The sequence below is a fragment of the Artibeus jamaicensis genome, unplaced genomic scaffold (genome assembly GCF_021234435.1).
Source record: "Artibeus jamaicensis isolate MK-2021 breed Jamaican fruit bat unplaced genomic scaffold, CSHL_Jam_final scaffold_3272, whole genome shotgun sequence".
Taxonomy (NCBI): Eukaryota; Metazoa; Chordata; class Mammalia; order Chiroptera; family Phyllostomidae; genus Artibeus; species Artibeus jamaicensis.
The window spans coordinates 417650-700437 of record NW_026522039.1 but is presented as its reverse complement, the minus strand read 5'-3'; the positions used below and the strand labels follow the sequence as shown (position 1 = coordinate 700437).

The window sequence follows — 282788 nt, the reverse complement described above, 5'->3', positions numbered from 1 at the left end:
TGTTACTCTTTAGACAAGACTAAAGAATCGGACAAATGAAGCAAATAAACTGAAATACCAATCTGTACAATTTATATGAGGGGGGACCGCCAAAAAACCAGGATTATCTTCTGGAGGATGGTCCCCTTGTAGGACAGGCCCTGGCTGAGCGTTCTAGGAGCCCATCTGTACCAGTGTGCCAGCTGGCATTGCTGCGAGAGGCTGCGTTAGGCTTCAATAATTTGTTGTGGTTTTTTTTAAAGACTCTTTCAATGCCTTTGTTCATTTCATTAAGGGTGATTTACAAGCACACTTGCCCACACCATGCTGAGTGGTCATCAGTTTTTGGCCCAAAACAGCACATCCCCACACCTTCCCTGTGCCCCGCCCCTCCCTATTCACCGGATGTTGCCCTGAATGACTTTTTTTTGTTTGTTTCCCCAGATGAAAAGGTCCTCAAAGGGAAATGTTTTGTTGATGTGGAAGAGGTAAAACAAAAACTGGCCGAAGCACTAAAAGGCATCAACATCGACAAGTTCAAAAACTGTTTTGAGCAGTGAAAAAAACGTTTGAATGGTGTATTTAATAAAATGGAGAGTACTTTGAAGGTAACTGACGTTTAAACATGTAAGAATAAATATACAATTTCTTATAAATAAATTCCAGTTTATCTTGCATCCTTCCTCGAATATAGAGTCCAGTGTTCTCTTGAATTTTTGTTTTGAAGTTTTTCTAGATTGAAAGAAACCCTCAGCCCAGAATTCCTTCCCATGCAAAAGTGAGTCAGGGCATTGCAATTAACAAACGATGGTCCCTCTTTCTGGGACACCGTCTAGGATAGTAAGGAGGCACCACTCAAAAAACACCCACCTGGCTGGCGTAGCTCAGTGGATTGAGTGCGGGCCTGTGAACCAAAGGATGCGGTTCAATTCCCAGTCAGGGCACATGCCCGGGTTACAGGCCAGTTTCCCGCAGGGGACGCGTGAGAGGCAACCATACATTGATATTTCTCTCCTTCCCTTCCCATCAATTATATCTTTAAAAAAGAGAGCAAAAGAAACACCCAGCTCCAGTGAAGCCCTGGAGCCTGGAAAGCAGCCGTCTACCCTCTACCCTCCATCCCACGCCCCACCGCCACACACACACACTCGTCGTCTGGTCGTCCAGCCTGGTCGTCTACACCCGCACTCCCAGGAGAGGATGCCCGTCGTAGCCTGAAACTTAGTTTCCTCGTGTGCCGATCCCCAAGGGCTTGGGGTGCGTGCAGCCAGCATCCATGGCTAGGTTAGTGCTGGGGGAGGCAGTGACCCAGCAAAACCCATCTTTAGGCTCTGGCAATACCCCAGGGCCCCCGCCCTGCCCGGTACCCCTCTAAACCCGGCCTGCCTGTCCTAACCCGGGGGGCCGGTCGTGGCCCTCTCCCCACACCCGGTGCTCCTGGGGTCTCCTGGGGCCTGAGACCCTCATCACCTCTCCCAACGACCACCGTCACCTCCCCAACCGGGCGCCGGTTTCTGCGCCCTTTCCACTCCCTCCCTCCCAACGCTCCCCCTCCTCCCAAGCTCTCTTTCCTCATCCTCCGAATTTCTCGGTCATGAACAGGTGCCTGCGCCCTGCCTCTCAAGTCTTCTACCCGCATCCCGGGACAAGGCTCCAGTCCCTTTCCACCTTGGCCCATCCGCTTTGGTCTGCCCCAAACCCCACCCTTATCCAGGGCACTATTCCTCCACCTTTCACCCCTGGCCAAGTCCATTCCCGTTCCTGCCGGTCTAGAGGCTCAGGTCTCTATCTCCTGGGTGCTCGGAGCACCGTAACTCCGCCCCCCCGCCCTGCAACCGAGCGCGCACACTCATCCCCCGCAGCCTCTCCGCCCCTGCTGACGCCACAAAGCCCGTGCCCCGCACCACCGACACCTCCCACCCTTGACAGTCTCCAAGGCACAAGCGCAGGCTTTTCTGGGCCCAGTTTGCGCTCGCTATCCACAGCGGCATGTACCCGTCTCCCCGGTAAGTGCCAGTCCATCCAGAGGTGGGCGGGCGGGTGGTCGCCCAGTCCGGTACCCTGGGGTCCCGGCTTTGAAGGTAGTTATCAGTTGGAACCAGAAGGGCCACCTTGTTTAGCCGGAATTACACAGGAGCTCCCTGGGATGGAGGACGCCTTGTCCACTGTCACTGACCCAGACTCCTTGGCTGGCTTCCCGAGCCTGAACCAGAGACCATGACCAGCAGGCTCTCCTGTGCCTTCAGGTGGGTGAGCAGCAGAGGCGAGACTGACCCTAAGGGCTCTGCACAGAGCCAGCTTCCACAAAGTGAACTCACACCGTCTGGAATTTGAGCCATCACTCTGGGTGATGGCAGGAAAGGGAGTCCAGATACTGCTGTGGTTCAGAAATGACTTTCAGATCTTCTGACTCATCCAGTGACTGCCCTATGAGATGCACAGGGAGGCTTTGAATCTGCACCAGATAAGGATGTAGGTATTCAAATGCCAAAGTGTGTGCATGTATGTTGTGCATATGCACTGCCCATGTGTTTGTGTGCCTGTACGTGTGCATATGTACTGTGTACATGCATGAAAAACTGTGTGCCTTTTCTGCACTACATCTTGCAAAGAAAGCCAGAGTTGACATAGAGCTGTAGAAACATTTTACTCAGGACTATTGCAGAAGGGGAATAACATAGAAACCCATAGAAAGCTCAACTCTGAATAGCTCAACTGAGGGTGAGCCAGTGGGGATTTATGGCCCAGGAGCAGGATGGGGTTGGGGATATGAAATTACTTAGAGGAAACATCTGGGTAGGGAGCTTCTGTCTAAACCCACAGATTGGGATTCTTACTAAATTTGGACAATGCAGAGAAACACAAAAGCCCAGGGCCTGACTGGAAAGTTCTAGGAGCCTGAGCAGAGTTTGATCAAGCAGATAACTGTGATTTTTCTTCTTAGAGTTCCCTTTTCGCATGGATGTCCTGTTAAAGAGAAACTGATTCTGACACTTGTTCAACTGGTAAGGAAGACTTTATTCAAGGTTACTGCAATAGGAAGATGGGGCCATCTGTGAATTCAGCCCAGTCACTGGGGATGAGTGGCCAAGGGCATCAGTGGAAAGGGAGTTAGTGATGGAAAATCACTAGGAAGAAAGATGGGGAGGGATCTTTTTGCCAAACTGGCCTAGCAGGATTCCTGCACGTTCATCCTGCAGGGGGAGATGGGGGGTGCTGGATTAGATCGTAAGTCTCAGTGGGTGCCAGGGCTCCAAGTGGAATAAAACTGGGCGTGACTGGGCAGAGCCTGGCAGCTCAGGGAGCTGGCTGGTTTGGCTGTGGAAAGGCCCTCTGTCAGCTTCAAGAGGCACCTGTGCCTCTCACTGAAGACAATTCAGGTACCCCAACAGGACCGTATTTAGCCCCCTTTAAGAGGACGGACAGCTCAAGTGCCTGGAGCTCTGGGCAGAGGGTGTGGCGGGATGCTCTGTTTCCTTCCCAGGGGCCATGGATGCCATGGAACTTGCCAGAAAGCTGCAGGAAGAGGCGACGTGTTCCATCTGCCTCGACTACTTCACCGACCCTGTGATGACCACCTGTGGCCACAACTTCTGCCGCGAGTGCATCCGGCTGACCTGGGAGAAAGCCAAAGGCAAGAAGGGCAGGAGGAAGCGCAGGGGCACTTTCCCTTGCCCTGAGTGCCGTGAGCTGTCCCCACAGAGGACCCTGCGGCCCAACCGCCTGTTGACCAAGGTAGCCGAGATGGCGCGGCAGCACCCAGGCCTCCAAAGCAGGGACCTGTGCAAGGTGCACCAGGAACTCCTCAAACTCTTCTGTGAAGACGACCAGAGCCCCATCTGTGTGGTCTGCAGGGAATCTCGGGAACACCGGGCCCACAGGGTGGTCCCAGTGGAAGAGGCTGTGCAGGAGCACAAGGTGGGCCCAGGGATGAGGGGCTGCAAGGGGCCAATGAGGCCTAAGGGCACATGTGTCAAGCACAGTCAGTCAGACAAGAGAATGAACCTTATAACAAACAGCCCCGTTCACTGGACCCCATGGTGGAAGTGTCTGCAACCCCTACAACAAAGTTGGCAGGTGGCTGGCCAGCTGGGCATCCTCTCCCAGGAGCATTCAGGAGCCCAGGCTGACAAAGTGGCTTAGAAGCTGTCTGTATAGGCAGGCCAGGTGACCTCCTGTAGGGGAAGAAAAAATCTTTTCCTTCCATCTTAAATTAGACTGAAAAAAGACATTATCAAGGGAAGAAAGGTAAACTGTTAACATGTGTAGCCCATGTACTTCACAGGGAAGAAACCACAGCAGTGAATACCAGGTGGTTTTAGAACTTGGGCTTGTCTAGCGTCTGAACAAGGAACAATACATTTGGAGAGAAGACAAAGGGAAAGGCAACGGGCTCCCAAGGGGAGCTAACTGGGAAGGTGTCTTGGTTCATTCCGGCTGCTGTCACAGAACTCAAGACCTGGTGGTTTATAAACAGGAAGAATTCCAGAGAGCTCATGGTTTGGGGGCCTGGAAGTCTAAGATCATGGCACCAGCAGAGTCAGATGGGGCCCCTTCCTGGTTCACAGACAGATTTCTCTCGTTGTCCTCACACAGAACAAGGGGCTAGGAGCGCTAAGGTCTCACTAGGACACTAACCCCACCCATTCCTGAGGGCTCCCCACTGGTGCCATCACCACCTCCCCAAAGCCCCGCCTCCTATGCCTTGGGTGTTAGGTTGTAACCTGTTAATTTGAAGGAACATGAACATTCAGATCATGACAGAATATAAATATTTGGGAGAAACTAATTAAAGATAGGGTTCATCAGTGTAGGTCCCTCCTGATACCCACTTTTACCTCCTTCATGGCCATAACACTTCCCTGGAAGGGAGATTCATGGCAGCCCTTAGTTCTCGGCAGTTTCTTTTAGTCACATATTGGGAACCACAGAAGGCATTTCTACATCTGTTGATTCTCATTTGCCTCCAGCTCAAAATAATTCTCCTGCCCAAGGGGCATATTTGGGGGTGGTATATTTCCATCCCCCTTAGGATGCAGCTTCAGAGGGTACCTCCCGATAGGGTGTACAGGGGCCTAACCCCCAGCCCCTGGTCTGTTGTCCACAGTTGAAGCTGGAGGATGACATGGAGCACCTGCGGGAGGAGATGGAGAAGACACAGAACTTGCAGACGAGGGAGCAACAGGCCTTGGCCGAGTGGCAGGCAAGTGCTGGTGAGGAGCCAGCGGGAAAGCCTGGCCAGGCCCCAGGGCACCACAGGGCACCACAGGGCCTCCAGTACCTGCAGACCCTTGATATGGGACTCACTGCCACATGTGAACAAGAGCACAGGACCCAGGAAAGGCACAGAACTCCCCCTAGAATCAGGACTGAATATGTGTACTCAGCCCAGACTGGCCATTTTGGAGACGCAGGGACTGAGAGGAACAGAGGCCTGGAGGCGGTCATTTGGGGCCCATATTATCACCACACAGTGATGGGGGCTCTGTGTGCCTGCACCCTTGCCAGCTGTGCTAGTTTTCTGTGGATCACGGCCCAGAGAGACATGCCAGCATCCCTGAAGTGGCCCCTCCAAGGTGATGGGCATGAGTGGACACAGGGTGGCAGTCCCCATGGAAATGCCTCACCTCCAACCCCTACCCTGCAGGAGAAGGTGCAGGAACGGAGACAACGCGTCATGATGGAGTTTAAGAAGATGGCTGTCCTTCTGGTGGAGGAGGAGCAGCACCTCCTGCAGGCCCTGAGGCAGGAAGAGGAAGATACAGCAGCCAGACTACAGCAGAGTATGGCTGCACTAGAGGAGCAGAGTTGCTCCCTGGAGACACTGCTGCTGCAGCTGGAGGACCGTAGCAAGCAGGAGCCCTTGCAAATGCTACGAGTGAGGAGCACCTGCTCAGCTGACTGCAGGGTGGGGGGGCACAGGCTCTGGCTGGGTGTGGTTGGCCTGCTGGGGCAAGTAGACATCAACAGGGAAGGCTCTGTCAGCTCAGGGCTGCGTAACAGATACCACTGGCTGGGGGCTTAAAAGGATATTTATTTCCCACAGTCCTGGAGGCTGAAAGGCAGGGATCCAGGTGGGGACAGAACTGCTTCCCCGAGGTATCTCTCCTTGGTGTCTGGATAGCCATCTCCTACCTGTGTCTTCATATGGTCATCCCTCTGACCATATGACCATCCCTCATCTCAATCTTCTAAGGACACCAAATCACACTGGATTACAGCCCTCCCTAGGGACCTCATTTCACCTTCAACACCTCTGCAAGGCCCCATCTCCACATACGGCCTCATCTGAGGTCCCAGGAGCTGGGTTCCAACATGTGGACTTGGGGGACACAATCAGCCTGGCAGGTTGTGGTTCTAGACACCTGTGTTCTTCTATTCACTCCTAGTCCAGGAGCTGTAGCCCAGGGGCAGCTGTCATGCACATGTTGATGTGAGGCAGGGACACACCAGCCATCTCAGGCCTGGTAAATTCAAGGCAGGAGCAAGTCATGTGAACCCATTTGAGAGGATCTGGAATGCAGGAGAAGGTGTTGGGGCTGGGCCTGCATTCTGAGGTCTAGGAAGTGGGAGAGACTGGGTTGCCCAGCAGGTGGGTAACTGGCTCATCAACTGTGTGGAATGACAGGACCCATTGCAAAACAAATATATCTCACATTGTAAGCCATCACACACTCAGTATATTTATACAACTGAAGCAATGCCATGTGCAACGTCAGCCCATTTCACGCCTGTTATCCTGCTATCTTGGGTTTTGTCCCCAGTAAGTGTCGTGGTTTAGTTAACAGACTATGCACTTGCCCCAACTTTGGGGAATACTTGGTCTTCTAGTAAAAAGCAGCTTGTTCACCACCTCCTAAACACTCCTGAGTACAGGCCTGCAATGTGAGAGCACCCTTGGGTCTCTTATTAGGTGTTCCCTGCCATTGAAAGCAAGACAATTTCTGTGTTCACACTCCCATGCAGGGGAGCAGCAGGAAGCCTGGGCAACCAAGAGATAGGGATCCACTCAAGAAACTGGAAGAGGTCATGGGAAAGCATTACAAATTCTTGCTCCACAAACCAGAAATGTCCACACAGGGAGCTTGGGGATGCCCCACATTCCTAACGAGGCATCATGGCTCTCCCTGTTTTCGCAGGATATGAAGGAGTCACTGGGCAGGTAGATGACCACCTGATATGGCAGGGAGGGCTTTGCGTGTGGCCAGAGGGGACAGCACACCTGTCCCTTCTGGAGCAGGAACAGCGTGAGTATGCAGTACCCAGAGGCCACCCCCATCACACTGAGAACTGTCTGCAGAGTCCCTGGGCAGATAGAAGTGCTCAAGAGCTTCCAAGGTATGTGGGGCCTGTTCTCTCAGCTGGGGCCACCCCTGGGGGCCATGACATTCACTGGTTGTTCACACACTACCCTTACTGGCCACTCCCAGGAGATGCCCAAATGGCCCCCAGCTCATCTCCTTGGCACCACCAATATCAATCACTGGGGCCCAGGCAGGGACCCAGGCTCATAGCAGAACTTGGCCAAGGGGAGGACTGGGAAGGGGCAGTCAGGGAGAATAGGAATGATTCACCCCCATCCCTGCTGCTGCACCTGTCTGCAGAGAATGTGGTGCCTGACCCTGCCACGGCGTATCCCTACCTCCTCCTGTATGAGAGCCGCCAGAGGTGCTACCTCAGTAGCCCACCAGAAGGCATGCCCTGCAGCAAAGACAGGTTCCTGGCCTACCCCTGTGCAGTGGGCCACCAGACCTTCTGCTCAGGGCGGCACTACTGGGAGGTGGGCATGAACCTCACTGGGGATGCACTTTGGGCTCTGGGTGTATGCAGAGACAATGTCAGCCGGAAGGATAGGGTCCCCAAGTCCCCTGAAAATGGATTCTGGGTGGTGCAGCTGTGCAAGGGAAAGAAGTACGTGCCCCCCATGTCCACCCTGCCCCCCATCACACTGACAGAGCCCCCCAGCCATGTGGGCATCTTCCTGGACTTTGAGGCTGGGGAGGTGTCTTTCTACAATGCAAGTGGTGGGTCCCACTTGCACACCTATGCACAGTCTGCCTTCCCAGGCCCCCTGCAGCCCTTCTTCTGCCTCGGGGCCCCCAAATCCGGCCAGATGGTCATCTCTACAGTGACGCTGTGGGTGAAAGGATAGGTGTGCAGGCAGGGAGGGAAGGCACGAGATTCCTGCAGAGGGTGAGGTGGTTCCTGCTCAGCATGGCCACCGGCCACACTTACTTGGGTGGAGACCCATGGTGGTTCCAGGGGGCTCCTGGTGCCGGAATCTAATTGTGATTAAAGTAATTAAATGTTGAGATTGTATTCCCAGGTGCCTCATACAGGTAACTCAGTCTCTGAGTACATACCTACAAACCAGGCCAGTGAGCTGTAGTTCTGTAGTCATATCCCCCACCACCACCACTCACTGGGGCCGCTGAGTTTGGATTAACCTGTGGCCTGAGGGGTTCACCTTCCCTGTCATCAGCAATTCCATGTACGGGCCCTTCACAGGAGAAAGAAGAAAGTGACTTTTCAAGCTGAACCCATAAAAACCTTAGAGCTACCCACCCCATCATTCGCTTAAGTTGCACTTGCAGGGGGGCGGGAGTAAAATTCAGAAAATAAGGATTACAGGTGTTTGGGGGGGGGTGTCCTTTCCTTTCACTCCCTACCCCACCCTCACAGTTTCAGGTGCATTAACAGCCCTGTAACGGTCACTAGCACCCCAGCATTCCAGTCACGCACTCCTTCCCCAACAAGACCAGAATCCCCAGGGACACAGCCCCTCCCCATTGTGTCCTACCTCAGACACCCGCCAGAGGGCACCCGGGGGCGGTTCCGGGCCAGCCTAGGCCTTTTGGTCGCCGCACCGCGCCGAGACCCCAGTGACTGTGCGGGGCGCCCCGCTGGCCGGGCCGCTGTACCCCATCCTTACCCGAACCTGAGGAAGTGGCCAGGCTGCGCTACAGCTGAGCCAGCAGGAGCCACAAAAACCGCAGGTGGGCGACAGCATAGACGCTAAGTCAGCGGGCCAGCAGCCTCCAACTCGGTTTCGCCTGCGGGCCGCGTGACAGAACACAACCAATCCGAGACTAAAGCTGGTTTCAAAAAAAAAAAAAAAAAAGCTGCTTCCGGCTTCCGCTACGGTTTTTCTTCCTTCCCGCATTCGGGAGCCGCGGCGCTCGGTGTCTCCTGCGTCTCCTGTTACCAGAGGCCCCGCGCCCGCAGGTTTCCAGAGTGCCCCCGGTCTCCACCAAGCTCCCTAAAATCCCAGCGGAGAGCGCCGCTTTCCTCTGTCCCCCGGCGCCATGGCCGCCACCGACGTGTCCACCAACCTCCAGGAGGAGGCCACCTGCGCCATCTGCCTCGACTACTACACAGACCCGGTGATGACAGACTGTGGCCACAACTTCTGCCGCGAGTGCATTCGACGCTGTTGGGGCCAGCCCGAGGGCCCATACGCTTGCCCCGAGTGCCGTGAGCTGTCCCCGCAGCGGAATCTGCGGCCCAACCGTGCTGTCGCCAAGATGGCCGAGATGGCGCGGCGCCTGCACCCGCCGTCACCTGTCCCGCAGGGCGTGTGCGCTGCGCACCGGGAGCCGCTGGCGTCTTTCTGCGCTGACGAGCTGCGCCTGCTGTGCGCGGCCTGCGAGCGCTCCGGGGAGCACTGGACGCACCGCGTACGCCCACTGCAGGACGCAGCCGAGGACCTCAAGGTGCGCGACGAGGGCCGGGGCAGGGATGTGGCCTGCTATGGGTGGGTTTTGCGCAGCCTGGCTGTGGTCCGGGAGAATGCGGCCTGGCCTGGGGTTTGCGGGGAGCTCAGCCTGACCAGACCGGCACTTTTGCGGTGCTGGGGCACCGCTCACCAGTGGGGAACCAGCGTGGGGACCTGGGGGAAGGAGGCATTCTCTTTAAGGCCGAGGTCCCCGGGTGACAGTGGGAGGGCCCACCGTCTGGGGCCAGTACTGGCAGGTGTGACTGAACAGTAGCCGGAATGTAGTACAGACCAGGAAAAAGTGGGCAGAGAACCTGAGGCGGCTTTCCCTCAGGAGGGACGAATGAGGACTGTCATTTGTGGGGGGGGGGGAGGGTATGATGCGGCCAGGGGCCTGGGTGGGGGTTAGAAGAAGTCCTGGTAAGAAGAGTCTGTGGGAGGCAGGCAGGGATCTACCTCGGAGCCCCACATTGGGAACAATGCGGGACAGAGCCTTTGCCCTAGGAGGCAGACACCAGGACCCATCAGGCTTTCAGAGTGGAGTACTTGGGGCCGCCACTGTCATCTGACAGACCAGAGCTCAGCTGGGTCTGGACCCCAGGATGAGAAGCCTTGTTTGTCTGTTGTAGAAATGTATTTCCTTCAAATCCACACCAGCATTCCCTACCCCCTCTGCTGGGGGCCTCAGGACAAATAGCTCACCTGGCTCACCTAGCTCACCTGGCCTTTGCCTGTGAAGGGTTTTTTCCTGGAACCCAGGTATTGATGCATGGGTTTGCATTTTGCATCACAGCTGGTAGCCTGTGTTTGCCTAGTTGTGCTATGTAAGAGTTTAGTCAGTGTTAGAATGAATACCTGGCCAGTTGGTCACTGTCATAGAACAAGCTCATGGGGCACCAGAATAAACCTATTACCCAATCCACATCAGTGAGCCTGTCTTGCTGATTTTCCTTTCAGTTTGAGGTACTAACATGCACACAGGATTGTCTGCTCATGTTCAGCACATTTGCACTTCTTTCACCAGCACCCTGATCAGGGTGCAAAAGTGACTGTGAGAGCAGAGTGACTAGCACCTCTCCAGAGGCTCCTTCTAGCTGATTGGATAGTCTCAGAGGGCAGCACTTAATCCCATGGTAGGGGAGGAGAAACCTTTTCCTCTACTCTGTTAGGTTCATGACTGAGGCTTGCAAATAAATCTGACAACTGACAGGTTAATAGCTGGAAAGACAGTTTTATTAGTCTTAAATTTTAGGTGGCATGAGTTCGTAGAAAATTAAAAAACCAAAATCAGGGATTAGACTCAAGGGTTTATATTCCATTTTGAGAGAGAATGATAAATTGTGGAGAACTGAGTAGCAAAGGACATGGGTTGGGCTTCTAGGGCCATTAACTTGTGGAAAAGAAAGTAGGAAATATATAGGGGAACCACTGGAGGATCAACTTTTAGTAAGGTCTGTTCAGGCATACTCACAATGACACCTCATCTCTGGTGAGGAATGTGTCCCCTTCCTGGTACAGGGAGACCACCCTTCTCATGGGATATTCATGTCCTGCCTTTAGGCAGAAAGGAGGAAGGTAGAGGGTTCTTCCTGCATCTACTGCCCTGGTGCCCACTTTGTCTTAATGCTGGGGATGCCCCAGTGAATCAGTGGTAAATAGGGTTGTAGTCAACAGTGTAGGGTATTGCCTGAGGTCAGGCCCAGGGCAGCCAGATCGAGTATCCCTTTGTTTCTCCTGGTGAAGTTGAACCTTGGCAGGCCCTGGACAGGCACAGAAGCAAAGGGATATGCAGGAAAGAAGGTTGTGATGCAGTAGGAAGTCAGGCTAGAGAGGTTGCTGGGAAGTGAGGAAAGGTAGAAGAAAGTTAAAAACAGGCAAGGGGGCCAGATTGGCCTGGGAGGCTGGAGGTCATGCCATGAGCAAGCAAAACTCCTGGCAGGTTCAATTTGCTCTGTCCTTTGTGTCCTAGATAGTTTCCCACAATTGGCTCCCATCTGTCAAGTTAGGCTCGGCTGGGGCTGAGTGGGGTCACCAGCTGGCCTTACCTCCCTGCAGGGCAACCTGGAGAAGTCCCTGGACCACCTACAGAAGCAACTGGAGGACGCACTGCTGTTTCAGGCCCAGGCAAAGGAGATCTGTGTACTGTGGCAGGCAGGTGGCTGGGTGCCTGGGTCTCAGGGCTGGAGGGGTGGGGCACTAGTGTGCCCACTGCTGGGTACCACCCGCCCTTCACACTAAGTTTCTCATAAGGCATCACTCCTGCTCCAGACCCTCAACCACCCCATGGTGGCTTTGGGTGGGGGGCCTGGTAGTGGGTTTCTGGCAGCTTACCACCCCCCTCTGCCTCACACAGAAGATGGTAGAGACCCAGCGGCAGAACGTGCGCACAGAGTTTGAGCGGCTGCGCTGCCTGCTGGTGGAGGAAGAGCAACGGCTGCTGCAGAGGCTGGAGGAGGAGGAGCTGGAGGTACTGCCCCCGCTGCAGGAGAGCGTTGCACGCCTTGGGCAACAGAGTGCCCAGCTAGCCGATCTTGTCACCGAGCTGGAGGGGCGCTGCCAGCTGCCAGCACTGGGGCTGCTACAGGTAACCGTGCCTAGAGTGGGAACATGGGCTGGAACAGATGGGATGCCAGGATAGGGTGCTGGCAGGAAAGAGGAAGCCCTGGGCAGAGGAAGCCACCTGACCTTGGCCACTTCTGGACCTTCTGTGTCTTACCTGTGAAGAACTGTGGTGAGGACAGGATCAGTATCCCAGGTACGACTGCAGGTCCCTGTGGGCGTGGCTGGATAATGGATACGAATCCTGAACCCTACTGAGAACTGCTGTTGGCACCTGTCCAGGAACTCCATGAGGGGGATGAAGGAAGTGAAAAGTTGGGTAACTTAATCGACTACCACCCAAGGCCCCAGCTACACTTGAGTCTAGAGTCCTGGGTGTCCCTCCAGGCTTTCCCCCAGCCATTCTCCATGGGAACAGATCATTTTCTTAATAGAACACGTATCCGATTTGCCCAGAGTGGCCAAGTGGTCTTCACAGAGGTCAACTGGCCAGGCCCCCCGACCCTGCCCCTGGACAGAGGGGCCCTTACTCCATCCCTCTCCTGAGTGGTGAGGGCAGCCCCAGGCCTTGTGACAGCCAAGAGTGCCCTGCTTCCCAGCACCCAGCAGCAAACAAGATGGCTGTTCCTAACTGCTTTGTACCCAGCCCAACCCAGGCCCTTTGCACATGCTTCTCCCAGGCCTGCACTATCTCCTCATGAATCCTCGGGCTTCAGAAACTCACCAGTCACCCTTGTGTTTTGAAACCTGGCAGGTTCCATGTCCCCCAGACAGAACTACTGTGTGTGAAATCTCTTGCCCTGCCAAAGGAGTCCTTGTTGGGCTCAACATCTTACTTGTCTCTGCGTCCTGCTGTCTGGCCTGGTAGCGGTGTACAGTGCAGTTAGAATGACCGCTTTTGGGATTCATTTGATTGACAAAGTGGACTGGGTCCCTGCCATTTCCCAGGCAGTGCTCTAAAAAAAGACAGATAAATCCTGACAATATGGTTTGGGGGGAGCAGGGGGGTGTCCCACAAAGGTCACCAGTTCCCAGTCAGGACACATGCCTGGGTTGCCTGGTTCGATCCCTGGACAGGACATGTGCAATAGGCAACTGATCGATGTATCTCTCACGTCTGTGTTTCTCTCCCTCTTTCTCCTTCCCTTCCCTAAAGATAAATAAATAAAAGCTTTAAAAAAGAGAAAAGAAAAAGATAAGCTATTTGCTGCCGGGAGCTGCCATTCCAAATAACGGAGTGTCTCTGTCAGCTCAGTCTGTGTAACAAAAACCACAGGCAGGTAGCTTAAGTGACAGACATTTATTTTTCCCAGTCCTGGAGTCTGGAATATAAGATCCAGGTGTGGGCAGGGCTGGTTCTCCTGAGGCCTTTCTCCCTGGTATGTAGACCACCATCTTCCCTGTGTCTGCATATGGTCGTCCCTCTGTGTGTGTCTGTGTCCTCATGTTTTCTTCCTATAAGGACACTGTCACAAGCATTAGGGCCCACCCTAGTGGCATCATTTCAACCTAATAGCCTCTTTAAGAAGCCCAGTCTCCAAATATAGCCCAGTTCAAGTCCCTGGGTATTGGGGCTCCAACAGTTAGATGTAGGGGCTATAGTCAGCCGAAGACACTGAGTAAAATGCACTCATGCAGTGATTTGGGAGAGGAGCACCTAGGCAAAGGGGCTGCATCTGAAAGTTGGGCCATTAATGGAGGCCGGATGGGTGCCTGGGGTTGGACAGGGTGCAGGACCAGGTGAGGCTGCCAGGAAACAGGAAACACTGGGCACATGTAGGCCAGGCTCCCAGCTGGGGTAGAGCTGGTCCCCTTCCCCAGAGGCTTAGACTCCACCCAGCCTGTACCAGCACCTGAGAATACTCCAGGCTCTGGGTGGGTGAGCTGGGAGCCAAACACCCCTCGTTAAGGGAATGGGGCTGGGTCTGCAGGGCTGGCTGCATCTCAGCTTCTCAGTGTCCCCATGACTGAACACATTTGACACCAGCGACAGTTGGACCATGTGCGGGGAGTGGGGGACACTGGAGCATAGAGGTGGGGCCAGGATCATGTGACAAGCACTAACACCACATGTCTCTCCCACAGGACATCATGGATACCCTGCACAGGTAGGAGCCCAGCCTTTCCCTAGGGAAGGTGGTCGGGTGCAGGGGGGGCCTGCGCTTGGGGTGATGCCTGGTTGCCCCTCCAGGGTCCAGGATGTGAAGCTGCAGCCGCCCGAGGTGGTGCCCATGGAGATGAGGACAGTGTGCAGGGTCCCAGGGCTGGTGGAGGCCCTGCGGAGGTTCCAAGGTGGGTGTTGTGGTGTGTGGTGGGGGTATGTGGCCAGACAGCTCTGGTCCAGAGGGAGTGGCTGCCCTGGTGTGTTTAGGAAAAGTGGGAGTCAGTCCCTCAAGTGTCAGGGCCTCTGTGTGGGCCCTGGGCCTGGGAGCCCAATATGAAAGCTGTGTTAGAACACTGGGGACTAGAAGAGTGGGCATAGAAAGCCCTCAGGTTCCTCCTGAATCTCAGGATAATGAATGGCAAGGCAGTGTGGGGCCACTTTCCAGAACATCCTGAGTTGCAGTTGAGTGGTGAGGTGAACTTTCCAAGGAAGACACAGGAAGGGGAGCAGTCATTTTACAGCCAGTCACTCTAGTTAGCTACAAGGATATTTGAGAGCAGACCTCATGCAGGTTGGTGGAAGGGGCCCAAGAGGTGACCACTGCTGTATCTGCAGGAGACATAACACTGGATCCTGACACTGCCAACCCTGAGCTGGTCCTGTCGGAGGACATGCAGAGTGTGCGGCGAGGGGACCTGCGGCAGCCCCTGCCTGACAGCCCTGAACGCTTTGACCCCGGGCCCTGCGTACTGGGCCGGGAGCCCCTGAGCTCTGGCCGCCACTACTGGGAGGTGGAGGTGGGCGAGCGGGCCAGCTGGGCTCTGGGTGTCTGCAGAGAGAATGCCAACCGCAAAGAGAAAGGCGAGCTCTTCGCCGGCAATGGGTTCTGGATCCTGGTGTTCCTGGGTGGCTCCTACAACTCCTCTGAGCGAGCCTTTGCCCCCCTGCGAGACCCACCCCGGCGTGTGGGCATCTTCTTGGACTATGAGGCTGGGCACCTGGCATTTTACAGCGCCACTGACGGGTCACTCCTATATGCCTTCCCCCAGACACCTTTCTCAGGGACATTGCGGGCCCTCTTCTCACCACTGTCCAGCAGCCCTACCCCCATGACCATCTGCCAACTCAAGGCAGGGCATGGGGATAGGATGGCTCCCTAGTAAACAGGCCTCTCAGGACTTTGTCCTGCCTTTGGCTCTCCAAGGGTGTCCTGAGCCATGCACGAGTTCCCAGTGCTGTCTTGCGTGCATAGTAAACCCCCTCTCTAGTTCCCAGGAAGCTGTGTGCAAATGTGCAGGGCTTGTGACATCTTCCAGGGGACCCTCTGTGGCCATCCTGTGTTGAGACCCCCATCAGCGGTACAGAGCCTGACCAAGGGTCCTGGGAGCTCTGCACAAGCCCAGCTCGTCAGAGGTGAGGCACCAGGGCCTGTGGAACTTTCTGGGGCTTCAGCCTGAGCCTTTAACAGCCCCAGGGCTGCACCTGCAGAGAGCTGCTATACTGTGAGGCTTCAGACTGGGAGGTGAACCAACAGTCTCAGGGTCTGGTCCTAGAAAATAATGCTGGGTGTGGCTACCTCATTAATCAAGATGCATCAGTCCTCAGGAGAGGAGGGGACGTGGGAAAAGCCAGGGAAAGGGCACTTGGAAGAAAAGATGCTGCACAAGGGGGCTGAAGACCTTGGGTGCAGGACCTCAAGTCCCCCCCCAGCATGGACTACCCCAGGCTCTTGCAGTGTGCTCCTTTCTGCCTCAGAGCTGAGCACTAGATCAGGAAAGGTGCTCTGGCCCTGCCTGGGGAAGGTGTGAGGCTACACACACTTCTCCCTCACAGAATCGGGGATTTGTTTTGGCTTGTTTCGGTGCTGCTTCACACGAAGACGTGGTGCAGTATCTCTGCACTCCAAGATGATTTTACCTGTTGTAAGGACTATTTTCACAGTACATAAACACGTCTTGTCTGTGATCCCACTGTCTTAAGGAGGGGGCAGGAGAGTCTATGGCCAAGACCAGCAGTCATAGCGCAGCTGGGGACACAACAGCTGCCTGGTCATTTCATGCAGCTACCACAGAATTCTTTTTTTGAATAACCTGGTTGAAAATTCTACGTTCCATGGTGTGCAATAGCTAATTCCTCGATTATTTATTTACTGTTTCTCCCATTGGACTTTTATTTTATGTATGTATATGTATGTATGTTCATAATTCATTCAAATTACATATATGGAAGGTTTTTCTCTGTGGAGCCAGGAGTCTGCCACTTTTCTGCCTCGGGAAGTTTCCCCTTCTCCCACCCCCCCAAGTTCACTGCCCATATCTTTCACTCCCTTGGACCTCGGATGGGGTTGAGAATCTGAGGATACTGGTTGGTTCCTGCCTGGAGCAATATTTGGACTTTAAAGTTGGGGACTTCCCAAATGGCTACTGGAACCCACCCATGAGGTGGGACAACCACAGGGTGAGAGCTCATAGGAGCATATGACCACCTGGGAACAGCAGGCTGGACACCTAGGCTGTGGCCTCGGAGCAAAGCTGAACAACCGTGTGAGGGGAGGCAAATACTCTCTACCCATGTGATCCTTGTTTGTGGCCCTGTAATAAAAGATCAATGAGAAGAACCAAGTTTATTAACACATGCACCTCATGCACATGGAAGAAACCCAGGGAAACTGAGTAACCAGCAGCAGCTTAGCACTTGGGCTTCTACATCCTCTGTCATGGGAGGGTAAGGAAGGCTGGTTAGGGGGTTCTGTAGATTTCCCAGAGCCAACTTCATGCTGACTCAGTCCTTCCTGGGGAGAGGGGTATGTAGCTTCTCTATTATCTGTTACTTGTCAACTGCTTCCAGCCCAAATGTTCCCGTTGCCAGACTGGGATGTTTGGAGTAGAATGCTCAGCCATCCATCACCAGGTGACAGGAGAAATGAGCATATTTGATGTCCATCCACACATGCCGAATGTACTTTGCATGTGTTCTACCTGTTGAGCCAGTGGGCCACAGGGTGGTCCTTCACTTTTCAGGGAACCACAGACCAGTTAACAAAAAATCCTGCTGATTATCACAGAGCTGATAATCTCTCATAGTGATTAGGAAGACATGTCCCAACAAGCATTGAGTCTCCAATACTAGCAATGGGCATCTCTTAAATGTGGGTGAGCTTGTCCTGCTTTAGCAGTGTCTTCATTAGCAGCTGGTGTTTTTTGCACCAATAGTGGGTGTCTGTTATATCAGTGGTTCTCAAAACTGGCCCCAGGGACTGTTTTCATGACAGTTTCTTCGTGGGAGGGGTGATATGGTTTCAGGATGATTTGAGCACATTACATTGAAGCTGACCTGTGGAGTCCAGTTCTTAATACACCCACACCCAGACTGGTACCGGTCTGAGGCCCAGAGGGTGGGGACTCCCACCCTGCACTGGCAGTGGGTGAGTTCCACAGTAATATTTGGCAGTTCTCAGGGACTGTCATGAGAATCTCAAGGAAAATAGCTGGATGGACATAGGGAGCCAGATGTCAGATGTGGTCATATACCAAGGCATCTGTCCCATAATTGCGCTCCAAGCTTACCACGTTCTCATGCCCAGAAGTTCTGCCTTGCCCCTGCCCCCTCCTCCCCCCCCCCCAGCTGATGTGCTGGCATGGCTGCAGGGCGGGGGGGGGGGGGCTGAGGAAAGCAGTTTAAAACATGAGCATCCGGCCCTGGCTGAGTGGCTCGGTTGGAGAATCCCATACACCAAAGGGTTGCAGGTTCCCCGTTTAGGGCAAATGCAGGAGGCAACATATTTCTCAAGTCAATGATTCTTGCCCACCCCTCTGAAATAAACATCACCAGGTGACAGTTTTTAAGTGAGCATCCTGAGCATGACAAGTGCTGTGAAGGAAACACCAGGATGCGTGGGGCGGGGGGGGGGGGGGGGGGGGGTGGCGGCATCCCAGGTGTGTGTTAGTGCTCCAATCCCAGCACGTGATGTGTGGTAAAAGGACAATCTGCGACATAAAGGCAGCTGCTGTGCCTGAGTGGGTGTCTGTCCCTAATGTCCTGTTTCTTCCCCCCCTTCTGCCCCTTCTTGGGCATTCCACAGGATCGCGTTAAGGTAGAGGGTCAGTCTTCATTTGTTCCCATTCCATGTGTTTTACTTAGCTAATTTGACAGCAAGTCTGCGCAGTAGCACCCATTCCACACAGAGTCAGCAGGAGAGAGAGGCTGGACTGCCAGAACAGTGCTGGATTTTAAATCACTGTGTGCTTCTCATGCCCCCGCCCCTTCCCCCTTTCACTTGTAAAGGGACAATTTAGCGAGTTCCGTAAGCTCCCCATTGAAGAGCGTGCACCGTCACTGCGGTGCGGATGGAATAAGGCTAGACCTGACCCAGATGCACCCTGACTACAGCCTGTGGCCAGACTTGAAGGAGATGCCTTGTGCCTGAGGTCTCAAGGAATGCACTCCAGCCGTTCTTTCTGGAGGTCCCCGGAGCCATGAGGTCTTGGACCCTTCTGTCTGCCTTCACTGTGTGCGACGTCCAGCGCCCCAACCCCCATGACCTCTGCGCTTCCTCTACCCACCCTTCTGTGCACCATGCTTACCCCATACGCTCCATACTCCCCACACGCCTTCCCCCAGGTCCCTAGGCATACTCCACAAACCCTGCACACCCTCGGCGCTCCCTAGCCCCTCCCCCCCAAGCCCCATGTCCCACTGAGGCCAGGCGTCTACATTCACCCTCCACCCCCTCAGAGCCCCAGCACTCACCTCCTCCCTCTGTCCTGACACAGAGTTACCTGTGTGCCCTCCTGACCCCTACTCACATCCTGCCAGGGACCTTTGTCCTACCCAGACCCTCCTCTCCCGACCACTCTTATTTTTTTGGTAACAGTTTTATTGTGATACAGTTTTCACACCACAGAATGCAGCTGTTCCAAGTGGTTTTTAGTAATTCAATCATTTTTACTAATTCTTCCATGACAGCAATTCAAGTTCAAAACATTTTCATCCTCTCAAAAAGATTTTGTTTCAGGTTTTGTACAAGATTTTTACATTCATACATGGGTGGAGAGGGGGCACCAGTCTGCGGGTTTTCCGGGGGCGGGTCTTTGTTCCTTCTCCACTGTTTTATGAACATGTTTGTGAAGAATCGCTGCTGTTTCCACCTTCAGTCTTTCTCGGAGTTCTCCAGTGAGCACATCCTTTCTATGCTTTTCTTTATGGAAAGTTTTAAATTACTATTTCAGTTTCTTTAATTGCTATGGGTTTGTTCAGATTTTCATTTCTTAAGTAATTTTTCTCTTTCTAGGAGTTTTCCCAATTAACTTGTGTGGTCTAATTTTCTAGCATAAAGGTCTTCGAAGTATTTTACTATTCTTTTAATTATTGAAAGGTTGGTACTGATGTCTCATTTCTGATCTTGTTAATTTGTGTCTTTTTTTTTGTCTTGGTCAGTAAAAGTAACACTTTGTGAAAATTATTTTGGTCTTTTCAAAGAACAATTTTTTTAATTTAATTAATTTTATTTAGATGAGGACTGGGGGGGAATGGGAGGGAGGGGGGAGATCGGGTGGGGGGGGAGAGAAAAAAAATGTCCTTGAAAAGTAACTAAAAAAAAAAAAGATACTAAAAAAAAATTAATTTTATTTAGTTATTTTTCAAGTACAGTTTTTTGTCTATTTTTCCCATCCCAGCCTCCCCCGCCCCTTGCTCCCCACCTCCCTCCCATTTCCACCCCCCTTAGTTCTTGTCCCTGTGTCCTTCCTATTTGTTCCTCCAAATCCCTCCCCTTTTTCCCCTTAACTTCCCTTCCTTCTCCCCTCTGGTCACTATCCCCTTGTTCTCTATTTCAGTGTCTTTTTTTTTTTTTCTGCTTGTTTGTTTTGTTGTTTAGCTTCAAAGAACAATTTTTAAAAATATTTTATTTATTTATCTTTAGAGGGGAAGGGAAGGAGAGAGGGAGAGAAATATCAATGTATGGTTGCCTCTTGTGTGGCCCTTGCAGGGAACTGGCCTGCAACCCACGCATGTGCCCTGACTGGGAATTGAACCGGGCCTGTGCTCAGTCCACTGAGCTACACCAGCCAGGGCTCAAAGAAAAAAACTTAATTTTATTTGGCAGTCTCTATTTTTTCCTTGTTTTCATTTCAGTAATTTCTACCTTCATCTTTATTATCCTTCCTTTTTTGCTTGTTTTGGTGTTCAGGTTGCTTTTCCTTTTTCTTTTTTTTTAATTAATTTTTTTATTTATTATGCTGTTACAGTTCTATTCCCCCCTTCATTCCCCTCCACCCTGCCCCCCCACCCCCACCATTACCCCCCTTTAGTTTATGACCATGTGTCTCAAGTTCTTTAGATTCTATATTTCCCATACTATTCTTGCCCCCCATCTATTTTCTATCTACTGTCTATGCTACTTATTTTCTGTACCTTCTCCCCCTTCTCCTCCTCCCACTCCCCTGTTGCTAACCCTCCTTGAGATCTTCATTTCTATGTTTCCACTCCTGATCTAGCTGTCCTTTTAGTTTGCTTTTGTTTTAGGTGTGGTTGTTAATAACTGTGAGTTTGTTGTCCTTTCACTGTTCATGTTTTTTTAAACTTTTTTTTCTTAGATAAGTCCCTTTAACATTTCATGTAATAAGGGCTTGGTGATGATGAACTCCTTGAATTTGATCTTATCTGAGAAGCACCTTATCTGTCCTTCCATTCTAAATGAAAGTTTTGCTGGATAGAGCAATCTTGGTTGTAGGTCTTTGGATTTCATGACTTGGAATACCTCTTTCCAGCCCCTTCTTGCCTGTAAGATCTCTTTTGAGAAAGAGACAGCTGACAGTCTGATGGGGACTCCTTTGTAGGTGACTGTCCCCTTATCTCTTGCTGCTTCTAGGATTCTCTCCTTCATTTGAATCTTGGCTAATGTAATTATGATGTGCCTTGGTGTGTTCCTTCTTGGGTCCAACTTCTTTGGGACTCTCTGAGCTTCCTGGATTTCCTAGAAGTCTATTTCCTTTGCCAGATTGGGGAAATTCTCCTTTATTATTTGTTCAAACAAGTTTTCCACTGGTGGCTGTGCCTTTCCCCCTTTGGTACCCCTATAATTCGGATGTTGGAGCGTTTAAAGATGTCCTGGAGGTTCCTAAGACTCTCCTCATTTCTTTGAATTCTTGCTTCTTGACTCTTTTCTGTTTGGCCATTATTTGCTTTCTTCTGGTCCACTCCATTGATTTGAGTCCCAGTTTCCTTTTCATCGCTATTGGTTTCCTGTGCAATTCCATTCATTTCAATTAGTTTCGCCTTCATATGTTTGTCTAATTCGTGGCTATAATCAACCAGTTCTGTGAGGATCCTGATCACCGGTGTTTTGAACTGTGCATCTGAGAGTTTTGCTATTTCTTCATCGCTTAGATTTATAGGCTCTGGGGCTTTGAGCTCTTCTTGAGCCATTTTTGGTCTGTTCTCGCCTGTTAAGGATGAGGAGCGGACCCTTGGATTCCCAGGTCGCTGGGTTGTGACTCTGTATGTGGAGGCAGGGTCAGAGCCGGTAAATGGCGGCCCCCTCTGCTGTTTCTCGCAGCTGGGTGGAAGATCAGAGCCTTAGGTGGTTCACCAGGGCAGGGCCACTTAGGTCACTGGATTATGACGCTGCATGTGGAGGCGGGGTTAGAGCGGGGAAATGGCGGCGCCCTCCACCTCGCCCTCCGCCTCCGCTTGCCACTGGGGATGCTGGCTCTCGTCTAATCGCCCACGCCCTCGCTTGTCTGTCCACACACGAATGTGCGACCACAGTCAACCCACAGCCCTGCTCCCTCGCTGTTTCCCCGGGATTGCTTGCTGAGTTGCCCACCAGGTCCAACCCTACGCCTGGATTCTGCATGCCTGAGTCCGTCTGACCGAGTTTTCCTGTGCTACCCGGCTCCGCCAGCTGCTGGTTTCACCCCTTACCGGTCAGGCTAAAGAATTTTGTTGTTACCAGACTTCCAAAAAGTTCAATTTTCTGTGTTCTGACTGTGTTTTCTGTTGCTATTATTTAGTTGTCTCTAAACTTGGTTTTGTGAGGAAGCACAGTGTCTGCACCTATGCCTCCATCTTGGCAGAAGTCTCCTTTTTCGTTTTTCTTAAAGTTGAAGTTGAAGTTATTGATTTCAGGTCTTCTATTCTAACACAGGCATTTGCAGGTGTAAATTTTCCTTTATATTGTACATTGCTCTAGCTGCATCCTATTATTTTTATATTGTTTTTATTTTTTCTAGCTCAAAACAGTTCCTAATTGTCTTTGTATTTCTTTTTTTAAATTTTATTTATTTATCTTTAGAAGGGAAAGGAAGGAGAGAAATATCAATCAATGTATGGTTGCTTCTGGTGCATCCCCTGCTGAGAACTGGCCCCTGCTGGGAACTGGCCTCTAACCCAGGCATGTGCCCTGACAGGGAATTGAACCACGATCTTTTGGTTCACAGGCCCGTGCTCAATCCACTCAGCTACACCAGTGAGGGCTTGTATTTCTTTTTTTGACACACAGATTATTTAGAAATATGTTGCTTAATTTCCAAATATTTGAGGCCTTCCCAAATTTCCTTCTATTGTTGACTTCTGATTAAACTCCATCATTGTGAAAACACATACTTCACTGTTTTATAGACTGGAACACTGCCCATTCTGGAGAGTGGTCCACGTGCACCTGACAAGAATGTGTGTTCTATTGTATCAACGATTATGCCCATGGGATTTTAATTTACAGAGGTAGCTGAGTGACACCACCATTTAAAGATTAACATTACTTATATTTTTCAAGAAAACAAGGCATTCCTCTGGTTACACATTGCTGCCTGGTGTCAACTCCTTTTTCCAAAATGGGTCCATTCCTCCCTCTCTTCTCTGTGATATATCACGTGTGTGTCTGTGTATATTTTTTATGTGTACACTTATATATACACATATACACGTATAATATCTTCATACTTATCATCCCAATAATATAATTTTATAATTATTGTTTTATTGTTTAGCTTTTATATCAGTAAAGAAAATTTTATTGATACTGTCTTCAATGTCTACATATGTACTTATGTTTAGCGTGCCTTTTATTTCTCCATGTAGGTTTGAGTTTTCATCTGGTTTTAATTGCCTTTAGTCCATTAATATTTCTTGTAAGAAAAACTTGGTAGCAGTAAATTCTCTCAGTTTTTATATGCCTGGGAATATCATTATTTTATCTTCATTTTTGAAGGATAGTTTTGCTAGTTATGTAATTCCTAGCCAGTTTTTGTTTCTTTTAGTTCTTTAAGTATGTTATCTCAGTGTCTTCTACCCCCCACTATTTTTAATGAGAAATCAGCTGTTAATCTTATTGAGGTTCCCCTGTATGTGATACATTGTTTTCTCTTGGTGCTTTCAAGATTTTTCCTTTGCTTTTGGCTTTCATTAAATTGACTGTAATGTGTCTGGATATGGATCTCTTTGTGTTCACCTTTTGGAGTCTATTGAGGTTATTAGATATGCATGTTAATGACTTTTATCATGTTTTTTAAAATTTTTTATTTATTTATCTTTAGAAGGGAAGGAGAGAAGGAGAGAAATATCAATGTATGGTTGCTTCTGGTCCATCCCCTGCTGGGAACTGGTCCCTGCTGGGAACTGGCCTGCAACCCAGGCATGTGCCCTGACAGGGAATCAAACCGCGATCTTTTGGTTCACAGGCCCGTGCTCAATCCACTGAGCTACACCAGCCAGGGCTTCATCATGTTTTTAACATCCTCTCACTTTCCAGAACTCACATGTACATGTATGTTGGTGTCTCATCATTCTCTGAGGTTCTGTTCAGTGTTCTTATTCTTTTTTTTTCTTCTTCAGATTGGATCATCTATATTGATACATCTTAAAATTAACTAATTCTATCTTTTGCAAGTCTGCTGTTGAGCCCTCTTTTTTAATTTATTCACTTTTCATACTCTTGAACTCTAGAATTTCCATTTATTGTTTATGATTTTTGTCTTCTTATTAATGTTCTCTATTTAATGGACCATTGCCATTATACTGTCTTTAAATTTTTTATTTTTGTATTTAGGTGCCTACTACTTTTTTTAAACAGGGTTAAATGCCTATAACATAAAATGTACCATCTTAACCTTTTTACGTGTATAGCACAGTTGTGTTAACTATATACATGCTGTTTTTCAACAACACCTAGAACTTTTTTATCTACCAAAGCTGAGATTCTACACACACTGACCAACAACTCTTCTTTTTCCTCTCCCACCCACCACTGGCCACCACCATTCTACTTACTCTTTCTAAGAATTCAACTATTTTAGATACCTCACAGAAGTGGATTAATTAATTTTTGTTTTCTTGTGACTGGATTATATCATTTAACATAATGCCTTCGAGACTTACCCTTTGAAGGATAACCGTTATCCAAGGTTATATCATATAACATTATACACACACACACACACACACACACACATATATATATATATATATATATATATATATATATATATATACATATGTATCACCTTTATCCATTTACATGTCAGTTGACGTGTAGTTTTTCCACCTCTGGGCTATTGTGAATAACCCTACAGTGAACATGGGTGTACAGATATCTTTTCAAGGTCTTTTTTCAAATATTTTCAAAATATACCCTAAACTGGGGTTTCTGGATCATATGATAATTCTATTTTTATGTTTTTTAGGAGTTTTTCTACTGTTACATTGGAACTATAACATTTTACATTCCCACCACCATGCACAAGACTTCCTCTCTACATTCTTGCTAACACTTGTTATTTTGGTTTTTGTTTTATATACTGGCCTAATGGGTGTGAGGTAATATCTCATTGTGGTTTTAATTTGCATTTCCCCAATGATGAGTAATATTCAGCATTTTTATATATGCTTATTGTCATTTGGCTAGCTTTCTTGGAGAACCGCCTATTGAAGTCCTTTGTCCATTTTTTAATCTGATTATTTTTATTGTTGAGTTGTAGGAATTTGTTGTGTATTCTGAATAGTAACACCTTACCCAGATATGTGCCTCGCAAATATCTTCTCCCATTCTATAGTTTGCATTTTAATTCTTATGATTATTTCCATTAATGTGCAGAGATTTTACATTTTGACATAGTCTCATTTTTCTATTTGTTATATGTAATCGTGCAAGAAAACATGGGGGGAAGCTTCATGACACTGAATTTGGCAATGGTTTCTTAGATATGATGCTAAAAGCACAGGCAAAAATACAAGGTCTGTCTAGAAGGTATCCAGCCATGTAATATTAAAAATAGAGACGTTTATTGAAGAAGATACAAGAAACATCATACATAGGACAGTGAAGCCTCAGTCCCATTTAAAATAGGCACCTTCATATCTCAGATAGTCCTCTCAGTCATCATTAGCTGCCCCATGATATTTTCCTGAATCTCATCATTGGCCTGAAATCTCTTCCCTTTCAAATGTGATTTTAATTTTAGGAAAAATCAGAAGTCACAGGGCACCAAATATGGACTGTAGGAGTTCTGAGTCACCTGGGTGATTTGATGTTTCACCAAAAAATTGCATGAGACATGGTGGATAAGTGGGCATGTTGCCGGGGTCCAGCCTTGGCAGGGTTCAGAGTCCCCGAAGGATGGACGGCACAGGCGATGAATGAGTCACACATCCAGTTGGATGCTAGAGAACAGCCACTCTCTGCGAGTCTGACCAAACTCTCTGAGTTTGATTTAAGCTTTATTTTTATAGAGATTGTAACATAACATTAAAGGAACAGGTGCATGGCATGATCAATTAAGCAAAAAAGATTAATGCAGAGGTAACTAGAAAAAGTACAGGAAATTCCATAGATCAAGTTATGTTAAACAAAGGTTATTTTGACCAGGAGAGTCATTAATTAGACAATTAGAACTAGCTATATGTACAGAGCTTTAGATGTCTTATTATTTATTAAAGTTCTTATAATTAGGCATGGGGCAATTATCTCTATGTGCTTAGTTTGTGATAGTTAATTAGTTCGTCCTGCTTTTTTTATCTGTCTAATTCTACTTGATATATATTTTTGTCCAAGGTAGAGGAAGGGCTGTTATTCCATCAACTTTTAGATATTCAGGAGCTACTTCATTAAGAGAGACTTTGTTCTCCGGCCAAGAAATTATTTTGTATAACTTCATTGGAGTTATGCGGATCATTGGGCCTGAAATGTAGGTGTCTAAAAGTCTCACCACCTGCTAATCACAAAAACAAGCATGCAGGGAGAGATAGACAGGAAATCCAGCCACAATTGCCTCTGCTGTGCAGATGCATCTCATCCGTCCCAACTGTGTCAAGGGACAGCTGCTGGTCGGCTCCCGACAGCATGCGGTCACAGTGAAGCTGCCAATCACCAGTTGCCCATAGCTGTGGTCTTCTGAATCATCTGAATAGCTTCTGCAAGGAATATTCAAGCTTAATGCAAAATCTGATGCAGATTCATTGCTCTATTCACTCAGTCATTTTGAATGTGATGGCCACACAGTACACATGTCACTCAACAGACTCTACTGCCCCCACTGACTAGTACAGTGAATTTGTCATTCATGCATGGGCATTCCTGTCCACTCTCCTTGGCTGCCTGTTCACATTGATGTCACACAAACCATTCTTGTTATATTAACAATGGCTGGACTTTTTCCAGATAGACCTTGTATGATTTAAGCCTTTGATACATTTTTTTAAAGATTTTTTTATTTATTTACCTTTAGAGGGGAGGGGAAGGAGAGAGGGAGAAAAGTATCAAGGTATGGTTGCCTCTCATGTGTCCCCTGCTGGGAACTGGCCTGCGACCCAGGCATGTGCCCTGACTGGGAATAGAACCACGATCTTCTGGTTCACAGGCCCGCGCTCAATCCATTGAGCTACACCAGCCAGGGCTTAGCCTTTGATACGTTTTAAGATAATTTCTGTGTATGGTGTAAGGTAAGTGTCCAGTTTCCTAACACCATTTTTTGAAGAAACCATAATTTCCCCATTGTGTAGCCTTGGTACCCTTGTCAAATCATTTGATCATATATACAAGAGCTTATACTATTCTGTTACTTTGGTCTATGTCTCTCTTTATTCCAGTACCTTACTGTACTTTTGTAATATGTTTTCTGACTCTAGTTTTGTAATATGTCTTGAACTCAGGAAGTATGAGGCCTCCAGCTTTATTTTATTTTTCAAGATCATTTTTATTGTTTGTTATTTGGGGTATTTGGAAATTTTATATAAATTTTAGAATATTTTTTATTTCTGCAAAAATGCCATTGAGATTTTAATAAGATTTGCATCGAATCTGTAGATCACTTTGGGTAGTATGGGCTTTTTGTTTTTAGTTTAAATTGGCATTTTCATTTTATTTTTTATTTTTTTAATTGCTGTTCAAGTACAGTTATCTCCATTTTCCACCCACCACTCCCCACAACCCCAGCCATCCCCACCTCCCACCCTCAATCCTTCTCCCCTTTGGATTTATCTATATGTCCTTTATACGTGTTCCTTAACAATCTTTCCCCTTCTCCCCATTATCCCCTTCCACCCACCCCCCTCTGGTTACTGTCAGTTTGTTCTTAATTTCAGTGTCTCTGGTTATATTTTACTTGCTCATTTGTTTTGTTTATTAGGTTGCATGTATTTGTCTTTCATGCCTGGCTTATTTCACTTAGCATAATGCTCTGCAGTTCCATCCATGCTGTCACAAAGGGTAGGAGCGCCTTCTTTCTTTCTGCTGCATAGTATTCCATTGTGTAAATGTACCAGTTTTTGATCACTCATTTACTGATGGGCACTCAGTATGGACATTTTAACAATATTGAGTCTAATTTGTGAACATAGTGTCCTTCCACACTTATTTGCATCTTCTTTAATTACTTTCAACCATGTGTTATAGGGTTTTTTTTTTGTTTCATTGAAATAGAATTGACATACAGTACTGTATAAATTTAAGGTGAATAGCAAAATGACTTAACATACATATATTATGAAATGATTACCACAAAATAAATTTAGTTTAATATCCATCACTTAATATAGTTACAAAGATGTTTTTCCTAGTGATGAGAACTTTTGGGGCTTACTTTCTTAGCAACTTTCTTTTTTTAAAAATATATTTTATTAATTATGCCATTACAGTTGTTCTATTTCCCCCCTTCATTCCTCTCCATCCTGCACAACCCTCCCCCACCATTCCCCCTCTTTAGTTTATGACCACATGTCTCAAGTTCTTTAGATTCTATATTTCCCATACTATTCTTGCCCTCCCCTATCTATTTTCTACCTACCATCTATGCTTATTCTTTGTACCTTCTCCCCCCTTCTCCTCCTCCCACTCCCCTGTTGCTAACCCTCCATGTGATCTTCATTTCTATGGTTCTGCTTCTGATCTAGCTGTCCTCTTAGTTTGCTTTTGTTTTAGGTGTGGTTGTTAATAACTGTGAGTTTGCTGTCCTTTCACTGTTCATCTTTTTTATCTTCTTTTTCTTAGTTAAGTCCCTTTAACATTTCATATAATAAGGGCTTGGTGATGATGAACTCCTTGAATTTGATCTTATCTGAGAAGCACTTTATCTGTCCTTCCATTCTAAATGAAAGCTTTGCTGGATAGATCAATCTTGCATGTAGGTCTTTGAATTTCATGACTTGGAGTACTTCTTTTCAGCCCCTTCTTGCCTGTAAGGTCTCTTTTGAGAAATCTGCTGACAGTCTGATGGGAACTCCTTTGTAGGTGGCTGTCCCCTTAGCTCTTGCTGCTTCTAGGATTCTCTCCTTCATTTTAATTTTGGCTAATGTAATGGTGATGTGCCTTGGTGTGTTCCTTCTTGGGTCCAACTTCTTTGGTACTCTCTGAGCTTCCTGGATTTCCTGGAAGTCTATTTCCTTTGCCAGATTGGGGAAATTCTCCTTTATTATTTGTTCAAACAAGTTTTCCACTCGTGGCTGTTCCTCTTCCCCTTCTGGTACCCCTATAATTCAGATGTTGGAACGTTTAAAGATGTCTTGAAGGTTCCTAAGCCTCTCCTCATTTTTTTGAATTCTTGTTTCTTCATCTTTTTCTGTTTGGTCATTTTTTTCCTCCTTCTGGTCCACTCCTTTGATTTGAGTCCCAGTTTCCTTTCCATTACTATCGGTTTCCTGTGTATTTCCTGCCCTTTCAATTAGTTTAGCCTTCATATGTTCCTCTAATTTTTGACTAAAATCAACCAGTTCTGTGAGCATCCTGATCACCAGTGTTTTGAACTGTGCATCTGAAAGTTTGGCTATTTCTTGTTCGCTTAGATTTATGGGCTCTGGGGCTCTGAATTGTTCTTGAGCCATGTTTTTAATCTGTTTGTGCCTGTTATGTATGAGGAGCAGAGCCTTAGTTGTTCACCAGGGTGGGGCCACCCAGGTCGCTGGTTAGTGATGCTGTGTGTGGGGGCGGGGTCAGAGAGGGACAATGATGGTTCCCTCTGCTGCTTCCTGCCTCTGGGACCTGGGAGGTCTGACTCCCTGCTAGCTCCTTCACCGGTTTATCTGCGCAAGAATGTGTGACCTTGATCAGCCCTGAGTGGGTCCACCACCTTGCACCCTCAGTGGGTCCGCCTGCTTCTCCACACCTGGGATTCACCCACGGCTGCTGGCGCACCTGGGGTTGGTCCAGTGGATCTTTCCTGCCCAACCCTGCTTTGCTGCTGGCTGTGCCCCTCTTACCGGTTTGGCTGAAGGGTTCGTTGTTGTCAGACTTCTGTGTAGTTCAATTTTCTGTGGTTTAGCTGCGTTTTTTTGCTAAAACTTTGTTGTTTTTAAACTTAGTTATGTGAGAAGGCGCAGTGCTTCCACCTACACCTCCATCTTGGCGGAAGTTGTGACTTTCAAATATACTATACAGCACTTTTAATTATAGTGATCATGTTGTGCATTACATCCCCAGAATTTATTTGTCTTACAACTGGAAATTTGTACTTTTTGATCACTTTACACAATTCTCTCACACTAATGTCCCACTTCTGATAACCACAAATTTAATCTCTTTTTTGATGAATTTGGTGTCTTTAGATTTCACATATGTGTGAAATCATGTGCTTTTGTCTTTCTATTTCTGACTTATTTCATCTAGCATAATGCCCTCAAGGTTCATCCATGTTGTTGCAAATTGCAAGGTTTCCTTCTTTTTTATGGCTGGATAATACTTCATTATAATATATATTCACCATATCTTTTTTATCCTTTTATCCATCAGTGGTCATTGAAGTGGTTTCTATGTCTTGATTACTGTAAATAATGCTGCACCAAACATGAGGATGCAAATATATTTTTGTTATAGTGATTTTATTACCTTCAGATAAATACCCAGAAGTAGAATTGTTGAGTCATAAAGTGATTCCATTTTTAATTCTTTGAAAAGCTTCCATACTGTTCTCCATAGTGGCTGTATCAATTTGCAATCCCACTAACACTACATAAGGATTCCCTTGGCCCCATATTCTGATCAACATTTATCTGTTGTCTTTATTTTTCTTCCTGTCTTATTCTATGATTTTATTTATTATCTCTTAGCAATGTTTTTTAATTTATTTATTTTAATTGTTCAAGTACAGTTTTCTTTTTTTTACTCTCATCCAACCTCCCCCCCAGTGCTCCCCACCTCCCTCCCATTACCACACCCCTTAGTTTTTGTCCATGTGTCCTTTATACTTGTTCCTGTAAACCCTTCTTCCCCTGAAATTTCCTCCCGTCTCTCCTCTAGTCCATGTCCCCCTGTTCTCTATTTCAGTGTCTGGTTATATTTTGCTTGCTTGTTTGTTTTGTTATTTAGGTTCCTGTTAAAGGTAAGATCATATGGTACTTGTCTTTCACCACCTGGCTTATTTCACTCAGCATAATGCTTTCCAGTTCCATCCATGCTGTTGCAAAGGGTAGGAGCTCCTTCTTTCTTTCTGCTGCATAGAATTCCATTGTGTAAATGTACCATAGTTTTTGGATCCATTCATTTACTGATGGGCACCCAGGTTGCTTTCAGCACTTAACTATTGTAAATTGTGCTGCTATGAACATTGGGGTGCATAGGTTCTTTTGGATTGGTGTTTCAGGGTTCTTAGGATATAATCCTAGCAGTGGAATTGCTGGGTCAAAAGGCAGATCCATTTTAAGTCTTCGTAGAAAATTCCATACTGTTTTCCATAATGGTTGTACCAGTCTGCAATCCCACCAACACTGCACTAGAGTCCCCTTTTCCCCACAACCTCTCCAGCACTTGTTTGTTGCTTTGTTTATGATGGCTATTCTGACTGGTGTAAAGTGATATCTCATTATGGTTTTAATTTGCATCTCTCTGATAGCCAGCAGTATTGAGCATCTTTTCGTGTGACTTTGGATCCTCTGTATGTCCTCCTTGGAGAAGTATCTATTCAAGTCTTTTGCCCACTTTTTAATTGGGTTGCTTGTCTTCTCAGAGTGGAGTTGTGTAAATTCTTTGTATATTTTGGAGATTAAACCCTTGTCTGAGGTATCATTGGCAAATATGTTTTCTCATGCAGTTGGTTCTCTTTTTATTTTTTTATTTTATTTTTTTTTAAAGATTTTATTTATTTATCTTTAGAGGGGAAAGGAAGGAGAGAGGGAGAGAACTGGCCTGCAACCCAGGCATGTGCCCTGACTGGGAATCGAACCGTGGTTGCTTGGTTCCCAGGCCCGCGCTCAATCCACTGAGCTACACCAGCCAGGGCAGGTTCTCTTTTTATTTTAATACTGTTTTTTTTAGCCATGCAGAAGCTTTTTATTTTGATGAGATCCCATTTGTTTATTCTTTCCTTTATGTCCCTTGCTCTAGGGGACATAGCAGTAAAAATGTTGCTGCATGAAATATCTGAGATTTTCCTGAGATTTTGTCTGTATTCTCCTCTAGGACTTTAATGGTGTCACAGCTTATATTTAAGTCTTTTATAGACCTTGATTTATATATTTTTTAAAGATTTTATTTATTTATCTTTAGAGGGGAAGGGAAGGAGAGAGGGAGAGAAACATCAGTGTATGGTTGCCTTTCATGCATCCCCTGCTGGGAACTGGCCTGCAGGGAACCAGCCTGCAACCCAGGCATGTGCCCTGACTGGGAATCGAACCGCGATTGCCTCGTTCGCAGGCCCACGCTCAATCCACTGAGCTACACCAGCCAGGGTTAGACCTTAAATTTATTTTGGTGCATGGTGTAAGTTGGTGCTCGAATTTCATTTTTTTGCATGTAGCTGTCCAGTTCTCCCAACACCATTTGTTGAAGAGGCTATTTTTAGTCCATTTTATATTGCTGCCCCCTTTGTCGAATATTGATTGACTGCAGAGACTTGGGTTTATTTGGGGCTCTCTGTTCTGTTCCATTAGTCTATGTGCCTGTTTTTATGCAAGTGCCAGGCTGGTTTGATTACTGTGGGCTTGTAATACAGTTTGATATCAGGTATTGTGATCCCTCCTACTTTGTTCTTCTTTCTCAAAAGCGCAGCTGCTATTTGGGGTCATTTATGGTTCCATATAAATTTGTGAAGTATTTGTTCTATGTGAAATATGCCATTGGTACTTTAATAGGTATTGCATTGAATCTTGAAATTGCTCTGGGTAGTATGGACATTTTGATGATGTTAATTCTTCCAATTCACGAACACAGTGACTCTTTGGTTCGCAGCCCCGGCTCAGTCCACTGAGCTATGTCAGCCAGGGCTGTGTTGTCTTTGTGATGACTGTCCCTCTAACAGGTGTGGAGTGATGTCTCATTGTAATTTTTACTTGAATATCTCTGGTGATTAGTGATGTGATATATGTTTCCATTTGTTTGTGTCTTCCTTGATTTCTTTCTTCAGTGTTGTGTAGTTTTCTGCATACAGGTCTTTTACCTCCTTGGTTAAGTTTATTTCTAGGTATTTTATTTTTCTTTTTGCTATATCAAATAGGATTTTTTTTCTTGATTTCTGCTTCTGCTGTTTCATTGTTCGTATACAAAAATGCCTTGGATCTGGATATTGACTTTGTATCCTGCTGTTTTGCCAAATTCATTAATTAGTTTGAGCTGTTTTGGGGTGGAGTCTATAGGATTTTCCATGTACACTATCATGTCATCTGCAAACAGTGACAGTTTTGTTTCCTCCTTTCCTATTTGGATGCCTTTTATTTCCTTTTCTTCTCTGATTGCTGTAGCTAAAACTTCCAATACTATATTGAATAGAAGTGGTGAAAGTGGACAACCTTGTCTTGTTCCTGATCTTAGTGGAAAAGCTTTTTTATTTTTTGCCCATTGAGTATGATGTTGGCTGTAGGTTTCTCATGTATGGCCTTTATTATGTTGAGGAATGCTCCCTGTATTCCCACTTTGCTGAGTGTTTTTATCATAAATGGGTGTTGTACCTTATCAAATGCTTTTTCTGCATCTATTGATATGATCATGTGATTTTTGTCTTTGCTTTTGTTTATGTGATGTACTACATTTACTGATTTGTAAATATTGAATCATCCTTGCATCCCTGGGATGAATCCCACTGGTCATGGTGTATGATCTTTTTAATGTATTGTTGGATGTGGTTTGTCAATATTTTGTTGATGATTTTAGCATCTATGTTCATCAGCGATATTGGCCTGAAGTTTTCTTTCTTTGTTGTGTCTTTATCTGGTTTTGGAATTAGGGTGATGCTAGCTTCATAAAAAGAGTTTGGGAGTCTTCCAGCATTCTGGATTTTTTTTGTATAGTCTGGGAAGGATAAGGGTTAGCTCTTCCTTAAATACTTTGTAGAATTCTCCTGTGAAACAATCTGGTCCAGGGCTTTTGTGTGATGGGAGTTTTTTTATTACTGCTTCAATTTCATTTGCTGTTATTGGTCTGTTCAGGCTTTCTGCTTCTTCTTCACTGAGTTTTGGAAGATTATATTTTTCTAAAAATTTGTCCATTTCCCCTAGGTTTTCAGATTTTTTGGCATAGCTCTTCATAGTAATTTCTTATAATCCTTTGTATTTCTGTGATGTGGTTGTAATCTCTCCTATTCTGATTGTGTTTATTTGGTTCTTCTCTCTTTTTTTCTTGTTGAGGTTGCTTCAAGGCTTGTTGATTTTGTTTATCTTTTCAAAAAACCAGCTCCTGGATTCATTGATTCTTAGAATTGTCCTTTTAGTCTCTATGTCATTTAATTCTGCTCTGATCTTGCTTATTTCCTTCTACTTGCTCTGGGCTGTCTTTGTTGTTGTTCCTTGAGTTCTTGTAGGCATAAGGTTAGGTTTTTTGTTTGAAATGTTTCTATCTTTTTTAGGTAGGCCTGTATTGCTATGAACTTTCCTCTCAGGACTGCCTTCACTGTGTCCCATAAGTTTTGGGTTGTCATGAGTTCCTTTTCATTTGTTTCCAGAAACTTTTTGATTTCATCCCTAATTTCATTCTTGACTCATTCATTGTTTAATAGCATGCTATTCAATCTCCATGATTTTGAGTGTTTTGGGTTTTTTCCCTTTGGTGTTGGTTTCTAGTTTCAGTCCCTTGTGGTTGGAGAGATTGCTTGGTATGATTTCAACTTTCTTGAATTATTTTGAGGATTGTTTTGTGTCCTATCATGTGGTCTGTCTTTGAAAATGTTCCATGTGCATTGGAAAAGAATGTGTATTTAGCTTCTCTGGGATAAAGGGCTCGCTATATATATCAGTTAAGTCCATTTTATCTAGGACATTGTTCAGTGCCCTAGATGGCATTGTTCAATATCCTAGAAGGATATCACAATATCCTTTGTGATACTTTGTTTGGAAGATCTTCTCATTTTTCACAGTGGTGTGTTAAAGTCCCCTACTATAATTGTGATGCTGTCAATATCTTTCTTTAAGTCCTCTAAGATTTTCTTTATGTATTTGGGTGCTCCTATGTTGGATGCATATATATTTACAATGTTTATGTCTTCTTGGTGGATTCTTCCCTTGAATATTATGAAATGATCTTCTGGGTCTCTCTTTATGGCCCTTTATTTTTTTAAGTGTATTTTGTCTGATGTGAGTATTGCTACCCCAGCTTTGTTTTCCTGTCCATTTGCTTGAAAATGACTACTGTCCTGTGTGTAGGGGGAAGTGGAATCTGCTCCCTCCTACTCAGTCACCATCTTCCAACCTGCCTATCTGTTGTCTTTTTTTTTTAAATATTTTATTTTTATTTATACTTAGAGAGAGAGGAAGGGAAGGAGAGAAACATCAGTGTGTGGTTGTCTCTCATGTGCTCCCAGTGCAGACCTGGCCGGCAACCCAGGCATGTGCCCTGACTGGGATTTGAACCAGCAACTCTTTGGTTCGCAGCTCCTACTCAATCCACTGAGCTCCATCAGCCAGGGCTGTGTTGTCTTTGTGATGACAGGTGTGGGGTGATGTCTCATTGTAGTTTTTACTTGAATATCTGTGGTGATTAGTGATGCGGAGGGTGTTTTCATATATCTGTTGGCCATTTGAGTATTGTCTTTGGAAAAATGTCTACTCTGCCCTTCTCCATTTTTAAGTATCATTGATATTGCTGTTGAGTTGAATTCTTTATATATTTTGGATATTAACTCTTTATAGATAAATGATTTGCAAATATTTTGTAACATTTTATCAGTAGAAAATTTTCATCTTATTGATAATTTTTTTGTTGTACAGAAGCCTTTTAGTTTGATATAGTCTCACATTTTAAAACACATTTTGTTTCATGTGTTTTAGGTGTGACATCCAAAAAATAATTAGCAAGACTGATGTCAAGGAGTCCTTTCCCCATGTTTTCTTCTAGTTTTATGGTTTCAGGTCTTGCACTTAAATCTTTACTTCATTTTGGGTTAATTTTTGTGAGTGATGTAATGTAGTGTTCTTGTTTCATCTGTTGAAAAGACTTTTTTTTTCTCCACTGAGGATTCTTGGCTACCTTGTCAAATATTACATATCAGTAATATTTGTCAAACCCCATATCAGTGTGGGTTTATTTCTGGGCTGTTTATTCTCTTCCATTTGTCTAGGTATTTGTTTTTATGCCAGTACCATGCTGTTTTTATTACTATAGCTTTATAATATAGCTTGAAGTCAGGAAGTGTAATGCATCCTGCTTTGTTCTATTTCACAGGATTTCTTTGGCTACTAGGGTCCTTTGTTGTTTCATTCAAATTTTAGGATTTCTTTTCCTACTTCCATAAAAATTAAATTAGAACTCTTATAAGGATTGAATTGAATCTATAGGTGGCTTTGGATACTATAGACATTTTAACAAGATTAATTTTTCCAGTTCATGAACACAGGCTATCTTTTTATTCATTTATGTCTTAAATTTCTTTTATCAGTGTCTAGCAGTTTTCAGAGTACAGATCTTTCACCTCTTTGGTTAAATTTAGTCCTATTTTATTGTTTTAATGATATTGTAAAAAAATCATTTTTCCTTCTTTTTTAGAAAGCTTGTCCTTGCCTCTTTTGTCATAGATTCATTGACCATATAAGCAAGAATTTATTTCTGGGCTTTCTATCCTATTCCATTGATCTACATATCTGTATTTATGCCAGTGCCATACATAATGTTTTGATTATTATAGCCCTATATAGCCATATTTTAACTGTACATTAGAATCTAGGAGCATGATACCCCCCACTTTGTTCTTTCTCAAAGTGTTTTTGGCTATTCAGGGTCTTGTGGTTCCATATAAATTTTAGGATTAGTTGTTCTAGTTCTGAGAAGAGTTCCATTAGTATTTAATAGACACTGCACTGAATCTCTAGACTGCTTTAAATAGTGAGGATATTTTTTAAAATATTAATCCTTCACCTGGCTAGTGTAGCTCAGTGGATTAAGTGCGAGCCTGCGAACCAAAGGATCGTGGTTCCATTCCTAGTCAGGGCACATGTGTGGGTTGCAGGCCAGTTCCCAGCAAGGGATGCACAGGAGGCAACATAGATACATAGAAATACATAGATATTTCTCTCTTTCTCTCCTTCCCTTCCCCTCTAAAGATAAATAAATAAATAATTTTTTAATATATTATTCCTTCCACTCCATGAGCAAGGTGTTTCTTTCCATTTATTTGTATTCTCTTCAATTTCCTTATCAGTGGTTTATAGTTTTTAGGATATGTCTTTCACTTTTTTGGTTAAATTTATTCCTAGGTATTTTGCTTTAAAAAAGATTTTATTTATTTTTAGAGAGAGGAAGGGAGGGATAAAGAGAGGGAGAGAAACACTGATGTGAGAGAGAAACATCAATCAATGGCCTCTCAATCAGTTGCCTCTCTTATGCACCCTGATGGGTGACCAAACCCAGGCATGTGCCCTGACCAGGAATTGAACTGGTGACTTTTTGCCTTGCAGGATGATGCCCAACCAACTGAGCCACATGGGTCAGGGCTATTTGATGATCAGTTATTTGATACAATTGTAAGTGGGATTTTTTTATTTCTGCTGATAATTTGTTATTGAAGTATAGAAGCACAACTGATATCTGCATATTAATTTTGTATCTTACAACTTTACTAATTTATTTATTTCAAAAATTTTGAAGGAGTCTTTAGGGCTTTATGTATATAGTGTCATGTCATCTGCTAACAGTGAAGTTTGCTTCTTCCTTTCCAATTTGGCTGCCTTTTATTTATTTTTTTTCTTGTCTGACTGCTGTGACTAGGACTTCCAGTGCTACATGAATGGAAGTGGTCATAGTGTGAATTCCTATCTTTACCTTAATCACAGAGGAGTGACTTCAGCTTTTCATCATTGACTATAATATTAACCATGAGTTTGTCACATGTGGCCTTTGTTGTGTAGAGATATGTTCCTTTGTTTAGAGGTTTTTTTAATCATAAAAGGATGTTCAATTTTGTCAAATTATCATATAATTTTTATCCTTCATTTTGTTAATATGTATCACATTAATTGATTTATGGATATTGAAGTATACTTGCATCCCTTGGATAAATCCTATTTGGTCACAATGTAGAATCATTTTATTGTATTGTTGAATATGGTTTGATAATATTTTGTTGAGAATTTTTGCGTATATGTTTATCGAAGATATTAGCCTTTATTTACTTTTTTGTAACGTCATTGACTAGTTTTAGTATTGGAGTAACACTGACTTTGTAGAATAATTTTGGAAGCATCTCTGTCTCTAAAATAATAATATTTAAAAAGCGCAGAATGTAGTGAGATGTTGATGCCAATGGTCTGTGATTATACACACCCCCCTCACACACACTCAGAGAATAACTAACAAAACTATCAATTATACAACTTAAAATGCTGTAAATAAATGAAAATGGAATCTGATAAAAATACTCTAGTAACCACCCACACATACACAAAGAGAGCAAAAAAGAGACGAAGGAAATAATACAAAATAAGAAACAGACCTAAAATACTAAAATTGCTTCAAATGTAAATGGTCTAAACATAGCAAGTAAAAGGCAATGCAGACATTAATTCAAAAATCAAGAGTACTTATATTCACATAAGTTAAATTAGACTTCATAGTAAAAAAATAACTAGAAGAGACCAAGAGGAGCATCACATACTGATAAAATAATCATTCCACCAGGAAGATAGAATGTTCCAAAGTATTTTTGAATCAAACAACAGAGGTTCAAAACAGATGAAGCAAAAACTGAGTGAGCTCAATGAAGAAATATACAAATCCACAATTATACTTAATCTTAAAACAACTGATTAAAAAACAAGACAAGTCTCGGCAACTGATAGAAGTATTTGACAAAAAATCAGCAAGGATGTAGAAGATCTGAACAAATGCAATGTATCAAAAAGTTAATATAACTTTGATAGACCTGTCCATCCAGCACCATTAGTATGTAGAACACTCACCACGACATACTATATCTAAAAAATTGAAATTACATATTACATTCTTTCTTCATAATGGTATCAAGCTAGGAATCAATAACAGAAAGGGACAAGAAAAATCTATAAACAATTGGAAATTAAACAACACACTTCTAAATAATGCACAGGCCAAAGAAAGTCTCGAAGGAAATTTAAAACATACATAAAACCAAATGAAAATTAAAATACAATATATTAAACATACAGGATGCAGCTAATGCAGTACTGAGAATGCATTTTATAGCACTGAATACTCATATTACACAAGAGAAAAGGTCTCAAATGAGAAACCTAAGTAAAAATCAAGACTATGCTTTATCATAGAACCCCTTTCCATGCCCCAGTGAATAGGGACTGATGAATGGGAAGTGTTGAATCTCACTAGTAAGCTTGTTCTGGGTGTTTTGAATATGTTTCCATGTAGGCGGTAAAAACCAATTCTGGCAGTGTGTGTGAACTTTCATAAATAACTTTAAATTGAGCATAATGATGGCCTTGAATTGTTTGACTTCAATACCCATTAAATAACATCAAGTAACATCTGTATCAAGCTCTACATAGAACAGAGTGAGTGCCAGTAAACACAATAAAAAAGACAAGCACGAATTTAATGTTTATGTGAGGAAAATCAGAATAAAAGCCTAAACAGGAACAACTTCACAGAATTGATGCTGGATGAAGACAGTGAGGACACTATCTGAAAATAGTGATGACAAAGGTTTAGAACATATGTTTTAGGGATGACTACACGAATTCACTTAGAGTAAACATCTATGCTCATAGCAAGCATAGTTTGGAGCTATTCAGGAATTGCAGAGAAATGCATTTTCAAAAAACTCAAGATGATATTTCTGTGTACTATATAACTTAGACAACTATGTTCCATTTGATGTAATCAGTTTTTAAAAGTCAGATGGAAAAAGCAACTGAATCTCAGAAAATAGAAATGTCATTTTAAATTATCCAATAAAGCTGGAGAATATAGGGGGAGGGGAGAAGACAATTCAAAGGGAAGAGCAGACTAAACCCAGAGCAAGTGGAAAAAAGGAAGCAATAAAGATAAAAGATAAAAGAGTAAGTCAATAAAATTAAATTAGAAAAGTAATACGGAAAAATCAATAAAACAAAAAGATGGTTCTTCAAAAATATCAGTAAAATTGATAAACTTCTAGCAAGACTGACAAAAATAAAAAGAGAAAAGACAAATTACTAATGTCAGGAATAAAATGAAGAATATCGTTACAAATCCTATAGGCAGTAAAAGGATGGTAAGTGAATACAAACAACTTTACACATAAATTTGACACCTTGGAAAAAATGGACCAATTCCTAAGAAAACCAGAGACTACCAAAGCCAACCAAGATGAAATTGATGATATGAACAGCCCTGTAACAAGTAAATTGACTTCACAATTTAAAAGCCCTTGAATAAGGAATTTCCAGGCCCAGAGGCCTGGAAATTTGAAGGTGAACTAACACTAGTTTTACACAATCTCTTCCAGAAAGTCGGAGAGGACACTTCTCAGTTCACTGTCCCCCTTATCTGCAGGGATTACATTTCAAGATCCCCACTGGAGGCCTGAAACTACTAATAGTGTAGAACCCTGCAAATAATCATTTTCCTAGACATATATACATATGATAAAGTTTATATATTAGACACATTAAGATTAACAACTAACAATAAAGTCAAGCAGTTATAATAAAAACTGTAATAAAAGTTAAGTGAATGTGGTCACTTACTTTCAGGGATCCTCTGCTGAGGCCTTCATATAAGCTGGAATACCTCTGGCATGACCCGATGCCATCATTGGAACATTTTTAAAATTTTTAATATATTTTATTGATTATGCTATACTAGTTGTCCCATTTTTTCCCTTTATTCCCCTCTGCCCTGTACCCATCCTCCCACCCATTCCCCCACCATTAATCCCTCACCTTAGTTCATGTCCGTAGATCATACATATAGGTTCTTTGGCTTCTCCATTTCCTCTACTATTCTTAACCCGCCCCTGTCTATTTTGTACTTACCATTTATGCTTCTTATTTCATGTACCTTTTCCACTATCTTCCCCCTCCCTTTCCCCACTGATAACCCTCCATGTGATGTTCATTTCTCTGATTCTGTTCCTGTTCTAGTTGGTTGTTTTTGTTTTCTTAGGCTTCGTTGTTGATAGTTGTGAGTTTGTTGTCATTTTACTATTTATATTTTTGACCTTTTTCTTAGATAAGTCCCTTTAACATTTCATGTAGTGAGAGCTTGGTAATGATGAACTCCCTTAACTTGACTATCTGGGGAGCACTTTATCTGCCCTTCCATTCTAAATGATACAGTAATGATGGATGTAGGTCCTCGCCTTTCATGATTTTGAATACTTCTTTCCAGCCCCTTCGTGCCTGCAAGGTTTCTTTTGAGAAATCTGTTGATAGTATTATGGGAACTCCTTTGTAGGTAACTGTCTCCTTTTCTCTTGCTGCTTATAAGATTCTCTCCTTATCTTTACTTTTGAGTAATGTAATTATATGCTTTGTTGTGTGTTTCCTTGGGTCCAACTTCTTTGGGACCCTGAGCTTCTTGGACTTCCTGGAAGTCTATTTCCTTTGCCAGATTGGGGAAGTTCTCCTTCATTATGTTTTCAAATAAATTTTCTTTCTATTTCTTGCTCTTCCTCTTCTCCTTCTGGCACCCCATGATTCAGATGTTGTAATGTTTAAAGTTGTCCTCAAGGTTCCTAAGAGTCTCCTCATTTTTTGAATTCTTGTTTCTTCATTCTGTTCTGCTTGAATGTTATTTTCTTTTTTTTTTTTAAATGTTTCCAATGTAATATTATTTTATTTATTTATTTAAAGATTTTATTTATTTATCTTTAGAGGGGAAGGGAAGGAGAGAGGGAGAGAATATCAATGTATGGTTGCATCTCCTGGGTCCCCTGCTGGGAATCGGCCTGCAACCCAGGCATGTGCCCTGACTGGGAATCGAACCACGATTTTCAGGTTCACAGGCCTGTGCTCAATCCACTGAGCTACACCAGCCAGGGCCTTGAATGTTATTTTCTTCCTTCTGCTTCAAACTGTTGGTCTGAGTCCTGGTTTTCTTTCCTTCTCTGTTGGTTCCCTGTACATTTTCTTTTATTTCACTTTTCATAGTCTTCACTCTTTCCTCTATTTTGCAATTATACTCAACCATTTCTGTGAGCATCTTGATTGCCAGTGTTTTCAACTCTGCATCTGATAGGTTGGCTATCTCTTCATCACTTAGTTGTATTTTTTCTAGAGCTTTGATCTGTTCTTTCATTTGGGCCCTATTTTTTTTTATTTTTTATTTTTGTCTCAGCACACCTGTTAGGTGGTAAGGGGCAGAGGCTTGATATTTGCCAGTGTGTCACTGCATTGTGGTGCTGTATGTGGGGGAGGGGTCTGAGAAGGAACAGTGTTCCTTGCTCAGCTCTCAGCCAGCTTTCAGTCACTTCCCCCACTACCCACAAGGAAATTGGGCCTTTCTGGTGCTGATTCCTGGGTCTGGGGTTTTGTGTATGTTCTAGGACCTTGTGGGTCTTTCCAATGAACTCAACCCCACAGGTTTTTTTCAGTCAGAGGTTTTGAGGCTTTACTTCCCCTTGCTGGAACCCTGGGTTTCGAGATCTGTCTCATTCCCCAGTTGTTCCTCCCAGTTCTTCTGTATACAAATGTGGGACCTCCTGCTCCATCAGCTGCTGCCTCACCTGCCTAGGTCCTCCAGCTGCCTTGCCTTGAGTCCTCTCCACCCCAGCTGCCCAACTCCATCCATTCTACTGATCTGATGAATGTTTCTCCTTTAACTCCTTGGTTGTTGGACTTTCATACAGTTTGATTTTTCTGGCAGCTCTGGTTATTTTTTGTTTTTAAATTGGTCGTTGTCCTTCTTTTGGTTGTGTGAGGAGGCAGAGTATATCTACCTACACCTCCATCTTGGCTGAAAGTCCACAATTCATTTTTGGTGTAAAATTTTTGACTTAAAAAGAACATTTGATTCACTTCCCTAATAGGAATATCTCAATGCTGGGATGACCTCTTCTTGGTATTTATTCTACTTTTGGTTTTCAGCATAGTTACCTGTGATTGTAAGAACATAGCTGAGTGGTGAGGTATTCAGCACCTTTATTCCAAATAAGAGTGCATACCTGATTTCTATAGTAATGAGGAGGTAGATGGGCAATGCATCTGCCCAATACTTTTGATGCCAATTGGTTAAGCTTAAGGCTTAACCAATTGGTTAAGCTTAAGGCTTTTATTCAGGAATAAAAGTCCACACGAGTATGGAGGCAATTGAGAGCTTAAGAACAAAGCCATAAATCACTCTGGTAATGGCAACAGTGCATTTTCCACCCTTTTCCCTGTGGCTTTGAGACAATCACAGCACAGAATCACCTGGGCAGGCACTGACCTGGGAGCCAGAGCTGGGAGCTGCAAGAAACTAAGAAGTGGAGTGGCGCAGGTGACCCTCCTTCTGTGGGAGCTGGGGAGTGGGAGGCCAATGAGATGGCTCACTCGCATAGTGGAGGAGCTATAACACTTTTAAAATGGCAAAAGTATATGAATTCAAGACAGACTGTTGGTTGCCAGGGTTAAGGAGTATCAATTAAAGGTGAGAGGGGAGTGGGTGTGGCTGTTTAAAAAGAGGGTATGAGATCAGGGAGGAACCTGTGTCATGATGCTCTGTACCTTTACTGTCTCAATGTCCCTATCCTGGCTGTCCTATTGTATCAATACTAGCATTTTGCAAAATAATTCCCACTGGAGAAACTGGGTAAGTGGTACCTGGGCTCTTTCTGTATGATTTCTTTCAACTGCCTGTGATTCAACTAAGATCTCAAAATAAAAGCTTTATGTATTGAAAAAAATATAAAATATGCAGCTGTTAAAAATGCAGTACATTTGATTTTATTGTTAGGAACAGACTACCAATAAAATACTTACAACACATAAACGGAGGGAGTTTGGATTTGAGTGGGTTTATCAGGCAAAGTCCAGTCTGGGAAGAGAGCCATCTTGAATGAGAAGGGACAAGGGCCATGGAAGGAATGAATGATGATGTGGCATGGCCCATGCTACATGGTGTTAGCAGGGTGAGTCCTAAGCCAGGCTGTGAGGAGTCACTAGCCGTTCTACAAGAAGCACTTGCACAGAGTATCAAGGCAGAATGTACAAGGAAAGCTGGGCTACAGGGAGCAAGGCCAGGCCAGCAGAGACTCTGTACAGCCCCAGCAAGTATCTCTCCATGTAAGAGTAGGAGATTTGCTCAGCCTACAGAATTTGATCTGTACAGGCTTAGACAGAGGCAAGTCATCCTAGCACACAGCACAGAGGAGGTGTCACCAAAGGAATGCATCCACTGAAGACAAGGAGCTAAGTCTCACCTGGTCCCAGCGTGCAGAGCCAGGCTTGGCGAGCTGGGGCCGAGTGAGCATGCAATAGAGAGGAAAGCATGGGTGCAGACTCAGGTGCCTAGGGCACCATGAGGGTTGGAGGTATGCTCACTGGCTGTCTGTACAGGTGTGGTCGAGGTCCAGGAAGGTGCCTTGTGGGAGGACACCTCAGCAAAAAGCTCAGTCCCTGGACATGGTGGACTGCCCCCAAAGGGAGCACTGGTAACTGGTGAGACCATTCCTCACACAAGTAGAGTTGGAGCTGGTGGACATGGAGCAAGGCAGTCCATGTTCATTCAGCCTCAGGACCACACACCCTTCCCAAACAGGACTTTCCTTGTGGGCAGCAGGAACATCTGGCAGAAGTCAGGTTGGGGGAAAGCAACTGTGGTTCAAGCTCCTGCAGCAGCTTCTATGACACCTTCTCCCACTCCAAGCCCACCTCTCAATTCCCTCTGTGTGGCCTGGCTAGTCATTCACCAGGCTCCTTCTGCCTCAGACAGAGAAAGGGCTGCAGTAGCCTATGCTGGAGGCCTTGATAGAGGACCAGTCCAGGAAGGTGACCATGGGCACAGTCTAGCCCCTGGAGCTCAGGAGTCCCAGTGGAAATCCCTCAGAGACTGGCAGGTGGGGTAAGGCTAAGGAACCAATTGTGCCAGTTTTCATGGGACAAAAAGGGCTTTTGTTTGTGAGCTGGTCACTCATGGTGAGACTGCCCTGAAGGATCTTTCCGTCCAAGAACAAGGAAGGGCAGCTCTGCTAACTGGATGGTCACTAAACCAGGAAGGCGCAGGACCATCACCCTCCTCCTCGAAACAAAACAGTGAAACAGAAGATGCCTCCTGTGGTGCTGGTTTTTATTGGTGGATACAGCTTGTAGGGGCCAGGCCCACAGTGCCCTGTGTGCATGTGGCCACTGGTTTTGTGATCCTGCAGGGCCAAGTGCTCAGTACACCTGCGCCAGGTTGTGCTTCTTGTACAGCAGTGCCCGTCTCTTCTCACGCTCACGCACAAAGGCGCGCAGATGCCCAGTGGGAAAGGTCACAGTGGAAGGCTGAGAGCAGGCTGGGCCCTCCTCAGTCAGCCATGGGCACTGCAGGCAGCTGGAAGCACTTGGCCGGCCCCTGCAGCAAGGAGGGTGGTGACAGGGAGGCAGGTCAGCCTACTCTGGCTGGTGCAGGGCACAGCAGGGTGAGCAGGGGGGTAGGAGACAGTACCACCTTACCAGGGGTGTGCACACAGCGTACTCTGCAGGAAGGCCAAGGCGCCCCCAGACAGCCCGGCGTAGCAGCGACTCAGCAATATGAGCCCTCTCCGCAGGTCTTTCTGCATGTCCCGCATGCCCTCTCTGCTCACTGGGTACTCGGCACTCAGCCTGCACAGGTGAGGCATAGGTGACTCAGGTCACATGGGGATCTGAGGTCATCCTCATGGACTCCATATCCGCCCCCACGTGCCTGGAGGACTCACATGATGAATGCAGTCACACCGATGGCCCAAATGTCAGTCTGTGGACCAGCACCCTGGCCCTCCAGGAGCTCCGGAGCTGCACAGAAGGGGGAGCACAAGGTGAGGAGCTGAGTGTCTGCAGTGCAGACACTGGCAGGAGGCAGAACTGGAGGAGGGGCTCACTCCCAGCCACCCCTCAACCCACGCACCCATGGTCTCCACATAGTCTTTGAACCTCTCTGAGGGCAAGACCGTCTCCTGGGTGAGGCTCTGAGCATTGCCCAAGTCGACCACCTTGAGCAGGTTGTATTCCGTGACAATCATGTTCTCAGACCTGAGGTCCAGATGCAGGATGCACTGTGCATGCAGGTACTGGGTAGCACTCAGCATCTGCCACAGGTAGTCCTTCACCTCAGATTCTGAGTAGGAGGCCCTGGGGGCACATGGGGAGGGGCTTGGCTCTGAGCAGTTTTGGCCAAGCCCCCTCCTGCACAGGACCCAGTCCATGGAAGCAGGCAGGACTTGGGCCTCAGTGCCATCCCCCTCCCCAAGCCCTGCCCCCCAGCCAGATGGCCCCTCACCGCTGGGCCAGGCAGGGGAGTAGCTCTGGCCCAGAGCACAGCTCCAACATGAGGACCAGGTGCCGCGGGCTGAGGAAGGCAGCCTGCAACTGGGCCAGGTGTGGGTGACACAGGCCCTTGAGGGCCTCGTACTCTCGAAGCACAGTCGTCTTTTCCTCTGGGCGGTAGGGGATGATCTTGGCAGCCAGTGGGCGTCCACTGGCCTTTTCCCGGCACTGCCGCACAATGCTGAAGCGGCCCCTGGTGAGGAAGCACAGGTCAGGCTTCTGGGAACAGCTCCTGTTCTGGCCTTCAGGCCCCTTCATGACCTCTGGCAGCCCCTTCCCACTCTCAGAGCAGCAGGGAGGAAACTCAAATGGGGAAGGAAGTGCTCAGGCCCTGGTGAGCAGGTTGGGGTAGGGGAGGCAAAGGGGCCTCAGCACCTTCGGATCTGCGTCTGGAAGGCGAAGGTCTGTGTGCTGGGGAGCAGATGGGTCAGCAATGCAGGGCCGCTGTCCTGCTCAGAGGCTGTGGGAAGGGAAGCCAGTGACTGGAATGTTCCTCATAGTCCCAGTACCCCAACCTTGTCTCCAGCCATCTCTTCCCCATCACTTTGACAGCCCCCCTCCTTAAACCCACACTTGGCTTCTTGTTCCTTGGACCATTTGGGGATGGAGAGGGGCAGCGCAGTAGCTGGAACAAACCTTCCCCATGAGTGTATGTGTCTTGGTGACAGTTCCAAAGGGACCCCCACCCACTGCCCACCAGGTCCTGTAGAGGCTCACCCAGGTGGCCAGGCCCTCCAAGGAGGACCTGCTCCGAGGGGCTGCTGTAGGGGCCCATGCCAGCCTTGCTGACGCACGCGGTCCGGAAGGTGTACACACCACCCTTCGAAAGATTCCTGGCCAGGTAGCAGCAATCAAAGATGTCCGAGGCCAGTGTGCTCCAGCTGCCACCTGGCCACACGGAGCAGGTGAGGGGAAGCCCCAGGCCTCCCCACTCCAGAGTCCAGTGAGGGTGCCCTGATGGGCATTCATGGGTACAGAGGGCACCAGACACTTCCCCCATGGTTCTCCAGAAGCACAGAGTGGCCAGATACTCCTCCCACTAGCTACAGGGCCCCCAGGGAGTGAGGACACCTGCACAGCCCTACCTTCCAGGCTGCACTGCACGATGTAGGTCACAGGGCCACAGGATTCCATAGGCTTCCAGACCAGCAGCACCCCATCTGTGTACACCTCCCCAATGTCTGGGCGTGGGGAGGATGGGGGGCACTCTGCAGGGCCCATGGTCAGAGATCTGAGGTCAGCTCCCAGGGGCATGCAGCTCCTGCAGCTCTGACCGCCTGTCCACACCCCTGCACCCTACTGCCATGCCCTGAGCCCACCCTACCCTGGTCCCATAGATTCCAGGGTCCCATTCCAGCGCTGCCTGGTAGAGGGACTCAGTAACTCTCCTGGAGGGAGCCCAGCAGGTGTCTGCCTGCCCTACCACAGGCTTCCCTCATCTGGTGCATGCTCCGGAGCCCCATGAAGTGGCCCTCGTTACAGCCCCTTGCCCACTCCAGGTTTTGGTCAGAGATGTCTCAGCTTGGCTGAGTGGCAGAACGGGGCACCTAGGGTTGGCCACAGGAGGTCTGGTGCCCCCTAGGGATCAGGCTGGGGGGTCTAAGAGCTAGCTAGGCCTGGCTGCCCCCTTGGAAATCCCGGGGAGGCAATGATAGCCTGGAGTGGCCTCTCTGTCCCCACTGAGAAGGCCTGGTGAGGCCCACCCACCTGCCTTCCGGAGGACAGCTCTGGTGGCCGCTGTGCCCAGCGCATTGCGCACACTGCACGTGTACACACCCAGGTCCTCAGAAGTCACTGCCAGGATGGTCAGAATGTGGAAATTCTTGAGCGTGGAGGAGATGAGGAGGCGGCTGCTGCTCTCCAGGGGGGCCCCGTCTGCAGCAGGACAGAGTAGGCCTGGAGGCAGCTCAAAACACCAGGCCCCACCCTCTCTGGGCCTCAGTTTCCCTCTGTATGTTGAGAGCCATGACCTCAAGGAGCAGCCCCCACAGTCCTCCTCCTCCCACTCCCTCCCCCACACCAGGATAGCTCCTTACCTTTATTCCAGGTGGCCTGGGCCGATGGCTGGGCCAACACCTGGCAGGCAAGAGTCACAGACTGGCCCAGGACCACTGTCTCATCTACTAGCTTCCTTAGGAAATATGGCGCTAGAAAAGAGAGGTGGGGATACTGGAGAGAAGCTCATCCTCATCCAGCTCATTTTCAACCTAGCACCTCCTTCAGAAAGGCCTTCAGGACTGCTCAGTCCCCATACTGGGACCTGACCCCCCCCCCCACAATATGGGCTTAAGTCACTGTGGGTTTTAGCTTGCCCCCTGTTGGTTGGGGCACTGTGGAGGGGCTCCCCTTCCCCACAGCCAGCCCCCTGGGAAGATGGGGGGCCCAGCCCCAGGCACCTTGGTCTCTGTTCTTCTGGTCTGACAGCCGGAAGGAAGCTAGGCCTGCCTTTTTCCTGGGGGGCCCCTCCTTCTCTGGACCTGCAAGGAGAAGGGATGGAGGGAGCTCATATCAAGGGTCTGGCTCTTTTTGGCAGCCAGCCCCCTGCCACTACCATTGGGAGCCTGGGAGGAGGACTCTGGAGCTACTCTCCACCCACTGCCAGATTCCCATTTGGCCAAAAAGCCTGGACCCAGGGGATTTTTTTTTTGGTGGAGGGGACAAGCTAAATCTGCTGTGAGGCTACCCATTCCCTAGCCTGTCAGCATAGGCCTATCCTTGGAGGGGCCACTTTAGGCAGGTAAGGGGTGCAGGTGCCCAGGAGGCGTGGCCAAGGTCTGGGGTCAGGCAGGGTCAGTGAGGGGGGTGCAGTCAGGAAGACTGGCCCTGGTTTGATCCTGTCCACAGGGTTGTAACCCCTATAGCAGCTCAGATCCCATACAGGTCTCAGATGCACATGGGAGGAGAGGAAGCCAAGAAGGTGACCTTGGGAACAGAAGCCCATGTGTGCCTGAGGTGTAGGCAGCACCGGGACAGGACAGAAGGAGGCTTCCTATGTCAGGTGGGTGCCTGAGCTCTGACTCCTGGGCATGGGCACACAATGCCCCAAGGTACAGAGGGGCCCACCTGGCTGAGCCCAGCAGCCCCTGTGGTCGGGGTAGGGGAGTCACCTTGAAGCCTGCCCCTCAGGAGGCGGGAGATATGGGCCACCGAGGCCCTCATCCTCTGGTGAAGCCCCAGTTCCACTGGCTCCTTCAACAGCGCCTGCCTCGAGGAGGAGCACAGGAGGCCCCTGGAGGGGGGTGACCACCTGCGTTTCCTGTTGCTGCCTGCCTCCCTGAGCAGCAGTCCTGTGTCCTCCAGCTCCTCTCTGATCTCCAGGCCGGTGGGGAGGCCCTGCCAGGGCAACGGGGCCTCTGGGAACTCAGCCAGCTCCTCCCTGGCCTCAGATGCTGGGGAGGGTGGCAGGTCCGGCTTGGGGACCCTCCTGAAGATCATGAACTCAAAGGGGAGGTACTTGATGTCATACAGGTCTGACAGGTTGAGATAGGCTGGCTCCACCTCTGATATGTCCAGAGACACAGTGTCAGCTGCCTCAGTGTCCCCTGACAGGTCCTGGATTTGTACCAGTGACACCTGGGACCCCCAGCCGAAGTCTTCGCACAAGGTCAGCTCTGGGAAGGCCCTTGTGGGGACTTCACAGCCCTCTGGCAGGGACACCGCACTGGCCTGGGGGTGTGGGCTCTGAGCCCCTGTTTCATCCTGTTCCTCCAAGGACTGAGAGGTACCCCAGGCCATCCTGGACCACAGGGGCCCCTGTCCCAGCATGCCTCCCGCATCCCCACCAAAGGCAAAGGCGCCGTAGCCGGCCACCCCTGCGTAGCCTCCACGGTGCCCAAGGGAGAACTTGCGTGAGGTTGCCTGCTCCTGAGGCCAAGGAGGGCTGAGCTCAGACTCACATAGGTCCTCTGTCTCCTGGGCCAGAGCCTTGACGTCCGGGGGCAGGCCAGGTTCTGTGCCAGATGGGGAGGCTAGCCCTGGAGAACTTGGAAGATTGGCCCTCCCAGGGAGAGGGGTGGCTTCCAGCTCCCTCCTAGAGCCTGACGGGAGGCTTGCTTGAGCTGGGGAGAAGGGAGCCTGGAGTTCACCAGAGAAGAGGGGTCTCGGGGTTGCCAAGAGAGCCTCCGAGCAGTGCTCTGGAGGAAAGGCACCAGGAGCTTGGGATGCAACAGCCACTGGGGCATCACAACCCTTCCTGGGGGAAGGACCCCACTGGGGGTGACTAAAAGGAGCTAGCTGCCCCCCACAGCTGTCCTGGGACAACCCCTCTTGCTCAGCAAAGCCAGGATCCCCACCGGTGGATGAACATAGTCCCCGTCCTTTTGGAAACCCCCTCTCCATGACATCTTTGACCTCTCTAGGCACATTCTCTCCTCCCAGGGCCTCCTGGTGGCCCCAGAGGGCAGGGGTGAAACACTGGCCCTCATGGCAGGCCTCTGCAGAGGAGATGGCAGAATGTGCAAGGTCAACATCCAGGGAGTGGCTGCAGTGGTGGGGGCCTCCAGGGGTGCTGGCGCTGGTACCAGGCAGCCTCAGGGAAGTATCTAAGGAGGGTGCCTTGGCCATCGGGGCAGCCTGCTCCTCCTGGGCGGCCTCCTCCTCCAGTGCCTGGTGCTCCAGCAGTGGCTCTCGAAGGCCAGGCAGGGGGCCCGCAAAGTACCCACCCTTGAGGAGGTGCCTCTGCCGCACAGGGATCCGTCTGCTGCCCTTGGCCAGGGCCCCACACTCCAGGCTCTTGCCTGCCTGCTGGTAGAACAGGCTGTGGATAATGCTTTGCCGGGGCACACAGCCTGGGGCAACTGGGGACTCTGAGCCCCCAGGTGCCTCAGGCAGGGGTGCTGCCTCCATGGGAAGACAGGCCTCAGCCTCTTCTGGCAGGCTGGCAGATGGACGCAGGAAACCCCGTGGGTGCATAAGGGGGGAGTGAGTCACAGGAGAGGGTGGCAGAGACTTGGCCCGGGCGAAGGGTGCCAGCTCGTTGTCGGAGGACGAGGTGCTACTAGAAGAGGTACTGGCATCACCACGCAGGTGCCGGGCCACTCCAAGAGACGGGCTGTCTGGCGGGCCCTGGAGCAGCTCCGGGATGGAACGCATCACCAGGATGGACTTGTAGCTCATCAGGGAGCGCTGGGGGTGCAGGGGTGGGGCGTCAGCTGCATGCTGCCCTCCAGCTCCTGGTGTGCCCCCGAGGGGAGCCCAGGAGATGGGGGCCTCCTCATCCCTGGCACCCCAGGGCTATGGTGTGTCCCCACCCAGGCTGGAAGTATATGCAGTCCTACCCCATCCTGTCAGCTCAGAGGGCACAGACCCTGAAAGAAGGGTGCTCAGCCCCCACTTCCCTACTCTCCCAAACCTGAGGGGCATCACCAGCTCCCGGACCTAGCTTGCCTCGCCTACCCCTTGGCCCCTCATGCATATGCCCCTGGTGTCCTGCCCCCTCTCTGCATCTGAGCTCACCTGCCAGCGGCTGCGGGCCAGGAGGAATTTGAGCTGCTTGGTGTTGATGAAGTGGGCCTCCTCTGCAGGCAGGGATTTCTGGGGGCCCAGGTGAGAAAGCCACATTGGGTGAGACCTTGGTTCACCCTAGGGCCAGGTAGGCCCCACCCTTCTTAGCCTCAGTTCCCCCCCACTGTTTACCAGGCCTGCTGGATTCAGCCTACTCACCAAAAACCAGGGGTGGGCAAGACACTGGGCTGCACTGGGCCGGGCTCTGTGGGGGTGCCAAGCTGGGGGTCAGGCCAGGGGTCACCTGGCCCCCTGAGTGGATGGGGGGAGCAGGGAGGAGGGTGGGCACACTCACTCTGGAGCTCTCTGCAGGGCAGCCCTAATGAAGTCCTGAGCATCCTGGCTGAGGTGTGCAGCCACTGGGCTGCCCCAGGACACCCGCCCCTCCAGCACATTCAGGAGGGTTGCTCGGTCACTCTCGCCGGCAAATGGGGATGAGCAGGTCAGGCTGAAAGCACAGGGAGTATTCAGCACTCAGATGTGATCCCAGATTTCTGGGTCCTGTGGGGTTGCTGGGCAGAGCTCTGGCTGGGATGGCTTCTCAGCAACCTCAGAATCCCAGTAAGTATCTCACACTTGCCCAGAGATCTAGGCTCCGCCTGGGGTGGGGATCGAGCATGAGCCCAGAGTGGGTACCAGGCCTGAGCCTGAGGTGGGAGCAGGGCCCCACCTGGAGATGAGATGCAGCCTCAGTCTGACAGCAGCACCTTCAGGGCAGCAGAAGCTGCTCTGAGGGGCCTCTGGGCAAACCCAGCCTAACCACCTGGAGAAACAGCTCAGCACTGGCTGTGCCTCACAACAGGAAGGGCTGCTCTGGGACAGGATGTGTGTGAAAATTGCTGGACAAAACCTCTTATCAGAGCTGGCCCACTGCTTGTTCCCAAAATAGTTGCCCCTCGGGCCTCGGGTCTTTGAGGAGGGCCAGCAGTGCCTGTGACCTCCTGTGCGCCTGCTGGGAGGGTCTGGGATTGGCTTCCAAGGAGACAGCTGGCAGGTGCTGGGGTCTGCTCACCTGAGGTAGGAGATGACCCCCATAGCCCTGTGGGAACAAAACCACAATTGTGAGTCATCCCAGGCCTGGCCCACAGGTAACGGGCACCAGGTGGGTGGGAGCCAGGGGAGGAGAGAAGGCAGAGAGTGGGAAGCGGTGCTGGCGTTGTCCTTGGGGGCCCAGCCACTCACCAGATATCAGAAGCCTCACTGACAGGGTTCTGCTCGATGATCTCAGGGGACACAAACTCAGGGGACCCATACTTGCTGTACTTTGGCTCTGTCTGGGTGATCTTTTGGGCAAAGCCGAAGTCGCAGATTTTAATGTCTTCCCGAGCAGGATGCACCATCAGGATGTTGGGGGGCTGTTGGGGGGCAGTCAGGAAGTGGGTGAGGCTTCGACGTGAGGAGGTACCCCTGGGACTGCCAAGTCTGGGGGTGACACTAGGGAGTCTGTAAGGGGCTGCCTCATGAAGACGGAGAAGCCAGCGAGGGAGGACAGGGGGCTGCCCTGGGAACAGGTGGTTTGGGTACCATTTGGGGACAGCCTCTGCTCTATCAGAGCCACATTTCACCTAAAGGGGCTGCTGGTAAAGTAGTGAGCTCTCCCCAACAAAGTTAGCAAGTCCTGAAGCTGGAAGTGGTAGGCCTGTTCCCTTGCAGGCTGGAAAGCCTGCAAGCTCCCACCGCCTGCTCCTGGGCTCTGGGGGCACAAGGTGGATGGAACAAGTACCTTTATGTCCAGGTGTAGGATGCCATGGCTGTGCAGGTAGTGCAGCCCCTCCACCAGCTGCTGGATGTAGACTTTGACCTGCAGTAGCAAAGGCTGCTGCTCAAGTGAGAAAGCCTATCTCTGCCTGCTCTGCCACCTTCCTCCCTGCTCTGCTCCCATCTACCCCTCACTCCCTGCAGACCTGAGACCAACCCACAGGCAGTAGAGTCAGCGCCTCCCCAGCCCTACATGCCTGGGCATGGGGATTCCCCTGGGCCAGATGGTGGGGAGGGTTTGGGTGTGTGAAGCAGCCTGAGCAAAGCAGGAAGCTTGATGTCTCAAGAGCAGGTGAGGGTTGGCTGGTGGGCCAGGTGGGCCAGGTGAGGTGCAGGCTGGGAAAGGTAGGTTGTGATCCTGGCTGGTAGGGCTCTGAGAGTTGACTGAAGAGCAGTGACACCTTGTGAGGCCCTGGGGGCCTTCAAAAGTTCTCTGAGCTGGGCCTGCTAGGACGGGCAGTTGGGGTGGGGGGAATACAAGCCCTAGCGGGGGGCATGCATGTAAGCCTATTGGTTGCAGACAGCTCAGGCTGCAGAGCCACCTCTGCTTCTGTCACCACGCTCTTCTTAAACAGGCGGTCCAGCAGTTCCTCTGAGGAGCACCTGGGGTTCAGGTCAAGGAAAGCTCAGGGGTCGGGAACCCACCCACTCCATGCCCCATGGCAAGTGCTATCTTGGGGAGCAGTGCAGTCCATGCTGGAGTGGTGGGTCCTCCAGGTTGAGGAGGGTGTGTGGGACCCAGACCCTGAGGAGAGGAGCTGAGGCCAGTGGCCAGCAACAGAGTTGGAGTGGAGGTGTCCTCTCCCCTCTGCACAAGGTAGGGTGTGGCAAGCACTGCGACACCCAGAGACTCTCAACCTGGCAGCAAGTGATAAGGTGAGATCCAGAGGGGTCAGGGAAGGGGTATACCCCTCCCTGAAGCCTGGGTGGACAATGTCAGAGCCCCAGTGCTTGGGGCCTGGGACTGCCATTTAAGCAGTATGACCTCCTGCTGAACAGAGGTCACAGGGAGCATGAGAGGGGCCTGACCAAATTCCTGGCTCAAGGGGCAGCAAGCTATGAGGACAGTGCCATGTCTGGGCTGGTTAGTCCCACAGCATCCTAACAGGGGCATGGGAAGCCCAGCTGGCTGCCTCGGGAGGAGTACAGGGCTGAGGACAGCAGAGCCACACACAGCCCCCACACCACTCTGTGGTCCCCTGCCCTTCTGGGGCTCCCGGCCGCCTCATCCCCTGGGGCTAAGGACTGGATACAGCTCCAGGACAAGGATGAGAGTTTTGCGAGTCTCAAACTGGTCCAGCAGCGCAGTGACTAGTGGGTGGCTCAGCTCCGCAAGCACGTCTCTCTCCCGGTAAGCCTGGGTACGTGTCCTGCTCCGTAGGGGGATGAACTTGGCAGCACAGGACATCTGGTTGCCCTTGTGCTGCACTCTTTTCACGAAGCCAAACACACCCCTGGAAAGAAGGGACTCCATGCTAGACTCCTAAGATCATGCCCAGAGGGAGATGCGGGACAGTGCTCCTGGCAGGTGAGGTTTCCAGATGGGCAGAGGCTGTGGGGAGTGGGTACTGGGGAGACAAGGGCTTCCTAGAGGTGGGGTTCTCAGGTGGGACCTCTTGAAGATGGGAGGGTACTCCAGGGCATGGGATGTGGGTGGGGCCTTCCAAGACCCAAGCTCCCTTGGGACAGAGTTGCTGAGCTGGCGGGATTCCTGAGAAGCAAGGGTTCTGAGGGAACTGGGGCTGGTGGGGTGGGGGGAGTGAAGTTCCGGGGGTGGGGAGGAGAGTAGGCAGAGTACTGAGGGGTGGCCTCAGAAAAGTGGGGTTCCCGGGAAGCAGGGGGATCTGGGTGGTGGGGTCTCTGGAGTGCAGGCTAGGGAGCGAGGCTCCTGGGGCAGGCTGGCGGGGTACCTCCCAATCTCTTCTTTGACCTCGTAGAAAGAGTGCAGTTTTCTCCGACAGCTTTGCTTTTCTAGGTCCAGGTTGCTGTCCCCTGTAGCCAGGAAGCAGTCAGCCACCAGTGTGGACAAAGGTCCCCATCCCTCCCACTGTTCCCCAACTCCGCAGTGTCTGCTGGGACAGTTCCCTGTGCCTGGGCCTGTAGGAGCCCACAGAACCCTACACCCACGTGGAGCCAGGATTGGGCCTGTGAGAGGTCCCCTAACTCACCCCCATGCACCAGCAGCTCTGCCTTGCACAGCACCTGGCCACCAGCATTTTGGGCCAGGCAGGTGTAAACACCAGCGTCATGCTGGCCCACATTCCTGAGCACCAGAGAATAGGCTGTCCCTTCCTGCTGCTGGCTGAGCCATGTGCTGTCCACCAGCTGGACGTTGTCCTGGAGGCACAGGAGGTGGGGTGACCATGAGCCTTGGGACCCAGTACTGGGGTCCGCCCCACCTTCAGTGAGTGACCCAGAGTGTCTGGTGGGGATCTCATACACCCCTCCTCCAGGCACAAGGCTGGACATCCCCACCCCACACATCCCTACCTTATACCAGGTCACTGTGGGCTGTGGGTTACCCTCGATGACAGCCTGGAATTTCGCTGTGCCGCCCCTCTGTGCCTGCACATCCTCGATGGTGATCTGCATGGATGGGGGCCCTGGGGGTGGGGGAGGGAACTGGTGGGGAGGAATCCAGGCTGCACAGACTGGCCATCCACTGCAGCCCATACCGCACTGAGTCTGTGAGCTGGGGCCTGTGTCACCAAGGCCTCGGTGGGCTGGCAGGGACTCTAGGTGCGTCCTGGTATCCCAGGTGAATAGCAAGGCCCTCAGATACCCACAGGGTAACAGAGCCCACCTGTCTCCCAAGTGAAGGTGACCCCCTCCTGATTCCACCCAGGCTCCTGGTTAGGAAGTGCTTGCTTCCATCAGAGTACCGCCTGTCCTGCTTGAACCCCAGCTCTCCGGGGGCAGGGCATGCAGAGCATCCTAACGTAGGCCACTGAATGGCTGTCCAGTTCACTGCTGCCTGCCTCCCTTCCCAGTGAAGCCCTCTGAGGGAGTTCAGGGACTGAGGGCAGCAAGGGCGGCCATAGCAGGGCTGGCACACATCGGATGGCCCCCCTGTGCAAGTGTCACCCAGCAGAGGGCACAGGGTCACGTACACAACCTACCTGTGGCCCCCGCATCGCCAGCCTGGTACACATATGTCCGGTGAGTGGTCTCTGTGAACACATGGCTGCAGACATCCCAGAGCTCTGTGGCCCCTGTCTCTGGCCAGGCTGTGGACTCCACCCTGGAGCCAGGCAGTGGGTTGAGTTGTCTGCCTGCCAACCCACTGCTGGGGGTGGGCACTGACCCTTGAGCTAAGTTGGGTCCCTGCCACACCCTCACCTGAGGCTGCAGCAGATGATTTGGGAAGGAATGTAGAGCCAGGGGCCTCAGCACCTCTCGCCCAAGAGTGGGGCTGACAAGGAATGTCCTGGGGTGCTGTGAGCCTCCTGCCCCACCCACAGATGTCCCTCATGGAATGTCCCTCCTAGCATGCTAGGTACATTACCTGATGGGAACAGTTTGTTTGTGTGCCATGGAGAGGGGCTCCGAGCCTTGACCCTGACTCATAGGTTGAAGGGACTGCAGCACCTGCCTGGGCTCTGCTGGGAGAGGCCAGGGTCAAGTGAGGTGGAGGCTGGGGTGGGGCTGGGGCTGTCCACCACCACATGCCCCTGCACCACCCTCCAGGGCCCAGAGGGCAAGAGCACAGGCCGAGCAGGGCACAGGGTCTGTGCCCCCAAACCCAGGCTCCTGCCACACATGCACACTTCCTCCAGGGCACCCTCCTGTCCCAGCTGGTAGCCCGGGCTACCAGCCCTGAGCTGCCTAGCCCCTAACCCCGACCCCATCCTACAAAGGGACGCAGCAACCTCGGCAGCCTCCCTGCAACCACATCTGTCAGGTGTCCCCTCCTTCTCCTCTTCCTCCCCCACTTTTCCCTTCCCTCCGGCCTGCCCTGAAGCCTAGAGTGTCCAGGCTGTCCGCCAGGGGTCTGAACCAGCAGACTTCTCACATGCAGGACAGATGTGTCCAGGGTGGGCAGAACCTCCCAAACTACCCCCTGCCTAGTTTCATAGGCAGCCTGAGTGAGGCGTGGGCCTTGCCCAGGACTTCCATCGATGCCTGGGTCCCCAGGGTTCTGCCAGTTCATTCCAATGGGATGGGCGCCCATGAGGACCAAGGTCGGGGTCAGCACAGAGGAGGGGGTTCTGACAGCAGGGGGTACTTTGTAGTCAGCCTACCACTGCTCCTCACCAGGTTCATGTGCAGCCTCTGTGCATAGGAGCTGGGAGCTGGCCTCCTGGAGAGCAAGTGGTTCCCTGGGGATTAGGCTGGCGTGGTCGCCTGTAGAGGTTCCTGGAGCCTCAGGGCCCATCAGCATCCTCTGGAGAGACCTGATGTCCTGGTCCTTTTTCTCCAGGGCAGCTGGGGGTGGGACAGCAGCACCTGTGGCAAAAGCAGGTCAGTGTGTAAGGGTGAGGCATGGCCTGGGCCTCGGGAGGGGCTCCAGGAAGCCCACCTCGGTCCTCAAAGATGTCCAGGGGAGTTGACCTGGCTGACTCTCCCACCGCCTGCTCTACCCGCCCACCACTACTCTCCCAGAAGGCGCAGGTGGTAGGGCCCTGACAGAGAAAGGGGCCTGGGAGTGGCCCCTCTCCCTGGTCTGGGAGAGGGTGCTCAGGGGAGTGAATGCAGAGCCCTGGAGGTCACCTCCCAGGGCAGCTGGGCCTGGACACCCACCTTGTACCCCGTCTGTCCCTCAGTCTTTGCTCTCCCCATCCCTTCACTGCACACTGGCATCCCCCTTGGCTCACTCTAGACCCCAGGATATGGGCAGCCTGCAGCCTGGCACCAAGTCAGGGACCCGGGAGTCCACAGGGGTGGGCTCCCTTGCTGCCTCCCCACGGTAGCCCCGTCATCAGCTGTAGAGGGGATTCTACCTGAAAGTCTATCTGCCCTTCCCTCCAAGTGCACCCCGACTGGACCCAGGTCACCCCACCCTCATCTGGCCCCTGCCCTGGCCTCCCTTCCCAAAGGAACTGCTGGACCCTCCTTGCCCTCAGCTCCAGGTGCAGCCCTTTCCTGCACCCGGCTGCCAGCCCTGGGTAGCATCGCTGAGGCCTGACGAGTGTACCCAGTCATGCCCAGTGCTCCATTCCCAGCAGGTCCCCAGCTTAGAGCCCTCCCCTGCCCCAAGACCCTCTCCCACATCAGGGCACCCACCCTGTCCGTTCCCATCCCAAGGAGGACCCCGCACACATCATACCCTCGCTGTATGTCCTGACGGCAGCACCGCTGCACAAGGGCCAGGAAGGCCTGCTCACCCGCAGCAGGCTGGGAGCCGCCACCATGGGCAGGCATACCGTGTGCACTGGCAACCAGCCCCTCAGCCCAAGTGCTACCAGGCTGGAATGATGAGCTGTCCTGCCCCCACCCACAGACCCAAGGGTGGCCAGGACCCACCCATGGCTGCCAGCAGAGGGTCCAGCCTAGAGGACCCCTCCTGCCCAAGTTGCCAGAGCCACTGGAAGAAAGAAGGAGCAGAATATGGGGTACAGGAGCCAGTTTATTATCATCATAGAATTAACTGACAGGGGCTGCTTCCACCTAGAGACCCCAGCCCACTCTGCAGGGGAGGCCTGAGAGGTCTGCAGCACAGGCCCCAACAGGCCTCAGTCAGCCTCCCTGGAGGCTGAGAAAAGTGTCCATGGGGAAGTTGTGCCCTCAGGGAAGCCCCCACCGAGCACCTTGGCATGGGGCAAGACTGTGCCACAGGAAACAAAGTGGGACGCAGCCCGGAGCTGGTTCCCGTTGCTCCCACAGAACTGCGATAATCTGGGTTACAGCTGTGCGTACAGTGTCCTCAGCTGGAAACCCCTATGAGGTAGGAAGCACCTGGTGGGAGGATGGGCAGCTCAAGTCCCAAATTGCTGGAGAACAAGGGGAGGGTCAGAGCACATGTCCCGAGGTGCTGGCTTCAGGTCTCTCTCCTGAGCCCCAAACACAGGACACTGTGAAGCAGGTGGGTGCAGGTGCCAGGCCAGGCCCTAGGCCTCCAAGCCAGGCCTCCTCTTCTGCTGCCCCTGTGCAGCCACAGCAGCCGGCAGCCCTATCGGCAGTTTCCTGGCTCCAAGAGAGTCCCTGTCTCAACCCCCCAGTTGCCTGTGCCCACAACCACGACCACAGCCTCAGCCCTGGGAGGGGCTGGGGCCCTCATCCCCATCCCGGCGAAGGTGCAGGGTGACTGTCTCACCCACTGTCCCAAAGCTGACCCTCTGGGTGGAAACCTCCGTTTTGAAGCTACTCTGGCCACTGTCCGCAGAGCGATGGACCTGAGTGCGGAAGGACGGCATCCAGGGTGTGGGACCCTCAGCCCAGCTCCCCTGCACACAGGAGGCGCCAAGACGGCCACAGACCTGAGGCCCTGATGAAGCCCCCTCCTGGGAGAAGTGGCTGAAGAAGCCAAGGGGGCCTTGGGGACCTGGTGGGCGCCCCACATTGAGCAGGATGGGCTGTCCCACAGTGGGTTCACGGATCTCTCTCTGGAGCACTGAGACCTCGCAGGGTGGGTCATCAGAAGCACTGGTCATGGGGCTGCTACGGCCAAAGGTTTCCCCTTCTTGGGGCACATAATCCTCCAGGTCAGCCAGCGTCAGCACACAACCATCGTGTGTGAGAATCTTGGGGTCATAACCTTGAAGATCATGGGCTCTTAGGGGCTCCTCTGTCAAGCAGACACCTGCCCCATCCTGCATCTGCAGGGGGGCTTCCTCTCCAGCAGCCCCGGGAGGGGACAGCTCAGGGTTCTCCAGTCCAGCGCCTACACAGAAGACTCTGCCCTGGGGCAGGGACCCCTGGGCCAGCAGCTTGTTGTTGGAGTTGTTTGTGTTGGGGTCTCCTCCTGGGGCCCCACCAGGTAGCGTGAAGAGAAACCCCGCCGAACTGCTGGGCGCCTCTCCAGCTGGAGGTGCACTTCTCGGGCCTGTTTTCTTCACCCGGACTTCAATGGTCTCCTCGACCTCCACCCATTTGGATGGGGGCCCAGTGCCCTTGGGCAGGGCCAGCGTCTGGGCTCCAGGCTCTGTCACGTACAGCATGGGTACAGTGGGCCTCCAGCCCATCTCCACCCCTGGCCTGCAGAGCTGGCTGGCCCCTGGTGAGTGCAGCAGCTCAGAGGTCGACAGGCCTGGCCTGGAGGGACTGGCAGGGCGGCGGGAAGGCGAGAGAGAGGGAGACTTGCTGGGGGACTGGAGACGGCCACGGGGGCTCTTCACCACGGTGGTTATGGTCTCCTCTCTGCAGGGAGAGGGCCGAGAGGGGATGGCACAGACACCGCAGCCCAGCTTGCCACCCATGCCACCACACATGCAAGGCCAGCACGAGAGATCAGGTTAGTGTGCCAGCAAGCAAATGGTGAGACTGCACAAGCTCCTACATGTGCACTTGAGCCCGGTCTCTAGAACTTCCAGCCAGAGAACCAAAGAAACAATGTCTCATCTGCTCAACCAGAGGCTCTGGTGTAAGGACTTCCAAACAGGAGCTGAGATGTCACTGCATCACACCGGTGCCCCCAAACCTCAGACCAAGTCCAGTCTGCAGTGTCCCTCTGGGCCAGCGTTCCTTCCCTGTTGGTGGTGACCCCATTGGGAGATACCAGTCTTCCTCGAAGAGCTGATGGACAGGCGCTGCCCCACAGCCCTCCCTGTCCATTCCACCAGTGTTTTGTGTTTTCCTTCATGGAAGGGGGGTTCTTCATTAAGCTCTCAGAGGGCAGGGACAGACTGGGCAGTTAATGCCACAGGTGCTGGTGTAGGTGTGGATTGTCAGAGCCCTGAAATAGCCTGTGTCCCTGGCCTCCGTCTGGGTTATGATGCTAGACAAGGACACTTGGCTCGGAGTGTGATTCTGCTGTCATAGGCTTTGTGACTTTGGACTAGGTTTTCCCCTTTTGGGGCCTTGTCTCCCAAAATAGGGGACGACAGAGAAGAGGAGACAGAATGGGAGGCCGGTTGCATGTAAGTGCACATGAGGTGCTGACTGGAAACTCTGCAGCAGCACCGGGGGATGGGTCTGACCGAATTCTACAAGGCTAAAAAGGGCTCAAAACTTGCCCCTTTTTAAAAGGTGCCCCTTTTCAAAAGTGCACATGTAGGACCAATAGTCAGAAGCCTGCCTGCCAGCCAGCCAGGTCTTCCCCTGCCATCCAGTGCCACTGAGCTGGCTGGGTGCTAAGGATGCAGTGAGTAACAGGCAGGAAGCAGAGACAGGCTGAGTGACAGAAAGCCTTCCTGGACCCTGGGCCCTGTCTGTCCTCTCAGGCCCAGGCAGAAGGATATGACCTGCGGGTAGGGATGACTCAGTGCTGTTGCCAGCTGCCTGTCATGACTAAGGTGCTGTCTCTCTCTCCAGCTTTGCTTTTGTCTGACTCGGGGCTGCACCCAAGAGCAGTGACACCTAGGCTGGGCCTGAGATGTGTGATCACAACTCAGGGTGTGCAGCAGTTATAGGTCCTTCCCCTCCAGCCCTCACCTGGCAAAGGGGAAATGCTGTCCCCACTTAACTGATGGGAAACTGGGGTGTGTGGCTGTGGCCTGCTCAGGGCCAAGGCCTGCTTCCAGCCTCACACCCAGGCCCAGAGGTGCAAATGTCAGGAGGAACTGGGCTGGACCCCATCTTCTGGCCTCAGGCTGAGATAGGACAGGAAGTCGAGTGCAACTGGGACACTGGCTCACTCCTCCAAATGCCATCCCCAGCCCTGGCCAGTGGCTCAGTTGATTGGAGTGCCATCCCACACACCATAATTTTGCAGGATCGATCCCTAGTCAGGGAACATGCAGAAGGCAACTCATGAATGTTTCTCTCCCACATCAATGTCTGTCTTCTCTTTGTCTGTCTCTCGCCCCTCCTCTCTCTAAAATTCTCCAGTAAAGACTTTTAAAAGCCACCCCTTCTCCTGGGCTCACTGCTGCCCCCATGAGGGCACGTGGGCCTCCTGCTCTGAGGCCGCGGGCACAGCCTGGGGGTACCCAGGAGCAGCAGAGCCTTGTCTCTCCAAGCCAGTTTCCTTCTGGCCCTCTTGGCCCCCCATGGTCCCTGCTGGTGCAGTGTGCCCCTGGCAGAGGGACGCAAGGCCAGGCAGTTGCCCTTCTCTTCTCAAGCTGAAGGGCCACACTCCCTGCAGGGCATGGCTGGCAACTTCCAGGAGCCTGGAACACAATGGACTTGAGGGCCAGGAGCCACCTCGTCCAGCCTCCCACTGGCATGGGTCATCTCTGATGCCTCCCCCAGGGCCGTTTGGCCTCATCTCTGCTACTCCACTTGTCTCCATTGAATGTAAACAAGAACAACGCTCCCCTCCAGGATAAGATGTGGAGTTGATCCGGGTCAGGTTGTGGAGTGCCAGCCATGGGGTGGGCGCTCATTGCTGCCCTAGGCAGCCTTGTGCTGTGGGGGGTGGCCTGCTTTGTGGGAAGAGGAAGCAGGTCAAGAAAGGATCAACCCAGGATCTCATCAAACATCTGAATATGGGATTTTCCAGAGAGGTGACCAATGGTCGGTTCCTTAAGGGGGCTAGGAGGTTACCCACCCTGGAGTTCTCATCACCTGGCCTTTGGAAACAATAGTCATTCTCGCCTCCCAGCTTTGGCAAGCTCTCCTACCACCTCCACCTGCACACATCCCCTGCTGGAAATCCTCTCAGGATATCCAGGCCAAAACTAACCCTGCTTCTGTGGGTTCAGCTAGCTCTGGACCTCTTGTGCTGTTCATTTATGAACAACCATGTGGCTTTTCCCTCAGCCTTGAAGGCACTGAAGGACGAGGAAGGACGCGGATTTTCTGGGTGTGGCACCAGGAAAATGGGTTCTCAGCCAGCTTTTAATCATGAGCCACTCCAACCAACATTCCTCTCTCCCCTGAGCCTCAGTTTCACCATCTTCCCAATGTGAGGGTTGGACCTGGAGACTTCTAAGGGCCCTAGAGCTGTGCTGTCTACTATGATTATACTATTTTATTTAAAGTCAAACTAGTGAAAACTAGATAAAATTCAGTTCTTCAGTTGCACTAGACACTATTAAATGCTCAGTAGTTGCATGTGGCCAGTGGCTGCTGTGGGAGGCTATGTAAATGTGCACTATTTCCATCGTCACAGGAAGTTCTGTTGGACAGTGATGCCCTAGGTCCCAGGGCACTGAAGGGCAGAAACATACCACTAGCAACCTGGGACACAGCTGTCGGTCCCAGGTCCACCCCAACTGGTGTGACTCTGGGTCCAAGCCCTGGGTGAGACACTAAAGTATGCAGGGGTGTTCTGCCCCCAGAGGCAGGGCAGCCATGGTGAGGGCTCTGAGGCCCTGGAAGAGAGAGGTCAGCAGCATGAAGGTGGCCATGATCCCAGGGGAAGGGCAGCTTCCTGGGACTCTCTGCAAAGTGCTGCCCTCTATGTGACAAGCAAAGGCTATGAGGGTGGCAGTCAGGCGAGCAGGCAGCCAGACCAGACAGGCAAGGTCCAGGCAGGTTAGTGGGCATGCAGGGGGCACTGCAGTCAGAGGGAATGTTAGGAACACGCCTGCACTTACATGATGACGGTTTTCTTGGGGACTTTAGTCTCCTGCTCAGTGACTACAAAGAAAACAGTCAGGATAGCGAGGGTTACAGATCAGCCAGCGCTTTGGGCTGAGCTCTCTGAGTGGCATGGCAGCGTAGTAAGCCTCTCAGCGTTGGAACCCTGGCTCCCAGCCCTGCCTGGTAGTGTGTGGCTAGGACAGCTGCCTCCGCTTAGAGCCCCAGCTCCCTTGCCTCTGAAATGGTGACCATGTGTGCCTTGAGTAGCATAACTGTATGCCACAGAAGGGCAGCACCCCTGTCCCTCTTGAGGGTATTGCAGGGGCTTCAGGGACAGCCTAGGCTGCCCACATAGACAAATCCCAGCTTCTCCTTTAGCCATGTGCCTAGGGAGCCCTGGGTATTTGTCAGGCCCAAAGTCTGATTTTTCAGACATAGGAATTGAGGGCTAGAGTGGGAAAAGGAATAGCCTGCAGCTGCACAATGAGCAAGCAGCCAAACTAGCACCAGGATAGCTGATGCAAAAAACCAAAAACATCCTAGAGATCAAAGGTATCTCTAGGAGAGAATGACTGAAGTCCTGAAGCAGGCACATCTGAACTGCGTGGCAGACCACACAGTCCCTTGGGAGCAGCCTGCAGGCTCCTGTCAGGGTCCTGAACTCCAAGGGAGCTGGGAAACCTAAGTCTCCAAATAGGAGCACCAGGCCTTCCTCCTCTCTGGAGTCAGGGGGAGAGGGCCTGTGGTCCCCATCCTGAGAGGGAGGCAGGACCAGGCAGCAGGGTGCCCAACCATCTAAGTCCTCTTTCTCTGCAGCTTCTGGGCAGGGTTGGGCCTGGCACACAGATGTCCTACCTGACCTTGCCCATGTGGACAGCAACCATTCTACAGCTACCAGCACCCTCACATCTCAACACTCCTTGTCACCGTCCTGAAGGGATATTGAAGGGAAAGCTCAAAGTTCAGGCAGTAGGGCCCAAGGCACAGGGCCTCCAGCCCCTGGTCTGCAGGTTTTCTGCCGTGCTGCCGTGCCACGTGGAGTAAGGTCGGCCTTAGGCGACTGAGAGCATCCGAGCTTATCTCTGATTAGGCATGTGTGAATTGGATATGCTACTTGTATCTGTATGTGCCACACTAGGACACACATTTGGGAGCCACACTTACTGCACATGTGCACACATGTGTGCATGTCTGCCTGCATGTTTATGCACATGGATGTGTGTGTCTGTGTGTGTAGACTGCTTCCTGGAGAGAGTGCAGCCCACTGGGAGAGAGTGAGATGAGCCAAAACGCCATGTGTGTGGTCTAAGTGGGGCCCAGAGAGAGCCAGACCCTGTGCACAGAGCAGCAGAGATGCAGCGCCTTGCCTGTCACCCTTCTTGGCTGGGGCCTGTCCTGCTGCTCTGGGGAGTGGTGGCCTAGCACCCTACACTTTGTTCCTGACCTGACTGCCACCTGACAGGCCCTGGGCCCCGTGAGTGCTGGCAACCACAGGAAGGGTGCAGCCTTGCGAAGCAGGGCTTCCAGCCCAGTGCAGTTTCACAAGCGAGTGGGCAGTGCCCACCCCACAGGGCCAGCTGCGGGGCCACCGGGTTAACGATGAAGCAGCAGGACAAGGTTAGGAAGCAAGAGGTGGGAGGCTCCAATACCAGGGTCCATGAGGACAGCCATCTCCCTGAGTGAGGCACAGCCCCATTTCCTGCACACGGTCATGGATTATTGATAAAAAGATCCATCGTGACAGCAAAGTGAGTGGCTCTGTCAGATGCACTTATCATGTGCAGACAGGGCATGCCATGGCCATGGCCCCTGCTTAGCACATCCCCGTGAGATACCACCCAGCAAGACGCAGAAATGCCATAGACACCCTAGGGACTCCCGGCAGGACCTGGCTCAGCCAGTGCAGGCTGCCCTCTGGGGGACAAGAAATAGGGCCCCTGCCCATAGGGGAGGGCAGGGTCCCTGCAAGGCCAATCTCTGAGCACTAGATGGCCTGAATCTGTGAGGATCCAGATGGACAGTGGGCCCCAGACGTCGGGCCCTGGGAGGCACTGAATCCAGTGGCCCAAAGATCACGGAAGCCAACTTTCAGAACTTGGAAGGACACGTATTTCAACTCGTCTTGCTGTGAAAGCTGCGGCTGCACCAGGTGTTGGCCCGGCCTGTGTTGCATGTCTCCAGGGATGGAAGGCTTACCACCTTACCAGACAGCCCCTCCAGGTGGCACAGCTCAGACTGGGAGAAATTCTCCCTGGGTGGCAGCCTGCTCCGCAAGCCCCATAACACTGCTCTCTCAGTCTGAGCAGGCCCAGGATAGGTGCCAGCTACCCTCCTCTGCATCCTGGCCTTCCCCTTCCAGACCCAGCTGGGACCTTGGAGCCACCGTGCATGTGAGTGGAAGCATCTCCTTGCCCTTCCCCTCCTGCCCAGCAGCACACCTTTCCCAGATGAGGCCCATTCTGCAGCTTGGCCCACCCCTCCCTCTCCAAGGACCCCAGGGGCAGCACCAGGACCAGAAGCAGCCAGGGGATGTGTTCAACATGGACAACCGACCTGGTGTGGAGGGACCAGGCTCCAACACCTGCTGCCTCTCCCAGGAGCCGAGCTGGAACCCAGCAGCCTACACTCTGCACTTGGTAGGGGCCCCCTCTCAGGTGGAACTGTCCCATCTGCCACCCCTCCTGTCCCTCCCATGAGGACTCGCTCACCTCTGCCTGGCAGACTGCTCGGCCTGGGTCCGGCCTTGGGGATGGTGAGTAGGTCCTGAGTCTCCAACCCCAGGACTGCCCCTCCAGCCTTGGCCAGGTTCTGGGTTTACGGACCACCACCAACTGTCCCACATGCCTGTTATTCCAGTCTCAGGCCTTGCAACTCCTCCATAGCCCCAATACCTCTTCTCCAGGGAACACACCCTCCTTGGAAGGACTTATGATCTCACCCCACTGGGCCAGGTGTACAGAGAATCCAGCCAGGCTGAGGCTGAGGCTGAGGCTGAGACCCTCAGTGGCTGCACCTACCTTCCATCATGGCAGTGGTATGCTCCCGGCGGTGGCGCTGTTCCCCGGCCTGTAGTGTGGAGCCCTGCAGGCCCAGCTCCAGGCCGCCCCGTGTCGAGCCCAGCCGGTTCACCAGCTGTGGGATGGACAGCAGAAGCCGTTGAGGGCCCACAGCTTCCCAAGGAGCCATGGGCACCTCTCTGGGGATGTAAAGACTGGCTAGAGTGTGGGGGCACCCGCTCCTGTGTGTCAGAGTCCTAAAGCCTGGCCACAGAGTCCTAGAGTTGCTACCATGTCCCCAAAGGGACCCAGTACTGCCCAAGATCCCGTCATGGTGGAGGATACTCTCTGTCCCCACTGTTCCAAATGGCAGTTTTGTGGGCCCTGAACACGGGAAATGGAGTGAATCTTAGAGTTAGCTTTAACAGATTTAAATTTAAACTGAATTGGACAGGGCCCAAGCTGACAAGACGATTTGTGTCCTCAGGACCTGACGTGGAGGCCAGACCCATCCCTGTCTGCCCCAGGCTGCCAGCAGCACCACCTCTGAGGAGGATGGAGCCAGGTGGAGCCAAGCCTGCACACTGTCCCACACAACTGAGGACACACCCTACCCAGGTCCCCTATGGAATCCTGCTTGCACCTCATGATTGGTCAGTGACAGCAGGTCTGGGTCATCATATAGTGAGTGACAGTGAACATAGGGTTCTCCGTGTCATCGTAGATGGTGCATGATAGTGAACCTGGTGTTCCCTTTGTTATCATGGATGGTGAGTGACAGTGAGTCTGGTGTCCCCTCTCTCATCATGTGTCCTGGCTGATGATGACAAGCCCCCAACCACGTTTCTGCACCCTTCCTCACCTCGCACTCGTAGTAGCCCATATCTTCCTTGCTGGCCTCCTGGATCTCCAGCTTGAGCAGGCCACTGCGTGGCTCACTCAGGGTCCGGTACTTTCCGCCAGTGGACAGCAGGGCCCCATCCTTGTACCACCTGAAACCAGCCCTGGTGGTCAGTTGGGGCCTCTTCCGAGCCCCCTGTGCTCATGACTCTCCCTCACCCATCCCTCCGGTCAGGGTGCCGTTATAGCACCCACCCTCTTGAATGCCTCCTGCCATATCCATCTGGCAGGGTCTTCCTTGCTGCTGCTAGAGCTGTGTCAGAACATACTGGTCCCAAGGCCCCCACTTGTTATCCAAAAGGCTGAGCTTCTGTCTCACCCACCCAGACCTTGTGTACATGCTGTCCACCCTTGATTTTCAGACAGAAGTGGCAGCCCTACCCCCTCATCACCCCAGCCCACCTGATCTGAGGGTGTGGAACACCTTCGATGGTGCAGGTGACCTGGGCGTCCTCTCCTTCCACAAAAGGCACTGCCCGGAGCTTGTTCACAAACCGTGGAGGAACTGAGGGGCCACAGGGCATGGGGCACAAAGGGAGACAGAGAGAGATGGAGAAAGACGCAGAGACAGAGATAGGGACAGAGGGAGACACACACACACAGAAAGAGAGAGAAATGAGAGAGAGAGAGTATAAGGTGCAGGACTCCACCTGACGGAGAGCCCCAGACCTGGGTCAGAGAACCACAGCACCCACCAGCTCCTTCTGAATGCCTGCACCCATTGGGGCTGCTGCAGTGGACATTGCCTAGGTGCCCTACACCCAGCCTCCCTCCCAAGCTTACCCTGTACCAGGATCTTGCCCAGGGTGCTGGCTGTGCCAGCAGTGCTGGCTGCAAAGCACATGTACTGGCCAGAGTCAGCACCAGTCAGGTTGTCCAGAATGAGAGTGCATGAGCCATCTGGGTCTTCAATGAGAATGTGGTGAGGATCCACCTCTACTGGCTTCCCATCTGGAAAGGAGGGAGGGCTGTCACAGAGGGACCCCATGGGGATGATTGGCTGGGCTTGCCTGGGCGTCACAGTCACAGGTGTTGATGGGGAGTGAAGAGCAGCCCTGAAGCACAAGGGCCAGAGGAGGCTTCCTGCTGAGGGTCCTGCTGGCCAAGCTGAAGAGCCCTGAAAACTTCCCCAGACCTCTGTGTACACAGTGTAGCCTCTAGAGGGCAGGCTTTTACCTGAGGGCAGCAGATGTCTTATTCCAATAAGCAGACCCTAAGCCTCCTTGCCAATGAAGTGTGACTTCCAGACAACTCCAAGGCGCTGATGGCTCCCCCCAGCAGACACATTCAGTCACCCCCATCTCTTTAATCACCCTTGTCCAAACACCCACCCAACCTAACGTCTGTGCCCATAATGTGTTTCTTTCCTGGGTAAGGAATGGGTAGATAGGTACTTTTCACTCTGAGGAACTCTTTCCTCCATAAATACATATAATTCCATAAACAAACACTTTACAATAGCTCTGCACGTGTGGTTTAAATTACAATAGTTCAGAACCAGCATTTGACCTTTAATTCACAGGGAACCTTAAAAAATTACCTTAACATATACAAAAAAAAGGCTCCAGCCACATCCCGCTTTCTCCGATGTGCTGTACTATGTTCCAGGAAAGTTGTTTACACCCTCTCCCCACTTTCAGTGCCCCCTTCTCATTGTCTTTCAAAACCCCTCCCCTCAGCTTCCACCCCCCACAGGACGCCTCTTGGTTAAGAGTCCGTTTTCAGTCCTCATCCTAGTGTCAGAAAAGAGCTCTCCATGCCTCCCCTGCATTGCCATGCTGCCCACCCAGCTCCCGGGTGCTTGGGCAAGGAGACCCCCGCAGCACCCAGAGCAGCAGGAACGGAGCCCTCTCCTTCCTTACAGCCCGCAAAGTATTTCTCTCTCTGGAAAACAAATGGGCAGGTGTGTCGGTAGCTCCATAAAAGCTTAGACCCTCCTCAAACTTGGGGTCTCTCCTGCAGTGCAGTCCATTGTGTGCAACTAACATCTGGCCCTGGATGTGGAGATCATGGCAACTGACCAAAAACACTGTGCTTTTCTGTGACCAGCAGTTTCTGTCTCTGACCAGCACCTTGTGTCTGTGTCTGGCTGGCAGATGATTTGTGGCTTGATACTCAGTTTGGTGACCAGAAAGGGATGCTGTCAGAGACATCATTCCAGAAGAGAAAGAAGGTGGCTAGTTAATAGGACCTGAGAGAGGTCCATGGGACTTGGTGGTGGACATGACAACCGAACTGTGTGGTCAGCTGGGCAGGAAGCCCACCCTGCTTACTGCCTGTGAATGGAGAGGTACTGGGTGGGTGGCCACAGCTTGCACACCCAGAAATGGGTTCAGAGACAGCCTCCTCCTGGCCAGCGCCTTGGTTGGCACGCCTTCTCCTTGGTGCCATTGGTTCAGCTGCAGGTCGTCCCACCTCCCAACAATGACAGAGCTTGATCTTACCAAGGCTAATGGGCCACCTTGACTCCTGGCCCCCACCCCTGGGAGCTTCATGCTCTGCTTCTGGAGTAATTTGCCCTTGGCTTGTCTGCCTCTTAACCAGCTCCATGGCAGACCCTCTTGGCACCTGGCAGTCTCCCTCCCCTTAGATTAAATACTTCTTACCCAACCATCCACCCAGTGGCCATAAAGCAGCTGGGGAGGTGGGGAGTGGACACCTGACTACCTTGCATTTCTGTATGTAAGTCTGCTGTTAAACTCCTTAACTGACAAGCTAGACTAGTCTGCCTTGTTCACTGGTCTCTTGGCTCCTTCAGCATTTGAGGAGGGGGTGGCCTACAGGGGTTTGTGTTCTAACAGGTGCCCCTGCCTCCTCAGACATATTGTTCAGCCCTCAAGGAGAGAGGCTTGAAATGTCCTGTTAAGTGGACACCCCCATCAAAAAGGTCAGTGCCATGCAAGTTAGACCCCGACGGGCCAAGGGGCATGGAGTCCAGACAGTGATGGGAGGCGAGTGTTAAGTCAGCAGGAAGGGCCATGCTGCCTGGGTTAGGGTTTGGGTGAGCCCAAAGCACTGCAGGTCACTGAACTGTGGAAGCGTGTCTGGGACTGTTCAATCCCTGACGCTTGGCCCCTTCTTCCTCCTCCACCCAATCTCCACAGCTTTAAGGGAAAAATGATCAGGAGTGGTGTTAGTCTCCCCGGGCCAGAGGGACTAGAGGTCCTATGTGCCCATCCTATATAGCTAGGACCTCGAGCAGGGGGAGAAGTCGGACCATCACAGGTCTACCAGACACAGGTACCTGGATTCCAGTGATGGAATCTTATCAAAGCTGTCGGTTCTCCAGAAAGAGAGTGTTGCCTCAAGGCCAAGTCAGGGGACTATAGCCGTGGCTCTTGCTCCTAGACCCTGATGTGTGCTATGGAATTCCCTGCTCCAAACATGGGGAGTGGACACTCCTAGGGGGGTGCCCACACAGGGAACATGTAACTGTCCAGCCCTGCAGTCTGTTTCTTTCTAGGTTGGGGAGAAAGGAGGTTCTGGGCTTCCCATGTGACATGAGGTAGCTAGGGTAAAGGGTCAGGTCACAGCCAGAGGGAATAGGTTGTCACTAGCCCAATGTAGTCCCTGCTCTGTGGCTCCAGATAACATGGCTATCACGGGTCTGCAGTGCCTCCGTGCAGCAAGGCTTTTAACACATGTCTCCAGTGCTCTTGGCTCCCTGGCAGCTGCCTGGGGCTGGGTCAGGGCTTGGCCCTCTGCCCCCAACACTCAGCTCCTACTATATGAGGACATTTTTTTCTGCTGGCAAATCTTTTGCCCAATGCTGCTCGTCCTGTCCTAGAGGTTTTTCGAATGGCCTGGTTGTTTGTTTTGCCATTTAACAAACTATAGATGGCCTGGTGAAAGACACCCCCTCCCATGAGGCCATGAGCCATGCAGGCAAAGAGATCACTGAGGGGGCTCCCACCCAAGTCACCAAGGTTCCACGTAGGGCTGCCACAGGATGCATGGCATTGACCCCGCTTCAGGCCACACAGAGGACTGCTGAGAAATTCTCTCATCCGGAAAGGGGGCACATCACATGAGGCAGACCCCTGTCTTGGCAGGTCAGTGCCTCCCAAGGCTACTGTGGTGTTTCCCACCATGATGCTGCTTTGGGTCAGCTGACGGCTGCCTCTGACCAGATGTCTGTGGGCCACCCAGACCACCTGACATTTGACCAATGTGTCAGCACAAGCCAACTGTCCCCAGAGGCTTGGCACAAACTAACCTGCTTTCACTCACTGGACACAGCACCCCTCTGGGGTCTCACTGGGAGACAGCCAGGGTAAAAGAGACCAAGGACTGCCCACTGCCATCAGAGCCCAGGATCCTGCCCTGCCTGGGTGAGGTGCATCCTTCTTTCTTCTCACAAGTGGCCAGCCTTCACATGCTCCTGGGAGCAGCCTGGTCCAAAGGGAGGGCCCAAGGGGTGCAGAGTCACTTCTGCGTGACTTTATGAATGGCCTTGTCCCTATGAGCCCACTCTCCCAGATACCTCACCCAAAAATTCTGGGTGAGGAGGAATGGTAGAGAGGGCAATTGAGCTGCAGACATTCTGTGCAGGGTGAGGTGCCTGAGAGGAGACTTCCGAGGGCCCCGGGACATGGGCCAGCAGGTCTCCCTCCAGAAGGGAGGCCCCAGGCAGTTCTCTGAAGCTACCACTGGCAACTATCTGTTGTATCCACCAGTTCTGCCATGCAGCACTGAGTATAGGCACAGCGATGGCCCCTCCTGCATGACCCAGCACAATGCCCCAGTGACCTCTCCAGCCCCACCCTCAGCCCTTCAGGGGTGGCAAGTAGGACAAGAATGATCCATGGCTCTGGGATGACGCTCCAAAACCAAGACTGGACTCAGACGTTTACCCCGAACTAGGGAATCAGAGACAGCAGACCCAAAGCTGAAAGAGCTGTTCACACAGCCCACCTGGACTCTGCCCCTTTCCACAGCAATGGAAACCTAAGTGGAAAAGCTCTGCTGAGTTTTGTGAGTCCTTCTGGTGAATCACTGACCTGAAAGGTGGTTGTGGGACCCCAACCTCAGTGTTCCTTGACTCTCTGCAGCTCCATTACACTCGGATCAATCCTAAAGCCTCATAGCAGCCCTCATTCCCAACTGTTCTGTCTCTGCACCCCCTGACCTCCTCACTGCCCTTTGGAACCTTCACATGTGTGTGCCTGGCTCTGTCTTAGTTCTCTGGCTGGCACATCAAACCTTTGTCTCTCTGCTATCACCCGTCTCTGCCCCAAAAAGGCAGCTCCCTCAGGCAGTTGAACTGCCCTCTGTCCTGCCTCCTCTGCCCTGGCCTGGCTCTCCTTGATTCGGGAGCAGGCAACTTGGCCAGGAAGCCTCTCCTTTGTACCGAACTCCTGACCAAGCCCCACCCTAGGTCCCTGGTCAGCTCAATTCCTTCTGGGCAGCTCTTCCATGTGGCAGGGCCAGCACCTCTAGGCCACAGGGACTTACCTTTGTACCAGCTGATGACAGGCTTGGGTGTGCCAATCACACGGCAGGCCAGCTTGACTGTTTCACCCAGCTCAGCTGTGCAGTCGGCCAGCTCTTCCTCAAAATCTGGGGGCCCTGGGGACACACATACCACATACCTGGGCCCTCAGTTCACCCCTGGCAGGGCTAGAAGTCCCAAGGCCAAAGGGTGTGGCTGCTACAAACACCAGTCCTTGTGATTCCACACTGGGCCTGAATGGGCTCTGAAGTGGAGGCAGGCTGGATGTTCTTGGGGAGTGGTGGGGAGTATGGAGAGGTTAGTGTGTTGAAAAGGAGCCTCTCCCATTCCAGGTGAGAAAGGAGACCCAGGCATCAGACCTTCACAACTCTAACACCCTGGGCATCTACTGTGTGCTGGGGGCCCCTGAATGAGACCCAATGTCCCCACTTGGGTCAGAGCCAGCCCAGCACCCCAGTTTAGCACATAGAGAGGCTGAGCTGATGGAGGGGAGAGCTAGCCATCTGTCTCAGGAGGCAGCCCCTTCCCTGATGGCTGCCCAGGCAAGGGCAGGGGCCTGGGTGTCCCCAAGCCAGATGGCTTGGCTGAAAGGTTCGAGCCTGCATCTGGCCTCCACACCAGGACTGGGACTCACGCCAGACAGGCAGGGCCAGACGCTGCTGGATGCTGCTGATCTCCTTCACCCAGGTATTCTTGGTGATGACAGTCCGTGCCTGCAGGAGGAACTTGCGCACCGAGTCCTCCCGCTCATGCCACACCTCGAAGGCGCGGTCATCCCCCTCCACCTGCTCATTCAGGTCGATGTTGCTCAGCTGTGGGGGGAGGAGGCAGGTTCACTGCCCTGGATATGCCCAGAGGACCAGCCTAGGCCTCCCTCACACACCCTGCAGCCTCCCCACCCCACCAGGCTGTCTAATGCCCACAGACCTTCATCATGTTCCGGAACACATAGCTGAAGGTATCGGTATGTGAGTCCCTCCTGGGCTTGCAGACTACCAGGTGGTGTGGGAACAGGAAGACGTGGCGGTGGTGGCCCTTCCAGGGCATCCTTGCACCCGGTGCCCCCTCCCACACGATGAAGTGGCCCTGGGAGAGTGGTTGGCCCTTGGTCAGCCTGGGGCACAGCCACCACCCTGCCCTACAACCTGCCCTGCACGGTGCCCCCCCCCAGACCTGGCGGATGGGCTCGCCCAGGGCTTCCAGGGTGCCCGGGTAGTTTTCCATGAGCGAAACATGCAGCTGGTTCTCGGCACGCTGAGGCAGGGCAGACACTACTGCATAGGCCTGCTCCAGCAGTGTGCAGTTCTGCCGGTTCCGAGCCTTGTTGCGGATCAGCTCCTGAAGAGATGCCAGGTCAGGGTGTACCACAGGGCAAGAGGAGGTACTGAGGGCAAGGGACAGCCCACTTACCTTGAGCAGGGCCTGGTACTGCTGGACCCGCTGGACTGGCTGCTCCAGGAAGTGCTGTAGCGGGGGTGGGGGTGGCTGTGAGGGGTCAGCAGCCGACAGCACCTCCTCTGAGTATTTCTGTGGGAACCACAGTGTGGGTTTCAGGGCATTAGGGTGAGGCCCGGGGGTGGCTCATGTCACCCAGGTCCCAAGAGCAAGCCTGCATTCCCTCCTTCCCAGGTAGGCCCTCCCCTCAATGGCTGGTCACTGACAGGTGGGAAGAACTTCAGGAGGCTCTACCTGCTTTACTCACTAAGCCAGGGCCCCGGGGACCTAGGCAAGCTGGTGGGGGGGCCCCTGGCAGGTGGGGAGAGGCAGGGCCCTGTAAGGGAAAATCATCTTGGAGATGAAGCCAGCAGCATCAGGGGAAGGAGCACCTTGTAGAATTCCTGCACAGCCGTGCTGACCACCACTGACTCGGCCTGCACTCGGCCCACCAGGAACTCCAAGTACTTCTCGAAGGCCACCTGGTTCTTAATGAAGCACATGGCCACATCATCATCTGTGTCACAGATCTGCAGCTCCTGCAGGAAGCTGCCACGGAAGGGACAATGTCAGAACCCTGCCCACAGCCCATGACCCAATTCTAGTCCTCAGGTTTGGGAGGAAACAGGCTCCTGCCAGGGCCTAGTCCCACTGGCTCCTAGGATTGAAGTGAACAAGGGCTATGGGAACATATGTGTGTGGTGTTTGAGGGTGTGCACACATGCATGGGCATGCATGTCTACGTGTGCCCACATGCAAAGAAACCTATGTCCATGTGGGCATATACGTATAGGCACATGTACACATGTGCCTGTGTACATATATGTGGGGTACACACTGTGTTGTGCACATACAACCCATTCCCAGGCATTTAAGAGCATGTACGTGTGTGCACGTGTGTGTGGCTGTGTAACCCATACATGTGTGTGTTAGGGCATGTGAGTGCACACACGTGTGTGTGCCTATGTACAGAGGTTGCAGCAGGTGGGACTGCTGCAGGCACTCCATGGGTAAGCCAGGTGCACAAACTTGTGTTCCTGGGGGGCACGCATCCTCATACAGAGATGTGGTATGCCCACAGATAAATCGGGCCACCCCAGTTTCTTTCTCTTCTTGGCTCTTGCCCACCCTAAGGCCCAGATCTGTGGGTACATGTGCATGTGTGTGAGAGTGTGCATGCATGTGTGGTGTCTGTGTGTGTGGCACGTGTCCACATGTGTGTAAATGTGTATGCATGCACACAGGCCTGCCCACCTGCTATGGAAGTGGCTGAGTTCCTGCAGGTTACGGAAAATGACAGCCTTCTGGCTGACCACGGTGGCAGGCACATGGGGGCAGTGGTCCAGGTACTCCATGTGGTGGCTCTGCAGGAACTGCAGCTTGCCCACAAAGGCCTGCTCGGAGCTCAGCAGTTCCTGGATGACGGAGCTGGAGGCAGAGCATGAGGGGACCAGGAATTCAGGTGCTAAACAGGTACCTCCCCTCACATGCAGACTGGGGCCAAACAGAAGGTGGAGGCACTACCCCCATAGGGTTGTCCCACCACACAAAGTCACCAGGCAAAGACTGCACCCACACACACACACACCATGGCACCTCACCTCAGCCGCCTCTTATACTCATCCTCAGACACAGCTTCCTTAGGGAACTCGGGGACCTCAGCAGGCCCCCACTCAGGTGACAGCTGGTGAGGAACAGAGAGGGTTGTAGGTGGCCTTGGTGTTAGCCCAGCCCTGTGAGGGTGAGGTTCCTGTACTCATCAGGGGACAACAATCCCAGGACAACAACCCCACCCCTGGCAGTCTAGGTACCTTGAGCCGCTTGTCCAGGTAGGCAGGGGATACCCAGCCCTGTCGTGAGGGGCTGGACTTGGTGGGCTTGGTGCGCACAAGCCAGCGCAGAGGGTGGGCTGAGTCCAACACCTCCACATACTGGCCCTCCCGCAGCGAGATGGTGTCCTGCTCAGCCCCCAGAGGCAGGTAGTCAGCTGTGACCACATAGATATCAAAGATCTGGGGGAAAGGGTGCTGAGTCAGACCCAGAAAGGAGCCAGCAGGGCCTCTCACGGACCCAAGCCACAGGGCCCCTGGTAGTGAATGGGGAAGAAGGAGTTATCCTGAGATTCTGTGAAATTACACAACAGGCCCAACACATTTCTGTGATGAAAACACAAAAGGGGTGCCAGGTAAGGCGACCCCAGAGTGACAAGAAGGGAGACTTGGGAATGTGGGGGTGTCCTGGGCGTGGTAGTATGTCAGCTGTTCAGAGGTACACTTCCAGCCTCCTCCTCCTGGCTCCCTGAGGGCCCAGTTCCCTCAGCACCCTCGCTTTCCACCCCCCACAGCCTCATGCCCCCCCAGCCCACTGCCCCGGCAGCACCTCTCCCCGGGAGTCTCCATCTTCTGACTCTGAGGACGACTCCTGGACAATAGAGGAGGGGCGGGAGCGGCCATGCCGGGGGGATGCGGACGGTGTCTTGGACTCCTCGTCACTGTCACCTCCAGGCACCTGCAGCTTGGCTAGGGGCACAGGGCATGTGAAACTGGGAAGGAACAGCCCCTTGTGTCCCTTCCCATGGGTCTCCAGGGTGTGGGTTTGGGGGGCCCTAGCCCTGGGTCACTGCCCCCACCATCTTCCACCCAAGACCTGGCTCCACAAAGATCCCTCACCCTGAGTGATCTTGGCCGACACCATCTCTGTTATTTGTGAGGTCAGCTTCTGCAGGAACTCCTCTGTGCCCACCTCAGCCAGGGACAAGTGGCCATGGGCCTTAGGTGTCAGGGGCTCTCCTGTTGGTCAGACCCTAGCTCAGCCAGTGTGCACTGCAGACAAGCTTGAACAGCCCCTGCAGGCCTGCCCTGAGCCCAGGATTCAGAGAAGATAGGATCACACAGGTTTGGGGCTATGCTGCCAGAAGCGGATAGGCCAACCAGGATAAGGAGCTTTAATGGCTCAGAGGTATCTGAGCCAAGGTATGACTGAGAGGCTACAAATATAGGGAATCGGGACCCAGGAGAGGGGCATCGGGTGGTCAGGAATGCGGGTGGCCAGCACGGCTGCAGGGCACTAGGCCAGGGCAGTTCCTGGCCAAGCCAGGTACAGGCTAGGATAGGGAGAGAGCATGCAGATGTTGAAGCCCCCCAATGGGGTTTGTGCTTCCTCTTGAAGGCATCACCTTGGTGGTTTGTCTAGGAAGGGGTTTGGGGGGTTTGGGTGGTTTGGGTGGGATGGGGGCAGAACCTAGATATCTAGCCCTAGGGTGTGGAGATTGGGGGGTGTGAGCTTCTGTGGCTGGCTGGGGTCAGGGGTGAATGGGGGCTGCTGAGGGTGTAGGTGCAGGTCACCTGAGAAGTGGCCCAAAGGTAGGTGATGGGCACGCAGCCCCAATCCTCTCTATTTCTGTGCAGATCGATACTTGTCATAGAAAAGTGAAAAATATACCAAGGTTCCAGAATACACTGTGCAGGTGTTTGGAAAGGGGCTGGATGCTCACTCCAGTCCTGACTGGGCAACAATCTTCCCCTCACCTGGGCGCCACACAGCCAGCTGGATCGCTGGATGTGAGAGCTGAGCCAAGGGCTGGCCAGGTACAAGGGCAACCAGAGCTCAGAACCAGGCCCAGAGGGGCACCTGAGGAGCCCCAGCCCAAAGCTGGAAGAGCGGATATTGCAGGCCATCTGGGGTCAAGCAGCCTCCCCCATTCCCCACCCCAAATTAGTAATAGGCCACCTGTGTGCCCCCATACCTTTTTGCCCAGCAAGGTCAGTGAAACCTGCAGGTTCCAGCATCTGTTCGGAGACAGCTTGGGTCCTAGAGAAGGTGGGGGTATCCTGAGGGTCTGGGGAGGGCCCACCACCCATACCCTTGGGAGAGAGTCTGAGTGCAGTGGGCCAGGTGCCAGAGTGAGGCCCTGGGGAGGACTCATTTTACAATGGAGAGACCAAGGCACAGAGAGGTTAAGGGGCTGGCCCAAGCTATACAGCTTGCAAGGGGCAGAGCCAGGCTGTGGCCCAGGGTGGGGCTCCCTCTCCAACAGCATGCTGTCCCCCACCCCAGGTCCAGGGCCCCCAAGCCACCCCCATTAGCTCTGGTACAGCCCCTCACTCACCCCTGAAGAAAGGTAGAGATGAGGGCCTCCTTCACCCCAGCTGTCTCCCCCACTGACTCCACCTCCCTGGGCACTGTCAAAAGGACAGGTGACTGCCAGGATGATGCCCAGCCCACTGAGATGATTTTGGTGGCGACCTCTGCCTGGGATGTCTGGGCCAGCCCAACCTGGGGCCTCAGCCCGTCTGCCCAGAGCAGCCAAGGAAGGCTGTGCCTGGCATCCTGACTGGGTCTGCACCCACCCCCCTGCAGTGGTAGGGGCAGGAATGAGTCCACGCTTGGTGCTCCACCCCACAGGGGCTGAACGGGGTCAGGAAGAGACTGCTTGGGGCCTATGCTTGGGGAGGGGTCTCAGGGAGGGGGTGCAAATCCCCAGCAGTGGCAGCTCCCTCCCATATTCACCGGGTCACCCATGCCGACTCACAGCCAGAGACACGTAGGCTGGCGGAGCAGAGGGCCTGGCCAGCAGCATTGGATGCGATACAGTTGTAGATGCCCTGGTGCTGTCGGCCCACATCCAGTAGGACCAGGCTGTGCTGCTGCGCTGAGCTGGCCACTGTGTAGCCTGGTGTGTCTGGGCCAATCCACAGTACCCGCTCTGCCTCCTCCTGCAGCCAATGCACAGCTGGCGCTGGCAGACCTAAGGCAGGAGCGGACAATGGACAGTCAGCCCCCACTGAGAAGGGGGCTCTAGTGGGGTGCCTCTCACCTTTTCTAGGGGACCCTGAGATGGGCAGGGGCTGCTCTGAGTCCTCTGGAAGTTCTGAGTGGAGAAGAGGCTGCTCTGAGCCTCCCTGGGGATGCTGTGTGGGGAGGGCAGGGTACCCTACCTTCAACCTTCACGGAGAAAGTGATGCTGGAGCCCTTCTTCACCTTCTTGGAGGTGAACTTCTCCAGGAATCGGGGCGGTACCAGCTGTTGCTGCACAACTGGAGAGGCACAGATGGCTGCTGGTGACCAGTACAGAGCCACAGCCCTGTGTGGTGCCTAGGCTCTGCCCCTTCCTTCAGACCCAGACCCCCACCAGCCCAGGCAGCTGTCCCTGCAGCCTGTTCCCAGTGTGCTTCTCTCACTCCACCTGATGGGTATCCCCATACCGCCCTGCAGAACCTCTGGTGCCCCTCTGAGTGCCACAATTCGGCTCACCTGCTGCTGGCTTCTCCTCTGGGTCACTGGGGCCTGAAAGAGGCAGGAAAGTCAGATCTGAAGTGGGATGGTGCCAGGGCCTGCTCAAAGGGTGGGGTCCCAAGGATGCCCTCCCACTCCTGTACCTAGCACCTTCTGGAATCCAGGCAGGGAGCCATCTGCTCTCCCACTGCACTTCTGTACACAGGGCAACGACCGTGGGCCTAATCCCATGCTTGCCATTGGTGGGGAGTGGTAGGGAGAGGGGTAGGTAGACATCAGTCCCAGCACCCACCTCGGACCAGGAGCCGAGCAGATGAGTAGGCAGCACCCACGGTGTTGCTGACATAGGCTGAGTACTGGCCAGCGTCCTCACCAGTGACTGAGAAGATCTCCAGGGTGTGCAGTGTCTTCTTGTCCACCATGTGAATGTGTGTGGAAGCAGCCAGGGGCTGCCCGTCTTTGAACCAGTATAGGCGGGGCACCGGGTAGCCTTGGTACCATAGGGGGAGTGGTCAGCACAGGTCCCCTGCCAGTGGGCACTGTGCCCTCCCCCTGGCCTGGGGAGAAGATCCCTGGAGACACCTCGGGCCATGGCCATGGCCTGACCTCTGCTTGGAGGAGGCACCACCTGGCCCTCCAGCCCTATTCCCCTCACCTTTCACCTTGAGCTGGAACTTGGCCAGGCGTGTGCCAGGAGCCACCTGGAGGTCTTTCAACTCCTCCACTATCTGGGGCAGTTGTCCCTCCTCTGACGTAGACTCTGCACCCTCCTGCTCATGGCTGGCAGAGAACAGAGGGGCAGTGTGATGTGGACAGGTGAGGGGCCCTGGGCAGGAGGGGTGGGGTCAGGCCTAGATGGCTTCCCAGGTCCCCCATTAACATGCTGGACAGAGGCCACATGGCCAGATGAAGCCCTCAGGTCTGGGATTCTGTCACTATAAGCCAGCACAGCCACCCACACTCCAGGGCTAGGGCTGCCAGCCTGATGGACACTGCCCACACCCAAATGGCTCCCACCTGGACAGGTAGCCTTGGGCACTGAAGTAGGACGAGGTCTCTGTGGCATCTGCGGCAGTGTCGTAGTCAGTGCTGGTCACTAAGGACAAAGTGTAAAGCTGGAGCCAGGCTGTGCCCCCTCTTCCCAGGCACAGCCCCACCCCAGGGGCCACCTGGTTCTCACTGCGTGGCTGTCTCTGAGAGCCACTTATCCTCCTGAGTCAGAAGTTATGGGGACACAGCTACCCTGTGGCCCCTCCCTGCCCTACAGCTGTTACCAGCCCAAGTTCCAGGCCTATAACTAAGTACATAACCCAACAAATTGTAAACATGGGGTGACTCTGAGCTTCATAAATGGCAGGCAGGGACAGTGGTTGCCTCTTCCCATTCTGCTCCACTAGAGGACAGAGTCTGCTGTATCCAGGCCTCAGCTGGGGCTTCCACTCATAGCCACAATGGTGCCTCAGGGACTGGATGTTTGTGTGTCCCCCAAGCTCACTGGGAGGTGGGATCTTCAGGAGGTGACTAGGTCATGAGGGTGGGGCCATTAGAAATGGGGTCAATGCCCTATGAAAGGGATCCCACAGCGCTCCTCACACCATGCGAGGACACAGTGAAGAAGGCCCATCTGCCACTCAGAAGAACTCAGCTGCACTGGCACTCTGATCTTGGACTTCCAGCCTCTAACACTGAGAGACACTCGTGTACTCCTATTGTTCAGAAGCCACACAGTCTGCAGCACTAAGAGCAGCACAAATTAAGACACCCTCCCAGCTGAAAGAATCCAAGCAATAAACAAAGTACACGAAACAATGGTTATGATGTTATGACTCATTGTAAGTAATATCTATTTAGTTTTGTACCATTCCTGGAATAGAGCTCCTAAAACTCTTGGAGTTTCCATCACATTCATAACAAGCCCCTGTCAACCACACCTGAGTTTATGTGAATGAGGAGATTTTGTTCCACCCCTAAGGATGGGAACTGGTTGGCAGGGGAACCAACCCTGTGACGGGGGTCAGAAGCTTCAGTCTCTGGAGGGAAGGGAGAGGGGCTGGAGGTTGAATCAATTGTACCTATGTAATGAAGACTCCATGAAAATCCAAAGGGCTGCAGTTTGGAAAGCTTCCAGGTCAGTGTACACAAGGAGATAAAGGGAGAGTGGCAGGTTCAGAGAACAGGGAAGACCCCGGCTTTTTCTCCATGCTTGGCCCTGCATACCTCTTCCATCTGACTCTTCCTGAGCTATATCCTTTAGAATAAGCCAGCAACCTAGTGAGTAAATGTTTGAGTTCTGTGAGCCACTCTAGCAAATTACTGAAACCTGAGGAGGTGGCTGGTCAGTCACAAGCACAGGGGACAACCTGGGCTTACCATTGGCATCTGAAATGGGGGTGCTCTTGTGGGACTGAGCCCTTCACTTGTGGGCGCTGATGCTATCTCCAGGTAGGTAATGTCAGAATAGAGTTAAATTGTAGGTCAACCAGCTAGTGTTAGAGAATTACTTGTCATGGGAAAAACCAGAATTGAGCACAGAACCATCAGAATGGTTTTCAAGTCACTCAGCATTAAGCAGGTAAGGACACTGATCCCTTAGAGAGAGCAAACAAAGGTGAACCCTGTGATTGCCCCAGCTTCCTGCCTCCAGTTTCCAGGCCTCAGAAAGGAAACTGAGGCAGAGCCAGGTAGACCTTGAGTTGAGGGGACAGAAGGCAGTCAGAGTCCACAGTACAGAAAACCAGACTTGAGGAAGCAGCACAGAGCCCCTCCCTCAAGAAGTCATCAGCATGCACCCCTGGGAGGGAAGAGCCCTCTGAGAGGCTGGGGAACAGTGCAGGAGGGGCACAGGGCCACAGAAAGACTAGAAGAAGCTCTAGACCATTCTCTCCCCAGGACAGGGACAAATGCTTTTAAGGAAGTCACTGTTTCCAGAGCCCAGCTCAAGGACACCCACAGGAATGCACCACATCAGCTCCCAGCAGAGCGAGACTCACAGTACCAGGGCCCCAGTCACAAGCCATCAGACACACAAGGAGGTGGGAAAACAAGACAAACCACGTGGAGAATAATCAATCAGATCTGACGTGATGTTGCAACTGGCAGAGAAGGACATTAATGTGGGTATCACATGGTATTCTGTGTGCTCAAAAAATTAAGTAGAGACATAGAACATGGAGAGAGGACTCAAGTAGAAGTTCTGGAGATAAAAAATACAGTAGATTAGACTAATAGCAGGTTAGATACTAAGAAGAAAAGAACAATGCAATAGAAAAAGCCAAATGAAATGCAGAGAAAAAAACAGTTTTAAACTTAAAAAGTATCAGTGAGCTGTACTACAGCTTCACATGGCTTGATATATTTATAACTGAAGTCACCAAATAAGAGGAAAAGGAAAAAACGTTTGAAGAAATAATGGCAAAAAAACCCCAAACTTACTGAAAACTGTAAGCCCTAAATTCCAAGAAACTTAATGAACTTAATGTACTTAATGAATAAAGAAAAGTACACCAAAGAATATCATAATCAAATTACTCAAATCCAAGGATAGAAAGAAAATCTTTGAAAGTATCCAAGGACCATTTTTGCAGAAATTGACAAAATGATCCTAAAATTCGTTAAGAAAAACGCAAGAGATCCAGGTTGTTCAAAACAATCTTGAAAAAGAATAAAGTTGGAAGACTAACACTTCTGTATTTCAAAACTTACTGCATAACTATAGTGTGGCAATACCATTACAACAAATGTTCACACTAGTGGGATGGAACTGAGAGTCAGAGAGAAACCCACGCATTTAATGGGAACTAATTTGAAACAAGAGTAACAAGAGTTCACAGATAATTTTATGGAAAAAATAGTCTTTTCAACATGCTGCTAGGACAACTGGATTTCCACCATGAAAAAAAATAAATAAAGTTGGGCCCTTACCTCACACCATATACAAAGTAAACTCAAAACAGACCACAGGTCTAAATGTAACTCTTAGAAGAAACCATAGATATAAATCTTTATGACCTTGGATTAGGCAATGGGTCCTTAATATATGACAACCAAAGTGCAAGCAACCAAAGAAAAAGTAGATAAACTAGACTTTATCAAAATTGAAAAGTCATGCATCAAAGGACACCATTAAGAAAGGGAGGAGAGACTTTCGGCCAAGATGGAAGTATAGGTAGACTCACTGTGCCTCCTCGCACAACCAAAATAAGGACAACAAAAATTTAGAAATAAAATAACAACCAGAACTGACAGAAAATTAAACTGTATGGAAGTCGGACAACCAAGGAGTTAAAATATAGACACATTCATCCAGACTGGTAGGAAGGGCGGAGTCAGGCATCCAGGCAGAGAGGGATCATGACACAAAAAGTGGTGGCACCATGTGTGCAAGATGGTGGTGGGCAGATCCTGGGCGCGCAGATGGCAGCTGGCAGATCCTTGGCTTGGGGTGGCAACAGGCAGACCCAGCAAGGCAGCAATTGTGAGGTGAGGCACTGTGTGCAAGGTGACTGGCTGACCAGGCAGTGCCACATTTGCATGAAGATAAACCAGGTGACACTGAGACAGACCATGCAACCCAGGGTCCCAGAGCCGGGAAATAAAGCCTCAAAACACTGATTGAAAACACCTGTGGGGGTGGAGGTGCAGGGAGAGACTCCAGCCTCACAGCAGAGTTTGTTGGAGAGACCCACAGGGTCCTAGGATGTACACAAGTTCATCCACAAGGGAATCAGCACCAAAAAGGCCCATTTTTCTTGAGGGAAGCAGTGAAAGGGACCTAGATCCAAGGAGAGTGGAGCAAGCACCATTGTTCCCTTTCTGACCCCACCCCCACATACAGTATCACAACCCAGCAATGGGGTTGCCCCACCCTGGTGAACACCTAAGGCTCTGCCCCCCACTACGTAACAGGCATGACAAGACAAAAAAAAATGGCCTAACTGAAAGAACAGATTAAAGCTCCATGACAAATACAACTAAGTGACTAAGAGATAGCCAACCTATCAGACGCACAGTTCAAAGCACTGGTGATTAGAATGCTCACAAAGTTGACTGAATTTGGTCACAAATCAGATGAAAAAATGAAGGCTAAGCTAAGTGAAATGAAGAAAAATGTACAGGGAACCAATAGGGATGAAAAGAAAACTGGGACTCAAATAAATGGAGTGGACCAGAAGAAAGGAAGAAACAACCAAACAGAAAAGAAGGAAGAAACAAGAATTTTAAAAAATGAGGAGAGGTATTAGGAACTTCCAAGACATTTTGAAACATTCTAACATTTAAATTATAGGGGTACCAGAAGGGGAAGAGGAAGAGCAACAAGTGGAAAACTTATTTGAACAAATAATAAAGGAGAACTTCCCCAATCTGGCAAAAAAAAAAAAAATAGACTTTCAGGAAGTCCAGGAAGCTCAGAGAGTGCCAAAGAAGGTGGACCCAAGGAGGAACACACCAAGGCACATCATAATTACATTACCCAAGATAAAAATGAGGGAGAGAATCCTAGGAGTAGCAAGAGGTAAGGAGACAGTTAACTACAAAGGAGTACCCATCAGACTGTCAGCTGATTTCTCAAAAGAGACCTTACAGGCAAGAAGGGGCTGGAAAGAAATATTCCAAGTCATGAAATCAAAGACCTACATCAAAGATTGCTCTATCCAGCAAAGCTTTCATTTAGATTGGAAGGGCAGATAAAATACTTCTCAGATAAGGCCAAGTTAATGGAGTTCATCATCACCATGCCCTTATTTTATGAAATGTTCAAGAGACTTATTTAAGAAAAAGAAGACAAAAAATACGAACAGTAAAATGACAGCAAACTCACAGTTATTAACAACCACACCTAAAACAAAAGCAAACTAAGTGGACAGCTAGATCAGAAACAGAGTCATAGAAATGGAGATCACATGGAGGGTTAGCAACAGGGGAGTGGGAGGAGGAGAGTGGGGGAGAAGGTATGGAGAATAAGTAGCATAGATGGTGGGGAGAAAATAGACAGGGGGAGGCCAAGAATAATGTGGGAAATGTAGAAGCTAAACACATATGGACATAAACAAAAGGGGGGAATGGTGGGGGAGGGGTGTGCAGGGTGGAGGGGAATGAAGGGGTGGGAAATGGGACAACTGTAATGGCATAATCAATAAAATATATTAGAAAAATTAAAATGGGCAAAAAGATTTAAATAGAAACTTTCCCAGAGAAAACATACCAATGGTCGATAAGCACATGAAGCAATACCCAAAGTCATTATCACTAGAAAATGCAATAAAAATCACAGCGAGACACCACCTCACACCCATTAGGGTGGCTGTTACTTAGAAAATCAACATAACAGGGACTTCCGCCAAGATGGAGGCATAGGTGGATGTGCCATGCCTTCTCACACAACCAACATTAGAGAAAACTAAATATTAGCAACAGAAAACACAGCCAGAAAATGGAAAATTGAACTTTTTGGAAGTCCGTTAACAACAAATTCTTCAGCCTGACCGGTAAGGGGTGAAACCAGCGGCTGGTGGAGCAGGGTTGCACAGGAGGACTCGGCCAGAGGGACTCAGGCCCGCGGAATCCAGGCGCAGGGTCGGACCTAGCGAGCGACCAGACCAGCGACCTCGGGGGAGACAGCGGGGCAGCAGGGCTGCATGTTGACTGAGGTCGCGCATTTGTGCGCGGGTGGACAGGCCAGGGAGTGGGCGGTTGGACCGGGCTGGCAGGTCCCCACGGCAAGCGGCAGTGGAGGGCGCCGCCAGTTCCCTGCTCTGACCCCACCTCCACATACAGCTTCATAACCCAGCAACTCTGAGTGGCCCCGCCCAGGTGAACCACCTAAGGCACTGCTCCTCCACACCCAGCTGTGAGAAACAGCAGAGGGGGTCGCCATTTCCCCCGCTCTGGCCACGCCCCCACATATAGCGTCACAACCCAGCGACCTGGGAATCCAAGGCGCCGCTTCTCACACTTAAAGGGCCCGAACAGACCAAGAATGGCGCAGGAGGATCTCAGAGCCCCAGAGCCAATAGATCTAAGTGATGAAGAAATAGCAAAACTCTCAGACGCACAGTTTAAAACATTGGTGATCAGGATCCTCACAGAACTGGTTGATTATAGCCACGAATTAGACAAATATATGAAGGCGAGACTAATTGAAATGAATGGAATTGCACAGGAAACCAATAGCAATGAAAAGGAAACTGGGACTCAAATCAATGGAGTGGACCTGAAGAAAGCAAATAATGGCCAAACAGAAAAGAGTCAAGAAGCAAGAATTTGAAGAAATGAGGAGAGTCTTAGGAACCTCCAGGACATCTTTAAATGCTCCAACATCCGAATTATAGGGGTACCAGAAGGGGGAAAGGCACAGCCACCAGTGGAAAACTTATTCGAACAAATAATAAAGGAGAATTTCCCCAATCTGGCAAAGGAAATAGACTTCCAGGAAATCCAGGAAGCTCAGAGAGTCCCAAAGAAGTTGGACCCAAGAAGGAACACACCAAGGCACATCATCATTACATTAGCCAAAATTAAAATGAAGGAGAGAATCCTAGAAGCAGCAAGAGCTAAGGGGACAGTCACCTATAAAGGAGTCCCCATCAGACTGTCAGCTGATTTCTCAAAAGAGACCTTACAGGCAAGAAGGGGCTGGAAAGAGGTATTTCAAGTCATGAAAGCCAAAGACCTACAACCAAGATTGCTCTATCCAGCAAAACTTTCATTTAAAATGGAAGGACAGATAAAGTGCTTCTCAGATAAGATCAAATTCAAGGAGTTCATCATCACCAAGCCCTTATTATATGAAATGTTAAAGGGACTTATCTAAGAAAAAGAAGTTAAAGAAACATGAACAGTGAAAGGACAACAAACTCACAGTTATTAACAACCACACCTAAAACAAAAGCAAACTAAAAGGTCAGCTAGATCAGGAGTGGAAACATAGAAATGAAGATCTCAAGGAGGGTTAGCAACAGGGGAGTGGGAGGAGGAGAAGGGGGGAGAAGGTACAGAAAATAAGTAGCATAGACAGTAGATAGAAAATAGATGGGGGAGGCAAGAATAGCATGGGAAATATAGAATCTAAAGGACTTGAGACACATGGTCATAAACTAAAGGGGGGGTAATGGTGAGGATGAGGGGTAGGGTGGAGGGGAATAAAGGGGGAATAGAACAACTGTAACAGCATAATCAATAAAAAAATTTTTTAAAATAAAATAAAATAAAAACAAAAACGGAAAAAAAAAAAAAAGAAAATCAACATAACAAGTGCTGGCCAGGACGTGGGGAAACTGGGAGTCCCCTACATCCATGCTAGAGAATGAAATGATGCAGCTGCTATGGAAAACCAGTTTGAAGGTTCCTCTAAAGGTCAATAATACAGTCACCATGTTACCCAGGAATTCCATTCCTAGCTACAAACCCAAGAGAACTAAAACCCATGTGCACCCAAAAACTTGTACATGACTGTTCATAGAAGCATTATTCATAACAGCCAAAAATCACTGAGGGATAAATGTCATGCAATGTTTGGATAAGAAGTCCATGTGCAGTGGAATATTTTTCAGCTTTATATAAAAGGGAATGAAGTACTGACATATGTTACCAAATGGATGGACTTAGAAACATGCTCAGTGAGAGAAGCCAGGCACAAAAGGCTATATGCTGTATGATTCCACTATGTAAGATGTCCAGAATAAGCAAATCCACAGAGGCAGAAGACATTAGCTGTTTCCAGTGGCTGGGGAAGTGGTGGGCAGTGGGGTGGGGCGGGGTAGAGTGTGATGGCCAACGGGTGCAGGGTTTCACCTGGGATGATGAAAATGCTCTGAAACTAGTTGTTAGTGATGGTTGCCCAACCTTGTGAATATACTAAAAACCAGTGTGTTATACACTTTTCTATAGCAATTGCACTTTCTTTATTTTGGGGTAGGGGAGAATTCTGTGGAAACTACATGAACCTGGTGCTTTTGGGGCAGGCAGGAACTCCTTGACATTTCTGTGGTAACTGTGTTGTTTAGACTTTCTGTCTTGCCTAGGGTGAATTTTGAGTGCCCAAGGATGCTGAGCCAGAACCAGCTTCCTGGGTGTCAGATAAGTGTAGCCCCACAAGTCCTCATGCCCTGCAGGGAGCCTTCAACAGGGCAGGCAGCGCTCTGCATCTGCCTGCTGTCTGGGAATTCATTATATATTTTTAAATGTTGAATTTTATGGTGTGCAAACATCTAAAAAAGTTCAAATCCCAATAGAAAAGACAAGTTATGTATAGAGAAACAAAAAATAACACCATATTTCTCACGGGAAGCAATGCGAGTTAGCAGACAATACAGCTGGATCTTTAAAGTAGGGACAGAAAAAGCTGTCCTAGCAAAACTATCTTTCAAAACAGAACCAAAATAAAGGCATTTTTTCAGACATACAAAATCTGAAAGACTTCCAGCATACACAGTCTACAAAAAATGTTAGAAGATGCCCTTCGGGCAGGAAGAAAGGGGAAGTGGGTGGAAACCGGGACCACATGCTAGAGGGAAGAGCTTGGGAACAAAGATGTCATGCATGGCGCCTGTGTGTACTCCTGTCTCATTTAAGATAACGGACTTGTTATTGTTACGTTTTTAATCGTTTTTTCCCCTTTTTATTTCCAGAGAACTGCAGATTCACACACCATTCTGAAAAATAGTACAGAGACCCCATATATCCCTCACCCAGTTTCTGGCAAGGTTAACTTTTCTCTGAACTATATAAATGGTGACACTGATCTACCTGCCAACCTGGTTCAGACTTTATAAGGTTCACATGAACTCCATCCAGTATGTATGTTGTTGTGGACTGCTCTGCCTGGTTTCAGGAATTATAACCCTCTGGCTAAGGATGAGTCAGTGACCTCTGGAACGTGAACCGCAGGAGACAAAGCTTGTCTCTGGTAGCAAATGCTGCCTCAGTTTCCTCCCTTCCCCCAAAGCATGGTCAGAAGTCCTTGACGGGTAAGACCCCTCAGAGGAGGGGCAACCTAGACCAGACTCGATCACTTGGGAGGCCATCATGGAAGGACTCAGGGAGCTGCAACAAAGAGCAATGGACTCTTGCCTCCCGGCTTTGAGATAGCCTGAGTCCCCATGTCCCCTGGAAAAAGCACTTCCTGGCTCTGATCCCCTTAAGCCTGAATACCTGATGGGGAGAGGTGCAGCTCCTTGCCTTGCCAGAGCATGTCCCTGGGGAAAATCTGGCATCACAAAGACTTCCTGATAAACCTGTGAAATCTGCTCTGCTAAGAGTGCTTTCATTCATATGTTAGGGGTTTGAGCAGGAAACCCTAAAACTCTGTTCCTGACAGACTGACTCATAGTAAACCCTCAGATTTCTTTGAAATGTTATCTACTGTTTGATCCTTGCCACCCTGTATTCTTGTGTATTACAACCCAATAAAAGCCCTTGGAGGAAGGGGCTCAAGGCCTTTTTCCCCTGAGAACTGGCTACCTCTCCTCCCCAAGCAGATCACATAATGTCTCTGTCATGTTTACTCTCATCCGTGGCACACAGGGGAACTTGTGAGGAAGTCGCCCCCACAGTATGTTTTCATGCAATAACATGCAGTTTTATGACACCTGTTGTGTGTGTTAATAACACGTTCCTTTACCTTGCTGAGTAGCACTCATAGGACATAGTTAACCATTCACTCCCTGAAGAACATGTGCCCCTTTCTCCCTAGTTTTTGGGTTATTAATAGTTTTTCGCTATTAGGAATAAAGCTACTATGAGCATTTGGGTAAAGGTTGCATTATTGAGTTGAATAATTATTGAGTTTAACTCAAAGGTTGAATTTGAGTTTTCATTTCTTGAGTAAATGCCCAATAAAATGATCGTTGGGCCATATGGTAAGCACATGATTAGTTTTGTATAAATGGACACACTGCATTCTGGAGTAGTTGCACTGGTTTCCCCTCCCACCAGCAGTCCACGGGGGTCTCCTGACTTCACCCCTCCAATGCAGGGCTGGCAGCACCATTTTTATGTTAGTGACCCAGGACTGTGCAGAGGTGTCCTGCTGGGCCCTGATTTGCATTTTTCTGTCAGACAACTTCCACACACTTATATAACATCTCCTTGTCCTTTCCCATGAAATGTCTGTACACACTCCTGTTCTAACTGGATTTTTATACATTTTTTACACTTTAATATTGAGCATTCTTTATATAGTTTAGATAAAGTCCTTTATAAGATGTATGGTTTGCAGATATTCCTTCCCAGCCTGTAGCATTTCATTCTGCACACCAGTCTTTCTCAGAGCAGAAGGTTTTAACTCTGATGACATCCATTTTACTGTTTTTTTTCTTTTACAGGTCAAGTATACAATGGCCTTTCCTAGTCCTAGGTACTGAAGATTTTCTCTTATTATTTTTCAAAGTTTTATATTTTACATATAGGTATAAAATCCATTTGAGTTAATTTTTATATAAGGTCTAGGTCCTTTTTTTTCCTTATAAATGTCCAAATTACTCCAGCATCATCTGTGAAATTCTATCCTTCCTCCACTTAATTGCTTTGCACTTTTGTCAATAATTGTCAGACGCATTTGTACGGATTGTCACATGGTCTTTGCTGTGACCATCCTCTATCCTGAAGCTGTCTAGTGCCCTGCCAGGAGCCACCATTTTAGTGACTTATTAGCTAAGAATTTCAAGGGACTTAGGAGCTGTGAGCCAGGAACCAGAGATGGGACCTGACATGTATTCCTAATTGACCACAGTGCCATTGATCACCCACCACATCCCTGGACACCTCCAAACCTCCCTGGGTCCCTCCTCAGCCCTCATGCTTCTCAAGAAGTTAAGGTCCCCACCCCCACCCAAGGGGGCTCCCAGAGAGCTCTCTATCAGCCACAAGACCCTGAGGCCCCAAGTCTGGACCATCATCCAACCCCACACTACCCCTCCCAGCCAGGAACCCCCAGGCCACCCACCCTGGGTCAGCAAACCAATGACCACACTCACAGTCCACTCGGAGCTCAGCCTTGGTGGAGGATACACCCATGCTGTTCTCAGCCAGGCAGCGGTAGACACCCATGTCTGCAGGTACCACAGCCGTAATGATGAGCTGATGGCCGCCCTGCTGGTCATCACTGATCATGTAGTGGTCGTCTTCCTCCAGTACCCTCCCATCCTTGAACCAGCGTACGCTGGGCACTGGTTGACCCGTCACCACGCAGTCGAAGCTCACAGGATACCCATCCAGCACCTCCTGGTTCTGCAGCTCAGTCAGGAACACTGGGGCTGAGAGGGGTGGGTGGGGCATGCACATTAGCCCCAGCTCTGGCCCCCCAATCACCTCAGCTTTTGCAGGTCCACACATGTGACCCAACAGCCCCCATTCCAGTGAGAGCACTTGACAGACCAGATGGCCAAACAGTTCCTCCCTCCTCCCCATTCTCCCAAGCCTCCCTGTGGCCAGAAGGACAGCACAGGGAGTGGGGAGGAAGGGACATGGACGGAGGACCATGGCAGTGTAGCTGGGAGTCCAGGGTTTGAGGCCTCACACTCAGAACTGGAGGGAAAAAATTTCAAGACACAACACTGTAGGTTAACAACACCTCTTCTGTCATTTCTAGGGGCATACAAGTAAACAGTGGGGTGTGTTTTTAATTAATTTTATTTGCTGAAGTGGTAAATGGGGTGCGGACCAGACCACATGGAAGCCCACCTTTTATATAGATGGCATCTGAATCCCTCTTGGAGAAAGAAAACAGAAGTCAGCATTCCTTCAGCTGGTTCACAGATAAGAACACTGAAGCTCTGATAGGCTAGCTGGTAGGAGGCAGAGCTGTGGTGCAGATGGAACTCTAACAACCCCAAAGCCAGGGCTATTCCAAGCTCAGTGGGTGACAGCTGCCAGGGGCCAGAAACTGCAGCCTTGACCTCTCAGCTGACCCTGATCACCCACCAGCCTTGTCCCACCTCTCCTACCCTGCCCCAGGCAGCTTACAGACTCACCGGACTCTGTGGTGCACAAGCTGGGCACTGGCTCCAAAGGCGCCACAGGGATGAGGGACACCTTGGTGATGCGTATTTCCACCCCCTGGTGCCCCTCCTCTGACAGGCTGATGTCCACCCCAATGCCCAGCATTTGGAACATCTCCTGGAAGTGGGTAGCTGCCCGGCGGGCCTCAGCCAATGTCTTGAAGCGGATGCAGACCGAGTGTTCATCTTCTCGGTATGTCTGCCAGTCCCCAGGTTGCTCGGACTCTGCTAAGCCCTCATCCGCACTCAAGAAGATCTCCTCATCTGAAATCTCTGCTGGGCCCTTGGTGCAGAAGAGATGGTGGAGCCGCCGGGCTGCCCGGCGGAAGGCGTCATCCAGCTCACTGCCAGAGGAGCTCTCAGCCTCACTCTCTGTCCCGCTGATGACCACCCGGGCGCTGTGGACTGCACGGCCAAACTTGCTGCTCACCTGGCAGGTGTAGCAGCCAGCATCAGCTTGGCCCACACCAGTGACCAGTAGAGAGCAGGTGCCATCCTTGAGCTGGTCAATGTGGTGGTGTCGGCCATCAGTCAGCTCCACACCATCCTTCAGCCAGTGAGCCTGCACGTCTGCCTTGCTGGATACTACACACTCCAGACGCAAGACATCCCCCACCTGAGCTTCAGTGTCCCCAAATGTGCTACGGAATATGGGCCCCTCCTGTTGCCTCATTTCCTTCCGCACTCTGTAGCCCTTGAAGGCAGCCTGGATCTTCACAGCTGCCTTGTCCAGGGATGGGTCGGCGAGGCCCTCACTACTCCACTCTTCTGGCGGCAAGCACACTGTGGCCGGCTGCTTCTGCTGCTTCTGCAGCTTTCCAGAGGGGGCTGCTGGGGCCCTGACCTGTGTGCACAGGTCATGATAGGAAATCAAGGCCTGGGTCAGGGAAAGGACAGGCAGGGGCACTGGGGGCGGGCTGGAGGCTGAACCTGGCCTGCACCCTGGCTCTGGCAGGCCGCTCTGCCTCTGCCTACTGGCCACTACACTACCTTCACTGAGGCTGGATTCCTGAGTGCACCTGTTGTCACATGGATCAATCCCACCCTCACTGACATCACTTCACACAGTCACCAGACAGACTCACAGAGTTGTGAGGAACACTACTGAGAGGCCAGTAACAGGTGGATGAATTGGATGGGTGGATGGACAGATGGTGAATGGATGGATGGGTAGATGGGCAGATCAGCAAATAGATAAATAGATGTGTAGATAGATGCTTGATAGTGGGATAGATGGATAAACAGTTAAGTGGATGGCAGATGCATGGATAAACAGATGATGGTAGATGGTGGATGGATAAATGAGTAGTGATAGACTAGGCAACCGCTCATTTGTGATAGTGGTGATAGTGAGGGAATGGGTAGATGGGTGGATGGTGGATGGTGGATGGTGGATGGTGGATGGTACATGGGTAGGTAGATGGGTGAATGTATGGACAAACAGATAAAGATGAACATGGATGGATATGTTGTTGGGCAGTGGATGCACAAATGGATATGTGGATGTCAGATGGATGGATAAATGATTGGTGATGGACAGATGGGCAAACGCTGTCTGGCTGGATGGGTTGGTGGGTGGTGGACGGTGGATGGATGGTGGACAGTGACCTGGTGGCTAAGATCTGAGACACCCAGGCCTCCCTTGCAGGCCAGGCTGGAGGCTCACCTTGCTGGCCAGTGGAGAGGAACCAGGCTTCCCAGCCTTCTTGAGATAAGTGACCAGAGAAGGAGTGCCTGCCCGGGACTCATCGTCAGAGCTGGTATGTGACAGGTCAGCCTCGCCTGTGCGTGCCAGCTCATCAGCTGTGGAATAATCCTCCGAGAGGTCAGGGGCCGCGTCCTCTGCCTCCTGCTGCTGGTATAGCAGGCGCCCATCTTCCTCTGGCAGCTCGCTGATGGAGTCTAGTGTGGGCTCTCGGCTCATGCGGCGCTTCCGAGCCAAAGCCTCCCACAGCAGGTGCAGGTCGCCTTCCTGGGCTGCCTCGGGGGGCAGGCTGGGCTGTGCAGGGACCTCATCCCCAGATCCTGGGGTCAGCACCACTGTGGGCAGCAGGGAACTGGTCAGCCAGGTGGGAACACAGCCATGGCCCTGGCCCTCCTGGGGTGCCAACAGTGTCCCCTCAAGAGGCCCCTGCTACCTTCCTGGCCCCAGAGAGCTCTGAGGACATAGTTTTCCCAGGGTTTCAGAAGCTCCAAACAGCTGTCTCTGAGACTCAGTTTCCCCTGGTCAGGCCTGGGTGGAGCCGGGTGGGGGGAGCTTGGAGGCCATGGGAAGGTTTGGAGGGCAGAGGGACTCAGAGAACAGGAGCCCGAGGACTGAAGGGACCAGCAGTGGGCACTAAGGGCTATGTGCCCAGGACCTGGGTCAGGGAAGGGGTGCAGCCTACGATGCCCGAGATACAGGTTCTGACATGAGGCTGATCCATGCAGGGTCTTGGCCTCTCCCCAGCAAGCTTCAATCTACTTTGGTGTAAGGTGGGCGTCCCAAGTGGACCACCTGCTGTGGAGGTCACCCCCACCCCAGGGTCCCTCCCACTTTCCCACCCCCCAACTCTGGGCCCTGAAGACACACCCTGGAAGGTGATGGTAGCGGCAGAGATCGGGTCCCTGGCCAGGCGGCAGCAGTACTGTCCCTGGTCCTCCGCCGAGAAGCCACGGATCACCAGTGTCTGCCGCCGACCATGGGAGATGGCCTGGAAGCGCCCACCAAACTGGATGCGCTCCGTCTCCTTCAGCCAGACAACCTCACCAGCCTCTGCCACCTCACACTCCAGACACAAGTCCTCGCCCGCTACCACCTGACGGCTCTCAGGAGAAGGGGGCACAGGCGCAGGTTCCGGGGGCTCTGCAGTGGATGAGCATGTCAGCAAGGACTTGCCCTACCCCAACCCGCCCACGGCATGGGGAGGCCTGAGTGCTTCAGGCTGGACCCCTCCCTTCACCAGCTGGGACTAAAGTAACAGCTCACCTAGCCTCACCATCTGGGGCAGGTGCACGGGCTCTCCGGCCCCTGCAGGGCCCACTGCTGCCACACGGAAGCGATAGGTCTCCCCGGGGGCCAGGCCATCCACAATGCACTCAGGCCCAGGCACCAGCTTGTGGCACAGCCGCCACTCGCCTGTGGCAGATGCCTTCATCTCCACCTGGTAACCGCAGAGGCCTCTGCCACCATCATTGGTGGGTGCTGCCCAGGACAGCGTCACAGAGTGGTCACTGCGCCCCACCACCTCAGCATCCTCCGGGGGATCAGGGAGGCCTGAGTGGTGGGGTGAAGGGGACAGTCAGTGTGGCACCCTGCATCTGCCCACCTGGGGCACCACCACTTGCACCCTGGTGTCTAATCCTGGGGCACAGTGAGAGTGCGGGCAGACCACCCCCAGACCTGTGAGTAGCAGTATCGGGTGCCTGTCTTAGGAAGTGTTTCAGTCACAAAGAGACTGTGTATGCAGCCCACCTTGGGTGGTGGGACGCAGAGAGCCCCCCAGCTTCTGGGGCTGGAACCTACCCACCCTACCCACCCACCAGCAAGTCCAGCACCCAAGCAGCAATAGGCAAGTGAGCCACCCACCCAGCACGGTAAGCCGCGCAGAAACCACAGCGTCACGGGCAGCGAAGGTGACCTCGCCAGCGTGGTGCAGCTGGGCACAGTGCAGCAGCAGTGTGTGGTGGCTGCCATCTGCGGTAACTGTCCAGTTGGCATCATCAAGTTGCACTGCTGCCCCGTTGATGTACCAGGTTGCCTCGCCCACCAGCACCACCTCGCTGAGCGTGCAGCTAAAGTGGGCCTGGCTTCCCATCTGCACAGCCATGTCCCTCGGGGGCTCCAGGACCTCCAAGCGCCAGCCTGTGGGGCAAGGGCCAGAGCATGAGCTTGGGTCCAGGAACCATGTTCAAAGGTTCGGAGACCCCCAAACCACCCTTCTCACCACCCCATCCTTCCTCTACCTCTTAGCAGAGGCTGCAATTCTGAGCCTCAAATGGAGGCTCAGAATCAACATCACAGCCCTTCCTGTTCTGCCCACTCCCTCCGCAACACAGTGCAATGTCACGGGGAAGGGGTCTGAGAGACCCTGCCCCACTCTCACCATGCAGCCCAGGCTCTCTCCTTGCAGATCCAGCCTCCAGCAGCAGGGCTGACAGAGACCCACAGCCACACCCCTACCCCTTTGGTCCCAATCTGATCCCCAGAGTCTTGCAACAGTGTTTGGTAGAAAGGGTCTGAGAGGCCTACACTCCACCTGCCTGTGGGCCTACTCAACTCCTGCACCTCAGGAAGAGTATCCAGTGGGAGGAGTCGCAGAGATCCCTTGCCCACACCCTCACCTCTGACGGTGAGGAACGCAGACGTCACCACATCTCCTGCCAGGAAGGTCACCCGGCAGCTGTCCTGAGGCCGCAGGTTTTTCAGCAGGAGCAGGTGCCTCAGGCCATTCTCGAAGTAGACCACCTCAATGTTCTCGGAGCTGTGCACTGGCTTGTCATCCAGCAGCCAAGAGTGGGTAGCCACCTCTGGCTGGGAAAGCTGGCACTCGAACAGGGCTTCGCCTCCCTCCAGCGCCTCGACGTTCTCCAGGCCTCGCACCACTGTATTCTTGGCTGGGGGACAGAAGGGGTGGCTTAGAGCCTGGGAGCCTCTACCACTCAAGTCCCCCCACAGTCAAAGGGACCAAGACATAGGTTCAAGCAGCGGGCCACCAGGAGGGGGCCAGTGGTGTATGTACACAGAGCCACCATGCATATCCTTCAAAGGTCCTGATTCCCAAGCTCGTGGTCAGAAAGGGGTCCTCCCTACCTCACAAGTGAGAAGCCTCACAGGTGTTCCTAAAACTCACCAGAGCCACAGCAGGGCTCATCACTGGCCTAAGGCTTCCGCCTCTTGCCCTGGCTGCAGGTGGAGCTCTGGATCCGACCCTCTGTCTCCCAGCCAACTCTATCAGGCCTTCCGGGCTGCTCCCTCACTTGCTGGGACCAGAGACACCTTTACCCACATTCCCAACCCTCTGTGGTTCTCTCCTACAAAGTCTGTGAGTCTGTAATAAATGGCTACATGTTTTTCATGGAAGCCAGGACCTCAGTGCTTGGCTGTGCTGGCTTGCCACCTCCTAGTGCCATTCCCAGGACAGGTGTCAAGCCAAGAAGAGTGACATGAGGGGACACTAGAATGGGAAGGAAGGATGGATGCATGGCGGACAGCAGGGAGTCAGGCCGGTGGGGTGAAGGATATGAGGGGCCAGGTGGGGAGGTCAGGCAGGAAAGAAGCACCAGGTGACCCAGGATGGGCCTGGGTACTAGGGAGTATCTGGCCTAGACCCACACAACAGCAAGGAGCCCGTACAGTCACTGAGCCAGAGGCCAGGGCCCACAACCCCAATACTGTCTGGGTACATGGCCTGGATGGAAGCCACAAGCGGCCCCGGTGCTCCCTCCAGCTTGTTTGCAGCCCAGGCCCACACCTGCAGGCAAGGTGGCTGCTTTGAACAGCAGCCCAGTGACTGAAGGGGGAGACTGTCTCAGAGCAGAGGACATGTGGGCCATCCACATCCCTCCACCAGACTGCCCTCCCACCCTGAGCTGCTCACACCACAGACCAGACTCACTTGTGGCCCAACCCCTTCCTTCCCTGCAACAGAACTGATGGGGATACAGGAGTCTGGCTGCAGTCTTCCTGATGCATGGCCAGGCTCCAGCTGACCCCTGCAGAGGCAGGGAGCAGGGGATGCTCTGGAGGTGCCGGGGAGACCACTGCAGGAGCTCACCCTTAGTTCCTGTCTGAGGATGCCACTGCAGCTTTTTTCAATAAAATCAAGGATTTTAAAGCAGCAGCAAACCTCGAGCGCCTGCTGGCCCCACTCCCTTCCAGTGCCCCCTTCTCCACTGGGCCCTGCCTGTGGCTGCAGGCTCTGCCAAGATGTCCGTGAGACCCAGCCTCCCCTCAGCCGCCACCCACTCCAGTCCTGGGACACGCTGCAGTCCCTCCCCAGAGCTCCTGTAACACTTTTCAGCAGAGATGTCGGGGGGACCACCACACAGGGAGAGGTTTCTGTTCATTCCCTGATATGCTTGCAAGCACCAAAAAGAGGTTTACAAAACTCAGTTGTTGAGCTAGTGAGTGAATGGGGTGGGGGTGACCTCAGGTGACCAGTCGTGGATGCTGGTATCACCTGCCCACACCTGCTTTCCACTGCGAAAGGCCTCCTGACAGCTCTCTCCACCTTTCAGCTCACTCACCACCAGGACTGGTTAAGATTTTCTCAATAAGAAAGTGGCCCCAGCCTTTCGCAGAGTGGGCAGCCCACTGCCTCCTGGTCCCCCAACTGTGTATCCTCTCAGGGACATGGGGCTTGGTATACCCTCTGAGTGACCAGCCTGGAAAGAAGGAGAGCTGGGATCTGAACACAGGGTTTGGGGACACAGCCCACCTAGAGCCCTGCTGAGGGCCCTGTGGCTCAAGCCTGCTCACTCACCTGCCCAGACACTGTTTCCCTGCCTGCCTCTATGTTCCCAGTGTTCTGGATGCAGGTTCTTTATGTTCAGCCTCTGCTCAGGATCTGTCTAGCCAACCCCGTCTTATCCGGTTGCTTGGGAAGGGACGCAGGTTTGGGTGGATGGGGTCAGGGCCCAGCCAGCTCCAGTAGGATCTATCTGCTTGGATCCTGTCTTTCTAGTACTGTCACAGTCATGCAGCACTGGCTGTCACTACCTGATGTTTACTCCATTACATCTTGGCTCAAACCATGCCTGGGGCTGCCTACCGAGGGGCCTCACCTTGCACTTGCAGCAGGGCCACCACACGGGTGCCTGCGGCCTCACAAGAATAGACGCCACTGTCGCAGGGCAAGGCCGGCCTGAAGGACAGCCTGGCCACGGTCCAGTCCTGCTCTAGGAAGACTCGGCACCCGTCGGCGCATACCTCCTGCTCGTCCTTCTTCCACATGGCCAGCACCGGCCGTGAATACTGGCAAAGGAGCTCGGCCGCACCGCCCTCCTCCACCGCCAGGTCCTGCATGGCACTGACCACCTCCACCGTGGGATCTGTCGGCCGACACGCCGGGCACGTGTCAGCCTAAGCAGTGTGGCCAGAGCCCACCCATCCTATGCAGTCAGTGGCAGTGGTTCATTGGCAAGCAAGCGAGGGCCTCTGGCAGGAAAAGAACTGGCCGTGGCAGCCCAGGACTAGCCCATGGCAACACAGGGCAAGTCTTGCCCCCACACACCCCATCTGTGGCAGATGGCCCCTGTCCACTGGGCCTCTCCTGCACTCTCTAACCCTCTGAGTTCTGGGGAGCATGCTACCCCAGCAGGGACACAACACTCCCTCCCAAAATCCCAGGGGCTCCCTCAGTGTTCACACCCTCTGTTGGGCACACAGCAGCCCCAGCCCAGCTTGTCCCTTTCCAAGGACCTCTCCAGAGGACTCCATCCAATCTCTACCTGGCAAAGTCATGCTCAACAAATGGCCCGCCCTTTGGACCTAGAGGAAATGTTCATTTGCTCTGCAATAGTGCAGAGGGCCTGTCAGCAAGCATGGCAGGTGGAGACATACCAAGTGACCCTCCCAGGAGCACATGACACACCCACTTGGAGTGCTCTGAGGGGACCCTGGCAGCCTACTGCCCTCCCTAATGACTAGCTCTTCCCCAAAGGAGCATGAGATCCCAACCCAAACCACAGCAGTGGCAGCAGCCACAAGCAGGGACAGGTCAGGCAGTCTGGGTAGGAAAGCTGCCCTCACCTCTAGGCTGCCCTCTGGGTGTGCACCTGACTTACATGCAGCCACAGAGTGGCAGCCAAGTAGCAGAAATACTCAGGACCCTGTGAATAGGTGGCCATGGAGTTGGCCTCTAGCTTCATGCTCTGAGCCAGGCCTTCTTTCTCACCCAGAAAGCAAGACAGTGACCTGCCTGAACACCCACAAATGGCACGTGTGAGCAATGCCAGTACCCAAACCCCTGTCCCAGGAGCCTGCAGGAAGCATGCAGGAACAGCAGGGGTAGAAGCATCAGTGCGGGCAGGGTTCCATCAGCTGGTACCTTTGACCAATAACTTGGCTGTGGAGACCAGGGACCCTGCATGGTAGGTGACGGTGCCTGAGTCAGCAACCCCCAGGCCCGACAGTGTGAGGGAATGGAAGGTCCCATCACGCTCGTAGATGGTGCTCTGGGGGCCATCCTGCAGTAGGGTCCCATCCAGCCACCAGTGGGCCTTAGGCCCACCTGCACGGGACACCTCACAGGAGAATGTGGCCACCTCCCCTGCAAACACGTCCACGTTCTGCAAGCCACGTACCAGGTATGGTGCTGCCTCTGCACAAGAGGGCAACAGGAGGGCAGGATGGAGTGCCCTGGGCCCACATGCTCATGTAGGGGTCTACCATTTGGGGGATCCCTGGGTCTAGAGATCCAACTAGGCCAGCTATCCAACCCTGCTCATGGAATAATACACTCAGACCACCCATAGAGAGCAGGCTCAGCATCCCCTGCAACCATGCCCCTCTCTGGCATATACCCAGTTTCACAAAAGTATACAGAAGACATGCATCCATGGCTTCTTCAACAAGTAGAATGAACCAGCCCCAAGCCCCATGGCTTCAATCTTTGTCAGGTGGGAGGAGAGTCTGTGGGACACCACTCTGAGCAGGTGGGATCTGCCTCAGGGAATAAGCCCTCCCTCCCTGAAAGTGTGGTAGCAGATGCTCCTCCTATTCCCAAAAGACCATTTATCTTAATGTCTCCTTCGGTGCCCCTGGCCCTAAGATTCCAGTGCCCTAATGCCTATGGCAACTGCTTCCTACCCCATCACACAGCAGGCCTGAACCAGGGGCTTCCCAGATGCAGCTGCTGTGCTCCCATGCCTGCCCCAGCCAGGCCCTCCTCAGAAGCCCCCCCAAGACCTTCCTGGGCATGCACCACCGAAATCCCAGCACCAGCCCTCCACCTGCCCCAACCCTCTCCCAAGAGTGTACATCTGACAGTCTCTGCCTGCTTCTTCAGTTCCCCATTCCCAACTCCAGCACCATCCCCATTCCCAGCTCCAGCACCATTCCCAGCTCCCAAGATTGCCCATATACCACCTACAAGGACACCCATTAGCACAACCCCATGCACATTGCCTTCCCCCAAGGACATGGCAGGGTGTCTGTATGCAGGCCAGTTGGCACAGGATGTCTAACAGGGACCAAGGCACAGCCTTAAGCAAGGCCCATAAGGGCCAACCCAGCTCCATGTCCCCCTTAGAGACACTCACTCTGATGAACACACAAAGCCTTTCCTGGTCTGGCCTTATCAGGACACCTAGGTCCCTATCCCTCTCCCACCACTCAACTTGGGGCTTTTCCCAGACCCAGAGGCCACAGAGCTGGCTGTGTCTGTCCACCGCTGAAGACCCAGGACGTGTTTTGTTGCCAATGCCCAATTACCCCTGTGGACTGGGGACTCCCTGATGGCAGAGCTGCACCCTGGCTCCTCTCTAGGTCTGAGACTTAGACAAAAGTAGAGGCTTAGAGGGTTTGTTCAATGGATGGTACGTAGTGAATAAATGGGTAGATGGATGAATGTATAGGTGAAAGATTAATGGCTGGGTAAATGGGTGATAAATGGATGGATAAATGACTGAATGGATGAACTGATTGATGAATGAATGGATGGTGGATAGATGGATAGGTGGATGAATAGATGAATGAATGGACAGATGAATAATGGTGAATGATGGATAGGTGGATGGATGGATGGTGGATGGATGGATAAGTGAACAAGTGGATGGCTGGATAAATGTATGGTGGATAAGTGAATGAATGAATGGGTAGTTGGATTGATGAACAAATGGATGGTGGATGATAGATAGATAGATAGATAGATAGATAGATGACTAATGATGGATGGGTAGATGGTGAATGGATGGTAGATGTTCAATGAATAGATAATAGATGGATGGATGAATTGATGTTACACTAATGAATCAATAATGAAGGATGATGGTTAGTAGATAGATGAAAAATGGATTGATGGTGGATGGGTAGATGGTGAATGGATGTTACATATTGGATGAGTGGATGATGGATGATAGATGAATGGATGGATGGTAAGTGGGTTGATGATGTCTAACAGTTGGTTAGACAGGTGAGATCAGTGTGAGAATCAGGAGTGGGACAATAAGAGAAAGATGCTCAGGAATGACCAGCTCTGCAGACAAGGTATAAGCCAAGTTGAAGGTCCTTGAAATCCTGTTTACATGCCTGAGGCCAAGTACACTATACTATTACACCTGTTAAGTATGCACATGTGTGTTAAGATGATCTATGTCATAGGATTAGCCATACAGAGGGTAGCCATACAGAGGGCTTCCTCCTCAGGACCCAGCCTCCTTCCCCCATGGCCCCGATTCCCATATCCCCCCTGCAGACAGCACTAACCCCACACAAGGACCCCACATGCACACCAGAATCTCTTGATCTGATCCCCACCAGCATACCTCAGGGGGCAATTCGGTTCATGGCTTTAGCAGTCATGGGTTGGAAAATTGCACGCCAAGGCAAGATCACTGCTAGATGATGGGTTTCTGACCTCACCACCCCCAACAGCTCTTTAAGTAGGGAAGAATATGGAGACATTGCCTTGCCAGGCATGGGATGGGGACTGCCCACCTGTGACCTTCAGCTGGGCCTCTGAGCTACATGATCCCACTCGGAAACTGATGGTTCCAGCATCCTCCAGGGTCACCTGTGGGAGGAGAGATGGAGTCTCAGCCTGGCAACCCATTTGGACTATCTTTTCTGGCAAGTCCCTGGGGGCAATCCAGCTAGAGTTGGAACTGTCCCCTCCCATGGGTCTGGAAGCATGTGGATGGAGGCAGGTCCCAGGGTCCCACCTTGTGAAGAGTGAGCGAGTGGACTGTGCCTTGCTCCACTGTAATGTCATTCATTTCATTGGCCTGCAGCGGCACCCCTTCCAGGGCCCAGCAGGCCTCCTGGCTAGAGGCCCTGGACAGCTGGCATCGGAAGTGGGCGTCCTGGCCCTCACTGAGCTGCACGTCTTGCAGGGGCTTCAGAATGGTCACCTTGGGGGCTGCACCAGGGGAGTTGTGGCATCAGTCTCAGCACTGGGGATGCCCCATTGTCAGGAGCACCTCCCAGTCCTGGAGTCTTCCCCCAGGACCCCACCCATGTGTGGGGCTAGTTCCCAACCCCCAAACAGGGATGCTTGTAGTCTGCTTCTGTCCCTGAACAGGGCCTGGATGTTCTAGCTCCAAGTGTGGTAAGAGGGGCAGCCACCCTCACCCTCCACCTCAGACAGTGAGCCTGCATCTTCAGGTGTCATGCCCTTTAGCCGAAGTGTGTGGATGTGATTGCCCTGCATGGCCACCTCTGTCACCTTGTTGTTCTGCAGCAGCAGAGATGCTGCTGGTCCCAGAGATGTCACTGGGCACCTGTGGCCTCTACTCTCAACAACTTGCAGCTGAACCCCACATCCATTACGGTCTGTAGTTCAGTGGCAACCAGGACCCACAGGATGGTTATCTCAGACTCTGGGGTGTGGCTGAAGGGGGCCTTTTACCAACCAGGTCTGAGCACCCCAGCGAACCTCCCACTCCCCCTCCTCCAAGAAGCATTCTTGGATATTCTCATACTCTTCCTGCCATGGCCTCTATTGCCTCACATGATATTTGTCAGCCCATTTGCTATAAACACAGACCCCTGGGGGCAAAGATGGGCTGAGGGCACTTCTGTTAGGAGAAAGTGGGCAAGAGGTTGCAGGGTGGTAAGCCGCCTCTGTCCATCTCCACCCTGTGGTCAGCCCTGTTTTGGCTGGGACATCAGGGAGGCAAGACATTCAGACAGACAGGCAGGGGCCCAGAAGGGGCAGCTCAGGTCAGGCTGCCCCACCTGCTGGCTGGGGGCAGGGGGCAGTGCAACATCCAGGGGCTGCAGCCTTGGTTTTCCCACTGTCAACAGGTGAGTGGTGCAGAAATGAAGACAGCTTGTAACCTCAGGGGCCTGAGAGCCACCCCAGAACAGCACTTGGTGAGAGGGGGTCAAAGGATAGCTTTTAGAGAAGAGCTCACCTCTGACCTTGACAGAGGCCGTGGTTTTCTGGCCACCCACCACACAGGTGTACTCGCCAGAGTCCTTGGCCTCAAGCCCATGGATTAGCAGCTCACACATGACCCCCTGGTGATGCATCTCATATTTGGGGCCTGCGTGCAGCTCCACACCCTCCTTGAGCCACTGCACAGGGGCCCTGGGCTCCACTTGGCTCAGCTGGCAGCACAGCCGGGCCAGGCTGCCCACCTCCTGCTCTGTGTCCTGCAGCTCAGTCTGGAAGACAGGCCTAGGGGCTGAGGGGCCAGAAGGGGCACTTAGAGGTGCTGAGCATGGCACCCCCACTCCACTCCACAGGGCCTGAGGGGCCTGGGGGAGGCAGAGACCAGAGACAGCTCACCTCGGACCGAGAGTCTGGCGGTACTCTGAGTGTGGCCTGTGTCACAGGTATAGTAGCCACTGTCCTCCTGCTCCACACCATGCACCAGCAGCTCCACAGTCACACCCTCCTGCACCATCTGATACTTGGTGCAGGGGAAGAGTTGTAGCATGCCCTTGCGCCACTCCACACTGGCGCCTGCCTGGCTCAGCTCACAGCGCAAGCATGCCACCGCACCCTCATCCACCTCCTGGGCCTGTAGCTCCTGGAGGAACCGCACAGGTGCAGCTGTGGGGAGGGGGACATAAGGTCAACAGAACCTCAGGTCAGGTCTGCCCACCAGCCCTACAAGAGCCAGGGTCCCCCAAGATATAACTCCCGGGGTGGGACTGTAGCCCAGAGGGAACCCCAAAGCAGGTGGGGCCTGTGCTGAGGGCGGAGCCCACCTTGGGGCTCACCTGTGACAGTGAGGGTGGCGCTGGTGGCCTGGGAGCCACAAGTGCAGGTGTACTCGCCTGCATCCTCCCGGCACAGGTCTTGCAGTACCAGCTCCACCAAGCAACCCTGCTGCCGTGGCTCCAGGCGCTCACTGGCCTGTAGCTCCAAGCCACCCTTGCTCCAGACCACAGCACTGGGCTCCCACAGCTCACACTGCAGGCTGGCCCACGTGCCTTCTTCAGCCTGCAGGCTCCTCAAGGGCTCTCTGAATACCAGCTGTGGGGCTTCAGGGTGGGTGGGCAGGGAGGGCATGAGGTAAGTCCAGAGACCCAGCCAGGAGACAGAGCTCCCCACACCCAGTCAGCCCCTCTGAGAACCTAGGGCTGGCCTGGCCCTCAGCTTCACCCTAGCTGCCTAGCCACCCGAAGGAGCCATTGCTACAGGCCCCAGGAGACTGGGGAAGGTTTTGAGATAGTGGGCCTGGGTCTCCCTCAAGGGGAAAGAGGGTCTATGGTGGGAGCTTTAAAAGGAGCTCCAGATGTAACCATGTGAATATCATGAAGCTGCCATCCAAATGTCCATGGGCAGAAAGCTAGGTCCAACCAGGTCATCAGGGCCAGGGATCCCCTCAGACCCCTAAGACCGGGCGAGCTCTCACATCCTAACTAGAGGTTAGGGGGAAAATATAAGTACATTAAGAGAGACAGAGGGACACACTGGCATTCCAGCTGTATGTGAGACAGGTCAAAGGAGATGATTTAGATGGAGATCAGTACCTAGATGCCAAGTCTGAGACTATGCAGTAATAGAAAGCAGACAGGGGGTGGCCAAGATGGAGGCGTGGGTGGAAACATTGTGCTTCCTCGCACAACCAAGTTTAAAGGCAACAAAGTTTTAGTAACAAAAATGCAACCAAAACAGACATAAAATTGAACTGTACCAAAGTCTGACAACAACGAACCATTCAGCCAGACCGGCAAGAGGGGCGGAGCCAGTGGCTGGAGGAGCGGGTTGCAAAGGAAAAATCAGCCAGACCGACCCAGGCACGCAGGCATCGGTTGGCAGATCCCAGGTGTGGGGTGGCAATGGGAGGACCCAGTGAGGGCGCAAGGCTGACTGCTGTCACACATTTGCGTGCAGATAAACCAGGTAAAAAAAAAATGACAGATTGCACAGGCTAGGGCCTTAGTGATGGGAATTAAAGCCTAAAAGCACCAACTGGAGAAACTTTCGGGGTCGAGGTGCAAGGAGAAGCTCCCAGGCTCACAGAGAGTTTGTTAGAGAGACCCACAGGGTCCTGGAGGGAGGCCCACACACCTGGGGGCCCACACCAGGGGGGCCCCGTTTGCTTGTAGGAAGCAGCAGAGGGGACCAAAATCTGAGAGAGGGCAGAACAAATGCCATTGCCCCTCTCTGATCCCACCCCCACATACAGCATCACAACCCAGCAACTGGGTTGTCCCACCCTGGTGAACACCTAAGGTTCCACCCCTCATATGTAACAGGCGTGAACAGACCAAAACATTATGGCTCAAGAAGAACAGCTCAAAGCCTCAGAGCCAATACTTCTAAGTGACCAAGAGATAGCTAACCTATCAGATGCACAGTTCAAAACACTAGTGATCAGGATGTTCACAGAACTGGTTGATTTTAGTCACAAATTAGAGGAACAAATGAAGGCTAAACTAATTGAAATGAAGGGAAATGCACAGGAAACCAATAGTGATGGAAAGGAAACTGGGACTTAAATCAAGGGAGTGGACCAGAAGGAAGAAAAAAATGACCAAACAGAAAAGAATGAAGAAACAAGAATTTTAAAAAATGAGGAGAGGCTTAGGAACCTCCAGGACATCTTTCAACGCTCCAACATCCAAATTATAGGGGTACCAGAAGGGGAAGAGGAAGAGCAACAAGTGGAAAACTTATTTGAACAAATAATAAAGGAGAACTTCCACAACCTGGGAAAGAAAATACACTTCCAGGAAATCCAGGAAGCACAGAGAATCCCAAGAAGTTGGACCCAAGAAGGAACACACCAAGGCACATCGTCATTACATTAGCCAAGATTCAAATGAAGGAGAGAATCCTAGAAGCAGCGAGAGAAAGGGGACAGTCACCTACAAAGGAGTTCCCATCAGACTGTCAGCTGATTTCTCGAAAGAGACCTTACAGGCAAGAAGGGGCTAGAAAGAAGTATTCTGAGTCATGAAATTCAAAGACCTACATCCAAGATTGCTCTATCCAGCAAAACTTTCATTTAGAATGGAAGGACAGATAAAGTGCTTCTCAGATAAGGCCAAATTCAAGGAGTTCATCATCACCAAGCCCTTACTATATGAAATGTTAAAGGGACTTCCCTGAGAAAAAGAAGATAAAAGAGATGAACAGTGAAAGGACAGCAAACTCACAGTTATTAACAACCACACCTAAAACGAAAGCAAACTAAAAGGACAGCTAGATCAGGAGTGAACCATAGAAATGAAGATCACATGGAGGGTTAGCAACAGGGGAGTGGGAGGAGGAAAAGGGGGGAGAAGGTACAGAAAATAAGTAGCATAGATGGTAGGTAGAAAATAGATAGGGAGGAGGGCAATAATAGTAGGGGAAATATAGAATCTAAAGAACTTGAGACACATGGTCATAAACTAAAGGGGGGGGGAGTAGTGGTGGAGGGGTGTGCAAAGTGGAGGGGAATGAAGCAGGGGGAAATGGGAAAACTGTAATGTCATAATCAATAAAATATATTAAAAAGAAAAAAATAAAGCAAACAGGGGCAGAGGGAAACAAACAAGGGCCAGGAGGAGCTGAGTGCCATTGAGCACACAGTATGTGTGCAAGAGACAGGGAAGGAAGTGCTGTGCCTAAATGAGTCCCCATGAAGCCTCATGCAGTTTTTTACCTCTGATGGTGAGCGTGGCCGATGTCCTCTCCTGCCCACACACGCACGAGTACTCCCCAGTATCAGTCAGAGCCAGGTCCCGGATCTCCAGCTCACACACGGCCCCGTCCTGCCTCAGGCTGACTCTGTCCCCAGCTCTGAGGGTCTCGGGCCCCTTCCTCCACTCCACAGGGGCTGCCTTGCTCAGCTCACAGTGCAGGGTGGCCGTGGCCCCTTCTGTGGCCTCCTTGCTTTTCATTCTTCCTATGAACTTAGCAGGCGAGGCTGTGGAAGGTCAGAAACAGGGCTCATCATCCTCATCCTCCTACAGGGGGTGAAAGGGGCTCCACTGGGCTGCTTGGGAAGGGCAGGGCCATCTTACCCTTCACAGTAAGCATGGCTGAGGTTGTCTGGTCCCCAAAGTGACAGGAGTACCGCCCACTGTCATGGGGCTGCAGGTCCTGGACCACCAGCTCCAGTGTGGCGCCCCTCTGCCGCATGCTGTACTTGCCTCCTGGCCGCAGAACCTCATCCTCTCGGTGCCACTCCACAGGCACAGCCACAGACGACAGCTTACAACACAGTGTAGCCGCCCCGCCCTCCAGCACCTCCATGTCCTTCAGCCCCTCCTGGAACTGCACCGGCCGTGCTGCAGAAGGCACAAGTTCAGTTTGTCCTGACCCTTGCATCCCCCTGGGGCTCTCCTACAGCTGAGGAGGGCTGGAGGCACCAGTGTACTCTGCAGACCAGCGGGCCTCATCCCTTCTACATCAGGGGCTGGTAACATTGACCTGAGACCTCTGCCCTCCAGAAGGGGGAGCCACACAGATGAACAAAGAAGGTAGAGTGTTGTGAGCTGTAGTGTGACTCCCTTCACATACTGGAGCCCCAACCTGAGATCCTCAGATGGGGCTGTATTGGGAAATGGGACCTTTAAAGATGTGAGAAATGTGAAATGAGGTCACTGGGGTGGGCCAAGATCAAATTACTGGTATCTTTATAAGAATAGGAGACCAGGACATGGATGTACACAGAGGGACAACCATGCGAGAACTCAGGGAGGGGACAGCCGTCCACACACCAAGCAGAGAGGTTACAGGAGAATCAGCCCTGCTCCCACCTGGAACCCAGACTTCCACCTCTGTGGGTGAGGGAGAAATAAATGTCTAGTATTTGAGCTGCCCTGTCTGAGGTATGTGTCACTTAGCCCGGGCTGACAGAGGCTGATGGAGATGGGCCAAGCTAGCGGGAGGGAGACACAGAGATGTCAGAACACAAGACAAAGTCAGGAATCAAGTACAAAGGAGAATAGCAATGAGGAGACCAACAGAGAGCAAGGGGGCGGGGCTCTCAGCAGCAGAGACCCAGAGACAGGAAGCAGCAGTGACAGGGATGAGCTGCAGAGAGACCAGACAGACAGAGCTGGGCGAATCCCCCGCACCCTCCCCCCCACACACACAGAGACACCGAGAGGACAAAAGCCGAGAGGGAGACAGATGGGGTCCAGAGTCTCCCCACCCCTGAACAAGACAAAAACCATGGGCACCCAGTGCTGGTGGGGGCTCACCGTGGACCCTGACAATGGAGCTGCTCCAGGCACCCCCAGCCTCACACTTGTAGCGCCCACTGTCCTGCAAGGTGGTGTCAGTGATGACCAGCTGGGCGTGGTGGCCCTCACGGCTCAGCTGGCACCGGGCTGATACCCGCAGGGTTCGCCCATCCTTGGTCCAGTGCACAGGGTTGTCCGGGACAGTGGTCTTACAGACCAGGGTCAGATCCTCCCCCTCCATGACTGTGGCATCCTTGAGCTCCTGGGAGAAGACACTTGGCTTCTCTGGGGACAAAGAGGGGAGCACAGGGCACTTGTGGGCTCCACAGAAGAAGCCCAGGTGACACCCCAGGTCAGTGCCCATTTGTCTACCTCAGGCTGGGGACACAGACAAGGAAGGCTCTGAGTGGCTGTCCACGTCACAGGGTCATGGCCAGGCCTATGCCCTACTGACCATGGAATCATGTCTGCATACCTTGCACAACGAGTCATCCTGAAACCACCACACCCAGCTGCCCAAGTCCACCCTGGGATCCAAGGCCCAGCCCACAGCACCTTTTCTGTGAGCCACAGGACCACACTCTGTCCAGAGCCACATGGATTGGTCCCCACCGCAGCCCTGGGCACACAGCCCACCTGTGACCCGCAGCGTGGCTGAGGACCGCTGGTCGCCAGCTTCGAAGTGGACAGTACCCGAGTCTTTGAGCGCAAGCTGCCGCAGAGTGAGCACATGGCAGCCACCCGACTGGGCCTCAATCTCATTGAGCTCATTGGCATGTAGGGGTGTCTTGTCCAGGAACCAGTGGACGGGTCCGCAGTCAGCAGGGGAGATGCGGCACTTGAAGGTGGCTGAGGAGCCCTCCTGCACTTCAGCATCCCCAAGCTCCTCCACGATGAGTACTCTCTGACCTGCTGGGCAGGGTGGGCACATCAGGACCACACTGAGAGAAACAGGATGTTCCTCTAGACCTGGTGTGGGCTCAGGGTCAGAGGGAGCTGGCGACTGTAACAGATTCAGGGTGGCAAAACTAAGGAAACTGTAAGAGAGTCAGAGCTGAACTGACACAGTATTTGTTTTAGGTCCACGGAGGAGACCCAGCCCTGTCCAATCCTTCTGCGGAGCATAAAAAGTGACCCACAATAGCCCCTCCACAAGTCGTGTTTCCAGCCTGTCCATGACAGTGCCCCCGTCCCCAGAATCATGCAACAAAACCTAATCTTATATTAACAAAAGATACCAGAGTGTGAAAAAAAGTATGACTATGTTAAAATTTAAATCCAGTGCTTTGGAAGTTTGACAACGTGAATTGCTAAAAAAAAATTTTCTGCCAACTTAGGTAAGGGACATTTGGAAAAAGTGAATTGTGAAAATAGGTGTGCAACAGATTTCTCTCAGTTACAGGTGTCTTGAGGCTGTTTTATGCTGGGCAGCAGATACCAGACATTGGACACCAGACACTGGACGCTGGGTATCAGGCACTGGATACCAGATGACAAATACTGGGCACTGGGCACTGGACACCGGGCACCAGAAAGCACAGGTGGTGCATCCGGAGTTGACTGGTCGGCAACAAGAAATTCTGATTCAGGCACAGACACACAGAGTAAAGATGTTGGCCAGACAGGCTCACAAGTGTGTGTTTTAAGTTGTATAAAGAGCATGTTTTGTTACCATGTAACATCGCATTAATCGACTTCCTGGTTAAGTATCCGCTTTATTAGCCAGCAAAGCTTCTGCTGCACTAACTAAATGTTCGCACTGAGTTTGATGGACTCACCAGGTTTTCCCTGGAAAGCAGAGAAAAACCCTGAGTGAGGCCTTGTTATTCTGATCTCCTGCAGAGAGACCCCAGGAGGGGCCTCCAGCTGACCCCACCCTGGATATTGGCACTGGGGTCAGGAAGGCCAGGCTCAACCCTGCCAGATGCTAACATGCCCAACGGCCTGGGGCTGGACTCTAACCCATGCAGGGCTCCACTTCCTTATCTGTGAGATGGAGACAATGGTGAGCCTCACCCAGCCTGCCAGATACAAACTGCTGTTCAAACCTGGGGGACCTTCATGTGCAGAGGTGATACATCTACACGCAAATACACACAGAGCACATGTGAAGGGGCTCAGGCACGTACTAGCACATAGCAAGGGCTCCAGAAACACACATGCAGTAATAAATGAAGGCTGCTGATTCATTCACACAAGGTCCAAGTGGGAGGGCCACAGAGACAAGACCACCCAAGGCAACCCCTCTAAGAGACGGGGAAACCGAGGCTAGGCTTGTCCAGGGCCCCTAGGTCTGCTTTAAACAAGGCTTACACGGGTCACTTCACAGGCCATGAAATCTGTGCATCATGCCGCCCTCACCTTGCACCAGGAGCCGTGCCTGGGACTTTGCCTGGCCGATGTCACAAGTGTAGGTGTCGTCATCCGCCTTCTCCAGAGAGCTGATGGTGAGCCTCAGAGTCTTGCCCTCTTGGCTGGGTGCATGCTTCTCTGAGGCACGCAGCTCGGAGAGACCTTTGCGCCAGGTCACTGTGGCTGCAGGGCGCTCTGTCTTGCAAGTGAACACAGCCGTGCCTTTCTCCTCTACCCGCAGATCCACCAGCTCCTCTGTGAACCGGTTTGCCATTTCTGGTAGAAGAGATAAGAAGGGGTGAGGGTGAAGCCTGAAACTCTGTCCCACTCTGCCCCTTGGGACATGAGCAGTCCACCCCCGGCCTGCCCACACAACCTCAGGGACTGAGTAGAGCTCCTTCCCTCCGGACCCCCACCCTTTCCACCTGAGACAGCACAGGGAAGGCCCTGAGGAGTGGATCCATGCCATGCTGAGGGAGAGAGGCCCTGGGGGCTGCTTCAGAGTCTCGTGGGATTACCTTCCACGCGGAGGCTAGCCGTGCTCTTAGAAACTTCTGTCTCACACGTGTACTCTCCAGAATCCTTGATCGAGGCTGTGTGGACCACCAGCACAGCCCGAGTGCCCTCACTGAGCAGGTCATACTTCTGACTCTTGCGAATGGCTTTCCCTTCCTTCAGCCAGCGCACTGGGGCGCCTGCCCGTGACAGCTCACAACTCAGTACCACATCCTCCCCTGGCACAGCCCGCTGGTCCTCCAGGGGTTTTGTTATGTCCGCTGGCTTTTCTGAAGGGGGCAGAGGCAGCCTATGAAGCACAGCCATAGCCATGCCAGAGGCGACCATGCCAGAGGCAGAGCTGGCCCTTGGAAACCTTTAAGCTCTGGGGGCTGAGACCACAGACTTACAGCCTGAAACTCTAGTACCTCAAACCCAGGAGCTGCAGAGCCTTGGAATGCCAGGACCCCCACTGTCACAAGTGAGGAGATTTTGAATGGGAGATGTGAGAGCACAGATGCTTTCAGCAACATTCAGAGCCCAAGACTCAGAGTGTGGCGGTGGCTGGTGCCAGCTGTGAACCAAGCTTCACTGATCTGCACCCGTGTTTATTCTGGGAGCACAAGCTCAGTGATTTCACTGGCTTGGTGACCATGTGCCCTGGAGCTACCACAGTAGTTGGACCACAGACGGGAGACAAGAAACCCTGAACAACTAGAAATAGCCAACATCCCAACAGGAGCCTCTGGGTCCCCACCAGTGGCTAAGGGAGACGGTCCCCAGAGACACCCCCTGGCAGGCTGCCTGGGGAGAGCCCAGACTCGGTGCACCGAGACGCCCCGTCTGCCCTGGGAGCATGGTGCTCACCTCTGACGATGAGTGAGGCCCTGGAGGTGAGGCCCCGCACAGTGAAGACCACCTCCCCGCTGTCACCCGGCACCACCTCTTGCACAGCCAGGGTGAACTTTCGGCCCTGGCGCGTAGCCTGGAAGCGGCCAGAGTCACCCACTGTCTTTCCGCCGACTGTCCACGTGGCAGTGTCGCCTGTGTCCTCATGGGACAGGATGCACTCAAAGCTGCAGCCCTCACCTTCTAGCACCTCCACCGTCTTCAGCCTCTTGGTGATACCCACGTGCAGGTCTGTGAACCATGGAAGGCAGCTGTCACACTGGCTGGGCCCTGGATGCCTGCCTCTCAAGACCAACACCATCGAGCCCCAAAGTGTTCCAGAGGCTCAAATACTTGCCCTCCCCAGCCCCCCAGCAAATGTGCCCTGGGCCTCCAGCTGGCCACACCCTGGTGTTTGGATGACCAAGAGCTGTGAGCACCAACCAGAGTGGCTGCCTTCCTCTCTGCTATAGAACAAGGGGCAGAGAAAAAAGCATCAGGGGTTTCACTAGTTCACAAGCTCTGGAAGAGAAAGGACAGCCACCTTGAGTGAAGGGACCGTTTAGCTCTAGCATAAACTCACTGCACCCCCCACCTTTCCTGCCTCATCTCAAAGCCACCAGATCTCAGGGACCCACCGCGGATTCATGGAGAATAGGCCTGTCATGAATAGACAGCATGCTAAAATAGCAGCCATCTGGTTGGGGAACAAGACCCAGATTGTGGCCGTGGCCTGGGAGCCCTTCCCAGGCATCTCCCCCCATACACCACGGCCTCTCTCCCTCCCCACCTCCCAGAGACTCCCTCGATGGGCCTCACGCCTGCTCTCACGCATCCCCTGGTGCAAATGGATGTCTCCGGGCCCCGTTGGAACCTGAGTACTTCGTGACTCCATCAGGCACGGCCTGCCCAGTCTTCCGTGCTTCACTCCATTAACGTCCTCCCACCGACCTGCCCGCTGCACCTGGACCTCCTAAAGACCATGACAAGCCCACTCTTCCCAGAGCCTGCCTGACCTCTCTTAGCTCACGGGAGCAGCCCAGCAGCCTTGGTTTAGGAGTGGGCGGGGCCTCGGGAGGTGGTACCCTGAGCCAAACCCAGCCACGCACCCATGCACCCACGCACCCTGTACGTTGACCTGCGCCCGGGTCTCCTCAGTGCCTAGGTGGCAGGTGTACAGGCCCGTGTCATCCTTACTCAGGTCGTGCACCACTAGACCGCGTGTGCCCGCCGTTTGCAGAAAGTCATACTTGTCACTGGGGCCCAGCTCTACGCCATCCTTGCGCCACACCACGCAGGCGTCGGGGTCAGAGACCTCACACTGCAGGGCCAGAGAGCCCCGCTCCTCCACAGACACATCATCCAGCGCCCTCAGGAACACCACCGGTTTCACTGCAGGACAGGGTATGATCAGGTGAGTGAAGAAGCTGCCACCTCTGGTATTGGGGACCCCTGGGGGAACCCCCACAGATCCCACGGGGACCCTCACCTCTGACCTCCAGGTGAGCAGAGGCCGTCACCTTGGGGGAAGAGGCGCACACCATGCCGGTGTCCGACCGCCTGACCCGTTTCAGCACCAGCGTGTGGCGGCGGCCCTTGTGGGTAATTTCGTGGAAACTGTCATTGTAGAGGGGTGTCCCATTGAGCGACCACTCCACCTCTTCATCCTCATGGGAAAGCTCCAACGAGAAGCAGGCACGACCCTCCTCTGTGGCCTCTACGTCCTGCAGTGGCTGCGTCACCATCACCTCCCGCACTGCCAAGAGCACACAGGAAGGCTCAGCTCACGCCACCGCCACTTGCCCCAAGGTTCTCCAGGTGGCCCTGTACCCCTGTCACGCACCTTCCACGGTGACTTGGGTGCTGCTCTGGGCATTGCCGGCCTGGCACCGGTAGACGCCAGCATCGGTGGGCGTGAGCCGCAGGATGCGCAGCTCTGCCATGTGACCCTCCAGACTCATTTTGAACTTGTCGGATGGCACCAGGGGTGTGTCCTCCTTGTACCACTGCACGGCCTTCGGGGGTGGTTTGAAGTCACAGGACAGGACCACTGACTGCAGCTCTCGTCCAGTCTTAGGCTCCAGTGGCCGGGTAAGCACCACAGGGATGTCTGAGCAGGAAGAGAGAGCGCAGCACTGCAGGGCGGGCTGGGCCGAGGAGGTGAGGGAGCCCCAGAAACCATGGTCGGCTACCCTGGTCCAGCACCTCATCTGCAGGAGTCCCTCCTTCCACTCACAGGCCAAGCAGCTCACCTGAGACGACCAGGTGGGCGGTGGAGCGAGACTTGCCAATGGTGAAGTGCACTGGCCCGGTCATGGTAGAGCAGGTGCGCCGTAGCGTCAGCCGGTGCACTGTGCCTTCCTGCTCCATGCCCACGTCTGCCCCAGCCTGCAGCAGCGTCTTCCCTAGCAGCCACTTAGGCAACCGAACAGATGGGATAGAGGTCTCGCACTCAAACCAGGCAGGGGCGGGCTCCATCACTGTCATGTCCTGCAGGCCCCGCACGATGGTGATGGATTGCTCTGTGGGCAAGGGAAAGGTCATCACGCAGTTCTGCAGGAGGACTGCTGCACCCCCATTCTTGTTCCTTCCTGGGGATAAACTCTCCCCCTACACTCCGTGCTCTCCCCTCCCCCACCTCTGGCTGCCTCCAAGTATCAGGGCCAATGACAGGGCCCTAGCCACATCCCCAGGCACAGGAGATAGCTGTCGCCTTGCCCCTGGGCCCTGCCTCACCTTCCACAAAGAACTGGGCACTTGTCTTTACATCGCCAGCATCACATGTATAAGTGTCCTCATCATTGGGCTGCACGTCATTGATGACCAGCTTTCGGTAGAGGCCATCACTGACCATCTCGTACTTGGGTCCGGGCCACAGTTCCACGCCACCCTTGAACCACCGCACCTGGGCGCTGGCCCGTGACATCTGGCACTCAAGTATGCCACGGTGCTTCTCCATGGCGATCTTGTCCCGGAGTGGGCGCAGGATGGACACTGGCAGCTCTGTGGGTGAGGCCAGGAGGGGTCAGGGTGGGCATTCAATCACCTCAACCCCCTGGGATTAGGTTCTCTGTCTATGCAGCCCCCATCCAGCCAGGTTAAGCCAAGCGTCATGCTCGGGGCTGAGACCCTCTGTACAACTGATCACAAAAAAGGTAGGCGTGCCCACACACGTTCGCCCCTTGTGCCCCTTACTGCACCCCCTTGCTGCCCCCACATCTGCGCTGCCCTGGCCTGCACATCACTGCATCCCAGGTGCTCACCTTGCCTGTCCTCAGCCACCCCCCCCCCCCCGCCTGGTCTCCACTCTCTCCTGTCATCAAGGCCATCAGCCTGGCACCCCTGCTTTCCAGCACCTGCCCAAGTCCCAGGAGGAAGAATTTGCTGGTACCCTCACTTTAAACAAAGGAGGGCTGCCTCCCCAGAGCCCTGTCTTCCTGCAGGGGAGACAATACCTCTTTCGCTCCTCCTGGGTCACCCATCCTGCCAGGCAAACATTGGAACAGGTGGCTCAGCACATGCGTGTTCTCATTTCGTGTCCAGTCCATGCCTTCCCCTGAGGCCCCTTACCTCTCACTCGGAGCTGAGCTCGAGATTCTGCATTTTCGGCCACAAATCGGATTTCTCCTGCATCTTCCACCAGGACCCTCCGGTAGATGAGTGTGTATGTCCTCCCTGGGGACACAGACCACTCAGCACCGGGGGAGGTGCCTGGGGGAGAGGGAGAGGCCCTCCCGCAGCCACTCGCTGCCCTCACACCTTCCTGGCGGATGCGCACGTTGTCACTGGGCCGAAGCTTACTGCCCTCCCAGAACCACTGGGTTAGCACCTCGTCATGGGAGACCTCGCAGGAGAAGGTGGCACTCTCCTTCTCTGTCACCTCCACATCCTCCAAGGGCCTCAGGATCTGGACATTGCGGCCTGAGGCATGAAGAGAGACCCTGCCACACTCTGAGACACAGAGCTGTCCACCCCCACCCCCATCCCTAGTTTGCTGAGTATAGGAGGGGGTCATACCAGAGGGCAAGTACCTTGATGGGGGACACAGGGGACCAGGAGGTCTTTGCACCTAGCCCTGTTCTCCCACTCTGCCCAGCCCTCACCTTGCACCTTCAGAGAGGCCGAGGTCTGAGCCTCATGGGCATCACACACATACACGCCCTGGTCCCCAAAGGCACACTGATAAATGATGAGGGTCCGGCAGGTACCCTGGGCTGCCATGCCCACTGTCTTGCCAACCTGCAGCTCCACACCATCCTGTAGGGTACAAGGCCAGGTCAGGCACTGGGAATGCCTACCCAACGGTCCTGCTCCTGTCCACCCACGGGGAGGCGTGAGATGGAGCAGAAGGGTCCACGAACAAAGGTACCTTCAGCCAGCGCACATCCACATTGGGACGGGACAGCTCACACTCCAGGGTCACTTTGTCCTTTTCTGTGGCCACAACATCTTTCAGCAGGCGGCTGAACCTCACAGGCAGCTCTGGGGAGTCAGGAGAAGGAGATGAAAGGCAGGTCCCGGGAGGTGCCCCAGGCAGAGGTGGAGGGAGCTGAGCTGGATGAAATCACTCAGCTGGTTCTAGGAATGAATGCCTCTCTCACCCCCAGGATTCCACCTCCCTGTCCCCACCTGCCTCCTGGGCCACCTTGGGGACAGGGATGAGCGTGCTCTCGAGCAGGTCCCTCCCTGCTCCCCACGCACCAGTTACCACGAGCCGAGCAGATGTGTGCACGCCCTCAGCTTTGAAGGCAATGAGACCACCGTCCTGTGGCCGCAGCTCAGACAGTGTGAGTGTGTGGATGGGGCCTTGCACTGCCAGGTGGCACGAGGGCCCTGGCTTCACCCGAAGGCCATCGCGCGTCCAGCTGCCCTCCACACTGGCATGAGACAGCTCCACCTCCATGATGGCTGAGCCCTGCTCCTGTACCTCCACTGCTTGCAGGCCCCGCAGGAGCCGGACCTGGCGCACTGCAGGGCAAACACAGGACAGGTGTGCTGCTGCACCAGGACGCCCTCAGGCCGGCCCTCCTTCTGCCTTCCCCAGGGCCCTCAACTCAGCATGTTGCCCCAGAGGGGAAGGCCCACTTCCACCTACCACAGGAGGATAACTACTTTCCTTGGAAGGCCCACCTTGCCACCATCACTGAATGCCCCTCCAAGTTGGTGGTCCACCCCCACCCTCGCTTTCCATCCCCATCCCAGGGAATGTCTCCAGTGGGAAATCCACTCTTCTCCTGCCCTCCCCCGTCCCTCCTCCATCCTGGGTGCTGGCCCCCAGGCCCAGATGCCCTGCAGCTTACTTTCCACTGTGAGCTTAGCCTGCGTCTTGTCATCTGGTGTCTCACAGCCATAGAAGCCACGGTCAGCAAAACCCACACTGTGGAGGACCAGGGAGTGACTCGTGCCCTCTGCATGGATCTCCACCTTCTCGCCTGGGGCCAGGACCATGGCGTTGCGTGTCCACTTGACCTCTGGCCAAGGCCTAGTCAGCTCCACCACCATGGTCACGGAACCCCACTCCTCCACTGTCTGTGGCTCCAGCTTCTTCTTGAACAGCACAGGAGCCTCTGTGGCCAGGGAAAGGGCAGTCACACAGCCACCGCCACTCAGGGAGGCCAGGCACAGAGGGTCCCCATTCACCCCAACCCCAGAGTGGGGCCCTACCACACTCTGATTGCAAGCGGGACAAGGCCTTAGTCACACTCAGGGCCCAGCTGTACATCTGCACAGGTACGCTTTTGTGGGGAGAAATGGAGACTAAGGAGACTTCTCCTTCCCCAACCCACTCACACCTTTTGCTCTCCTGCTCTGAAAAACCCTGCCATGCCCCGGTGCCTGGAGCTCCTAAATGTGGCCAGTGTCTAGCAGCCTCGGGACATAAGGAGCTGGTGAGACAGGTGGACTCTGAGCCCCCAGACCCTCAGCGTCAGCACCTCTGCTCCACTAAGACCCCGGGAGTACTTACAGGAAGGAAGAGAAACACACTGGAGTGCACCTCCCAGTCCCAGGCTGCGCTATGACCTCCCCACAGTGTATCTGCCTACATTACTCTTACTCAAAAATCTGCAATGGCATACCCTCAGGTGACACCTGGCTCATGCCAGCACAATTTGGCTTCAGCAGAGCAAAATGCATCCTCATCTCCTGTCTCTGCTTCACTGGCTGACAGTTATATTCCCCCCACATCGCCACCTATGAGGCTCAGACCAGGTACACTTTAAAGCAATTTACTTTCTACCCTTCAGAGGAGGTGTCCAACCCTTCGGTCCCACCCCAGTCTTCTTCTCTTTGCAGCCAGGAAACCCCCGTAACCCCTGCGATCAGCCAGAGGACCTGGCCGCCAGTGAGCAGCAGGATGCCGGCCGGGAATCAGCTCATCCAGGAGGTTGTGTGCAAAGCCATGCCCGCCCACCCCCACCCACACACACACTCACCTCGGACCCGGAGGACAGCCGAGGATGTGACACCCTCAGCCTCCGCGGTGATCTCCCCTGCGTCCTCCAGGGCCACACAGGAGATGGTCAAGCTGTGGCTGGCGCCGCTCTGTGATATGAGAAACTTCTCGCTGGGCTGCAGCTGGACGCCCTCCCGGAACCACGTGACGGCTGCGTCGCTGGGGGTCACCACACACTGGAAGGTGGCCTCAAGGCCCTCCTCTGCAACCACAGTGCTCAGCCCGGACGTGAACTTGACCTCGCGGGGGACTATGGGCAGGAGCTCCGTTTGAGAGGTGGGCAAGAAGGGCGAAGCCCCACCAGAAGGCACTGCAGACAGGCGCCTCCACCGTGAAGCCGCCTGGGAAGCCGAGCTACCCGCGCCCGGTCTGCGCCCGCTGTGGCTACGTACCACAGACTGTGAGCTGGGTGCTAGTGCGGTCGTCGCGGCTCTCGCACACGTATTCGCCCGCATCCTCCACCCTGAGGGCTGACACGGTGAGCGAGCGCAGAGGCCCCACGGCTGCCATCTGGAAGCGCTTGCCCGCCCGCAGCTGTGTGCTTCTGCAGCGCCACAGCACCTCCGCCTGCTCCGGTCTCAGCTCGCAGGTCAGCGTCACAGTGCCACCCAGCTCCCCGCTCACAGGCTCCAGGGGCCGGCAGAACTTGGCAGCCACCTCTGTGGAAGGCAAAGGATGTCAGCGGGAGGGGCTTGGGTGGTGGGGACCATCTCTGCGCTTTGGGGTTGTGCGCCCTGAGCACCACCCAGATCCACTCTGGACACTGCCTGCACACCCTCCCGTGAGACCTCAGCAGACAGGTTCTCAGAGGACCGTGTGTGGACGGCTGACCTTCCACCTGCACTGGGAAGTCCTGCCCCTCAGCGCCCACGCGGCAGCTGTAGATGGCGCTGTCCAGTGTCTGTGCGCTGCGCACGGTCAGGGTGTGTGTGTCCCCCAGGCTGGCCGTCTCATGCCGCTTGCTGCGTCGAATCTCCACGCCATCCTTGAGCCAAGTCACCACAGCCACAGAGGGTGTGGGCAGCACGGCAGTCAGGACAATATCCTCGTGTTCCCTAACCACCAGAAGCTCCCTGCGGCCTGGTCTCTCCAGGGCTGCAGGTTCAGGCTCTGGCTCTGGGGCACAGGGGACAAGGAAAGAAGGATCAGCTCAAGCAGACACCTGCATCCCTGACTTGGGCCCCACTGCTCTCAGGCCATAAAGTGAAGACCTACAATGGAGCTGCCCCAAGGTCCAACTGCTCCTCAGTGCCCTGCTTATCCAGCCCTTGGCTCCTGCTTCCACTGAACAGGCCCAAACATGAAAGCAGCACGGCTCCATGCCACCTGATGGCCACCATCACATTCCCAGGGGCCATAACAAGTGGCCAGCAAGAGCTAGCTAACAGGCAAAACAGGCCTGGGGCCAAAAAGGTCTCTCTGACCAACAATCTAGAGGCCAGGATCGCTGCTCTCCAGGGCTCCACGGGCCGATCAGCAGACCCTGCAGTGACAGTAGAGTCAGCCAGGTGACTGAATCAATATTTCAGAAGGACAGCAGGGAGCAGAGCAATAAAAGGAGGTGGAGAGGGCATAATGGGTTAAGGACCCTGGGGACAAAGGCTGAGGGGTGTGAGACACACTGAGTGCTTCAGGCAACTAAGCACACTGGGGAAAGGAGGTACAGACACCAAACTAAGAAAGAGGGTGAAAGCATTAGAAGGGGCCCCAAGAGGGTGGGTCCTGGGGAAGATTACCCCAGTGAGTATCTAGAGCCCATGCTGCACGTACAATGGGGAAAAGGTGGGCAAACCTCACACCTAGAGAAGGGGAAGTGCTGGCCACCTCAGGACAAATCCCAGAAGCAAAACCATAAAACCTAGTGCTCTAGAGTCTACAGGCATCATACTCAGTAGTAGGACTAAAGTATTAAACACACACTTTGCATGGGCTATGTGAATGTACCAGCACAGGGGGAACAAAGTAAGCAGGGTAGACACGAGCCTTTCAAAACAGTGACCATTTTTTGAGGCAAAAAACATTTCCCCCTCTCTCTAGGATGGAACAAACCTATGACATCCAGGCTGAAGGTGACCTTCTGGCCCCCGGCCTCGCAGCTGTACTCCCCGCAGTCCGCCTTCCCTGCCTGCGGCAGCACCAGCCACCGGGTGCAGCCCGAGGCCTCCACGCGCACTTTCGAGCTCCCACTCAGCTTCTTGCCGTCCTTGTACCACGTCACCTGCGTCTGGGCCTGGGCCACCTCGCAGCTCAGCGTGGTGCTGGCCCCCGCCTCGGCCTGCACCTGACTGCGTGCCGCCTGCTCCTTGGCAAACACCACCGTGGGCTCTGGGGGCAGGGAGGGAAGCACAGGGTCAGAGACTTCCTCAAAGTCGGGAGGACGGCACTGGGGACGGGGGGGACTAAACAGGGAGGCGGGAGGACCAGAATCCTCTCTGGGCTCAGCACCCACTGTGGGGCCTGCAGAAGCCCCAGCACCTTCTCAGCCCCTGGAGCACATTCTCCTCCGCCCGCTCTGCCGCCCCCTGCAGGCCAATGGCGAGTGCGTAGGCCACACAAACCATACACAGTAACAAAGGTCCACGTCCGGGCCACCTGAGACCACAGCCAACCCTCTCGGGGAGTTACACTCTCCTCAGAAAAGGAAAGGAAAGTGTGCTCACAGCCAGGGAGGGACAGGCACACACATGAGTCATTAGGAAACGCTGTGTAATAAATGCTCATTTGGCAGTCGGGGGCTGCTCCTGCGGGAACTCATCTCTAACACACCTTGCTGTTGTGGCCTAAGCTCCTCTTTCCGCCTGTGTCCCACCCACACATCTGACCCCAAGGGGGCGCTGACACAGAATGTCTAACAGGAGACGGAGGGACAGCAGGGTGTGCTTCTGGGAGAACATTCCACACCTCACAGCAGAAGATCACAGGTGCCTATCTGCCAACCCTCTGTTCTTGCCTCACTTTGCACAGACACGGAATCAGAGCTGAGATCTAGACTTCGGAACACGGCCGCACTGGTGTCTTCTGGAGCCGTGTCCAAGGAAGGAAGAGGGTTCCACAAATCTAAGACTTTGCTGACCCAAACTTCACTCTTCAGCAAATGGCCGGTATGAGGATGTGGCTGAAATTTTGCCTCCTCGGGTCAAAGGCAAAGCGAAGCGAAGCAAAGCAAAGCGAAGCGAAGCAAAGCAAAGCAAAGAAAAGCAAAACTACACTACACTAAACTAAACTAAACTAAACAAGTAAACTAAACAACAGCAGTGATTCCGGAGAACACTCGGGTGGCACGTGCTGAGGGCCCCATGGAAGATGCTCCAGTGTCCTAAAGGACATTCACGTATCCTGAGGTGAGAGACATCTGGGCTACTCGAGACCCCAGAGGCAGCAGAGCCAGACCCCTGGCCACCAAGGAATACCAGGAGCATCACTATGTGGGAACGCCACTCGGGGTGCACAAGGTGCGCCCAGTGTGTGCCCCCGCACCCTTCTGTGCCTCCATCCCAGCCTCCCTGGACTCAGCCTGGAGCATACAGGTAGAAAGCGGGACTGGGGAGGGGGTTGGAATGGGTAGAGTCTAATGCAAAGACCAAAGGACTGTCACGGCTATAAGTCAGTGACAGCAACGCTTCCAATCAGGACCAAGGAGCCCCCGCTTAAGCCCCAGCGCACTGACCTGAGACATCCAGGCTGAAGGTGACCTTCTGGCCCCCGGCCTCGCAGCTGTACTCCCCGCAGTCCGCCTTCCCTGCCTGCGGCAGCACCAGCCGCCGGGTGCAGCCCGAGGCCTCCACGCGCACTTTCGAGCTCCCACTCAGCTTCTTGCCGTCCTTGTACCACGTCACCTGCGTCTGGGCCTGGGCCACCTCGCAGCTCAGCGTGGCGCTGGCCCCCGCCTCGGCCTGCACCTGACTGTGTGCCGGCTGCTCCTTGGCAAACACCACCGTGGGCTCTGGGGGCAGGGAGGGAAGCACAGGGTCAGAGACTTCCTCAAAGTCGGGAGGACGGCACTGGGGACGGGGGGACTAAACAGGGAGGCGGGAGGACCAGAATCCTCTCTGGGCTCAGCACCCACTGTGGGGCCTGCAGAAGCCCCAGCACCTTCTCAGCCCCTGGAGCACATGCTCCTCCGCCCGCTCTGCCGCCCCCCTGCAGGCCAATGGCGAGTGCGTAGGCCACACAAACCATACACAGTAACAAAGGTCCACGTCCGGGCCACCTGAGACCACAGCCAACCCTCTCGGGGAGTTACACTCTCCTCAGAAAAGGAAAGGAAAGTGTGCTCACAGCCAGGGAGGGACAGGCACACACATGAGTCATTAGGAAACGCTGTGTAATAAATGCTCATTTGGCAGCCGGGGTCTGCTCCTGCGGGAACTCATCTCTAACACACCTTGCTGTTGTAGCCTAAGCTCCTCTTTCCACATGTGTCCCACCCACACATCTGACCCCAAGGGGGCGCTGACACAGAATGTCTAACAGGAGACGGAGGGACAGCAAGGTGTGCTTCTAAGAGAACATTCCACACCTCACAGCAGAAGATCACAGGTGCCTATCTGCCAACCCTCTGTTCTTGCCTCACTTTGCACAGACACGGAATCAGAGCTGACATCTAGACTTCGAAACACGGCCACACTGGTGTCTTCCGGAGCCGTGTCCAAGGAAGGAAGAGGGTTCCACAAATCTAAGACTTTGCTGACCCAAACTTCACTCTTCAGCAAATGGCCGGTATGAGGATGTGGCTGAAATTTTGCCTCCTCGGGTCAAAGGCAAAGCGAAGCGAAGCAAAGCAAAGCAAAGCGAAGCAAAGCAAAGCAAAGCAAAGCAAAGCTAACAACTAAACTAAACTACACTAAACTAAACTAAAGTAAACTAAACAACAGCAGTGATTCCGGAGAACACTCAGGTGGCACCTGCTGAGGGCCCCATGGATATGCTCCAGTGTCCTAAAGGACATTCACGTATCCTGAGGTGAGAGACATCTGGGCTACTCGAGACCCCAGAGGCAGCAGAGCCAGACCCCTGGCCACCAAGGAATACCAGGAGCATCACTATGTGGGAACGCCACTCGGGGTGCACAAGGTGCGCCCAGTGTGTGCCCCCGCACCCTTCTGTGCCTCCATCCCAGCCTCCCTGGACTCAGCCTGGAGCACACAGGTAGAAAGCGGGACTGGGGAGGGGGTTGGAATGGGTAGAGTCTAATGCAAAGACCAAAGGACTGTCACGGCTATAAGTCAGTGACAGCAACGCTTCCAATCAGGACCAAGGAGCCCCCGCTTAAGCCCCAGCGCACTGACCTGAGACATCCAGGCTGAAGGTGACCTTCTGGCCCCCGGCCTCGCAGCTGTACTCCCCGCAGTCCGCCTTCCCTGCCTGCGGCAGCACCAGCCGCCGGGTGCAGCCCGAGGCCTCCACGCGCACTTTCGAGCTCCCACTCAGCTTCTTGCCGTCCTTGTACCACGTCACCTGCGTCTGGGCCTGGGCCACCTCGCAGCTCAGCGTGGTGCTGGCCCCCGCCTCGGCCTGCACCTGACTGCGTGCCGGCTGCTCCTTGGCAAACACCACCGTGGGCTCTGGGGGCAGGGAGGGAAGCACAGGGTCAGACACTTCCTCAAAGTCGGGAGGACGGCACTGGGGACAGGGGGACTAAACAGGGAGGCGGGAGGACCAGAATCCTCTCTGGGCTCAGCACCCACTGTGGGGCCTGCAGAAGCCCCAGCACCTTCTCAGCCCCTGGAGCACATTCTCCTCCGCCCGCTCTGCCGCCCCCTGCAGGCCAATGGCGAGTGCGTAGGCCACACAAACCATACACAGTAACAAAGGTCCACGTCCGGGCCACCTGAGACCACAGCCAACCCTCTCGGGGAGTTACACTCTCCTCAGAAAAGGAAAGGAAAGTGTGCTCACAGCCAGGGAGGGACAGGCATACACATGAGTCATTAGGAAACGCTGTGTAATAAATGCTCATTTGGCAGCCGGGGGCTGCTCCTGCAGGAACTCATCTCTAACACACCTTGCTGTTGTGGCCTAAGCTCCTCTTTCCGCCTGTGTCCCACCCACACATCTGACCCCAAGGGGGCGCTGACACAGAATGTCTAACAGGAGACGGAGGGACAGCAAGGTGTGCTTCTAAGAGAACATTCCACACCTCACAGCAGAAGATCACAGGTGCCTATCTGCCAACCCTCTGTTCTTGCCTCACTTTGCACAGACACGGAATCAGAGCTGAGATCTAGACTTCGGAACACGGCCGCACTGGTGTCTTCTGGAGCCGTGTCCAAGGAAGGAAGAGGGTTCCACAAATCTAAGACTTTGCTGACCCAAACTTCACTCTTCAGCAAATGGCCGGTATGAGGATGTGGCTGAAATTTTGCCTCCTCGGGTCAAAGGCAAAGCGAAGCGAAGCAAAGCAAAGCGAAGCGAAGCGAGCAAAGCAAAGAAAAGCAAAACTACACTACACTAAACTAAAGCTAAACTAAACTAAACTAAACTAAAGTAAACTAAACAACAGCAGTGATTCCGGAGAACACTCGGGTGGCACCTGCTGAGGGCCCCATGGAAGATGCTCCAGTGTCCTAAAGGACATTCACGTATCCTGAGGTGAGAGACATCTGGGCTACTCGAGACCCCAGAGGCAGCAGAGCCAGACCCCTGGCCACCAAGGAATACCAGGAGCATCACTATGTGGGAACGCCACTCGGGGTGCACAAGGTGCGCCCAGTGTGTGCCCCCGCACCCTTCTGTGCCTCCATCCCAGCCTCCCTGGACTCAGCCTGGAGCATACAGGTAGAAAGCGGGACTGGCGGGGGGGGGCGGAGGGAATGGGTAGAGTCTAATGCAAAGACCAAAGGACTGTCACGGCTATAAGTCAGTGACAGCAACGCTTCCAATCAGGACCAAGGAGCCCCCGCTTAAGCCCCAGCGCACTGACCTGAGACATCCAGGCTGAAGGTGACCTTCTGGCCCCCGGCCTCGCAGCTGTACTCCCCGCAGTCCGCCTTCCCTGCCTGCGGCAGCACCAGCCGCCGGGTGCAGCCCGAGGCCTCCACGCGCACTTTCGAGCTCCCACTCAGCTTCTTGCCGTCCTTGTACCACGTCACCTGCGTCTGGGCCTGGGCCACCTCGCAGCTCAGCGTGGCGCTGGCCCCCCGCCTCGGCCTGCACCTGACTGCGTGCCGGCTGCTCCTTGGCAAACACCACCGTGGGCTCTGGGGGCAGGGAGGGAAGCACAGGGTCAGAGACTTCCTCAAAGTCGGGAGGGACGGCACTGGGGACAGGGGGACTAAACAGGGAGGCGGGAGGACCAGAATCCTCTCTGGGCTCAGCACCCACTGTGGGGCCTGCAGAAGCCCCAGCACCTTCTCAGCCCCTGGAGCACATTCTCCTCCGCCCGCTCTGCCGCCCCCTGCAGGCCAATGGCGACTGCGTAGGCCCCACAAACCATACACAGTAACAAAGGTCCACGTCCGGGCCACCTGAGACCACAGCCAACCCTCTCGGGGAGTTACACTCTCCTCAGAAAAGGAAAGGAAAGTGTGCTCACAGCCAGGGAGGGACAGACATACACATGAGTCATTAGGAAACGCTGTGTAATAAATGCTCATTTGGCAGCCGGGGTCTGCTCCTGCGGGAACTCATCTCTAACACACCTTGCTGTTGTGGCCTAAGCTCCTCTTTCCGCCTGTGTCCCACCCACACATCTGACCCCAAGGGGGCGCTGACACAGAATGTCTAACAGGAGACGGAGGGACAGCAAGGTGTGCTTCTAAGAGAACATTCCACACCTCACAGCAGAAGATCACAGGTGCCTATCTGCCAACCCTCTGTTCTTGCCTCACTTTGCACAGACACGGAATCAGAGCTGAGAGCTAGACTTCGAAACACGGCCACACTGGTGTCTTCTGGAGCCGTGTCCAAGGAAGGAAGAGGGTTCCACAAATCTAAGACTTTGCTGACCCAAACTTCACTCTTCAGCAAATGGCCGGTATGAGGATGTGGCTGAAATTTTGCCTCCTCGGGTCAAAGGCAAAGCGAAGCGAAGCAAAGCAAAGCGAAAGCGAAGCAAAGCAAAGCAAAGAAAAGCAAAACTACACTAAACTAAACTACACTAAACTAAACTAAAGTAAACTAAACAACAGCAGTGATTCCGGAGAACACTCGGGTGGCACCTGCTGAGGGCCCCATGGAAGATGCTCCAGTGTCCTAAAGGACATTCACGTATCCTGAGGTGAGAGACATCTGGGCTACTCGAGACCCCAGAGGCAGCAGAGCCAGACCCCTGGCCACCAAGGAATACCAGGAGCATCACTATGTGGGAACGCCACTCGGGGTGCACAAGGTGCGCCCAGTGTGTGCCCCCGCACCCTTCTGTGCCTCCATCCCAGCCTCCCTGGACTCAGCCTGGAGCATACAGGTAGAAAGCGGGACTGGGGAGGGGGTTGGAATGGGTAGAGTCTAATGCAAAGACCAAAGGACTGTCACGGCTATAAGTCAGTGACAGCAACGCTTCCAATCAGGACCAAGGAGCCCCCGCTTAAGCCCCAGCGCACTGACCTGAGACATCCAGGCTGAAGGTGACCTTCTGGCCCCCGGCCTCGCAGCTGTACTCCCCGCAGTCCGCCTTCCCTGCCTGCGGCAGCACCAGCCGCCGGGTGCAGCCCGAGGCCTCCACGCGCACTTTCGAGCTCCCACTCAGCTTCTTGCCGTCCTTGTACCACGTCACCTGCGTCTGGGCCTGGGCCACCTCGCAGCTCAGCGTGGCGCTGGCCCCCGCCTCGGCCTGCACCTGACTGCGTGCCGGCTGCTCCTTGGCAAACACCACCGTGGGCTCTGGGGGCAGGGAGGGGAAGCACAGGGTCAGAGACTTCCTCAAAGTCGGGAGGACGGCACTGGGGACAGGGGGACTAAACAGGGAGGCGGGAGGACCAGAATCCTCTCTGGGCTCAGCACCCACTGTGGGGCCTGCAGAAGCCCCAGCACCTTCTCAGCCCCTGGAGCACATTCTCCTCCGCCCGCTCTGCCGCCCCCTGCAGGCCAATGGCGAGTGCGTAGGCCACACAAACCATACACAGTAACAAAGGTCCACGTCCGGGCCACCTGAGACCACAGCCAACCCTCTCGGGGAGTTACACTCTCCTCAGAAAAGGAAAGGAAAGTGTGCTCACAGCCAGGGAGGGACAGGCATACACATGAGTCATTAGGAAACGCTGTGTAATAAATGCTCATTTGGCAGTCGGGGGCTGCTCCTGCGGGAACTCATCTCTAACACACCTTGCTGTTGTGGCCTAAGCTCCTCTTTCCGCCTGTGTCCCACCCACACATCTGACCCCAAGGGGGCGCTGACACAGAATGTCTAACAGGAGACGGAGGGACAGCAAGGTGTGCTTCTAAGAGAACATTCCACACCTCACAGCAGAAGATCACAGGTGCCTATCTGCCAACCCTCTGTTCTTGCCTCACTTTGCACAGACACGGAATCAGAGCTGAGAGCTAGACTTCGAAACACGGCCACACTGGTGTCTTCTGGAGCCGTGTCCAAGGAAGGAAGAGGGTTCCACAAATCTAAGACTTTGCTGACCCAAACTTCACTCTTCAGCAAATGGCCGGTATGAGGATGTGGCTGAAATTTTGCCTCCTCGGGTCAAAGGCAAAGCGAAGCGAAGCAAAGCAAAGCAAAGCGAAGCAAAGCAAAGCAAAGAAAAGCAAAACTACACTAAACTAAACTAAACTAAACTAAACTAAACTAAACTAAACTAAAGTAAACTAAACAACAGCAGTGATTCCGGAGAACACTCGGGTGGCACCTGCTGAGGGCCCCATGGAAGATGCTCCAGTGTCCTAAAGGACATTCACGTATCCTGAGGTGAGAGACATCTGGGCTACTCGAGACCCCAGAGGCTGCAGAGCCAGACCCCTGGCCACCAAGGAATACCAGGAGCATCACTATGTGGGAACGCCACTCGGGGTGCACAAGGTGCGCCCATGTGTGCCTCCGCACCCTTCTGTGCCTCCATCCCAGCCTCCCTGGACTCAGCCTGGAGCATACAGGTAGAAAGCGGGACTGGGGAGGGGGTTGGAATGGGTAGAGTCTAATGCAAAGACCAAAGGACTGTCACGGCTATAAGTCAGTGACAGCAACGCTTCCAATCAGGACCAAGGAGCCCCCGCTTAAGCCCCAGCGCACTGACCTGAGACATCCAGGCTGAAGGTGACCTTCTGGCCCCCGGCCTCGCAGCTGTACTCCCCGCAGTCCGCCTTCCCTGCCTGCGGCAGCACCAGCCGCCGGGTGCAGCCCGAGGCCTCCACGCGCACTTTCGAGCTCCCACTCAGCTTCTTGCCGTCCTTGTACCACGTCACCTGCGTCTGGGCCTGGGCCACCTCGCAGCTCAGCGTGGCGCTGGCCCCCCGCCTCGGCCTGCACCTGACTGCGTGCCGGCTGCTCCTTGGCAAACACCACCGTGGGCTCTGGGGGCAGGGAGGGAAGCACAGGGTCAGAGACTTCCTCAAAGTCGGGAGGACGGCACTGGGGACGGGGGGACTAAACAGGGAGGCGGGGAGGACCAGAACCCTCTCTGGGCTCAGCACCCACTGTGGGGCCTGCAGAAGCCCCAGCACCTTCTCAGCCCCTGGAGCACATTCTCCTCCGCCCGCTCTGCCGCCCCCTGCAGGCCAATGGCGAGTGCGTAGGCCCCACAAACCATACACAGTAACAAAGGTCCACGTCCGGGCCACCTGAGACCACAGCCAACCCTCTCGGGGAGTTACACTCTCCTCAGAAAAGGAAAGGAAAGTGTGCTCACAGCCAGGGAGGGACAGGCACACACATGAGTCATTAGGAAACGCTGTGTAATAAATGCTCATTTGGCAGCCGGGGTCTGCTCCTGCAGGAACTCATCTCTAACACACCTTGCTGTTGTGGCCTAAGCTCCTCTTTCCGCCTGTGTCCCACCCACACATCTGACCCCAAGGGGGCGCTGACACAGAATGTCTAACAGGAGACGGAGGGACAGCAAGGTGTGCTTCTAAGAGAACATTCCACACCTCACAGCAGAAGATCACAGGTGCCTATCTGCCAACCCTCTGTTCTTGCCTCACTTTGCACAGACACGGAATCAGAGCTGAGAGCTAGACTTCGAAACACGGCCACACTGGTGTCTTCTGGAGCCGTGTCCAAGGAAGGAAGAGGGTTCCACAAATCTAAGACTTTGCTGACCCAAACTTCACTCTTCAGCAAATGGCCGGTATGAGGATGTGGCTGAAATTTTGCCTCCCTCGGGTCAAAGGCAAAGCGAAGCGAAGCAAAGCAAAGCGAAGCGAAGCAAAGCAAAGCAAAGCAAAGCAAAGCAACGCAAAGCAAAGCAAAACTACACTAAACTAAACTAAAGTAAACTAAACAACAGCAGTGATTCCGGAGAACACTCGGGTGGCACCTGCTGAGGGCCCCATGGAAGATGCTCCAGTGTCCTAAAGGACATTCACGTATCCTGAGGTGAGAGACATCTGGGCTACTCGAGACCCCAGAGGCTGCAGAGCCAGACCCCTGGCCACCAAGGAATACCAGGAGCATCACTATGTGGGAACGCCACTCGGGGTGCACAAGGTGCGCCCAGTGTGTGCCCCCGCACCCTTCTGTGCCTCCATCCCAGCCTCCCTGGACTCAGCCTGGAGCATACAGGTAGAAAGCGGGACTGGGGAGGGGGTTGGAATGGGTAGAGTCTAATGCAAAGACCAAAGGACTGTCACGGCTATAAGTCAGTGACAGCAACGCTTCCAATCAGGACCAAGGAGCCCCCGCTTAAGCCCCAGCGCACTGACCTGAGACATCCAGGCTGAAGGTGACCTTCTGGCCCCCGGCCTCGCAGCTGTACTCCCCGCAGTCCGCCTTCCCTGCCTGCGGCAGCACCAGCCGCCGGGTGCAGCCCGAGGCCTCCACGCGCACTTTCGAGCTCCCACTCAGCTTCTTGCCGTCCTTGTACCACGTCACCTGCGTCTGGGCCTGGGCCACCTCGCAGCTCAGCGTGGCGCTGGCCCCCGCCTCGGCCTGCACCTGACTGCGTGCCGCCTGCTCCTTGGCAAACACCACCGTGGGCTCTGGGGGCAGGGAGGGAAGCACAGGGTCAGAGACTTCCTCAAAGTCGGGAGGACGGCACTGGGGACGGGGGGACTAAACAGGGAGGCGGGAGGACCAGAATCCTCTCTGGGCTCAGCACCCACTGTGGGGCCTGCAGAAGCCCCAGCACCTTCTCAGCCCCTGGAGCACATTCTCCTCCGCCCGCTCTGCCGCCCCCTGCAGGCCAATGGCGACTGCGTAGGCCCCACAAACCATACACAGTAACAAAGGTCCACGTCCGGGCCACCTGAGACCACAGCCAACCCTCTCGGGGAGTTACACTCTCCTCAGAAAAGGAAAGGAAAGTGTGCTCACAGCCAGGGAGGGACAGGCATACACATGAGTCATTAGGAAACGCTGTGTAATAAATGCTCATTTGGCAGTCGGGGGCTGCTCCTGCGGGAACTCATCTCTAACACACCTTGCTGTTGTGGCCTAAGCTCCTCTTTCCGCCTGTGTCCCACCCACACATCTGACCCCAAGGGGGCGCTGACACAGAATGTCTAACAGGAGACGGAGGGACAGCAAGGTGTGCTTCTAAGAGAACATTCCACACCTCACAGCAGAAGATCACAGGTGCCTATCTGCCAACCCTCTGTTCTTGCCTCACTTTGCACAGACACGGAATCAGAGCTGAGAGCTAGACTTCGGAACACGGCCACACTGGTGTCTTCTGGAGCCGTGTCCAAGGAAGGAAGAGGGTTCCACAAATCTAAGACTTTGCTGACCCAAACTTCACTCTTCAGCAAATGGCCGGTATGAGGATGTGGCTGAAATTTTGCCTCCTCGGGTCAAAGGCAAAGCGAAGCGAAGCAAAGCAAAGCGAAGCGAAGCGAGCAAAGCAAAGCAAAGCAAAGCAACGCAAAGCAAAGCAAAACTACACTAAACTAAACTAAAGTAAACTAAACAACAGCAGTGATTCCGGAGAACACTCGGGTGGCACCTGCTGAGGGCCCCATGGAAGATGCTCCAGTGTCCTAAAGGACATTCACGTATCCTGAGGTGAGAGACATCTGGGCTACTCGAGACCCCAGAGGCTGCAGAGCCAGACCCTTGGCCACCAAGGAATACCAGGAGCATCACTATGTGGGAACGCCACTCGGGGTGCACAAGGTGCGCCCATGTGTGCCTCCGCACCCTTCTGTGCCTCCATCCCAGCCTCCCTGGACTCAGCCTGGAGCATACAGGTAGAAAGCGGGACTGGGGAGGGGGTTGGAATGGGTAGAGTCTAATGCAAAGACCAAAGGACTGTCACGGCTATAAGTCAGTGACAGCAACGCTTCCAATCAGGACCAAGGAGCCCCCGCTTAAGCCCCAGCGCACTGACCTGAGACATCCAGGCTGAAGGTGACCTTCTGGCCCCCGGCCTCGCAGCTGTACTCCCCGCAGTCCGCCTTCCCTGCCTGCGGCAGCACCAGCCGCCGGGTGCAGCCCGAGGCCTCCACGCGCACTTTCGAGCTCCCACTCAGCTTCTTGCCGTCCTTGTACCACGTCACCTGCGTCTGGGCCTGGGCCACCTCGCAGCTCAGCGTGGCGCTGGCCCCCGCCTCGGCCTGCACCTGACTGCGTGCCGCCTGCTCCTTGGCAAACACCACCGTGGGCTCTGGGGGCAGGGAGGGAAGCACAGGGTCAGACACTTCCTCAAAGTCGGGAGGACGGCACTGGGGACGGGGGGACTAAACAGGGAGGCGGGAGGACCAGAATCCTCTCTGGGCTCAGCACCCACTGTGGGGCCTGCAGAAGCCCCAGCACCTTCTCAGACCCTGGAGCACATTCTCCTCCGCCCGGTCTGCCGCCCCCTGCAGGCCAATGGCGACTGCGTAGGCCCCACAAACCATACACAGTAACAACGGTCCACGTCCGGGCCACCTGAGACCACAGCCAACCCTCTCGGGGAGTTACACTCTCCTCAGAAAAGGAAAGGAAAGTGTGCTCACAGCCAGGGGAGGGACAGGCATACACATGAGTCATTAGGAAACGCTGTGTAATAAATGCTCATTTGGCAGCCGGGGTCTGCTCCTGCGGGAACTCATCTCTAACACACCTTGCTGTTGTGGCCTAAGCTCCTCTTTCCGCCTGTGTCCCACCCACACATCTGACCCCAAGGGGGCGCTGACACAGAATGTCTAACAGGAGACGGAGGGACAGCAAGGTGTGCTTCTAAGAGAACATTCCACACCTCACAGCAGAAGATCACAGGTGCCTATCTGCCAACCCTCTGTTCTTGCCTCACTTTGCACAGACACGGAATCAGAGCTGAGAGCTAGACTTCGAAACACGGCCGCACTGGTGTCTTCTGGAGCCGTGTCCAAGGAAGGAAGAGGGTTCCACAAATCTAAGACTTTGCTGGCCCAAACTTCACTCTTCAGCAAATGGCCGGTATGAGGATGTGGCTGAAATTTTGCCTCCTCGGGTCAAAGGCAAAGCGAAGTGAAGCAAAGCAAAGCGAAGCGAAGCGAGCAAAGCAAAGAAAAGCAAAGCTACACTAAACTAAACTAAACTAAACTAAACTAAAGTAAACTAAACAACAGCAGTGATTCCGGAGAACACTCGGGTGGCACCTGCTGAGGGCCCCATGGAAGATGCTCCAGTGTCCTAAAGGACATTCACGTATCCTGAGGTGAGAGACATCTGGGCTACTCGAGACCCCAGAGGCAGCAGAGCCAGACCCCTGGCCACCAAGGAATACCAGGAGCATCACTATGTGGGAACGCCACTCGGGGTGCACAAGGTGCGCCCAGTGTGTGCCCCCGCACCCTTCTGTGCCTCCATCCCAGCCTCCCTGGACTCAGCCTGGAGCATACAGGTAGAAAGCGGGACTGGGGAGGGGGTTGGAATGGGTAGAGTCTAATGCAAAGACCAAAGGACTGTCACGGCTATAAGTCAGTGACAGCAACGCTTCCAATCAGGACCAAGGAGCCCCCGCTTAAGCCCCAGCGCACTGACCTGAGACATCCAGGCTGAAGGTGACCTTCTGGCCCCCCGGCCCTCGCAGCTGTACTCCCCGCAGTCCGCCTTCCCTGCCTGCGGCAGCACCAGCCGCCGGGTGCAGCCCGAGGCCTCCACGCGCACTTTCGAGCTCCCACTCAGCTTCTTGCCGTCCTTGTACCACGTCACCTGCGTCTGGGCCTGGGCCACCTCGCAGCTCAGCGTGGCGCTGGCCCCCGCCTCGGCCTGCACCTGACTGCGTGCCGGCTGCTCCTTGGCAAACACCACCGTGGGCTCTGGGGGCAGGGAGGGAAGCACAGGGTCAGAGACTTCCTCAAAGTCGGGAGGACGGCACTGGGGACGGGGGGACTAAACAGGGAGGCGGGAGGACCAGAATCCTCTCTGGGCTCAGCACCCACTGTGGGGCCTGCAGAAGCCCCAGCACCTTCTCAGCCCCTGGAGCACATTCTCCTCCGCCCGCTCTGCCGCCCCCTGCAGGCCAATGGCGAGTGCGTAGGCCACACAAACCATACACAGTAACAAAGGTCCACGTCCGGGCCACCTGAGACCACAGCCAACCCTCTCGGGGAGTTACACTCTCCTCAGAAAAGGAAAGGAAAGTGTGCTCACAGCCAGGGAGGGACAGGCACACACATGAGTCATTAGGAAACGCTGTGTAATAAATGCTCATTTGGCAGTCGGGGGCTGCTCCTGCGGGAACTCATCTCTAACACACCTTGCTGTTGTGGCCTAAGCTCCTCTTTCCGCCTGTGTCCCACCCACACATCTGACCCCAAGGGGGCGCTGACACAGAATGTCTAACAGGAGACGGAGGGACAGCAAGGTGTGCTTCTAAGAGAACATTCCACACCTCACAGCAGAAGATCACAGGTGCCTATCTGCCAACCCTCTGTTCTTGCCTCACTTTGCACAGACACGGAATCAGAGCTGAGATCTAGACTTCGAAACACGGCCGCACTGGTGTCTTCTGGAGCCGTGTCCAAGGAAGGAAGAGGGTTCCACAAATCTAAGACTTTGCTGACCCAAACTTCACTCTTCAGCAAATGGCCGGTATGAGGATGTGGCTGAAATTTTGCCTCCTCGGGTCAAAGGCAAAGCGAAGCGAAGCAAAGCAAAGCAAAGCGAAGCAAAGCAAAGCAAAGCAAAGCAAAGCAAAGCAAAGCAAAGCAAAACTACACTAAACTAAACTAAACTAAAGTAAACTAAACAACAGCAGTGATTCCAGAGAACACTCGGGTGGCACCTGCTGAGGGCCCCATGGAAGATGCTCCAGTGTCCTAAAGGACATTCACGTATCCTGAGGTGAGAGACATCTGGGCTACTCGAGACCCCAGAGGCAGCAGAGCCAGACCCCTGGCCACCAAGGAATACCAGGAGCATCACTATGTGGGAACGCCACTCGGGGTGCACAAGGTGCGCCCAGTGTGTGCCCCCGCACCCTTCTGTGCCTCCATCCCAGCCTCCCTGGACTCAGCCTGGAGCATACAGGTAGAAAGCGGGACTGGGGAGGGGGTTGGAATGGGTAGAGTCTAATGCAAAGACCAAAGGACTGTCACGGCTATAAGTCAGTGACAGCAACGCTTCCAATCAGGACCAAGGAGCCCCCGCTTAAGCCCCAGCGCACTGACCTGAGACATCCAGGCTGAAGGTGACCTTCTGGCCCCCGGCCTCGCAGCTGTACTCCCCGCAGTCCGCCTTCCCTGCCTGCGGCAGCACCAGCCGCCGGGTGCAGCCCGAGGCCTCCACGCGCACTTTCGAGCTCCCACTCAGCTTCTTGCCGTCCTTGTACCACGTCACCTGCGTCTGGGCCTGGGCCACCTCGCAGCTCAGCGTGGCGCTGGCCCCCGCCTCGGCCTGCACCTGACTGCGTGCCGGCTGCTCCTTGGCAAACACCACCGTGGGCTCTGGGGGCAGGGAGGGAAGCACAGGGTCAGAGACTTCCTCAAAGTCGGGAGGACGGCACTGGGGACGGGGACTAAACAGGGAGGCGGGAGGACCAGAATCCTCTCTGGGCTCAGCACCCACTGTGGGGCCTGCAGAAGCCCCAGCACCTTCTCAGACCCTGGAGCACATTCTCCTCCGCCCGGTCTGCCGCCCCCCTGCAGGCCAATGGCGACTGCGTAGGCCCCACAAACCATACACAGTAACAACGGTCCACGTCCGGGCCACGTGAGACCACAGCCAACCCCTCTCGGGGAGTTACACTCTCCTCAGAAAAGGAAAGGAAAGTGTGTTCACAGCCAGGGAGGGACAGGCACACACATGAGTCATTAGGAAACGCTGTGTAATAAATGCTCATTTGGCAGCCGGGGGCTGCTCCTGCAGGAACTCATCTCTAACACACCTTGCTGTTGTGGCCTAAGCTCCTCTTTCCGCCTGTGTCCCACCCACACATCTGACCCCAAGGGGGCGCTGACACAGAATGTCTAACAGGAGACGGAGGGACAGCAAGGTGTGCTTCTAAGAGAACATTCCACACCTCACAGCAGAAGATCACAGGTGCCTATCTGCCAACCCTCTGTTCTTGCCTCACTTTGCACAGACACGGAATCAGAGCTGAGATCTAGACTTCGAAACACGGCCGCACTGGTGTCTTCTGGAGCCGTGTCCAAGGAAGGAAGAGGGTTCCACAAATCTAAGACTTTGCTGACCCAAACTTCACTCTTCAGCAAATGGCCGGTATGAGGATGTGGCTGAAATTTTGCCTCCTCGGGTCAAAGGCAAAGCGAAGCGAAGCAAAGCAAAGCAAAGCGAAGCAAAGCAAAGCAAAGAAAAGCAAAACTAAGCACTAAACAAAACTAAACTAAACTACACTAAACTAAACTAAAGTAAACTAAACAACAGCAGTGATTCCGGAGAACACTCGGGTGGCACGTGCTGAGGGCCCCATGGAAGATGCTCCAGTGTCCTAAAGGACATTCACGTATCCTGAGGTGAGAGACATCTGGGCTACTCGAGACCCCAGAGGCAGCAGAGCCAGACCCCTGGCCACCAAGGAATACCAGGAGCATCACTATGTGGGAACGCCACTCGGGTGCACAAGGTGCGCCCATGTGTGCCCCCGCACCCTTCTGTGCCTCCATCCCAGCCTCCCTGGACTCAGCCTGGAGCATACAGGTAGAAAGCGGGACTGGGGAGGGGGTTGGAATGGGTAGAGTCTAATGCAAAGACCAAAGGACTGTCACGGCTATAAGTCAGTGACAGCAACGCTTCCAATCAGGACCAAGGAGCCCCCGCTTAAGCCCCAGCGCACTGACCTGAGACATCCAGGCTGAAGGTGACCTTCTGGCCCCCGGCCTCGCAGCTGTACTCCCCGCAGTCCGCCTTCCCTGCCTGCGGCAGCACCAGCCGCCGGGTGCAGCCCGAGGCCTCCACGCGCACTTTCGAGCTCCCACTCAGCTTCTTGCCGTCCTTGTACCACGTCACCTGCGTCTGGGCCTGGGCCACCTCGCAGCTCAGCGTGGCGCTGGCCCCCGCCTCGGCCTGCACCTGACTGCGTGCCGGCTGCTCCTTGGCAAACACCACCGTGGGCTCTGGGGGCAGGGAGGGGAAGCACAGGGTCAGAGACTTCCTCAAAGTCGGGAGGACGGCACTGGGGACGGGGGGGACTAAACAGGGAGGCGGGAGGACCAGAATCCTCTCTGGGCTCAGCACCCACTGTGGGGCCTGCAGAAGCCCCAGCACCTTCTCAGACCCTGGAGCACATTCTCCTCCGCCCGGTCTGCCGCCCCCCTGCAGGCCAATGGCGACTGCGTAGGCCCCACAAACCATACACAGTAACAACGGTCCACGTCCGGGCCACGTGAGACCACAGCCAACCCTCTCGGGGAGTTACACTCTCCTCAGAAAAGGAAAGGAAAGTGTGTTCACAGCCAGGGAGGGACAGGCACACACATGAGTCATTAGGAAACGCTGTGTAATAAATGCTCATTTGGCAGCCGGGGTCTGCTCCTGCGGGAACTCATCTCTAACACACCTTGCTGTTGTGGCCTAAGCTCCTCTTTCCGCCTGTGTCCCACCCACACATCTGACCCCAAGGGGGCGCTGACACAGAATGTCTAACAGGAGACGGAGGGACAGCAAGGTGTGCTTCTAAGAGAACATTCCACACCTCACAGCAGAAGATCACAGGTGCCTATCTGCCAACCCTCTGTTCTTGCCTCACTTTGCACAGACACGGAATCAGAGCTGAGATCTAGACTTCGGAACACGGCCGCACTGGTGTCTTCTGGAGCCGTGTCCAAGGAAGGAAGAGGGTTCCACAAATCTAAGACTTTGCTGACCCAAACTTCACTCTTCAGCAAATGGCCGGTATGAGGATGTGGCTGAAATTTTGCCTCCTCGGGTCAAAGGCAAAGCGAAGCGAAGCAAAGCAAAGCAAAGCGAAGCAAAGCAAAGCAAAGAAAAGCAAAACTACGCTAAACTAAATAAAGCTAAACTAAACTAAACTAAACTAAAGTAAACTAAACAACAGCAGTGATTCCGGAGAACACTCGGGTGGCACGTGCTGAGGGCCCCATGGAAGATGCTCCAGTGTCCTAAAGGACATTCACGTATCCTGAGGTGAGAGACATCTGGGCTACTCGAGACCCCAGAGGCAGCAGAGCCAGACCCCTGGCCACCAAGGAATACCAGGAGCATCACTATGTGGGAACGCCACTCGGGGTGCACAAGGTGCGCCCAGTGTGTGCCCCCGCACCCTTCTGTGCCTCCATCCCAGCCTCCCTGGACTCAGCCTGGAGCATACAGGTAGAAAGCGGGACTGGGGAGGGGGTTGGAATGGGTAGAGTCTAATGCAAAGACCAAAGGACTGTCACGGCTATAAGTCAGTGACAGCAACGCTTCCAATCAGGACCAAGGAGCCCCCGCTTAAGCCCCAGCGCACTGACCTGAGACATCCAGGCTGAAGGTGACCTTCTGGCCCCCCGGCCTCGCAGCTGTACTCCCCGCAGTCCGCCTTCCCTGCCTGCGGCAGCACCAGCCGCCGGGTGCAGCCCGAGGCCTCCACGCGCACTTTCGAGCTCCCACTCAGCTTCTTGCCGTCCTTGTACCACGTCACCTGCGTCTGGGCCTGGGCCACCTCGCAGCTCAGCGTGGCGCTGGCCCCCCGCCTCGGCCTGCACCTGACTGCGTGCCGGCTGCTCCTTGGCAAACACCACCGTGGGCTCTGGGGGCAGGGGAGGGAAGCACAGGGTCAGAGACTTCCTCAAAGTCGGGAGGACGGCACTGGGGACGGGGGGACTAAACAGGGGAGGCGGGAGGACCAGAATCCTCTCTGGGCTCAGCACCCACTGTGGGGCCTGCAGAAGCCCCAGCACCTTCTCAGACCCTGGAGCACATTCTCCTCCGCCCGCTCTGCCGCCCCCCTGCAGGCCAATGGCGAGTGCGTAGGCCCCACAAACCATACACAGTAACAACGGTCCACGTCCGGGCCACGTGAGACCACAGCCAACCCTCTCGGGGAGTTACACTCTCCTCAGAAAAGGAAAGGAAAGTGTGTTCACAGCCAGGGAGGGACAGGCACACACATGAGTCATTAGGAAACGCTGTGTAATAAATGCTCATTTGGCAGCCGGGGTCTGCTCCTGCAGGAACTCATCTCTAACACACCTTGCTGTTGTGGCCTAAGCTCCTCTTTCCGCCTGTGTCCCACCCACACATCTGACCCCAAGGGGGCGCTGACACAGAATGTCTAACAGGAGACGGAGGGACAGCAAGGTGTGCTTCTAAGAGAACATTCCACACCTCACAGCAGAAGATCACAGGTGCCTATCTGCCAACCCTCTGTTCTTGCCTCACTTTGCACAGACACGGAATCAGAGCTGAGATCTAGACTTCGGAACACGGCCGCACTGGTGTCTTCTGGAGCCGTGTCCAAGGAAGGAAGAGGGTTCCACAAATCTAAGACTTTGCTGACCCAAACTTCACTCTTCAGCAAATGGCCGGTATGAGGATGTGGCTGAAATTTTGCCTCCTCGGGTCAAAGGCAAAGCGAAGCGAAGCAAAGCAAAGCAAAGCGAAGCAAAGCAAAGCAAAGAAAAGCAAAACTACACTACACTAAACTAAACTAAACTAAACTAAACTAAACTAAAGTAAACTAAACAACAGCAGTGATTCCGGAGAACACTCGGGTGGCACGTGCTGAGGGCCCCATGGAAGATGCTCCAGTGTCCTAAAGGACATTCACGTATCCTGAGGTGAGAGACATCTGGGCTACTCGAGACCCCAGAGGCAGCAGAGCCAGACCCCTGGCCACCAAGGAATACCAGGAGCATCACTATGTGGGAACGCCACTCGGGGTGCACAAGGTGCGCCCAGTGTGTGCCCCCGCACCCTTCTGTGCCTCCATCCCAGCCTCCCCTGGACTCAGCCTGGAGCATACAGGTAGAAAGCGGGACTGGGGAGGGGGTTGGAATGGGTAGAGTCTAATGCAAAGACCAAAGGACTGTCACGGCTATAAGTCAGTGACAGCAACGCTTCCAATCAGGACCAAGGAGCCCCCGCTTAAGCCCCAGCGCACTGACCTGAGACATCCAGGCTGAAGGTGACCTTCTGGCCCCCGGCCTCGCAGCTGTACTCCCCGCAGTCCGCCTTCCCTGCCTGCGGCAGCACCAGCCGCCGGGTGCAGCCCGAGGCCTCCACGCGCACTTTCGAGCTCCCACTCAGCTTCTTGCCGTCCCTTGTACCACGTCACCTGCGTCTGGGCCTGGGCCACCTCGCAGCTCAGCGTGGCGCTGGCCCCCCGCCTCGGCCTGCACCTGACTGCGTGCCGGCTGCTCCTTGGCAAACACCACCGTGGGCTCTGGGGGCAGGGAGGGAAGCACAGGGTCAGAGACTTCCTCAAAGTCGGGAGGACGGCACTGGGGACGGGGGGACTAAACAGGGAGGCGGGAGGACCAGAATCCTCTCTGGGCTCAGCACCCACTGTGGGGCCTGCAGAAGCCCCAGCACCTTCTCAGACCCTGGAGCACATTCTCCTCCGCCCGGTCTGCCGCCCCCTGCAGGCCAATGGCGACTGCGTAGGCCCCACAAACCATACACAGTAACAACGGTCCACGTCCGGGCCACGTGAGACCACAGCCAACCCTCTCGGGGAGTTACACTCTCCTCAGAAAAGGAAAGGAAAGTGTGTTCACAGCCAGGGAGGGACAGGCACACACATGAGTCATTAGGAAACGCTGTGTAATAAATGCTCATTTGGCAGCCGGGGTCTGCTCCTGCGGGAACTCATCTCTAACACACCTTGCTGTTGTGGCCTAAGCTCCTCTTTCCGCCTGTGTCCCACCCACACATCTGACCCCAAGGGGGCGCTGACACAGAATGTCTAACAGGAGACGGAGGGACAGCAAGGTGTGCTTCTAAGAGAACATTCCACACCTCACAGCAGAAGATCACAGGTGCCTATCTGCCAACCCCTCTGTTCTTGCCTCACTTTGCACAGACACGGAATCAGAGCTGAGATCTAGACTTCGGAACACGGCCGCACTGGTGTCTTCTGGAGCCGTGTCCAAGGAAGGAAGAGGGTTCCACAAATCTAAGACTTTGCTGACCCAAACTTCACTCTTCAGCAAATGACCGGTATGAGGATGTGGCTGAAATTTTGCCTCCTCGGGTCAAAGGCAAAGCGAAGCGAAGCAAAGCAAAGCAAAGCGAAGCAAAGCAAAGCAAAGAAAAGCAAAACTACACTAAACTAAACTAAACTAAACTAAACTAAAGTAAACTAAACAACAGCAGTGATTCCGGAGAACACTCGGGTGGCACGTGCTAAGGGCCCCATGGAAGATGCTCCAGTGTCCTAAAGGACATTCACGTATCCTGAGGTGAGAGACATCTGGGCTACTCGAGACCCCAGAGGCAGCAGAGCCAGACCCCTGGCCACCAAGGAATACCAGGAGCATCACTATGTGGGAACGCCACTCGGGGTGCACAAGGTGCGCCCAGTGTGTGCCCCCGCACCCTTCTGTGCCTCCATCCCAGCCTCCCTGGACTCAGCCTGGAGCATACAGGTAGAAAGCGGGACTGGGGAGGGGGTTGGAATGGGTAGAGTCTAATGCAAAGACCAAAGGACTGTCACGGCTATAAGTCAGTGACAGCAACGCTTCCAATCAGGACCAAGGAGCCCCGCTTAAGCCCCAGCGCACTGACCTGAGACATCCAGGCTGAAGGTGACCTTCCGGCCCCCGGCCTCGCAGCTGTACTCCCCCGCAGTCCGCCTTCCCTGCCTGCGGCAGCACCAGCCGCCGGGTGCAGCCCGAGGCCTCCACGCGCACTTTCGAGCTCCCACTCAGCTTCTTGCCGTCCTTGTACCACGTCACCTGCGTCTGGGCCTGGGCCACCTCGCAGCTCAGCGTGGCGCTGGCCCCCCGCCTCGGCCTGCACCTGACTGCGTGCCGCCTGCTCCTTGGCAAACACCACCGTGGGCTCTGGGGGCAGGGAGGGAAGCACAGGGTCAGAGACTTCCTCAAAGTCGGGAGGACGGCACTGGGGACGGGGGGGACTAAACAGGGAGGCGGGAGGACCAGAATCCTCTCTGGGCTCAGCACCCACTGTGGGGCCTGCAGAAGCCCCAGCACCTTCTCAGACCCTGGAGCACATTCTCCTCCGCCCGGTCTGCCGCCCCCCTGCAGGCCAATGGCGACTGCGTAGGCCCCACAAACCATACACAGTAACAAAGGTCCACGTCCGGGCCACCTGAGACCACAGCCAACCCTCTCGGGGAGTTACACTCTCCTCAGAAAAGGAAAGGAAAGTGTGCTCACAGCCAGGGAGGGACAGGCATACACATGAGTCATTAGGAAACGCTGTGTAATAAATGCTCATTTGGCAGCCGGGGGTCTGCTCCTGCAGGAACTCATCTCTAACACACCTTGCTGTTGTGGCCTAAGCTCCTCTTTCCGCCTGTGTCCCACCCACACATCTGACCCCAAGGGGGCGCTGACACAGAATGTCTAACAGGAGACGGAGGGACAGCAAGGTGTGCTTCTAAGAGAACATTCCACACCTCACAGCAGAAGATCACAGGTGCCTATCTGCCAACCCTCTGTTCTTGCCTCACTTTGCACAGACACGGAATCAGAGCTGAGATCTAGACTTCGAAACACGGCCGCACTGGTGTCTTCTGGAGCCGTGTCCAAGGAAGGAAGAGGGTTCCACAAATCTAAGACTTTGCTGACCCAAACTTCACTCTTCAGCAAATGGCCGGTATGAGGATGTGGCTGAAATTTTGCCTCCTCGGGTCAAAGGCAAAGCGAAGCGAAGCAAAGCAAAGCAAAGCGAAGCAAAGCAAAGCAAAGAAAAGCAAAACTACACTAAACTAAACTAAACTAAACTAAACTAAACTAAACTAAACTAAAGTAAACTAAACAACAGCAGTGATTCCGGAGAACACTCGGGTGGCACGTGCTGAGGGCCCCATGGAAGATGCTCCAGTGTCCTAAAGGACATTCACGTATCCTGAGGTGAGAGACATCTGGGCTACTCGAGACCCCAGAGGCAGCAGAGCCAGACCCTTGGCCACCAAGGAATACCAGGAGCATCACTATGTGGGAACGCCACTCGGGGTGCACAAGGTGCGCCCATGTGTGCCTCCGCACCCTTCTGTGCCTCCATCCCAGCCTCCCTGGACTCAGCCTGGAGCATACAGGTAGAAAGCGGGACTGGGGAGGGGGTTGGAATGGGTAGAGTCTAATGCAAAGACCAAAGGACTGTCACGGCTATAAGTCAGTGACAGCAACGCTTCCAATCAGGACCAAGGAGCCCCCGCTTAAGCCCCAGCGCACTGACCTGAGACATCCAGGCTGAAGGTGACCTTCTGGCCCCCGGCCTCGCAGCTGTACTCCCCGCAGTCCGCCTTCCCTGCCTGCGGCAGCACCAGCCGCCGGGTGCAGCCCGAGGCCTCCACGCGCACTTTCGAGCTCCCACTCAGCTTCTTGCCGTCCTTGTACCACGTCACCTGCGTCTGGGCCTGGGCCACCTCGCAGCTCAGCGTGGCGCTGGCCCCCGCCTCGGCCTGCACCTGACTGCATGCCGGCTGCTCCTTGGCAAACACCACCGTGGGCTCTGGGGGCAGGGAGGGAAGCACAGGGTCAGAGACTTCCTCAAAGTCGGGAGGACGGCACTGGGGACGGGGGGACTAAACAGGGAGGCGGGAGGACCAGAATCCTCTCTGGGCTCAGCACCCACTGTGGGGCCTGCAGAAGCCCCAGCACCTTCTCAGACCCTGGAGCACATTCTCCTCCGCCCGGTCTGCCGCCCCCTGCAGGCCAATGGCGACTGCGTAGGCCCCACAAACCATACACAGTAACAACGGTCCACGTCCGGGCCACGTGAGACCACAGCCAACCCTCTCGGGGAGTTACACTCTCCTCAGAAAAGGAAAGGAAAGTGTGCTCACAGCCAGGGAGGGACAGGCACACACATGAGTCATTAGGAAACGCTGTGTAATAAATGCTCATTTGGCAGCCGGGGTCTGCTCCTGCAGGAACTCATCTCTAACACACCTTGCTGTTGTGGCCTAAGCTCCTCTTTCCGCCTGTGTCCCACCCACACATCTGACCCCAAGGGGGCGCTGACACAGAATGTCTAACAGGAGACGGAGGGACAGCAAGGTGTGCTTCTAAGAGAACATTCCACACCTCACAGCAGAAGATCACAGGTGCCTATCTGCCAACCCTCTGTTCTTGCCTCACTTTGCACAGACACGGAATCAGAGCTGAGATCTAGACTTCGGAACACGGCCGCACTGGTGTCTTCTGGAGCCGTGTCCAAGGAAGGAAGAGGGTTCCACAAATCTAAGACTTTGCTGACCCAAACTTCACTCTTCAGCAAATGGCCGGTATGAGGATGTGGCTGAAATTTTGCCTCCTCGGGTCAAAGGCAAAGCGAAGCGAAGCAAAGCAAAGCAAAGCGAAGCAAAGCAAAGCAAAGAAAAGCAAAACTACACTAAACTAAACTAAACTAAACTAAACTAAACTAAACTAAAGTAAACTAAACAACAGCAGTGATTCCGGAGAACACTCGGGTGGCACGTGCTGAGGGCCCCATGGAAGATGCTCCAGTGTCCTAAAGGACATTCACGTATCCTGAGGTGAGAGACATCTGGGCTACTCGAGACCCCAGAGGCAGCAGAGCCAGACCCCTGGCCACCAAGGAATACCAGGAGCATCACTATGTGGGAACGCCACTCGGGGTGCACAAGGTGCGCCCAGTGTGTGCCCCCGCACCCTTCTGTGCCTCCATCCCAGCCTCCCTGGACTCAGCCTGGAGCATACAGGTAGAAAGCGGGACTGGGGAGGGGGTTGGAATGGGTAGAGTCTAATGCAAAGACCAAAGGACTGTCACGGCTATAAGTCAGTGACAGCAACGCTTCCAATCAGGACCAAGGAGCCCCCGCTTAAGCCCCAGCGCACTGACCTGAGACATCCAGGCTGAAGGTGACCTTCTGGCCCCCGGCCTCGCAGCTGTACTCCCCCGCAGTCCGCCTTCCCTGCCTGCGGCAGCACCAGCCGCCGGGTGCAGCCCGAGGCCTCCACGCGCACTTTCGAGCTCCCACTCAGCTTCTTGCCGTCCTTGTACCACGTCACCTGCGTCTGGGCCTGGGCCACCTCGCAGCTCAGCGTGGCGCTGGCCCCCGCCTCGGCCTGCACCTGACTGCGTGCCGCCTGCTCCTTGGCAAACACCACCGTGGGCTCTGGGGGCAGGGAGGGAAGCACAGGGTCAGAGACTTCCTCAAAGTCGGGAGGACGGCACTGGGGACGGGGGGGACTAAACAGGGAGGCGGGAGGACCAGAATCCTCTCTGGGCTCAGCACCCACTGTGGGGCCTGCAGAAGCCCCAGCACCTTCTCAGACCCTGGAGCACATTCTCCTCCGCCCGGTCTGCCGCCCCCTGCAGGCCAATGGCGAGTGCGTAGGCCCCACAAACCATACACAGTAACAAAGGTCCACGTCCGGGCCACCTGAGACCACAGCCAACCCTCTCGGGGAGTTACACTCTCCTCAGAAAAGGAAAGGAAAGTGTGCTCACAGCCAGGGAGGGACAGGCACACACATGAGTCATTAGGAAACGCTGTGTAATAAATGCTCATTTGGCAGCCGGGGTCTGCTCCTGCGGGAACTCATCTCTAACACACCTTGCTGTTGTGGCCTAAGCTCCTCTTTCCGCCTGTGTCCCACCCACACATCTGACCCCAAGGGGGCGCTGACACAGAATGTCTAACAGGAGACGGAGGGACAGCAAGGTGTGCTTCTAAGAGAACATTCCACACCTCACAGCAGAAGATCACAGGTGCCTATCTGCCAACCCTCTGTTCTTGCCTCACTTTGCACAGACACGGAATCAGAGCTGAGAGCTAGACTTCGAAACACGGCCGCACTGGTGTCTTCTGGAGCTGTGTCCAAGGAAGGAAGAGGGTTCCACAAATCTAAGACTTTGCTGGCCCAAACTTCACTCTTCAGCAAATGGCCGGTATGAGGATGTGGCTGAAATTTTGCCTCCTCGGGTCAAAGGCAAAGCGAAGTGAAGCAAAGCAAAGCGAAGCGAAGCCAAAGCAAAGCAAAGAAAAGCAAAACTACACTAAACAAAACTAAACTAAACTAAACTAAAGTAAACTAAACAACAGCAGTGATTCCGGAGAACACTCGGGTGGCACGTGCTGAGGGCCCCATGGAAGATGCTCCAGTGTCCTAAAGGACATTCACGTATCCTGAGGTGAGAGACATCTGGGCTACTCGAGACCCCAGAGGCAGCAGAGCCAGACCCCTGGCCACCAAGGAATACCAGGAGCATCACTATGTGGGAACGCCACTCGGGGTGCACAAGGTGCGCCCAGTGTGTGCCCCCGCACCCTTCTGTGCCTCCATCCCAGCCTCCCTGGACTCAGCCTGGAGCATACAGGTAGAAAGCGGGACTGGGGAGGGGGTTGGAATGGGTAGAGTCTAATGCAAAGACCAAAGGACTGTCACGGCTATAAGTCAGTGACAGCAACGCTTCCAATCAGGACCAAGGAGCCCCCGCTTAAGCCCCAGCGCACTGACCTGAGACATCCAGGCTGAAGGTGACCTTCTGGCCCCCGGCCTCGCAGCTGTACTCCCCGCAGTCCGCCTTCCCTGCCTGCGGCAGCACCAGCCGCCGGGTGCAGCCCGAGGGCCTCCACGCGCACTTTCGAGCTCCCACTCAGCTTCTTGCCGTCCTTGTACCACGTCACCTGCGTCTGGGCCTGGGCCACCTCGCAGCTCAGCGTGGCGCTGGCCCCCCGCCTCGGCCTGCACCTGACTGCGTGCTGGCTGCTCCTTGGCAAACACCACCGTGGGCTCTGGGGGCAGGGAGGGGAAGCACAGGGTCAGAGACTTCCTCAAAGTCGGGAGGACGGCACTGGGGACGGGGGGGACTAAACAGGGAGGCGGGAGGACCAGAATCCTCTCTGGGCTCAGCACCCACTGTGGGGCCTGCAGAAGCCCCAGCACCTTCTCAGCCCCTGGAGCACATTCTCCTCCGCCCGGTCTGCCGCCCCCCTGCAGGCCAATGGCGAGTGCGTAGGCCCCACAAACCATACACAGTAACAACGGTCCACGTCCGGGCCACGTGAGACCACAGCCAACCCTCTCGGGGAGTTACACTCTCCTCAGAAAAGGAAAGGAAAGTGTGCTCACAGCCAGGGGAGGGACAGGCACACACATGAGTCATTAGGAAACGCTGTGTAATAAATGCTCATTTGGCAGTCGGGGGTCTGCTCCTGCAGGAACTCATCTCTAACACACCTTGCTGTTGTGGCCTAAGCTCCTCTTTCCGCCTGTGTCCCACCCACACATCTGACCCCAAGGGGGCGCTGACACAGAATGTCTAACAGGAGACGGAGGGACAGCAAGGTGTGCTTCTAAGAGAACATTCCACACCTCACAGCAGAAGATCACAGGTGCCTATCTGCCAACCCTCTGTTCTTGCCTCACTTTGCACAGACACGGAATCAGAGCTGAGATCTAGACTTCGGAACACGGCCGCACTGGTGTCTTCTGGAGCCGTGTCCAAGGAAGGAAGAGGGTTCCACAAATCTAAGACTTTGCTGACCCAAACTTCACTCTTCAGCAAATGGCCGGTATGAGGATGTGGCTGAAATTTTGCCTCCTCGGGTCAAAGGCAAAGCGAAGCGAAGCAAAGCAAAGCAAAGCGAAGCAAAGCAAAGCAAAGAAAAGCAAAACTACAGCTAAACTAAAGCTAAACTAAACTAAACTAAACTAAACTAAACTAAAGTAAACTAAACAACAGCAGTGATTCCGGAGAACACTCGGGTGGCACGTGCTGAGGGCCCCATGGAAGATGCTCCAGTGTCCTAAAGGACATTCACGTATCCTGAGGTGAGAGACATCTGGGCTACTCGAGACCCCAGAGGCAGCAGAGCCAGACCCCTGGCCACCAAGGAATACCAGGAGCATCACTATGTGGGAACGCCACTCGGGGTGCACAAGGTGCGCCCAGTGTGTGCCCCCCGCACCCTTCTGTGCCTCCATCCCAGCCTCCCTGGACTCAGCCTGGAGCATACAGGTAGAAAGCGGGACTGGGGGAGGGGGGTTGGAATGGGTAGAGTCTAATGCAAAGACCAAAGGACTGTCACGGCTATAAGTCAGTGACAGCAACGCTTCCAATCAGGACCAAGGAGCCCCCGCTTAAGCCCCAGCGCACTGACCTGAGACATCCAGGCTGAAGGTGACCTTCTGGCCCCCGGCCTCGCAGCTGTACTCCCCGCAGTCCGCCTTCCCTGCCTGCGGCAGCACCAGCCGCCGGGTGCAGCCCGAGGCCTCCACGCGCACTTTCGAGCTCCCACTCAGCTTCTTGCCGTCCTTGTACCACGTCACCTGCGTCTGGGCCTGGGCCACCTCGCAGCTCAGCGTGGCGCTGGCCCCCGCCTCGGCCTGCACCTGACTGCGTGCCGCCTGCTCCTTGGCAAACACCACTGTGGGCTCTGCGGGCAAGGAGGTAGCTTACTGTTAATGACATAATTATGGTAGTAGGCTCTATCACTTCTGGCAATTCTTCAATATTTTGTCAATGTTGTCCTTGGAACCTCATTCCAGGTAGGGTGTTATTTCCTGATAATAGTTAGACTTGTGTTTACACACATATGTCTTCTCTCACAAATTTTTAATTGTCATTTTCAAATTGTCTTGACCTGGAGTAATTCCTTGTAGTGGGGGAAGGCAACCAAAGCCGTTCCCGTACTTGTCACTGCCTGTTCATTTTCTTTCTCAAGTGAGTCTCACCTCCTTTGGCAGGGGGCTTGGTCACTCTTGTATGCACAGAAGCTGGCATGGGGCGTGTCATTCAGAAACTTACCTATATTTTCCTAAGTATGCCTCAGATTTAAACACACTATTTCTCTTGTACACCCTAAGGAAGTGTAAGCATACTTATGGCCACACACCCTAACATATATTGAGAGAACATTTTCAGCTTCTCACCCTGTGTTGACCACCCCCAAAAAGAAGCACCATTCTGGCCGGTCACTGATAACCACTTTTACCTGTTCTTTGCTTTCACATGAATGAATCATATTCCATGCTCTGTTGGCCTGCATTCTTGCACTCTGCATTCTGTCTGGAAGCTCCATCAAGTTGTTCCATAGAGCGGTACTCTGCTCTCATGTAATGATGAGCTCTGTTGTATCACACCCTTGCTTATTTTTCCTTTTCATTCTCTGGTTCATTTGGATTGTTTCCAAAGGAGCGATACAAGTAGTAAGGCGCTATGAATACTGGCTCACATGGGCAGGGACATTGTCAGGCCAGTATTTGTGCTTTAACACGTATTTGCAAAGAGTTTCCAGTATGGTTGTGCTAACTTACACTTCCACCAAAACTGTTTGAGAGTTCCAGTTGGACATCTTCTGCAATACTGGATATCATCAATTTTTCAGGTGTATATGTTCTACTAAATCCAAATGAATACACATAGGATCTCAGAGATCCATGCTCTAGGTTCAATCATTCATTCACTCATCTATTTGATCACTGATCCAGCTAAAGTCAATGGATGGCCCACAGTGTGCAGGCACTATGGTGGGGGGATGCTCTGGTGACTATCATGGTCTCTGTTTCCACAAAGCTGGCTTTGGAATGGAACAAGAGAAACAATCACACATAAACCATGACAATAATGGTATAGTGCTATGCTGAGTGCTGTGATCAAGTAAAACAGGTGACAGGTTTGAGAGAAGGGTCAGAATGGTGACTTGTATGTGATTGTCAGAGAACATCTTCTGAGGAGTTAACATTTAGGTGGACTGCTAATTGATAAATGGGAGGAAAAATAACATTGATAACCCTGGTCAAAATTGCAATGCAGCCTCAAGTCAGCACAATAGTGAAGGGACTAATGTTCTTAGTCATCCTCTTTTGGGGACCACTCTACCTGATTTCAGGAATTGTAACTACCCCCCATGAGCGAGTGACCCCCGGAACGCAAGCCACAGGAGACAAAGTTTGTCTCTAGTAGCAAATGCTGCCTTAGATTCCTCTCCCTACCCTCAAAGCATGGTCGGAAGTCAGAGACTGGTAAGACTCCTCACAGCAAGGGGCAACCTAAGCCAGACTCGATCACTTGGGAGGCCATCAGGGAAGGACTCGGGGGGCTGCAACAAAAAGCGAGCAATAGACCCTTGTACCCTGGCTCTGTGACATAGCCTGAGTCCCCATTTCCATCTGGGAGGTGGTTCCTGGCTCTAATCCACTTAAGCCTGAAAACCTGATGGGGAAGGGTGAAGCTCCTTGCCTTGCTAGAGCAGATCCAGGGAAATCTGGCATAAGAAAGAATTCCCAAAAAATCCTGTGAAACCTGCTTTGCTAAGAGTGCTTTCATTCATGTTAAGGGTCCGAGCAGGAAACCCTAACATTTCTGCAAACCCCCTTCCTGACAGACTCTGACTAAGCCCTCAGATTTCTTTGAAATGTTATCTACTGTTTGATCCTTGCTGCCCTATATTCCTATGTATTACAACCCAATAAAAGCCCCTGGAGGAAGGGGCTCCTTGCCTTTTTCCTCTGAGAAACTGGCCACCTCTCCTCCTCAAGCAGATCATGTCTTGATAGAGTTATTTTCATTCATGGCAGACAGGGGGACTTGAGGGCAAAGTCGCCCCCACAATCCTCTCCCTGCCCAGCAAAGGAAAGAGTGGTCCACTTCATGTAATAACAGCACCCATATTAACATATTTTTTCACAGGTTATGTGGCAGTCAGTTGAAAATTCTCTGGCATGCCAAGGAGAGTAGAAAGAAAAACAACAAAAGAAGGATGCAGTATCAGATCATGGTTTTTATGGTTATCAGAACATGATACAGCCATGACTAATATTTTTAAAAAGTGAAAGAAAATGCATCAACTATGAAAATTTTCTCATGGAGTCTAGTATATATAAGAAATTAGTTAAATGAAAATTATAGAACTATTAAATAAAATAACCAAAACACAAGATAAGTGGGTTTGACAGCTGATTAGATACAGCAGAGCAGAAGGTAGTAAATTGGAAGACAGGCTAAAAGAAGGTATCTGTAATAGAGCTGAAAGAATAAAATAATTAAAAGGAAAAGAGGAGGAGAGATGCATGTGAGGTGTGTGATAGCCTATATTAAACATCTGATGGAGGATATAAATCCACAGACTCAAGATGCTCTACTGCCCATGTATGAATACAAAGAAAACTACACCTGCTGAAAGTAAACTGCTTAAAATCAAAATCGAAAACCATATCTTAAAAGCAATAGGACAAAAAAACAATAACTGTAACTTTTGAAAGGACATAATAGACTTGAAAGATGATGTTCAGAACAAAATGTAGAGATCCAAGGTGGTGGCAGAGTAGATGGAAGTTACATCCACTAACTCATGTGAAGAAACTAGAAATACAACCAAAATACAGACCAATTGCCTGATAACCAACTGAACGTGTTGAAGTGAAGTCTTATAACCAACAATTTACAGAAGAGACATATTTAGAAAGGTAGGAAGGGTGAAGACATAAAATGAACAGCGCTGCTCCCATGGGCAGCATCTGGGATTCCAGAGGGATATTTCAGCTTCAAAGACTCTTCCTGAGGAGTATTGGGTCTCAGTCCCACACTGGGTTACCCAACATAGCACACTGCAACCAGGAAGAGGCACCCACATATGGTTGTGAAAATCAGCAGGGATTCTGTGTGCCAGGGAGATACAGTAGTGTGTTAGAGACACAGGTGCACTCTGAAAAGGTCAGCACACAAAATCTCATTTACAGCCACTCATCCTGGGCTCCAGCAAAGAAGGGAAGAGCAGAGGAGAGACTGACAGGCTGAGGTAGAGACACCAGGCTCCCTGTACTGAGCCCTTTTCCCAAACCACAGATGTCATCTTTCTTGGGTGAAGAACTCGTCTTCAGCCTAGGGGATGCAACAGCCCCAAACTCTGGACTCCCTGCTACCCCTCCCTGAAGATCTAACACCGTGCAGTGGAGTCAGATGCCTGGGCCTGGGCGGTGGAGGTCTGAGCAGACTCAGGGGATGTCAGTGACTGAGTTGTGTAGCACAAGGGCAGGGGCTATTCACCCCAACTTCCCAGGAGCCTGCCCAGCACCTTCCCTCATAGGAGATCCACTAGACCCTCCCTATAGATACTTAATGGTCCCACCCTCCCAACTTTTGACAGGAGTTAAAAGTCAAACTTACTGACCTATCACACTCAGGCTTCCCAGGAGTTAATGGCAGATCCTGGTCAGTCTGAGTGTGTCAACTCTGGAGCAAAGGCTACTCCCCCTACTTTTACCAAGCTGACAAGTGCCTCCCCCTGACAGGACATCCACTAACCCCACCATCCTGACATTCAGTGCCCCCAATCTGCTGAACTGGGCTCCCAGCAGAAACTTGGACAGAATGATGTATTTGGCTTTTGGACAAAAGTCATTTTTCCCCTCACATGTCTCCTACTGCAGACCTCCCTTCACACCCAAATCTTGGTCTGCTTGGGCCTGATAAACTCTGCTACCCTCTCCCTGGCAAATCCCTGAGACTTCATCCTACCACAAAGGTCTGTGGGCACCTAGGAGGTGGCAGATAGGCTTGGAACAACCTGGAACTTCTGCCAAGTGGCCTGAGATCCAACCTTGGCACCAAGTTTGAACCTGTATCAATCTGGTGATCATCACTTGCCCCTACCTGGTGACTCACTGAGAACATACCTCATGCAATGTGAATACCCCCACAGGCTATTTCAGGGACTGAGACTAACAGACATCCAACAGGCAGCAGGCAGAGGCAGATCTCAGGTGCCTTGGACTTTTTGCTGATCTGTTCCCAGGCTCAGTGCTGGTGGAATCTGGTCTTGGTTCACAGCTTGGTCCTTCCCACAGACACCCAGGCCCTGCTCAGGCATTCACAAACTGTGGTTGCTCAGGGACTGTCACAGGCAGCATCTGACATTAACCTCACCAGAGTCCTCCCAAGAGGATCCAGAACCAACACATTCAGTGGCAAGATTGAGACAGCATCAAACCAGGATTCAATTACCTTCACAAGCAGCATGTCCAAAGGGAGATCTCAGCAGGCAGCAGGCCCTGCAGAGGTGAATTCAACCTCACGTGGTCAGGGCCTGCAAAGCAGCTTGCCCACTGTAGTCATGGACAATCCTCAAAGTCAGCCAATGTGAGGGTCGACCCCATGCACAAATGGGCCAAAGGCCACCAAGACTCAATTACAACAGGAAGGCTCACAAATCCACACCAGGGACATTCCTGGAGGACCCAGTTGGTGATCAAGGAGAACGCGCTGCTGGGTCCCACAGGACACCTACTATGTTAGGCCACCATACTGAGAGACATTGCAGATCTAGCTAATACATAGAAACAAACTCAAAGAGATAGCCAAAATGGGAAGAAAGAAATATGCTCCAAATGAAAGCACAGGAGAACTCTCCAGAAAAAGAGCTAAATGAAACTGAGGCAAGCAATTCAACAAATATAGAGTTCAAAAAAGTTGTTATAAGGTTGCTCAAGAAACTTTAGTGAGAACTTCAACAGCAGGAAAAAGGAATACTACAATTAAAAAATAAGTCAAAATTGAAGAATGCAATATCTGAATTGAATAATATACTGGTAGGAATAAACCATAGGTTAGATGAAGCAGCAGATTAAATGAATAACTTGGAAATCAAGATAGCATAAAACATCCAATCAGAGAAGTGAAAAATAATTTTTCAATGAGGATATTTTAAAGGACCTTTAGTATAGTATAAAATGTAATAACATCTGTATCATAGAAGGACCAGAAGGAGAATTTTTTAAATTTCATTTCTTTTTAGAGAGAGGGGAAGAGAGGGAGAGAAACACCAATGTGTGGTTGCCTCTTACATGCCCCCTACCAGAGACCTGGCCTGCACCCAGGCATGTGCTCTGACTGGGAATCAAACTGGTGACCTTTTGGTTCACAGGCCAGAACTCAGCCCACTGAGCCACAACAACCAGAGCAGAAGGAGAATTTTTTGTAAAGCAAGAAATTGAGAAACTACTTGAAAAAATAATTACCAAAAGTTTTCTTAACCTGATGAAATAAAAAGACACACAAATCCAGCAGTCCCAGGGGATCACAGACAAGATGAACTAAAGAAGGCCAATACCAAGACACATCATAATTACAATGGTAAAAGTTTAAAACATAGGAAGAATCATGTCTATAATCATTTATCTATTTTTACATATTTGAAAGAGAGAGAAATATACATCAATTTGTTGTTCTGCTAATTTATGCATTCCCTGGTTGATTCTTATATGTGCCCTACCAAGTATTGAACCTGCAACCTTCATATATCCAGAAGGTGCTCTAACCAATTGATCTACCTGACAAGGGCCAAAAGAGAGAATTGTAAAAGCAGCAAGAGAGCAAGAGTTAGTTACCTTGTAAGGAGCTACCATAAAACTGCTGATTTCTCAACAGAAACATTTCGGGTCAGAAGGGATTTGGCATAAAATACTCAAAGTGGTGAAAAGCAGGGACCTACAACTAGGACTACTCAACTCAGCAAAGCTATCATTCAAAATTGAAAGTTAGCTAAAGAACTTCTAAGACAAGAAAAAGGTAAAGGACTTCATCATCACCAAACCAGTATTACAAGAAATGTTAAATGGCCTTCCTTAAGAAGAGGGAGGGAAAAAAGAAAGAGGAACATAGTTAAAAAGAATTAAATGTCAATAAACACACACCTATCAATAATCACTTTAAATGTAAAGGACTTCAAAAGTCAAAAAACATAGTGTAGCTGAATGGATAAGAAAACAAAACACATATATATGCTGTCTACAAGAGACCCACCTCCAAATGAAAGATACACATAGACTAAAAGTAAAGGGGTGGAGAAAGATATTTCATGAAAATGGAAGTAAAAAAAAAAATCTGAGGTAGTAATATTTATGTCAGACAAAATAAATGTTAAAACAAAGGGTATAGGAAGAAACAAGGAGGATGGTACTTAATGATAGAGGGATCAATCAAACAAGAGGATATAACCCTTCTAAATATTTATGTACTGCCCTGGCTGGTGTAGCTCAGTGGATTAAGCACAGGACTGCGAACCAGAGGATTGCGGTTCAATTCCCAGTCAGGGCACATGCCTGGGTTGCAAGCCAGTTCCCTGCAGGCCAGTTCCCAGCAGGGGACGCACTAGAGGCAACCATACATTGATGTTTCTCTCCCTCTCTCCTTCCCCTCTAAAGATAAATAAATAAATAAATATTTTTAAAAAATTTATGTACCAACATAGGATCACCTAAATTTATAAATCAAATTTTGATGGACATAAAGTGAGAGATCAACAGTAATGCACTCACAGTAAGGTATTTTAACAACTCATTGATATCAATGGATAGATCTTCCAGACAGAAAATCAACAAACAGTGGCCTTAAAAGAGGCACAGATCAGATGGATTTAATTAATATCTTCAGAGCATCTCAACTCAAAGCAGCAAAATATGTATTCTTTTCAAGTGCACAAGAAACATTTTCTAGGATAGACCACATGTTATGACATGAAACAAGTCTCAGTAAAGTTCACAAGATTGAAATCATATCAAACATCTTCTCTGAGCATAGTGGTATGAAAGTAGAAATCAATCACATAAAAACCAAAAATATACATGAACACATGGTGTCTAAATAACATGTTACTAAACAATGATTTTGTTAACAATGAGATCAAGAAAGATACCAAAGGATATCTTGAAACAAATAAAAATGAGAACATAACAACCCAAAGTCAATAGAACACTTGGGAAGCAGTCCTCAATCGGAAATTCATAGCTTTACAGGCCCACCTTAAGAAACAAGACAAGCCCTGGCTGGCATAGCTCAGTGGATTGAGCGCAGGCCTGCGGACCACATGATTGAGGTTCGATTCCCAATCAGGGCACATGCCTGGGTTGCAGGCCAGTTCCCAGCAGGGGACTCGTGAGAGGCAACCACACATTGATGTTTCTCTCCCACTCTTTCTCTCTAAAGATAAATAAATAAAATTTAAAAAAGAAAAGAAAAATCTCGACTAAACAATCTATTCTTACATTTAAATGAAGAAGGAAAAGGACAACAAACAAAGTGGAAAGGTGAGTAGAAGAAAGAATATAATAAAGATCAGAGCAGAAATAAATGAAATGGAGTCTATAAAAGCAGTACAAAAGATTAATGAAACTAAGATCTGGTTCTTTGAAAAAAATAAGTGAGATTGACAAACTTTAAACTAGGCACATTGGGAAAAAAGAGACAGGACCAAAATAAATAAAATCAGAAATGAAAGAGGAGAAGTAACAACTGACACCATAGAAATACAAAGGACTGTAAGTAAATACTATAGATTGGACAATGGGTATGAAACAGATAACTTCTTAGAAACATACAATCTTCCAAAACTGAACCAGGAAGAATCGGAAAATCTAAACAGACTGATTACAACCAATGCAATTGAAACAGTAATCAAACCCCCACCACAAATACAATCCTAGACTGGATGACTTCACGGGTAAATTTTTACTAAACTTTCAAAAAAAAACAAACATCTATCCTAACTATTCTAAGAAAGTCAATGGGTAGAAAGACTCCCAAACTTATTCTATTACAGCAGCATTAACCTAATTCTAAAACCAGGTAAAGGCACTATAATAAAAGAAAATTATATTCAAATAGCCCAATGAACATAGATGCTAAAGTCCTCAGTAAAAAAAAAAATTGCAAACTGGATCTAGCAAGATATTAAAGAGATCATACACCATAATCAAGCAGGATTTATGCCAGCGATGTAAGGTTGCTACAATACCCAAAAATTAATAAACATAATACACTACACACGGTAAAAGTCCCATGATCATACCATTACATGCAGAAAATCATTTCATAAAATCTAGCACCCATTTATGATGAAAACGTTTAGCATAGTGTTAATAGAAAAAGTACACCTCAATAAAATAAAGGCCATATATGACAAACCCGTAGCCAGCATCATACTTAATGAGCAAAAACTACAAGTGTGTCCCTCAAGATAGGAAACAAGACAGGGATGTTTGCTTCCACATTTCTTATTCAACATAGTACTGAAAGTACTAGCCACAGCAATTTGAAAAGAAGAAGAAGTAAAAGACACCCAAATCAGAACAAAAGAAGTAAAATTGTCAGTATTTGCATATGACATGATATTGTACACAGAGAACTGTAAAGATTCTACCAAAAAACTACTAAAACCGATAAATAAAGTAATGTAGCAGGGTACAAAATAAACATCCAGAAGTCAGTTGCACTCCATATACAAGTAAAAAGATATGAGAAGGGGTAACTAAAAAAATATCCCATGTATAATTACATCAAAAAAATACCTTGGAATAAATTTAACCAAGGGATGTAAAAACCAGCACTCAGAAAGTTATAAGAAAACAAAGCAATTGAGGAAGACACAAATAAGTAAATGTACCATGCTTACAGATAGGAAAAAAATTAGCATTGTTAAAATGTCCATAATCCAAAGATTCTACACATTCAATGTAATCTCTATAAAAAAAACATTTTTCACAGAACTACAAAGAATAATTCTAAAGTTTATATGGAAACACAAAAGACACTAAATAGCTTCAGTAATTTTGACAAAGAAGAACAAAGTCAGAGGTATTAATAGTATGTTATCTGATATCAAATTATACTACAAGGCTATAGTAATCAAAACAGCATGGTATTGTCATAAAAACAGACTCAGAGATTAATAGAACACAGTAGAGAGCTTTGTACCCACGCTTAGATAGTCAATCAATCTGTGATAAAGGATGCAAGAATATACAAAGGGGTACAAAAAGTCTATTCAATAAATGATACTGGGAAAACTAGATAGATATATGCCACAAAAAATAAAGCTAGGCTACTTTCTTAGACCATACACAAGAATAAAATAAAAAATGATTACAGAATTAAATATAAGACCTGAAACGATAAAACACTTAAGAAAAAACACAGGTAGTAAACTCTCTGACATGGCTATTAGTAATATTTTTTCTGATACATGTCCTGGGGCAAGAGCAACAAAAGAAAAAAATAATACACAGGACTAATCAAACTAAAAAGTGTTTTCCACTGTGAGAGACACCATTAACAAAGTTAAAAGCCAACCTGCTGAATGAGAAAAGATATATTTGCAAATGACGCATCCAATCAGAGGTTAATACCCAAAGTATATAGAGAACTCATACAAGTTAATGCCAAAAAAATCCAATTTAAAAATGGGCAGAGGGTCTAAATAGACACTTCTCCAAAGAGAACATACAGATCAGACAGATGGCCAACAGGCATATAAAAAGATGTTTAACATCACTAATCATTAGGGAAATGACAAAGCCACAATGAGGTATCACTCTATACCTCAGCTTGGCTACCATCAATGAATCCACAAATGACAAGTGCTGATGAGGATGTGGAGAAAAGGGAACCCTCGTTCATTGCTAGTGGGACTAAAAACTGATGCAGCCACTGCGGAAAATAGTACGACAGCGCCTCAAAATATTAACAATTGCTCTGACTGGTGTGGCTCAGTTGGTTAGGCATTGTCCAGCAAATCAAAAGGTCATCGGTTTGATCCTCTGTCCAGGGCACATGCCTGGATTGCGGGTTCAGTTATGGTCAGGGCATATGCTAGAGACAACTGATCAATGTTTCTCTCTCACATCAGTGTTTCTCATCTTCTTTTTACCCCTCCCTTTGTAACAGGGTGCAGCCAAGGGGAGACCCCAAATATAGAGATTTGTAATGGGGTCCACAACTCAGTGTCCCAGAAATATCAGGAAAAAAAAATATATATATATATATACATAGGATGTCCTTACCCCCCCCAAGTTTAAGCTGGGGGATGGGACGCATGGAGGAAGGCCATTGAAAGCTGTTTTACATAGTAACAGTTTGGCAGATAACCTCTAGAATGGTTTAACATATCTATAACCTTAAACTACTTTCATGGATATGTTATACAGCTGTGGCCATGCTTTGAGTCAGAGGGATGGGACTGACTTCAACCCATGTTGTAACTGGGAGGCAACTCCCCCTGGTTACAGAGCCTGGAGATGATTGACTCCACATCACAGGACCACACCTGCCTGGACTTTATTATGGCAGCCCAGTAAAGCTGGAAAAAAATACAGGAATGCTGGCAGCTGTGGCCAATTATGGGAGAAGTTGGAAATGGTGAGGCAGGGGAAGATTGGCACTGGAATTTAAACTTAGGCACAGCAGCCATGCAGGGTCTTTTTGGGACTATGTGTCTTGGGCAGAGAAGAATCACAGACTTCTACTTCTTTTTATGAGATACAGTACCCCGGACTGGGCAGAGGGGGAAGGAAGGACTGTGCATTTGTGGGTATTCTAAAGGACTTTGGGATCTCAATGAAGACATTAAGTTATTACTCTTACATTTCTATAACTCTTTAAATAAATAATTCTTTTCCTTTTCACCAATCTCTGGCATTGAGAGATGTCTTTCCCTTGCAGCGGGCAAGGCAAACCTAGTACAAGGTGGGGGACTCCTGGAGCACAAGGGTAGGTCCGCTCAGTAATAGTATATTGTTCACCCTCCCTGGGTTTGTTCTGTAACACCTTCCCTTCTCTCTAAAAATGAATTAAAACTCTAAAAATATATACTTCATTACCCAGCAACCCACTTCTGGGTGTTTATATAGAGAAAATGAAAATTAAAAAAACAAGATATGTATACCCCTATGTTCACTGAAGAACTATTTACAATTCTCAAGATATGGAAGCAAACTAAGTGCCCATAGTTAGATGAGTATATAAAGCAGATGTAGTACGTATATACAATGGAAAATTACTAGGCTTGAAAATTGAAATCTTGCCATTTGTGACAACATGTAGAGACCTAGAGTATATTGTGCTGAGTGAACTAAATCAGACAGAGAGAGACAAATACCCTATGATTTCACTCATATGTGGACTCTAAAAAACAAAATAAATAAACCAAACAAAGAAGATACAAACTCTGAGAGATAGCCAACCTATCAGATGTAGAGTTCAAAACACTGGTAATCAGGATGCTCACAAAAATTACTGAGTACAGCCACGAGATAAAGGAAGAAGTGAAGGTTATACAAAGTAAAATAAAGAAAAATATACAGGGAACCAACAGTGAAGGGAAGGAAACTGGGATTCAAATCAATAATTTGGAAGACAAGGAAAAATATACATTCTATTGGAGCAGAATGAACAAACAAAAATTCAAAAAAATGATGAGAGGTTTAGGAACCTCTGGGACAACTTTAAACATTCCAACATCCAAATCATAGGGGTGCCAGAAGGAGAACAAAAGAAAGAAATTGAAAACATAATGAAAGAGAACTTCCCCAATCTGGCAAAGGAAATACACTTTCAGAAATTCCAGGAAGCACAGAGAGTCCCAAAGAAGTTGGACCCAAGGAAGAACACACCAAGACACACCATAATTAAATTACCCAAGATTAAAGATAAGGAAAAAATCTTAAAAGCACCAAGAGAAAAGGAGACAGTTACCTACAAAGGAGTGCCCATAAGACTATCAGCTGATCTCTCGAAAGAAATTTTACAGGCAAGAAGGGCCTGGAAAGAAGTATTTGAAGTCATGAAAGGCAAGGATCTACATCCAAGATTACTTGATCCAGCAAAGCTCTCATTTAGAATGGAAGGGCAGTTCTGGCCAAGATGGAGGCATAGGTGGAAACACTGTACCTCCTCGCACAACCAAGTTTATGAACAACAAATATTTCAAAACCAGAATGCAACCAAAACAGAGAGAAAATCAAACTGTACCAAAGTCCAACAACAATGAACCATTCATCCAGATGCATCACAATCCAGCGACCTGGGTTGCCCCGCCCTGGCGAACACCTAAGGCTCCACACCTCATATGTAACATGTGCAAGCAGACCAAAACATTATGGCTCAGGAAGAAGAACAACTCAAAGTCCCAGAGGCAATACTTCTAAGCAACCAAGAGATAGCTAACCTATCAGATGCACAGTTCAAAACACTGGTGATCAGGATGCTCACAGAACTGGTTGATCTTAGTTGCAAATTATATGAAAAAATGAAGGCTTCACTAAGTGAAATGAAGCAAAATTCACAGGGAACCAATAGTGATGGGAAGGAAACTGGGACTCAAATCAATCAAGTAGACCAGAAGAAAGAAAAAAATTACCAAGCAGAAAAGAATGAAGAAACAAGAATTCAAAAAAAAATGAGGAGAGGTTTAGGAACCTCCAGGACATCTTTAAACATTCCAACATCTGAATTATAAAAGTACCAGAAGGGGAAGAGAAAGAGCAACAAGTGGAAAACTTATTTGAACAAATAATAAAGGAGAACTTCCCCAATCTGGCAAAGGCAATAGACTTCCAGGAAATCCAGGAAGCTCAGAGAGTGCCAAAGAAGTTGGACCCAAGGAGGAACACGCCAAGGCACATCATAATTACATTAGCCAAGTTTAAAATGAAGGAGAGAATTCTAGAAGCAGCAAGAGAGAAGGGGACAGTCACCTACAAAGGAGTTCCCATCAAGCTGTCAGCTGATTTCTCAAAAGAGACCTTACAGGCAAGAAGGGGCTGGAAAGAAATATTCCAAGTCATGAAATCCAAAGTCCTACAACCAAGATTGCTCTATCCAGCAAAGCTTTCATTTAGAATGGAAGGGCAGATAAAGTGCTTCTCGATAAGATCAAATTCAAGGAGTTCATCATCACCAAGCCCTTATTATATGAAATGTTAAATGTTAAATGATAATTGTTAAATGTTTATCTTCTTTTTCTTAAAAAAGAAGATAAAAAAGATGAACAGTGAAAGGACAGCAAACTCACACTTATTAACAACCACACCTAAAACAAAAGCAAATTAAGAGGACAGCTAGATCAGGAGTGGAACCATAGAAATGGAGATCACATGGAGGGTTAGCAACAGGGGAGTGGGAGGAGGGGAAGGGGGGAGAAGGTACAGAGAATAAGTAGCATAGATAGTAAGTGGAAAATAGACGGGGGGGAGGACAAGAATAGTATGGGAAATCTATTTCCATGTGTCACCAGAATCTAAAGAACAGGTGACACATGGACATAAACTAAAGCAGGGGAATAGGGGGAGTGGGTATGCAGGGTGGAGGGGAATGAAGGGGGGAAATAAGACAACTATAATGGCATAATCAATAAAACATATTTAAAAAAAATAGAATGGAAGGGCAGATAAAGTGCTTCCCAAAGAAGGTCAAGTTAAAGTAGTTGATCAACACCAAGCCCTCATTATAAGAAATGTTAAAGGGATTTATCTAAGAAAAAGAAGATAAAAATATGAACAGTAAAATGACAACAAACTCAAAACTATTAACAACTGAACTTAAAAAAAAACAAAAACTAATCAAACAACTAAAAACAGGAACAGATTTTCAGAAATGAAGATCACATGGGGGGTTGTCAGTGGGGAGTGGGAAGGGGGAGAATGGGGGGAAAGCACAGGGAGTAAGAAGCATAAATGGTAGGTACAAAATAGACAGAGGGAGATCAAGAATAGTAAAGGAAAAGTAGAAGCCAAAGAACTTATATGTTAGACCCATGGACATGAAGTAAGCATGTGGAGGAACAATGTGAGTGGGAGGGGATGTCCAGGACAGAGGGAGATAAAGGGGGGGAAATGGAACAACTATAATAGCATAATCAGTAAAATATACTTTAAAAAAGATGCCAAGTGGGACTTACTATGTAAGGTCATTCTATCACTATGCTGTACACCTGAAATTAATATGATATTGTATGTAACTATAATGATAAATAAACTGAAATAGAAGCACAGTCACATTACCCACATCTGAGATGCCTAACCCACTTCAGAACACAGGTACCCAATAAGCCACATTCCTGAACACTGGACAATGCACTCAGAATGCACAGCTCTGCACTAGCACAAAGACACATGTCTGGTGTCTAAAGGAAAGCCCTGTCCCTTCCATACACCCATCCCCATCTGATCTCACTTGGACAAAATGGGTATGAGGTTTAATGAGACCATACCAGGGTGTATGGTCTGTAATGTGCCCAACTCACCAACTCCAATCAAAACAAAGTATACCCTGAAGAACCAACTAGAAATGGCCAGGCTGAAGGTGACCCTCTGGCCCCCAGTCTCACAGCTGTACTCCCCGGAGTCCGCCTTCCCTGCCTGCGGCAGCACCAGCCACCGGGTGCAGTCCGAGGCCTCCACGCGCACTTTCGAGCTCCCACTCAGCTTCTTGCCGTCCTTGTACCACGTCACCTGCGTCTGGGCCTGGGCCACCTTGCAGCTCAGCGTGGCGCTGGCCCCCGCCTCGGCCTGCACCTGACTGCGTGCTGGCTGCTCCTTGGCAAATACCACCGAGGGCTCTGGGAGCAGGAAGGAACGCACAGTCAGGGCCCCACAGAGGTGAGTGCTAGAGCCACAACAGAGGCTCAGGCTCCAGATGACCACAGGACCCCCATGAGATTTTTTGGGTCAGGTGATGTGGTGCAGCCCTCCCAGGAACAGGGGTCTTGACTGCTGCCTCAGGACAGAGAGGAAGGCATAGGTGGTGGCAGAGACCTTCCTGGGGGTCAGGACTTGGGGCATGCATCAACAGGCCTCAGTAGCTTCAAGAAAGAGCCAGAACCTCATATTCACCAAGGTCCAAATGCATCCTGCCAAGGATGCCCCTAGCTCCTCTTGGGTCCTCTCAGCCTCCTCTGATCTTTTAAAAGAACAAGGACTTGACTTCCAGCCAGGATGGAGGCATAGGTAGACACACTGTGCCTCCTCACACAACCAAAAGAAGGACAATAACAATTTAAAAACAACCACAACTGACAGAAAATCCAACTGTATGGAAATCCAACAACCAAGGAGTTAAAGAAGACACATTCATCCAGACCATTTGGAGGGGTGGAGACAGGCAGCCGGGGTGGAGAGGACTTTCAGCAAAGCAGTGGCTGGCAGACCCAGTGAGGTGGTAGATTGTGGAATGGTACATGGCGCGTAAGGCAGCTAGCTGACCATGCAGTCCCACATTTGAGTAGAGATAAAACAGGTGAAAATGGGTAGTGTTACAAACCACACAACCCAGGGTCCCGGCTTGGGGAAATAAAGCCTCAAAACACCAGTTGAGAACACCTGTAGGGGTTGAGATGCCCAGAGAAACACCCAGCCTCACAGGAGAATTTGTGGGAGAGACCCACAGGGTCCTAGAATGTACACAAACCCACCCACACAGAAATCTGCGCCAGAAGTGCACAATTTGCTTGTGGGAAATGACTGAAATCCGGCAGAGTGGAGCAAGCACCATTGTTCCCTCTCAGACCCACATACAGCATCACAAGCAGTGAAGTGGGTTACCCCACCCTGGTGAACACCTAAGGCTCCGCCCCTCACTACGTAACAGGTGCATCAAGACAAAAAAAATGGCCCAAATGAAAGAACAGATCAAAGCTCCAGAAAAAATACAACTAAACAATGAAGAGATAGCCAACTTATCAGATGCACTGTTCAAAACACTGGTGATCAGGATGCTCACGGAATTGGTTAAATTTGGTTGCAAATTAGATGAAAAAAATGAAGGCTACACTAAGTGAAATAAAAGAAAATGTACAGGAAACCAATAATGATAGGAAGGAATCTGGGACTCAAATCAACAGTGTGGACCAGAAGGAAGAAAGAAACATCAGACCAGAAAAGAATGAAGAAGCAAGAATTCAAAAAAAAATGAGGAGAGGCTTAGGAACCTCCAGGACATCTCTATATGTTCCAACATCCAAATTATAGGGGTACCAGAAAAAGAAGAGGAAGAGCAACAAGTGGAACTTATTTGAACAAATAATAAAGGAGAATTTCCCCAATCTGGCAAAGGCAATAGACTTCCAGGAAGTCCAAGAAGCTCAGAGAATTCCAAAGACGCTAGACCCAAGGGGGAATACACCAAGGCACATCATAATTTCATTACCCAAGATAAAAATTAATCCTAGAGAATCCTAGAAGCAGCAAGAGAAAAGGAGGCAGTTACCTACAAAGGATTTCCCATCAGACTGTCAGCTGATTTCTCAAAAGAGACCTTGCAGGCAAGAAGGGGCTGGAAAGAAGTATTCCAAGTCATGAAAAACAAGGACCTACATCCAAGATTGATCTATCCAGCAAAGCTTTCATTTAGAATGGAAGGGCAGATAAAATGCTTCCCAGAGAAGGTCAAGTTAAAGGAATTCATCATCACCAAGCCCTTATTGTATGAAATGTTAAAGGGACTTATCTAAGAAAAAGAAGATTAAAAAAATATGAACAGTAAAATGACAGCAAACTAACAATCATTAACAACCACACCTAAAACAAAAACAAAAGCAAACTAAGCATATAACTAGAACAGGAACAGAACCACAGAAATGGAGATCACATGGAGGGTTATCAACAGGGGAGTGGGAGGGGGAGAAAGGGAGAAAAGGTACAGAAAATAAGTAGCATAGATGGTAGGTAGAAAATAGAAAGGGGAAGGGTAAGAATAGTATGGGAAATGTAGAAGTCAAAGAACTTATATGTATGACACATGGACATGAACTGAAAGGGTAATGTGGATGGGAGGGGGAGTGCAGGGTGGAGGGGAGTGAAGGGAGGAAAATGGGACAACTGTAATAGCATAATCAATAAAATATATATATATATTTTTTAAAGATTTTATTTATTTATCTTTAGAGGGGAAGGGAAGGAGAGAGGGAGAGAAACATCAATGTATGGTTGCCTTTCATGCATCCCCTGCTGGGAATTGGCCTGCAGGGAACTGGTCTGCAACCCAGGCATGTGCCCTGACTGGGAATCGAACCGCGATTGTCTGGTTCGCAGGCCCGTGCTCAATCCACTGAGCTACACCAGCCAGGGCCTAATAAAATATATTTTTAAAAATTAAAATAAATAAAAGAACAAGGACTTCACATTTCTTACCTCTAATTCTTTTATCCACCTCTATGTTAGTTTTATGGGTAATTTCTTTTCCCAAATTGAAGCACCTATCCCTCCCCAAGGATTTGCATAAGCAATGAAGAGCCAGCTCCCCCTTGCAAGTGCTAGATACAGCTGGACCTGCCCCCCACCCACCAAGCCTGGGAGTTGCTTGCTCACTGCAAATGTGCAGCTGGAAATCCACAGAGTGCTCGCCCACACGACATGAATAGGTGCCCTAGTCCTGCCTGCTGACTGAGTCGGCCACCAGCTGGTGCCGCGTGCCCATGTCCTCTTGCGAGAAGGTGAGCCAGAGAAGCTGAGCTCCACACCATCCTTGACCCAGCACACAGGCACGTGGGCCTCCACAGTCTCACACTCAAAGTAGGCTGGGCCCCCTGTCACAGTGTCCAAGCAGCCACCGGCTGAGTCCTTGTGCAGAAAGGGTGTGAGTCCTACAAGTATGGCAGGGATTAGGGGCAGGAAGTGCTTGGACTGTGAGCATGCCCACCACACACTTGCCATGCAGGTGCTCAGGGGTTTGGAACCACATGGAGCCCTGGCTTGGCCCAGACCAGGTGCCCCTTCAGACAAGGCCAGCTGCTGACCTCCAACCACCCATGAACTGTTAGGACTTCCCCACGGAGTCCCTGCCTCTACCAAATAGAACCCTGCCCCCACTGTCCCCATAGAGTCTACCTCACAACTCACAACTGATCCCCCAACAGAGAACATCAGCTCCCATTTCCCTGACCCTGTAGAGCCTGCCCAGAGCAGGGGTACAGAATGCTGAGGCTTTGGCAGCAGCCAAGAGAACATAGAAACACGTGGATACACACATACCTTGCACTGACAGCTGGTAAGTGATGCGGTCCCCACGGCTGACACACTCGTACAGGCCGGCGTCATCTTGTGCCACGTCTCGCACCAGTAGTGCCCACTGCCCTGCCAAAGTCTGCACCTGGTACTTGGGGCCTGGGGGTAGTGCTCGGCCATCCTTGAGCCATGTCACGGTTGCCACCTGGTCTGACAGCTCAGCCAGGAGCTGTGCCTCCTCATGCAGCCGGGCCAGCACCTCCCGAACTTCTGCTGGATGGTTGGTGCTCAGCCCTGGGGCCACTGGGGGCCCCCAGAGGAGGAGAGAGAGGGTGTGAAGGGAGGAGAATGTGGTTGAAGGGAGAGGAGGAAGTGGACAGAGGGAGAGTGGGCAAAGGAGGAGTGGACAGAGAGTGGAGGAGAGAGAAGGGAAAGAGGAGCAGATAGAGGGAGACATGAGGCTATGTGTCATCAGGAGCCGCCAGCCCTTCATTCACTCACACACTGTGGCTGGGGACAGCCACCAGGCCAGGCAAGCTGCTCTACTTCCCCCACCCCACCACTTGGCCCTGCTTATCCAGGCCGCACTCCCGCAGCCCACCAGCACTCTCCAGGGGGCCTGAGGCCTGGGGGCCCAGGTCCTGCTCTGGCTCCTACCCTCAAAGGAAGCAGAACTTGGAGAGGCCCCAGGGGTCAGGGGCTGGGTCCCCTACCTCAGACCTCCATGCAGATACTGCTCTCAAAGCCATTGGCCACGAACTTGAGTTCAGCACAGTGCAAGCTGGCAGGCACTGAGTGGATAGTGAGGGCGTGCCGGATGCCATCACAGAGGATCATATACATGCTGCTGGCCTTCAGAGCCTGCCTGTCCAAGAACCACTTGCCCACTGAGGCCAAAGTGAGGTCCACAAAGAAGATCACCTCACTGCCCTCCACTGCCTCTACCGCCTTCAGAGGCGTCTTCACAGCTAGCTGAGGGGCTGCAGGATGGGGCTTCAGGAAGGAGCAAGGCACCTGACCTCCCTCCCATCTCCTCCCCCAGAGTCTGGGCCCAAATGCACCCTCCAGGAAGCCCATTGAACAGGTGCGTAGCAACCATGAAGGATCGCAGGGCTCAGGACTGTGTGGGGTCAGGTTAGAGCCATTCAAGATCCCCTCCAGATCTCACAAGCCCAGAGGTGGAAGGTACAGCTGTGCAACCTGGTCCCCTGGGGCGGGAGGACACAGACAGGTTCCTGTGGGATGCAAGTCCTATCTCAGAGTCCCTTCTCTTTCCCACAGAGGAGGCTCCAGCAGCATCAGGATTCCGGTAACTCACCCCAATAAAGAGGCTCTAGAGTCACTGTGGCCTCACTGAGGCTGGGCTGTGCTCTAGGTATGGGTGCTTCCATGGAGAATGCCCTACAGGCCATGACCTGGCAGTGGTGGGGAAGAGGGCGTGCCACACTTACCCAGGTGGATGGTCCCCGGGAACTCAAGGTAGGCGCTCTGGCCAAAGCTGTTCACAGCTGACACCCGGAATTGGTAGTCTCCCTCCTCAGTCACGCAGGCCACAGTCACCTCAGGCGTGGCCACCCACTCAGTCTCATGGCACCGGCTCCAGCTATAGGAGCCCAGTCTCTTCTTCTCCACCAGGTAGCCATCGATGGTAACAGGGCGGTCCACACAGAGTGGTGGGGACCAGCTGAGAGTCACAGAACTCTCTGTCTTGGCCTTCACCACAGGGGCCTCAGGGGGGTGCGGTGGTGGCTTCCTAGGGGCTGAGCAGAGCACAGGCCCACATCACCGACTAGGAGCTCCTCCCTAACCCCAGGTCCAGGATCATTCTGGAGGAGGGAGGGGATCACAGAATCCCCAGTCCCACTAGGGAGCACTGCTCTGATAATCTGAAATGACCACAGCCTGGGGTGAAAGGCTGGTCTGAGGGGAGGCTGGGGGCCCATAATGCTTGGCCTCGCCCTGTGGCCATTTCTCTGTTTGAAGCAGAAAAGGAACCCTGGCTTCAGCAGCCACATTTGGCCCAGGGCCACCATAAACTATGTGGCCTGGGGACAGACATCTTCCAGTGCTCAGCCTTGACTCCAACAGTGCACTGGGGTCTTGGCTGGACAGTGACTGAGGCAGAGCAATGTGACCAACCTGACGGTACTGAGACTGCGTGGAGGGGCACACCCTGCCCCCAGCCAAGGGCTGACCCCGTGTGGATGGGCAGAGTAGGGAACTGCCAAGGAATCGACAATGTAGACTCCAAGGCCACAGAAAGAAGATACTTACACAGGACATCCTACACACACACACACACATTGTACTTCTAGAACAATCTACGCCTTCTAATTTGGTTGGTGGAATGGGAGGGCTATCAAGATTCCCACTGTGCCAATGCCTGGGGAGACCATAATGAAGGAGGGCCTCAAACAATTAGGGTCTAAGGAGCCAGACCTACAGCCTAAACTCAATGTGCCCCATGCCCCTCCTGAAGCTACAGAGCACAGATGGGGGCAGTGCTGGACCCAGCACCTGGATGGTGGCAAGGGGCACTGCTTCCTCTGGAGAGGCCCTTCCCAGGCCCTTACCTGACACGCAGAACTGTGTGGATGTTCGGCAGTCCCCAGCCACAAAGGCCACCTCGCCCACATCTTCCAGGCTGCACTGGGCGATGGTCAGCGTGTGGCGTGTGCTTTCAGCGGTAATGACCACACGACCTCCAGCCACCACCTCTTTCTGGTTCCAGAGCCAGTGGACAGGGCCCTCTGGCCTGGCCAGCTCCACGCAGAACAGGGCAGTGTCCCCAACTCGCACCACTGTCTTTCTCGGGAGCTTCCTGGTGAGGTTGCCTAAGGTGTAGCAGAGCCAGGGACTGGTCAAACCAGACTTTGCCAGCCACCCCTCCAGTCTCATGGACCCTGCCCACACTCCACATCCCCTTTCAAGTGGTCCCCACCCACCCACCTAGTACTGCGAGCTCAGCCACAGTGCGACTGCCCTCAGCTGTCTCACAGATGTACACAGCATCATCGTCAGCCGAGGTGTTGTGCACAGTCAGCCGGCGCTCCATGCCCTCCTCCTCAATGGCATACTTGGTGCCGGCCCACAGCCTCGTATCTTCCTTGTACCATAGAGCCTGCATGGTCAGCAGTGGCACCTCACACCGGAACGTGGCCGACCCCTTCTCCTGCACCTCCAGGTCCTGCAGTCGGGTCTTGAAGGGCACCACAGGTTCTGTAGGGAGAGGGATGAACTGAGTGGGGCGGTGGGCTGGGCAGGGAAGAGGGGACATGGGTGGGGCACTTAGAGTGTGGTGGGTGGGGTTGGGAGAGGGAAAGGGTGGTAGGGGCAGTGCAGGCTAAGGGCAAGTAGGTGCTGAGGTGGGGGCAGGAGGTATGGGTGGGAGGGGCTGCAGGGCAGGAAGTGAGTGGGACAGCTGAGGAGGAAAGAGGAGGGCAGGGAAAGGGGACAGAAGTTAAAGAAAAGAGCCCCTCCTCCCAAATATAAGAAATCTGGAAGAGAAAAGGAGCAATAAGTCTAGCAGTCCCCTGAGCAGACCCCCGCTGCTAGCCCCGCAGTTAGGCAGCAGACCGAGACCTGACAGAAATGCTCATTCCCTGGGTGCTGGCTTCAGGCCACATGCATGTTCTCACTGCAGCTTCCCAGGCTCCACTGGAATAGGGGGGCATTGACAGGCACAAATGAAGAAATTGATGCACCCATGCTAAGACAAACACGCCCAGTCCCCAGTCTGAGATCCTACAGCGGTGATATGTATAAGAAGGTGGAGGCAGGACTCCCAACTAGAGGGGCCACTGTTGTAATGGAGAAGAATACACGAACCTCCCAACAAAACCTGCCCACACCTGCCTGGGCCTGCAAACAGGAGCCTACAGACTGGCCAGAGCCACCTCCTGCTGCACAGCAGCCACTGGCCCCAAATTCTCTGCTCTGCCTCACTCTTCAACAGGGAGACCCCATCAGCATCCGGGGCAGGCTCAGCTGCGGGGCACCCTGACCATCTCCCATGGGGAGGGAGTACTGGTGACAAAGCGCATTCTCCTCTACTCTTGTTACTCACAAAGACAGGGGATGGACTCAGGGTCATCCTGGTGCCGTCTGCATTTTGCATTTTGCGGGCAGGTTAAAGGGAGAGCCGCCTGGACTCCCAGCTCCCCATTCACTACCTGACAGACCCGGAGGAGCCGCTCCTGCGCTCAGCGGCAGTGGCTACAGCACGGGTGCGTGGCGCCCAAGCTCACCTCTAACAACGACCAGCACAGAGCTGTAGGTTTGGCCCACGAGGTTGGATGCTGTGCAGGTGTAGAGGCCACGGTCCGACTGCTTGCAGAAAAGAATCTTGAGCACAAAGTTTTCCTGAGCGTCCTCGTACACCACGTGTCGCCGGCCCTCAGCAACCAACTGCCCATCCTTCTTCCACACCGTCTCCGGCTTGGGCTCACCCGTCACGTAGCAGCTGAGGCGCGCGTGCTTGCCCTCGGTCACCGTGCAGGTGCGTGTGCCCGAACCTGGTGGTGAGGCTGGGGCTCTCTCAGCCCACATGGCCTCGCGCCGAAGCTGCAGGTGCGCCAAGAGCGCGGCTGTAGAAGTCCCAGGCGGGCCTGCGGAGCCAGCATCCGCGTCTACTGTAAGCGCAGCGTCGGCGCTGGCGGTGCCCAGTGGGTTCTCAGCGCGCACCGTGTAGGTTCCACCATCGCGGGGCCGCGCGTCCTGGATGCGCAGCGCACTCGCCTCGCCACTGGCCTCCACAGTCATTCGCGGGGCATCAGGAACTCCCAGGCGCCTCCCATCCTTGGCCCAGCTCACTGCCATAGGCGGTGAGCCGCGCACACGGCAGCAGAAGGTGGCTTCCTCGCCCTCACGCACGCGGATGGACGTGGGCCGCAGCAAGAAGTGGGGCACCTGCTCTGCACACGCGGCCTCGGCGTTTACCTGGAGGCCCACTGCTGCGAAGGCCTCGCCGATGGCATTGCGCGCGCGGCACAGGTATTGTCCGCTGTCTCCTACAGCCAGGTCCAGGATCGTGAGGCGGTACTGGTCGCCATCCTGGGCCAGGCGGAAGCGAGTGCCTGCCTCCACCGGCTGCTGGTCCTTTTCCCAGTTCACTTGTGGCGTGGGGTTGCCCACAATCTGGCAGCTCAGCGTGGCGTCCTTACCCACAGACACCACAAAGGCCTTGGGCCGGGTCAGGAATCGGGGCGCACCACTGAATGAGGAGTGATCCATGGTGGAAGGGGAGGGGAAGGGCGGAGACCTACGAGGTGGGCGGGAAAGGTATAGTGGAGATGAACCTCTGACGCACCCTCCCATCCGACCCTACTTGGCTAACCCAGTTTAATCCAGGTAGATGCCTGCACACGCCCCTCCCCACAGCCCAGGCTGCATCAGAAGGCAGGGTGGTTCAGAAGTGCAGATTTACCTCTTTCTGAGATCTTGGGGTCTAGTAGGTGAGCAGCTCCAGCCTCTCCTGGCAGATTCAATCCCACTGCCCAGACCCCAGGACTAGCTGAGCACCTGTTCCAGAACACCACACCAACATCTAGGCTGCCCTATTCCTGTGAGGCATCTTGCTGGGGCACCAGCTTCTTCCTGCACCAGCCATGCAGTACCTTGCTAAGTAGACCTGCTATATCCCCTCAGTCACTCCAACTGCCTCAAGTGTCCTGTCCCCTCCCCTCCCCTCCACACACTGCTGCCTCCTGGGGCCAGAAACTGCAGTCTGTCTATGTTTACTCCACTCAGTGAGGGAGGCTCTTTGCTCCAGAATAGGTTTGGCCACCCACTGTGGGAGGTCCACGGTGGGTGTCCACTGCTGGCCTGTCCCTGTCTCTCTGACTGTGGCATACCAGAGGTCACAGGCTCTCCTCAAGCCCTGGGCCCAGAGCACTACCTTCACCTCCCCTTGCCCATGTTCTTCCCCCTCCCTAAGACTTTGGGCCCCACGTGGGGCTGTGTGCAACTCAGGCCCCCTTGCCCAGTGGTGCCCACGGGGAGTCTTATGCACAGGTCTGTCCCACCTGCAGCCACCCTAGGCCAGTGGGTACCTGACCTCTCCTGGGGTTCCCCACCCTCTCAACCCCTGGGAGACTGCGCCCATCAGTGGTCAGGGAAGAAATGGAAACACTGCAGCTGAGCTCGTCCTAACAGGACAGCGCCCCTAGCCCACCAGGCTGCGGGGCACCTCACTGTGAGCCCCTTTCTCCTCCCTTCGGAGCTTGGAGGAGGACTGCTGGGTAGCATGGTCAGCAGTGTGCCTGCAGAAGACAGTGGAGGCTCCCCCAGGAAGAGCCAGGGACCTCTAGGCTGAGACAGCCAGACCGGTTAGCTGGACCAAACCTGGAGCCAGTAAGTGTGGTGGCGGTGGCAGTGAGAGATGACATTTTGACTCTGTGGCTTCACTGTCTGGGCACCCTGTGTGGGCAGGACTGGCACCATCAGTGCTAAACGCCCTCCATGACGCTGGCATCCACCTACCTGAGGTCACCCCCACTGCTTCCAGGACAGCACCAGGTCCTCCCTATGGGGGCTTCTGTAAGAATAGCAAACACAGTGGGCTCCTGGGCTCTAGCTGGCCACAAGCATTTTAACCCCCTCCATCCCAGGAGCTGAGCCTCCAAGCCTTGAGACAGGGGCTGCCCACCCTGGAGGATAGAGGGTGTCTCTGGGTCCTCTGCTTCTGGCTCTGTAATTCAGGACCTAATCCCCCTAATCCCTCTGGAGGTGGCTGGGCCCAGACCAGCCTGCTGACTCACTGTGCAGTCAGAAAGTCTGTCCCCCACCCCACCAGCCAACCCCGCTTGGCCTGGCCTGGAGGGCCTGGGAGGACCTGGGCAGGCAGCCAAAGAAGCCCCACCTCCACAGACGCCCCTGGCCTCAGCATTCCTCTGGGGGAAAATTACTTTGACACTAGGTCTCCTAGGATCCAGAGCTATTCTCAGTGACACTCCAAATCATACAGTCAGTGTGTGGGTTCCCCAAGGCAGGACACAGCATCCTCCTTCACCCCCCACATATCCAGAGCAGGCACCAGAGAGTCTGCTCCCAGCTCCTGAGTGAGCATGTGAGGGTGAGGGGCAAGGAGCCACCTCCACAGCCTAGGCCTCTGGGGTCAGAAGGTCAGGGAGAGAACTCCCATCTCTCACATGTTTAGAGGGGGCCACCCCAGCCTCAGCAGGTGTACAAGGTGCTCCTGGCCTGACAAGGGTAGGCAGAGACCCTGAGATTCTCTAAGGCTGCTGGGGACTATGCTGATGCCCTGCTCCCCACCTAGGCCTATGTTCCCTACTCTTGATGTGGCAGACCCTGGGGGTCTGAGAAGGCCCACCCAGACACGACAGCCTCAGAGCCCCACTGCAACTCCACAGGGCAGGCATCCCCAGTCAGCAGGGCCAAGTGCCCCAAGCACTCCGCAAGGAGTCCGCAGCTGCCCATGTTCAGGTCAGCTAGAATAGGGACCACACAAGGCAACCTCTGGGCAAAGGGACACATGCAGTGGCCTCCTTCCCTTGCCACATTGGCAGAAACAGGCCTCAGGTGGGGGCCCAGGAGGACCTCAGCCCCAGCCGGACCTCAGCCCCAGCCTCCCAGGAGGCCCCTTCTCCCTCCAATGGACACCTGCCTGGGAAGGACACTTCCTGTGGATCCCCAGAGGCCCCAGCTGGGCACCAGCAGGAGCCTCACTCCAGCACCGAGACACCCATCCAGAGTTGCTCCCCACCGGTCCTGGGGCCCTGGACTCCCATGGTGGGAAGTGGCTCCAGCCTGAGGGCAGAACCCTCCTGGCTCTCTCCTCACCCTGCTGCCTTCATCCTCCCAGAAAAGACTTCAAGGGCAGTTCCTGGACCTTCACCCCCCAGACCACTAAGCCAGGCTTCCTGCTCACCACAGGAAAATTCTTTCCTGGAGTCGGGTGTCACTACTGCTCTGGCTGTCCCCACTACTGAGCCAACAGGCCTAAAATAGCCCCAGCTGTCAGCACGCATCCATGTCAGCCAAGCTGGGGGTAGGGCTAGACGGACCCCCAGGCCACCCTGGAACGAGATGGGGCACACAGCCTCAACCTCCCAACCTGGTTGCTCCCTCTGTGTGTGGGGGCCTGGCTCAGGTCACTGGCAGGGCAGGAGCTGGGATCCAGGCCCCCAACCAGGGAGCAGCACAGACTAGCCAGACCCTACCCCAGGCTCCTCTGTTGCCAGAGCCATGACCTTCAACCAAGCCACCCCCCCTGGGGGGCTCATGGAATGGCCCCTACCGCTGCCCACTCTGCCTTCTCACCTGTCTCAACCGGGGACTCAGAGCAGCACACAGACCAGGGACTCAGATGGTGGGGCAGGGGCCACCAGGTCTCACCCACCTCTCACGGCCCAGGACCGGCACGGATCCTGCCCAGCAGCCTGCACTCTGGCTGGCCCTCAGACTGGACAGGGACAGAGGACAGGCGGATGCTGTCAGTTGGAGAAGTCTGGGCCCGCCCCTACCCTGCCCCCACCACCCGCCAGGCAGCCCAGCCCAGCTTCAAAATAGCCTGGCTATCACTTCCCCGATTGGGTTTCACCCCAGGCCCTAGGTAGGCAAAGGGCAAAGGCTCAGGGTGGATGGGGGGAGTGATGGTGCTGGTGGGGCAGGGGCCCCAGCTGGTTAGGACCCCTCCTCAGATCAGCACCTTGGAGTGCAGGCTGGGAAGGAGCCCAAGAGAGCAGGAACCACCTCCAGGAGAGACCCAGGACCACATGGTCCCAGGGGATCAGGGACCATCCAGGGGCAAATTGCTGGCTGAGCTAAGACACTGATCACACTGGGCAACGGGTCTGCACTCAGACCATGGTTTCCACACCGGTGCAGAGGAAGTGCCCGTGCAGCAAGATCTGGGCTGAGTCCTGGGCTGGGACACATGCCCTGATGCTGGGTCAGGGGGTGGGGGAGTTAGGTAGGGGACCAGAACAGCACCCCATGGTGGAGGTCAGCCCATGGTCACCCTACAGGGAATGCCCTGGGCTCAGGGAGGGTGCAAGGGCTGCCTCCAGGTCCTGGCCTGGCTCTGCCCTCAGAGAAGGTTCCCTGCAGACAGGACCTCCTCTTTCTGACAAGGGCACTGGGGGCAGGGGCTAGCCCCTTCTAAGGAAAGGCCCCAGGACTCCTGCCAGGTGGCCCCTCTCACTCTAGGCCAAGCTCACCTGCCTTTCTGGACAGCCTGGAACACTGACCTCTCGTCCTTGGGCCAGGGCCATGGAAACAGGGAGGAGGCAGCCCCCCTAAGGCCACCAACATCATCTGCCCCTGCCCACCCCAAGGGCATACCCCCTGCACCCCACCTGACCCAAGACCTCTCCTTGGTCACCTGGGGAATGGTGCCAAGGTCTCGGTCATCTTGAGTTGCCATAACAAACACCATTTATGGCTTACAATTCTGGAGGCAGGAAAGTCCTAATGAAGGTGCTGGCAGATTATTGTCTACTGAGGTTCCCTTTCTGGGTCACAGAGAACATCTTGTTGTGTCCTAATGTGGTAGAGAGAGAGTTCTGATCCCTCCTCTTCTTGTGAGGACACTGATCCCACTGTGAAGGCCCATTTCAGGACCTCAATTAACCCCACTTCCTCCTAACATGTCACAGTGTGAGGCAGACCTTCAACATGTAAATTTGAGGGGACACATTTGATCCATAGTACCCAGGAAGGAAAATCCCATGGGAGGGCTTACCCCCCACAGAATGGCTGTTTGGGACCCACAGCTGCTGCACATGTGTGCACAGTTGCACTGCACACCTCTGGAGATACTACCACGGGAGGCCCAGGGAGGATGTCCATGTTGGCCTAGAAAAAAACGAGGTCCAGAGGAGGCTCAATGTTGGCATTTTACCCTCTTTACATAGAACTGAGAGCTGAGAGTAGTGAGGGGAAACCCAGAGCAACCCCAGGAGGCCAGCCCCGCTTTGTCAGAAGCCCACGGATGCCCCCAATCCGCACTCTGCCTCCTGTGTCCACTGGGCTCTGCCATGTGTCTCCTCGAAGCATGTCCACTGCACAGAGCAGGGGGAAGTCCTGCAGGCTCCCCAGTGACTCTGCCCACCATGGCACAATGAGACTCCTAAGGGGACGGTACTGGGATTGACTGGGGCACGAGGCCTCATTGCCTTACTCTCATTGGGTTGCACAGCAGAAGACGCTGCCTACCAACTGTCTGCTCACCCAGAGGCCTGGTAGTTTAGGAAAACTCAGGTAATCATCACTATAGATACCGTATTTTTAGGACTATAAGATGCACCAGACCATAAGACACACCTAGGTTTTAGAGGAGGAAAGTAGGAAAAAAGTTTTGAAGCAAAAAATGTGGTGAACTATTTAATAACCTGTGACCCCACTCCACTGCTGCCACCCCTCTATAGTGAGCCAGGTAAGCTACATTTGGACTATAAGTTGCACCCCCATTTTCCTCCCAAATTTGGGGGGTATATCTTACAGTCTGAAAAATACAGTATAATTGTCACAAGGAAGTCCTGGACCCATACCCTCCTCCTCCATTCTCCTCCTGTCCTGTGTCCCCTATAGCTCATCCTCCTCCACCCCCATCTTCCCTGCCATGCATCCCCTACAGTTCACCCTCCTTTTATATGCTATCTCTTACTTATCACTTGTATTGGGTTACTTATCCCAGTCCGGTCACAGGATAGGTCTCTGTCTTCAGTCCTAGGAAATAGGAGAATAAGCATCCCTTCACCACTGTGCCTTTAAGCCCCACCCTACTCTTTTGCTTGTGGAAGCATCCCACATCACCAGCTACAACCAGTGGACCTCCTGTGAGTGCATCCCTGGGCATTCACTGAATGTGCATACTCTTCTTTTCCTGTTCCTGTCGGGGATTCTGTGCCTTGGTTCAACATGGTGTCATCAACGATCCATGACCATTGCAGCCATGGAAACTAAGACATTTATCTCACTGGTCTTTGCAGTGAGAGTGGACTCTTCTTGCCCACTGGGTCCTAGGAGGCTTAAATGATCTGTCTGTCTGGGGAGACCCTTGAATGAGGGTCCCTGGGCCCTAACTACCTTCTCTACCCACCGTGGCCCTCAGACCAACACTCCCATCATCAGCGAAATGGACACAAAACCAAGTGGTTCCCAGGGTGTCCCTCATGTCATTATACATGAATTTTTGTGAAGATGCAGTTGCACATTCTTGGGGAAGAGCATTTAATTCCCTTGTAATGTGCCAAAGGAAAGATGTTTATAGTGCATAACTCGCTTGTAAAGTCAGTGCATGTCCCATATGGGAAACTTCCCAGGGCTTCACATGATGATTTTAGTAGGTCCCCAATCACAGGCTCCCCCTTCTACAGCAGCACAAACTGAGGCACAGGGTGATTGCCATGATGTGGTCAAGTTTACACACTGACAAAGCTTCACTGGGTTTTTCCTGAGTAGAGATGACAACATACCAGGACAGGGCGATGGGATGAGCCAGTATCCACATGGTCTGCATGGCATCCTGGAACAAAGAAGGGACATTAGTGTGTAAACAGGTGAAATTCAAATAAAGTCTAGAGCTTAGTTTTGAAGAAGGTATGTAAGGGGTTAGAAATTCGGGAGGGGGGCATAAAGACAAATAGTTTGAAGTCAGCACATATAAGCATCTAGCTTGTAGCTGACAGAAGAGTTTTTAATCACACTGTAATTTTTTATGGGAAAACTTTGGAAAAAAACCAAATGCCCATCACTATTAAAATGAATAATTGCATCACTGGCCAGTGAATGCTACACATCCATTTAAAAGTGAACTGGTTTGGCCCTGGCTGGGTGACTCACTTGGTTAGAGCGCCAACCAGATAACACCAAGGTTTCAGGTTTAATCCCCAGTCAGGAAACACACAAGAAGCAACCAATGAATACATGAAAAAGTGGAACAACCATCCTCTCTCTCTCTCAAATCAATAAATAAAAATTTAGCTCTGATTGATCTGGCTCTGATCTATGATTCTCTCACGCATGGATGTTTCTACACCATCCATTTCCCCCTCTCTTCCTCTCTCTCATAAATAAATGAATAACAAAGAACTTCCTGTCGAGATGGCGGCATAAGTAAACATCGCTCACCTCCTCCCACAACCACGTCAAAATTACAACTAAAAGATAAAACACCCATCACTCAGAACTGTTAGAAGCCAAGTGAAATGGAAGTCTGACAACTACAGAATTTTAAAAAGCCACACCAAGATGGGTAAGAAGGGCAGAGACATAAAACAGGCTGCTTCCACATACACTTGTGATAGATAAAAATTTGGGAAGGATGCCTCAAGAGCAAGAAGTCCTAGGCCCACACCAGGACCCCCAGTCCAGGGTTGCAGTGCCAGGAAGATAATTCCCCATAACTTCTGGCTGCAAAAACCAGCAGGGACTGAGTTGGCAGAAGAAACTGCTTCTGAAGTCCCAAGCAGTTCCTCTTAAAGAACCCACACACGGACTTATTCAGTCTCACTCACTCTGAGCTCCAACACATGGTAGCATTTTAAAAGGCACCAGTGGCATGCAGAGTGGAACTGAAGTATCTCACATCAAGGCAAGAACTGGGGAGCAGCTTTCTCCCAGACAGGAAGGTGGGCAAAAGCCATTGTCCCTTTTCTGAGCAGCACAAACTGAGGCACAGGGTGATTGCCATGATGTGGTCAAGTTTACACACTGACAGGGCTTCACTGGGTTTTTCCTATGTAGAAAATGACAACAGAGACTTCCGCCAAGATGGAGGCGTAGGTGGAAGCACTGCGCCTTCTCCCACAACTAAGTTTAAAAACAACAAAGTTTTAGCAACAAAAACGCAGCCAAACCACAGAAAATTGAACTACACGGAAGTCCAACAACAACAAACCCTTCAGCCAAACCGGTAAGAGGGGCAGAGCCAGTAGCAGAGCAGGGTCAGGCAGGAAAGATCCACTGGACTGACCAGGGCACACAACCCAGGTGCACCAGCAGCCATGGGTGGACCCCAGGTGTGGAGAAGCGGGTGGACCCACTGAGGGCCAAGGCAGTGGACCCACTGAGGGCTGATCATGGTCACACATTCACACACAGATAAACCGGTGAAGGAGGGAGCGGTGAGGCTGACTGTGCAGGTGAGGCCCCAGTGGCAGGAAGCCACTGGCAGAGGGAACTGCTATTGTCCCTCTCCGACCCCGCCCCCACATACAGTGTCACAAACCAGCGACCTGAGTGGCCCCTCTCTGACCGCGCCCCCACATATACCATCACAAACCAGCGAACTGGGTGGCCCCACCCTGGTGAACAACTAAGGCTCCGCTCCTCATACATAACAGGCATGAACAGATCAAAATATGGCTCAAGAACAACTCAGAGCCCCAGAACCGATAAATCTAAGTGATCAAGAAATAGCCAAACTTTCAGATGCACAGTTCAAAACACTGGTGATCAGGATGCTCACAGAACTGGTTGATTTTAGTCACAAATTAGAGGAACATATGAAGGCTAAACTAATTGAAATGAACGGAAATACACAGGAAACCGATAGTAATGGAAAGGAAACTGGGACTCAAATCAAAGGAGTGGACCAGAAGGAGGAAAAAAATGACCAAACAGAAAAGGATGAAGAAACAAGAATTCAAAAAAATGAGGAGAGGCTTAGGAACCTTCAAGACATCTTTAAACGTTCCAACATCCAAATTATAGGGGTATCAGAAGGGGAAGAGGAACAGCCATGAGTGGAAAACTTATTTGAACAAATAATAAAGGAGAACTTCCCCAATCTGGCAAAGGAAATAGACTTCCAGGAAATCCAGGAAGCTCAGAGAGTCCCAAAGAAGTTGGACCCAAGAAGGAACACACCAAGGCACATCATAATTACATTAGCCAAGATTAAAATGAAGGAGAGAATCCTAGAAGCAGCAAGATCTAAGGGGACAGTCACCTACAAAGGAGTTCCCATCAGACTGTCAGCGGATTTCTCAAAAGAGACCTTACAGGCAAGAAGGGGCTGGAAAGAGGTATTCCAAGTCATGAAATCCAAAGACCTACAACCAAGATTGCTCTATCCAGCAAAGCTTTCATTTAGAATGGAAGGACAGATAAAGTGCTTCTCAGATAAGACCAAATTCAAGGAGTTCATCATCACCAAGCTCTTATTATATGAAATGTTAAAGGGACTTACCTAAGAAAAAGATAAAAAAGTTGAACAGTGAAAGGACAGCAAACTCACAGTTATCAACAACCACACCTAAAACAAAAGCAAATTAAGAGGACAGCTGGATCAGGAGTGAATCATAGAAATGAAGATCACGTGGAGGATTAGCAACAGGGGAGTGAGAGAAGGAGAAGGGGGGAGAAGGTACAGAAAATAAGTAGCATAGACAGTAGATAGAAAATAGATAGGGGGAGGGTAAGAATAGTAGGGGAAATACAGAATTAAAGAATTTGAGACACGTGTTCATGAACTAAAGGGGGAAATGGTGGGGGAGGGGCATGCAGGGGGAGGGGAACGGAGGGGGGAATAGAACAAATGTAATGGCATAATTAATAAAAAAGTAAAAAGATCCTTAGTTACTGGAAAAAAAAAACAAAACAAGGAGAGACTAAGAAGAGACTCAGGAACCTTTCCAAACATGCCAACATCTGAATCATAGGGATGCCAGAGGAGAAGAGGAACACCAAGAAATTTAAAACTTATTTGAAAAAAATAATAAAGAAAACTTCCATAATTTGGCAAAGGAAATAGATATACAAGTCCAGGAAGCACAGACTGCCCAAGAAGATCACACCAAGACACATCATAAGTAAAATGCCAAAAGTTAAAGATAAAGAGAGAGTCTTAAAAGCAGCAAGAGAAAAGGAGAGAGGCATTTACAAAGGAGTTCCCATAAGACTATCAGCTGATTTCTCAAAAGAACCTTGCAGGAAAGAAGGGATTGGCAAGAAGTATTCAAAGTGATGAGACTTCCGCCAAGATGGAGACGTAGGTGGAGGAACCACCTTGCCTCTGTGCACAACCAAATCTAAGAACAACTATTTTTAACAACAATCACAACCAAGCCACACGGAAAATTGACAATACGGAGTCCAAAAGACATCTAAATGCTCAGCTAAACCAGTAAGAGAAGCGAAACCAGCAGTGGAACAGGTTAGCAAGAAAAAATTGCCGGGTGGTGCGCGGAGCGCAAGCAGCCAAAGGCGCTGATCGCGAGCTAGCTACTGGAGCGCACAGGGAAGAGGCGCGGCGGGCTGTCTGCAGTCGGTCGGTCGGTCGCCCATCTGCATGCGGAGAAACCAGTGAGAAGGGAAGCCTGCGCGGGGCAGCAGGCTCGCACAATTCCTATCAGATAAACAAGATCAGGGCGAGTGCTGTGACTGGACAGGCTGGGCTAGCGGAGAGGACCGCCATAGCTCCTTCTCTGACCACGCCCCCACACATAGCGTCACAAACCAGGGACCTGGGTTGCCCCGCCCTGTCCCGGGAAACAACTAAGGCTTGGCTCCGCTTACTTAACAGCACGAATAGACCAAAAATGGCTCTAGGACAACTCAGAGCCCCAGACCGATAGATCTAAGCGATGAAAAAATAGCCAGTCTTTCAGATGCACAGTTCAAAACACTGGTTATCAGGATCCTTACAGAACTGGTTGATTTTAGTCACAAATTAGAGAGACATATGGAACCTAAACTAATTGAAATGAATGGTAATACAAAGGAAACCAATAGTAATGGAAAGAAAATTGGGACTCAAACCAAGGGAATGGACCAGAAGGAAGAAAAAAAATGATCAAACAGAAAAGAATGAAGAAATAAGAATTCAGAAAAATGAGGAGAAGCTTAGGAACATCCAGGACATCTTTAAACGCTCCAACATCTGAATTATAGGGGTACCAGAAGGGGGAAAGGAACAGCCACCAGTGGAAAACTTATTTGCACAAATAATAAAGGAAAATTTCCCCAACCTGGCAAAGGAAATAGACTTCCAGCAAACCCAGGAAGCTCAGAGAGTCCCAAAGAAGTTGGACCCAAGAAGAAACACACCAAGGCACATCATCATTACATTAGCCAAGATTCAAATGAAGGAGAGAATCCTAGAAGCAGCAAGAGCTAAGGGGACAGTCACCTACAAAGGAGTTCCCATCAGACTTTCAGCTGATTTCTCAAAAGAGACCTTACAGGCAAGAAGGGGCTGGAAAGAGGTATTCCAAGTCATGAAATCCAAAGACCTACAACCAAGATTGCTCTACCCAGCAAAGTTTTCATTTAGAATGGAAGGACAGATAAAGTGCTTCTCAGATAAGACCAAATTCAAGGAGTTCATCATCACCAAGCCCTTATTATATGAAATGTTAAAGGGACTTACCTAAGAAAAAGAAGATAAAAAAGGTGAACAGTGAAAGGATAGCAAACTCACAGTTAGTAACAACCACACCTAAAACAAAAGCAAACTAAGAGGACAGCTAGATCAGGAGCAGAACCAAAGAACTGAAGATCTCATGCAGGGTTAGCAACAGGGGAGTGGGAGGAGGAGAAGGGGGGAGAAGGTACAGAAAATAAGTAGCATAGACAGTAGATAGAAAATAGATAGGGGGAGGGTAAGAATAGTAGGGGAAATACAGAATCTAAAGAATTTGAGACACGTGTGCAAGAACTAAAGGGGGAAATGGGGGGGAGGGGTATACAGGGTGGAGGGGAATGGAGGGGGGGAATAGAGCAAATGTAATGGCATAATCAATAAAAAAAAATTAAAAAAAAGAAATGTACTCAAAATAATTTTTATGGAATACTTGAGAAACAAATAAAAATAAAAGAAAGCTTTAAAATTAAAAAAAAAACAAAAAACAAAGTGATGAAAAGCAAGGACCTACATCCAAAATTACTCTATCCAGCAAAGCTATCATTTAGGATAGAAAGGCACATAAAGTGCTTCCCAGAAAAGGTAAAGCTAAAGTAGTTCATCATCACAAAGCCATTATTACATGAAATGTTAAAGGGACTTATTTAAGAAAAAGATCAAAACTATGAACATTAAAATGACAACAAAGATGACTATCAACAACTGAATCTTAAAAAAACAAACTAAGCAAACAACTAGAACAGGAACAGAAACACAGAAATAGAGATCACATGGAGGGTTATCAGCTGGGAGAGGAAATGGGGAGCATGGGGGAAATGATGCAGAGATCAAGGAACATAATTGGTACGAACAAAAGAGACAGGGGGAGGTTGAGAATAGCATAGGAGGACTTCTGGCAGAGATGGAGGCATAGGTAGACACACTGTGCCTCCTTGCACAGCCAAAAAAAGGACAAGAACAATTTAAAAAACAAAAAACAACCAAAATTGACAGAAAACCTAACTGTATGGAAGCCTGACAACCAAGGAATTAAAGAAGACACATTCATCCAGGCTGATAGGAGGGCCGAAGACAGGCAGCTGGGCGGAGAGAACTCGCAGCACCATGGCAGTGGAGGACAGGAGAGTGCAAGGCTGCAGCTGGCCAGAAGGGAAGCAGCAGGCAGAAGGGCAAGGCAGTGGATTGTGGACTGGGCTGCCCCACATTCACATGTAGTTAAACCTGGAGAAACAACTGGGGAGCAGGACAGACCACACAACCCAGGGTCCCAGCTTGAGGAAATAAAGCCTCAGACTACTGATTAAAAACACCTGTGGGGGACTTCCGCCAAGATGGAGGCATAGGTGGATGTGCCCTGCCTTCTCACACAACCAAGTTTAGAGACAACTAAATATTAGCAACAGAAAACACAGCCACAACACAGAAAATTGAACTTTTTGGAAGTCCGTTAACAACAAATTGTTCAGCCTGACCAGTAAGGGGCGAAACCAGCGGCTGGTGAAGCAGGGTTGCACAGGAGGACTCGGTCAGACGGACTCAGGCATGCGGAATCCAGACACGCGGAATCCAGGTGCAGGGTTGGACCTAGTGAGCGACCAAGCGAGCAACCAGGCGAGCAACCGCAGGGGAGACAGCGGAGGAGCGGGGCTGCGTGTTGACTGTGGTCGCGCATTTGTGTGCAGGTGGACAGGCGAGGGAGTGGGTGGTTGGACCGGGGCCCGGCTGGTCCCACGGCAAGCGACAGCGGAGGGCGCCGCCATTTCCCTGCTCTGAGCCCACCTCCACATACAGCGTCATAACCCAGCGACTCTGAGTGGCCCGGCCCAGGGGAACCACCTAAGGCGCTGCTCCTCACCCAGCTGTAAGAAACAGCAGAGGGGGTCGCCATTTCCCTGCTCTGACCACGCCCCCACATACAGCGTCACAACCCAGCGACCTGGGAGTCCAAGGCGCCGCTTCTCACACTTAAAGGGCATGAACAGACTAAAAATGGCGCAGGAAGATCTCAAAGACCCAGAGCCTATAAATCTAAGCGATGAAGAAATAGCAAAACTCTCAGACGCACAGTTTAAAACACTGGTGATCAGGATCCTCACAGAACTGGTTGATTATAGCCACAAATTAGACAAATATATGAAGGCGAAACTAATTGAAATGAATGGAATTGCACAGGGCACCAATAGCAATGAAAAGGAAACTGGGACTCAAATCAATGGAGTGGACCAGAAGAAAGCAAATCATGGCCAAACAGAAAAGAGTCAAGAAGCAAGAATTCAAAGAAATGAGGAGAGTCTTAGGAACCTCCAGGACATCTTTAAATGCTCCAACATCCAAATTATAGGGGGTACCAGAAAAGGGAAAGGCACAGCCACCAGTGGAAAACTTCTTTGAACAAATAAGAAAGGAGAATTTCCCCAATCTGGCAAAGGAAATAGACTTCCAAGAAATCCAGGAAGCTCAGAGAGTCCCAAAGAAGTTGGACCCAAGAAGGAACACACCAAGGCACATCATCATTACATTAGCCAAGATTCAAATGAAGGAGAGAATCCTAGAAGCAGCAAGAGAGAAGGGAACAGTCACCTACAAAGGAGTACCCATAAGACTCTCAAATGATTTCTCAAAAGAAACCTTACAGGCAAGAAGGGGCTTGAAAGAAGTATTTGAAGTCATGAAAGGCAAGGACCTACATCCAAGATTACTCTACCCAGCAAAGCTATCGTTTAGAATGGAAGGGCAGATAAAGTGCTTCCAAGATAAGGTCAAGTTAAAGGAGTGATAGCCCTTTTGAAATGTTAGAGGGACTTATCTAAGAAACAGAAGATCAAAAACTACAAACAGTAAAAAGACAACAAGCTCACAACTATCAACAACTGAACCTAAAAAACAATAACAAAAACTAAATAAACAACTATAACAGGAACAACATTAGAGAAATGAAGATCACACGGAGAGTTATCACTGGGGAGGTGCAGGGGGAGCATGGGAGGCGGGAAATGTACAGAGAGTAAGAAGCATAATAGGTAGGCACAGAATAGACAAAGGGAGGTTAAGAATAGTATAGGAAATGGAGAAGCCAAAGAACTTATATGTATGAATCATGGACATGAACTAAGAGGTGAGGTAATGCTGGGAGGTGGGAGGGTAGTGTAAGGAGAAGGAAGATAAAGGGGAGAAAAGAATTGGGACAACTGTAATAGCATAAATAATAAAATGTACTTTAAAAAGTTTTAGAAGAAAATTGAGAATATTTTTATTCAAGGATTTCTTTTTTGTTGAGATATAATTAATATATAACACCACATCAGTTTAGGTGTGCAATATAATTATTCAATATATGTATATATTGCAAAATGATTACCATAGTAATCTTAGTTAATGCCTAGAATTTATTTTTTTTAAGATTTTATTTATTTCTCTTTAGAGGGGAAGGGAAGAAGAGAAGGAGAGAATATCAATGTATGGTTGCCTCATGTGGGTCCCCTGCTGGGAACTAGCCTGCAATCCAGGCATGTGCCCTGACTTGGAACCAAACCGTGATCCTCTGGTTCGTAGGCCTGCGCTAAATCCATTGAGCTACACCAGCCAGGGAGGATTTCTTTATTTTTTAATTTATTTATATTAATTGTTCTTCAAGTACAGTTTTCTGTCTTTTATTCCCATGCCAAACCAACCCCCCAGTGCTCCCTCCCTCCCTCCCATTTCCACCCCCCTTAATTTTTGTCCATGTGTCCTTTGTACTTGTTTCTGTAAACCCTTCCTCTTTTTCTCTGAAATTCCCTCCCCTCTTCCCTCTGGACACTGTCACCTGTTCTCTATTGGAGTGTCTTTGGTTATATTTTGTTTGCTTGTTTGTTTTATTGTTTAGGTTTCTGTTAAAGGTGAGATCATATGGTATTTGTCTTTCACCACCTGGCTTATTTCACTCAGCATAATGCTTTCTAGTTTCATCCATGCTGCTGCAAAGGGTAGGAGCTCCTTCTTTCTTTCTGCTGCAGAGAATTCCATTGTGTAAATGTACCATAGTTTTTGGATCCATTCATTTACTGATGGGCACCCAGGTTGCATGCAACACTTAGCTATTGTAAATTGTGCTGCTATGAACATTGGGGTGCATAGGTTCTTTAAAATTGGTGTTTCAGGGTTCTTAGGATATAATCCTAGCAGTGGAATTGCTGGGTCAAAAAGAAAATTTGTAGAAAATTCCATACTGTTTTCCATAGTGGTTGTACCAGTCTGCAATCCCACCAACAGTGAACTAGGGTCCCCTTTTCTTTCTTTTTCTTTTTTTTTTTTTAGCTATATAAATCTTTTAATTTTATACAAATTTAGAATTTCTATTTTTTTATTTCTTTTTTTATTGATTATGCCATTACAGTTGTTCTATTCCCCCCTTCATTCCCCTCCACCCTAGCCCCCCGTCCCCACCATTACCCCCCTTTAGTTTATGACCATGTGTCTCAAGTTCTTTAGATTCTATATTTCCCATACTATTCTTGCCCCCCCCATCAATTTTCTATCTACTGTCTATGCTACTTATTTTCTGTACCTTCTCCCCCCTTCTCCTCCTCCCACTCCCCTATTGCTAACCCTCCTTGAGATCTTCATTTCTATGGTTCTGCTCCTGATCTAGCTGTCCTTTTAGTTTGCTTTTGTTTTAGGTGTGGTTGTTAATAACTGTGAGTGTGCTGTCCTTTCACTGTTCATGTTTTTTAAACTTCTTTTTCTTAGATAAGTCCCTTTAACATTTCATATAATAAGGGCTTGGTGACGATGAACTCCTTGAATTTGACCTTATCTGAGAAGCACTTTATCTGTCCTTCCATTCTAAATAAAAGTATTGCTGGATAGAGCAATCTTGGTTGTAGGTCTTTGGATTTCATGACTTGGAATACCTCTTTCCAGCCCCTTCTTGCCTGTAAGGTCTCTTTTGAGAAATCCGCTGACAGTCTGATAGGAACTCCTTTGTAGGTGACTATCCCCTTAGCTCTTGCTGCTTCTAGGATTCTCTCCTTCATTTGAATCTTGGCTAATGTAATGATGATGTGCCTTGGTGTGTTTCTTCTTGGGTCCAACTTCTTTGGGACTCTCTGAGCTTCCTGGATTTCCTGGAAGTCTATTTCCTTTGCCAGATTGGGGAAATTCTCCTTTCTTATTTGTTCAAAGAAGTTTTCCACTGGTGGCTGTGCCTTTCCCCCTTCTGGTACCCCTATAATTCAGATGTTGGAGCGTTTAAAGATGTCCTGGAGGTTCCTAAGACTCTCCTCATTTTTTTGAATTCTTGCTTCTTGACTCTTTTCTGTTTGGCCATGATTTGCTTTCTTCTGGTCCACTCCATTGATTTGAGTCCCAGTTTCCTTTTCATCACTATTGGTTTCCTTTGCATTTTGCTTTATTTCACTTAATGAAGCCTTCATTTTTTTCCCCTAATGTGCAACTAAAATCAACCAGTTCTGTGAGCATCCAGATCACCAATGTTTTGAACTGTGCATCTGATAGGTTGACTATCTATTGATCACTTAGAAGTATTGGCTCTGGGGCTTTGAGCTGTTCTTCTTCTTGAGCCATAATGTTTTGGTCTGTTTGTGCCTGTTATGTATGAGGGGCGGAGCCTTAGGTGTTTACCAGGGTGGGGCAACCACGTTGCTGGGTTGTTATACTGTATGTGGGGGTGGGGTCAGAGAGGGAACAATATTCCCTCCCATTTCCAAGAGAGGCGTTTTTTCCACTCTCTCTTAGATTTCAGTTCCCTCTGCCACTTCCCACAAGCAAATTGGGCCCTTCTGGTGCTAGTTCCCAGGTAGGTTGGCTTGTGCACCCTCCAGGAACCTCTGGGTCTCTCCAATGAACTCTCTGAGCCTGGGAGCCTCTCCCAGAACGTCAATCCCCGAAAGTTTTTCCAATTAGTGCTTTTAGGATTTAATTCCCATCGCTGGGGCTCTACATTGTGCAGTCTGTCTCAGTGCTTGCTCCATTGCCTGGTTTATTTGCATGTGAATGTGTGACCACCGGCAGCCAGCAGCCTTGAGCCCTCACTGGGCTTGCACGTTACCACCCCACGCCTGGGATCTGCTAGCCACCACCTGAGCGCCTTGGTCATTCTGGCAGCTTTTTCTTGCCCTGACCCCTCTGGGAGGCGCGAACTCTGCCCCTCTTACCAAACTGGATGAATGGTTTGTTGTTGTCAGACTTCAGTATGGTTCGATTGTCTTTCTGTTTTGGTTGGGTTTTTGTTACTAAATCTGTTTTATCTTTAAACTTGGTTGTGCAAGGAGGTACAGTATTTCCACCTATGGCTCCATCTTGACCAGAAGTCTAATAATGTTTTCTTCAGCCATGCAGAAAATTTTTATTTTGATGAGATCCCATTTGTTTATTCTTTCCTTTTTGCCCCTTGCTCTAGGGGACATACCAGTAAAAATGTTGCTGCATGAAATATCTGAGATTTTCCTGCCTATATTCTCCTCTAGAACTTTAATGGTGTCACGGCTTATATTTAAGTCTTTTACCCACCTTGAATTTATTTTGGTGTATGGTATGAGGTGGTACTCGAATTTCACTTTTTTACACGTAGCTGTTCAGTACTCCCAACACCATTTGTTGAAGAGGCTATTTTTAGTCCATTTTATATTGTTGCCTGCTTTGTTGAATATTAATTGACTGTAGAGAGTTGGTTTGATTTCTGGGCTCTCTGTTCTGTTCCATTGGTCTATGTGCCTGTTTTTATGCCAGTACCATGCTGTTTTGATTACAGTGGCCTTGTAATACAATTTGATATCAGGTATTGTGATTCCTCCTACTTCATTCTTCTTTCTCAAAATAGCAGCTGCTATTTGGGCTCATTTATGGTTCCATATAAATTTTTGAAGTGTTTGTTCTATGTCTGTGAAATATGCCATTGGTACTTTATTAAGTATTGCACTGAATCTGAAAACTGCTTTGGGTAGTATGGACATTTTGATGATGTTAATTCTTCCAATCCATGAACACAGTATATGTTTCCATTTGTTTGTGTCTTCCCTGATTTCTTTCTTCAGTGTTGTGTAGTTTTCTGCATACAGGTCTTTTACCTCCTTGGTTAGGTTTATTCCTAGGTATTTTATTTTCCTTTTTGCTATATCAAATAGGATTTTTTTCTTAATTTCTGCTTCTGCTGTTTCATTGTCAGTATACAAAAATGCCTTGGATCTGGATATTGACTTTGGATCCCGCTGTTTTGCCAAATTCATTTATTAGGTCGAGCAGTTTTGGGGTGGAGTCTGTAGAATTATCCATGTACACTATCATGTCATCTGCAAACAGTGACAGTTTTGTTTCCTCCTTTCTTTTTTTATTTTTTAAAAATATATTTTATTGATTATGCCATTAATAACGGTGTGCTCCTCCTTGGGTCCAACTTCTTGGAACTCTCTGAGCTTCCTGGACTTCCTGGAAGTCTATTTCCTTTGAAGATTGGGGAAGTTCTCCTTTATTATTTGTTCAAATAAGTTTTCCACTTGTTGCTCTTCCTCTTCCCTTTCTGGTACCCCTATAATTCGAATGTTGGAACATTTAAAGATGTCCTGGAGGTTCCTAAGCCTCTCCTCATTTTTTTGAATTCTTGTTTCTTCATTCTTTTCTGTTTGGTTGGTTCTTTCTTCCTTCTGGTCCACTCCCTTGATTTGAGTTCCAGTTTTTTTTTCATCACTATTGGTTTCCTGTGCATTCCCCTTCATTTCAATTAGTTAGCCCTCATTTGTTCCTCTAATTTGTGACTAAAATCAACCAGTGCTGTGAGCATCCTGGTCACCAGTGTTTTGAACTGTGCATCTATAGGTTGGCTATAACTTGGTCACTCAGGAGTATTGGCTCTGGGGCTTTGAGCTGTTCTTGAGCTATAATATTTTGGTCTGTCCTCACCTGTTGTGTATGAGGGGCAGAGCCTTAGATGTTCACCAGGGTGGGGTGACATAGTTGCTGGGTTGTGATGGTGTATGTGGGGGTGGGGTCAGAGAGGGGCAATGGCATTTGTTCCATGCTCTCTCTTGGATTTTGGTACCCTCTGCTGCTTCCCACATGCACACCGGATTCCCTGGTGCAGGCTCCCAGGTGTGTGGGCCTGTGCACCCTCCAGGACCCTGTGGGTCTCTCCAACAAACTATGTATGAGCCTGGTAGGCTCTCCCAGCACCTCAACCCCAAAAGTCTTTCCAATTGGTGCTTTCAGGCTCTAATTCCCGTCACTGGGGGTCCTAGACTTAGCAGACTATCTCACTGCTCGCTCATTCATTTGGTTTATCTGCGCGCAAATGTGTGACCCTGGTCAGCCAGCCACCTTGTGCCCTCACTGGGTTTGCCCAGTGCCAGTGCCACCCCCATGCCTCGGATCCACTAATGGCCACCTATGTTCCTGGAATGGTCCAGCTGATCTTTCCTGCCTGACCCCGCTCTGCCGCTGACTCCGCCCCTCTTACTGGTCTGGATGAATGGTTCGTTCTTGTCAGACTTTCATACAGTTCAATTTTCTTCTTTGAACTGTGCATCTGATAGGTTGGCTATCTCTTGGTTACTTAGTTGTATTTACTGTGAAGTTTTTATCTGTTCTTTCATTTGGGCCATTTTTTTTTGTCACTCCTGTTACATATGAGAGGTGGAGTCTTAGGTGTTCCCCAGGGCAGGACAACCAAGTCGCTGGGTTGTGATGCTATATGTGGAGGTGAGGTCCGAGAGGGAACAATGGCTTTTGCTGCACTTTCTGTCAAACTTCAGTCCCCTCTGCCACTTCCCCCAAGCTAACTGGGCCCTTCTGGTGCTGATTCCCAGGTGGGTGGGCTTCTATATGTTCTAGAACCCTGTGGGTCTCTCCAACAAACTCTCCTGTGAGGCTGGGAGCCTCTCCCTGCACTTCAACCCCCACAGGTGTTTCCAATCGGTGTTTCGAGGCTTTATTTCCTGGCACTGGGACTCTGGATTGTGCAGTCTGTCTGTTTCCTCAGATTTGCCTGGTTTATCTGTGAGTGAACGTGGGACTGCCCACTCAGCAAGCCACCTTGCACACAGTGCCTTGCTTCACAATTGCTGCCTCTGTCCCATCTGCCTGTTGCCACCCCGCACCTGGGGTCTGCCAGCCACCATCTGCATGCCCGTGGTTCCTTGTGCACCCATGTCCCCGCTTCTTGTACCATGACCCCAGTTTTCTTGGCCCTGAACTCCACCCCACCTACCGATCTGGATGAATGTGTCCATTTCAACTCCTTGGCTGTCCAACTTTCGTACAGTTCAATTTTCTGTCAGTTCTGGTTGTTATTTTGTTTCTAAACTGTTGTTGTCCTTATTTTGGTTGTGCAAGGAGGCACAGGGTGTCTACCTATGCCTCCATCTTTGCCAGAAGTCCACAGGTTATTTTTAATAGTATATCATGAACAATATTATTACAACATATGTTTAACAGGTGACATGGAGAAATTATTGGAAAACATAATCATAATTTCAATTCATAACCCTGGAAATCAATAATTTTTGCTCTGGCTGAGTAACTCAGTTGGTTAAAGCATTGTCCTGATATGTCAGGCTTGTGGGTTCAATGCCTGGTCAGGGCACCTAGAGGAGGCAACCAATGAACACATAAGTGGAACAATTAATCAATGTTTCTCTCTCTTCCTTCCTCTATCTCTCTTTAAAAAATCAATTAAAAAAAGAAAGAAATTAGCCCTGGTTGGTGTGGCTCAGTGGATTGAGTGCTGGCCTATGAACCAAAGGGTTGCCAGTTCAATTCCCATTCAGGATGTTACAGAACACAGGGCCAAAGTGGGGTATGTATACTATTACTGAAGGTACCCCTACTGGTTCTAATTGTCTGCTGCCAGAGGAAAGATGTCTCTCAATGTCAGAGATTTCTGAAAAGGAAAGGAAATGTTTATTTAAAGCTATACAGACTTAGAGTAGTGACCCAATGTCTTCATTAAAATATTAAAGTCTTTTAGGATAACCACAGACACACATAGTCCTTCCTTCTCCCGCTGCCCTAATCGGGGGTACTGTATCTCAGGAAAAGTTGCAGAAGAAGTCCATGATTTAGGCTCCTGGCACCATTAGCTGTGTCACCTCCAGGATCTCCAGCTAATCCAAAGCTGTGTGGCACCTTCTCATGGCCTACCAGTAAGAGTCCTTTCACCCCTTTTCTTCCAGGCAAATTCTCTCCTGCTTCCTAAACCATGTGGCCAAAGGGTGCACCCCAAAGCTACATGGTCCTCTCCCAAGCAAAGCTGCGGGGGTCCCTACTTTGACAAAGCCACATGGTTCTCTCCTCACAAAAGCTGCGGGGGTCCCCACTCTGGCAAAACAACATGGTTCTCTCTTCTCATGGCTGCCAAGTCTGGGTTTAACTCCCTGCACCAAACTTCCTCTGTACCCCTATTTCTGACTCCTCCTACAATCAGTTACACCTGCCAGCCTTCCTGTATTATTCCGAGTTTACTGGGCTGCCATCATGAGTCTGGGCAGGTGTGGCCCCATGGCATGGAGCCAATATTCTCCAAGCTCTCACGCAGGCACTGTAAGCAGGGGGAGCTGCCCCCCAGTTACATCTTGGGTGGAAGTCACTTCCATCCCCCTGGCTCAAAGGATGGCCGCAGCCATTTAACATATCCATGAAACCAGTTAAAGGTTATAGATATGTTAAATGACCATGCCAGAGGTTAGCTGCGAAGCTGTTGCTGCACAAAACAGCTCTGCATGTTCCTGCTCCACGTGTCCCTTCCCACAACTCACACCTGTGAGGGGAAGGGGTGAGGACATCTTATATATCTTTCTAATATTTCCTGGACACCATGAGTTCTGGACCGCATTTCAAATCCCTATTCCAGGCGCCTCTCTTGGCTGAACCCTGTTTCAATTCCTCCTTTCAGATATACAACCACTTTATAATCATATAAAGGACAATGGATGAAGGTCTCATCTTGTAACTACTTCTGGCTGGACATGGATGTCATCCTACCTACATTTGGGTCAGGATTGCCCTGGAAGGGGGATGTGCAGCATGGAGATAGTCCTTCCTGTAAGGGGAAGGACCTTACAGAATCCTGGTCACTTGCCTGTCACCAGGAAGTCACAGGCTTTTTGTCCAAAGGCTGGCATTACTGGACGATTGGCATCCTGGTCATATTCTGGAAGTGAAAGATTTGGAAAAAGTTGGAAGGCACAATTAAATCATAACCACTAAATGATGAAGGCAGGGACTTAGGTAAAGAATGGCTTATCTGGAGGAAGGTGTACAAGGCATGCTACACCTATCTAAAACCCTTGTGGCCCACTGTACTTCACTCAGGCTGAGAGGAACATTTTGGGATTTCCCTCCTTTCAGATATCTGGGCCCTTTCTGTCCAAGCCATTAGGACAGAAAAGGGAAAATCAGTTCAAGGTGAAGGCCACAGATTGCCCCAACCTTTACCAACCCAGCCACTTAGTTCAGCCAAACCATTGAGTCTCAAGAGGCAATGATGAAGATGGGTCCTTAAATGAGGTCTATATTGCAAGCAATCACTCAGGTGATGAGGTCATAGGTATACAGCCTATGAAAACAGAAGGAGGAACATACATGTCAACCCACACAACAACCCCCAAGCCAGTCTCTGTGCCTGTGAGACTATCTTTTGGGAAGACATCCAGTTGCAAGGCCTTTGCTGCAATGACATCTAGTAGTGGTAATTTGACAAATCCTTCAAGCCTGTAAATTGAACATCTCTGGTGCTATTACAAACCGAGTTTCAACTTTCAAATGAAAACAAACTCTCAAGACAATTAGTCGTGCCACTCTGATATCCAAACTGAGCACTGTGATTTTCCTTGAACTACAGTTTTTCACCCTGAGATCACCCTCATTGTCATCGTAGGGACTACATTGAGTCCAGCTCTTAATTTTGCCTGTTCATTTGCATAAACACACCAAGAGCAGCCTGGATCACTTATGATCTTTAAATCCACTTTGCTGGAACTTGCACAGGGAACCTTCAGAATGACTTTTCAGTCTACCCCTTGGAGTACAGAAGCAGAGCCACACATCTGCCATCTGGCTTCACCTGTACCAGTCATTTCACTCAAATCCTTGAGGCTTCCATTGTGCCTACAGGTTCCTTTTTATCCATCTTTCAGGAAAGTAACCTTTGTTCCTTCCACAGAAATGAAGACTGCCACGAACTGCACAACCAACCAAAGTATCAGGCTTTTTTTCATAGGCTTTTGCTAGCTTCACAAGTCAATCCCGGTTCCTCAGAGCTTTCTGGTGACGACCAGAACCCATACATGCCTCCTTCAGGTGTGACATTCTGGTCAAAATCTCAGTTAACAAAACCACTATTAATGACTGGTCTTATTGGATTTATGCAAAGAAACCTTATGTCATCACTCACTCTTTCAGAATGCTAGATTCTGGAGGGATCAGGTAGGGAGAAAAATACAAAGCATACTGAAAAATCCTTTTTCTTATTCACTTTCCTACATAGTATGAAGTTTCAACCTTCCTTGGAATCTTCAATTTCCTTTTCAGAGCAGATACAAAACAAAATCCAAAACATGGAGTTTCAGAACAATACACAGGTAGAGGCTTTCTCTTACACCAATGTGTCCATTGGTGCCCTGCAGAGGGCCCACCACCTTGCCCAGTTCCAAGATGGCAGAATTCTCAGGTCACCCATCATCCAAGATGGCAGTGCCCAAGCATGACAGGTAATCCAAGATGGTGATGCCAATGCACCACCCATCCTCCATGGTGGGGCACTCATGTGGCTTATCCTCCATTTTACCCAAAATACCAGCGCACCCACATGGCCTGCTGTCCAAGCCCCAACATACATGCAGGCTCAGCTTACAGAGCCTAGGGGTTTGCTTCCTCCCCAAACCTGAGTACAGGTTCCCTTAGTGCCACCTGGGCTCACCAAAACTGTAAGTGAGCAGACTGGGGAAATCTGGAAGCAGCATACTAACCAAACCATTATCCACAACTCCATTATTCCAAAACAGTGTTCAGAAACAAGTTTTCAAACAAAACATTTCCCTTCTCTCCTCCATTACCCATTCTGTTTCCTCTTCATCTTTCCAGGCGTGATTAGGAAGTTGATGCCCTCAGGAGTGCAGAGAAATTCTCAGAGACTGGGAAAATTTTGAAGTCTTACTCTCACACACCTGAGGGGTTCGGACTGCCACAGACAATTATTGTCCCATCTAGGGATGCCAAAAACTGTTACAGAACAGGGCCAAGGGGGTACAACTATTACTAAAATTACCTGAACTAGGCTCCCATTGTTCACTGCCAGAGGAAAGACGTCTCTTAATGCCAGAAATGTGCGAAAAGAAAAGGAAATGTTTATTTAAAGCTATACAGACTTAAAGGAGTAACCTAATGTTTGCGTTAAAATATCAAAGTCCTGCCCTGGCTGGTATAGCTAGTGGATTGAGCGCTGGCCTGTGAACCACATGATCGCGGTTCGGTTCCCAGTCAGGGCACATGCCTGGGTTGCAGGCCAGTCCCCAGCAGGGGACTCACGAGAGGCAACCATACATTGATATTCCTCTCCTTCTCTCCTTCCTTTCCCCTCTAAAGATAAATAAATAAAATCTTTAAAAAAATAAAAAAAATATCAAAGTCCTTTAGTGTTGTAGACCACTCTGCCTAGTTTTAGGGATTGTATCTCTACTCCTTGTGGCTAAGGGCAAGGGATGACCTTTGGAATGCCAGCTGCAGGAGACAAAGCTTGTCTCTGATAGCAAAAGCTGCCTCAGTTTCCTCTCCCTGCCCCCAGAGCTTGGTCGGAAGTCAATGACGGGTAAGACCCCTCACAGTGGGGGCCAACCTAAGCCAGACTCGATCACTTGGGAGGCCTTCATGGAAGGACTCGGGGGTTGCAACAAAGAGCAATGGACTCTCCCCCCCCCCCCCGGCTTTGACAAAGCCTGAGTCCCCATGACCTCTGGGAGAAGCACTTCCTGGCTCTAATCCCCTTAAGCCTGAATACCTGTTGGGGAGGGGTGCAGCTCCTTGTCTTGGTAGAGTGTGTCCTGGAGGGGAATCTGGCACCTGATAAACCTGTGAAATCTGCTCTGCTAAGAGTGCTTTCATTCATATGATAAGAGTCTGAGAGCAAATGAGTATGTCTCCCAAAGTTTCTGCAACTCTCTTCCTGACAGACACTGACTCATAGTAAGCCCTCAGATTTCTTTGTAATGTTATCTGCTGTTTGATCCTTACTGCCCCGTATTCCTGTGTATTACAACCCAATAAAAGGCTATGGAGCAGGGGGCTTGGCCCCTTTCTCTCCTCAGAGAAACTGGCCACAGACCACTTCTCCTCCCCAAGCAGATCACATCAAGTCTCAGTCATATTCATTTTCATCTGTGGCACTCGGGGGGACTCCTGGAGAAGTCACCCCCAGACTTTAGGATACTCACAGATGCACACAGTCTTTCCTTCTCCCTCTGCCCTTATCTGGGGTACCATACCTCAGGAAAAGTTGCAGAAGTCTGTGATTCAGGCTCCCAGCACCATCAGCTGTGTCACAGCCAGGATCTCCAACTAATCCAAAGCCATGGCACCTTCTCATGGCCCACCAACAAAAGTCCTTGTACCCTTTTTCTTCCAGGAAAAGTCTCTCCTGCTTCCTAAGTCACATGGCAAGAGGGAGCACCCCAAAGCCACATGGTCCTCACTCTCACCAAAGCCACATGGAGAAATCTCAATGGCTGCCAGGCTACATCTGGGTTTAAATCCCCACGCCAGTCTTTCTCTGTACCCACATTTATGACTCCTCCTACAATCAGTTACACCTGCCAGCGTTCCTGTATATTTTCAGTTTTTCTGGGCTGCTATAGTGAGTCTGAACAGGCATGGCCCCATGGCATGGAACCAATATTCTCCAAGCTCTCATGTAGGTGCTGTAACCAGGGGAGTTGCCTCCCAGTTACATCTTGGGTGGAAGTCACTTCCATCCCCCTGACTCAAAGGATGGCCACAGCTATATAACATATCTATGAAACCAGTTAAAAGTTATAGATATGTTAAATGACCATGCCAGAGGTTAGCTGCAAAGCTGTTGCTATGCAAAACAGCTCTCAATAGTCCTGCTCTATGTGTCCCCTCCCCCAATTCACACCTGTGGTGGGGGGCGGGGCAGGGGAATGAGGACATCTTATATATCCTTCTAATATTTCCTGGACACCTTAAGTTCTGGACCCCATTCCAAATCCCTGTTTGGGGGCCCCCTCTGGGCTGCACCCTGTTACAAGGGCACATGCCTGGGTTGCAGGCCAGTTCCCAGCAGGGGACGCATAAGAGGCAACCATACACTGATATTTCTCTCCTACTCTTTCTCCTTCCTTTCCCCTCTCTCGAAAAATAAATAAATAAAATATTTTTTTAAAAAAAGAACTCCTTTTCTTTTTTTTTTTCAATTAAAAAAAAATTTTTTTTATTTACTTATCTTTAGAGAGGGGAAGGGAGGGAGAAAGAGAGAGAAACATCAATGTGTGGTTGCCTCTCATGTGGCCCCGACTGGGGACCTGGCCTGCAACCCAGGCATGCGCCCTGACTGGGAACCGAACCTGCGACCCTTTGGTTCACAGCCCGCACTCAGTCCACTGAGCTACACCAGCCAGGGCAAAAAGAACTCCTTTTCATCCAGACGGGTAGGAAGGACAGAGATGTGGAGACACGTGGAAAAATGTAGAGAGGCACAGAGACACAGAATGGGCAGTCCCACATTCACAAGTGGTAGATTGCTAGATAAAAATTGGGAGGGGGTCCTGTCTGGTGTGGCTCAGTGGACCAAGTGCCAGCCTGCAAACCAAAAGGTCGATAGTTGGATTCCTGGTTGGGGTATGTGCCTGGGTTGCTAGCCAGGTCCCCAGTTGTGGGTGTGCAAGAGGCAACCAATTAATGTTTCTCTCACACATTGTTTCTCTTTCCCCTTCTCAAAATAAATAAATAAAATATTTTTTAAAAATCGGGAAGGATACATCATGAGCAAGGGATCCCAGCCCCACACTGAACCACCTAGCCCAGATTTCCATTGCCAGGAAGATAAATCCCCATAACTTCTGACCGTAAAAACCAGTAGAGGTTGGGGCAGTGGAAGAGACTGCAGGATTCTCAAAAGTCTCCTCTTAAAGGGCCCACAACAGACATAGGACTTATGCAGACTCAATCCCTCTGGGCTCCAGGTGAGGGGCAACAGCAGGAAGCACACTACTGGCATACAGGGACAAAATGAAGTATCTGGCATCAGGGCAAGTGTCAAGGGACAGCTTCCTCACAGACAAAACTCCAGAGGCCAGGCAGCAACCACCATCCCTTTTCCATGCCCTCCCCCATACAGAGCCACAGAGCAGCAACATCATATCATGACTCTATCAACCTGGTTCACACCAGTTGCCCTGCCCATGTAATTACATATGGCTCCACTCCGTCCAATTTCTAGTGCATGCACTTTTCTACAAAAAGCCACACTACTAAGAGAATCAAAGCAGCTCTACCTAACACATAGAAACAAACACAGGGAGGCTGCCAAAATGAGGAGACAAAGAAATATGACCCAAATGAAAGAATAGAACAAAACTCTTAAGAACTAAACAAAATGGCTATAAGCAATCTATCAGATGCAGAATTCAAAACACTGATTATTAGGATGCTCAAGGAACTCATTGGGTACCTCAACAGCATAAAAAAATACCCAAGCAGAAATGAAGGTTACATTAAGTGAAATAAAAAAAAATTTACAGGGTCCTGGCTGGTGGAACTCAGTGGATTGAGCACAGGCCTTCAACCCAAAGAGTTGTCAGTTCAATTCCCAGTCAGGACATATGCCTGGATTGCTGACCAGGTCCCCAGTGGGGGCCAAATGAGAGGCAACAACACATTGAAGTTTCTCTCCCCCTCTCCTTCCCTTCCCCTATAAATAAATAAATAAATAAATAAATAAATAAATAAATAAAATCTTTAAAAAGAAAAATTTACAGGGAACCAACAGTGGAGTGGATGAAGCCAAGAATCAAATCATGATTTGGAACATAAAATAGAAAAAAAATTCAATCAGAACCATAAGAAAAGAAAAGAATTTTAAAAAACCAAGGATAGGCTAAGGAGCCTCTGGGACACGTTCAAACATGCCAACATTAAAATTGCAGGGGTGACAGAAAGAGAAGAAAAAAAGCAAGAAACTGAAAACTTATTTGAAAAAAATAATGAAAGAAAACTTCCATAATTTGGCAAAGAAAATAGACATACAAGTCCAGGAAGCACAGAGAGTCCCAAACAAGTGAGACCCAAAGAATACACCAACACAAATCATAATTAGAATGCCAAAGTTAAAGATAAAGAGAGAATCTTAAAAGCAGCACAAGAAAAGGAAAGAGTTACCTACAAAGGAGTTCCCATAAAACTATCAGCTGATTTCTCAAAAGAAACTTTGCAGGCTAAAAGAAACAGGCAAGAAGTATTCAAAGTGATGAAAAGCAAGGACCTACAACCTAGATTACTCTATCCAACAAAGCTATCATTTAGAATGGAAGGGCAGATAAAGTGTTTCCCAGAAAAGGTAAAACTAAAGGAGTTCATCATTACCAAGCCATTATTACATGAAATGTCAAAGGGACTTATTTAGCAAAAAGAAGATCAAAACTATGAACATTAAAATGACTACAAACTCATAACTGTTAACAATTGAATCTAAAAAAGAAAAGAAACTAAGCAAACAACTAGAACAGGAATAGAGTCATAGATATGAAGACCATTTAGAGGGTTATTAGCTGGGAGAGAGAAGAGAGACAATGGGGAAAGGTTGCAGTGATTAAGAAGTACAAATTGGTAGGCATGAAATAGACAAGGGGATGTTTAGAATAGTATAGGAAATGGAGTAGCTAAAGAACTTATATGCATGGCCCATAGACATGAACTAAGGGGGCAATTGCTAGAGAAAATGGGGGCTACTGGGTAGAGGAGAGCAAAGGGAGAAAAATGGGATAACTATAGTAGCATAATCAGTAAAATATAATTTAAAAAGAATCATTTACAATTCACAATTTTTTGTATAGTTGTGAAAAATTTAGATAAATGCAATTTCACAAGGGTGCAATTTGCAACAGTATAAAAATTCTTTTTAAGAACATATGGATAAATTTAACAAATGATGTATACCACTGTAGAAAATGTATATACCTATTGCAAAACATGTATCTGTCCATTACATGAAGTTCATGTATTTGAAAATTCAGTAATACTAAGATGGCTATTCTCCCAACTACAAATTCAACCCAATGATGATCAAAATACTATTGTGTATATGCACAAGCGTGCATGTGAACAGATCAGAAACAAGCTGGCTGTAAAATTCACACACATTTGCAAAGTGTCAGGAATAACCAAGATGTTATCTCAAGGCCTTGGCTTATTATAGAACCATACCAATTCCTGTGATCGGGAGGTTGTGATCAAGAAAATGTGGAACCAGCACAGGGAGGTTCAGACAGGCCATGGAACGCAGAGTCCAGAACCAGGCCTAACAAGTGAGTGGGCTAGCTGTCACTGTGTGTCTGCAGGGAAACATGGATTGTTCAGTGAGCAGAATTGAAACAACCAGTTAACAATCAGCATTATCCCCTACCTCACACCATATTTCGCCATCAATCTCAGGCAGAATAAAACCTATGCATAAAAAGCTCTACCCTGATTGGTGTGACTCAGTGGGTTGGACATTGTCCTGCAAACCAAAAGTTCGCCAGTTCAATTCCCTGTCAGAGCACATGCCTGGGTTGCAGGCTGGTTCCCTGCAGTCCAGTTCCCAGCAGGGGATGCATGAAAGGCAACCATACATTGATGTTTCTCTCCCTCTCTCCTTTCCCTCTAAAGATAAATAAATAAAATCTTTTAAAAAATAGCAGTTATTGATAGGTAAATACTTACTGATGCCATCTTACTGTTTTCTGGCTGTTTCAGTAGCTCCTTTTCTCCTCTTTTGCTCTTCCTTTGTGAAATTATGACTTTTCCATAATATATGCTTTGATTCCCTTCATTTTTTTTTTGTGAACTTACTGTGGGGTTTTGCTTTGTACTTACCATGAGGCTTACATAAAACATCTCAAAGATAAAAGTCTACTTTAAGCTGATGAAAATTTTACTTCATTCACATATAAAATCTCTTCCCTTTACTGTCCCAGCACATTTAATTTTTATGTCACAATTTACATCTTTTTATATTGTGTATCCATTAAAAAAATTATCATGCTATTTTAATACTTCTGTCCTTTAACCTTTATTCTAGAGTTAAGTAGTTGGCATACCACATTACAGTATTGTAGTATTCTTATTTGACTGTAAACTTATCTTCATCAGTGTATTTTATATTTGCATATGTGTTCATGTTACTAATTAGGAAAGAAAGAAAATGAGAGGAAAGTCCATACTGGGAGAAAATATTTGCAGGTGTATAGGTAACAATGAACTAGTGTTCGGAATTCACAAATAACTCCTGTAAAATCCACAGAAAGATTCCCTCAGGAGGGTGGACAAAAGACTTGAGGCATCGGACAGAAAAGAAGTTGATGACCCATGGGCAGAATGTGTGGCAAGTTAAATTAAATCCAACAAACCAGCTACAGATCCACAAGCCCCCCAACTCCTTCATGGTGAGATGTGCCCACCCGCCATGAGCTGCAGGAGCAAGAGCTTACACTTTCTCTCACTAAGCAGTTTTCTAAACTCTGCCCCTTATACACACTGCAAACAGATAAAGACCAGCACTTGTCAGGTCCCCCAGACCTGATCATTTCACCCTTTCCTATGGTGGTGATGAGGGTCTGATGAGATGCTGTCTCGGATTCTTTGACAATTGAATTCCCATATTTGCACATGAGAGCCCACAGTGGCATTACTCACAACAGCCAAAAAGAAGAAGCAACCCACACAGCCATGGAGAATGAACACAATGTAGTCTATCACATGATGAAATAATATTTGGTCTTAAAAAGGAAGGAAATTCTGACATACACTACAACATGGGTAAATCTTGAGAACATTATATTGAGTAAAATAAGCTGAACAGACACCAAAGAACAAATATTGTATGATTCCACTGAAAAGGATGAGGTCTTTTAGAGTTGTCGAATTCCCTAAAAACAGAGGTGGGAGGGTGGGCGTCAGGAGCTGGGAGAGGTAGGAGTTATGTTTAATGGAGACAGAGTCTCAGATGGTGAAGTTCTGGAGATGGCTGGTGGTGAATTTTATAAAACAATATGAATGTTGTGGACAAAAAAGGGACCACATACTAAACCTGAAAGATCAAGGAAGACCTGCATGGTAGGCCTTACAAACTCGGAAACCACACAGGGTGGCCTGAACATAAAAATCCCTAACTAAAACCAGGTCATGGCAGGTAGTCACGTCCTAGGCCTGTATCTTCCTTGACAAAGGTCAATCTTTACCTTAAGTGACCCTGTCTATTGTCATTTTGTACCTCATACAGCACACCTTTGGAATGTCCAAGGAATCTTTTCCAAGCACTGGCAGCAAAACCCAGTCCATCTTGTTACTCTGCTGCCCATACATCGTCTCTCTGTGCCACAAGTGCTAGCTGTGCTGTGCCCATCAATGTCAAAGAAGTACGCGTCTCTCCGTCACTCTTCATTCAATCCCAAAGATCCCCCTACTAGGCTTTCTCCAATTTCCCTAATCTGCCACCAATGGATTTCACCTAACCCTCCTTACATCTTCTCCTTTGATTCTAATCTATAAAAATAAACTGCAAAACTGCCACTTTCCAGAGCATTTTCTCAGTCCATTAAGAGTTTGCTTCCAGGCAATTGTCATCACTTCGGCTCAAATAAACTCATAAAAATTCTGTACAGGTTTGGACGGTTTGGACATTTCTTACTTCAACAATGGTCTATGAGGCTGGATGGTGCTTAAAAGTTGTTAAAAGTTATAATTTTTAAGACAAGTATACTTTACCAGTTTTAAAACTGACTTGCCATATTTCATCAATTGCTAGAACTTCCTCCTCCTGCATCCAGCATGGGACCACTCATCTCATCCTTCTTCTCATCTGGGCCACACTGAGGCCTTCTGAGGGAACCCTCACCTGGGGTTACAAAGAGCTAAGACTCCACAACTGCTTCACTCTTAGACTCCATCTGGGGACTCTGCTGCTCCAAACTCCCCACAACAGCCCTCAAATCCCACCCCATCGCCCAAATCCGTCTCCCCCTAATGTCCATGCCCCACTTGAGTATCCCCTCCCCCCCAAACTCCCATCACTGTTCCCCAACACATGCCCCTTCCCAAATCCCCCCTTGCAAACTGAATGGCCATTCTCGACCTTAACACTGCCCCACTGCCCCTAACTGCTACCTACGATTTTAAACGTTCCCTCCTGCCCCATAGGAGCACCCCCCCACAATGGAGCTTTCCGGGACACCCTCCTAACCAGGCATCACTGAGTGCAACAGACACAGCATAGCCAGCCTCCGGACCCCTGGCCACACCCACCTGCTGCTTCTCCAGGACCCCACCTTGGCCCCACTCCAAATCAGTGACCCTCCTCCCAGGAAGTCTTCACAGGACACCCAGAGACCTGCTCAGCTGTGTCCCCTCCCCAGCCTGGGGACACCGTGAGTCTGGATTGGGGAGACAAGACTAGCCTAGGAGGGGGCAGAGGGCAGAGCCCGCTTGGATGGTGAGGTATCAGCCAGCAGCCTGAGCCCAGAAACTGAACCCCTGCCACCCTTGTGTCAAGTGGATACAAGCTGGGACCTGGAACAGTTCAATTACAATACAGCATGGCTGTGAGCCTGAGCAAGGCAGCGCCCACGTTACATCCCTGTGCCTGGAATACACAGTCTTCCCTGAAAACTGAAAGTTCTCTTGCCAGAGCACGAGAAGGGGGTCGGGGGGGCTGACTTGTGCCTGTTCCTGATACCTGATTGGTCAATTTCTATGCAAATGTGTACTCCAAATACTCACAGTTTGATTGGTCCAAAAAGCATCATCCTGATTGGTCAGAATGGACCTACTCTGATCAGTCAGTGAAGAAGTAAATAAGAATATAGCTGTGCAGCTCCAATTGGACAGGGAGAGTTTCAGCTTCTGTCCAAATATTGGTCAAATTTCAATCCTTAGAGCTCTTATATAAGGGCCAACTCAGCCTGCAGGAGCAAGGTGCATAAGTTTTGGCAGCTCAGTCTGTGGTTTTCCCTGAACGTCAGCCTGTGCGAAGAACCTCTGTAGACAATTACTGCTAGACTCTGGTTATGAATTGGATCACAACAATGAGGACTCCTTTTTGGCAGGTATATTCTTTGAGTTAACATAAGGAAGAGAAAAAAGTAGCAAGGCTTCCTTCCTGATTGACACAAACAAGCTTATTCTAAAATTTATATGGAAGGGTGCAGGCCTTGGAGCAGCTAGACCATCTTGAAAAACAAGAAAGCGGAAGTATCACCCTACCTGACGTTAGGGCTGCTCTACACCTACAGAGATCAAGACAGTGTGATTTTGCAGAGGGACACAAAGACAAATAGAAGGTGACAGAGAAGCCACCAACAGGCCCACAGAGACATGCTCACCTGATCTTTAACAGACATGCAAAAGCACTTTGGTAGAAGAAAGAGCCTTTTCAACAAATGGTACTGGAGCAACTGGACATCTAAAGGGAGAAATGAACCTCAACCTAAACTCCATATCTTATACAAAAATCAAGTCAAATCATAGACTTAAAAAATACAATATAAACTATAAAACTTTTAGAAAAAATGCAGGAGAAAATCTTCAAAACCTAGAGCTAGACAAAAAGTGCTTGGACTTAACACCCAAAGCATTTTCCATTAAAGGAAACATTAATAATTTGGACTTCATACAAATTTTTAAATTCTTCTCTGCAAAAGCTGTCATGACAAGCATGACAATGTTACCGTAGACAATCAAGAAATGCCAGGGAGTCCCCTCCATTTGCCAAGGTGGCACAAGGGGAGGTTCTTACACTGCGCACGCCAAAGGTTAGCAAGATAATTGGGTAGAAAAAAAACCCTCCCTCCCTACCCCTATAGGAACCACAGGCTTGCCCTGGCCCATGGGAAATTCAATGAAAGGGAATCAGAAAATATAGAAAGTACAGGAAAAAAAGAAAAAATTCCAAAGAACAAGTGCTGGCAAGGATGTGGATGAAGGAAATCCCTTTTGTGACTGTTGGTGGGAATGTAGACTGGTGCAGCCGCCATGTAAAGCAGTATGCAAATACCTCAAAAGTTAAAAATGGAGCTGCCTTTTGACTCAGCAATCCCACTTGTAGGACTGTATCTGAAGGAACCCGAAACACTAATTCACATAAACATCCCTATGTTCATTGCAGTGTTATTTACAAATGCCAAGATATGGAAGCAGCCCAAGTGTCCCTCAGTAGATGAGTGGATAAAACAACTATGGGACATTTGTATAATGGAATATTACTTGGCTATAAAAAAGAAGAAAATTTTACCCTTTGCAACAGTACGGATGGACTGGAGAACATTATGCTAATTGAAATAAGCCTGTTAGAGAGAGACAAATACCATATGATTTCACTCACATGTGGAATCTAATGAACAAACGGAACTAACATGCAGAATAGAGACAAACTCATAAACAGAGAATAGATGACAGTTATGAGGGGAGAGGGTAGGGACTGAGCAAAATGGAAAGAGGACTCATGGACATGGACAACAGTGTGGTGATTGTGGGGGGTGGAGGGGGTATAAACAGACTAAATGGTAATGGGAAAAAATACAATAAATAGTCCTTACATTAAAGAAAGAAAAAAATTCATTTTACCTACCAACCCTAAAGTGATCGAGGAGTATCAACCGTGTTTGAGAAGAAACTGAATCTACGGACTTTGAGTAGGTCAGGTGCCCAGACGACAGAGAGGGGAGGGGACTCCTCCAGGGCCACCCCCTTTCCTTCAAGCACAGCCTGGTACCCAACCAAGGCTTTGAAAATGTGGACACCAAGTCTCCGTGGAAATTAGAAAGACTTAACAGTACCGAATGCTGGTAGGGACATGCTGTTGGTGGGAGAGTCCCTGTGGGAGGATGCAGGCCGCTCCCTCCTCCCTGTGGTTGCAGGTCCATCCCTGGGTGTCAACCTGAGCTCAAGGAAAGTCCGTGCCTGCAAAGGCCTTTCCAGGGTGGACACACAGGGAGAGGACAGATGAGAACAGCTGTTTGCTCAGAGCGTGCTACAGTGAGGAAGCCAGCTGCTGTGGCATGGAGGCCAGTGGCGACTGGGCTCCAGGCTGCCCTGAGGGGCTGTGGTTGGGGCGTTCTGGAGGGTCTCTAAGATGGCAAGCAGCCCGACACCCTGCAAGGGTGACTCACAGAATGTTCATGTGCTGAGCGCCGCTTTCTTCCAGAAGCCCAAACTGTGAACATCCGGGCCCCTGGAGAAAAGCAGCCAACTGTGACCCACCCTTCTACAGCATCACTGGGCAGTAAAGGACCACAGCGGGGACACGCAGCAGCAGGGAGGCCCAACACTGTGGTGGGAAGGCAGCCGCCAAGGGCGCAGCCCTGGGACTGCATCCCATGAAGTTTCGGAGCAGGACAGCGCGCCTGGTGGTGGGTGGTTGGGCCACTGCGACGGACTGGGAGGGGGCAGAAAAGAGCTGCCCCGACTGAGCGGGAATGTTCCAGAACTTCCGGGGGTCTAGCTTATGCAGTTGCATGCATTTCTCAGAATCCATCAAACAGCAAGATTTCTGCATTTCATTGTTATGGGAATTTGCTTCCAAGAAGATAAAAAGTATCAAATGATGCCGACGGGGGTCGTGTGAGGAGGCCCATGTCTCCATGGGCTTGGTTGGAAATGCATCAAAATACAAGGCCAAGGAAGCCTGGAGGATGGGCGCACTGGTGGTGGAAGGAGCCCACACAGCAGCGAGCAGCTCCTCGTGAATCCAGCATCATTTACAGCGTGTTCACTGCAGAACTCTCCCTTTCTGCGTGTTACATTTTCAGAATAAAATGCTGAAGAAAGCTGGTCTAAGCGAATACCGTAAAGGAGGGCTCCCAGAGCAGGCCCTGGACGCTGCGCCTGGAGCTCTCTGCCCACACCCCGCCTCCACTCATCTCTCCATACCAGCCTCTGAAAATGGGGTCTCCAGCCCACCCAGTTTCAGCCTTCCCACTTCATAATTTTTCTCAATCCTATTTATAAACACTCCTCGCACCAGCACTAAGTAAAGAACGTAACACACATGGCCAAATGCCACCTGCTAGCGGCCAGCCTCCGGTCCACACCTTGAGCTGACCAAGACCCCTCAAATATGAGCCGAGTCCACAGGAAATCACCCCACATGACCTAGATGGAGGACTTATATCAAAGCATGACAGAGTGAAAAAGAAGGAAGAGAACAAAGGGAACCCACCCAATGTCCGTGGCAGCCCAGCTGAGCAGCGCGGAGCGATATCCAGGGACTACTGGGCATCGTCAAGAGCAACCCTGCTGAGGACAGAGGGAAAGTGCGTATGGTACGTGGGGAAAACTACAAGACGTGAAACAGTGAGCTAACAGACACAGCATGAGCTCGACTAGCGAAAAATGCACACACCTGGAAGAAAATGGTATAAACTGTATTTTTAAATGAGCAAGCACTTCTGAAGGATCAAGCACTAGGAACCGGGGTGTGGGGAGAATGCAGCGGGCAGGATAAGAGGTACCAGGAAGGCCCGGTGCGGGAGGGTGAGCGCTCCAGCTGCCTCCCTACAGTCCCTGGGTTCTTTTCCCACACCTGTCATAGATCTCAAAACATTTGGTTTTGTTGCTCCTCTGGCCTTTTTTTTTTTTTTTACTTAAAAAAATTATTTTCCTATGTTTTTCTTTCCTTGTTATTTTGTTAACTCCTTAAGTTGGAGGCAAAGGTAATGTTCAGTCTTTTTAAATAATATGACTAAAGCTATAGTTACCCCTAATAAGTTTACATCCACAACAAAACTTTGTTGTAATTTCATTGTCATCACATCTCTAAGTAGCTTATAATTTATGGTTTATTTGTCATTGACCCATGAAGTATTTAGAAGCAAGTCTCTTGACTCTCAAGTGTATGAAAGATTTTTCTCTTTGTTCACATTTTTATTCTACAAGAATAAATCCTTTTTCTTTCTTTCTTTTTTTTTAAGTAGTCATGACTGGGTATAAAATAGAGTGCCCTTTGCTGAAGAAAACTCTTTAGTGTTACTTCTAATTACCCACTTACATGGGGTCTGTGTGGAAAAAATCCAGCCATTGTAAATGCAACGAGAACAGTTTGGGCACCATCCATGTAACCTGGCAGCAGAGGAGAGCTGACTGAATACACCTGTGAACAACGATGACTTCACTGTACTAGTCAGGAGGTGGTAGACACTGTTGAGTGACCTTGTGTACTGAGTGGCCATTGCATTCAAAATCATTGAGTAAGCAGAGCAACGAATCTGCACCGAATTTCACATTAAGCTTGAACATTCCTCCATAGAAACTATTTAGATGATTCAGAAGGTCGTAGCTATGGGCAACTGATGATTGGCAGCTTCATCATGACAACGTGGCAACTCGTGTATCATGTCTCATGCAGTTTCTGGGCAAAATCACAAATCATTAGATTCCACACGTGAATGAAATCAGCCAGGTGACTAACCCCCTCTACAGCCCAGATTTAGTGCCCTGCTACTTCTGGCCTTTCCCCAAACTAAAATCACCTTTGGGAAGAGATTTGGGAAGGGAAGAGATTTCAAACCAGTGATGAGATTCAGGAAAATACAAGAGGGCAGCTGATGGTGCTTGGGAGAACTGTGTGAGGTCCCAAGGTGCTTGCTTTGGAGGGGACAGAGGTGTCACTGTCCTATGTACAATGCTTCTTGTATCTTGTGTCTTCTTCAATAAATGTCTAATTTTCATGTTACATGGCTAGATGCCTTCTGGACAGACCTCATATGATTATTAATTGTCGACACTATACTTAGTTATTAATATTAATAATGACTATTGTGTATTTGTGATGTGTTGACTATGTGTATTTGTTATGCACTGGGCTAAAGATGTTATACATATAAGTACACAGAAGACTCAATGGTTTTTTAAATATTTTATTTATTTTTAGGGAGGGGAGAAGAGAGGATGAAAGAAAGGGAGAGAAACACTGATCCATCATCTCTCTTATGCATCCAGAGGGGAACAAACCTGCAACCCAGCCATGTGCCCTGAGAAAGAACGGAACCAGTGACCTTTCACCCTGTGGGATGATGCCCAACCCACTGAGTAACACTGGTCAGAGCTCCCAACAACTTTGTTACTTAGATATTATTACATCGATTTTACAGAGGAGGAAACTGAGGCCTCAGGAGGTTAAGAAAGTTTTCTAGGATAAAGGGGGACTAAATGGTGATGGAGGGAAACCATACTATAAATGGTGAACACACAATACCATATGCAGATAATGTATTATACAACTGTACACCTGAAACTCATTTAATTAACCAATTCCTTCAATTAAAAAAAATAATAAACTTTTCTAAGTTCATCACATAGGTAGCCATTTGGGCAGCCTGGATTCAGGTCTCAATCCACCTGACCTCAGAGCCTGTGCTCAGGTGCATGAAGGATTTTTAGGTAGCTTTTTGTCACTGTGGTCAAATGTATGGTCTCTATGAAACCAATTCTTTGAAAGTTATGGAAACTTTAAATTTTAGTACATATTGCATGTGTTTAAATATTTTTTCTAATACTAGTTTCAGGTACACAACCCAGTTATTAGACATTTACATAACTTATGAAGTGATCCCCCTGGTAAGTCCAGTGTCTCCCCAAACCACAGCCATCAGTTTTATTATATTCCCTGTGCTGTATCCATGTGTTTTTGATAGGAATGTGCTTTCCAATCACTGAATTCAACAACTGATGGCTACTTTGGATCAAAATCGTTGGTTCTGTTATCTTGTCTTTACTGACTTTTGTGGACTTGATTTGTCAACTAACAACGAGACAGGTACCTGAGGGGTTTTTTTCCGACACCAAATATGTGGTGTCTTTTCCTACATCAACCAACTCCTCAATTCTCAGACAATGTCCAACAATTCAGTCCTGGCACAGTTCCTGAGTTGGCGTCAGACCCCACAGGGTCGAGGATTCAGCCCACAAGTGGCCCTATGTCAACACCAGTCCCAATGAGATGTCCAGGCAACCAATGTTCTGTCCAACTTGGCTACAAATTCAGAGGTTCCCATGACCCCCTCCTCAGATTCAATAATTTACTAGAGGCTTACAGAATTCAGAAACATTTTACTTACTAAGTCACCAGTTTATTATAAAGAGTATAACTCAGGAACAGCCTCAGGAAAGATGCACAGGATCAGGTGTGAAGAAGGGAGAGGACCTCTTTCCCTGCTCTCTGAGCCCACCATCCTCCCTGCATCTCCACGTCCACCAACTTACCCACACCCAGGAGGGTGGCAGGGCTGGAACTTTAACCCTCTTATCACATGGTTGGTTTTCCTGGCTTTCTAAAATCACCTCCTTCACATCAGCTCAGGGGTGCCTGACAGGCTTGTTAGGAATAATAAGATGCCTTTATGGCTCTTGTCACAGAAAATTGCAAGGCTTTTAGGAGCTTTGTGCCAGGAAAAAGGGCAAAGAGCAAATATGTATTTCAGTGCAAACTACAATAGCATAGATAAAAACGTCCTACTTTGATTCATTCTTTTTTTATAGTACTGTACATATTTTTAAATTTCATTCTGCAATTACATTGACATTCGATATCGTTTCATATTAGTTGCAGGTGTCAAGCATAGCAGTTAGACAATCACGTACAAGTGCTCCCCTGATATTTCCAGTTCCCACCGGGCACCATGCAGAAGTATTGCAATATTGACTATATTCCCTGTGCTGCACTTCACATCCCCATGACTATATTGTAACTGTCAATTTATACTTCTTAATCTTTTCCACCCAACCCCCAACACCCATCCCGTCAATCATGTCTGTCCTCTGTATCTATTTTTTTTCTTTTTTTTTTGTAGGGGGAGGAGAATTTTTTTGCGCACGGTCGGAACGCGCAATGGTTGTTTGCAGCCGGCTCAACCATGAGCTACACCAGCCAGGGCTTGTCCTCTGTATCTATTGAGTCTGTTTCTGTTTGTTCACCTGTTTTGTTTAGATTCCACATATAAGTGAGATCATATGGTATTTGTCTTTCTTCGTCTTATTTCACTGAGCATAATACCCTCTGGGTTCATCCATGTTGTTGCAAATTGTGATTTTTTTTTTATGGAAGTTTTGCTGGGCTGATAGTTATTTTTCTCTCAGTACCAGGAAGATACTCGCTTTCCTTCTTTTGATAAACCAAGTTTGTTCAAAGATTTTTCTTCCTACCTATGTTTAAAATCATCCCCATCTTTGGGACTGCACTTTTAGTAAAACATGAGTAGGGAGAGCTTTTTATTCGTACTGCTGGAGACCTACTGGCATCCCCAAGTCTAAGAATGACTTCCACCAACCAACTCTGGAGAGCTCAGACACCACTTTCGTGAACTGTCCCACCCCATGCTCTCCCCTGACACCCGCCATCTCAGATCGCACTGCATTACAGGCCTTCTCTCTGCCCATCTCTTCATCTCATCCCCACTGCCACCTCTCTGTCTTCCCTGCCATTCTTGGACCATCTCTTCATTGTAGGGTCATTTTTTTTAGAGCCAACAGTTTACAGTTCTTCAAAAAATATACACATGGACTTTAAAAAATATTTTAATTCTATAAAGTCTCAATTCTTTTTCAGTCCCTTGCTTCTTACTAATATTAAGTGCCTTATTTTATGTCTTTAAATATATTAAATATTTACTTTTCATGCTTTGTGTCTGATCATTTACACATCTGACAATTTGTGGATTTGTTTTTGTGAACTTGTTTCTTTGGAAGTTAAATGTGTTTCTGGGTTCTTTCATTTATCAGTGATGAAGGTTTACTGGTTTCTTGGCACTTTCTCTGTGTAAGGCCTGAGTTGGATGAGGGTTTCCACAGGAAGGTTCACACCCACACTTCCAGGATCCTGCAAACAATACCATCCAGGGCTACTTCTTCTTCTTTTTTCTTTTTACTATGCCCACCTATTTTTCAGAACTTTACACTTTTTATGAAACAAAATAAAGCTGATGTGAAGACAAGAAAAGAGCCTTCCAGGTACCTATACCAGTTCTCATGGATCAGGGTTCACAAAGTTGGAGGATTGATCCAACTGGCCCTGGACAGCTGGCCCAGAATCACTGGAGGCTGAGCCTTCTGCCAAGTTTCTGTGAAAGCTGGTGTGGTCGGTCTGTGTGGCAGCCCCCTTGTACAAACCACTAAGGTAGAACGCAGAGCGCATACTTGAGTCTGAACCAAATACTGTAAGGCCCCTGTTACCTGGAGAACACTGAAGACAGTTACAGGAGTCCCCTCTGCTGAAAAAAACCCATTGCCAGCCTCGTCTCCCTGTCCTCACAGCTCAGACTCCTGCCAATTGCTCTGATGGGGGCCAACAGTGCTGCCCAGTATGAAGCCTGGACGTCTTTAGCGCACAGCACAGACTCCAGCTGTGGGAGCACATCCACCCATGAGGGGCGGCCTGGTCTATAAGGTTGGCTGGCCTCCAGGCTCCAGTCACTGAGACATGAGGGAACAGGACTCCTGAGCCAAGGCCTCAGTATCCATGCAAAGACCAGCCGGTGGCTAAATTTTCACTGAAAGAAACAGATGCAACAAGGGTGCCAGCAGCACAGCCAGGACAAGTGACTGCTCTGGCCATCAGCACAGGGGTCCTGAATCCTTTCTTCAGAGTTGTAGGGACCGTGCCCTTCCTGCCCAGAAGCTGACATGTCCTGATCTCCTTCACACTAGGAGGTGTGTGTCAGGATGGTCCAGCTCAACCTGACCACCTGCTCTCAGTATTGGGGCGCAGCACTGCCTGAGGGGGAGCCTTGCCCTGGAGGGCTGGCTGGGCTCGCCCTCAGCCCACTCACCCCTGTCTCCCTCACCTTCAATGCCCCAGTGCCACTACAGAGCCCCTTCCACTCTGGTACCACCCCCCACCTCATTTCCTCCTGGGGCAACACCAAAACTACACTTGGCTGCAAGTTCTTGGCAGGATTCTTCTGATCTGTGCGCACCAGGCCGCCTCCTTCCCCACTTGGCCCTCGTCCCAGGGCAGGCCTGGCTGTCTCCTCACCCGGAGCCTCAGACCGTAACTCAGAGTACCCAGAGATCCAGCCTCCGACCTTCTTGTCAGCCCAGCCAACCAAAATATTTTATCTGGTGTCCTTGGCTGTTCAAGGGTGACCTTCTCAACACATCTACTCTGTTCAAAACCAAGTCCCAGTGCCTCCCACCAAAACAAAACCAGAAATCCACACGAGCCTCTCATGGGTCAAGCTTTAATTTTCACTCTGGAGCATCAGTCGGTCGGCCGTAACCATGTTCACACTGCAGTGGAAGGATGGACTTCAGTGGTTTAAAGGAGGAAACAAGGATCCTCTTACCACGAGGGCAGGGACTTATCAGAAAACAGCAGCAATCCACCAAGCAGAAGCTCCTCTTTGCACGCAGGCTCTAGGAGGAGGAGGGCCTGCCCAGGCCACTTAGTACAGAGGTGCACTTGGAGAACTTTTTGTGGGGCTTGTGGACAGCATGTGCCACCATCCGCAGACACCACCACAGCACCTGCCACACGATTCCTGCCCTGACACAAGCCCTAAGCCCACACAGGAGGCAATTCCCAGAGCCATCTGCCCCTTGCCATCCCAAGGCTGCAATGCCTCAGTGCCAGGCCTGCCCTGGAGCAGACTGAGCAGTGCGGATAACAGGGGAAGGCCCACAAGGCAAGTCCTCACTCCTGTCCTTGGCTGAGAGACACATGGCCTTCAGACAGACATGGTTTGGAACCTCATCTGGGGCCTGCTAGATGAGGCTTGGCTCAGCAAAGGCAGCTGCAGGGCTCACTCCCGCTACCCCCAGCTCAGAGCCACCAGCAGAGGCCAGGTCCTCCGTGGGGAGCGTGGTGGGCTGGAAAGGCCTGGCACAGCAGCACAGCTGCCACGCCTGCAGCCCAAGAGCCCCACTTACGCTCAGAGACCTTCCCGGGGGTGAGCTCTTCCCAGGCCCACCTGCAGGGGTGCAAAGGGACAGAGGCACTCTGTGGGAGCACAGGGACATCAGGGCTACTTAGTGGCTGTGGGCCACCAGTCTGGCGCAGAGGCAGTCAGGGCCACCTGGCCACCACCTGCAGTTCTGATGTGGAGAGGGCCCTTGACCTTGTCCAAGTGCAGCAGGGCCAGCCCCACATCCCCCTTGCCTGCCCTGTACTTCCCAGCAGCCTGACCAGATTCAGTGAGCACTGAGGTGCCTGGGGGGATATCGCCCGAGGGGAGAGGGCCCACGAGCTGCACTGGGAAGAGGCGCTTTCGGATGACGCCCATGTGGTGGGTGCGGGCTGTCAGCTCCTGGCCAACGTAGCAGCCTTTGGTGAAGCTGATGCCATTCATGAAGGCCAAGTTGGACTCCAAGGGCAGGGCCACTCCTGGGGGCAGGTCATGTACCCCCTCTGGAACACCTGTGGGGGTGGAAAGGGAGAGACTCAGTAAGGGCCGAGGCGCCCTGGGAGCCAGGGCTCAGCCGAGAGAGACCAGGCATGCCACACCCCACTTCTGTAGCCCTTCATCCTCTGCCTGCCACCCCGCTTCCCTGTGCCCTGGTGGGCAGCTGTCTGGTCCTTGATCCTAGTCGATAAAGAGGACTCCTGGCCTGACCACAGCCAGTCTCCACTGGCTCCTCCCACCTCCCACTTCACCCCTGCCACCTCTAACTGGTCCCTGCTGGGACCCACCCCAATACTGCACCCCCATACCTTGCTGGTACCGGTGCCGGTGGTAATCCCAGACATCCCCCAGACAGGCCCTGGGCAGCAGGGCAGGGCCCTCATCCTGGGCAAGGAGCCGCCAGCCCATGCGGGCAGTGCGGGGGTCACGGGTGAGAACGGTGGCGCCCTGAGGCTTGGACAGCGGCATGGCCCCACTGGCCTCCACCTCAAGGGTGCAGGGCAGCACCGCCCAAACGCACAACTCAGGGTACGGCTCCACTGCAACCTTCCGCCGAATCTTGTGCAGCACCAGATGCTCCTGGAGTGCACCCAGCACCAAACTGTCACACTCCAAGAGGAAAGTGGGCGCTTGGTCAGCCTGCTCAGGTACCCTACAGGAAGGGACAGTAGCATGTGGTGAAGTGGGGGTCTGCCAGACATCCCAGTGCAGGCTGAGCATGCAGAGCCAGGCCACAGCTCCCCCAATCCTCCCATTACACTGCACACTGCAGGGCACACTGGGGTCCCCGCAGCCTCCGCAGGACTCCTTTGTGCCATTCCCACCTGGCCCATGGGCCTAGAGACTCCAGTGGTGTCTGGCACTCAAGGTAAGGCAGAAAGGTGCCGAAAAACCCACCCTGAGGACAGGAGCAGCCTCCACCAGCCTCAGAAGCCTAGAGAATCCAAAATCCTAAGGCTGGGGATCACACACAAATTTCCAGAGGGAAGGGGTGCTCTAGAGTGATGAGGCCATGCCCACCCCCCCACCTGCCAAGTCAAACCCAAGAACTGCCCCAACCCCCACTCCAGGCAGCCCACATACATGCCAATGTTCCGGGCAATCTGGTGTGCTGACCAGGTACAGCAGTATTACATGGGCTCCTTCAGACAAATAGGCACAGAAGCAAGGCTAGTGCTGTGTTAGACCAGGGTGGGGATAAGGGGTCATGTAGAGATGCCCAAGTGTAACAGGGCACAGCCAAGAGGGGGCCCCCAAAAAAAAGATTTGGAATGGGGCCCAGAACTCAAGGTGTCCAGGAAATATTAAGATATCCTCACCCCCCCCCCCAGGTGTCAGCTGGGGGAAGGGACAAATGGAGCAGGGCCATTGAGGGCTGTTTTGCATAGCAACAGTTCTGCAACTAACCACTAGAATGGTCATTTAACATACCTATAACCTTTAACTGGTTTCATAGATATGTTAGATAGCTGTGGCCATGCTTTGAGCCAGGGAGAAGAGAGTGATTTCTACCCAGGATGTAACTGGGGACTGGTCCCCCTGAGTTACAGCGCCTGTGTGGGAGCTTGGAGAAGACTGGCTCTAGGACATGGGGCCACACCTGCCCAGAATCGCTATGGCAGCCCAGTAAAGCTGGAAGGATATAGGAGGCCTGGCAGGTGTAACCGATTGTAGGAGGAGTCGGAAATGGGGCTGCAAAGGACTGGCCAGGGGATTTAGAGGCAGATGCAGCAGCCATTGGAGGGAGAGCCACGTGGTTTTGGGCAGAGTGAGGATCCCCTCTTGCCCAGGTGGCAGGGAGAGCCACTCGGTTTGGGCAGAGTGAGGACCTCCGCAGCCATGTGAGAAGGAGTACCACTCGGCTTTGCCAGAGTGGCGATCCTACCCTCTCCACAGCTCTGGTGGAGAGGAGCACCATGCAGTTTTGGCCAGAGTGCAGACCCCTGCAGCTTTGGTAGATGAGGACCACGTGGCTTTGGGGTGCTCCCTTTGGCCATGTGGCCTGGGAAGCAGGAGAGACTTTGCCTGGAAAAATGAGTACAAAGAACTCTTGCCAGTGGACCATGAGAAGGTGCCACATGGCTTTGGAGTAATTAGAGATCCTGCCTGGATGGCGACACAGCTGATGGTGCCAGCGGTCTGAAACACAGACCTGTGCTTCTTTTCCTGAGATACAGTACCCTGAATTAGGGCAGGGGGGAAGGAAGTGCTGTGGGTGTCTGCAGTTATCCTACAGGACTTTGATACATTAATGGGGACATTGGGTCACTACTTTAAGTCTGTATAGCTTTAAATAAACCTTTCCTTTCCTTTTCACAAGTCTCTGGCATTGAGAGATGTCTTTCCTCTGGCAGTGGATAGACAAGCCCAGTAGGTATTAGTATACCGTCCTGGGGGGGGGGGGTGGCTGTTGTCCTGTAGCAGTTTTTTGGCATCCCCAGGTGGGCCAAATATCCCCCCCACCTCTGTTCTGTAACACTTCGGGGGGGGGCGGAGGATCATATGTGGATTGAACAAAGTCCCACAGTGGTGGCAGCTGAGACAGGGAAGTGAGTAAGACCTGCCGGGAGCAGGGACAAGAAAGGCTACCAGCTGGTACCCACAGCCTCCCCCCGGAGCTCATCAACTAGTGTGCAAGGTCCCAGTGGGCTCACTGTACACATATGCCCTGCTGTGTCCACACACCCATCCACAACCAGTGGCTGTGGGCCCACTAAGGACAGAGTAACAGTGTGGGGAGGGTGGGGAAGGGCAGCTGCCACGGCAAGTCAGACTGGCCCCTCATCTTCTAACTGTCCTCATAGAACATCAAAAACGAGAGCAGCCAGAAGAAACAGTTTAGAACTGATACAAATAAGCACAGGAAAAGTTCAGTATCATTCCTCACGATGCAAATGCAAATCAAAAGCAGCAAGGACACCAGTGGAAGGTTACAGACTGGTTCAGGGACAGACCACTGACACCAGAGGAGTGGAGTTGAAGGGCGCCATGGGCAGTAAGCACTTGCACATTCCTGAAATGCCACAATCAGAGATGGATGCAAGAGGCAAGGGGCTGAAGGGCTAAGGAGATGGCAAGGGAAAGGGGGTCTGCAGAGGAAAGAAGGAAGCCTGGGCTGATGCTGGACCTCTGTCTTGAGGTCACATGGGTACACATTTGTGGTCAAATCGCAGAGACCTGCACTTGCACATGCTCGAGCACGTGAAACCTCAGGACACTGATCTTTCCATGGGTGGCCTGTGTCCATCCCCTGGACACAGCAGGCAAGATGTTGCCATTCGGGGAACTGGGTTCAGGGCATGGGACCTCCCTATACATTTTTTGGTACCTTCTGTGAATCTATAATCCTGTCAAAATAAAAAGTTTTTTAGCCCTGGCTGGTGTAGCTCAGTGGATTGAGCGCAGGCCTGCGAACCACACAATCGCGGTTCAATTCCCAGTCAGGGCACATACTGGGGTTGCAGGCCAGTTCCCTGCAGGCCAGTTCCCAGCAGGGGATGCATGAAAGGCAACCATACATTGATGTTTCTCTCCCTCTCTCCCTCCCTTCCCCTCTAAAGATAAATAAATAAATAAATAAATCTTTTAAAAAAAAGTTTTTTAAAAGGAGCTGTCTCTGGAGATAGTAGATCCATGGGGTCAAGAAGGGAGGCAGCAGTCAGTAACTTTCTATGATAAGCCTTTTTTTAAACCATGTGCAGGTGTATTTTCATTTTTTAAATCTTGCATTGCAGTAGAGACCACATGACTGGAAACGGGAGTGGAAGGCCAACGGACCCCCGGCAGCAGCCCGGGCACAACAGCGCCCAGAGGCTGCCATCCAGACCGGAGGGCGCCACACCAAAGGCAGCGCCCCGGGGCCGGAGCAGAAGCGCCTCCTCGGCAGCCAGCGCATGAGGGAGACCTCCACCAGGAGGATGCAGGCTAAGGAAACACACATGTGGTAGGACTGAGAAAAGACAAAGACCTTCCAAAACTACAGCCTTGTCACAAGAAAGGAGACAGGCCACGGACTAGGGGAAAAGGTTTTAAGTCTCCTCTGACAAAGCACTGTCATCCAAAACACACAAAGCCCAGTTAAAATCCAACAATAAGAAACAAACAACCTGCCCTGACTGGTGTGGCTCAGTTGGTTGCACATTGTTCCGCAAACCTAAAGGTCACCGGTTCGATTCCCAGTCAGAGTACATACCTGGGTTGCAGGCCAGGCCTCTAGTTGGGAGTGTGCAAAAAGCAACCAATCGATGTTTCTCTTATACATCAATGTTCCTCTTCCTCTCTCTCTCCCTTCCCTTCTCTAAAAAAAGTGATAAAATCTTTAAAAGGGAGGAAGGGAGGGAGGGAGGGAGGGAGGGAGGAAGGAAGGGAGGAAGGAAGGGAGGGAGGAAGGGAGGAAACAACCTGACGAAATAATGGGCCAAGCCCTGGCTGCTGTGGCTCAGCGGACTGAAAGCTGGCCTGAAAACCAAAAGGTCACTGGAGTCAGGGTACATGCCTGAATTGCCAGACAGGTCCCCAGTAGGGGGCGTGTGAGAGGCAACCACCCATTGATGTTTCCCTCTCTTCATTCCCCTCTCTAAAAATAAATAAATATTAAAAAAAAATTTAAATGAACCAAAGACCTTAACAGACACCCCAGCAAAGAAGATTACACAAACACAAATAAGCCATGAAAAGATGCTCCATATCACATGTCCTCTGGGAAATGCAAATCAAAGTAATGAGCTACCACTACACACATGAGAATGGCCTACACCAGGAACACCAACAACATCAAATATGGATGACAATGAGGGGGCAACAGGAGCTGGTGGGAATGCAGAATGGTGCAGCCACTTTGGAAGACAGCCGGAAGTTTCTTACAAAATCAAACATACTCTTACAAGCAACTACAATCCCTGGTATTCACTCAAAGGAGATGAGTTAAACTCAAAGGAGTTGAAAACTTATGCCCATAAAAAAACCTGCACATGCACGTTTACAGCAGCTTTATTCACAACTGCCAAAACTTCAGTAGGTGAATGGATAAATAAACTGTGCTGTACAACCATATGACAAAATATTATCCCGCACTAAAAGAAGCTAGCTATCAAATCAAGCCATGAAAAGACATGGAGGAACTAAAACGTGTATTGCCAAGTGGAAGGAACCAACTGGAGGTAGTCACCTACTGTACAATCCAACCATCTGACATTCTGGAAAAGGCAAAAACTAAGGAGGCAGTAAAAAGACCAGGGGTTGAGGGGAGGGATGAACTGGCGGAGCACAGACAATTTTCAGGGCAGTGAAGCTACTCTGTAGGACACTGGAATGGTGGCTATGTGTCATTATCCATTTGTCCATACCCACAGAATGTATACCACCAAGAGTGAACCCAGTGTAAACTATGGACTTTGGATGATGATGTGTCCATGGAGGTTCATCCGTTGTAACTAATGCACCACTCTGGTGGAGGGTTTTGTTAGTGGGGAAGGCTATGGGTGTGTATGATACACCTCTGTACCTTCCCCTCAATATTGCTGAAACTGCTCTAAAATTGTGAAAGTGAATAAAGAAAAGCCTCATTAAAATCAGGTTGGGAAGTCCTGAAGGTGGAGTGTTCACACACTCTGCTCACTGCCCTTTGCAAACTCCAGCAGCAAGAAGCTTACTTCTAAGAGAAAGAAAGATTTTCTCTCTGTCCAGCAACAACCCAGCAAATGAGAAGCTACCTACTACCAACTCTGAATTCCCACTCTCCTCCAATGAATCTCTGCTCAAAACAACCACTCCTGCCCTGGCTGGTGTAAGCTGTGTGGATTGAGTGCCATCCTGTCAGCCAAGAAGTCACAGGTTCAATTCCAAGTCAGGGAACGTGCCTGGGTTGCAAGCCAGCTCCCCAGTGTGGGGCACGCAGAAGGCAACTGACTAACATTTCTCTCCCTCTATTTCTCCCTCACTTTACCCTTATTCTATGAAATGTTAAAGGGACTTACCTAAGAAAAAGAAGATAAAAAAGATGAACAGTGAAAGGACAGCAAACAGTTATTAACAACCACAGCTAAAACAAAAGCAAACTAAGAGGACAGCTAGATCAGGAGCAGAACCATAGAAATGAAGGTCACATGGAGGGTTAGCAACAGGGGAGTGGGAGAAGGAGAAGGGGGGAGAAGGTGCAGAAAATAAGTAGCATAGATGGTAGGTAGAAAATAGATAGGGGGGAGGGAGAGAATAGTGTGGGAAATATAGAATCTAAAGAACTTGAGACACGTGTTCATGAACTAAAGGGGGGGGGAATGGTGGGGGAGGGGTGTGCAGGGTGGAGGGGAATGAAGGGGGGAAATAGAACAACTGTAATGGCATAATTAATAAAATATATTTTAAAAAAAGAAATAAAAATTCTTAAAAGAATAAGGGAAAAAATAATAAATAAAATCTTTAACATCTGCAGTTGCAATTCCTCTGACATTCCCAGATAAACTCATTTGCTGGTAAAATAACTAGCTATTTTGTTGGTAAGGCTGACTTTAAATGGTGTAAGTCTACTTTAAAAAGAAAAAGCTGCACCCAAGAGAAGGTGCTGTGTACATCCAGGACACAAGAACAGGGTGCTCTGAGAAATAACTGAAGGAGAGGAAATCAGAAGCATGAGAGTTGAAAAGAAAAATTCCAGAGTGAGGATGCAGAGAAAGCAGGAAGGCACGCTGGCCGCCAGGGTGGCGATCAGACCCAGCACTGCCCTATTCCCAAAGAGCAAACCCCAGAGAAATCAGACATAGGTAAACTGCAGCAATGAGGTGGAGGAGGAACACGTGAATTAACTCCATGAACTAACCAGAAGAGTTATGTAGGAGACCGTTCTGCACGGCGTGGGCCCAACTCCCACTCAGATGCACAGGACGCAGGCCCATGAATAGGTTCTCCTGTGGGGAATCAGGCGTGCAATGTGCCTAGGCCGCTTTGAGTCTTGCTTTTTGCTAAAAACTCCCTCACTTGGATTTGTGGCAAACATTTACTGCAAAGTAACTTCCTAAAAATCCATGCTAAACCTGACAAGATGAGTGTAACCAGTTCAACCACTTTTGTCCTTTTCATTTGCAAATATCCCTCTTTTGTGATGTGATTAGTGGCACTGGCTCCTTTGTTTTCTATAAAAGGTAACCACCTAAAGCAACCTGTGCATAGTAAATGAGGATCATCGTGTAATGTGCGGAGAAACCCAATAAAGTCCACGGCAAGGGATGTAGCTTTTGCTCCCCTTAAGAGAAAAGCCATGCTGTCTTTTTCCCTCCACCGGACTTGGCATATTGGGGGAAATTGATAGCTATTTTAAAATATAGCAAGTGTGTAGGGAGTGACTCGTTATTTTAGAAATATAGCACAGCAATTAGGGGACTGTTTTTACAGCCCAGGTGTTTTAACAGCCTAGCAATTTGCCTTGTTTCTTCTAGCTTATCGACTACATACCAGAGATAATAAAACGCTCTGCTTTCTGCTTCTATAAATTGTCTCCTGCTTTGGTCTGAAAGACAGGCCTCCCCCGAACTCTTTATCTCCCTGCCTCTATAAAATTAACTACTTTCCCATTGTTCAGGGCCCAGACTTTGGAAATTAACTCCTCTGGGTCTGAGTGCGTAAAAATAAACTTCCACTCCATACACCCGAAAGCGGCTGAGTTGTTTTCTGTAACAGACAGTCTGTGTGAATGTCTGATTTCATCCATAATTGATACAGGGTGCAGCCAAGGGGGGGGGGCAAAAAAAAAGACTTGGAATGGTGTCCAGAATTCAAAGTGTATAGGAATATTGGAGAGACATATAGAACGTCTTCACCGCCACCCCCAGGGGGGAAGGGATGAATAGAGCCAGGGCCATTGAGAGCTATTTTGCATAGCAACAGTTTTGCAGCTAACCTCTGGAATGATTATTTAACATCTCTATAACCTTTAACTGGTTTCATAGATATGTTAAATAGCTGTGGCCAAGTTTGGAGCCAGGGAGAAGGGAGTGGCTTGGACCCAGGAGAGGTAACGAGGGGCTGCACCCCAGAGTGAGGAGTGAGAAGCACCGGTGTGAGAGCTTGGAAAAGATGGGCTCCAGGACATGAGGGGATAACTGCCGAGGTGAGGAGAGGGCCACGCCATTTGGGGCAGAACGGCGATCCCTGCAGCCAGGTGAAGAAGAAAGCCACGTGCTTTTGGTGGAGCGCGAACACCTGCAGCTTTGGTAGAAGAGGCCCACGCGGCTTTGGGATGCCCCCTTTGGCCGCGTGGCCTGGAAAGCAGGACACTTTGACTGGAACTGGGTACGAAGAACTCTTGCCAGTGGACCATGAGAGGGTACCACAGTACTCTGGATTAACTAGAGATCCTGCCTGACACAGCTGACGATACCAGCGACCTGAAACACAGACGTGTGCTCTTTTCCTGATTTACAGTACCCAGAGTTGGGACAGTGGGAGAAGGGAGTGCTGTGTGGGTGTAGGTGTATACCCTAAAGGACTTTGATATTTTAGTGGAGGCGTTAGGCCTGAATAGCATTAAATAAACATTTTGTTTCCTTTTCACAAATCTCTGGCATTGAGAGATGTCTTTCCAATTGGCGGTGGACAGAGAGCCCAATAGATATTAGTATTCTGTCCTTGGGAAGGGCCCCTGTTCTGTAGCAGTTTTTGGCATTCTTAGGTGGGCCAAATACTGACCCCCGCCACCCTCTTGTTCGGTAACACTATCAGGTAAACCACTTGCATAGCTATAGCTGAGTCCAAGTCACCTGAAGCATCCATCCCCCCCTCTCAACAAGCCAATAAAGAGCGAGCTCCTCTTCCCCTAGGAGAGTTCCGGGAGAAAGATGGGGATTCCCAGGGCGTGGCCCAAAGGACAGACCCCGCCTGACTTCCGAACCAGCCGGGAACTGCACTAGAGGTGGGACCCGTGACCATCATGTAGGTCATGATAATGTCAACACGGACTGATGTACAACGCCAAACATGGATATCACTGGATATAGGGAGATTTGGGAGGGAAATGCGGGGGAAACTCCAGAAAACGAGAAGTCGTGGCCCAAGCTGGTCACGCAGAAGCCGCTCCTTGCAGTCGTCGCTTCCCTCTCCGTGCAGTGAAAACAGGGCGATCAGGGCAATACTGACTGGGAGCCAAGGCCAGGTGCAGCGACACCCAGCAGTTGCCCCCTCCACACCCCCGCCGCCGCTACCACCGAAGAGCTTCACTGGCCGGTACCTGAGTTCCCCCCCACCCCCCGCTCACCTATGAAAGCCCTGCCCAAGTGCTGCAAGATATCCCCATCCTCGGGTGTCCTCCCCCAGAAAGCCCTTCCCCTGGGTACCTCCTCCTTCCAGGACCCCGGTCCTCCCTTCCCCATAGGTGCCTCCACCCCAGACTCCTTCTCCAATAGTCCGCTCTCACCCGTAGAGAATGACGTCATATAGCGTTCGTCCTTGGACGCTGAGGAAGTGGGCGTAGCCCGCACGCACCTGGGATGGTGCCGCAGGGGCCTCAGGACCCGGAAGCGGCAGGTCATTGGTCAGCAGCCCGAGAAGGAAGGGGGCCGAGTCCGGCCCGCGCACGCGTAATAGGGCGCGCTCGCCCAAAGGAAAGCAGGTCCAGGCCGCACCGCTGGCGGGGTCGCTTACGTGACCGCCCGAGCTGTGGACCAGACGGTGCCTTGAGACTGTGCGCAGCCGCCGGGCAGGGCTGCTACACCCCAGCGCCGCGCCGCGGAATAGCGCCGCAGCCGCCATCTTGGGGACAAGTGAGGCGACCGGAAAGAGCGGCCTGAAGGAAGGATGGGGGCGTGGCGCCTAGCGGCCCCTGGCGGCGGGAGTAACATACCTAGGATGTGGAAGGCACGGTGCCTCTGGCTCCATCATCCCTGCGCCCCGCCCGTTCCCTGAGCTGGATTGAGTGCTAAGTTTTGGGCGCACCTGCCCGTGGCCTGCCAGTGGGTTTTCACAGCGGGTTTTCACAGCAGAGTTTTTACTTGCGTACTGTGGTCTTAATCCTTGTCAAGTGCACAGTTCAGGGGCTTTATGCGTACCTCACTGTCGTGCAGCCATCCCCACCGTCCAGCACTTTTATCAACTTCCCAAATCGTATCTATCATCTCACTCTTGTCCCCTCCTGTCATCCTCTCCCTCGGCCCCGGCACACACACACTCTCACTCCACTCTGTGTCTGTGAACCTGACTCTTCTGGGGACTCGTGAGAAGAATAACGCAGTGTTATCCTTTTGTGATTGCTGATGCCCTGCCAACGATGCCCTCCAGGCTCATCCACGGTGTCAGTATTTCCTTCCTTTTTTAGGCTGAATATTTTTTAGGCTGAATAACATCCCCTTACATTTGTTTATCTGCTCACTCGTTGATGGACACTTGGGTTACTTCCACCCCTTGGCTTTTGTGAATGTACTAGTGCAGACAGTGCGCGGATATCTCTTCAATGACTGCTTTTGGCATTGTTTTTAAGATTTTATTTATTTATCTTTAGAGGGAAAGGGAAGGAGAGAGGGAGAGAAACATCAATGTATGGGTTGCCTTTTGTGTGTCCCCAGGGAACTGGCCTGCAACCCAGGGACGTGCCCTGACTGGGAATCGAACCGCAATTGTCTGGTTCGCAGTCCCGTGCTCAATCCACTGAGCTATACCAGCCAGGGTGCTTTTGGCATTGTGTAAGGAAACCCACTCCTGTGTGTAGTTTACTCATACTCTTTTCACTTACTACACTTCTAATCACCCAGTGGGGGGGTACACATCAAGCAATTCTGTGACACAGGCTAGGTATCCTACAATTTAAGTCAATTGTGACCCCATTTAGCTAGAGGTAGCATAGATCCCACAGGTGAAGGACCTGTGCTTCAGACTGGATGTTCCCACAACCCTGTCTTCGGATTCCATAAATTTACTAGAGTGGCTCACAGAGTGCAGAAAAACATTTACTGGCTAGGTCACTACTTATTATAAAGAATATAACTCAGGAACAGCCAGATGGAAGAGATACACAGAGCCAGGCCTGGGAAAAGAACAAGGGGCTTCCCTGCTCTCTGAGCCTACCACTCTCCCTGCACTTCCACCCAGAAGCTCTCCAACCCCACCCTTTTGGGTGTTAGTGTTAGTGGCGGCTTCATCACACAAGCACAATTGATTAAATCACTGGCAGATTCCACCCCCAGCCCTTCTCCCCTCTGAGGTTGGGATGTGGGACTGAAAGTTCCAACCCTCTTATGACTGATTGGTTTTCCTGGTTCAGCCCCAAAAGTCACTCCATTAATATAAAAAAAGACACCTTTATGATTCTCATTACAAGAAATTCCAAGGATTTTAGAAGCTCTGTACCAAATAAGTACAAAACCAAATACATATTTTTATAAATCACAGTATCACAGGTATATACCCAAAGTGGAATTGCTGGGTCATACGGTAATTTCATGTTTAATTTTTCCAGAAATCACCATAGTGTTTTCCTAAGTATCTCAGTCAGGTCAGGCTGCATAACAATCACCATGGTCCAGGCAGTTTAAACAAGAGATATTCATTCTCTCACAGCCCTGGAGGGAGAGGCTGGATGTCCAAGACCAGGATGCCATCAAGGCAGGTTTCTAATGAGGCCTCTCTTCATAGTATGCAGACAGCCCTCTCTCACTCCTGATGGTACTTTTTCTCATAAGGACACCAGTCCTATGGGATCAGGGCCCAACCCATACCACCTCATTCAACCCTAATCACTTTCTAAAAGCCCACCTCCAAATATCGTCACGCTGGGGTTCAAGGATTCCATGAGTGGTTGTGGGGGACACAATTCAGTCTTTGACACAGTGTTTGAACCTTTCATCCCCAGTTGCTTTCTCCCCTCTCCGGGAAACTCTGAGAGCCTGTGTGTTGTCCCTTAACCCACTGTCTCCCCAGGAAACTATAACAAGGAAACTGCAAATGGAAACCAGCCACAAATGCCTGCAATCCCTCCTATGCTGTATCCATCTGCTTCCTACCCTCCCCCGCCATCTGGCTTGCCTGGGCTCCATCACTCACTGTCACTTCCATCCAAGTCCAATGGTCAGAGCCCTTCAAGCGGCCCTGTACTCTCCTATAGTGTGAGGTGAGGGGCAGCCTTGGGGGCTCGTCCACCTCCATTCAACCTCACCACCTTCATGATGTCCACAAGCCAATGGCACCAAGTGGTGCCTGCAGTGCAGGAGCTTCCTCCCAAATTCCAGACCCCATGGCCCTTTTTGGCTCTCCCCGGCATGTTTGATATTCAAACTGTGTGCATAGAAGCCTGACCTCCACAGCTCCCTAGACCCCCACCATTCCAGCACCCAGCAGCCCACCCTTGTGTCCATGAGGTCCCCACTCCCCTCTCTCTCCCCTACCGAGCTCACGGCCCCACACTCCCCTCCAGGCTCATCAGAATCTACTCTGTCCCTCTCTGGCCTCCCACTCCTGTCCCCTCCCCCAGAAGGCCCCCCAAGAGTACTAAACTTGCCCCCATCTCAAAATTAGGCCCAGATGCCAACTCCCAACAAAGCTGCTCTAACCGTCTATGGATGCATTTCTCTAACTTTCTATTTGAAATACTTAACCTACAGAAATTATGAAAGAGTAATAAAATAAACTGTACCACCTACACCCAGTGTGTTAGTGTTGGTAGCTAGATATTAATTAAGAGAGCAAAGGGAACCAGACATTTTTTACACATAATCAACTAGGGAGCTGAATTGGACAATTAGCCTGCTTCATTAGGAAGCTACAGCTTCACACATTCCCCAGGGGACCACTGCATCCTCTGCCCTCGGGACCTAATCCCCCAAACAGGTAGGAAGGATTATTACAGGTCATCAGCCAGAATTACCAAGGGAAGGATAAAACAGTGGGAGAAATTCCTCTACTGAGCGCATACCTAGTAGAAGTCAAGATAGCACAGGGGGAGGTCCCCTCTGAAAGGTTTTCTTAGGCTCTGCCAAGGAAGAAATGCCAATCAACCACAAAGTTAGGCAGTACAGAGCTTTATTGGGGTTTGCGCACCCGGGTGAGGTTCCCCAGTCCGCAAAGTGGGTGGGACCAAAGAAGTCGCACCAAAGCAGGGAATGTGTGTGTGTGTGGGGGGGGGGGGGGTGTATTTTGTCTGGCTCTCTCCGTAGGAGCTGGGGATTGGTCCCCTTTGAACAAAGTGGCAATATAGCATTGGTGGTTCTCCTTAGGCTCAAGTTGCTATGTGGTTATCCATTTTGGCAAAGCCCGTTGTTTCAGCTCCCTGGTTTGAGGTCAGGCATCGTTTCCAGGTTGTCGTTCAGCCGCCATTTTGTCCTACCCCGCCCATCCTGACAGCCTCCAGTTTGAGGCATGCACAGGAGGAACTAAAATGAAGACAAGAAGCAGAGGATAGCCTTGAAAAAGAATCGAATTGGAGCCCTGGCTGGTGTGGCTCAGTGGATTCAGTAACGCCCTGCAAACCAAAGTGTTGCTGGTTCTATTCCCAGCGCACATGCTAAGGTTTTAGGCCAAGTCCTCAGTAGGGGGCACACGAGGGGCAACCACACACTGTTGTTTCTCTCCCTTCCTTTCTCTCTGCCTTCCCCTCTCTCTAAAAATAAATAAGATCTAAAAAAAAATCAAATTGGATGAGTGATGCAGAACCTCAGAAGATCTAGGAAATAAACTGGTTAGGGAAAGAACTCATCAGAAGCCCAGGAAGAATTTGGAAGTTGACAGGTTATTTTGAAAGGGTGCCTGGTTCTTTCCAGCCTGAGATAATATGATTCAAGCTTAACAAAGGGTGTGCTTGCATGCACTCCTCTCTCTCTCTCTCTCTCTCTCTCTCTCTTATTTGGGAACATGCACTCCCCCCATTCATTCTGTGTTCTCTCTCCACAGCATCCATGTGGTCTAGCAGCTGCACAGAGTCCAAGTGCAAGCTGCAAGTGTAAGCCTGGGTATGGCAATGCCGTGGAGTGCAGCCGGGAACACAGATTATGCTAACTAGACTAAGATTTGGCATGGCACAGAACTTTTGGACCCTGGCCTTTGCTCTGGACTTGATGAAGACAAGGCTGGACTTTTTCCTCAGCCAGATGGAGCTGAACCCAGGATAGTATTTTGTGTTTACTTTGACCCTGATAAAATCTTACTACCAAACCTCAACCTCCCATGTATGGGTCCCCAGAAATGCTTTTATCTTGTAACTTTGTGAAAGGGCTATTTCCACTGGCAACAGATTTGTTCATTGTAAATATTTTGCCGTCTGTCTGTCTGTCTCCTTGCTGGTCCTCTGCTCATGTGGCTCCCCCAAACCCCACAAGTCCTGATTTTCCAGTTGAACCAACTGCATGGTGAGGGGCAGGAGCAGCCATTCAAAGTCCCTTGTTCCCCAAGGCCCACAGTCCTCCACCCAGCCAGCTTCCTGGCTGTGGCCAGACAGGCCTGGTATGTGACTCCCCTGGCTGCTGGCCCTTGTGGAGGAGGTCTTCCTCTGCAGGCCGGGCATTCCAAAGGTGACCTAGCACCTCTCTGCCAGTCCCTGAGGACAACATGGTGGAGGGCACATTCCTTCAACCTCATGTCAGCCTGCACCCCAGCCAGCAGAGAAACCAGCTTCGCACCGGCCCTGCCGCAGGAAGGGACAGCAGGCAACCTGGAGCTACCTGGAACCTTCCTGACGCCCAATCCAGCCAAGCCCAGCCTGCTTCACCTCTCAGGCTGTTTAAATGCAAGTCAACTCAGAGGATGTCAAATGAACCTTCCTTTTCCTCCCCACATAACAATGCAGATGTGCCCTGAGACAACATATGCCCAGAGACACATGGTTGCCTCAGTGGATGGAACAGACAGAACCTCCCACTATCCAGGAGTCTGCCAGCCAGCACTGCTCCAGGACCCCTCCTCCAGGAAGCCTCCCTGGGTGTCTGCAACATCCTGGCTAGCCTGACACTAGGGACCCTGACATGTAAGCACTACCCAACTGCTGTCCCTTCTCAGTCCTCACTGCTGCTCCTTATGCCACAGCTCTGGGGGAAGATAGGGCCTGGCCTTGGGAGGTTCCCAGAGAACAGCTGGACACAAATTGCACTCTCCTCCTTGTGAGACCAAAGACTGGAGTCATCAGGAGGAGTGGGGAGCTGGGAGCTGGAAAATGGTGGGTGTGGGGGTCAGACCCTGCTTCCCAGATACTTCTGGGCCAGGGGTGGTTTCCTGTTATTCTCCCCTCATGGCTTCCTTCCTTTCCAAAGGCAGGATAAGGAAGCTGTCCTGTTCTGGGGGTGTCAGATCACCCCCTCCCTGCAGCCCTCTGTGATCCCCCTGAGCCTCCATGGATCTGGCTCTGGCCATGGAAACGGATGAGAATGAGGCAGGAACATGACATGTGACCCTGCCCCAGCTGCTCCCTGGGCTAGCCCTGCCCCAGCTTGGACCTGGGCGGACCCCACGCAGCCTGGGACCCCACCAGGCACCAGGGCTTATTCCACTGGCCTGATCCTGAGCCAGGTCATAGGACAAGGATGGGCCAGGAGGACAGTTCTGTGCTCAGGTTCAGCCTTCATTCTGGTGGCCATCCCAGGTTGGCAGGAAAGCTAAAAGGGCTTTTTTAAGTATCCAAGAGCACAGAGCATCATGCTGAACGGCTGGCTGGACCCCACTCTCAGAGGTGACAGACTGCGCATATTAGACACTGTGTCCAAGTGGGAGATGGCCACCCATGTTAAAGTCAGCTAAGGCACAAGGTGGTTGTGTCACAGCATCAACCATCTTGATGGTTGATGATCTTAGACATGAGATTGTGGATGACACAGAGGCTGGCTTCCCAGGGCTGGGGCAGCCAGTGACAACGGAACCTAAGACACCAGCATCCAAAGCTCACAGAACTGACTGAGCTCCCAAGACAGCAGGTCTGCGCCTGCCTTCTCCCATGCTGACTGCAGGTGTAGCCAGGCACACTGCTCAGGGCAGAGCCCTAATGCCCAGGACTGGGATGGGGCTACATTTAGAGAAGGAACATTTAAAGAGGTAACTAAAGTGAAATGAGGCCACAGGCTGGGCCCTCATCTTATACGACTAGTGTCCTTATAAGAGGAGGACATCAGGACACAGATGCACGCAGAGAGATGACCATGTGAGGACACAGGGAGGAGACAGCCACCCACACACCAAGGAGAGAGGCCGCAGGAGAACCAGCCCTGCCCCAACCTGGGTCCTGGACTTTCAGCCTCCAGGAATGTGAGAAATAAATGTCCTTTTAAGCCCCCAGCCTGTGGTATCTGTTATGCAGCCTGAGCTGACAAGAGACATCTTCCGGAACAGAGCCTCCATTTGTAGCTTCTCTCTCAGCTGGGATACCCTTTAACCAATTCTGGAGAAACAAAAGCAACTTGTTATACACCGAGAAAGATTTATTGCTAGGAATTGGCTTATGCAGTTGTGAGAAGGTCAATGTCTGTTTGACTGTTTGACTGACTCCAGAATGTTCTTCTGCAAGCACAAATCTGCCCAGCACCTCTCTCATTGGCTGGACTTCATGGCTCATTTTCTGATGCATGCTGGGAGTCCCATGCCCCATTCCTCCCACTCCTTGTGGAAACGTTCACCATCAGATGTGGGAAACTGACCTTCAGGGTACAAGCCAGCCTCCTGGACCTGCTGGGTGTGGACTCCTGCCTTTCTTGCTGGCCCTCTCCAGCTATGGCTGTTATGTACCCCAAGTTCCACTGTTCTCCACCCAGATGCCCACCCATCTCCCTGAGGTCCTGAGTCTCTCCAGAGCCCCTTCCGAGAGGACAGCCAGATGCAGGAGGCTGACCTTGGAGCATGGAGGGGCTGTGGACAAAGTACATTCTTTGCATGTGTCCATCACTACCAGCTCTGCCACTTGCTGTGCCCATCCACACCCATGGGAGCCAGGTATGGCTAGACAGCACAGCCCATACACCAGGAGCCCAGCCTTCGTGGTGACGACATGGCTGGCAGAACAGCCCCAAGTCCAGGACTGCTGGTTTCGTGGACCTTCCTCTTTTGGAGAGGTGAGCTGTATACCCCTGCTCTGGATCCAGACTGGCATCACCATCCAGGACTTCCTGAGGCATGGCTTATCCTGGGAGTGGGGCTCCTGTGGGGCAGGTCTCCCCAGGAAGTGCAGCTCTCTTATAGGTGGGGTTCCCCTGGGGGCAGGGCTTGCCTAGGGAGGGGCTCACCTAGGGGCTCAGCCAGTTTGATCCCAGACAGGAGGAATTCAGCTTGCAGTTTACATCTGACCAGAGGCAGGCGGAGGCTAGGGCTGGGGTTCAGCCCTGACTTGGGACTTGGCCCTAGGACAGCAAAGAGGGGGTTGCAGCCAGGAGAGGTTGTCGGGACCTGCCCTGGGCATGAGGGAGGCCGTGAGGCAGCTGAGGTCCCTGAAGTGTAAGCCCCTCCCTATCCTACCCCCAATTCCCTCCTCGCTGGTTCTCTTGCCCACATATGCCCCTGACCAAGCCACCACTGATGGCTCTGGCTGCCATCCAGATCATGCTGGGGCCTGAGATAGCAGTGCCCCTCTGTTTCCTGGGCCTCAGGCTGACCTTGGCTCTAAGTATTAGGGCCTGGCCTGCTCTTTGTTCTTACTGTCTGCAAGCTCGGAGGCCTGGCACAGAGCTGCACCCAAGCATCTCTGAGGAGCTGCTCTCTGGGCGAGCCTGGAGCTTAGCTGTGTACCTGGAGGCCAGTAATGCCACACCACACAAATACATGCATGTGCTTGTACATAGCACATGTGCCACATGCACATACGTAAGCATGCACATCACACACATACATGGTTGTAAACAAAAGTTAGTTTTTTTTATTTTACACTCTTTGTAGGGGAGGCTGTGTCTGAACCAGGAGCCCCAGAGCCCCAGAGCCCCTTCCCCCAGCACACCAAAGCCGCATCCCTGGCCACCACTCTACTGGTCCCAGCAGCAAGGTAGACTGACAGCTTTGCAAAACTTCAAGTCTGTCCCAGAGGAAAAGCCCCAGCCAGGCAGCTGCAAAGTTCAAAGGGTGTGGCCACGTCCACCCCGGCCTTCCAGGACCTCAGCCTAAATGTCTGGGCAGGGACCCCAGGCAGGATGCAGGCTTGACCCTCATTCTCTCTGAGGAGGAGAACAAGCAGCTCATTCACTGGGGCCCAGAGGTCCCAGGAAGGAGGAGGCACAGCCCAGGGCTGCCTCAGTTTCCCTTATGTAGGAAGAAGACTCAGAATTGCTTCTGGCTCTGCAGGAAGCAGCACACAGGCTGGGGGTCAGGGTGCTAGTAAAGCAGCCTCATTGGCTGCTGCAGGGAGTAGGGGACAGCAACTATACTCCCAGCGCCCTGACCAGGCACCCCTGCGCATCACACTTAGGCTGCTGCAGGGGAGCAGAGAAGAGGCCCGGCACTCTGTCCAGAGCCCTTGTCCTGAGGCTCTGGCCCCATCCCAGGGAGGCTCCGAGGGAAGGACTGGGAACCCAGTCCTGAGCAGTTCAAGGTGCCTTTGGATTGGGGTGGGGGGTGGGGCAGTACCCTAGCCACAGTCCGGCTCACCCTCGGCGGGGGTGGGGGGTGGGGCGGTTAGGAGACCCTTCCCGGTTGCCAGGCCCGTCCTCCCCTCTTATCCAGGACAGAGAGGGGGCTTAGGTGGGAAGGGGCAGTGATACCCCAGTGGTCCCCTTCCCCTTCCTGCCTCTCCCGAGGAGGACTGCCAGCCCAGGAGGAGAAGGAAGAGGGGGAGAAGGAGGAGGAAGGGGAGGAAGAGGTGCCCCTGCCTCCAGTGCGCCCAGTCCCCAGCCTTATCCCCAAGTCCCCAAGGGGTGCCTGGCTGGAGGAAAAACTGAAAGCATTGGGGGAGGGGCCTCAGATCCACACGGTGGTCTTCCCCTCCCTGCTGCTGGCACTGCCCTTCTCCGAGTTCGCCCTGGGTTTGGCCCCCAGCGGGCCCTGGCCCCCGCCCGTGCCCCCGGACGTAGCACTGCCTGACCCGGATGCGGACGCGCTGGCCCTCTGGGGCCCCGGGGCAGGCGCAGGGAGGCTGGTGCGGTTACAGTCCCCGAGTGCGTGCTGGGCCCGCAGGGCTCGCAGCGCCAAGCTGGCCAGGTCTGGGTCTCGGGCGTGTGCACGCTCTGCCGCACGCACCACGAGGCTGTAGTCAGGCGGGCAGGCCAAACCAGCGGGCGCGGCGGGCAGCGGGCAGGGCAGCGGGCGCTGGGCGGGGCTGGGAGCGGCGGCGGCCGCGGGGCGACGGGCTCGCACAGCGTCCTGCGCGCTGCCCAGGCCCAGGTGCGCCATCTCGCAGAGGTTGAGCAGCAGGCAGAGGCAGCTGACCACATACATGACCAGCAGGAAGACTGTCTTCTCCGTGGGCCGCGACACGAAGCAGTCCACCACGTGCGGGCAAGGCCGCCGGCTGCACGGGAAGAAGGGCGGCACCTCAAAGCCGTACAGAAGGTACTGGCCCACCAGAAAGGCCACCTCGAACACGGCCCGCGCCACCAGCTGGGCCACGTACACGCGCATCAGGCCTTCGCGCTGGATGCGCCGCCGCCCATCGTGCGGCCCGTTGGGGCCTGAGGACCCCGCCGCCTTGGCGTCCCCACCGGCACCCTTGGCAGCGCTCTCATTCTCCACCTCGTTCTCCTCTCCCAGGCCCTCTGCCGCCCCCTGCACCTCATCTTCCTCGCCCAGGCCCAGCATGGGTTCTTCCTCGCCCAGGTCCATGGGCTGGGACCAGCCCGGGTGGGAGGACGCGGGTAGTGGCAGGGGCTCGGGGGGTGCACGGGGCCCGGGGCTGCAGCGGGGAGCACGACGGCGCTCGAGCTGTGTGGCGCGGGCTAGGCGGTGCACGGCGTATCCAAGGTACATGACGGAGGGCGTGGAGATGACCACAATCTGGAAGACCCAGAAACGCACGTGGGACAGGGGTGCGAAGGCGTCGTAGCAGACATTGTCGCAGCCTGGCTGCCTTGTGTTACAGGTGAACTTGGTCTGCTCATCCGAGTAGATGGACTCGCCTCCTACAGCAGTGAGCACAATACGGAAGATCACCAGCACCGTGAGCCACACCTTGCCCACGAATGTGGAATGGTGGTGGATCTCCTCCAGCAACCGCGTCAGGAAGCTCCAGCTCATGTTGGTCATAGGGGTGGGGAGCGGGAACCTGTGGGCCACAGTAGAGCTCAACCCGGGTGGGGAGGAGGAGGGTGAGAGAGGATGTAGGAGTGGGGGTTGGTTGGGCCAGAGGACAAAGAGCAAAGTTCAGCCCTGGGTCAGAAACACAGAGGAACAGGAGGGTGGGGAGGGGGGATGTGGGACGATGCAGGAATAGAGCTCCATCCAGGGGCAGGAGGAACGCTGGGCAGGAGTCATAACCCTGCAGTGGGGCGCATACTTGGAGAGTGGGGTCTGGGTGGGCAAAGGACAGACCCCACACAGGCAACAGCTGCCTTGCTCCAGCTGACTACTCACCCCTGCAGCCCTCAGGCCCAGCTCTGGGTCCTCTTAGCCTGGAGCAGAGCCTTCCCCTCCTATCCTCCCCTGGCCTCCAAGCCTTAACCATCCTCCACCTCCGGAGACCCCACCCTAGGCCCCCCGAAAGGCACAGGGAATCAATTGGGTGAGCCAACTTTGTGGGATCAACCGGAAATTAGAGGCCAGCCACATGTACCCTCAGTCCCGACCCCCCACAGCCCCCAAGCTGCATGGAGTCCTGTTTCCAGCATGGGGGGAGGGCTCCAGCCTGCCAGCACCCAGTGCTTAACCAAGCCCAGACCCCCCACTCCACAACATGCACTCCCCTTCATGCCCTCCCTTTCATGGGCTCCCTCCAGTCTTCTGCAGTCCCAGCTGGGGGCTGGGTGAGGCCAGGCATCTGTCCAGGATGGAACCGTGTCCAGTGAGGCACACCTGTGACACTCAGAGACAGTCATAGGCTACCCACCACATCCCAGACCAGCTGACCTGAGTGGGCTTGTGCCCAAGAGAAGGGGCTCTTTGGGCAGAGCCAAATGACTGCAACCTGGAGTTTCCAGGGCTGTGCCCCCCAACACCCACCTTCCCTACTCCACAGCCAGGTCCAGTACCTGCTCTTGGACGGTTTGGGAAAAGAGGTCCCTGGGCGCCTGATGCGTCCGGCTCCCTCCCTCCTGGAACCGGCCTGAGAGGCAGTGTGGGCAGGTGTGGGATGGAGAAGCAGAGACTGGCGGGGCTGTGGGCCCTTTTTATGCAGCTGGGCCTCTCCCCTGGGCGGTAGGTGGGGAGGAAGAGGAGGTATCCAGGGTTCCTGGGGAAGTGACCCTACTTCCTCACATCTGAGTACACAGCCGTCTCAGAACTACACATGCAATGCAAACAGATGCACACTCATGTTCACTCACATATTTACAGGTGTACACCCACTCAGACATGTGCACACTCATGCACACAAATACACATTCACATGCAGTTACATGCAAATGTGTGCATATAGGTGTACAATGAACTTACATGTATACAAGTATACACTTATGTGCATACTCTGACATAGAGACATGTACACACGTGCACATACACTCATGTGCATGCACACACAGGGACAGGCTAGCTCAGGCCTGTCCTCCGGGATCACCTCCCTCACTCAGTCTCAGGCAAGGTTCACGGAGGACACCTCAAGGTCTGAGGCCTGCTGCTCTCCCTTGGTGCCCGCACCCACTCCTCCAGGACCTGACATATAGCAGGAGGCTGAGGCCTCCATCACCCCCACAGGAACCCAGAAAGGGTCTGGTAGAGTAGCCCCCACTCCTCTTCCTCCCAATACATGGGGGGCTTTCTCACGGTACAGGCAGACCTGACTTGTGTTTTGAGTGTCAGTATTAACTGGTTCTCTGGGGAAAGCTTTTTTGCCACGCTCAGCAATTCCTGTGGTGGCAATGCTTGGCCCCCCACCAGTGAGATGTGGCAGGGGGCTCTTGAGACTAGTTCTAGCTCAGCGTAGTCAGACCCTTCCCTGGAGATGAGGGAGGGTGCTTTGCCTTGGGGGGCTTATGCAGGTCAACTCAGGGCCACAGAGACTGGACAAGAGGAGAAGCTGGCAGACTGGTGGGCTAGAGTGGTCAGCTGAGAAGCCGTCCTGGGCAGCTGGAGAGGGGAAGGAATGACCCTCCTGTCTCTGTCCCCTCCACACTACGGAGGAGCTCAGCCTTTCAGGCAGGGGCAGAAGCTCTGGCTCTTTGGACCCAGTGCACCTCCATGTGCTTATCCATGTGTATGCAGGGCCTGTGTCTCACATGCAAGTCAGAGCGCAGTCATCTCACAGTCAGGGGCTGGCACTGCTCCACTCTGGCCTGGGAGACTCCTGCCCTGGTCCCAGTGACACACACAGGGAACCTAACAATCACACTTTCAGCTGCTGCTGCCACTGACCTGGCACACTGATCCAGAGAATCAGCCCCAGTACCTCGGGAAATGCACCTGGAGCACCCAGTGGTGCCAGAGAAAGGAAATGGTAGCATGAGCCTCCTCCCCACGCACTGGTGGAGGTGGGCAGGTGGGGCAAAGCGCTGCAGGAGCTCAAGGAAGGAGCTCCCACATGTGTCTGAAGCTGGGTCAGTTTGGGGGATAGAGCGACTCAGGTAGCATATAGATGAGGTTATAGTAGATTATTACCAAGGAATAAACAAGCCCCACTGATACAAATGGTTGACTAAATGAGAAGGATGTTCTAAATAGTTTTTGCAGCCTCTTCCAGGAGAGAAGACCAGCTCCCCATTCCTCAGAGGTGGCTGCCCAGAGTGCCCACCAGGAGGGGACGGTGGAACCCTCGGGTGTGCCAGGCTGAGAGCAGGGGCTTGGCTGCAAACTCAAGAAGGGCCCTGCCCCTGCTGCCACCCATCCTCTCACCCCTAGACCCCAGTCCAGGCCACCAGAAGACAAGTCCCAGGAGGGGCTCCAACAACACACCTGGCCACCAGGACAGTCAAGGGTGTCTTTCACAGGGCTCTAAGGGTCCCAGTGACCCAAGATATGCATGCTACTTGGGGCCTCAGGGACGGGACCCTGGGGGGAGTGAGGACCACATGTCTCACAGGGGAACCTGGGGCAGCAGAGGTCATAGGGAAACTCAGGCATCGGAGGGAAGTGGGCTGTGGAGCTGGCTGCGTTGACTGTGATGAGCATGCCACAGGAAGTGGGGAGGGGGGGTGGTTACAGGAGAACTCCTCCCAGAGTCTGCAACTTCTCTGTAAGCCAGTGTTGTAAAATAAGAACCTCCATTGCAGTAGTCCCTGCCCCATTTCCCTCCACCCCCAGCATATGTGTGTCTCTGTGGAAGCTGCAAGGTTGGAGTAGGGACTGGCTGGTGGCCTGTGCTGGGCTGCAGGGGGCCATTGAGGCTGCTGGGTGGTACCACCACCAGGGCTCAGCAGGCCTGGAGGTGGGAGTGGGTTGTTGGCCTTTCAGGGATCCAGGCCCTGGGGGGTTTGCAGGGACCTTCATCCACAGGGAACCGCGTCCATAGCAAAGTATCAGATCAATTGTAGGTAAGGGCTGCCCAGGGGTCCTGGATGAGGTCTAGTCTGGGGGGGCAGGGACCTGGGTGCCCCTGAGGGTCAGGGCCTGGGAGGGGGCAGGCTTTGGAGGGTCAGCAAGGGTGTTGAGAGAGAGGGGTGACTATTGGGCCAGTATGGGCACAAACAGGCTCCCCGTGACAGCCAGTCATACCCACCAAGAGCCTGGAGGAAGATGCCCAATGGCCTCAGTGGGTGTCAGGATGGCCCATCCTAGGGAGAGCCAGCCTGCCACTCCAGTGCAGACCCAGGGGAGTGGTCTCTCCATGTTTGCAGCTGGGCTCTCCTGCCTCAAGTGCCCCCACAACCAGGTCTGGGCAAAGGCCCTGCAGGGCTGGGAGCCAGGGACGGCCCATTGTCATCCAGCAGTGCAGCAGGGCACAGCCTGGCTACTAGTTTCCTTCCCATCTCTGGCCGGACTTCCTCTCAGCGCCCGAGGGCCGGGGTGTGTGGGACTTCTGCAGTGGGGAGCACTGCAGGCAGGGCCCCAGTGCCCTCCATGCAGCAGGGTCCCTGTGCTGGGAGCCTCTGGGGTCCGGAAAGAGGAGTCTCAGGCAGCTTTCCCCCTCCCTGAGGACAGAGACCCTGCATGCACCCGGCACTGACAGCTTCACCCACAGGTGGATACCCATGAGTACCTCAAAGTGGCTTTGTCCTGGGAGGCTGAAGCCTTAGCAGGAGCCTAGGTCCTTCCCCCACCCACACACCTGCTGAGGGGCCCTGGGGGGCACAGGCCTCAGCAGGCTTGGTGCTTGCCTGCCTACCTCCCAACGGACCTTAGCATTCATCCCAGGTCTCCCCTCAGCTCTGCAGTAATTTCCATGGGGTTCTGTCTTGCCAGGTCCCTCCCTGGGACACTTGACTCCTGTCCTGGAGGTCCCAGTTGTATTTTAACTAGATTCTCTAGCCACCCAGGGCCCAAACCCCAGGCCTAGGGACTGTCTGCCACAAAGGCACTGAAGCTCCTGTGTGCACAACAGCTGCCACCCCCATCCCCCAGCAGCCCAAAGAGGGTTGTAGGCCCTCAGATTAGGCCCCAAAGAACCGGGGCTCTCCATCAAAGCCCTTATCCTCATAAGGCCCACAGGGCCAGCCTCTTTGGTGCCTGGACTCACATTCACATTCCCTTTTGGGAAGCTCCTTCCACACTAGGATGGGGAGGTTCCCCCACCATGTGCTCAGCAGATGCAGGGGGGTGAAGGGACATCTGAGCTGAGGGAAGGGTGAGTGCAACTAAGGTCTCAAGACCCTATTCCCTCCCAGGGATGTAAGGTGACAGTAACTGGGCTTCGAGGGATCCCAAAGAGGCAGAGAACATATTGAGGACTCTGGGGCCCCTCTCCACTGCAGCTGGGACTGGGAAGTGAGGGGAGTTCCTCCTGAAGGGGTGAGGGTGGGCCCAGGGAGAGCTGCCATGGCACAGCCTGGACAGCTCCACTTGCTGGGCCTATGGATTCTCTGGACCTTCTCAGGCACTGCTGGCTCAGGGTAGGGTACAGGGCCCACCACCCAGCCCTGCAGGGGCCCGTGCTCTCCACACCTCCTACTCCTCTTCCCAAACTGCTGTGGGTGAAGCCAATGCAGCCAGCACGCTGCCACCTTTCTCAGCGAAATGGAGCATGCTCACCCCTTTTCTCTACCCACACCCCACCACGTCCACCTGCTCTATCCACCATGGCCCAGCACGCCACAGGCACCAGGCAGACAGGGGAGGCACTCTGCCCTGTGCAGCAGCCCACCACTCCTGAACCAGCAACTGCCCCTTGCTGAGCCCTCTGCCCACTCCCACTCACCTTCCTTCCTCTGGCAACCTAGTCGACTCACCATGTCTGGGCACACTGGGGGCCCCTCCTGAGTCTGTTCTCTCTGCTGACTTGTGGGACCCAGACCTAAAGACCTGTGAGCCATTAAGACTAAAGGAAGGAAGCCCCAGGCCGAGCACAGGCTGGCTGAAGCTGGTCAGGAGCAGTGTGAAGGGCAGAGAAGAGTGCCTCTCCTGGCTTGACTACCCTTGTACTGGGTGAGGCTCCCAGATTTCCCCCAGGTTTGAAGAGCCTGAGGTCCCACCCTCTGGACACATGGCGGCTGCCTGACTAATGTGGGCTGGCCAGTCCTGCACAGCCCAAAGGGCCCCAGCTGCTGTGGAGGTGAGGGCACACACCCCTTCCCTCCAGCTCATCAGCTGGCCTCAGCTCCCACAGCTCTGCCGCCCCCTACTCTTGGACCTTGTGATCCCAGAAGACCCTACTGGTCAGGACCTATTGACAAGCAGTGGGCTTGAGACAGACACCTAGAATGAGATAGATACCTGGCCAGGCTGAAATGGCTGTCATCTTCCGGGGACAGCCATTTCCAGAGAGGCCAGGCCAGCCTGAGACCAAGCCCAGAGGGGAGAGTGACACTGGTCAACCCCACAGGGCACCCCACACCTGGTCCCCTTGACAGCATCCTACCTTTTTCAAGTCAGAAAATGTCTCTGTGAGCCCTTCCACCTGCTGGCTGGTCAGACACTGGCTTCCAAGGGTGTGCGCCCGGCAGTCCTGTACCAGACCCAGGGCCACCTCTCGCCACCAAGCACAATGCAGGGGGAGGGCCTTCAAGGGCCCCATTGTTCCCCTCAAGGCCCAGGGTCTGAATCCCCGATTGTCCCTGCAGTTGTACAGGGCCAAGAGAAGGAAGGGACCTCCTCCAGGCTGCACGGTGGGTTGGGAGGTAGTTGGCTTTGTCTCACCTTTCCTGGGGCCTGCCCAGCGGTGCCCCTTTACTGCCCTGTGCCCAGACCTAACTCCCACCAGGCCTTTGTTTATCTGGGTGTGAGGACAATGCCAGCCTCCTCAACTACTTCTGCTTGGGTTCCCTGCTTCCTCTTGATCCTGTGTCCACTGTCTTGGCCTCACCCCAAGTGCATGGTCTAGGCACAGACCACTGTACCCCAGGGCACCACAGCTGCTCTAGCCCAAGACTAGTGACAAGGGAGGTGTCTTCTCAGACTCCAGGAGCCTGGAGCCCCAACAAAAGCCCTCAGGTCTCCAGAACTGACCTCACTCAGACCACCTGGCCAGCTGGGCTCAGTGGGCTGAGTAAGGCCAAGGGAGCGTATGGCACATGCAGGCTTCTAAGACACCAGGGTCCAGCTCCTGCAGTCTCAGCCTCCCCTTCCAAGTCAACAGCATCTGTCCTTCACCACTCCTCACCTGGCCCAGGGACCAGGAGGAGGGTTGGTTGGGGCAGGATGAGCCCCCAAGGCCTTCTCCAGCCAGCCTCAAAGAGCCTTGAGGAATTAGTGGGAGAGGTATATGCTCCTGGCAGCCCCACCCCCCTCCTCCCACCTGCACCTCAGGGTAGGAAGCAGCCCAGCCCAGGGACCCCCCACTCTGAGAACAGCTCCTGTTTGCTCCTAGACACGCGGAGCTGGGAGGGCTTCCCTTCTGGTCTCTGAGCTGTGGAGCCTGGGGAGTCGTGTGCTGTTGGGGAGCAGCCCCACTGGCCAACATCCCAGAGTAGCAGACACGGAGGACTTGGAGCATGCAGCCCTTCTGTGACTGGTGATTTAGGAGGTGGCCATCAGGAGTGGCAGCACAGCATGAAAAACACAGGGTAAGGGTGGCAATCCACGGGCTCAAGGCCACCCTCACTAGCAGCTCTTTATTAGGACACCAGCCCAACTCCCAGGAGAGTGGGACTGATCAGGGGTATCCAGAAACAGGCATGGGGAGCAAGGCGAGAGAGGCAGGCTGAGTCATCTTGCCAGGGACACCCTGGCCACCAGAGTGCGTGCAGGGTCCTGTCCAGGGAGGACATAGCTGTTGTCATCCTCAAGAGCAGCCAGTCCCTTGGGCCTTCTTGATTTCCTGCAGGAGAGAGGAAGATGGGTTTGCCCTGAACCCCATCCCCCGTCCCATGCCCTTTCCTGCACAGTGATGCAGCCCTGCCCCCTGTCAGAGCCCACCTCTGAGAGTGCTTCCTTCAGGGCCCAGTAGGCCTTGTCCAGGCTGTCGTTGACAATGATCAGGTCAAACAGGCCGGGCTCCTTGCCTGGGGTGGGGACAGGAGAGCCCCACAAGGCCAGTGGAAGCTCAGTGAGGGTTGGGGAGCTGTAGGTGATAGGTCCTGCCTCTGCCCTCCCACCTCTGGCAGGTGAGTCAGCTGCTATGGGGGAGGGTCAGGGACCTGGCCAAACCCACACTCACTGCTTTCCATGTCTGCCCGGGCAGCAGCCAGCCGCTTGGCCAGGCTCTCTTCTGTCTCCGTGTTCCGTTGCCGCAACCTCTGCTCCTAAGGTGCCCAAAGAGGATCAGAGCCTGCAGGGCAGCCCTGGCGCCTCCTCCACCCCTCCCCTGCCTGGATCCCCGCCCCCACCAGGACTTCCAGTGAGGGTGGCTGCACAAAGATGTAGATGGGCTTCAGGTCCGTCTTCTTTATGTTCCGAACACCCTGGAGGTCCACATCCAGCACACAGATTCGGTTCATGGCCTGTACCACTCGCACAGCAGCTTTGCTAAGGAGGCGGGGAGGGAGGGCAGCACTCAGCTAGGGCTCCCTGGGCCCTAGCACTCCCACCCGCTCCACTGCCATCTGCTGAGGTCCTGCCTCCCCAGGTCCCCACTCTGAGCCTGGGTGGGAGCCTGTAGGGACCCACTCTGCATCATCTGTTACCCCTTTCTGGAAGCACTGCCTCAGTAACCCTTGCATGCCGGGCCCTCTGCTAGGCTGGGGGCAGTAGGGGGGAGGGGCAGGACACGGTCCTGGCTGTCACCACTGGGCTCAGGGCTCCTGGGTACCCACCATCTAAGGGTAAGAGCAGGCCCAGCACCCCCTTCCAGGGCTCACTGCCCTTGGTAGCTGCACCTGGGGTAGAGTATGAGGGTCCCATGGTGGCTCAGGTACAGGCTGCACAGAGCAAGCCTGGGTTCACCTGTGTAATGACACTGCTCTGGGTGTGTGAGGGGTGGGGATGGGCACCTTTTGCTGGCCTGGGACCCTTCTAGGCTGCTCTATTAGTTGAAGGGAAGGGGTAGAAAAGTACAGCCTGCAGACCTCTGAGACCCAGGCCCTCTGAGTCTTCACTGCACACTGGCCCAGCATGTGGCCCCCAATGCCCATAGCGACCTGTTCAGGTGAGCTCAGATGGGGCCAGGAGGAAGCAGCCTGGAAAACCCAGACTCTTGGCCCCGGAAAGGGCTGGGTCCCTCACCCTGACAGCCAGTAGAGAGAAGCCCTTGCGTGAGCTGCCCAGTCTAGGCCCCTGGGGGTTTAGAGGAAGGGAGTGTGGCACACCTAGTCCCATAAAGGTTCCCCGAAAACTCAGCATGCTCAATGAAGTCCCCGGCGGCAATGTCCCGCTGCATCACCTCCCTGGACACAAAGTAGTAATCTGTAAAGGGCAGAAGCTGTTGAAGCTGTCTGCAGCCAGGCCATGAGGGCCCAGACAATCCCACAAGGGCACAACCAGCTTCTGTCCTGGGCCTGTCTGCCTCTCTGTCAATCCACAGAACTGTTCCAGCCCTGGGCAGGGAGATGTCTGAGGAGGGGACAGATACTACTTCTCACACTGTCCTCACTGAAGGGGGCCTGGAGACTGCTGGCTTCAGTGCGGCAGCTGGGGGGGGGGACCTTGATGCTCTGCCTCAGGATACTACAAACACCCTAAGGTTACAAAAGATGCTTGTGATATCAGAGAGCCCTAAGTCATGTGCACGGCTCTGCCCCCAGCTGCATGGCCACACAGTGCAGCGCACATGCTAGGAGCAGAGCCCCACAGCTGCCTGTCCCCCGCCAGCCTCTCACGTGGATATGTGGTGTCTGCATGAGATCTGATGCCCATTACCTAACGAGGCCTGCTTACCCACCCACCCTGGAGGACAGTCACCATCCGACGGGGAGACTGAGACCTCACGCCTCACCCTGACAGTTGGGGGGTGTGGGGTGGCTCCAGACTTGCACTGGAGGGCAAGTGCGGGGCCAGCTCACCTTTGCCATTCTCTTCTCCAGGCCTCGGGTTCCTCGTGGTATCTAGGAACAAGCACCTGTGATCCACCTAGAGCCCACTGGGACCCGTCTGGGCCATCCAGAGCCCACACATCCCATCCCCAGGGCCTTCCCGAAGAACCCAGCTCAGCCTGTGGTGGGGTAGGGGGGTCAGCAGTATGCACATGTCCCATGTGTGAGGGAGGGTTCCTGGGGGGGTTAGCAGCATGGGCATGTCCCTTATGTATGTAGGGGTGTTGGGCTCCAGGGGCGTCACCAGGGCCCCCCAGATCCCTAGGACCTCACGGGACACGCTGAACCCGAAGACGCTGCCATGCTCTTGCAGAAGTCTCTTGAGCAGGGTGCTCTTCCCAGCTCCAGAAGGTCCACTCAGGACAACGGGCCTCGGTCCTGACATCCCTATGGGCGAGTGGGAGCAGAGATCAGCAGGCCTGTGGGACCCCTGTAGGTGGGGTGGCTACAGTTGCACCCCCCCCCAAACTCTCACCAGGAATTGAACAGAGCTGAGGGCCATACCAAAGCTCAGCTGCACCTCCCCAAGAAGTGGACTCCCCGGCACCACACACATGACCTTCCCAGCTGTGCACTCCAACCCCACCCATGGTGGCTGGGCTTCTGCTCCTGGGAGGGGCACATCTGGTTCCCCAACCCTGCATCTCCTGGCACCGTGCCCCAGAGGTGGGCGAAGTCAAGGTCAGTGGAACCCGATCCCTGCTATGGGAACTTCCATTAGGAAGTGAGGGACTGAGAGAAGGACCACAGCTTCCGGACCATAACCCTATACATGCTGGAAAGCCAGTGAGAGGGCAGCCTCCCAGTCCAAGGCACAGGGCTCAGACATCTGTCATAGGTGAGAACAGGTGAGGGAGGAGGGTTTGGGGAGTCATCAATCCAGCCAGCTCTGTGCCTGCCTGACACCCCCAGTCCCCTCCCCAGGACAGGACCTACCTCCTGGGTGGGGTTCAGCCGCCTTAGTCAGCTGGGGCTATTCAGGATGAGCTGGGAGGCAGCCGTAATCCCAGCCTGCTCAGGCCTCTAAGCACTAAGCTCCTCCCAGGGCAGTCGGTCCTGCCCACGTGGGGCCTTGGGGAAGAGAGGGCTGTCCCTGGCCCCTCAGAAGCAGCCTGTGTGCCCAGCCACCTTCCTGATGGCAGGAAGGTCAGGTCCAGGTGCAGGCCTCCGAGGGAAACCCCCGATGGGTGGGGGGAGTTCGAGCAGCTCCCTATGCAAGCCTGGCTCTGTCCGCCATCTGGGGACCCCTTGGTAAGGTGTGGAGGCCCTCAAGGTGCAGTTCAGTGGCCAGCACACTGGCAATGAGGACCAGGAGGGACAGGCTGCTTGGTTCAGGGACGCCCTGCTGCCTATCTCCAACAGGGCCCCTAGCGGACACTGCTTTCCTAATCCCCAATGTAGGCTAACTGGGTAATCTCACTAAAGCACTGCTATTCTGGGCCTATCACACCACCCACGTGCTCCCTATAGAAGAAGCTGGGAAACACAAAGGAGGAGGGACCCACAGGAACCCATCAACACTCAAATGTCATCTCTGAGTGACCAGCTCTTAGCTCCTGGGACTTCCGTGAGTTTCCATACAAAAATGCCTTGTTTCTATGTAGAGGTCATCCCAGTGGACTCTCAACTCCTCTCTGGCATCCCAGCTTTCCCACCCAAATACATGTGCCACATATACACCCACATTCTATATACACATGCACACACATACACATGGCTGAAAGCCCAAGGCAACTGCCCACTAGCAGAGCGCAACTCCATCCCTCCCCAGACGCCTGGACACAAGAGGTCCTGCCTCTCCCTCATTGGCACCCTTCACAAAGCCCCATCCTCTGCAGAAAGAATGTCGCAGAGGCAGTCCAGCCTACTCCTCTGGGTGTGTCCTCATTTCCTAGGCACTAAGTGACCGGGAAAGGCAGCAGAGGGAGGGACCCATCAGGGCAGAGGAGAGGCTGGGGGCCACCAGGTCCCAAGAGAGGCTGAGGAGGCTAGGGTCCAGTCCCGCCACTGCCTAGCCTCTGGTCAGTACTGAGTCTCTGCCTCTCCGGCTGGGCAGCTGTGGCCACGCACTGGCCTCTTTCTCCTGGACCTGATGGAGTGTTAGGAACCACAGGCACGTGAGTTCTTCCACAGCAGGAGCAGCCCTAAGAAGACACAAAGTATGATGGCCACACCGATGGCCCAGAAGGCCTGCCCAATCCTTGATCATGGTGGCAAACCCTCAACCCAGAGGGTACTCAGGCCCAGCACCCATCTTGGGGTATCCACCTCCAGGGAGGGGAGGACCCAAAGGCTCTGCTACTGGCTTGCCAGGGATATTAGGAGGTGCGCTCCAAGGTGCTGGAGGTGCTGAGAAGCGAGAGTGGCTCATCTGCCTGCTTGCACAGAAGCCCCTCAGGGATGTTCTGCTGTCTGTCATGCACCTGCCATAAGTGGGCATCCCCAACCTCCAACTGTAACCTGCCCAGCAGGACCCAGTGCTCCTTCTCCAACATGCCTTCCCATCAGGCCACACCTCCTGGCCCTGAGCTCTGACACCTGGAGTAGGTCACCCTGTAGAGATTAGTCTTTAGTCAGGACCAAACACCACACACCAAGTCCAAGAGCTGACACCCTCACAGGGCATGTGGCACAGATCCTGCTTGTCACCTTACATCCAAATGCTGGTTTCTATCCTGGGCCCTCCACACTGTGCTGGGATTGGGGCAGGGGAGCCTGTCCCACCAAGCCACATCCCCAGCCCAGGGGGAGCTTCCCCCCCCAGGCCCACTACCTGCCTGCACCGGGCCAGTGGTGAACAGGGGGTGCACCTGCACAGGATTAGCTAGCAGCTGTAAAGCTCACTCCCTGCCAGACTATGAATCATTGCCCCCCAGCCCCTCCACACAGGGTGTCCTCATGATGAGCCTCCCCCAACATCAAACTCAAGCTCCAGGCCCCCAAGTGCAACCATCACCTGCCCCACTCTGCACACGCATGACAGAGAGGTCCAGCCTGCTCAGCCTGGCTTAAGGGTATGTGTGCCAAGTCTTACCCTGTGCTGCCCACAGAGCTGAGTCCTGCCTGGAGGCTGGCTCCCAGAGCACAAGGGCCACATAGGAATGGACTGGCCCTACAGAAGTGCCTAGGGAGTTGTGGGAGACAGGGCTCTGTCCAGTCACCACACAACAGAGCACTCACTGAAGCCACCTTTCACAGCACACCTGGAGTGGGATGGCACTTTGGCCTCGAGGCCTCAACAATCAAGTACTCGGAGACTGACTTTGGCCCTAGTGCCTGCAGGACCAACTGAGGGCATTCTGTGTTCTCCACTCCTTGACTATCTCACAATCCTGAACCTTAGCAGCCCGGGGAGAAATGGGAAAGCTCACAGTACTGCAATAAAAACTTGGGATGCAAGCTCATGCATTCCAGAATGCTCTCCGCTGGAACCCTGCCCAAATAGCACCCAATGCAGCCAGGCAGCCTTTTTGCAGAGCATGAGAAGGATGCTCTGCAAAACTTTCATCCTGCACCATCCCATCTCCCTCCCACTCCTCCACAAGACACCCAAGATAAGGTGTGACTTCTAAGATCTGAGAACATGGAGAGGAAAACTCAAGTCCTGCCAGCCATCTTGTAAGCCACAAGATGGGAAATTAAGCTCAGGACAGCAGGTGATGTCCCACCCCTCCCAAACAGACCCTGTGGGGCAGAACTTAGTGACACATCCTGGCCAAGAAGTCTTGAAAAACCCACTTAGCCTTTGGGAAACTGGCTTGAACTGGGACAGCCACAAAGCAGCCAGTCATTTCCTTCTTACTTCTCCTTACAATGGGGCAAGGACTATTCCTTCCATGAGAGCAGGCTAGCCCCTCAAAAGCATGGGCAAGAGCCACACTGCGCAGGACCCCAGGCCAATCTCGGTGCTGCATGGTGTGTCTGGATCTTTTTCCATACAGGAGAAGGCCTGGATTCAGGCCTATACCAAATCCTAATTCTGCACCATGGGCAGAGGGCAGAGGGCAGAGGGCACAGGAAGCACAAGAGGGGAAGGGTCCCTGGCAAGTGAGCTATGAAGCAAAAGGGGCACAGGCCCTACAGAGAATTAGCCTCACTCTCACAGAGAGGAAACCAGGACCCACAAATGCAAAGTCAACAGGAACCAGGGGAGACAAAACCAGGAAGACTAAGGCTCAGCACATGCAGAGTCAGCAGGGAGCTAGGGAGACTGAGGCTCAGCCCACAAAGGGTCAGCAGGGACTTGGAGCTGACTACAGAAGTGCCTGCCTCCATTCCAGTGCTCCCACTGCCTCACTTACTCACCCACCTTCCAGGTACTTTGGAGCCACCTCTTTCCATCCCCAACCACATCACCACATACCCCCTTCATTTCTGCTCCTCCTCAGATCAACTCAATGCGTTTGTTTTTTCCAGCTACACAGAATATGCCACAAAAGACAGAACTTTACAGTTTAGGAGGAAAAAAACAACAACAAAAAAACCCCACCCAATTTTGGTGTGGCAGAATAGAAAAGTAGCGAGCATACCATTATAACTCCCAGAATCTTCTACTCAAGGAAATTACTGATATCACCCATCCCAGCCAAAGATCAAGGTCCAGGTCTAAACCCAGTATCTAAACAAAACCTACACACACTGTACATGTCACAGGCGGGGCCCCAACCGGGATATAAGTGAACTGGGTTTCGCAGGCAGTCCTGTGGCATTCTCTGAGCAGGAATAGAGTGGGGACTCACCTGGCAGGAAATTAAGCTCCTCAGGGGCAACACAGGAAACCCCACCTGTCCCTGATCCCTCCTGGGGGGGGGGGGTGGGAAGAGGAAGGTTTTCCTGCATCGGTCACAGCAAGTCAGGGTCTGGAAGGTCTAAGAGTGACAGAAAACCCCAGAAAAGCCCACATCTGGTCAGGCTTGCTGTCTAGGAAAATCACAAGAGGCTGATCAGAAAAGGCAAGTCTTGGTTCCCCTCTTCTTGTCCCCGCGGGCCCCACCCCACACTGGCTGGCTGGCACAACTGCTTACAGTGCCTCTCTTACCCAGTGAAAGACAACAGTGCCAGGTGGGGTTCCACGCCTCGCTGCTCCTACCCAAACCAGCCCCTGGATGGACTAGGCTCGTTCCCTCTCTGTTCCCAAAAGAATAGGAGAGAGGCGGACCCATTAACCTAGACTTGAGGGCTCTGGGCCCGAGGGAAGCTGAACCGCAAATCATCACACCCCCAAGTCAGGAGAGCTTGTCCCAAGCATCTGCTTCAAGGCCCGGCAGCGGCAGTCCGGTCCTCCTGGGCCCACAAGCGGGCACGGGCTGTGGGGAATCCGGGTAGGGAGGCCATCGCTGCCTTCGGCACTCAGGGATTTCACCTCTGTGGCGCGGCCCACCTCGGGGAGGGGGGTCAGGCTGCTTCCCCTCCGCCTCCAGTGCGAGTCCTCAGGCTGCAGGGGTTTTACAAGCTGGCGCTTTCCGTGCCAGAATTCCCACCTACGTTTTGAGAACTAGCACAGAGAACCGACTTTTAATGTGCCCGAGTAACAAAAACAGCCACCGAAAGCCAAGACACGAACAGAGGGGACAAAACCTCAGAACGAGGGCGACCCTGTAAGTGGAGTCAATGCACCTCCATGAAGAGCCGCACTAACCAGTCTTCGTAACCCCCTGCTCTGCTCGCTGGGCCTCTTGAGACAGTCAGCCCTGGAAACCCCTAAAGACTGCGGGGTCGGGCCCATGAAGACTCCGCAAGAGCAGCATCCCGGGAGCACGGGGAGAGCTGAACGCGAAGGCCTCGGATACGCAGGGCCGCGGCGGCGCCCAGGAAGGCCCTCAGGAGCCTGCGCGCCGAGATGACACTCACCGTCCGAAGGGGCGCGGCCCAGAGTGGCCGCCGCCAGCCCCGCCAGTGGGCGCCGCAACATATGAGGCCACAGCCGCCGCTCTCGGAGAGTTAGGCCACAGCGCCGCGCCAGCCCACTTCCGCCCGAAGGGCTGACGTAAGCATCTTCCCGGTCCGGCACCGCCCCTGACGGCTATGCGTAAGCACCGCGCGACAGAGCGCGCTTAAAGGACCTTCGGCCTGGCAGCCAGTGTTCGGCTGCACTAGGACGGTGCACTGCACCGCCGCTCCCAGGCGGCCTGGATCGTGGCTTTCCCGACCTCAGTGAGTGTGGCAGGTCGAGCCGTGTTGTGTGGGCCGGGCATGCTTCCCCAAGGGAGGGAGGGTTCTGGCTCCGCGGGCATCCGCTCGGAACCTCACAGCATTTCCCTCTGCGGCCTAGTGGCCTCCTAAGGCGGAGGGAGCCCTGCAGATGCCCTGCCCTGACAGGTAGGGGACAGCGAGGCGAATCCGCCTCTATCTACCCGGAGGGCTAGTTTTTGTTTTTGGGGGGTTGGAATACCGAATACACTTAGGCATTTGGCTTTGAAACTTACGGTTTGTCGCAGAACGGTTACAGACGCTTCCCTGCGAGTCCGGGCATACTACGACTGACCCTGGGCTTCAGCTGCCTCCACGTGCCACAGGGACCCTTACCTCGTTGGACTCTGTGAGAACTAAATGATCGTGGCCAGCATGGTGTGAAGCAGCCTCCGTTCATGTTGCTCTCTGCGCTCAGAGCAGCTTCCTGTAACTCACCCAAACGGGCCTAGATCCTGCCCATACTGTCGGAGTCAGGATATTTGGGAGTAGGGCCTGGCATCTGCTGTCCACAGACCTTCGGCAGGTGGTTCTGATGCCAGGTCTGGGCCGAGAGCTTGATAACTTACTGAGACTGCTATTAACCTAGGAATAACATGCCTGCTTGGAGACGTGACTGGTTCTGTGGCTTTCTTCCTGGCTAGGCCTGGCAAAGACCAGTTATGTGGAAAAACCTACCTGTTAAGATGACTTTTCTTGCTCAGCAGGTGACACACGGGGCCAGTAACTGACCCTCGGCCTGCACATGCCAGTGTCACTCAGGAGGAATGGCAGTTGCAGGCAGCATGCTTGGGTAAGCACAAGCTTCTAGGCCCCTTGGAGGTCACAGGGCTACCCAAAGGAAGGTCAACTCTGGAGCCTCAGGCTGTGCTCTTAGGGATGCCTCCCCAGCCAGTGGGTTTATCTGGATAATACATACAAGTACATGCATACAGAGGCTTTGGCAGGGTATTGAGGGGGAATAGGAGCAACATTGACTTATTAGCACCAAACAAGCAGTGATGGGAGTCGTTCCCATAATCAGAGCCTGCAGCCTAGCCCTGGAGAGTGCCATAGCATTCCTGCTGTTCCCACTGGAACTGCCTCTATTTGACTGTTCCTTTTGCCCCACTGCCTCCCCCAAATGGGAAGCACAGTGTGGTTAGTGTTGCCAGAGGAGGAAACAAGGGCAGGTGTCTTGTTCCTGTGGAATGTGGGGAGACAGAGGTGGCACTTGAAGTCTGAGTTGGTATGAACATGGGAAAGGGACTCTGACTGCATCGTTCCCTGGAGGGCCCTCATCCTGGGAGAGGTTCATGTGGGAACTGATGCTGTTCCCAGTGGGAGAGTACCCAGGTTCTTTTCAAGGGTTGACTTCATTCCCATCTAGAAGTTTCCTCAACCCACTGATGTCAGGTTCTCACAAGTGGCTGTGCCCTGGGCTCCTAACGCTGACTGCAGGCTTCTCTGGTGCTGGAGCTGCTCACCATCTCCTTTCTTTTGTCCTTCACTTCTGAAGGCAGGGACTGGCTCAGCTGGGGGTCTGGGACCTAACAGTAAATAAGCTGTGGTTCTTGTGACCAGGCCATCAGAGCCTAGCAGAGGAGATGGGCCCACAGCCCTGGGTGTCAGCTGCAAAGTGCATGGGGTGGGTCTGAATCCAAAGTTGCTTAAGAGCCAGGCTGGAGGGAATTTGGGGGTCACAAGGCAAGGCCCCAATTGGGTGAGAGACAGGGGTGAGGCAGAGCAGGGACTGGCAGTACCCTGTCACCTTGGAGCACATGCTCTTCCCTGTGTAGGAGGTCTCAAGTGTCTGCCATGTGTGGAACCGAGTGGGCTCCACAGGTCATGTGTGCTCAGGTTGCTCCAACAGAATGCCACAGACTTTGCATACTTTGTTCCCTGCAATCCTGGAGCTGTTCCTCTTCCTGGTTCATAGATGGCCACCTTCTCCACATCCTCACAGGGCAAAGAGAGAACAAGTTCCTGTGTCTTATAAGGGACCATTCCCAATGCAGGGGCCCCACCTCCCTGATCTCATGTAACCCTGTTCACCTCCCAAAGGCCCTGCTCTTAATGCCATTTTATTGGGGGTTAGTGCTTCAACATGTGAATTTGGGAACATAAACATTCAGTGCACAACATTAGGTCTGTGTTCCTGTTAAGAGGCTACTTCCTGCTCTAGGGCTTATGTTCAGGACTCCAGACTCCTAGAGAGTGCTATCCTAAGCCATCTGTCCATAGCAGTCTGAAAGGCTTGTATTCTCACCCCCCTCGGCCTCTTCCCATATGCGGTGTACGAGCTGCTCTGACCACATCCCAGACCTAGGGGGTTGCTGTGGGCACCCACTGGAGCTGGTTGACCTGGTCTTGGCAGGCACTCTGGTCTCCGCACCTGCCACTGACTAGCATGTGTATCTGCAGATTGCTGCGGCAGCAGGTGGTGATGGGGGCTGCCCCTGTGGGCCGCTGCCTGCACGTGTCCTTCCATCAGGCTGATAGCAGCAGAGCTTCACTCACTCGTGTGCACAGACAGGCCTATGCACGCTTCTACCCTGTGCTCTTGGTCAAGCAGGATGGCTCCACCATCCACATCCGCTACCGGGAGCCCAGACGAATGCTGGTGGTAAGCTGCCCTCCCTGGAGTGCGGGTCTGGGCTAGGCAGGGAGGGGAGGGTGAGCAAGGCATGGAATGCTACCTACCCAAGATAAGACAGCAGCAGTGGGTTGTGTGAAAACAAACAAAACATCCCGGGTAAACAAGAAGAAATTTCTATAAAGAGGGAGAGAGGTGGAGGTTGGGAGGACATCCTTGTCTCTTTCGCTGACCAAGTGCACACCCTCCCTCCACAGATGCCCATGGACCTGGATGCCCTGTCCCCAGAGGAGAGGCGGGCACGGTTCCGAAAACGTGAGGCCCAGCTCCGAGGGAAGGAGAAGGAGCCAGAGCTCCTTGATGACTTTGACTTGGAGCGGTACAAGCAGTTTTGGACCAAAAAGTGACCATGCCCACAAGCTGTCCTGGCTCAGGAGGCTGTAGAGAGGGAGGGGCATTCATCTTTAAATTAAGCATCAGGATTGTAAATCCACCTTGTCTTTCTTTATCAAACATGTGCCGGAGGGCTCTCTCTGAGACTGAGCCCACTGGAAGGCTTATAGTTGGGTCAAGCTGTGGTTTTAGGAGGAAGCTCAGAGGGCACTTGAACTGTCACTGCAGGAGGTGCCTGCTGCTGCACAGCCAATCTGGGCCGAACCCCTCACTGCCAGCATAAAGCATGGGGAGTAGGTGGGATCCAAGGATGCTGGCACCTAGCCTGAACCTGGCCTGCTCTGCCCCTCTCCAGGGGTCCCCCAGCCCTGCCGGTAGGCAGTGAGAAGGTGCTTCCTGACATGGAACAAGGGGAGCAGCCCCATTGCTAACTCCTCAGATCTTAGCTACACGCTACAATGGGCTGCCACCTTCTGGCCAAGGGGTAGATTTCACATGGACAGGATGGGCATTCTGCAAGACCTGAGGGAGCAATCACCAACCTTTACACAAGCAGCTGACCTGGCCCAAGCCTGGGGCTGCATCTTGTCCTGGGCTGTGGATTGATCCCGGGACCCTAACTCTCAGGTTCTTCCTCATAAACTATGAGAGCCTATGGTAGAACATTGCCATACACACAGGTTGTATGAAGGATGTTCCAGGCACCACTAGGGAGGCAGAAGCTTGTGGGATATGACGCTACCTCTGATGGCCAGGAGGGATGCCGGGCTGAACACCAACCTTGGACTCCTCCTCTTTGGTCTGCTGAGCATGTGTCTGGCCATGTGCAGCTACTTTGACAACTGCCTTCCAGGGCCTGCTGGCCTTCTGGCCTATTCAGGGACATTCCCACCTGGGCAGCATCCTTGGATCCCTCATCCCTCCAGCTGCTGTCCCAGTTTACTGCTTACCACTCATCTCTGGGGATACTGCGCAACAGTGTCTGCACTCACTGTTCAGGGCCAAGTTACTCATGACACCTGTTGAAGACAGCAAGGCAGACCTGACTCAAGGTAGGGTTGTGGAGGTGGGTGCACTGAGTGGAAGAGGCTGAGTATTGCATGGAAAAGGGGATTTGTGCCAGGATCAGGGTGGGGTCAGTCATGGGAAATAGTAAGAGTACTGGGGAGAGGAGGTGTCTGGCTAAATCCACCTAATGTGATTGCTTCTGAAGGCAGGCAGGTGGTCAAACTTTTGGGTATGAGGAGCCCAACTAGATATGAAGGGATTTTTTTCCTAGAAGTGATGGCATACAGATAGACATAAAGGCCCAAGGTCTAGTTGGAGAGATCTGGGCAGCCTGAGAGTGGCCAAGCATAGTCCTGTCTGCATTTCATAAAGGTGGGGGCCCATATTGCCCCCTCCCATGCTTCTGTACCCCCTTCTGTCACCTCACCCTAAAATGCCATTAACACTGATTACCCCCCACCAGATTATAGTTGGGCTTTCCCAGGTGGTGGTAGGAGTATGGCAGAGTAGGCTGAGCTGACCCTGCTGCTCCCCAGTGCTTCTTTCATGCCCCCCCGGACCCATGCATCCTACCATGACAAGCTTCCCACTACCAAAGCTGTGATCCTCCAGAGAGGCGCACCTTTGGCTTTGGACTTGTACACATGCTGAAGGCCCCCGAGTGGGTGCAGGAGCAGACCTGGAGCTCCCATGTGTGGGAATCGAGGCTCAAACTTGACATAGTGGTTGGAGTTCAAACCCTGTTGACTCCCAATGTGGAAGCCCCCAAAAGGGCTAGTGAGGGAATCAGCAGAGGCAAGTCAGGAGAGCAGGTAGAGGCCTCTTCATTGCCCTCCCCACTGAGTACCTACAGGCCACTTAACTGGGATATGTGCTAGGGCAGCATTCTGTAAAAGAATCCACACAAATGACAACGCAGGGTAAACAGCCCGTTGTTAGGTCTGCAGTCTCCTATGGAGTGGATCCTGCATTCATTGGACCAGTTACCGAGTTGGGTCTTAGACTGGGAGCACTTGTCCGATGAGTAAGCCGAGCCATCAGCAGTGAACGCCACGTGCCCATGCAGAGCCTCAGCCAGTACGTGGGCAGATGTTCTTACCTGCCACCAAGCGTGGTGGTGTGTGCATCCATGCCCCTCACACCCCATCACCAAGACGCTCGCAGCACTGTTGCTGCCCCCAGCTGCGGGTGTGACAGTGAGGACCTCAGTGCTGCAGATTCCTCACCAGTTCCTCAGGAGTGCCTGTCTGCGGGCTCTAGCACATCTGCGGGCTTTTGCACAGAGTACACAGGGAACGGTGACTTTCGGGCACTGCTCCTGGATCCCGGTGTCACCACGCAATGTGACTTCTAATAATGGTGGTCATGCTAGCCAGGCCCTCAGGTCCAGCTTCTGCCCATTCTGGGGTGGCTTAGGGAGGGAAAGTACTCCAGTGTGGGTCTAAAACCAGAGCAAAGCGGGACTGGGATGCAGAGTGGTGCGCAGGCGCACAAAGCAACACAGGGTTGGCGCAGGCATGACGTCGCAGCGCGTGATAAGACCAGGGGACCTGGAGGTAGCAGACGTTCACCCTCGATCGGCCTCAGCCCAGGTGGCATGCAGTGGCGGGCAGGACCAGCTCAGTTGGGGGACGTGGAGCAGAATGTCCCAGGGCCTCATCGGGGAGGGGGCGGTCTGGGTTTCTCTGTGTTGAGGACACCGAACAAAGCCATCTCCCCTTGGAGGCTTTTCCAGCTTCCTGTCCCAGGAACCTGGGGCTGGTTCTCCACAGTTGGGGGCACTGTGCAGTCCCATGAGTGACTCCCTTGACAGCACTGAGAGCAATTGGCCAGGTGCCTTTTTGCGCACGGAAGCAGCAGGTGAGGCCAGCAACAAAATTGGGGGGGGGGGAGCTGGTTGAGGGCCCTGGACCCAGGGTTCTCAGCAGGTCTCTTGGGTCAGTGATGTATGTTCCTGGCGTGGGACCCCTTCTTGGGAGCCTCCCTAGGTTGTGAGCCCAGAAGTCAGGCAGCCCCATGACATGAGTTGCCAGGTGCATGGGGCCACGTGTGAGGTGCCCTCCCCTCTACTGTTCTAGGGGCCCCTGGAGCAGTAGCCACTCTATAGCCAAATGAGGCAGGTGGTGGTGGTGCGGGGTGCAAGAGGGTACTACCTGGCAGCGACTGTGCTGGAAGAGGCCTTGAGAAGGTCCCATGAATTTTTCTGCCTAGATGGGAAGGCCCCTATCTGAGCCACCTACTATACCAGCTGCTGGCCATGTGCGGTACCCAGGAACTTCACTTAGTGAAACAGCCATGTGTGGTCAGTGGCTATTGTGGTTAAACCCTGGCACTGTGTATCCCCAACTCTCAGCCCCGAGAGTCACAAGAGCAGAAAAATAAACACGAGAAAAAGGAGAAAAGGAGCACAGGACCTGGGCAGCCTCCTTGCTGTCCCTGGCTCCTGCCATTAAAATGCAGCAACTTGCCTTTGGGGCTAGGCCCAAAGGCAAGTGTGGTTAAGTGGCCCCTCGCACTAGGCATTCCTTGGGTCTCCCCCAAGGGCCTGACAGAAGCTCAGCCCACCATGTCCCTGCCCACCTCAGGCAGGACCTGTTTTCAGTGAAGCTTTAGAGCTTGTGCCCTTCCAGGGAACTGGAGGGCAGGTTTAAGGGGCCCTACCAGGCCCCTGTGTAAGCAGGCAAGGTGTTGCCTCAGCCCCAGATGACCCATGGGGAAGACATCTGCCCAGGAGGTCCACCTGCCTTATGCTCCAAATACTGCTACTTCTGCTTTTCTTTGTGTTGACTTACCTTTGTACTTAAAAACTTTTTTTTTTAAAGATTTTATTTATCTTTAGAGGGGAAGGAGAGAGGGAAACATCAATGTATGGTTGCTTCTAGTGCATCCCCTGCTGAGAACTGGCCTGCAACTCAGGCATGTGCCCTGACAGGGAATTGAACCATGATCCTCTGGTTCGCAGACCTGTGCTCAATCCACTGAGTTACACCAGCCAGGGCTTGTACTTAAAAACTTAAAAAAAAAGTATTTATTTTAAAGGGAGAGAGGGAGGGAGGGAGAGAGGGAGAGAAAGGGGGAGACAGAGAAGGGGGGAGAGGGAGGGAGAGAGAGAGAGAGAGAGAACATGGATGTGTAGTTGCCTCTTGCACACCCCCAACTGGGGACTGGGCCCACAACTCAGGTACATGTGCCCTGACTGAGAATCGAACAGGCAACCCTTTCATTCTCAGGCTGGCACTCAATCCACTGAGCCACAACTTAACTTATTTTAAACTGAAGGTCAGTGTTCCAATACAACTGATGTGTGAAAATGAGGTGAATGCCTTGGGTTCCAGCAGGACCTGAGACCCCACTGGGAGGGGGGACTCCCAGTGGTCAACAGAGAGGGTAGAGGAACCAGAAATGGCTCAGCTGCAGGGCTTTGCTGAGGTATATGAGGGCAGGGGGCGGGGGAGATGGCCAGCGGGGAATGCTTCTAACTGGTGGGTGTGTGGTGGAGGTGGCCTTGTACCTAGAGATAGCCTTCTTCCCCAGCCACATAGGTACCTCCTACCCCCTGTTCCATGCCTCCCTATTCATTTGCCCGCTGAATCTGCTCTGCTCCTTCCAGGCAGGGAAGAACTCCGGGTACACCACCCCGCTTCCCCCCTCCCCCAGCTCCTCTGCTGGGAAGTATGCCTTCAGCCAATTCACCACCTTGTCCTTAGAAGAAATGACAACTTCTGTTAGGCTATTATCTCAGGCTGGACATGGCAGAGGGTTGGCCACACAAGGGCTGGATGGCTACCTGGACCTTGGCTTGGCCAAGTAGTAGGTGTGCCCAAAAAGGCTCTAAGGTCAAAGGGATAGCCCTTAAGGAACTGGTAAGGGGCCCACAGCATCCAAATGGGCACAGGTGTGTACTGTGGCAAAGCCTCCCGAGGCAAAGAGACAGAACTAGACCAAGGATTCCCATCTCCCCCGGGATGCCTCCACAGGGGATCTGAGGCCCTGACCCATTGGCACCCCACACCACACGGGGACCTTGCTAGTCCTATCTCAGCCTGTCATCACCAAGACTGGACCTGGACCAGGACCAGGACTGGATTGCTAGTAGAGAGAGACTAATGAGGAAGTCCCTCAAGAGTGCCTCCCTCAGCCACACCTGCCCATACCCCAGGAGGCAGCCTTGGCCAGTGGGACCCATGCACTGGAAAGCCATGAAATAGTTAAGAGATTTTATTCTAATAGCTAATAATTACAGTGCTTGTTTTGTCGAAATGAAAACTGAAAACAAGTATACAAAAACAGTTGATTACTAATTGTGTATTGAAAGCAGTAAGAGGTTCCATGACACCAGATAAACCAGTTCTGAGGTTTTCCCCGAAGATAAAGTTTAACAGCTCCAGCTTCTTCAGTGTTTATCAAAATACAAAAGAAAAAAGTAGAGGTTGTTGATTTTGATGTCAAACTTGACCTTTGCAGGCTGAAGGAGTGAAAGCACATGTGGACAGGGGCTCCGAGGAGCTAGGCTCTAAGATGACCAGTCACATGTCCGTGCTCCTACTGGTGAGACCCAGACAACCTGGGTGAGCGAGCGAGCGTGCATGGGGACCATATAGAGGGGCTCCTGCTCTGCCAGAGTGATCCTGCCAAAGCACCTATACCAACCCAAGGGAAGGCTGAGGTCCCTCCAAGGGGTGTGTCAGTGGTGGCCACAGCCCCAGCCCTTCCCTGAGGCAGTGGTGTAAGCACAGGTACAAGTAAACGCTATGGAATGCAGAGGACCCAGCGAGACAGCCATTCGGGGACCGTAAGTGACCATGCAGAATGTTTTGTGGCTGGTTCTGCCCACCATATGCTCCAGACGTGAGAGAGACCATGGGTAGACTGGACTCAAGCCAATGCTGCAGAACCTACAGTAGGCACATTTCCCCCTTCTCTGTGTTCAAGTGTCTCTTTATCTTGTATTTGTAACTATTTTAAAAAATGCACTGAGCTTGGGTTAAAAATGAACCATCAAAATGGATCTCAATACAGATCTAAAGCCCAGAGGAGTGTTAGACAGATCTGACAGCTACTCCTGGAGGCCACAGTGCCTAAAATCCCTTCTCAGTACTAGACAGTGGGTTGATTCTCATTTTACAATAAAAAAAGCTGAGTCATATTGCATAGGAGTACCAGAAACTGCCTCATTGGAAACAAGAACTATTTACATTAAATAAAAACCCGGTTGCAGGCTGCATCTGCACATGTACAGCATGGTGAAGCACACTGGGACCGACCATGGAGACAGCTTCTGGCACTCACACCACAGGGGCATGGCTGCCACATGAGAGGAAAAGCGAGGGTGAAGGAGGGAGTGAGGGGGGAGAGAAGAGTGCAGCTCACTTCTGGTTCCGGAGCTGATTGGACAGCCAGTCCAGTCCCTCATAGAGCCCGTCCCCACTGGTGGCACAGGTCGCCTGAATGTACCAGTTCCTGTGGCGCAGGGAGTGCAGGCCCAGCTTGTCCGTGATCTCAGCTGCATTCATGGCATTGGGGAGGTCCTGGTGGGAGGGGCAGGGTGGCATGGCCACCATGAGTCATCAGGAAGACTGGGGACCCCACACACCTGACCTGTGATCCCTTCAGACCTCCAGCCCTTTGGGGTGGCTTGGTCACACACAAGCACATACCTGCTTGTTTGCGAACACGAGCAGAACAGCATCCCTGAGCTCGTCCTCTGCCAGCATCCGCATGAGCTCCTCCCGGGCCTCGTTGACACGCTCTCGGTCGTTGCTGTCAACCACAAAGATGAGACCTGCCAAGGAACAGGCATCAGTGAAAGTACCAAGGACTCTCAACCTCTCCCACAATCCACAGTCCCCCTCCCTCACCTTGTGTGTTCTGGAAATAGTGGCGCCACAGAGGCCGGATCTTGTCCTGACCGCCCACGTCCCACACGGTGAAGCTGATGTTCTTGTACTCCACAGTTTCCACGTTGAAACCTGAAGGAGCGTGGCCCAGTGTCAACCAAGCCCCCCAGCAGCCACTGCATCCTCCCACAGCCCTCAGTGGCCTGGCCTTCTCACCTATGGTGGGGATGGTGGTCACAATCTCACCCAACTTCAGTTTGTACAGGATGGTGGTCTTCCCAGCAGCATCCAGGCCCACCATCAGAATGCGCATTTCCTTTTTGCCAAAAAGGCCCTTAAAGAGGTTTGCAAAGATATTCCCCATGCTGTAGACCGGAGGGAGACACACTGGCCAGAGAAACCTGCAGAGACAAGGAAGGGTTCCCCAGGTGTCTTTCTGTGCTACCCAGGGTTAGCAGCATGGGCGCAGCTCAGAGACTACCCACCCTCCTACCATGGACAAAGAGACAAACACCCTGCTTTCTCTTGAAAACTCACAGGACAGAAGCTAAAGAGACTCCAGTTCCCAAGCTACAGAAATAGTCCTGCCTGCTGGGTCTCTCAATCCACCTCCCTGCTGTACTCCTTAGAAGGGAGAGCCTAGGAATCTTAGGAACAGGGCTGACATTTACCATCCAACATCCATGGCTTTCAAAGAATGCCAGATCCTCTCCAATCTAAGAGAACTTTTCAAGGGGGCTGAAAACAACCAAGCTGAGGATCCCAGCGTCTTTCAATTGCCCCACCAAGCCCCAGTGAAACACGGCCCATGCTCAAGATGACAACAAACGCATGGGGAGCTAGTCTCCCAGATCCCAACAAACAAGAAGCCAACCTTTTCCAACAAACCCCACAGGCAGGACATTAGGACCAACAACACCTGGGCTCTGAGTTCAAGGCACAGCAAGGGCCCCAGGGTAGCGTTGTCGGGGAGTGCTCCTTCCCACCAGCAGCGGAGGAAGGGGCCCGTGTGAGAACATGTGTGCCATGTCCAGGCCACAGCCTCACTCCAGGCTCCCCTCACTCAGCAGAGTAAAATCACTGGGACATCATCCAGCCAACTACTTCCCAAGGTCAGAGAGCAGGCAGGGACAGGAGTCCACTGGCTGGCAAGAGCAGGCTCTCAATCCCAGAAGGCCCCCAGGGCACGAGACCTGCTCGGGCTTGGCCTCTCCAAGCTGCTGCACTTTTACTCTTCAACTTTTATTCCAAAGAAGAAAAAAATGGTCACTTTCTCAAATGCTGAGGAACCGCCCCCAGAAGTAACCAAGAGCTTCATGAAGTCTTTAGACTATGAACAGATACTGCTGAGTCAGAGGCTAGTGAAGGATATCCTATGGGCCTAGTGCAGGCACGCCCCACTGCACCCAACTAGGGGATATGTCTAGATCCCCACTGCCCCTGACACCCCGATGACAAGCTCAGGTGGAGTCAGTAGGTCTCTCCACTCCAGTTCTCTCCATCTGAGCACTGAATGACCGTGTGCACATCCAGCTCATGAAACACACACCCTCTTTGGTCATAGCGCCCTGACGTTGTCTGTCAAATGGTGCTTTTCTACCTAGCCATTCCTTTCTGTTGTTAGCACTCTGCTGTAAGAAACCACCTTTCCAGTTTCAGGTATCCACACGGGTGTGAACTCATACATTGTTCTTTCACTCAATGGATCAGAACTAGCTGCCCCACTGTGAATATAATGCTTTGAATAGTACCTGACATGCCCAGTAGGACCCCTTCCAAACTAGATTCAGTGCACTCGACACTTCCTGTTTTTTGTTTTGGACAATATTACCTATTCAAAAAATTGAATTTTAAAGTTTAAGGAGAGTTTTACTGTAACATTTCCTTTTCTGCAAACAGCAAGTTTTCCTAAATACAGAGGGTGAAAAATTATGGAACACAGACTAAACACACATTTCATTCCTGAAATCACCACTGATACACAAAGCAATGCATGACCCACATGGGACAAAAAGAAAAGGGACATAGGTAGTGCACTGTGGCAGGGTCTGACTTCATGCTCACCCTTGTTTTCAGCCCTGCCGCAGATCAAAGGGATCTGACTTGGCCTTCCAGGCAGAGGGGAATGAGGGCTTATGCTCTACTGGAAAGAAAGGGATGTGGGGCACTCTATGGGGAGGCATAAGAGACCCAGAGGATGCAAAGCATGGACCTATAGAGGACCCCAAAAAGCCATGCCCTATCCCCTTTAGGAAGTTGCCATGGCAGAGACGGAAACAAGCAAGGAATTTTCATGGAGCAAGACAGAAGACCAAGACTATTTAAAAAGAAAACAAACAAAAACCTTCCCTCACACATAGCCCCAGCATCAACAAGGTGGAGATGTGGGGCCTGAAAAGTAACAAAAGGGTGTTAGAACAAAGAAAGTGACAGCACAGAGCTGACAAAGTGAAAAATCCACAAAAGCACAGATAATTAACGGAAAACAAAAAGAATTTCAAAAATCAACATCTACCTTGGGCATGGAGATGACTTCTTTGATACAAAACCAAAGATACAATCCAGGAGAGAAAGAAGTGATAAGCTGGACTTCATTAAAATTGCAAGCTTCTGCTTTGGCTGGTATGACTCACTGAACTGAGCTCTGGCCTATGAACCAAAGGGTTGCGGATTTGATTACCAGCCAGGAGGGCAAATGCTTGGATTGTGGGCCAGGTCCTCAGTTGGGGGCATGTGAGAGGCAACCAGATGATATATCTACCACACATTGATGTTTCTGTCCCTCTCTCCCCATCTCTCTAAAAATGAATGGAATAAAATAAAAATAAATAAAATAAAACAAAATCACAAGCTTCTACTTTAGGAAAAGACACTGTCATAGAGAAAATATTCGCCAAAGACACATCTAATAAAGGACTGCCATCCAAAACCACACAAAGATCAGTTAAAACCCAACAATAAGGAAACAAAAACCTGATTAAAATAATGGGCCAAAGACCTTAACAGACACCCCAGCAAAGAAGATTACACAAACACAAATAAGCCATGAAAAGATGCTCCATATCACATGTCCTCTGGGAAATGCAAATCAAAGTAATGAGCTACCACTACACACGTGAGAATGGCCTACACCAGGAACACCAACATCAAATATGGATGACAATGAGGGGGCAACAGGAGCTGGTGGGAATGCAGAATGGTGCAGCCACTTTGGAAGACAGCCGGAAGTTTCTTACAAACCAAACATACTCTTACAAGCAACTACAATCCCTGGTATTCACTCAAAGGAGATGAGTTAAACTCAAAGGAGTTGAAAACTTATGCCCATAAAAAAACCTGCACATGCACGTTTACAGCAGCTTTATTCACAACTGCCAAAACTTCAGTAGGTGAATGGATAAACTGTGCTGTACAACCATATGACAAAATATTATCCCGCACTAAAAGAAGCTAGCTATCAAGCCATGAAAAGACATGGAGGAACTAAAACGTGTATTGCCAAGTGGAAGGAACCAACTGGAGGTAGTCACCTACTGTACAATCCAACCATCTGACATTCTGGAAAAGGCAAAAACTAAGGAGGCAGTAAAAAGACCAGGGGTTGAGGGGAGGGATGAACTGGCGGAGCACAGACAATTTTCAGGGCAGTGAAGCTACTCTGTAGGACACTGGAATGGTGGCTATGTGTCATTATCCATTTGTCCATACCCACAGAATGTATACCACCAAGAGTGAACCCAGTGTAAACTATGGACTTTGGATGATGATGTGTCCATGGAGGTTCATCGGTTATAACTAATGCACCACTCTGATGGCAGGTGCTGAGAGTAGGGATTTCCCATTACAATATATGTATGGGAAATCTCTGTACCTTCCCCTCTATTTTACTGTGAACCTAAAATTGCTCCCCCCAAAAAACTAAAAAATAAAAAAAAAAACTAAAAAAAAAAAAAAAAAAAAAACCTAAAAAAAAAATCAACATCTAAGATGGAAACAGATTCACTCAAGGCAGACTAAATCCCAGCACACCAAGGGTGAAAGAACTTTAAACTTAGCATTCAAAAAGATCAGACAGAAGCAGTACTGTCAACCTGTAAACCCTACACCAGCCAAAGTATGGATTAGGTATAAGGGCAGAGTAAGTATCAGGTGAAAAATGCCAGGCAGCCCCAGGCAAGGGGAGCTCCCAGGGTACTGGGGAGACACACAGGGGGGCCTGGGCAGCAGCCAGCCCATACAGTACTACTTACGTGGTTTAAATATGCAGCTTGGCAATTCCAGGGGAATTGGGAAAAGCTAATGACAGATAAATGGGAAAAAAAAATCCAAGGATAAAAGGAGGCCACTTTAGGATTCCTGTGGGAAAACATAAGACAGTCACTGCTTGAGTCTACGATGAACAATGTTTACTCCGTCGTGAGACTGTTACCATCCAGAACAGGTGCACTAACTCAGAAGTACACAGGTACAGCCAAATGATGAAAGGGACTGTCCCCAGGAAGCAGGGCAGAGGGCTGCTCTTTATGCCTGTTTTACTGTTTAAGCATTCCTGTCACAAAAACCAAGGCACCAAGGGGTTAAAAGGTTATCTGTACTGCTTTGATCAGCTGTTTGATTCCTGGTCAGGGCACATGCCTAGGTTTCCAGGGCCCCTGCCAAAGGCAAGTGATCCATGTTTCTCTGTCACATCCATGTCTCTCTCTCTCTCTCAAAAAAGTTATCTGTGCTGAGGGAACGCCTCCAGGTAGAACTCTATGCATGGGTGTGGCCTCTGCATGCAAAGTCTCTGTCTCTCCCCACTGGCCTGTCAGTGAGCCCTGATTACCAACACAGTCCCTGCCCTCCATAGATCAAAGTCATGGAGCCCCATAAGGGGAAGGAGTCACACTTGGTGGCAGAATCAGGATGGGGATCAGAACCAAGTCTCAGATTTAAGAAACTGAATATCCTGCCCCAGCTGGTGTTGCTCAGTGGATTGAGCACCACCCTGTGAACCGAAGGGTCACCTCAATTCGATGCCCAATCAGGGCACATGACTGGGTTGCAGCCAGGTCCCCAGTAGGGGGGCGTGCAAGAGGCAACCATACATTGATGTTTCTCTTCCTTTCTCCCTCTTTTCCCCTTTGTCTAAAAATTAAAAACAAAAACAACAAAAAACAATCCCAAAAAACTATGAATATCCAGCATTTGGTGTCTCCCCACTACAAGCATCAGTACCTACCCTGCACCTGGTGGCTTCCTGGCCTGTCCCCTCAGCACTGCTTGTTGCTTTGAGAGAGGACTAGACCTAACACAATGTGTCGTAACATAAAGTTGAACACCGGCCACCAGAGTTCTGCCATGGTCTCTTGGCACAGGTTCCAACTTGTAGGACACCCAGCCCAGGTGCTCTTTCACCTTTTCCTTCACCAGAATCCCGCACATTCAAGTCAAAACCTGTTTTTCAGGTTTACTGGATTAGTGAACAGAGAAGACACCAGCTTGTTCAGTAGAACCCCTCCTTTCCCACTTCCGAGTCTACACCTAAGCGAGAGTAACAAGGGTGCTTGTGAGACCAGACAGAGCCTGTAGGGTGGTGTAACTGCATTGAAGTCAAGAAGAGAACACAACTCCCACATACAGAGATCTACACAGGCCAAGAAGGCCAACAATGAGACGTCCCTGAGGAAAACACCCATCCCACTTCAATAAATGATTGCTTTAACTGAAGAGAAAAAAGGACACTCGTGACCTCTACCTGTGCCCTCTGCACCTTCACCAAGACCCAGTAATTTCCAGAGAAGCAGGGACAGAGTTGTGCAACTTGTCTCTGCAGAAGGAAAGTGTGTCAGGTGTTCTACAACCATTAGAGCTGGTCTGTGTAACAGAATCTCTGTAACAGGGACCACCTAGATGACCTGAACATCTGAGATCACTAGGAAGAAGACATTACCAACATGGAGTATAGCTTGGGGAACAAAAGTGTGACCCAGGGAGGCAGGATGGGCTGCACTGGTCTCCTGTGTAAATAAATGGGCATTCAGAGAGATAAATTCCCTACTCAAATGAAATGCTGGGTGACAGATTTATTTTCTTTTTGCCTTTTTAAAAGTCAAAAACTTGTATTTTCTCTAAGAGTTTCATGAATTGGCAACTACCTTTGCCAGTCACATATGTACTTAGATTATCCCTCATCTGAAAGCTCAATTCATCCCCGACACACAGGCTTTAAAATTTAGAGGTGGATCCTCTACATTCATAGGCAGTATGGTCACTTGTTATTTATTACTGCTGCAAACTGCTTTTTGTATCACCTTGGGACTCCAGCACTCAAGCAAAATAAAACCTCAAGCCATTAAATTACATCAGCCTAACACTCAATTCCTATAGCTCTGATGTTTTCCTGCCATTGAGTAGCATATTACATTTTGTCACTGTTTTATAAAAGTTAGTGTAGGAGGAAAATTCAATGTGCCAATGCTAGTAGTGATAAGCAGGTATACCTCACAGGCCTGATACAACTGTGACAAAGATACGCATCAGCAACAGGCTCAGATCATTCAGCCAGAGACATTCAATGGATCTAATTAAGTTGACAGAATTTTCTCTTCTCCTTCAGATATAATTGATACATACACTGTCTTGGTTTCAGGTCTACAACATCATTTGATATGTGTATATATTGTGAAATGACCACCACAAAAAATCTAGTTAACATCTAGCACTTCCCACAGTTAAAAATTTTTTCTTGTGATGGGAATTTTTAAGATCTACTCTCTGAACTTCTTCCAGATGTACGACACAGTACTGTTAACTACAGCCACTGACCTGCACATTATTTAAGACTGGAAGTTTGTACCTTTTGACCTCTCCACCATCCACTTTCCCACAATGAACTTTCGATAAACCAAAGAACATGCGACAGTACTTTAGAACCATAGCACTCTGGTCTACATCTAAAGGTCAGTTTCAATGAGACGTTGGTTTTCTGAAGGAGACCTTCAGGGTGCTTTGCAGGAACCAATTAGGCACAAGAGTTGGCCTTTATGTAGGATTCTGCACACCAACCCCCACACCTGAGGAGGGCCAGCATCCTTACACTGGAGTTGACTGGAGGCCCCTGGAGGGTAACACATCCTTTGCACAGAGCCCCCCCCAACTGAAAGAGGGCATTACCTGTTAGCTCCCATTCTTAGGAGATGCAACCAGTGAAATTCAATTTAGATTACTCTGCCAGCTTAAGATGCAAGGCTGAATCCTTAAAATGACAGCCAGAAATAAAGTTTCATTCATGTAAGTGAGTCTTGGTCTACAGTAACATGAATACCCACTGTGTAACTGAACAGGCACCCAGCAACCACAAGGCACATGTAAGAACACCTTACCTGCAATTAATCCTACTCACCACTAAGAACAAAAACTAAACTGTTTAAACCAAACCATTTATCTTTAATGATTCCCCTTTATTTAACTCTTAAAGTTTTATTTATTATTTAACAAAACCATAACTCAAAGCAATTTATTGAATACATTTCATGCCCTCCTGAAATCTATGGGAGGGGCAGGCAAAATAATCTAGGTGGGCCAGATATGCTGGCCCAAATGAAAACAATATCCACCTGGAACGCTGACTCCAAATGTCGCAGGACCCCCACTGTAGCAAAATCAGGATGGAGGAGTCCCACATGTGATGCCTTGCTTGGAGCTGTGATGGAAATGGTTCTATGCACTTGTCCTGGTGGCAGATGCCTGCTTCTCTGTATTTTCTCTTCCTGATTTGTCTCTGGGCAGGAGGCATTCCAGAACAGCCCACAGTCCTGGTCCCCTGCAGCCGTTCAGGCCTGTCTGAGTATTCTGGCCTGTGGAATGGAGCAGCTTCCAGGTCCCACAGACTTGGGGGTGGGCACCTGGCGCCCTACTGAGAAGCCACCAGCACCCTGGACCATAACAAGCACTTCTACTCTGGCAGTAAGGGTGCCGGTACCCTCTGTCTGTCCCTAATTACAGTTAAGTCTGAAGGACTTGTTACTAGAAGAAAAAAGAAATCAAAGACTAAGAATACAATTTTGTGTTAACCCACAACAAATTAAACTAAAAATGGAAGGAACCAAAGTAATTTGTGACCAAAATGCAAAGCAGAGCCCTGGCCAGCTGGCTCAGTTGGTTAGAGCATCATGCCATGGACCAAAAAGGTCATGGGTTCAATTTCTGGTTAGGATAGACACATAGCTATCCTAACTACGTTATGGGTTCAATCCCTGGTCAGGGCCCATACAAGAAGGCAAGCAACTGATGCACCTCTCTCTCTCTGAGAAAAGAAAAATGAGGATTAAATAAACAAATAAATAAATCACCTCAATTAATTAGAAAATGCAAAGCATGATTTAAGAAACCATGAGCAACCTTATAGCACCCAGACACCCTAAAGACTACCCTACCATTAATCCCTTACTAATTTTGCAAGTTATTAGTGGCCCTTTGGAAGTCAATTAAATTCTTTAAATCCAACCCAGTGGGGACCAGAGGACCAGCAGTTTGGGATTGGTCTGAAGTGCCTCAGTAAGTTGCTCAGATGTGTTCTGTGCCAAGGCATGGTCCCAGTGTCCTTGTCATACCCATTTCTCCATGCTGTGCTCACCAAGCCCTTTGCTCAACCTCTGCAGCCAAGTTCAGATGCCACTGCCTTCCACAGGAAGGTCCTTCCCTCTCTGTTCTTTGCAGGGCACCCCTCACACACCACTGGGCTAACAGTCACCAACAGTACTGAGTGAATCCAACTGACAGGTGGCAAAGGAGGGTGCAGCAATGACAGGTAACCTAGTTTTTAGCACCTCAGTGTTAAGCAATGTCAAAAGCTGCTTGTGAGGGATACTGGTGCCCTTTCGATGCAGCTAGCAGCTTCAGCCCCAAACATGCACCCCCCCCACCCTTGGGGGAAGAGAGAAAGGTGGGCGCACCAGGTTTCAGTTCTGGTAGGGAGACCATGAAAAGAGAAAACAATTCAGGATTCTGATTTCTCCTGTGAAATAAACCACATTCCTTTGTTTTTGTCATTCCGCACCTCTAATCATGGGGTCACTGCAAACACACAGAGGCCTCTACAGTCTATGTTCTGGTGCCTCCTCAAAGTGGACACCTAGGCCAAGTGTGTGGACACAGGCCTTCTACCAGCACTAAGACCCCCTCAACCTCAAAATAGCAAGTGGTCCCTGAGGCTTTCTCAGCACAGTGGCTTTGGTGATGGGTTCAGCCAATCCCCAAAACTTGATTTTGGCCTTCTGGGAACTTTCATTTTGAAAACAGAACTAAAAGAATTGCAGCCTCCCCTCTTTTTCTGAAGTACGAGCTTCCAGAGGATACAGAAAAGGAAAGTGTAGCAGGGGTTGAGAACTTCCGCTGGACAACCCCCACCTTTGGGACAAGTCCCCTACCAGACCCCCCCCCCCCCCGCCACCTCCCTGTGACTCTTGTCAGGGTGACAGCCAGAGCAGGCTCAGCTCACTCAGAGGCACTTAGCACACTTAGGGGCGCAGGATGGGACTTGGAGCCCCATCCTCCAAGAAGATGCTCTTGCCCAAGAGGCCACAGCAACTTCTCAATCCTTCTCAAGGCCTCTTCCAATCCCCAGTCACACTTCGCATGTTAGCCCTGGTCATTAGGGAAACTTTGCTCACACACCTGCTCATGCCATCCCCTCCTTAACACTTCTTCCAGACCCCTGCTGCCACCTACCACACTTTGCATTTGGTATGACTACACCTCAACACTGCCCTACTGGGCCATTTATTCTCAGGGCAGTGTGGCCCCTAAACTGTGCCCAGCTAGACTACTTTGCTCACCTCTAGACTTCATTCCTCACATCCTTTCAACACACAGATCTCCCAGTGAAATCTAATTCTCCAATATAAAAAGCCAGCCTTTCCCCACTTCAACACCGAGAAACTTTCAGTTCCTTAGACCCAAACCCAGGAGATACCCACAATCCCTTTCTTCGTTCCTTTCATGCCCATATCTGTCTGCTCTACCAGCAAGTTCTTCCTCTCTCTTTGAAAGGTGCAACCCACCACCACCTCCATGTGCCCTGGTGTGGCCACCTCATCTCCCCTCTGACACCTCAACAGCATGTAGCTTCCACTCCTCGAGGTGTTCTCAACACCAGTTAGAAGGACCTGTAAAATAAGTCAGATGACTGAACCCCACACGCTAATTCAGGGCCCTTACACAGGTCAGAATGGGCACTTCACAATGCCCCCTTACCATCACCAATGAAAGCTAACAGACAACACAACCAACATCCACAAGTGTAAAACACCCATTACATAGCCCAACTGTAATGCAAGGAGGAAATGAAGGACAGGGACTCAGAATAAGAGACACACTTCAATACTGGGCATGACCACACTGCCAGCTCAGAGAGGTCCCCCTCAGGAGCCTGCTGCATGGCACACTGACAGAACTTGCACCAGCAGCTCAGGCGCTAGGGAGACTGTTGTGCACATGAAGCAGAAAGACAGCAACTTGTGGTAAGGTTCTGCAAAGAAATGTAGTCCCCACTCCCCAATTTACAAAATAGTTGCTTTCCTGAAAAATTCATAACATCTATTAAAAATCCATTGAATAAGACAAAAAAAACAACCCCAAGAACCAAGGTGTTTTTGTCTCTGTACATAAAACAGAATTAGGGCTTAGATATGAAAGTTACAGAAGATGCATTCTTACTGCTTTCACAAATTCTCCAAAATCCCTTTCTAGGAAGCTAGCCTCTCCAAGGCCCACTGGCACACTCGAGCATACTTCCCTCTACTGCTTACCCACCCTGCTCCTGGCAGGTCTCCAACACCGCCCTAGGGCCTCTGTACTCCCCACTCCTGTGCCCAGGAGAAGCTTCCTGTTTCTCCCTCAGAACCACAGGACCCTGCTCACTCACATGTCTTGTCACCCCCCCCCCCCCCCGCCAAGCTCATTCCCTATTCTCTTGATAGGCCAAACTCAGCGCCCACCCTTTACTGTGCCATGCTGGCTGCCTTCCCCTTCTCTTCAAAGCCAGGGCCCTGCATCTCTGCTCGACCTCACTCTGCCCGTTGGGGGCCTCCTCTGCCCAGGGCTCACCATCTTCCCCACACCTCTACTACCTTTCCCCACTGGATACTTCCCTGGGCACCCAAAGGACTCACAAGCAGAAAGAGGAAAAAAGAACTGTAAAAGAGCACTTACCAGGGCCCTTAGAGGTTAAAAAACAAAAATACTAATCATACATGCCTACAAATACAGTTTCCCTAAAAATTAGTTTGTCAGGAAAAACCTATCAAGTCAACAATGAATTTCAAATTATACATGACTGGTGCAGTCTGAACATTCCTTTGATGTTCCAGTGAGGAGACCTGGGCTGTGGAGACCTTGTGATTACTTAAAAGAAAGGTGAGCATCTCAGCAACGTCTAGTAAGGAGGGATGTGTACGTACACAATCTGCTTCCTACACCTGCCCTTGGATCCCCGCAACTGGTGACTCAGAATACATCTTCACTGACCTCCCCAAGAATTAGCAAGACACTTAACACTTTGACAGGAGAGAAATGCTAAAAGCTATTATTATTTTAAGCAAAGTTTCACCATCCAAATTGACAAAAGATGTAGTATTTTAAACACAGATTAATTGATCCAATCTGTTAATTAGTAACTGCCTGCTCCTCTATAGAGGAAAGGAAACTTCACAGGAAAAACACACCATTAACAAGAAAAAGACATCCTTTGTTCTAAAACCTTAATCAAAAACGCTGACGCATCAAACTTTGCCGTCATTCCTAGTTTTTGTGAATGGGTCTAGAAAGTCTTTAAAATTGTTTTCTTGGCCATTTGTACCTAAGTCAAACTGACAGGGTAAAACACAAACTGAAAGATGCTAGCTATTTTACATTATGACTTGCTGGCATCTCTTTAAGGAGGATTACTTATTAAACTCTGGATAAACATTAATTAATGTTTCCAAAACACACTATACAACTTAACTTCTGAAAATGAGCATGGATCATACCTGGCCTGCCATTAATTTATGCCCTATACTAACAGTCACTCGTGGCATCAGAGTGTGTAAAAATGCTTGCCTCCTAAACAGAATCACTCCCAATTGCTATGTGTAAAATCTGCTTTTCCCCTGGTCTCTTCTTTCTCTATTTGCCAATGACAGGTTGCCAAGCTCTTATTGCCACTGTGTGCACCCCCCCACCACTGCCCCAGGAAACAAGGGTATGTTAGGGATAAGGAGGTTAGGTTTCTGCATCAGACTGACCACTCATTCCAATTCATATAAGGAAGCTGGGGTGATAGTACTCTGGGTGAGTGCCTAAGAGACTTGCCTAGAAATAAGAAGCTCTGATGTTTTGTGTTAAATTTTGCCATATTTTCCACCAGCTAATTAGGTCATCTGATCCATCTAAGAATTTTGAATTAACTTCCAGAACAGTGATACAGCTGCAGTCATAACCAGTGCAGTGCAACTACATTTTAAATGTTTTCCAAAAAACACAGAGGACAGAACCTAAGGATTAAGGAAATGAGCTAAGATGTTACCTGAAATCAAGCCTCCACTGCCCCACTCAACATATTCACACATTCTCAAGTTGTCCTTCATTTGCCGGTAGGGTTATACCCAACCCACTAATACAGGGGTGTCAAACTCATTTTCACCTGGGAAAGGGCAGCGGGGGCACATCAGACTTGTGGCTGCCTTCAAAGAGCCAAACGTAATTTTAGAACTGTATAAATGTAACTACTCCTTAACAGTTAAGTGAGAGTTCGGCACTGCTGCCAGGTACAAACAAGGTGCCAGGCCTGGTAAAACAAGATGGAGGGTTAGATTCGGCCCAAAGGCCTTGTGTTTACCACCTTTGCACTAACAGGTCAAAATCTTTCCCAAAAAGACCACTTCAGATGGTGCTGGAAGGACATCTCTAACAGCATCCACCCCAGTGAGATACAGATAGAGCACAAGAGGTAAGTTCTTACTAATTTTTAGATTCCAAATGAAGGAAATTTTCATTCATGTTTTTTTCCTATCCACCTCTGACAGATGTGCATTTTATTTCCTTTCATTCTCCTAACTCTACAAAGATCAGAAGGTCAATGGGATGAATTTCAATGGGACAATGTGCAGAGACAGTCATGAATGGACAGGGAGGCTCAGGACAGTCATGAATGGACGGGGAGGCTCAGGACATCTGAAGTCTGATCAGTAAAGGATCACCACCCCTAGAAAGGCCTACCTTACATGATCAAGGCAGTATTTAAATGCAGATGTCAAAGAACATTCAATTTGGTAAATCTGAAGAAAACTGATTCAGCTCTCTCAAACCAAGTTACCATACTAATGATAAACTTGCACAGGGTTTTCCCCTTGGTTAGGTTTATTCCTGTGCCCATTTGACTCTGTGTATCACCCCTGTGGCTGATGATACACACCAAATTTCAGGGTCATCTACAGATAAATCAAAATGTACCTCCCTACAGTTTCAGGCCCATCTGGTCTTTGGTAGAGTCCGCTTAACAGGTTTGAATGTCCTCTTCTTATTGTGCAAGGGGCAAAGCAAATAGCTAGACCACACAATTTAAAAACCAGAACTATCAGTCTCATAAAAACCAGAACTGTGAGAAGCACAGAACCAGTTTTTGTCTTCTACTAACTTTATCTCAGTAGTGAACAGAGAGCATGTGAGTCAACTATTAGCCAAATGAACTATTTTAGGTCTTTTTAAAGTAGCAATTCTGAATACCTGTATCTGAAGAAAGCCCTCACAGGAAACAGCGTATTTCTAATGTTACAGATTTACTTTCAACAGGACATTTCTGAAGACAATGACACCTGTGAGGAGGCACAGCTTCATTCTGCCCATTACAGAGAGAAAACTTTTAGAAGAAACAGTACACTCTAACAAAGTGGCCAGATTTGTGAATAACACATATGCAGTCAACTGCTCTTAATTTTGGACCCAGCTAGCTAGTAACGTCATGCATTCAAGTTCTTACAGTTTTGGCTACCCACCGAGGTTGCTCAAAACTCTGAGGACAACACACTTGCAGCCCCCTTGTGTTAGATACTAAGAACTGGCCCAGCAGAGGGCCACATCACACCCCAGCATCACACTGCTTCAGACACACCGCAACAGTGAACGCAAGACCCAACCTGCGAACAGCTGGCAGAATAAAGTGCTGACCACTAGTTGGAAAAGAGAACTAACTACAGCTGACCACTTGAACATCAACCACAGAGCTCTCAACAGTTACTTCTCAAACCAAGCCAAAGCGTCTGAATTCCCTCCTCTTCCTTTCCAGTAATTTCTTATACAATTCTACTCGATTCATTTAAAACAGAAATTTCGTGTTTTTAGGGAACAGGAGTACCGCCTAGCTCAAAAGTGTCGTCTGAGTTAATTAGCTAATATTTTTAGTAATAATTAAGTAGCAAGCGTTATTAACAATGCTACAGTTTTACACGCCATAGCTAACTGGATTGTGCAACAAAAAAGTGTTAGGGTATTCTGCTAGGGAGGCCGCCTTGACCTGGACCTAAGTAGGTTAAAGATTTACCAGCTGGAAGTGTTCTCATCTGTGCCAACCGGACTCATGAAGCAACCCCGGCGTTGCGGCCCACTTTGATATAAAGACCCTACACCGGAGTTTCCATTCAGACCCTAGGACCTCACCCCAAAGCACGGCCCCACCCACCCCGCCCATCCCGTCCCCGGAGACAGGAACTAGACTCAAACCCTGGTCCTCGCGTGACCTTGGCTACGTCCCGGGCCAAGGGCCTCAGTTTCTTAGTCCTCGAAACCACCGGGCGGGGACGAAGCAGGAAACGGGGCTTCCTGGAGATCTCGTGGCCTTGCTGGACTTCCGGGCGCCGGCCCCTACCGCTGTGGGAAGCTCGGGGCCGTGGCGGGGGTCGAAGCTGGAGGCTTACCCCGCACCCCAGACCAATCTCAACTCGGTTCCACCCTCAACTTCACCCCCGGCGGGCGACTGACCCCGGCCCCAGCCTCCGCTCAGCCTCGACTAGACCTGCAGTCCAGCCCTACGCGCCCGCCCCACCGCTCCTTGATCCCAAACCTGGCCTCGACCCCCGCCCCAGCCTGGCCTTAACCCTCATTGGTCCGGCTTCGCCTCAGTCCTCACTCTGGCCTCATTAGCCCTCGCCCTGGCCCCAGGTCCGGCCTCGCCTCGCGTCAGCCTCGGCCCTGACCACAGCTCCCGGCCCTCGCTTCTCACCGCGGCCCCAGAACTGGCATCGACCCTCCCCGCCCCGCTGTTCCAAACGCAGTAGGCAGGGTCCCAACCGGCCCAGGCCGGACCCCGTCCTCAACCCCGCAGGCCCCAGCCTCTGCCTCACCCTCGGCGTCCGCGGCTGCTCCGAGCCAGGCGTTGGTTTCGCTCCCACAAGATGGCGGCTCTGACGGCAGCCACGTCAGTGCCTGTTGCCGCGGGGAACGCTGGGTAATGGGGCAGGTCACCGCCCGCCTCCCCCGCCCCACACACACCGTTGCACGCACGCGCAGAGTTGGAGAGCGGGAGCACGGGGTGTGGCCAAAGTCCGGCTCACTGCTGCGCCTGCGCACCACCATGGTACTAATTCCGGACGCGCTTGCGTTGTGACTCTCGCCGGAGAGCGGGTTGTGGAATCTACAAACCTACCAAAATTTTTGCGAATTCTGGGACTGAGGCTCGAGCAGATCCTGGGGTTTCGGAGCTGCAGCGCCAAGGTGCTGGACCCCCCTCCCCGGCCACGGGGTCCCCGCAGACAGGCTAGCTCTCCAGTATTTCGGAAACCGTTGCTACCTGCAGGCCGCCAAGGAGGGAAGGGAGTTTCTGGGCCGCTAGCTCCCTGGAAACACCTGCTGCGACCCACGCAGCCCCGTGCGCGCTGGAGGAGCTGTTGCGGGGTAGCTGGCCACAGATCAAATAAAAAGCTGTCAGTAGTAGAAGCCTAGCGGGGAACAGCCCTGCCCCCAAGGAGTCTGCTGAGCTACGGTCCAGGTGACAAGAAGAGGGACCCCCCCCTACTCCGGGAATCCTCTTTATGATGGTCAGAAGAGAGGCGAGGACCATCGCGGCCCTCTCTGCATTCTCTAGGCTCTGGGATTTTACTCTGGCATCCCGCCGACCTTAGTATCCTCCTTCTGCTACCTGGGCTCCTCATTCTCCCTACTACCCTCGTGCTGCTGCGAGGGTCTCCCAAACAAGAGGGTTGGGGGAGATTGCTGGGGAACTTTTCAGCCTCCGTACCCTGCATGTTGCGGAGGGTGCAAAGCGGAACCGTCACTTGGACCCTGGCCCAATGGCTTGCCTAGCAGAGGAAGGCCTGAGGTGTGTTCCTGGCCTGGTGGGTATGGGAGTGGTGGAGGTGTCTTTCCTGCCCCCTCTCTGCCCATCTTGCTCACCTGCCTCCCTTGGGCAGGGCCCACTCACTGGGCTGGGGCTCCAGGACTTAGCAGCTTCTAGGGGCTGCCCATCCTCCCAGGCAGCCCTCCTGTTGCAAATACTGACCCCCTCTCCTGGGAGGCTGAGGACCCTCCGCCCTGGGAGGCAGACCCGTTGGCTCTGGTCACCAGCCCCAGACTCTCCCATACCTAGGCACCTATGTGGTCTGGATCTCAGCTCTGACCCCCCAGTACCAACGCTGTAAACCCTCCAAGGTTACTCATGCAGAGAGCCTCAGGGTCTGTTCCTCCAGGGATGGGCACAGGACCTTCAGGTGGTGCTGGCTCCCAGTCCTGGAGAACTGGCCCATGGCCAGTCTGCAGGGGCTCATGTGTCCTTAGAAGCATCCTTTGAATGTTTTTAAATTGTGAATTTTTTGATAGATAGGAAGGAGCACGCGAAAGATACACAGTTTAAAGAAGAACAAGATGACTTTCTGTGTACCTTCTGGCAAGTTAAGGAGTTTACCTTCCTCCTTCAGGCCATGCAGGTGTGGAGACCTCAGCTGTGATTTTAGCAGGAGATCTGTCAGGGAGCCAAGAAGTGCTAAGCAGTTACCTGGGGAAACCGAGGCCCTGGTTACCTTGGGAGCCAGGACCTACCAGCCCTTCTTCCCTAGGGTCCTGGGGATAGACACCCTGGGGATTCACTGAGTGGGGTTCTTGCCCAGCTTTGGCCAGGAAGGGGCAAGGTGAGCTGGCTAAAGGGCCACCAGCATGGATGGGTTCCTCCACAGGCTGAAGCCTCTAGCACCCATATCCTCACTCTAGCCTGACCACATAGAGGAAGGGGGCTAGGTTTGAGCTCCTCCACTCTGGGGGTCCTTTGGCCAAGGTCAAGGGCACATATAGGAATGCTGAATAGTAGGTCCCCAAGGAAGATGGCCACACAGATGGAAGGACAGCTGGAGCACAGGGGCAGGAGTGGGGATGGAATCCAGAAGCCTCCACATCACTGAGGCCTTGGCAAGTAGTCTGCCTGCACCCAGTGCAGCCCCTGCTGCTGGCCCCACTCTTCACAGTGGTTAGGGTTTGGTCTCGGGGGAGAGAATGTCAGTGGGGAAGGAGGAGCTGGTTTTGTCATTCAGGTTGTTTGGGTCCTAACCCTCAGCTCATCTCAGCTACCTGGGGGGTTGCTGAGCCTTTGGTCCCTTTGCCTGTTTCCTAGTCCATGGGTGTACAAGGGGGGACCCAGAATAACCAGCCAAAACCAGAATTATCTTATGGAGGGTGATCTTGTACAGCAGGCTCCTCCTGCTAGATGAGTGTTCTAGGAACCTATCTGTATCAGTGCACCAGCTGGCATTGTGAGAGGCTGTGTTTGGTTTCAGTGAATTTTTTTTGGACTCAAAGTGTTTGCCCATTTCATGATGGGTGATTTGTGAGCTCACATGCCCACATGGTGCTAATGTTAAGCAGTGTTTGACCAAAAACGACACAACCCCCCTGCCTCACCCTCTCTTTTCATCCAGTCTTGCCCTGAGTGACTTTTTTGTTTTCCTGAGTTGAAAAAAGTCCTCAAAGGGAAACATGTTGCTGATGTGCAAGAGGTGAAACAAAAAATGGCAGAAGTACTAAAGGGCATCAAAACTAATTAGTTCAAAAAGTGTTTTGAGTGGTGAAAAAAATGTCTCCATAGGTGTATTGCATCAAATGGAGAATACTTTGAAGGTGACAGAGGCTTAAACTTATAAGGATAAATATGGAACTTTTAACTAATTCTGGCTTTTTCGGGTCCCCACTCATATTAGGATTCTCCAGAAAAACAGACCAGTAGGGTGTGTGGAGACATGAGACAAGGTTGATCATGGGAATTGGCTCATGTGGTTTCAGGGCTTAGATGTCCCATGACCAGACATTTGCATGCTGGGGACACAAGAGAGGAGACAGGTAAGGCAGTCCCAGTCAGGAGGTGGGAGAACAGAGAGAAACGAACTGTCTTGTATAAAGAAATACTTCTAGTACTTCATGTGGTGTCCAAAGCTCTTTGCGAACAGTCCCGGTTGGTCACGGGTTGTTCACGGGTCAGGGGCTCTGAAGTCTGTGGGCAAGTAAGACATAAATATCTGAGATGAATGTCCAGAGAACGAATTTGCCTGTCCTCTGCCATTTTGTTCTGTGTGGACCCTCAACTGGTTGGATGAGGCCCACCTGCTTTGGTGAAGGCCACCTTCTTCCCTTGGGCCACCTAGTCAAATGTTAATCTCATCTGGGGCACCCTCACAGACATCTGGAAATGATGCTTTACCTTTCTGGCCCTCCCTCAGCCCAGCCAAGGTGACACATAAGCTCACTATGTCAGCAGTGCTGGGTGAGTGCTGAGTGAATCTGCATTTATAACAGGTTCCTCTGATTCAGATACTGCTGGTCCAGGGAGCCCTTGGTAGCATGGGGTGAGGATGGACAGACAGCTAGCCTCTTCTGGCCCCACGCCCTAGGACTGGGGGGGTTCTGCTGGCAAACATCTGCCCATGCCTATGGTGTCTTTGTGGATTGGGATGCAAGCCCTGGTGCATTTGAGGAGTCTGCACTCGGAAGGAAAGGCAGAGTGGGCTCTGGGAAGAGACCCTGAGCACCCCTACCCCCTTTTGCATCTAAGCCTGGCTCTGTCGCACCCAACTC

At 51.6% G+C, this 282788-nt stretch overlaps 8 protein-coding genes and 1 long non-coding RNA gene across 21 annotated transcripts; 3 read left to right on the top strand and 6 right to left on the bottom strand.

Annotated features, from left to right (window-relative positions):
* Nucleotides 1-3468: 3468 nt before the first annotated feature.
* TRIM17 (tripartite motif containing 17) lies at nucleotides 3469-8346 on the top strand. Its single transcript, XM_037140485.2, has 6 exons — nucleotides 3469-3897; nucleotides 5087-5182; nucleotides 5627-5857; nucleotides 7119-7141; nucleotides 7217-7317; nucleotides 7584-8346. The coding sequence occupies exons 1-6, from the start codon at nucleotides 3469-3471 to the stop codon at nucleotides 8129-8131; spliced, it is 1428 nt and encodes a 475-aa protein (XP_036996380.2). The 3' UTR covers nucleotides 8132-8346.
* Nucleotides 3508-8994, bottom strand: LOC119045696 (uncharacterized). Of its 4 annotated transcripts, none has more exons than XR_008390061.1 (4): nucleotides 8780-8871; nucleotides 8343-8479; nucleotides 4818-5113; nucleotides 3508-3596 (listed from the first exon to the last, which is right to left on the bottom strand). It is a non-coding gene; the product is annotated as an uncharacterized LOC119045696 (long non-coding RNA). The 4 variants fall into 4 exon arrangements; XR_005081845.2 differs by lacking the exon at nucleotides 3508-3596 and adding an exon at nucleotides 5607-5719 and having other exon boundaries at nucleotides 3885-5113; XR_005081846.2 differs by lacking the exons at nucleotides 3508-3596; nucleotides 8780-8871 and adding an exon at nucleotides 8912-8994 and having other exon boundaries at nucleotides 3885-5113.
* Nucleotides 8995-9123: 129 nt separating this feature from the next.
* TRIM11 (tripartite motif containing 11) lies at nucleotides 9124-16974 on the top strand. 2 transcript variants are annotated; one of them, XM_037140480.2, is made up of 6 exons: nucleotides 9124-9692; nucleotides 11750-11845; nucleotides 12051-12278; nucleotides 14339-14361; nucleotides 14445-14545; nucleotides 14973-16974. In XM_037140480.2, the coding sequence occupies exons 1-6, from the start codon at nucleotides 9285-9287 to the stop codon at nucleotides 15515-15517; spliced, it is 1401 nt and encodes a 466-aa protein (XP_036996375.2). In that variant the 5' UTR covers nucleotides 9124-9284; the 3' UTR covers nucleotides 15518-16974. The 2 variants fall into 2 exon arrangements, with proteins under 2 accessions (XP_036996375.2, XP_036996374.2); XM_037140479.2 differs by having other exon boundaries at nucleotides 9125-9692; nucleotides 12048-12278.
* Nucleotides 16975-45413: 28439 nt separating this feature from the next.
* Nucleotides 45414-177708, bottom strand: OBSCN (obscurin, cytoskeletal calmodulin and titin-interacting RhoGEF). The gene is given in 109 exon segments (XM_053657057.1): nucleotides 45414-45699; nucleotides 45801-45950; nucleotides 46046-46121; nucleotides 46234-46457; nucleotides 46606-46845; nucleotides 47028-47112; nucleotides 47370-47540; nucleotides 47738-47860; nucleotides 48360-48527; nucleotides 48689-48799; nucleotides 49049-49129; nucleotides 49760-51776; nucleotides 52107-52184; nucleotides 52314-52359; nucleotides 52450-52602; nucleotides 53167-53193; nucleotides 53337-53509; nucleotides 53878-53955; nucleotides 54455-54515; nucleotides 55166-55366; nucleotides 55823-55904; nucleotides 56081-56249; nucleotides 56403-56515; nucleotides 57032-57153; nucleotides 57418-57514; nucleotides 58167-58337; nucleotides 67493-67607; nucleotides 68334-68463; nucleotides 68774-68876; nucleotides 69155-69322; nucleotides 73826-73939; nucleotides 74458-74635; nucleotides 74751-74909; nucleotides 74997-75161; nucleotides 75234-75350; nucleotides 75650-75806; nucleotides 76512-76685; nucleotides 76859-76941; nucleotides 77069-77269; nucleotides 77637-77776; nucleotides 77927-78046; nucleotides 79003-79067; nucleotides 79366-79438; nucleotides 79789-80004; nucleotides 80195-80293; nucleotides 80511-80543; nucleotides 80785-80982; nucleotides 81148-81272; nucleotides 81510-81588; nucleotides 92465-92743; nucleotides 93461-94331; nucleotides 95154-95527; nucleotides 96060-96332; nucleotides 96456-96743; nucleotides 97056-97331; nucleotides 97811-98083; nucleotides 104127-104202; nucleotides 104351-104547; nucleotides 105545-105817; nucleotides 105922-106188; nucleotides 106359-106622; nucleotides 109238-109501; nucleotides 109599-109865; nucleotides 110784-111050; nucleotides 111402-111674; nucleotides 113127-113393; nucleotides 113636-113902; nucleotides 114480-114752; nucleotides 115626-115892; nucleotides 115990-116256; nucleotides 116344-116610; nucleotides 116753-117022; nucleotides 117237-117503; nucleotides 118071-118175; nucleotides 118260-118421; nucleotides 118604-118757; nucleotides 118870-118982; nucleotides 119202-119468; nucleotides 119801-120067; nucleotides 120935-121204; nucleotides 121347-121613; nucleotides 121786-122070; nucleotides 123004-123279; nucleotides 124622-124897; nucleotides 125564-125580; nucleotides 126239-126518; nucleotides 127877-128093; nucleotides 128095-128153; nucleotides 129499-129774; nucleotides 131133-131349; nucleotides 131351-131409; nucleotides 132760-133035; nucleotides 134382-134657; nucleotides 137632-137907; nucleotides 139261-139536; nucleotides 145787-146062; nucleotides 150684-150959; nucleotides 154834-154837; nucleotides 165646-165911; nucleotides 168658-168783; nucleotides 168786-168932; nucleotides 169321-169596; nucleotides 170007-170273; nucleotides 170745-171053; nucleotides 171867-172127; nucleotides 172243-172512; nucleotides 173541-174553; nucleotides 175774-175828; nucleotides 177574-177708. Coding segments are annotated over 107 exon segments (23268 nt in total). The 5' UTR covers nucleotides 174526-174553; nucleotides 175774-175828; nucleotides 177574-177708; the 3' UTR covers nucleotides 45414-45521.
* A 39323-nt stretch (nucleotides 177709-217031) lies between these two features.
* Nucleotides 217032-227956, bottom strand: IBA57 (iron-sulfur cluster assembly factor IBA57). Of its 2 annotated transcripts, none has more exons than XM_037140487.2 (3): nucleotides 227612-227956; nucleotides 218517-218860; nucleotides 217032-218222 (listed from the first exon to the last, which is right to left on the bottom strand). In XM_037140487.2, the coding sequence occupies exons 1-3, from the start codon at nucleotides 227944-227946 to the stop codon at nucleotides 217831-217833; spliced, it is 1071 nt and encodes a 356-aa protein (XP_036996382.2). In that variant the 5' UTR covers nucleotides 227947-227956; the 3' UTR covers nucleotides 217032-217830. The 2 variants fall into 2 exon arrangements, with proteins under 2 accessions (XP_036996382.2, XP_036996383.2); XM_037140488.2 differs by lacking the exon at nucleotides 227612-227956 and adding an exon at nucleotides 227532-227585.
* An 8063-nt stretch (nucleotides 227957-236019) lies between these two features.
* GJC2 (gap junction protein gamma 2) lies at nucleotides 236020-238317 on the bottom strand. Its single transcript, XM_037140489.2, has one exon. The coding sequence runs from the start codon at nucleotides 238315-238317 to the stop codon at nucleotides 237037-237039; it is 1281 nt and encodes a 426-aa protein (XP_036996384.2). The 3' UTR covers nucleotides 236020-237036.
* Nucleotides 238318-245330: 7013 nt separating this feature from the next.
* GUK1 (guanylate kinase 1) lies at nucleotides 245331-253695 on the bottom strand. Of its 6 annotated transcripts, none has more exons than XM_037140494.2 (8): nucleotides 253569-253693; nucleotides 247992-248105; nucleotides 247689-247730; nucleotides 246996-247092; nucleotides 246078-246216; nucleotides 245909-245993; nucleotides 245668-245753; nucleotides 245338-245569 (listed from the first exon to the last, which is right to left on the bottom strand). In XM_037140494.2, the coding sequence occupies exons 1-8, from the start codon at nucleotides 253627-253629 to the stop codon at nucleotides 245534-245536; spliced, it is 660 nt and encodes a 219-aa protein (XP_036996389.1). In that variant the 5' UTR covers nucleotides 253630-253693; the 3' UTR covers nucleotides 245338-245533. The 6 variants fall into 6 exon arrangements, with proteins under 6 accessions (XP_036996386.1, XP_036996387.1, XP_036996390.2 ...); XM_037140490.2 differs by lacking the exon at nucleotides 253569-253693 and adding an exon at nucleotides 252458-252554; XM_037140491.2 differs by lacking the exon at nucleotides 245668-245753 and having other exon boundaries at nucleotides 245331-245569; nucleotides 253569-253695.
* A 69-nt stretch (nucleotides 253696-253764) lies between these two features.
* Nucleotides 253765-256971, top strand: MRPL55 (mitochondrial ribosomal protein L55). 2 transcript variants are annotated; one of them, XM_037140499.2, is made up of 4 exons: nucleotides 253765-253871; nucleotides 254612-254700; nucleotides 256311-256512; nucleotides 256740-256971. In XM_037140499.2, the coding sequence occupies exons 2-4, from the start codon at nucleotides 254675-254677 to the stop codon at nucleotides 256887-256889; spliced, it is 378 nt and encodes a 125-aa protein (XP_036996394.1). In that variant the 5' UTR covers nucleotides 253765-253871; nucleotides 254612-254674; the 3' UTR covers nucleotides 256890-256971. The 2 variants fall into 2 exon arrangements, with proteins under 2 accessions (XP_036996394.1, XP_036996393.1); XM_037140498.2 differs by having other exon boundaries at nucleotides 253766-253871; nucleotides 254615-254700.
* A 5115-nt stretch (nucleotides 256972-262086) lies between these two features.
* Nucleotides 262087-279176, bottom strand: ARF1 (ADP ribosylation factor 1). Of its 2 annotated transcripts, none has more exons than XM_037140496.2 (5): nucleotides 279080-279176; nucleotides 263937-264121; nucleotides 263742-263852; nucleotides 263541-263665; nucleotides 262087-263411 (listed from the first exon to the last, which is right to left on the bottom strand). In XM_037140496.2, exons 2-5 carry the CDS (start codon nucleotides 264082-264084, stop codon nucleotides 263250-263252), a joined length of 546 nt encoding a protein of 181 aa, XP_036996391.1. In that variant the 5' UTR covers nucleotides 264085-264121; nucleotides 279080-279176; the 3' UTR covers nucleotides 262087-263249. The 2 variants fall into 2 exon arrangements, with proteins under 2 accessions (XP_036996391.1, XP_036996392.1); XM_037140497.2 differs by lacking the exon at nucleotides 279080-279176 and adding an exon at nucleotides 267971-268075.
* Between the last annotated feature and the right edge of the window lie 3612 nt (nucleotides 279177-282788).

Coding starts and splice junctions, on each gene's coding strand:
- TRIM17 (XM_037140485.2), top strand. CDS start 3,469: ATGGATGCCATGGAACTTGCCAGAAAGCTGCAGGAAGAGGCGACGTGT. Junction 3,898..5,086: donor AGGCTGTGCAGGAGCACAAG/GTGGGCCCAGGG, acceptor TGTTGTCCACAG/TTGAAGCTGGAGGATGACAT. Junction 5,183..5,626: donor AGGCCTTGGCCGAGTGGCAG/GCAAGTGCTGGT, acceptor CCTACCCTGCAG/GAGAAGGTGCAGGAACGGAG.
- TRIM11 (XM_037140479.2), top strand. CDS start 9,285: ATGGCCGCCACCGACGTGTCCACCAACCTCCAGGAGGAGGCCACCTGC. Junction 9,693..11,749: donor ACGCAGCCGAGGACCTCAAG/GTGCGCGACGAG, acceptor ACCTCCCTGCAG/GGCAACCTGGAGAAGTCCCT. Junction 11,846..12,047: donor AGATCTGTGTACTGTGGCAG/GCAGGTGGCTGG, acceptor TGCCTCACACAG/AAGATGGTAGAGACCCAGCG.
- IBA57 (XM_037140487.2), bottom strand. CDS start 227,946: ATGGCGGCTGCGGCGCTATTCCGCGGCGCGGCGCTGGGGTGTAGCAGC. Junction 218,861..227,611: donor TATGACGTCATTCTCTACGG/GTGAGAGCGGAC, acceptor CCCTTCCTGTAG/GGTACCTGAGCAGGCTGACC. Junction 218,223..218,516: donor CCGGCACCGGTACCAGCAAG/GTATGGGGGTGC, acceptor CCACCCCCACAG/GTGTTCCAGAGGGGGTACAT.
- GJC2 (XM_037140489.2), bottom strand. CDS start 238,317: ATGACCAACATGAGCTGGAGCTTCCTGACGCGGTTGCTGGAGGAGATC.
- GUK1 (XM_037140495.2), bottom strand. CDS start 252,557: ATGCAGGAAAACCTTCCTCTTCCCACCCCCCCCCCCCAGGAGGGATCA. Junction 247,731..247,991: donor CTTCGGGTTCAGCGTGTCCC/GTGAGGTCCTAG, acceptor GCTTGTTCCTAG/ATACCACGAGGAACCCGAGG. Junction 246,217..246,995: donor GGGAACCTTTATGGGACTAG/GTGTGCCACACT, acceptor CCGCCTCCTTAG/CAAAGCTGCTGTGCGAGTGG.
- MRPL55 (XM_037140499.2), top strand. CDS start 254,675: ATGGCAGTTGCAGGCAGCATGCTTGG. Junction 254,701..256,310: donor GTTGCAGGCAGCATGCTTGG/GTAAGCACAAGC, acceptor GTGTATCTGCAG/ATTGCTGCGGCAGCAGGTGG. Junction 256,513..256,739: donor AGCCCAGACGAATGCTGGTG/GTAAGCTGCCCT, acceptor CTCCCTCCACAG/ATGCCCATGGACCTGGATGC.
- ARF1 (XM_037140496.2), bottom strand. CDS start 264,084: ATGGGGAATATCTTTGCAAACCTCTTTAAGGGCCTTTTTGGCAAAAAG. Junction 263,853..263,936: donor GACCACCATCCCCACCATAG/GTGAGAAGGCCA, acceptor ACGCTCCTTCAG/GTTTCAACGTGGAAACTGTG. Junction 263,412..263,540: donor TCGTGTTCGCAAACAAGCAG/GTATGTGCTTGT, acceptor CCCTCCCACCAG/GACCTCCCCAATGCCATGAA.